The sequence below is a fragment of the Corythoichthys intestinalis genome, chromosome 12 (assembly GCF_030265065.1).
Source record: "Corythoichthys intestinalis isolate RoL2023-P3 chromosome 12, ASM3026506v1, whole genome shotgun sequence".
Lineage (NCBI taxonomy): Eukaryota > Metazoa > Chordata > Actinopteri > Syngnathiformes > Syngnathidae > Corythoichthys > Corythoichthys intestinalis.
This window is the reverse complement of record NC_080406.1, coordinates 21,586-289,030: the sequence shown is the minus strand read 5'-3', so window position 1 is coordinate 289,030 and position 267,445 is coordinate 21,586. Positions and strand designations below refer to the sequence as shown.

The 267,445-nt window shown below is 50.3% G+C and overlaps 7 protein-coding genes across 18 annotated transcripts; 6 read left to right on the top strand and 1 right to left on the bottom strand.

Moving 5' to 3' along the window:
• The first annotated feature begins 4,605 nt into the window (after window positions 1–4,605).
• LOC130926584 (zinc finger E-box-binding homeobox 1-like) lies at window positions 4,606–16,963 on the top strand. 3 transcript variants are annotated; one of them, XM_057851557.1, is made up of 7 exons: window positions 4,606–4,774; window positions 7,686–7,754; window positions 7,840–7,982; window positions 9,892–9,985; window positions 10,069–11,423; window positions 12,300–12,477; window positions 13,428–16,963. In XM_057851557.1, exons 1-7 carry the CDS (start codon window positions 4,717–4,719, stop codon window positions 13,730–13,732), a joined length of 2,202 nt encoding a protein of 733 aa, XP_057707540.1. In that variant the 5' UTR covers window positions 4,606–4,716; the 3' UTR covers window positions 13,733–16,963. The 3 variants fall into 3 exon arrangements, with proteins under 3 accessions (XP_057707540.1, XP_057707541.1, XP_057707538.1); XM_057851558.1 differs by having other exon boundaries at window positions 9,889–9,985; window positions 12,300–12,399; XM_057851555.1 differs by having other exon boundaries at window positions 9,889–9,985.
• Window positions 16,964–17,684: 721 nt separating this feature from the next.
• Window positions 17,685–27,169, top strand: gtdc1 (glycosyltransferase-like domain containing 1). Of its 4 annotated transcripts, none has more exons than XM_057851571.1 (9): window positions 17,685–18,044; window positions 19,542–19,726; window positions 20,189–20,356; window positions 20,426–20,602; window positions 23,400–23,459; window positions 24,536–24,645; window positions 24,711–24,855; window positions 24,923–24,993; window positions 25,058–27,169. In XM_057851571.1, exons 1-9 carry the CDS (start codon window positions 18,015–18,017, stop codon window positions 25,408–25,410), a joined length of 1,299 nt encoding a protein of 432 aa, XP_057707554.1. In that variant the 5' UTR covers window positions 17,685–18,014; the 3' UTR covers window positions 25,411–27,169. The 4 variants fall into 4 exon arrangements, 3 of the variants coding, with proteins under 3 accessions (XP_057707554.1, XP_057707555.1, XP_057707553.1); XM_057851572.1 differs by lacking the exon at window positions 17,685–18,044 and having other exon boundaries at window positions 18,057–19,726; window positions 25,058–25,143; window positions 26,891–27,164; XM_057851570.1 differs by lacking the exon at window positions 17,685–18,044 and having other exon boundaries at window positions 18,057–19,726.
• A 1,054-nt stretch (window positions 27,170–28,223) lies between these two features.
• Window positions 28,224–46,025, top strand: itgav (integrin, alpha V). Of its 3 annotated transcripts, XM_057851543.1 has the most exons (32): window positions 28,227–28,620; window positions 29,654–29,772; window positions 30,428–30,519; window positions 30,594–30,708; window positions 30,788–30,849; window positions 30,903–30,951; window positions 35,662–35,784; window positions 35,856–35,900; window positions 35,974–36,017; window positions 36,084–36,140; window positions 37,387–37,439; window positions 37,518–37,593; window positions 37,665–37,794; window positions 37,984–38,081; window positions 38,141–38,234; window positions 38,905–38,950; window positions 39,022–39,129; window positions 39,200–39,255; window positions 39,321–39,475; window positions 39,529–39,666; window positions 39,725–39,792; window positions 39,848–39,992; window positions 40,068–40,160; window positions 40,213–40,292; window positions 40,382–40,462; window positions 44,333–44,438; window positions 44,506–44,664; window positions 44,725–44,847; window positions 44,917–45,036; window positions 45,345–45,452; window positions 45,516–45,635; window positions 45,715–46,025. In XM_057851543.1, exons 1-32 carry the CDS (start codon window positions 28,451–28,453, stop codon window positions 45,805–45,807), a joined length of 3,126 nt encoding a protein of 1,041 aa, XP_057707526.1. In that variant the 5' UTR covers window positions 28,227–28,450; the 3' UTR covers window positions 45,808–46,025. The 3 variants fall into 3 exon arrangements, with proteins under 3 accessions (XP_057707527.1, XP_057707525.1, XP_057707526.1); XM_057851542.1 differs by having other exon boundaries at window positions 28,225–28,620; window positions 39,848–40,160; XM_057851544.1 differs by lacking the exons at window positions 37,984–38,081; window positions 38,141–38,234 and having other exon boundaries at window positions 28,224–28,620; window positions 39,848–40,160.
• Window positions 46,026–50,520: 4,495 nt separating this feature from the next.
• On the bottom strand, window positions 50,521–56,681 carry lacc1 (laccase (multicopper oxidoreductase) domain containing 1). The gene is made up of 5 exons (XM_057851573.1): window positions 53,738–56,681; window positions 52,889–53,067; window positions 52,664–52,829; window positions 52,375–52,591; window positions 50,521–52,309 (listed from the first exon to the last, which is right to left on the bottom strand). Exons 1-5 carry the CDS (start codon window positions 54,273–54,275, stop codon window positions 52,123–52,125), a joined length of 1,287 nt encoding a protein of 428 aa, XP_057707556.1. The 5' UTR covers window positions 54,276–56,681; the 3' UTR covers window positions 50,521–52,122.
• LOC130926611 (ecto-NOX disulfide-thiol exchanger 1-like) lies at window positions 55,697–73,436 on the top strand. Its single transcript, XM_057851611.1, has 11 exons — window positions 55,697–55,729; window positions 56,869–57,086; window positions 63,432–63,508; window positions 63,638–63,739; window positions 65,152–65,256; window positions 65,358–65,564; window positions 65,635–65,847; window positions 71,308–71,520; window positions 72,407–72,855; window positions 73,045–73,315; window positions 73,386–73,436. Exons 1-10 carry the CDS (start codon window positions 55,697–55,699, stop codon window positions 73,210–73,212), a joined length of 1,785 nt encoding a protein of 594 aa, XP_057707594.1. The 3' UTR covers window positions 73,213–73,315; window positions 73,386–73,436.
• A 469-nt stretch (window positions 73,437–73,905) lies between these two features.
• Window positions 73,906–229,533, top strand: ttn.1 (titin, tandem duplicate 1). Its single transcript, XM_057851593.1, has 204 exons — window positions 73,906–75,130; window positions 76,024–76,206; window positions 76,556–76,796; window positions 80,507–80,638; window positions 80,714–80,917; window positions 80,987–81,274; window positions 81,393–81,472; window positions 81,565–81,725; window positions 81,807–81,954; window positions 82,626–82,688; window positions 82,752–83,016; window positions 83,197–83,251; window positions 83,336–83,527; window positions 83,960–84,102; window positions 85,056–85,195; window positions 85,758–85,988; window positions 86,076–86,317; window positions 86,390–86,610; window positions 86,677–86,841; window positions 86,907–87,075; window positions 89,393–91,092; window positions 92,301–92,582; window positions 94,441–94,707; window positions 95,130–95,402; window positions 95,479–95,742; window positions 99,104–99,364; window positions 99,443–99,703; window positions 100,131–100,394; window positions 102,204–102,464; window positions 103,721–103,981; window positions 104,234–104,494; window positions 104,574–104,715; window positions 104,777–104,945; window positions 105,092–105,323; window positions 105,462–105,746; window positions 105,835–105,948; window positions 106,021–106,209; window positions 106,563–107,018; window positions 108,535–108,978; window positions 109,154–109,204; window positions 110,784–114,392; window positions 114,650–114,940; window positions 115,013–115,483; window positions 116,171–116,461; window positions 116,944–117,231; window positions 117,341–117,442; window positions 117,847–118,123; window positions 118,218–118,401; window positions 118,501–118,593; window positions 118,757–119,024; window positions 119,315–119,377; window positions 119,478–119,534; window positions 119,749–119,913; window positions 120,075–121,001; window positions 121,203–121,286; window positions 121,386–121,445; window positions 121,593–121,661; window positions 121,797–121,871; window positions 122,010–122,045; window positions 122,154–125,579; window positions 125,890–125,940; window positions 126,768–127,166; window positions 127,303–127,581; window positions 127,656–127,925; window positions 128,020–128,159; window positions 129,723–129,849; window positions 130,164–130,430; window positions 130,544–130,810; window positions 130,931–131,194; window positions 131,272–131,411; window positions 131,496–131,622; window positions 132,457–132,726; window positions 132,820–133,086; window positions 134,089–134,355; window positions 134,535–134,674; window positions 135,886–136,012; window positions 136,083–136,225; window positions 138,559–138,682; window positions 138,745–139,011; window positions 139,091–139,188; window positions 139,271–139,439; window positions 139,549–139,818; window positions 139,910–140,176; window positions 140,256–140,534; window positions 140,612–141,020; window positions 141,093–141,217; window positions 141,292–141,558; window positions 141,637–141,906; window positions 141,986–142,285; window positions 142,354–142,656; window positions 142,724–142,911; window positions 143,007–143,121; window positions 143,215–143,502; window positions 143,586–143,737; window positions 143,839–143,986; window positions 144,062–144,239; window positions 147,632–147,753; window positions 147,871–148,158; window positions 148,341–148,637; window positions 148,713–148,899; window positions 148,980–149,095; window positions 149,165–149,464; window positions 149,918–150,217; window positions 150,320–150,425; window positions 150,504–150,700; window positions 150,774–151,082; window positions 151,154–151,432; window positions 151,513–151,812; window positions 151,881–152,183; window positions 152,258–152,451; window positions 152,520–152,703; window positions 154,499–154,801; window positions 155,729–156,028; window positions 156,097–156,215; window positions 156,381–156,558; window positions 156,637–156,921; window positions 157,001–157,294; window positions 157,366–157,665; window positions 157,744–157,925; window positions 158,018–158,147; window positions 158,219–158,409; window positions 158,722–159,151; window positions 159,305–159,610; window positions 159,689–159,870; window positions 159,999–160,128; window positions 160,212–160,363; window positions 160,501–160,648; window positions 160,735–160,900; window positions 161,000–161,151; window positions 161,261–161,557; window positions 161,715–162,014; window positions 162,106–162,420; window positions 162,501–162,649; window positions 162,824–162,974; window positions 163,050–163,331; window positions 163,419–163,721; window positions 163,842–164,144; window positions 164,222–164,503; window positions 164,711–164,898; window positions 164,973–165,084; window positions 165,288–165,590; window positions 165,670–165,978; window positions 166,051–166,332; window positions 166,426–166,725; window positions 166,866–167,159; window positions 167,243–170,212; window positions 170,284–170,604; window positions 170,982–171,266; window positions 171,346–171,651; window positions 171,754–171,911; window positions 172,953–173,181; window positions 173,255–173,530; window positions 173,607–173,906; window positions 174,113–174,415; window positions 174,501–174,800; window positions 174,882–175,169; window positions 175,313–175,615; window positions 175,970–176,272; window positions 176,341–176,646; window positions 176,787–177,074; window positions 177,192–177,482; window positions 177,576–177,863; window positions 178,127–178,409; window positions 178,479–178,786; window positions 178,854–178,958; window positions 183,656–183,853; window positions 183,944–184,240; window positions 184,335–184,925; window positions 185,008–185,310; window positions 185,390–202,672; window positions 202,765–203,061; window positions 203,148–203,735; window positions 203,812–204,114; window positions 204,183–204,479; window positions 204,551–204,838; window positions 204,909–205,214; window positions 205,295–205,597; window positions 205,667–205,972; window positions 206,051–207,814; window positions 207,939–208,232; window positions 208,312–208,596; window positions 208,674–208,973; window positions 209,041–211,107; window positions 211,190–211,492; window positions 211,567–211,872; window positions 211,986–212,276; window positions 212,354–212,653; window positions 215,455–215,760; window positions 216,017–216,319; window positions 216,443–216,724; window positions 216,796–217,389; window positions 217,476–217,763; window positions 217,850–218,149; window positions 218,603–218,905; window positions 219,055–219,357; window positions 219,449–220,033; window positions 220,147–220,449; window positions 220,570–220,869; window positions 220,945–221,520; window positions 221,590–221,895; window positions 221,988–222,593; window positions 222,692–228,021; window positions 228,099–228,252; window positions 228,318–229,533. The coding sequence occupies exons 4-204, from the start codon at window positions 80,536–80,538 to the stop codon at window positions 228,578–228,580; spliced, it is 86,088 nt and encodes a 28,695-aa protein (XP_057707576.1). The 5' UTR covers window positions 73,906–75,130; window positions 76,024–76,206; window positions 76,556–76,796; window positions 80,507–80,535; the 3' UTR covers window positions 228,581–229,533.
• Window positions 229,534–232,106: 2,573 nt separating this feature from the next.
• LOC130927261 (kinesin heavy chain-like) lies at window positions 232,107–255,307 on the top strand. 5 transcript variants are annotated; one of them, XR_009066378.1, is made up of 25 exons: window positions 232,107–232,606; window positions 235,646–235,733; window positions 235,846–235,919; window positions 236,009–236,113; window positions 236,494–236,542; window positions 238,511–238,566; window positions 238,640–238,727; window positions 238,815–238,939; window positions 239,021–239,125; window positions 241,705–241,853; window positions 241,927–242,075; window positions 242,206–242,378; window positions 242,446–242,514; window positions 242,596–242,802; window positions 243,764–243,910; window positions 244,026–244,214; window positions 245,348–245,465; window positions 246,641–246,717; window positions 250,290–250,399; window positions 250,481–250,582; window positions 250,669–250,729; window positions 250,813–250,881; window positions 250,990–251,094; window positions 254,588–254,814; window positions 254,879–255,307. XR_009066378.1 is itself a non-coding variant. In XM_057852958.1 (25 exons), the coding sequence occupies exons 1-25, from the start codon at window positions 232,478–232,480 to the stop codon at window positions 254,995–254,997; spliced, it is 2,829 nt and encodes a 942-aa protein (XP_057708941.1). In that variant the 5' UTR covers window positions 232,107–232,477; the 3' UTR covers window positions 254,998–255,307. The 5 variants fall into 5 exon arrangements, 4 of the variants coding, with proteins under 4 accessions (XP_057708941.1, XP_057708940.1, XP_057708942.1 ...); XM_057852958.1 differs by having other exon boundaries at window positions 238,868–239,020; window positions 239,094–239,125; window positions 254,604–254,814; XM_057852957.1 differs by having other exon boundaries at window positions 254,604–254,814.
• Window positions 255,308–267,445: the final 12,138 nt, after the last annotated feature.

The window sequence follows — 267,445 nt, the reverse complement described above, 5'->3', positions numbered from 1 at the left end:
AAATCTGGTTTATAAACGTCCGTTATTTTTCACATTTGCACATGAAGAACTACAGATGAATTGAAAAGATGCGGAAGAGAGTTGGAAGATGGACGTCCGGACTCATTTTTGTCGCGGCCACGTGGTACTTATCAGTGGCGGAATAAATGTGAACAGGCCCCGGTGCAATGAGTTTAAATGGGACCCCCCGAGTGGACCGTGCGACAGTTTTGTGAGCGCCTCGAGACGCATAAATGGGACCCCCCTCGCCCAACCGTGTTCACTTTACGCCCCCGGTCGTACACCCAGAACCTTCCTAAGTTCCGCCCATTACAGTTATGGTAGTTATGCAGGAGAGTTAGCCAACCCATTCAAATATAGAACTTATTTTGCCGCCATTGACGGCGCTAAACGTTCCATGCCAGTCAAAACGGATGGGACGTCTAGCGCTGGCGGGGAGACCTTTGTTGTTCGCAAGCGGCGGGACGTCTCGCTCACGGCTGCCAGTTTATCTTGGAGCGCGTCCGGTCCCCGCCGCTCTTGGGTGGAACGCGTCCGGACCCCGCCGCGCTTCCCGAACAAAAGCCACCATTCAGGCGGGCGGACGTGACGCGCCGCGCCGGGCCCGAACGCCAAAAGCTTTGTTTTGTCGCGCGATCGACCGCCACGCCGCTAGAGCCTTTTTTTTTGGCAGACGGAAGGGACGAGCGGTTGTCGGGTCAACGCCGTCCGGTGGATGTCGCCGTGAGAACGAGATCTTTGTCATGTTTGTGAGTTCGTCAATTAAGCCACAAGAAAGTGGAATAAATGTAAGCGGACTTTCTTGTTTTGTTAAAGCTCCCCGCATCATTTTTTTTTTTTCCCCAGATTTCATGTGACCTGCATGGAAATGTCCCACAATCACCAGGAAGTGATCAATGAACAGGAAGTGAGCTGGAAATGCCTTCAAATCAACAAAAATTGATACATTCATCTAACTGTGCAATTGACGGCAGTAAAATCCATTGGACTGGGAGGGCCCCGCAACGCACCCTTGGGATCGCGACCATAGGCGGATCTACAATTCAGGCGAAGTAGACCATTGCCTGGGGCCCCCAACCAGTAGGGGGTCCCCAACCAGCTGCCCTTGCCCCAACGAGCAAGGGCTTGGGCCACCGGAGCCAGCAGCACCCCCAACTATTCGTCACGTATAATTATGTCAGCATACCAAACAAACAAATAACAAAGCAAAAAAGAAAGCCATTTGAATGCTGCATTTATATTACCCCCCCCCCCCCCCCACACACACACACACACACGCACTACAATGGACTGTTCCGCGACGACGGACTGAGTATCAGTCGCTTAGCTTCATTTAGCATTTAGCGCTGTTTAGCATCGCTTAGCTCCGCTTAGCTGTTCGTTAGCTTCACTTAGCTCTCCCGCGGTTTTCATGCCACTAAGCTCGCTATTTTTACAGCTCACTTGCTACTTTGCACGTCGGCTATCGTTTATTTCAAACACATGAGCGAACGTGCGCTCCATGAGAGCCAAAGTGCAGTGAGGGAAAAGTTGAGAACAGGCCTCTAATGCCTCTTTGAACTTTCTTCATCTTCTTCACACCCAACATAAAATACACGACAGCACACCCTGTGGTGAAACAATGTAGTACAGTTCCAATCAGTCATACAATAACACTCAACAGCTGGTAAACAGCAAAAGCACGTCATGTTCGTCATATAAATAATGATTTCTGGAGTTAATCCGACATACTTCAGAATTAATATTATAATATGTTGAGTAAATACTACATAATACAGATTCTACACTAAGAATAGCTTTCAAATAACACTCTTGATGACAAATATGATTGACAGTGAATAATTATTACAATTATTATACTACTATTATATTTAGTAATATACTATGATAATATTGCTAGAATTTTTTTAAGAATTGTTTTGAATAATGTTGGAAAGGCAGTGTTCTGAATCTGTTTACTTTCCATTCTTTTGCACTAGTAAATGCTATCAGCATTTAACCTCATTGTTTGTGATCAATTATTGTTATTTACATGATTATTTGTACTTTCATAAAGAATTTAAATGTTCCAAAATAGTTTTGTGAATTAATAAGCGTCAACAAAAATTTCATTGCTTAGTTAGTAGAAAAAAAGAAAATGATTAGATTAGTCGATTAATCGTTAAACTATTCAGCTGACTAATCAGGAGAAAATTTGTTGTTTAGGACATCCCTAGTGTACCAGAACATATTTCCTCCACACCCTTCTCACCTTTTTAACCCATGAAGAGGGCCCTTGGATATGTTCGCCTTAGGCCCCAAAATTGCCAAGTCCGCCACTGATGGCGAACCCCTGATGCCAAGCACGGGGAAAAGTGGAGGGGCCCCGTCCGGTCACCTAATTCCGACACGTCGCAGATTTGGGCGCGAAGCCGGCGTTAACGTGACGGTCGTCGCGCGGCGACCCGCTCTCACTTTAGGAGCTCATCTGGATTAGCCGCCGGGGTCCATCAACCTCGTCCTCCCGCCGGGCGCCGACTTTGTTTCCCGGCGGGGAGTCCGGGACAGATGGCGAGACCCCCGCTCGCCCGCCGGAGGTGCGTCGGCCCGACGGGGGGGCGGACCCTCATTTGTTGTTTTCCGGTGGCCCGTAAACGCCGACCCCCGCCGGTTCGGCCCCGACTAATATGCGGTGAACGAGGAGAGGGCTTCGCTTGCCCAGATGTGCATGACCTCACTAATGGGGGAGGAGGGGGACTTCACACTGGGGGGTGGCGGATCTGGGATCACGCGAGAGGCGTCGCTACCCACTGGAACCCCAAAACAGTATCACCGTGCATTTTGATATCATCTCTCAACAGATAAGACGCATTCATGGAGGCCCATCACAGCAAAATGAACTTTTTCTCAGGGGAAAATAATGAAAAAAAAAGATCATTGGAGAAGGAATCTTTTCAAGAGAGGGTTTAGATCCGGGGATACCTATTTCCTTAATATTTGGACTCTTTCAGTGCTATTGAAGAGGATAGACGTCCGATCATCCACTGCCTCCCAATTGGAATGGATCGGACGATGAATTTATTTCAATTGACGGCATAAGTGTGAAAAGAGCTTTCATCGCCCCTATACCGACGTGGCCTCAGGGCGGCCATATTGGTAGGTGGGGGCCACGTTCCCATCAAAAATCATCAGTAGATAATTTGTCAACCCTCTCTTTCAATGCCATCGAGGATAAATGGCGTGATGTCCAGTCTGCTGCGTTGATCACTAGTAGACGTTTGATCCATTTGAAGTGGGAGGGCAGGCATTCGCAACTTCAAATGGATTGGCAATGACTGCCAATGAGTTCACTATTGGATACGAGATTACCAAATAAGACTTTCCTAAAATAGTTTGTAGAGTTAAATAAAAATGAATTGATATATATTTTTGATGGAAGTCTTTTTGGGGAGAATTTAATAAAAGAATCATAGTAGTTTTTGTTTATAGATTTGTTGAATACAGGAGTCAAAAAGTGAAAAAAAAAAAGAGTCAAAGCTTCTTTGTGAAGTGTATTTTTCCCCTGGGGTGAAACAGAAAATCCCATTTCTGGTGTCTTCATGATCGACAACAGAAGCAGCAGTAGTGGCACACTTTGGTATGAACAAAAAGGGGGATTTTTAGGCTTTGTTATCCCATTTCCAATTTTTCAGGGGCAGAAACTTGTTTTAGGACGTGACTTTGGTGCATGTTCTCTTTTTGACAGTTTCTTCTATTTTTGCCTTCGCTTGACGTGCGCCGGCTTCCTGAGCGTCGGCCTATCTGACCTCCGGGAACTTATCTGACCTCCGGCCAGCGCGGGCAGGAAACGCCACGCGCCGTCACTTAAACCTTCCGGGCGGAAGGCGTCCTTTCTCGTCAACGTCGCGCTCGTACGACCGCCGATCCATTGGGACCAACGAACGTTCCGGTCGAGCGGATTAGACGTCTAGTTAAATCGGGCTGCCGCGATGAATTGATGATAGCAAATGAATGGTCATCTATTTAATAGTCGATGAGAAACTGTAACTCGAGATCCTTTCAGTTGAACCTCTCGATCCATTTGTCTTGTTCACTTTCATTTCCCTTTGGTTTGGAAAACAGTTCATACCCTTTTTTATTTTTGAATTAAAAAAAAGGGGGAAAAATAGATTGTCTTTTAATATATTTATTCATTATTTATTGATCGTTTTTAATATACAAAAAGGGGGGAAAACATAAGAAGCATTCATTTTTTGACTTCATAAAAAAAATGTAAATGTTTTTTTAATTAACATGGGATGGGTGGCAGAAAATATTTTATTTTTTTGACTACAGAAATTTGACATGAATTTCATTTTACAAAAAAAAAAAAACATGAAATCGGTGCTGGCACTTTTGCAAAATGGGCCAGATCTGGCCCTCGGGCCGTCGGTTTGACATCCATGCTTTAGGGGGTGACTGTGACGTCACTCAGGTGGCCCCGGCCGCCGCGTCCACTTGGTGTGATGTCACAGACCCGAAGTGACCACCGCCGTGCGCCCTCCCTCCCTCCCTCTGCGTGGGCGGGGCGCGGAGGCGGGTGCAGCCCGCCCGCCGCCTGTCCGCCGTCATTGTTCGGGCGTCGCGGACGCGGGCGGCCGGGTGTGCGCGCGCTCTGCAGCGGACCGAGCCGTGCCGAGCCGAGCCGAGGTGACGGTCAACTCGAGCTGCTGCCCTGCTCCTGCGCGTAGAGCGGCCATGGACGAGCGCGCCCGCTTCCAGAGGAGAAAACAAGCAAACCCGCGCCGAAAGAACGGTAAGACTCACGCACGCACGCACGCATGCACACTAAATTGATTCTGGAGCCGCGGTCCAATTTATTTCACCTAAAAAAAAAAAAAAAAAAGTTGTCGCCCCCTTCATCCATGAGCCAAATACTTCCAAAACGAACAAGTAGAGGACAAACTTCCTGAAATGTAGTTACATGTTTTGGCAGGGTCTTGTACTTCAAATCATCGGTTATTTAGCTAAAAGCACAGACACAACAAACCTTTTTCAATAATCCTTAATTATGAATTCACCTATGTGTGCATGTGAGTGGGGTGGGACCGAAACCAATTCATTAATAAAAGCAATATCTGTCTAAAAACTAAAAAAAAAAAAAAAGTTTTCCAAAGGATTTTAGGATACAGTTCATTTCATTCCAACATAAAACAGTAGAAAAAAAACTTTACTGGTGCATGGGAAAAAAACTAAAAGATCTGAAGTTGAAGTGCCATTTAAAAACTTTTAAAAGGTTAAAAAAAAAAAAAAAACTGCTTAAATTGCACATCTCTAGTCTTTTGAGAGGCCTAAAACTGCAAGTGACCTTCGAAAAATGATATTACAGTTCATGTGGAAGATTTTTTTTACAGAGACGTCTGCTCATTGAATGAAATTTCCGCTGCCGCCGGCCCAGCGAACGTTTACATCCGTTAAACGGAGAATTGCAGACCCCAAAAAATTTCACGGTTCCGGCATTAGAACGCGAGTTGCCATGAAAAGCTTCCTATTTTTGAACTCTATGTTCATTTTCCCCCCTTGCACATACAGTAAGTATATTGTATTGGACGCACAGAAGTTGAGTCTGAGCAATTTTGTCAGACTTTGCGCATGTGCGCGTGAGAGCTAAGATTGCCGCCACTGCTACTGCGTACTCGTGCTTTCTCACTCGGCCATCCACGCACGCGTGCATTTATAGCGACCACGCAACTCACTGGCCCATTCCGGCTCTTCCGTCCGTTTGCTTTTTGGACGCGTCGCTCGAGCCCAAATGAGCGTTTGAACCGAATAACTCTTCTCAGTTGCCTTTGACTCGTTGTCTGCCGTCGACGCGGATCGACATTCCAAGGAGACGGCCGGTGGGAAGCGAAGGAATGTTCGTTCGCGATCATTGAAATGGTGTTCGACTTATTTCGATTCAAGTTTAAAGAGCTTTTCTCCAGCCCTGCTGACGCCGGGTTGGTAGGAGCGGGCCAAGTTCCTCATTCTGTTTTTAAAAGATTTGACTCAAGTCAAAGTATCTGCTATTATTTACCCATTTTCTGCCATTGACGACGCTAGAAGTCCAATCCGTTTGACGCGCGAGGTCTGACGGTGGGTCCGTCGGTCGGTCGGATTGGATCAGATGTCTCATAGTTATTAAAGAAGGACGCTGGACAACGCGCGATCTATTTTCATCGATGGCGGCGAAAACCCCGTCAAAAGTAGTAGTTGTGTCCATTGATTGGCCCGGCTCCTCGGGCAAGGTCACGCGCGCACACAACGGTCGATAGCCGATGGCCGGATGAAAGTGTTGAAAGCGCCGGCCTGTTTTTTTGCCTTACTCGTAAACGGTGGCACTCGCGACAAACAACAAGACAATCAAAAGCGGGCGGAATAAAGAAGAAAAAGAATGCTCCTGTTTTTTGGCTCGCGGACACTTGACGGCAAACCACTGAGGCATTGACGGAGATGGCGGGGGGGGGGGGGGCTTCACGGGGGTGTGTCTTTTGTGTCTCCTGTCAAACATGGTTAGCGTGCGTCCTCTTTGCCAACGACCCGCTCCCGCCGCCGCCACCTCCTCACTCTGACGCAGGACGCCCCGGCCACACAGACTAACGGGCCCTAACATCAGAATGGCGAGCGCGCCGCGTGCTGCCTGTCAATCCAACTTTGCCAGACTCCCACGCTAGACCCGTTTACGTGTCAACACATTGAACATATCGCAATCGGGTCAATCGACAAGAAAGTTCCATCAATTTATTCCCGTAGCAGTACCAAGTATAGCCAAATTGAAAGCGTGGCCATATTTGGCAGAGCAGCCTTTACTAGGTACAGTATAGCCAAATTCCTGAGTCAGTTGGATCCCAAAATCTGCATCTGCTGTTCTCTAGTTCATACATATCTGATGATCATCTTTCTGACCTTTAACACCAGGGTCGAATCACCTTTTCGTTTGATATTTCAAACGTATCCCGGACGATTGACAATAAGTTATCACAATACCGACATTTTCGGCTGGATAACACATTTTTAATGAACATTTGTTCCTTTGCCAACAACCCTCCCACTTGGAATGGATCGGACGCCTAGACAAAATATTGATATTTTTGCAATGAAATATTATATCCAGATACGACACATCGGGATCGATACTTTTTCGATGTTTGACGACCCCGTCTTGAGCGATGGCAAAATGCCTTTTCTGATCTCGTGAACCCCAAATATAATCACTCCTTGCGTTCAGTTTGACAAACACGGAGTCCGATATTGATAACAAACCAAAACGAATGATTATCTTCGTACGGAAGCGAATACACAACCTCTGGCTACCGTAGCTTTGGCCTAATAGCGGACATTTCAAAGCAAGTCGTCAAGGCGCGCCCTAACAAAAGATCCCTCGGAAGTCCATTGACGAAGAAGCGTTTAGAAACGTTACTTCCGAGCGAGCGGCGTTCGCGGAAGCTTACGAGGACTGAGAAGCCGCTTAAGACGGCGCTCCGATAAAGCCTCGGGAAGCCGCTCGCCGCCGTGCGCCCAGACCGGTGACAGGAAGACGATGACTCCGACTTTTTGACACTTCCCGCGTCAGCACTTTCACTTCTGCAAACCTTCCCGGAACCCGTCTTTACTGTGGGCGTCGCGCTAAAAACACACACGATCGCAGTTATCTCACATCTGTTGTAAATGAACCCCTCTGCTCACAGTGTTGGAGGATGACATCACATCGACGCGAGAGCGGCGGCCGGAAACGGAAGAAGACGGGCGGGCGCTCGGTGAGTCGCCGTGGCGACCGGGAGAGGGGCAGGCGGGCGGGGTGACCCTTTTGTCAAACGCGCTCGCTCCGCCGTCCGTCCCCAGAGCCGTCCGCGCACGAGTACCTTTGGCGCAGCGACACGGCCGTCATCTACCCGGAAGACCCGGACGAAAAGGCGGAGTCGCGTTCCGGCCCGGGCGAGGAGGCGGAAAGTCGCTGGACCCCGCAGAAGCCCGTCGGAGAGCAGGTCAGCGCTAGGGTTGTCAAAAGCATCCGGACCGAAATTTAGGAACGTTCATTCGTTCGCCCCTCCCTCCTCCCGGTCAAAATCAATTAGAAGTCGAGCGCCGTCAATGACGGCCGGTCCTCTCGCTTTAAATGAATGGGACGCCCGCTCACTTCTTATTGATTTAGGGGGCCGCTTTCTGTACATCACGTCCTGTTCATACAACCCTTAGCCAAAAGTAAGGAATCGCCAGTCTCGGACGAGCACTCACTTAGACATTTTATTATGTAGAACAAACTCGGAGAAAAAGCTTGAAAAAATAATGAAGTCGTTCCAAAGTGCAACTCCTTGACATTCAGAAACGCTAAAAGAAATGAATCAAAACCATGGTGGTGGTCAGTAAATGTTACTTTTATAGATAAGTCCAAGGAAATAAATCTAGAATCACTCCAATCTAAGGAAAATCATACGGAATCATGAGAAACAAACAAAGAAATAACAATCAAAACACATCTCTGGTATTTAGTTGCACCACCTCTGGCTTTTATGACGACAGCTTGCAATCTCTGAGGCATGGACTTGATGAGCATTCTTCATCAATGTGGTCATTGCAGTTGACAGATTATCCTTGCAGGTCGAGACCATTTTTGACCAATTTCCACCACAGCTTTTCAATGGTGTTGAGATGTGGGCTATTTGCAGGTCACGGCATTGACCGGATGAGTCTTTCTCCAAGGAATGCTTTAACAGTGTTAGCTCTGTGGCATGATGAAAATGACAAACATATTTTCAATTGAAGGGATAAGAAAGCGGTCTAAAATTTCAACCTATTTAACCACAGTGCCTTTGCCTGACGCGCAGCCCCATATCATCGAGGACTGAGGGAATTTGAATGTTTTCTTCAGGCAGTCATTTTTGTAAATCTCCCTGGAACGGCACCAAACAAAAGTTCCAGCATCATCACTCACCTTGTCCAATGCAGACAATTCATCACTGAAAATACCCTTCATCCAGTCATTCACAGTCCACCATTGCCTCTCTTTAGCCCATTGCAATCTTGTTCTGTATTCCTGTTTAAGTGTCAATGATGGTTTCCTTTATGCTTTCCTGTATGAAAATCTCATTTCCTGCACGCTTCTGTCACATACCTTGACTCCAGCTTCCTCCCATTTCTTCTTCATTACATCTTCTGTTTTCCAGACATACTGTATGGCCTTGAGTTGTTTGTCATGACTTTTGGATGTCTACCAGTACGCTTCACTTTAAGTATACGTGTAGCGTGACCTTCTTCAAGGAGTTTGATAATCCTCTCCTTGGTCTCATCTCTCTTGTTGTAGCCACGATTCTTGTGAATCCCCTTGATCCAGCAGCCCTCCACGGTGTGATAACTGCACTGGTTTTAACTGTTGACTAATGAGCAGATCTGATCTGAGGCAGGGGCCCAATTAGGAAATCGACTGGGTGTCTACTCAAAATGGAGCGATTCCAGATTTTTTTCTTCAGAATGGAGTGATTCTAGATTCATTTCCTTGGACTTATCTATAAAAGTAACATTTACTGACCACCACAATGTTTTGGATTCATTTCTTTGAGTGTTTCGGAATGCCAAGGAGTTGCACTTTTCAACTCATTCATTATTTGAATACATAATAAAACGTCTGAGTGAGTGCTCGTCCGAGACTGGTGATTCCATACTTTTTGCTAGGGGTTGGAATTCCAGAAAGTAATCACCCGCTTCATAAAAATAAGAGTAATCCGGACACAACATATGACTGCAGGCCAATAGAAATCTGTGCTCATTTTGGGCATTTGTGAATTTTCTTTGTTCGCTCATCGGCTGCGCTCGACGTCCAATCCGTTGGAAGTCACTCATCCTTTGATTTACCCTCTTTCTCCTTGGCGGCGGCGGCGGCGGCTGCTGCTGCTGAAGGAGGGCGGCGTCGACCGAAAGTTCAAGTGCGGCGAATGCGGAAAAGCCTTCAAGTACAAACATCACTTGAAGGAACACCTGCGCATCCACAGCGGTACGTCACTCTCCTCGATCGCCAGCGAGGGTAGAAGAGGCTCCGCTTTAACGGGTTTTTCTCCTTTTGTGGCCGGCTTCCAGGCGAAAAACCGTACGAGTGCCCCAACTGCAAAAAGCGCTTCTCCCACTCGGGCTCGTACAGTTCCCACATTAGCGGCCGCAAATGCGCGGCGGGGCCGGCGGCGCTCCTCCGCGGACGTCCGCCGGGGCCCTCGGCAAATTGCTCCGCGCCGGCCCGGCTCCGGCTCCAGTTGGAAAACGGCGGGGCCCGCCGGCGACGTCGGCCGGGCGACCGAGCCCGGACGGCGGAGTACGGGCCGGCCGCGGACTCCGCCCGCGAGGCCGAGGGGTTCCGCGCGAACGGTTTCGGCGACTACGGAAAAGCGGCTGCGGACTTCCTTCTGCCGGAGACGCTCGATAGCCCAAGTGACACGTGCGTCCGAAAGGCCGAGCGGAACCCGGCGGACGTTTCCGAACCGAGGGCCTACGCGAAAGAGCTCGGGGCCCGGCCGGACCCCGCCGACGACCGGTCGAAGGTTCGGCCGGACGGAAACGAAGCGGACGAGACGAGACGGAGCAAAGGAGACGGTCGCTACTGCCGGTTCTGCGAGGAGACTTTCCCGGGACCCGTTCCGCTGCATCAGCACGAGCGCTACCTCTGCGAGATGAACCCGGACGTCCGAGCCGTCCTACGGCCGGGGGCTTTCGGAGCGTACTCGGAATGGCCGGCGTCCGCCGAGGAGCCCGGGAACGCTTTCGAGGACGGCTTCTCGCTCACGCGGGCCACGCGGGCCTCGAGTACGGAACGCGACTCGGAGGAACTGCTGAAGATTTCCCTGGCCGTGGGCCTTCCGCGAGAGTTTGTCAGGGACTGGTTCGCGGAGCGGGATCCCGGCCTTCCCGAAGCGCGCCGGAACTCCGGACCTTCGCCGATCTTCTCGAACGGCGACCCCTTCCCGGCGAGGGTCGAGACCGGTGAACCGGAGGATCGCGACGGTCGCTCGCCGCTCAACTTGTCCTCCTCTGAGCGGAGTAGCGCCGAGGGCCCGGTCCGGGAGGGCGCTCGTGCAGACGCCCCGCTCGATCTTTCGGTGCCCAAACGCTCGGCCGGCGAATTCCGGCGAACGAGAATGAACGGTCTCGCGACGGGACCCGGGGCGGAGCGAGGCCTCGCGGGCGACCCGCTCCGTGTCAAAAAAGACTTCCCCGAGCGTCGGACGGGAGCCGGTCCCGTGTTCGGCGTGGATCTTTTTGCGGCGGCTCCGGTCTACTCGCCCGTGCCTTTCCCTCTGCGGACGTTCGCGTCCCCCGCCCGGTACCCGCTCCCGGACTCTGCCGGCCCGGCGCCCCAAATGGCGTACGCCTTCGCGAGAGGGGCGGCCGCCTTCGTGGACATACAGAGCACCGGGAAAACCCAGTGGAAAACAACTTTACAGGTATGCTTTTTAGAGAAAGGGCTTCTGGATTTATTGACGTCTTTCAACTAGTACGGTTAGTGATACGGCACTAAAATGACTGCTTCGGTATCGGGGAGTAGGAAGAAATATCGTACCGCCGATGTGGCGCAATATGTACTCTTGGAGATTTCCGACTGCCGTTCGGTCATCCGGTGCCGGCCCTCCGACTTCAAACGGATTGCGCGTCTACTTGTGATAACTTATTTCAATTAGCGCAGAAGTACGAAAAGACCTTTCAACACCCCTACCGACGTGGCCTCGGGGCGGCCATGACGGTAGGTGGCGACGTTCCCGTCAAAATCAATCCATTCTCATTGAAATAAAGTCAAAAATGGACGGACGCCGGCGAGCGATAAACTCATTTCATTTGATGATCGGACGCCGCGCGATTGGACATCTATCGTTATCTCGGGAAGAGCGAGAAATGTCGTCTCGGGTAGCGCAACCGGCGGTTGGAAACTAGACCGGGAAAAGTACATATTGCGCAGCATCGGCACAGTATGTCTTGCCGATGGTGTCGCTTTAGTGCAGTATCGGTGCTGATACAGATACTACGCTAGTGTCTTATTTTACAGTGAATTGTGTTATTTGCGGGGGTGGGTCTGGAATAGCCTGTCGATTTATTTCCATAGGTAAAATGGATCGGCTATTTAAGTATGGTGGTGCAACAAACGTAAGTCAAGGTATGAGCGGAGATGCGGATTGAAGCCAGGGGCGGTGGGGGGTCTCTAGACCTAAGCTCTGTCCAGACTTGGGATCATTGTGGGTGGGGGGCAGCAGAAGGTGTCTCTTTCTAGTCAACAGGTGTGGGATTACCGCTGAGCCCGCGTGCGCTTCTTTCTTTGTGTGCACTAGAGGGCGCTACTTGACAGGTCGTCGGACTACCTGTCAGGTGGGGAGGAAGTGACAGAAAGCGAGTCGCAAACCAAGAGCGCCAGTGGTACTGCGCCGAGTGGTACGTACGCCTGCGACTTGTGCCACAAAACATTCCAGAAGACCAGTTCCCTCCTAAGACACAAATATGAGCACACAGGTACATGTAACATTTTTATCCTCTTGAACTCATCCGGGACTTGTTCTAACAAATCGTGTTTAAAAGATACAATGTAAAACACCAAATAGTTTTGCTTTTTTGACACCTCAAAACACGTGAACAGTGGCCTTCGCGTCTCTTTCTTTTGATTCGGTCATGCTCGAGAGTCTTGTTTATTAATGTGAGCTAATCAGTTCAAAGGCACAGACGTAGCACGAAGAATGGGGAAGCGTATTAAAAAAGGTTACCATTTAAAGCAGGGGTGTCCAAAGCTGGCCGCTGGATTTTCTTCCTACCGATCGAGTACAGACACTTTAACCTATCGAGTTTCTGCTAAAACAAGCGGCACCTGACTGCAATCGACCGATGACACTCGTAACACACCAGATCGGTGACGTCTTGTTTTGTCGGAACCAAATCCGGCCCCCACTGCGGCCCCGTGTGGAATCGCTCGGACACCCTTGATTTAGAGTCAGGCTTGAGAAATTCAACTCACGAGTTGTATTGAAAACAGTCTGTTAAAGATACATTTCAATCATGAAAATACACCATGTTAAAAGAGTCCTGGTGAAGAGTCACATTCAAAAGATCCCTATTTCAAAAGAGCTTCGAAGGAAGAGTCATTACATCATGTTACAAGAGTCACATTTAAGAGAGTCCTGATGAAGAGTCACGTTTGAAAGAGTCATGCTAAAATCAGTCATTTTAACCATTAATGTAAGAGTCTTTAAAAGAATCAAATCGGACTCGTTTCCTGCCATTGACGGCGCCCGACATCCGATCCATTTGAAGTGGACAAACTCACGGCAAAAAAAAAACAAAAAAAAAACACGATCGGATGTCTATCATCGCCAATGACACCGAAAGAGTCCCGTTTAAGAGTCCGCGTAAGAACCGCGGTTAACGTCTGGTCCGTTTTGACGCTGTCGAACGTGTGTGCGTGTCCTCAGGCAAGCGTCCCCACCGGTGCGAGATCTGCCAGAAGGCCTTCAAGCACAAACATCACCTGATCGAGCACTCGCGTCTGCACTCGGGAGAAAAACCCTACCAGTGCGACAAGTGCGGAAAGCGCTTCTCGCACTCTGGCTCCTACTCGCAGCACATGAACCACCGCTACTCCTACTGCAAGCGGGAAGCCCGGGAGGCCGAGGCGCCGCCGCCGGCCGGCTCCCACTCCGACCGCCCCGCCGGATTCTCGGACGCGGGCCGCTTTTCCGCTCCCCTCTTCGGAGAGGAGGTCCCGGCGGATCGTTGACCGGGAGGCGTTTCGCCAACGTCGGCAACTTTGGACGGATTCCCGGAGCGAGCGCGCTCACCTTCCGATCGGCGCTCCGGTCTGCTGGAACGTGACGTCCGAGCTAAGCTAAGCTAAGCTAGGCTAAGCAAAGCAAAGCAAAGCATCGCTACCCGCCGAGGCCAATGCCGAGCAGGGGAAGGCTAAAAGTCGAGCGGTGCTAAAAATGTTGGAGATTGCACTTCACTGTCACCACTAATCAATCATCATTTGTTTGACTTCAACTTGTCCAAATTCCTTTTTCTTTTTTGTTTGAACCCTTTACAGGAGAAGTAACAATGTTTGGTCCACTTTTATACGATTCATTCCTGTTTAATGACAGTTCGGGGAATCTTATCATGCTGGTCCTTCCGTAAGTCATTCCATAAAGATTTTAGGGCACTTGTTGATAATCAGGTCACTTCCTATTCATTTTGGGGCTTTTATGGGTTACTTCCTGTTGATTTTGGGACGTTTTTGCACATACATATACCGTATTGGCCTGAATATAAGACGGCCCCGATTATATGACGACCTCCTCTTTTTCGAGACTCAAGTTAAAAAAAAAGACGTTTTGAACACCAAATTCATTTTTATACAGAAAATAATGACAGTACATCCGAAACAAATGATTATAACAACATATTTGAGAGAAAAGGCATGTTATTTTGCCTCATTCAAATCTGAACATTTAAATATATAAACTAAAGTGCAATCACATTGGTAAATGAATGGCTTCTGGTTTTTGAAATGTAAATAAACCAATCAATTGTGATAAAACAACAAAATTGCAATAACTGCATTAACCATCAAAGTGAAGTCTAACTGTAACTGTAGTCTTGAAACAAATCCGAATCAGGAAAAACATTGCAATAAAATAATGCAAACTGGTTCAACTTGAGAGTAGCTGAGATCTATCATGACAGAACATCGCTTCAATGATATCTGGCGCCATCTAGGGTCGTGAATGGGTATAATGTCTAGACCGCGAGTATAAGACGACCCCCTCTTTTTCAGTCGTATTTCAATGCAAAAAACACCGTCTCATATACGGGCCAATACGGGTATATATAAAACTCGATGTCTGACGCGGGCTGTAAGCCAATGGGGATGAGCGTCATCACTTGTCGGCCATTTTGCATCAAGACAGGTCAATGATTGAGCATGCATCTTGGAAGGGTTCAAAATGACTCCATTTCAATCAGCTTGGTTTCGGGTGCAATAAATTGACAACAGACTTCAAAATAATTGTATCTTTGTTTTTTTGCAAAATCTGGGCCATATCATAGCCACTACCACGTTATTATGGCTTGTTATATACCAAACTCTTCAAGAATTGAGCGAGGTCAGCGTGTTATACAGTATGGTGGAGAAAATCACTCAACTACATCCGCTAAGTTTAAACACGCCATCGAGGTAACCCTAACGCAAGATGGCCACCAGTTACTTATGCTGCCGGCCCTGCCTTTAGACATCTAGCCTTATATATATACAGTATATACAGTATGTGTGTGTGTGATAACTATGCATTTTTGGTTGATCTCGGCTCACTTGCTGTTTATTTGTCACATTAACCGGGTCTCTTCCAGTTGATTCGTTGAATTTAAAATAAGAGAAATAAACTTTGTAGATGGCCTCCTGTAACACTGTGAAGTTTTTGTTGTTGTTGTCATTTTACATTTCAATGAGCGCCTTATAAAGGGTTGATATTCTCTGAAAGCCAACTATCTTTGTGGTCAATCCCAATATTCGGATATTGGCAATATATTGGAAATACATCCAAATTTGTTTCCTCGACTGTTATGTTTGTCCTTTTCAAATGTATCCGACGACGACTACTACTGACGAACACAATACCGGCCGGGACGGCGTGTGAAATCGCTGTAATCAAAATTAAAAAAAAAAAACAGAAAGCACATGCTCACTTGCCTCCTCAAGTCACTCGTGTCAGTCGCTGGTCGGATGGATTACATCGAGGGATAACCATAAAGGAATAACATTTAACCAATTTCATCATCTCATTCACTTCCATTGACAGTGACTGCGCTAGATGTCCTATCCATTTTGAGCGGTTGATGAACATTCGCCCCTGCCACTCCAAGTCAAAATGGGAAAGTTGATATTTTTCCTATCTTTCAGTCTTTTATTGTTAATATATCAAAGTTAATTTACGGTCAAAGTAAAAAGCATTGACTTTTAAAGCAAGTCCTTTTTGCTTCTCAGAGGAACTTATCCATGGATTGGATTCTTTTCAATCATTTTCTGTTGTTGTTTTTAAACTGCGCTTTTAACCAATTCTATATAACCACATTAAGCCCCCCCCAAAATCATGGCATTCCAGCAAGAGAAAATTATCGACAGAAATAAAGCATCATTTGTCCAAAGAGCATGAGTGCACCATCTAGCGGAGAGAAGATAAAGGACAATATTTCCGGTGTCAATCGGTAGAGATGTTACGCTCGAAGCAGACGCTCGAGACAAGTGTCGAGCGCTCGCGGCAGAAGTGTGACGAATCAGTCGTCCCGATGTCTCGCTGGATCCGGTGGAACAGCTCGCGACGTCACGCTCGAAGCAGACGCCTGACAAGTGTCGAGCGCTCGCGGCAACAAGTATTCCGATACGTTGTACTGATGTCTCGCTTCATTCAGTGGAAAAACACCTGGCCGCGGAAGCAAAGCGTTGCGATGCCACACGCGTGTCGGCCGTGACCGTGGACGTGTCACTCAGGTAGCGAGGGTTCGAGTCAGTCAATTTGGTTCAGTCAAGCTCACAATGCTTATAAAAAGGGAATATATCCCTCAAAATGTTGTGGGTTGTGAGGAGAGCTTTTGCGCGCATTACGTCATATTGAGAACGAGGGAGAGTAAAGTGAAATTAGATCAGATTACACATTAGATTCATTTGCAAATGCACATAGTATAGGCATACATTGACACACTATACACTGATTTATATAATACGTCAGGTTTTGTGTTTGTTTTTGTGTCTGTCTGTCAGTTTTTGTGTTTGTCTATCTGCCAGTTTGTATATTTGTTCGTGCCATGTGAGACAATATTCTCAAAAGCTGGAGAGGTCATTAGCAAAAAGAGGAACTGGCTGAAACCAAATGCTGCTGAGATGATTTTGTTTTTAAATAAAAATGTGTGAAACACCCAAATCCCCATCCCAGTGTCACTAGCATTCTATACAGCTACCACCAAGAGTTCCCTATTCCACAAGCATTTCCGTTTTTCATTTCAAAGTAACAAAACAGCTTTTTTTCTTTTTGTTATTATTATTTTTAATGAATCCGGGGAAGAAGAAAGAATCCATTTCATGCTAGGGGTCGAAGCCACTACTGCCCGCACACTAGGCAAATTCTGTAACCACCATACGACCCCACATATTTAGTTGCTCAGATGATACTTGGTTATATGAAAGTTCAATATATTTTTCTCCAACAGATGTCATCAAACTGAATTGTGTCAAATGCCTCGTAGCGCTGAAGCATTTCAACACATTTGCTTCAGTGATACAGAAAGCAGTGGTGAAGCAGTGTCGTGACTCACCACACTGATTGGTGGCAAATGCTTCATAACACTGAACCATTTCGACACATTGCTTGATATTGATTCACTGCTTCAGAAAGCTTCGGTTTCTCCATCACTATCAATCGGTTCCAAATAAATACTGGGAGAGAGGTTCAAATCTGCGCTTTCGATTCACCGTGACGGCGGCAGTCTATGTAAAATATTGATTTACCAAAGACTCAAGGTGATCGAACAGGCAGGCGTGATCGCAGAATGGCAAGCTTGAGTCTGATTGGCATAATGGAGTCATGTGATCAGTATGGACGACGTCTCATTTAGTAGTAGCGGAGTAAGAGTAGCGTTTCTTCTTCACAAATCTACTCAAGTAAAAGTCTAAAGTAGGGCTTAGTAAAATGACACGTTTTTCTCAAAAGGTCACTCAAGTAGATGTAACGGAGTAAATGTAAGGCATCATTACCTGGGGGCTACTCGGGGCCGCGAGCTCAGTCCAGTGCTGTACCATTGATTTGATCTTAATTCATTGATTGATTTAAATGAATCATAAGAAAACATATTATAATTGACTTGACCAAATGTCATTCTACGACTAATTTCATTTGATTCTACACTTGTGTAACTTTTTGCTTCACTTCAAGACTGTCGTAGCACATTGTGAAGGCATTCAAATCACTTCTATAAAGAACCTCAGCAGATCACGAGTGACTTCAGCTGGGCTGCGGGACGGTCGACGCGAGATGACGTCACAGCAAAAAATGGAGTCGCAGGTGCGTGTTTTCCCGTAGCTCTTCGCTTAGTTAGCGTAAATGCACGGTAACTTCACTTTCAGAGATTAGCTTTTGGGCTAGCTGCGGGTCCTTTTTAGTATGACGTTTTCAGCGCTTACCGTCGATTTTGGTTGAGCTAGCAGTCAACTGGCTAACGGCTAAGTGCTAGCCCCACGCTAACGCTCCTACTAAGGTACAGCGTTACTTTCCTAGCGCCTTTGCGGCAACCATACGTGAGATTTGATACATCGGTGGTTGGTAAGCTGCCCTCCGTCCACGTCCATCTCATGGACCAAGATCTGGCACCCGTTCACTCTCATACCTGAGTCCCAGGGACTATGAAATCGGCTCGCGCTGGTCTCTGTGCCAGCAAAACAAGCCCCAAAACGCAACAAATCCCGCAAGAGCCAGCTGGATTTGTTGTGTTCGCTCGGACGTCTTGGGGCGTCAATGGCAGCTCACGAGTTAAGCAAAATGTTTTCTGTCTTGTCATGGCTTCATTTCAGCTGTCTTAAACTTTGGAATGTGGATTAGGCTAGCCCAGTGGTGTCAAACGGTTGGCTCAGGGACCAACTCTGGCCCGCCGCATTATTTTGCGTAGACATTTTGCAAAAGTAAATCATATGTGTCGACTTTGTGTTTTTCGCTATGGACAAACAAACATAAATTATTTACGCCCCCCCCCCCCCCCCCAAAAAAAAAAAAAAAAAAAGTCACCCCCTTTCAAACGGATGGCCCAGGAGCCAGATCCGGCCCACTGCATCATTTTGTGTGGCCCGCAAAAGTAAATCATGTGCGTCCACTTCATCTTTTCTGATGAAATACACGGGGAAACGATAGTTCCCCCCACCCCTTTTTTTATGAATCCAAAATTGAAAGTGAATATGTAGCATTCCCCCCCTTTTTTGTTTATTAAGAAATTGTGAAAAAAATGAAAGTTCAATTGATGACTAATAAAATGCTTAGGTTTATTCCGAAAAACAATCGTTTCCCACTCTTTATTTTGAGAAATAAAAAAATTCTTGGGATTGAAAATAAAGGTTTATTGACTCTCACAATAGATCGCAGTTCATTTGGTAATTGACGAATCAGCTAATGGTCACGGCCCTAGTTTACGCCCTTCTCAGTCAAAACGGATTGGACAATCAATGGCGGTCAAACGAGTTCAATATGATAACGGCCCTACGGAGGAAACCGCGACCTTGACGGCGGAACAAATTGATCTGGCGATTGGAGGCGGCGGCGTATTCGGTCGGCCGGCCGGCGGTCAGCTGTTTTCATTTGGCGCCGTTTTTTCCAGAAGCGCGTAAAGGTCCTTGAAGGACGACCGAGCGCCACTTATTTGGCGGCACAATGGCAAGCGTAATGACGGCGAGCGGCCACAATGCCCGGCGGGGACGCCTCATTTACGTGCGCAGATACGGCTGATTGAGCCGCCGGTGCCCGCAAATGAGCGGCCATTGTTTGGCTAATGGCGGCTCGCGTCAATCACTTCAGGACGCCCGCGTCCTGCTCCTGGAGCCCTTCTACGGGGGTTCTCACAAGCAGCTGCTGGACCTGCTGGCCGAGCACCTGCGCCCGGCCGCCGCCGCCTTCACGCTGCCCGCCAAGAAGTGGCACTGGAGAGCCCGGACTTCGGCGCTTTACTTCAGCCAAAGCGTGCCCCCGGACCCCGCGTACAGGTACTTAGTTTTGCCGGTTTCTCGCTTAGCTTTCAAAACTAGACATTTGGCAAACATTCGGCTCGTCAAAGCTCAAAAGTATCACCGATACCGAAACGTACCCATATTTGATGGCAAAAATATCGGTACTCGTTTTCTGTCGCTACCGCAGTTCACCAGAAATTTGACATCGTGGGTAAATTAGATTTTTGTATTCTCGTTGGCGGACTGAAAGTCCTCCCAGTTTAAATCCGTTGGATTGCCAGTTAATTTGGGGGAATTGACTTCCTGTTGATCATTTCCGTTGGTTTTGGGTCACTTCCTGTACGTTTTGGGGTATTTCCTGTTCCTCTTGTTTGAGGAAATGGCCAGCAATAGAACCCCCCCCCCCCAAAAAAAAGGTGTAGTATGGAAAAGATTTTTGTACCGTGACAACAGCATCTGTCTTTTTTTTTTTTTTTCCCCCCCGCGGCCGGTTGTCAGGGTCCTTTTCTGCAGTTCGGTCCTGAACTTGTGCGAGCTGGCGGCCCTCCGACCCGATCTGGCCCGCCTGAAAAAGGTCTTGTACTTCCACGAGAACCAGCTGGTCTACCCGGTGCGCAAAGAGCAGGACCGTGACTTCCAGTACGGCTACAACCAGATCCTGTCGTGGTAAGGCCGGGATCGGACCGGCCCGGCCCGGTCCGGAGCGCCTTTTCACGCCACCTTTGGCCTTTTCAGCTTGGTGGCCGACACGGTGGTCTTCAACTCGGTCTTCAACATGGAATCCTTCCTGTCCTCGGTGGCCGCCTTCCTCAACAAGATTCCGGACCGCCGGCCTTCGGGAGACCTGGCCCGAGTCATCCGGCCCAAGTGTCGCGTTCTCTACTTCCCGCTGCGCTTGCCGGACGTCGTCAGGTCAGCGGTCGTTTGTATTTGGCGAGCGTGGTCCGCGGAGTCCCCGGCCTAAACCGTGGGTGTCAAATGTACCGGCCCGCCGGGGGGCCTGATCCGACCACCCGGCCGGGTCGTCGTAGCTCATTCGTCCTGTCCGTACAAAACGGCACGCTTTTATTTTGATACGCGGAACCGGAGATTTTTGCGTGCGCTACAACACTCGGCTCGCTTTGGTGTCCGCAGTTACGTTCCTTCATCTGCCCCTTTCCAGTTCAAATGGATTCGACTTCAATGGCAGCCAATGGATGAAGTGAGCCAAAAATGCCCACACCGAAACAACAGGAAGTCACCTGGAAATGGCCCCAAATCAATAGGAAATTGACAGGAAGTGATCTATAAGTATGTTAAAATGACAAGGAAGTGAGGCTCCTTGCCTATCACAGACAACGATAGATGTCCAATTCACTGCAACCGGAAGGCCGGCTGCGATTGCTCATCTTTCAGCGCGGAGGACGGCGCTCGACGTCCCGTCCGTTTTGACGGGCAGACAAAATGGACTGGACGTCAATAGCGGCCACTAGTCTGGCCCGCATGAGAAGCGATTGCCATAAATTTGGCCCGCGAACTCTGGCCAAAACCTCTTCACGTTGGCATAATTGATGTTTAAAAAGTCCACAACACTGAATGTGTAATTGGCGCCATCTTATGTCAGATATGCTTCCCAGCTCTCTGCCATTGCGCCGTATTTTTGATCTCTGCTCTGCCATCGACGGCGCTAGACGTCCCGTCCGATCTTTGGCTGCCGGCCCACCCGCTTCAAACGGACGGGACGTCTACTAGCGATAAACCCAATCGGACGCGATCGATCGGACGGTCGATGGCGCAAAAGAGTGGAAACGGCGGCGGCCGACATCAATGACATGTGACGCGTCTTATCCGAGGCCGCCGCATGTGTCCTCCTCGTTCGTTTGCTCTTTAATCAAAGGAGATCAAGTTTAATCGCAAAAACATCTGCTGAGCACCTTCATCCTCCTTAATCCCGCACCTCATCACACATCATCCTCCTCATCCTCGCCGCTGTGCTCTGCTCTTGGCGTGTTTGCGTGGGGAAGGACTCCAATACCTTGGGAATGATGTCACTCATTCAAGAGCAGGTCTTTGGTTCCCGTGGCAAAGGCTCATTGGCTGCCGTTGACGTCCCGACCATTTGGAGCGTTAGATCCCCAGAATTCTACTCCAGTGACTGAAACCTGATCGCTCAGGATTATGGGTTATTTTATTTTTATTCATTTGATGAAAAAAAAAAGATCTTTTTTTCATTTTGAAGCAATTTTTATATATTTTTTTTGACCTTGTCTGGTAAGAATTTTAGACAAGGTGCACTAAAATTTGTAAACCATTCTAGTTTGGGATTGGACGTCTATAGCTGTCAATGGCAGTACATGAGTTACAGTGTGGTCGGGTGGCCTTTAAGTACTCGTATTTTTTTTTATATAAATATTTTTTTAAAAATTGAAACAATTTTTTTACATTGTTGATATATATATATATATATATATGGCAGAAAAGACTCAGGTGACTTGAAGTTCCGCTCTGAGACCCCCAATTAGGGAAAATTTCAAAATTGTCCTATATGCATGTTTGATACATCAGTGGAAAGCTTAAAATCTCAATTTTCTGGGGTAAGAAAATTTTGAACAGGAGGGCATTTCAAAAAAAATTTAAACAGCGAAACCCTAACTGGAGGTGAGAGCATAATTAAAGATGCCACCATTTGAAAGAGATATTATCGCGTACTTAACTTGCTTTGATCCAAAACCTCCATGTAGCACCGAGTGTCAAGACACAGCTGTGAATGGCCTCGGGCGGATTTTTGGGAGATTTTATGGGTGAAACGCGGTCATATAACGAGGGTCGCGATGGAGTTTTTGAGATTTTCTTTTTCATATAGTTACCCTTATAAACTTTTTTTTCAATTCTTCTTTGTTTGGATCAATTATCATCTAAATACTAGGGAACATGAGACAGTAAATTTTTTTAAAAAAAATACAGCGATAGTCATGAGGTAGATATCCGTGACTTATTTACAGACTTTTTTTCATTGTGACGTCATTTGTTTAAAAGTTTTAAATGTGGGTGAATCATTTTTTAAAGTCGTTTTTTTTTTTAAGTTAAAAATTAGATATCAATGAATGATTCTAAGCTAAAAATGACAGACATTTCAAATAATATAATTCCATTTTTATGGCTGGGTTGAAACAAAAGCGGTTGCGCGACGTCTGTCCACGGGGGTTTCCAGGGTAAAAGGGACAAATTCACGGGGGCTTATTGTGCCATGAATCTGCTCTGGCAGCATATTGTTCTATCAAACACAGTTTAAAATACAGCAGTTTATTTGAAAGAGGGGTGCAAGAGCGGATACTGCTTTTTCAGCCTTGTCTGTGTTTTCCGCCACATATATAGTCAGGTATGATTTTGTTTTTTTTTTCCCCACACAATGTCTGCCAGATTTTGATCGGATTGCTGTCAATGGCTGCCAGTGAAATAACATAAAGCCATGGAAGGTTGTTGATAAGTTATAAGCAAAGATATCAAATCGCTAGATGCCAAAAGTCCGAGTCGGTGGCGGGCTCTTTTGCAGCCAACATAAGGTGCTTGATTTTTTTTTTTTGCCACTGCCGGCCGCACAGAATTTTGTCCTCGGGCCACCAGGTTGCACTCATCTACACAGATATGTACTGCTAACTCGGTGAGGTCTTAATTGCCCATTAATACCGGCGCGTTTTCTCTCGGCGACGGCCCCGTTCGACGACATCAGGACGCCGACGGAGGCGGACCCCCCCGGCGAGCCGCTGCACATCGTTTGGCCTCACAGGTGGTGAGTATCCCGGACGGTCGGCGCAAATGAGCTTAGGTTTCGTCCGGCGTGTTTTTGCCGTCGTGTCATGTCGACGGCGCAGGCGGGGGCGCCCTAATCGGCTCTCAACTGAGCAAAACACAGCTGGATTACAGCTGCGCCGCTTTTATTGCGCTCAAATTAGGATTAACGTGCCGCCAGACGCAATCTTCTTCTCATCTTTGACGCTAATCTGCCGGTGGCCTGGATACCGCCATCCTCACGTTACCCGCGCAGCATCGGCGCGCGGCGCGTTCGACCGTCTTTCCGCGCCATCGCCGGACGTCCGATCTGTTCGCGTCCATCGGCGATCAACGAGTTCATTTATGAAATCGCGTTACCCGTTTGAACAGAAGCGAGGTTGTTCGTCGCTCTCCTTAACCCTTTAGGGCAAGTGACGTTTAAAAAAAAACCAACTTTATCAATAATTGTAATTATTGATATAATTTTAATATGATTGTATGTTTTGATAAATTTAAAAAAAAAAAAAAAAAACATTATTTGAAAGAACTCCAAAACCGGAGCAGCTCAAACACAAGTTTTTACAGCACAAAGGTACAACAAACGTAGCACAAATGAACGGCGCCGTTGCGGTTCCATTCTGTCCAAGATGGGGAGGGAGGTCTACATGATGTCATTACAACAAATTAATATCTTCAAAATGTTATAGCACAAACGATTCACACCAGGTTTAAATCAAAATGGGGGGCCAGTTGACCTCCGATTGACCTTTAAATGAATTGTAAACATCTCTAAAAGAACAGCACAAACAAAACTTGACAGCACAAACGATGGACATCATTTTCATCTAAATTTACATCTGATGGGAGCCAACTTTCACCAACACAGCACGTCACATGAGTGACATGGCCAAGACTGATACAATGCAGTATGACGGAAACTATAGCGCATCTCGGTCTCGTCGAACAAAAAAACGGCCTTTGTGTCGTTAGGGTTTAGTGTCCCGAGACACGTTTGTCGTCTCGTCACGAAAAAGCGGGTCGTGGACGAAATATTTCGGTTCGTGGGCAAAAACAACGTTGGTCTGGCGTTTACAGGGAACACGACAAAGATCCCGAGCTGTTCTTGAGCACCGTGCTGAAGTTGAAAGAAGAAGGACAGGACTTCCGCTTGTCCGTCCTGGGGGAAAGTTTCTCCGAGACGCCAGGTAGGCAAAGACGTTCCCGCGCGAGACCGACCGTCGAAGGCCGACGCTAACGGCGACCCGGTCAGAGGTGTTTTCTCGCTGCCGCCCTCTGCTGGACGCGCACGTGCTCCACTGGGGCTTCGCGGAGTCCCGAGAGGAGTTCCTGCAAATTCTGCGCCGGGCCGACGTGGCCGTGTCCACCGCCGGGCACGAGTTCTTCGGAGTGGCCATGTGAGAGCCGCTCGCCGGCGTCCCGAAGCCCGCGCCGCTCTCACCGCGCTCCTTTGTGTGCCTTCAGGTTGGAGGCGGCGCGCTGCGGCTGTTACCCTCTTTGCCCCAAAGCCTTAGTGTACCCTGAAATCTTCCCAGGTAAAAAGCGGAGCGCGTCTGGTGAGCCCCGCCCTCAGTGAGCCCCGTCCCGTTTTGCCCTTAGCCCAGTGCCTGTACGCCACCCCCCGGCAGCTGCTAAAGAGGTTGCGCCGCTTCTGCCGACGGCCGGGAAGCGCGCGCGAGCTCAAGGTAACGCACACGCGCACTCTGTCCTTAGTTATAATCACTTTATGGTTAACCCTTACAGGAACGGTGACGGTCATGATGTACATTAGACAGCTATTCAAAAGTGAAGCCCATTATAGGGCAAGGGGTTGTTTTTGGTCTCATCTTTCTATATTTTTCAACCATTTTTTTGACAGAATTACAGTGTATCACAAAAGTCAGTACACCACTCGAATTTGTGCAGATATTTACGTATGTATCTCTTTTCATGGGACAACACTGACAAAATGACACTTTGCCACAGTGAAAAGTAGTCTTCAGAAGAGGCTTCCTCCTGGGGTGACGGCCATGCACACCCAATTTGATGTATGGTCTCGGCACTAACAGGCTGACCCCCCAGCTCTTCAATCTCTGCAGCAATGCTGACGGCAGTCCTGTAACGAGTCACGTGACATTTTGGAGGGAAAATGACAAGCAGTACTCAATTTGGACATTTAGGGATGCACGTTTTTTTCCAAAGGGGTGTACTCACTTTTGTTGCTAGGGGTTTAGATATTCATGGCTATATTTTGAGTTATTTTCAGGGGAAAATAAATGAACTCAGGAGGAAGCCTCTTCTGAAGACTGCACACAGGCTACTTTTCATTGAATTGTCAAAGTGTCATTTTGTCAGTGTTGTCCCATGAAAAGAGATACTTGATTATCTGCAGAAAAGCGAGGGGTCTACTCACTTTTGTGATACGCTGTATATCTACAACAACGTTAAGCTAAATAAATGACATGATCATCTCTAAAAAGAGAGAATAGTGACACGGTGACCGAGTGGATAGCACATCCGCCTCACAGTTCTGAGAGCAAGGGTTCAATCCCGGGCTCTGGCCTCCCTGTGTGTTTATATGTTCTCCCCATGCCCGTGTGGGCTTTCTCCAGAGACTCTGGTTTCCTCCCACATCCCAAAAACATGCTCGATAGGCTGATTGAACACTCTGAATTGTCCATCGGTGTGTCTGTGTGATTGGTTCTTTGTCCAGTTGTGCCCTGCGATTGGCTGGCAATTCAGGGTGTACCCGCCCATAGTTAGCTGGGATAGGCTCCAGCACCTCTGCAAACTTTGTGGCATGAAAAGAGAAAAACACTCTAGTTCTGGCCTAATGTAACAGTCTAAAGTAGATTTTTATTCATAGTATTTAACACATGGCATGGCATGCCATTGACGGTGACAGGCATCCAAATTCATTTCAACTGGGAGGGCTGACCGTGACCATGTCAATGACAGTGCTAGATGTCCAATCCGTTTTGACTAGGCAGTCTGTCTAAACCATAGGTGTCAAACCAATTCCACAAAAGGCCAAGTGGGTGCTGGATTTTGTTCCAACCGATACCGTGCAAACCAATGAATTTTCTGTTGAAACGAGCAGCACCTGACAAAGGTGAACTGATTACCCATGGAAGAGATCAGATTGGTCAAAAGGTGTCCTCTTCATTGGTTGGAAAGAAAACCCGCACCCACTTTGCCCTTTATGGAGTCAGTTTGACACCAGTGGTTTCAACAGATTGGACGTGTAGCGCCATCCATCAATCAATGCCATGTAAAAAAGTAAAATGTCCTAATTGTCATCGTTGGTGCATGAGAGGGTTAATACGTTTATTGAAAAAGTAACTTGACCAGTTTACACCACGTCACTGGACACAATAGCCTAAAACCTATTCCGTGGTTAAAGGTTAGCCACATTTCATGAGAAAGCGCAGCTTGCGTCTGATTCGCTTGCAGGTGGACACGTCTCGCTTTTCCTGGGACGTCCTCAAGGAGGAGTACCAAACGCTGCTGAGCCCGTGACGGAACGGAGCGCTTCCCGTTCGGTCGAGTCGTCGACAAACGGGAGCCGAGGCGATAAAGCAGCTTTCGGGCAACGTCCAGACCTTCCGTCCGAGCCGGCGGAAAACCGGAGCCGCCGGGAGGAACGTGCCGCTCGACTGCCGGTTCAACACGCCGGCGTGTTTTTGATGGACTTTTCTCATCGATCGATGTAATAATAAAATTCATTTTAAGAAAGAATGGCTTCATCGCTTTCAATCAGGTGCTAAATCGAGTCGATACGCTCGTCAATCTCGGACCGAAAAGACAAAGCGGAAAGAGAAAAACGCGCGGTCGCGGAAAGGTGTCGCCGTCTTTCAAGTTTTGCTTTCGGAGGATTTGCCGCTCTCATCAAAAAATTCCACTTGGCGCCTCAAAGAAGATTAAAGCGGAATTACGAGCTCATCGCAAATAATCCCGGCAGCACGACAAGCCGTCGACGGACAGACGCCGCCGCCGCTCGGACCTCGCGGACGGGCCCGGGCCAAAGGTCGGGGCGGGACGGGCCCCGGCCCGGCACTGAACGAGGGCGCGATGTGAGCGACTTGTCTTTTGCCGTACGAGCCCGGACCAAAACGACGTCATTCGATTTCAATTTTAAATTGAAGACGATTTTTAGCATAACGATGCTAATTGGCATTTGGGTAGCCGAGCGTGAGGAGAAAAGGGCGCTCGAAGCAACGTGAGATGGCCTCTGTCGGCTGCCGAGTAAAGGAACTTAGAAGTCGGCAACGACGCGCTTGCTTGTATACGAATGCACGCGTGAAAATTTCAAATCCAATACGTGTTTGTAATATACGTATACTGTATATTTTATGATATTCTATGAACGTTTTGGGAGGAAAAAGGGAGCGCGGATCCAGAAGCAACAGCGCCCTCTCCTGGAGACTCTTGAGAAGCGCGACAGCCGGGCGCTTCGGGAAAATCCATCCATTTGTTTTTAGCCGTACTTTTCGTCATTTGACAAAAGTTTCATTCAACTTAGTTGGATGACGTTCCCGGACGTACACGAGTATTTTCCAGCTTCAGGCCGGAAGTGTCATTTTCTTCGTGGATGCTTGGACAGGAAACGCATGAAAAATGGCGTCTAGAAGTATGACTGCAAGATAACGGGCATCGCACCCAGGAGCTCAAGTAACGCTGCGACAAAGTGAATGCATCTTTTCTGGTGAAAAGTTGGCTACGCTTTTATTTTGTCGGGCCCGAAGCGGACGTGGCTTGACGTCACGTTGTGTTCTCCGGGTCGGGACGGGGCGTCCGCGACGCACTGGCACCGAGACTGGCAGTGCCCGCGGGACTGACACTCCGGCTTCCGGGGCTCTATCCCATCCCATCTCGGCGGACGACAAACGAAGACGCCGCTTCTCGCGGTTCGGGCCGGCTTTCGCTCGCGCTAGCTCTCCGGTGCCGCCTTACCAAGGATTCGCCCTTAGTTCGCGTCCTTCCTTCCCGTCCCGTCCCGTCTCCCCGGCGGCCATGGCTGTCGGGCGGCCGACGGCCTCGGCGGTCGCGACGCTGGTGGTGTGCCTGACGCTTGGCGGAAGCGCCTTCAACCTGGACGCCGAGCGGCCGTCCGTGTACGACGGCCCCCCGGGCAGTTACTTCGGCTTCTCGGTGGACTTTTTTAAAGCCCCCGACAGCCAGCGGTAAGTCTCCCATTTGATTTCGCCAGGCCAATTCGGCTACTTTGGCGATATTTGGCTAACGCTGCTTTTTGTTTGCGCATGCGCGAGTGTGGGGGAAATAAAAGAAACTCCCTAAAAGTCGCGCTTCCTCTGTGCCCATAATTGGAAACGAGAGCTCCTCAATTTGGGCGTCTTGGCAAGCCGACGTCCTTTCTTCTCCTTGCCAATTAGGCAACCGCCACCGTTGCCCCTGACAGCAATTCATTGGCCATGAATGCCTTATCATGGAGCATTTCGCTTCAAGGGAACTGGAATTCCAGAGCCTCAACATTGGAAAGAAAACAAAGAGTTTTATCTGTCCCAGAATGTTTTGAACGACGGCAAACTCATTCGCTGCGATCAAACCAAACTTGCACTGTAACTTTAAAAAAACAAACAATAAATTGGCACTGTAACTTAAAAAAAAAAAAAAAACAATAAATTGGAAATGAAACTTCTACGACTCCAAATCTGGAAACGGATTAATAGTCTTACTAGTGTTACAACTGCTTTATTGTTATTTCATAAATGAACATTGGCGACGTCCTATCTATTTGGGCTGCCATCCATGGCCGTTTGAATGAGGGGGATTTTTTGGGTCACGCTCATTCGTGAGTCAGATGCCTGAATTAGCTGGAAAAGAGTTGTCTGAGCTCAAAAAAGGAAGCCATCTACTTTTTTCAAGAGAATGAATATCATTAAATGTAGATAACTGAAATGAGCAGAAATTTTGCCTGGAGCAGTCAAAACAATGAGAATGTAGGGTACAAAATAGATGGCAACTAAAATAGCTGTGTTGTTGCTTTTAGACATCTTGCTATAGAAGTATCTCAGATATCCTCCAAAGCTAAATAAACACCAACCCATAATACAGCCCCCCCCCCACCCCAAAAAAAACAAACAAACAAAAAAAACCCGCCCAAACTGCGCAGTGTTTAGCATCTGATCAAGTGTGGTGAACGTGTTTTTCTCCCCCCCTTCCCCCAAATAACGCAAACCTTTGACCGGCCAATAGGTCGGACGTCCTGATCGGGGCGCCGCGGGCCAACGCCTCGGGCGACGTCGCGGAACGAGGCGCCGTCTACGGCTGCCCCTGGGCCGGCGGCTGCCGCCAGATCCTCTTCGACTCATCGGGTACGTGCGCCCGGCGATATGACCGACAAATAATATTAATAAGACAATAACAGTAACGGCGAAAGCGCCCCCCCCCCCCAAAAAAACAAGCTGGTTTGTATTGTGTGTGTGTGTGTGCGTCTTACAAAAGAAAAGAGTCTTTGTTGCTCGTGAAGCCGGCGTGCGTCAAGCGTCTGGGATTATTGCTCTGTACGTGTGGATTAGACTGCACTGTATTCTGTTTTGCACTCCATTCAGAAGGGTACGTGTGCTATTACGGGCTAAAGGCTACCCTCAACTCGCAACCTACGAGCGCCGATAAGTTTGCATCGTCTTCCGGTGGCAGACCGACAGGCTGCCGCGACCGAATCATCCTTGAAATAAAGGACCGCCACGGAGGAGTAGGACTTCAAAGTGAGCGACGACGAGCCGTCATCAAAACGGAAAGCACGCAGGAAGAGATTTCAAAACTAAGAGGAAGACGAGAGGGATGCCGTCCAGTTTGACACTTTCCACACAGAAAAAAACGAAATTCGCTATAAATATAGGAGCGCTTCCTGTGCGGAAATGGTTTTGTCAGGCCTTATCAGACACACACACACACACACACACACACACACACACACACACACCAATAACGGAAGGCTGGATGGCACTGAATGAGTACTTTTGGCAGGTGAGAGGAAGAACGCGGACGGTGCTCAGATGGAGTTCAAATCCAAGCAGTGGTTGGGCGCCTCCGTGCGCTCGGACGGCGAGCACATCCTGGTGAGGCGGGCGAGGCGGGGGCGGGCGTCCGAACCCCTTTTCATTCTACGTGTCGTTATCGCCGGCGGCGTCAGGCGTGCGCGCCGCTCTACCAGTGGTCCACCTTCGGCGTGTCGGAGCGCGAGCCGGTGGGGACGTGCTTCCTGAAGAAAGACGGCACGGTGGTGGAGTACTCGCCCTGTCGATCCAGTGCGCGCGCGCGCGACCGGCCTCGTCCGACCGACCGACCGCCGTCCCGTCGCGGCTGACTATTGTCCTTTTTTGGCAGGCGCCGGCTCTCCGGAGGGGCAGGGCTTCTGCCAGGCCGGCTTCAGCGCCGACTTTCTCAAGGTGAGCTCGGGCCAGGCGGGGTCGACCGACGCTAATTCTCTTTTGTTTTGCAGTCGGACAAGCGAGTGGTGGTGGGAGGACCCGGAAGCTTCTACTGGCAAGGTACAGGGCCTGGTTTTTACTCGTTTCGCAACGGTGACTTTTGAACCGATATTGTCCAACTCCAAAAATCCGATACCGATAGATGCGGTCTGTCGTGGACTTTTCACGCATTATGGCTAATTGTATTTGGACTGGATGCTTTAATAATGATAAATGTAACAATTTGAAGGTTTTCCAAATAAACATTCTATGAAAATTAAGAGAACTGACCACTTCAGGTATGGAAAAAGTGCCTGCATTGTACCATTGTAGTAATTACCGAAATCAAAATAGTGCCAAGGTTTTGTCTTTTTTGGACAAAACCAAGTGCCAGTAAGGCACTGACATATGCATATTAGCCCGAAACTGACGTCAATATGATCTAATATGATTTTAAAATGAGCGTTGGATGTATTTCGTCAGGAAGGGCACTGAAAGCGCACTCCTGCGGCCGGAGCGTCATTTAGATAGTCGGTCGCATTAGCGGCCCCAGGGCGTCGCCGACGTTTCCTGTTGTTTGAACAAGAAGCGATGTGAACTTTAAGCTCGCTGTGGGCACGGCCACCCCCTCGATTAGTTCTGCTGGCATTTGAAGGCCACGGCGGGAAAAGAGACCGCTCAAAAAAGGAAGTCCGTCTGTGCGCGCGCGTCATTTTCTTTTCAAAATGAGGCTCGCCTTATTCTATCTCAAAAAACTTTTATTCAGAGCAGAAAAAAGCGGCCGTCGTCTGCTTCCCTTCTGCCGACGATGAGTCATCGGGGTGTGTCGCGGGCAAGTCCGGGCGCGTGCCTTTGGCCGGCCGCTCGTCTCGCTAGACGACGAGATTTTTTTTTTAAAGGGAACCACGGACAAAAAGACATGTAGTTCTTAAAAGATGGTACGAGTAATAATAATTTGATATTAAAACCCCTCTTAATGTTTTCGTTTGAATACATTTTGGAAAATTTGAAATCAAAAAATAGATGAGTAGCTCGCCATTGTTGTTGATGTCACAGGGCCACGCTGCCGTACTTCAGTCACTCTAATGATGTAAGGTAGTGAGTTAAATACACTAGAAGGGGTCAAATGGTGAGTTTTACATTAATAAGACACCAAGCCAATGAGTGTATTTTGTCCCTCAACTGATGCCGTAGCTCCCTGTTTTTTTTAGACTGGATCTATTGTGATTCACGTTCATTTGAGTGTTGTCTTCACAAGACTCCTGAAAATGGCTCCCAGCATCATAGTTTGTGTATTGTGACTAAATATTGCCATGTAGTGTATTTGTTGAGCTCAAGCAGTTGCTAAAATGTTTAAATATAGTTTGACCAAAGTCTGAGTAAGTTTTATGTGTATTTTGCGCATCTATTTTGATTGTGAATGCCAGTTTTCGTTGCATTGTTGTGTTAACTGTGTGAGAATAGGGCCTCAGTAATACAGATTGAAGCACTTTCAACAAATGTTGGGGGAGATAAGAGTATTTAATACAGTGACGTGCGGTCAGGGGAGGCAGGTGAGGCAGAGCCTCACCTGTCATCATGACAAAAAAATAATGATAGCATCAAATTTATATGAATATTTGTCCATTGCTCTTTATGTATGACTCATTTCAAGCATTTTTTATAGTCAAAATTGCTGAATTTGCCTATTTCCTGTTCAAATAAAGAAATGAAACGAGAGGTGCGGCAGCAACGAGTACAGCCTCACCTCTGATTGCGCAATCCATTACAAACTGGGTTGATACATGGAATTGGAGCGTGCTGGTTGCCGTACATCTGCATGTCGCCATTATAATGTTTCCAGATACGTTTATTTGACCTGATTTTCCACAGTCTGGCTAATGTCTTTATCCCTTAAAGTTGAATGTTTGTTAGCGACATATTTAGTTTTGCTGATGGGAAATAAAACCGCAGTGAAAAGGCACAGGTTGCGGCAGATAGTACTCTGCCGCACTGCAAGGGGGCGTACGTGAAACTGGACTTTCCGTAAATGTGGACGCGGTTAACACAACACTGGAGCTAAAAGGTTTGCTTCAAACTACGGAACAGAAGATAACTCGCGCTTTTCAAACGGACTGGTACACCCGAAAAAAAGACTGGCTATGTGGCTGTCCTTCGAAAAAATCGGCTTTGCTGCTTTCCCTGCCTTTTTTTCCTCAACTTGTGCCAATGTCTGGACTAACACGAGATATTGTGACATTAAAAAACTACCACGAAGCCTCAGCAAACATGAGGGCTCGACCACTCACATTCAAAGCCTGATTGCTTTAAAAACTTTTGGACGCTCAAGGATCGATTTGGCTTTGACGAACAGCGGAAGCTCAACGGTAGCATCCGCAATGCTAAGGTAAAGAGTTTGAAAGACCTCATTAATGCAACCTGCATCCTAGCTAAACAGGAGTTAACATTTCGTGGTAACGATGAGCGTGTAAGCTCCTCTAAACGTGGCATATATGTAGAACGATTACATGGTTTTGCTGAGAAAGATGAAAGGTTAGCTAGACATTTGTGTTTTCTGGCTTGTCAAATAGAACACAGAAGCAATCCTCTCCATTGAGGCGGAGAGATTTTTTTTAAAGTAAAGGAAAATAAGGAGGACTTTTACAAAAAGGGCGTAGGTTTGCATAGGGACGGTAGGGACATAAATAACACTACCAACTTTTCAGGATGCTAAAATTGTCCCCACCAACTTTTAAGCAACCTTACCTTTTTTGCATGATATAATGTTCAGTTATATAGAGAATTTAGATCTTTCAATAGTTCCATATGTTGTAAGGATAGAATTGACCCTACCATTATTAAGTGAATTATTTTCATCATGTTTATGTTTGCTAATAAAAACCAGACATTTATTCAGGAAGTTTTCAAAATGTTTCTTTAGTATTTTTTGAAAACAAAGGTTTGAATCGAACAGTGTATCATCTGAACCAATGCATGTAAAAGTTATTATCAGAAGATAAGGATTTATTTTGCATTGATTATTTTGCCTATTAATTAATTAGGTTCATATACATGAGAAATGTGGCCCTTTGCCCCCTTCATCCAATCTGTTTGGTCTAATTAATGTCCCGTCCCCAGCAAAAAGTGTACCTACATGCAGGTTATGCTGTTATATCGTCCCTACGAATGTTAATACCAAACCTATGCCCTTCCAAAGTAACGCCGGTTTTTGTGGTGAAGGACAGGCGCAAGAGCACAAACAGTTTTCATTTCAATCTTATTAAAAAAAAAAAAAAAAAAAAAAAAAAAGAGCTTAGACCAAGAAAAATACAATAGAATATTTAAAAACTAAATTTTGGCCTTAAATAAAATTTTCTTTGTTTTTCTTTTCACACTTTTTGTTTAGCAATCTGTAATCAATTGATTAAAGTATCAGAATTAAAAGTTTTAAAAACAACTGAATATTTCACTAAAGGTCAGAATTGAATTCTGTGGTTTTGTACACCACTCTTTACTCTCATTTATGTTGCATGAATTATAGAATTGCGACGACCAACACATTGAGGGTGTAGAGCAAATGCATGTTATTTTCTTACTTTTACGTATCGATAATATGTACCGTGTGTGCGTGTTTTGTGAAGAATGCTGATGAGATATGAAATAACCAGTAGCCAATTGAATAAGCTACCCTTTTTGGTTTATATATTTGGAACCTCACCGCACGTCCCTGGAGTATGGTAGTATTTTCACTATATGATCCTTATGTGTGTTGTGAAAGAATTGCCGAAGCTTATGCCAATAAATGGCGCGGTCCGAGCAATGAATCTGAATGCCCGTGTCCACTCTCCTTTCTCTCTCTCACTGTGGATTAAAGAAACTACAGCGTCAGTCAAGGGGAAAAAAACGCACTCATTGGGTTGATCCCTAATTAATGTAAAACTCGCCATTGAAACCTTGTGGCGTAGTCAAATCACTACCTTACATAATTAAAGAATGACACGTTTTTTTTTTTTTTTTTTTTTTACGAGTGACAGGTAGAATTCTGGCAGCATGGCCCTGTGACGTCAACAACAATGGCGACTTACTAGTTCAAATAATTTTTACAAATTGTATAAAAACGAAAACATCAAGAGGGGTTTCAATATCAAATTATAATAACTTGTACTAACGTTTATCTTTTAAGAACTACAAATCTTTCTATCCGTGGATCCCTTTAAGGGGGGAAAAATGGGGAAGACAAAGATGCATACTATACATTTGTTTTTCAATGACAAAAGGCGAAGGTCAATGACAAAATATACCTTTAAATTTTGATTCAATTGATTCCCAATTTATTCCTTTTGACACTCCTGTTATTCCGTATAAGGGTCCCTAAGTCCCCGTTGGCCACCCCTACTCAAGTGTGCACTCTAATCACGTACACTTGGAACCATTTCAAGCCATCCGACTTCTGTTGCCGTCTATAGCACTGAAAGCACAATCGTTGGCCGCCTACGTGTACTGACAGCCCTGCGCTCTGACAAGCTCGTAAAACGGAGCTAGCGACAAATGATTTGATGCCAGCGTCGCCCATTCCAACTCAATACAACAATTCGTAACTGTCGGGGCACATTTCACATTGGTATTTTGAGGCCTCTGTCGACGGACTCGGAATGAGACTTTCCAGCCCGACCGCCATCGACGGCGCTCGCCGTCCGATCGATCCCCGCCGTCGTGGCCGGCCGGCGCCGTTAATGGCTTCCAATGAGATCGCTTATAGGCGGCGGTAGATCCCCCGTGAACTTCCGCCGCTCTTTTTTTTTTTTTTTGCAGGTCAGCTGATATCGGACGACGTGTCGGAAATCCTGGCCCGCTCGGACGGCAGTTTCATCAGCCCCTACGGAAACACCTTGGCCACCAAGACGGCCGGCGCGCAGTACGACGACAGTTACCTGGGTCAGAAAAAGCCGGGCCCGCTACCGCCTCGGCGGCCTTTTGACGCTCACCCGCCGCCGGTTCCGTTTCAGGCTATTCCGTGACCGTCGGAGACTTCAACGGCGACGGGAAAGAAGGTAGCGCTCGTCGCGCGCTTAGCGCGAAGGGACGTTCTTTCTCACGCTCGGTTTTGATCCTATGTGGCGGCAGATTACGTGACGGGCGTTCCCCGGGGCGACAAGGCGCTAGGTTACGTGAGTGGCCCGCCGCTGGCCCTTCGCGCCTTCCCAGTTTGCTGACGTACGCGCATTGCCTTTAAGGTGAACATTTTCAACGGACACAATATGGAGTCCATGGTCAACTTCACGGGTAGTCAGGTGAGCGCTCTGAACGGCGGCCGGACACGTGCTCCGGAGCGTCCCGCGAAAGCGTCCTCACAACATTTCGGCCGAGATTTTCCGATATGACAAATAGAATAGTTTTGTTTTTGGCATCTTCTCATTTGAAACGCAAGACAGCTGATTAAAAGAAAACCAAAAAAATAAGGTATCAGGTGTACAGACCGAGGTCGTAATAGTTTTGGTTGACGCTTTAGATTTTCATTTCTCCCCAGATTCAAATTGCTGTGAAATTGTTTTTTATGACTCGTGCCTGAACAACCAGCAATTTTGCTGATTTATATTATTCCTTGATGAGCTTTTTTAATGCTCCACTGTCCTGCCCTCCTATGTGCGTGCTGTACACCAAGGCAGTAACCTTCCGCTCATCACGACTCTGAAGACCAGTTGACTCCAGGTTTAATGCTAATTGAAAGGGTGAAACTGACAGAAAACAAAAACATTTGTGTTTTTCTTTTCCGTAAAGATGAATTAAATGATCTTATAGACACAATAATAATATATAATTGACTAAATATTAAATAGATGTAAATATCTTCTTAAATGAAACTAAACTGTCAAATAGTTGTATCGTTGTAAACAACGTGAATATCTCCCATAAAACGCTACAAATGACACACATTGAATTGCAGGTTGAAATGACACGAAATGACCGCATGATGGCAGCATTTGGCAAGAAATGAATGAATCGCAAGCCTAGGAATGACTTGATATGGCCACAAGGTGGCGCGTATTACACCAAGTGAGCAACAAGTGCTAAGACACAACGAACAGCATGTACTAACTCTTACGTCTCTCAATATACACATTTCGTGATAATGCTCGGAAATATTGAAACCAATACATTTAACAAACATAAAAGATACATCCCGACGAGTGCATGGGATGTATATAGGTACTACGTGGGAGCGTGGGAGGACACGGGTAAATGCTCTCACGGTGTGAGATCACGTGACCTGTCTCAAGCAAGCGGTCTCTTAAAGGAACAGAATGCTTTAAAGTGAGCATTTTCAATAAAGTTCCATTCAATCTCAAACCATAAATAGAAAGTGCACGCCAATAAATTGACTTTGCCAGCGAAGGCAGAACATCCACACTTTTTTAAGCCAGATGTTGGACATGATGTGCTACTCATTAGTTATGGATTGGAAATATACGCCAGTTAATAAAATATAAAGACATTTCAATGTTCTGATCTCACCTTCCCTCTTTCCGTCCCTCCAAGATGGCGGCCTACTTCGGCCACTCGGTCGCCGCCAGCGACGTCAACCGAGACGGGTGAGTCTGGAGAGATGCGTTCTAACCTACAAAGTTTTATGGAATTGAACGCACGCACGCACGCACGCACGCCTTCAGTTTGATAGACCTGCTGGTGGGCGCGCCTCTCTTTATGGACCGAGGTTCCGACGGAAAGCTCCGGGAGGTCGGACAGGTAAAGCCCCGCCCACCACCCGCGCATTCGCCATCGAGCGTTCACGTCCGGATGCGGCGCGCCTCCCGTAGGTGAGCGTCTTTTTGGGCAGAGGAGGCTTCTCCTTCGGGCCGGCGCAGACGCTGACGGGCTCCCAAGTGTACGCCCGATACGGCTCGTCCGTGGCCGCGCTGGGAGATCTGGACATGGACGGCTACAACGGTAGGAGAGCCGTGCCGCGCCCCCCTTCCGTTGACGTACCGTAGCGATAGCGGAACGTCGGCCCGACGCGAACGGACGAAGGACTCGCCGGAAAGGCCGCGATAGGCGGCGGCCGGCGTGGAATTCCCCCAATATTAAGCGCCCACTCGGATAGGCTATTTACTAACGACGACGCCGGCTTTTTGGCAGACGTGGCCATCTCGGCCCCTTATGGCGGTCCGCGGCACTTGGGCCGGGTGTACATCCACAACGGCGGCCCGCAGGGACCCTCGCCGGCGCCCTCGCAGGTAAACCTTATCGGGGCGCGCTCGCCAGTTGCGCCGCGGCTTACGTCGGCACCTTTCAGGTCCTCGAGGGCAAGTGGGCCTCCAGCTACATGCCGGCTAGTTTTGGCTACTCCATGGCGGGAAACACCGACATCGACCGCAACGGCTATCCAGGTAGACGGCGCCGAGTCGAAGGAGTGCAGACGGCTCCTTTTTCGAACGGCTCGCTTTTGCGCAAATGTCCGAGTACTTTTCATTTTTTCAATGGAACATTCGCCCTGACTGATGCCAGGAACCCAGAAGGAATCGTGCGATCAAATTCAGAGGATATAAAAGCAAGTGGTTTGGGGATGATATTTTGGGATCAAAGGTCATAGAGGGAGGTCAAGGAGACCATCACCCAGGGATGATCAAACAGTCAATTTTGCGGTCAAGAGGTCAGAAGAGTCATTTTGCCGTAACGAAAAAACGGATTATGATTACATTTGTTGTAACATGAAACGGGAGAGATGATGACATTTTGGAGTCATGAGTTCAAAGATCTCAGATGAGAAAATGATCTGCTTCAGAGATAAAAATGGCCAAATGGTACTTGAATTGGAAAAGAATTCTGCTTGTGAAGGTCAGTTATTGCAAAGATACTTTTACAAATGGCCTCATTTGACATGAAATGTCATGTGTTTTGTCCACGCAATCAATTTTCGGCTCATAAAAACATTTTTGACCTTATTTAGGGAGCCAAATTTCTTTTAGCATTTTGCTTGTAGACCTGTGCGCTTTGAATTTGCCCGCTTAGGCCGAATGTTCTTTAGACTGTGTGTAAATGCTGCTTTGCGTCTCACAGATTTACTCGTGGGAGCGTTTGGAGCGGACAGGGCTGTTTTGTACAGGTAAGCGAGCGCCCTCGTATTTTTGCTCCCTACCGCGAGGGGTGCGGCCGGCCTTATGTGCGCGCGTGCAGAGCGCGTCCCGTCATCGGCGTCAACGCCACGCTGGACGTCGCCCCGCAAATCGTCAACCCGGAGGAGAAGAGCTGCACCCTTCCCGGCTCCGGCGCGTCCGTGTCCTGGTGAGCGCTCGTTCGCGTCATCGTCGTCGCCTTCCGTCTCCGTCTAACGGCCGCGCTCGCCCACGCGCAGCTTCAAGGTCAAGTACTGCCTGAAAGCCGGCGGCCGAGGAGCGCCAGCCTCTCTCAGTGAGTGGCCGCCGGGGCGTTTTGGGCGGTCCCCGCGCGTGACGGGCCGCTTTGTCGCCGCTCAGCGTTCCGCGTGGACGTTCTGTTGGACCGTCTGAAGCAGAAGGAGGCGGCCAAGCGGGTTCTCTTCCTACACGGGCGAAGCGTCAGCTACGCCAAGAACGTCACGCTGGTCAACGGTGGAGACCCGGCGTGCGAGGAGCAGCAGGTCTTCCTCAGGGTAAGGGCGGCGGCGGTCCTCCTCCTCATTTTTCTCACTTTTGCACCGCCTAGGACGATCGCGATTTCCGAGACAAGATCACGCCCATCTCGGTGGTTCTGGAATACGCTTTGGACTATCGGCGCGCCGGAGACGCGAACGGACTGCTGCCCGTCCTGGACGCGGCGGCGCCTCCCAACGTCACCCGCCAGGTGAGCGCTCCCTTAGCCGGCGGGCGACGACAAACTCTCGGTGACCTCATTCCGGCAGGCTCACATCTTGCTGGACTGCGGCAAAGACAACGTGTGCAAACCCGACCTGCGGCTGTCGGTGGAAAGGTGAGCGCCGCCGTCCGCTCGCGTCCGCGCCCCCCGACTGACGCCGCGTCGACAGCGACCGCGCGGAGATGGCGGTGGGCGACGACAACGCCGTGACGCTGACGGTGAACGCCGAGAACCGCGGCGAGGGCGCCTACGAGGCCGAGCTTCACGTCTTCCCTCCGCCGCGGGCCGACTTTACCGGCGTGGTGCGCGGCCAGGTAACGGCGAGGCCGAGCGAAGCGGGACGCCGGGCGGGAGCGGTACCGTCTGACGCGCCCGCCGCTCGTGTCCAGGCGCTGAGCCGGCTGTCGTGCGCCTACAAGAAGGAGAACCGTACCAAGATGGTGGTGTGCGACCTGGGGAACCCTATGAAGGGGGGAACCAAGGTGAGTCCGTCCGCCGCCCTTGACGAGCGTTTGGCTGACGACGGGTCGGCAGGTGCGGGCCGAGTTGCGCTTCAGCGTCCACCAGCTGTCGGAGGACGACGCCGACGTGCGCTTCGACCTGCAGATGGTCAGGTCCGTCGCGCTACTCCGGGAAAAACGGGAGGGAGGGAGGGAACGCTCCGGAGTGAGTATATGACGCCCCCTCTTTTTTACCCCCCCAGTTCTAACCAGTTCAACAACACCAGCGCCAGAGTGTCCAGTATCACCAAACTGATCGTGGTCGCACAAGTTTCCATACGAGGGTAATCTCGCTCTCTACTTTGATCCCTAGCTACTTGGCGTCCTCAGTCCCTTTTTTTTTTAGTCTCACTCACCCTCCTCTTTGTTGGTCAGGCGGTGCGCTGGAGTTGCTTATTAAAGTTAACGATGATTGACAGATATTTGGGTTTGATCTTACCAGAGACGCGAACTTCAAAAGCGCCACATGTGTGCGTTAATCATTGTTTAACTTGAATGAAGCATTACGTGAAGACAAGCATTTTTCTACTTGTTTAAAAATAATTCAGTGGGACAGTGGCATGTTAAACACTTACCATAATTATTACATTTCAAGTGCTTAAAAACCTTTAAATATATATATATATATATATATATATACAGTGGGGCAAATAAGTATTTAGTCAACCACTAATTGTGCAAGTTTTCCCACTTGAAAATATGAGAGAGGCCTGTAATTGTCAATATGGGTAAACCTCAATCATGAGAGACAGAATGTGAAAAACAAACTGAAAATCACATTGTTTGATTTTTAAAGAATTTATTTGCAAATCATGGTGGAAAAGAAGTATTTGGTCAATACCAAAATCAGTACTTTGTTATGTACCCTTTGTTGGCAATAACGGAGGCCAAACGTTTTCTGTAACTCTTCACAAGCTTTTCACACACTGTTGCTGGTATTTTGGCCCATTCCTCCATGCAGATCTCCTCTAGAGCTGTGATGTTTTGGGGCTGTCATTGGGCAACACGGACTTTCAACTCCCTCCGCAGATTTTCTATGGGCTCGAGATCTGGAGACAGGCTAGGCCACTCCAGGACCTTGAAATGCTTCTTACAAAGTTGCCCTGGCTGTGTGTTTGGGATCATTGTCATGCTGAAAGACCCAGCCACGTCTCATCTTCAATGCCCTTGCTGATGGAAGGAGATTTTCACTCCAAATCTCTCGATACATGGCCTCATTCATTCTTTCCTTTGCAGAAAAACAGCCCCAAAGCATGATATTTCCACCCCCATGCTTCACAGTGGGTATGGTGCAATTCAGTGTTCTTTTTCCTCCAAACAAGAGAATCTGTAACTCATTCTCCCAGTCGTCTTCTGGATCATCCAAATGCTTTCTATCGAACCGCAGACGGGCCTGGACGTGTACTTTCTTCAGCAGGGGGACACGTCTGGCAGTGCAGGATTTGAGTCCCTGGCGGCGCATTGTGTTACTGATAGTTGTTACTGTTGTCCCAGCTCTCTGTAGGTCATTCACTAGGTCCCCCCGTGTGGTTCTGGGATTTTAGCTCACCGTTCTTGTTATCATGATAGCCACGGGGTGAGGAGGGAGTTGAAAGTCCGTGTAGCTCAACGACAGCTCCAAAACATCACTGCTCTAGAGATCTGCATGGAGGAATGGGCCAAAATACCAGTAACAGTGTGTGAAAAGCTTGTGAAGAGTTACAGAAAACGTTTGGCCTCCGTTATTGCCAACAAAGGGTACATAACAAAGTATTGAGATGAACTTTTGGTATAGACCAAATACTTATTTTCCACCATGATTTGCAAATAAATTCTTTAAAATTTAAACACTGTGATTTTCTGTCCCCCCCCACATTCTGTCTCTCATGGTTGAGGTTTACCCATGTTGACAATTACAGGCCTCTCTAATATTTTCAAGTGGAGGAACTTGCACAATTAGTGGTTGACTAAATACCTATTTGCCCCACTGTATATACAGTCCCTGACAAAAGTCTTGTCGCTTATCCATTTTGTAGAAACAATTGCTACTAACCTGACTTTTAATGATTCAATTGGTTTCAGAACTGGCTCATATGAAAGCTAAGACCCTTCCAAATGATGTTGAATGTACCAAAATGAATATCATCTAATGAAGACATAAAGGTCAAAAGAAAGGTTTTGTCGCCTACACAGTCGTGTGAAAATTGAACAAAAAATGTACGCCAAATCAGGGCCGGCCCAGGCCATTTGGGGGCCCTAAGCAAAATAATGCCAAGGGGCCCATATTTTTGGCCCACCATTTTGTCACAGTGTACCGTGAAACCCATACATGCAATCCAAACCATACGTCCATATTTTGTATATTCATCAGATTTTTCGTTTCTCTGCTCCAGAAGGATAAATTCTCTTCGACATATTCGTGCGTCTGTTTTCCAAGCAAGTTTGAGCACCAATCATCGCAAAGCAGGTTCAATGTCACTCCCCAGGTTGCCTGATTGTAACGACAAGAAAATGGATGTTTGCATCGATAAATGGCAATGCGCGCCACATTTTTCACGATGCTCTATTAACAACGTATAAAATGAGGTTGCCAGATTGGGGGCCCCCAGGTGGTCAGGGGCCCTAAGCAGCTGCATAGTCTGCGTATAGGCCAGGCCCGCCTTGCTTCAAATACAAAAATATGTTACATAACATAAGCGAATAAGTAGTGGAGCTGTGAGATCCAAATGTAATATTTTGTATGATTTCCATGGGCTTGAAGGACTGCATCCGTGCGGTTCGGATTTATTGATGAAGTCATCAGGAACATCAAAGAAAGCAGTCTTGCACGCCTCCCAGAGTTCATCAACATTCTTGGGTTTCGTCTTCCATGCTTCCTCTTTCATCCCGTTCATGTCTGGTGACTGTTTTGGCCAGTCCTGGAGGATCTTCTTTGACTTGAGGAACTTTGAGGTAGAGATTGAAATATGCAACGGCGCACCATCCTGCTGCAGAATTGGTCCCTTTTTATGGTTAGGAATGTAAGAGGCAGCTAAGATTTGTGATATTTCAGACTATTTATGTTGCCTTCCACCCTGCAGATCTCCCTCACACCCCCATACTGGATGTAACCCCAGACCATGATCTTGCCACCACCAAACTTCACTGTTCTCTCAGATCCACGCGGGCTCCAGTCGGTCTCCTGCAATATTTGCGGCCACTGTGGTGTAATTCAATGGAAGATTCATCTGAAAAATCCCCCTTTTGCCACGAAACAGTGAAGTTTGGCACACGGAAGTCATACAAAATATTACATTTGGATCTCACAGCACCACTACTTCATTCGCTTGTGTTATGTAACATATTTTTGTATTTGAAGTACATTTTTTGTTCAATTTTTCACACGACCTTCTGTCGGCGACAAAACGTTGGTCTTGCCAAAATTGGACCTTTATGTCTTCATTAAATGATACATCTTTTTTCATTTTTGTACATTCAACATCATTTGGGAGGGTCTTAGCTTTCATATGAGCCATTTCTCAAACCAATTGAATCATTAAAAGTCAGGTTATTAGCAATTGTTTCTACAAAATGGGTAAGCGACAAGACTTTTGTCAGGGACTGTATATATATATATTCATCCAAGTTTATTTTTTATTAAACTTTGGGAAACAAAGTGAAAAAACACGTGTTTCTCTTTCCAATGCTAAATACATTGAACACGCAAAACGCAAACATTTTTTTTTCTAGGCTCGCTACTTTGCAGTTTTTCACATATCATACCAGCGGGTTCTGGTCTGAAAAAGAAAACTGCCAAAAACCAGGGATGACTGTAAATCGCAGGTGTCGAACTCGGGTCAATAGGGCAAAATCTGGGCTGCCGTGTCATTTTTCCCTTTAAGAAAAACAAATAAATAAATAGAATATATTTATAACTGTTATGTCCTTTTGTTCTTGCAAATAAGTAACAATAGAAATCCCCCCCCCCCTTTTTTTTTTAAATGAAAAATGTAACTATTTAGATATTGACTTTTTTCCTCTTTAAGAACAACTTTGTTTTGAAAATGTCATAAAAAGTCCTGTTTTTTTTCAAATAAACCAAAATCTGTATTTTCCCTTTTTTCGAGAATATAAATACATTTTTTAAAATGAGCAATCGGTGTGGCAATTTAAGAAGAAACGTGTCGCGTTTGTAGCACGTCGTCTCCCGGTCAGGTGTTGCTTCCCGTGGCCAACTGGAAGTCCAGAGTTCCTCCGCTCACCGGAGACGACGTGGGACCGCAAATCGTGCACGTCTACGAGGTGAGATCGGACCTCGACCGTACGCTCCTTCGCTGGTCTTTTGAAGGGCGGCCTATTTGCTTGGTAGTTGCTGAACGCGGGTCCCAGCACGCTGAGCCGCACGTCGCTGGAGGTGGAGTGGCCGTACGGCTACGCCGACGCCTCCCTCCTCTACGTCACGCACTTTGACACGGAGGGCCCCGTCAACTGCTCGGCGGACGTCGCCCTCAACCGGCTCAACGTCACGGTGAGTCCCGCGCCGCCGCCGCCGCGGACCCGTCGGCTAAGCGCGCTTTGTCGCCGGCAGTTTGAGAGTCCCCCGGCGGCGCTGAAAAACGTCAGCGGCGAGCGACAGACGGAAGGACGCAAGCGCGTGCGCAAGAGGGACCTGGAGGGCGCCGGAGGCGACGACAACGACCCGGTCACCGTGGTAAGAAAGGGCGCGTCGCGGTGCGGCAGGTCGCTCGCGACGGATGACGAGCCTCGGGCGCGCCCACAGGAATGCGGCTCGGCGGCCGCGGCGTGCCTCAAACTCCGCTGTCAGGTGGGACGCTTAGAGAGGAAAAAGAACGCCATCGTCTTCGTCTACTCCCGGCTGCACGTGGACAACTTCCTCAAAGTAGGTGGAGCCATCCATTGAGAAATGTAGAAATAAAAATGGAGATTGTTAGGCTCAATGGAAAGTTCAAATGAAGTGCTTTTTGAAACGGAGAAGACATTTCAAAATGAATAGAAATTGAAAACTGGATCAAAATGGAGATGTTGAAAGAAAGAAAGAAAGCAATCCGAATGAAAGGCCCATCTGGCATTTTGAAGCTCAGGTAGTTGAAACGTGGGTTTAGAATTTCTATCTCTAGCGGAAGTCCAATGGGTTTGAAGTAGCCAACCTCCCTCCCGCTCAATTTGACGTTTTTCTCTTCCGTTTAGGCCGAGACGGAGAATCGCTCCTACTCCTTTGTATCCAGCGCCTCCTTCAACGTCATCCAGATGCCTTACAAGAAGCTTCCGGCCACGTTGCCGTCTAACAGCACCACGGTAAGACGTCTCCGGTCGTGTCGGCTCCGGCTCGGCCTCCACCTTTCCGCGCTCCTACCGCAGGTCGGCGTGCGGGTGCTGTGGGTGGCGGACGCGGCGCCGCCCGTTCCCGGCTGGGTGGTGGCGCTGGCCGTGCTGGCCGGACTCCTGCTGCTGGCGCTGCTCATATTCGTCATGTACAAGGTGGGCCGTTCGGCCGAAAGCGCCCCGTCCGCTCCGGACGGCCGCCTAAACCCGCCGCTTCCTTTTTCTCGGCGTCCAGTTGGGCTTCTTCAAGCGAGTGCGCCCGCCGCAAGACGACTGTCTGGAGAAGGAGCAGCTGCAGCCCGAGGACAACGCCAACGCCGACACCTAGCGGGGCCGAGCCGGCTTCCCGCCCTTCTCCTCTCTTCGCTAACATCTTAATTCCCGGCCGGAGGACGGGGAGCTCGGCTCGCCCGGCTAACGACTTTGAGGCGAGACGCCGCTCGGAAGCGGCGAAAAACGGACGAGTCCCGCTTGAGCGTTTTTGTTTTTCTTTCCCTTTGACTCGTCTTTTAAATCGGATAATAAATATTTGGTTTTGTTTTTCCACGCGGTTGCCGTCACGCATCTTCAATGTAGTGCCACTCGGGAACGTGACCTTTTCATCTTACTCGACTAGAAACGGTCTCCGAGACGACGCGAGAAGCGTTGCGAAACACTACCGATAGACCGCCTGCAATTCAGCGTCGTACCATTTTTAAGACCCTACTGCAGTGAGACGTAAAATGGCTTTTTCCAAAAGACAGGTTCACTTTGGGTACCCAAAGCCAAAAACTGTGACGGTGAGCAGCCCCACCTCACCAAGAAATGCTGACCTCTTTTGGCTGCCGTCGACAGCGATCCAATTGGAATGGGAGGGGCGACTGAATGAACGGTTAAAATCATTGACAAATTTTTGGGAGGAAACAATCATTTCAAAGGGTTAGGGTTTAAGGTTTGGGCCTGGCAATTTTATGTGTGACACAAGTGAGCGAAAACGGCCATCCATCCATCATCTTCCGATTGCTCCGTGGTCCGTTCGCGGGGGCAGCAGCTTTAAGAGGGAAGCTCAGACTTCTCTCCCCCCCCCCAGCCACTTCAACCAGCTCCTCCGGCAGGATCCCAAGGCGTTCCCAGGCCAGCCGAGACATAGTCTCTCCGGCGTGACTGGGTCGTCCCCGGGGCCTCCCGCCGGTGGGACACGCCCGGAACACCTCTCCGGGGAGGTGTCCGAACCAGATGCCCGATCCAACTCAGCTGGCTCCTCTCAAAACGGAGTAGTAGCGGCTCGACACAGAGTCCCTCCCGGATGACCGAGCTTCTCACCCTATCTCTAAGGGAGAGCCCGGACACCCTGCGGAGGAAACTCATTTCGGCCGCTTGTATCCGGGATCTTGTTCTTTCGGTCACGACCCACAGCTCGTGACCATAGGTGAGAGTAGGAACGTAGATCGACTGGTAAATCGAGAGCTTTGCCTTTCGGCTCAGCTCCTTCTTCACCACTACGGACCGGCGCAGAGTCCGCATTACTGCAGACGCCACACCGATCCGCCTGTCTATCTCCCGCTCCCTCTTACCCTCGCTTGTGAACGAGACCCCAAGATACTTGAACTCCACCACTTGGGGAAGGATCTCATCACCGACCCGGAGAGGGCACTCCACCCTTTTCCGACGGAGGACCACCGTCTCTGATTTGGAGGTGCCAATCTCCATCCCGACCGCTTCACACTCAGCCGCAAACCGCTCCAGTGAGAGTTGGAGGTCACGACTTGATGAAGCCAACAGCACCGCATCATCTGCAAAAAGCAGAGATGCAATGCTGAGGACACCAAACCAGCCCCCCTCAACGCTTCAGCTGCACCTAGAAATGCTGTCCATAAAAATTATGAACAGAATCGGCGACAAAGGGTGGCCTTGGCGGAGTCCGACCCTCACCGGGAATTCATTTGACTTACTGCCGGCAATGCGGACCAAACTCTGACACCGGTCCTACAGGGACTGAACAGCCCTTACCAACGGGCTCGGTGCCCCGTACTCCCGGAGCACCCTCCACAGGACTCCTTGAGGCACACGGTCGAACGCCTTCTCCAGATCAACAAAACTCATGTAGACTGGTCGGCCAAACTCCCATACACCCTCGAGGACTCTGCCGAGGGTGTAGAGCCGGTCCACTGTTCCACGGCTGGGACGAAAACCACACTGCTCCTGAACCCGAGATTCGACTTCCCGACGGACCCTCCTCTCAAGCACCCCTCAATAGACTTTACCGGGGAGACGGGCGGTGGGACGGGCGGCTGGGCAGAAGCTCCATGCTGCGGTCCCACTGCCCCAAGCCAAGCTCTCCTATTTTAATGCATACATTGCACTACCCTCCCCTCACACCCCCATCACGGTGCTGGGTGATGGCTGCCAGTCGGGAACCTGGCAGCCACAGTAATAGGGTGGTAGGTGGGTCCCACACTTTTTTTATATGGCGTGGCTCCTGGGGTGTGGCCTCCCCTCTGCCTCGGCTGCCGGCCGCAGGAGTAGGTTGGGGGGTCGGGTCTCCGATCTTGCATCGCCCCGTGGCAGTTCCTGGGCGTTCTCCTGCCTCCGCCTTCCCCTCTCTTCTCTGGCTGGGCATCCGCCCTGCGCTCCGTCGCGGGTCGCTGGCTGGGCGCCGGTGTATCAGCGGGGTGTCGCCTGCACCGGTGGGGGACCCTGCCTTGCCTGGGGCTTGGTGGGCCGCTGGGGGTCCCGTGGCGTGCCGTGCCGGTTGGGGGGCTGCGGCTGTGGCTCGTGGCCCGGGTGGGCGGGCGGGGGTGGGTGTAGGCGTGGGGTTGGTGATGCGTCCCCTCCTGCCATCCCTGAAGGCCGGTTGATGGGTGCGCGGGTGGCCCGGGGGACCACCCTGGGTCCCGGGGGGGGGGGCGATGGCTCCTTTGCTGGGCTGCGGGAGGAGGGATGGGCTGCGCATGGCCCCCCGCCCCCGCCCTCCCTCCCTCCCCGGGCTGGCTTGGGGGGGGGGGGTTTGGCCCTGGGTTGGCGCCCGCGTGGCTTCTCCGCCCGTCTGCGTGGCTGTCGCGCGCCCGGTGGGGCCTGCGTGCTGCTGGATGTGGTAGGGCATTCTCGGGTCGGGGGTCCCGGTGCCGGGATTGGCGATGCGGCGGCGTAGGGTTGGTCGCCAGTGGGCTTACTCATAAGAGATTCACACGATTACTGGGTTCTAGATCACAGAACTGATTTGTGTACACTCTACCCCTATCAATCACTTAGCTTATAGGCTTATAGACGCCCCCACCCCCATTCTCCTCTTTCACTGGCCAATAGGCCCCCACATGGTGTAAACCGGAAATACATCTCGCTGACGATAGCACCAGCATATTAGTAACTAGTTTAGATGTTCAATGTATTTCTAGTTGTTGTTTGTGTATGTGTTTCTTTTCCTTCTTCTCTTGTATTTCTTTTCTTCTGTCCCCCCATAATCCCTTCCTGTTCGCTGCTTTGTCATAATAAAAAGGTATTTTGAATGATCACAATGGGAGTATGTCAGACTCTCAATGTGAAACATTAAAACTGTTCAGAATCTGGGCACTTAGACTTCCATTCTCTGTGTCAAACAGCTGAACAGGACAGGTTTAAAAAAAAAAAGACTTTACCGGGGAGGCTGAGGAGTGTGATCCCTCTATAATTGGAACACACCCTCCGGTCCCCCTTCTTAAAAAGGGGGACCACCACCCTGGTCTGCCAATCCAGATACACTGATGGCCATGCGATATTGTAGCCACACAACATCCAGAGCCTTTAGGAACTCCGGGTGGATCTCAACGACCCTCGGGGCCTTGCCACCAAGGAGCTTTCCGACCACCTCAGTGACTTCGACCCCTAGAGATCGGAGAGCCCACCTCTGAGTCCCTGGACTCTGCTTCCTCAAAGGAAGGCGTGTCTCTGAAATTGACGAGGTCTTCGACGTATTCTCCCCATCGACTCGCGAAATCCCGAGTCGAGGTCAGCGGTACCCCATCTTCACCATACACAGTGTTAATAGTGCACTGCGTTCCTCTCCTCAGACGCTGGACGGTGGACCAGAGTTTCCTCAAAGTCGTTTTCCATGGCCTCGCCGAACTCCTCCCATGTCCGAGTTTTTGCCTCGGCGACTGCCGAAGCCGCGGTCCGCTTGGCCAGCCGGTACCCGTCAGCGGCCTCCAGAGTCCCGCAGGCCAAAAAGGCCCGGTAGGCCTCCTTCTTCAGCTTGACGGCATCTCCGGGTTCGGGAATTGCCGCCACGACAGGCACCGACCACCTTACGGCCGCAGCTCCGATTGGCCGTCTCGACAATGGAGGTGCGGAACATGGCCCACTCGGACTCAATGTCCCCCACCTCTCCCGGGACGAGGGAGAAGTTCTGCCGGAGGTGGGTGTTGAAGCCCTTTCTGACAGGGGACTCTGCCAGACGTTCCCAGCAGACCCTTACAACACATTTGGACCAGCCAGGTCTGGCCAGCATCTTCCCCCGCCATCGGAGCCAACACACCACCAGGTGGTGATCGGGTGACAGCTCCGCCCCTCTCTTCACCCGAGTGTCCAAAACATGCGGCCGCAAGTCCGATGACACGATTACAAAGTCGCTCATTGAACTGCGGCCTAGGGTGTCCTGGTGCCAAGTGCACTTATGTATGGACACCCCTATGTCCAGAGGTGTATGTAGCAAGGGTCCCGGGGGCCCCAGGTAACAAGCAACATGGGGCCCTTCGAGCGTGTGGAAGTACGGGGGACGGTTGGACTTGGAGCAATAGCATATTTAATAAAAGTACAATAACGCCTCGGTCTCATAGAGCGCTTTTTAGGAAACTCAAAGTGCCTGGCTTCTACTACATTAGGACATAAAACTACAGTAACATGGTACACTCACTGCTGTCTTGCTTCCTTTTCTCCTCTTCTGCTTATTTTTCGTTTGTCACTTCCAGAAGGATAACGTCTCTTCATTTTGGATATACGCCAATTAAAAAAAAGCCAAATCGCTGCTCACTCTCACTCTGAGTCACGTGAGGGGGGGGGGGGGGTGTAGAGCGAGTGAAGGGGCCTCTTCAGGGAACTCAGACACAAGACTTTCACTGGTACTGTTGCACTTGTCGCTGCGACATTGCAGTAAAGCTGCGTGTGCTAAATCTGTTGGCCCTCTGGGGGCCACTGCTGGCTGGGGGCCGTAGGCAATTGCCTGGTTTGCCCTAATGGGACGTGACGCCTCTGCCTATATTTGAACATGGTGTTCGGTATAGACAAACCGTGACGGGCACAAACGTCCAATCGGAAGGGGGTGGGGGCGTTCCTCGGGCATCTGCTGTTAGAAAAAAAAAAGCATTTGAGGCTGCTTTGATCTATAATGTGACAAACTGAAGCGAGACCAAATACAGAAATGAAATTTCAAATAGTTTCATCTAAAAGTTAAATGATGAGGGATATTTTTTTTAATGTTTTAAACTTTGTTTGCCCATTTTAAATGGGATTGACAAACTTTGAGCTTGTATTATTGACTGTGACCGCAGGGCGATGTTGCCGTTTTGTGTACCCAACAACGTTTTGACTCCGCTGTAAAATATGAGTGGTGTGGCCGGCCATATGGTGGTATATCAGATTCAGAGATTTATTTCGCCATACTTTGTATCCAGTGTTGATTTTTGATGGCCCTTTTCATTTTTGTCTCAGTCTTATGGACGATAATACTTAGTCATCTCAAAATGTTTGTCAGCGTCTAGTTTTTGTGAACGAAAACTAATTTCATCTAGTTTTAGTCGACGTTTGCCGAAAGTAGTTGTATTGAGTTCATTTTGCCTACATTTATAAATTAGTCGATTTTTTTCTTTTATCCCAGACAACAGTAGGTGATTTAATGACCTGACGTGTTTCGGCAAACACTTCTGTCTTTGTCGGAGGGTCACTGGTATTTGGAGTGACGCGTCTGTATCAGCTGATGAATGAAGGCCTGGGCGAGTTTGCTAAAAATGTTTTCGTCTGTAAAATTTTGAAAAATGATACTCTTAAAAATAAATAAAGGTTCCCAAATATTTCGAATGAGCACATATTGTAGCGTCTGCGAGGACAACGCCAACAACCTGCAGAAAAACAATATTGTTTTCAATGAATTATACCCACCTGGACACTACGAACCGCATGTAAAAATGTCAAAGAATGTAAGAGGATGCTCACCATTAGCATTTGCATTAGGCTAATGCTATGCTCACGCTACAAGGTACATTTAGTGTGATGATCACTCAGCACCTTTAAAAGCTACATGCATCTTCTCTCTGGCCAAGAAAAAAAAAACCTGATCGTGTGAGCAAGCCTGCACGGAGACCGGAGACGACAACGGACCGGAGTCCGGGGCGGGGGAGAGGCACGACACGAGCGAAGTGGCCAGACGCCTCTACGTTGCAGGCTAACCGCAAATGAACCTTCATCTATGCTTTATTTGAAGCAATCCAAAATGCTGTCGAAATTCAAAACTGATGTGGGAAATGAAACACCATTTTAAAGTATTACATTGAAATAATGGATGAAAATCAACATTGACATGATGAACACTTGAAAATAATATAATCGTGATTCTAAATAACAAACAAGCTCAAGCTACGACCTATCCAGCCGCCCCCCCCCCCTTCCCAAGGGGGGCAAAAGAGAGACTGCTTTTTCAGCCCGGCAAAAGCGAGCCTCCCCCCCGCTCCTCGCGGATCCACACGAAGCCCGCCTGACTGCCGAAGTGGGCGCCGTCTCGCGCGTGGGAAAAGAAGTCTCGCGGGCGACACGCCGTGCATGGTGCCACCCCCTCGTCGTCGTGGATGTGATGCGGCGCGATCCCCGCCTCCTGCAGTTGGAGCCTGAAAGAGGGAGGCCGGCGGTTAGCGCTAAAGAGGACCGCCGACGGAGGGCGGGCGGGCGCCACCTGTTGGCCAGCCGCAGGTCCACGCCGAGTCCGCCGGCCCGTACGGGACGGACGCATTCCGGCCGGAAGCGGGCGGCCCGTTCCGGCTCCAGCGTGAAGCAGCACGGACCTACCGAGGGGCCCGACACCACCAGGATGTCTTCGGGCACGCACCCCAGCTCTGTTGTCATGGCGGCCACCGTGGCCGTCGCCACGCCCAGCAGCGTTCCTCTCCAGCCTGCGAGGCACACGCGCCTAGCTTTAGCCTCGGCGGGGCCGAACCTCGGCGGGCGCCGGCCGGCGAGTCTACCCGCGTGAGCCGCCCCCACCGCTCCGGCCACGGGATCGGCGAAGAGCAAGGGGAGGCAGTCGGCGCCCGGCGCCGCCAGGACCGTCCCGGGCCGATCCGTCACCGCCGCATCGTAGCGCTCCGGCTCGGCCTGTCCGCACACCCAGACGCGGCCGCCGTGCTCTACCTGCGCCCCCGGCAGACGGATGATCCCACCGCTTTACGTCCGACCGTGTCCGCGCTCACCTTGAGTACGTGTAGCGGGCGCGGGTAGAATCCGGCGTGAAGCGCCAGACGGCGCCGATTCTCCCGGACCACGGCCGCCGAGTCGCGCCTCTTGGGGCTGCTGACCAGGTTCAAGGAGGACAAGGTGGGCACCCGCGACACGCCGCCCGCACGCGTGCTGAAGCCGTGGCCAAAGCACTCTGGCGGACGGACGGGAAGACTTAATTTCGCCTTTCGGATTGGACCGTACGGCGAGGAAAAAAGCGAGCGCGCCGGTGACCGTCGGATACTCGATGAAGGCAAAAGTGCAAGTGATCCAATGTTCACAGTTCAGAACACGAAGTTTGAAGTGATTATTAGGGTCATTGACTGTGGCTAGCTTCTTGACAAACACGACCGAAAACAGCCCTTAAAAATGAATTCAAATTGAAGTATGCCTGTAAAGACGATTTCATTGACCTGTGCGGAGACACGATGAGCGTGCACGTTACTGGTTAATTTGGAAGCTACGGGCAAAAAGAAGTCGGTGTCAAAACAAACCCGAAGATCGTATCCATCCCTAGGGTATACCTAGCAAATTTCATGCTTATCTGTCCACGAATAACGGAGGAGTCACCATTTCGATGAGATGCGGAACTATAGCCCTCCCTGCAGTGGTCTAAACAAGGCAAGCAATGACTTGCACTTATGCTAAAACTTAGGTGCCGAGGACACGCTACACGGGCCACAATTGGCCCCGAGTTTGCAAGCAGGTCAATGAAACATACGTGAGGCTGGAAAGAGGCGGTGAGTCCTAGCCTCGCCTAGCCGGCTGCCATGTACCCAAATCATTCCCAAGCGACAAGGGAAGTCACGCGACGACGCGCTCACCTGGAGGGATCAGCGCCGACGTCAGCACCCGGACGGGCCCGCCCACCGACGGGAGTCGCCGAAGGTAGGCGGCGACCTCATCGTCCGCCTCTCGTACGCCGCCGCCGTCGTCGTCGTCGTCGTCGTCTTCCCGGTCGCAGCCCAGCAGGTACGTCCACGTGTAAAGTGGGCTAAAAAGCGCGCGCTCGTAGCCCAGCAGCCGCGCGCGCCCCCGCCGGCTAGTGATAACGCGCAGGGAGAGCGCGCCCAGCTCGTCCGCGGAGCACTTCAGGCGGTAGGCGGACGCGGCGTCGGCGCGCCAGTCCGAGAGGACGCGCGCCACCCCGCCGCCGCTCCAGGCGCCCGCCGTCGCCTCGGCCGCGTCGCCGCCGGCCGGGCCGCCCGTCGCGCTCAGCACCAACAAGTGGGCTCCGGTGCGGGCGCCGGCCACGGAGCGAGCCGCCTCCTGGCGCAGCGAGCGCCCGGCGCAGCCGCAGCCGCAACCGTGCGCCAGGTCCAGTAGCACCGCCACCGTCGGCGCCGGCGCCGGCGCACTCATCGTCCGCGTGCAGGAGCGCGATAAAGCCGCTCCGCTCCGGGCTCGGCTCGGAACGGCGCTTCCTCTTCCGCGCTTGCTCCAAAGTCCACGTGACGCCCGGCCTGCACGGGTGGCGCCCTGCACGCATGCACCCAAAGCGGAAGGAAGGAGCGCGTGACTTCTGTGTTTTTTTCCCGTCGACAAAAATAGTCCGTCACAAATTCTTCTAAATAGTATGATGACGTTTCAGTGCCGTTGACTCCAGTAGACGTCCAATCGAATAGGACTGACAGGTTGAAGGCTTTTCTGTCTGTCTGTCTGAAGGACGCGCGGGGTGCCAACATTGGCCAAGTACAGTATTTCAACGTAGGTTTGGTGTTACGGATGGAGAGTAATTGATCTTTTTGTTCAGGTATGTGTGTTTTCCCTTTCACTTTCTACTGGTTTATGTTGGTTTTCACCTGTATTTTTCCTTTGCAGTACTTTCCACCTGTGTGATCACAGGCCTCCACAGCTGGAACCACTTCCTCATTAGTTAATCCTCCAATCATCTGGCGGTCCTGCCACTATATAAGTTGAATTGTTTGCTCGTTTCAGGAGAGGCGGTGGCAGCTCTCAATTTGGTTGTCTTGGTTTTTTGAAGCCTGTTATGTTTGACTTTGATTCTGTTTGTGAAGTTTGCTTTCTGCCACTTGTTTATTAATGATCTCTTGTCTTTTTTGCCTTTAGGCTGGCGCAGAGCACAGAGCTAGGGACTTTAGTTAGACACCTGCAGGTATACATCGTGTCTCTTGCACCTCACGTACTCAGGTACTAACTCTCTGTATTAGTCCATTAGATAGAGCGGCAACACCACCCATGTATTTTGGGGTACACTAGGTGCCTGCCACAGTAGTGATTTAGTTTGGGGCTTGTCTTGGGTTCTAGGTTTAGTTGGGGGGTTTTGGAACTTTTATTTGGTGTTTGCTGCATAGTGTAGGGGGTTGGCTAAATGTTTGTGTGCTCTGTGTCCATTGCCTTTTGTTCTGTTAAATAAACGTTTTATTTGCCATTTTGATTTGTCACTGCCTCCTCCTTGCACACCTGCCGTCTGATATTACGCTCGCGGCCCCTGACCACCAGGGGTACTCGTAACATTTGGTCTCAACATTGGTAGGGACAACATAACCTGCGTGGACACTTTTTGCTCATGGGGGACGGGACATCACAAATAAGAACCTAATTATTCGATAAGCTAAACGATCAATGCAAATATTGACATATGTACTTCCGTCGACAAAAATTGCAATTGTTATTTTCATATAGGATAAGGTCTTTTTTTTTTTTTTTTTTTAAAGCGGGAGGGAATTCGCCCTTAATAAGGAAATTTACTGTGGTTGTTTTGTGTGTGTGTTTCGTTGGGAGTGGGGGAGGTACTACTTAACCTATACATGGAACTATAGATGTTCACCTTTACGTTGTCCTTCACCACAAGAGTAATACATTGCTTCATTTGGTGGTCTTTCATCTTCTCCCTTATTTCTATCTCTAAAGTGTAAATTATGGAAAAAAATCTCAATTGGGACAAATGAAGCTTTTTGCCTCGATTATGATTATCTGACAAAAATGTCTGCCAATAATCTTTTGAAAAAAATGAAGAAAATACATTTTATTTAACACGGTAAATACAGTATACGTCAATGCACTAAAAGGTATTTCAAAAGTGTAAGGTCACAACGTACTCTAGCCCTCTTTCCTTCTAAAAAAGGCCATAGGAAGAAAAAGCAGCAGATCTTACGTTTTCCCAGTTCTATAGTTTCCAGCAGAGTTCACTACATTTGTCACAGTTTCATGAACGTTAACAGTATACATACAGGAGCTATAGGACACTTCTCTCTAAGCAGTTTACTACTCCAGTTTTGCAGGTTAGCAAGTTCACACGGTTTAATGTTATGCTAACTCTGATGCGGGTCGGACTTTCGGTAGCAAAATTAGTGGCGTGTTCCCCACCTCCACCACATTTTTACGTTATACCTACAGTAGCCGAAAAAAACGTTTCCTTAGTTTGAAAGTTGGTCATTTGACGTGAACGCGAAATGAACGGACTGGGAAAATCAAACTTTTTTATTTGTAATCGTCTTTGTTTGATGATGAAGATGACGTCATGCGTGATATAAGTATCAGTTGGAAAATAAACGGATCATATTTTTGGGCAAAGGATACAGATGATGACTCGTTTTCATATCTGTCAGCGATCCGCCAAATCCACGGACTGCGATGACACCACTGGAGAAAAAATTCTGTCGTTGTTTCTCGTATCCTGGTTGATTTTGTTGTTTGTTTTTTTTTTTTGTTTTGGTTTTGCTATCTTCTTTTTCGTATTTTGCACTTTTCATCATTTTGTATGTTTGCACCCAACGCCTGGGCAGGTTTTTTTTTTTTTTTGCTCTCACATAAAGTGCTTGACAAATGACTAATGCCGAACTGTATATTGAAATGACGATAATATTCAGCCATTGAATCCTCATCTTTACTATTATAACAGTATTTGAGCGGAATTATCGCGGCGCTTATTATATTCATCATCATGTTCTCATCTAGGTTAGGAATGTTGATGCTTGACTGATGACTTCAGTCGCTCAAAGAACACCAATTGGGAGACAAGATAAACGTGAACCTCGATACGGGAGTGCACGTCAATCAGTTTAGTGAGGAGGCTCGGCGCTGCGCGGCGCCCGGAGGACGCGCGCCCCCGTTGTGCGCGTGGCCGTCAGCGGCGGGCGGAAGCTCCTCTTCCTCTTGGCGCTACATCTTCCTCACGCAAGCTCATCCTCGACGTCGATCGGAGGAGAGGTAAGACGCACAATATCCATTCCGTCGACTGATTGATTGATGAATGGACTCCGACGTCGACAAGTCACTGGGAATTGAACGCAAGTCGGTCGAGGCTCGCTCGCTCGCTCGCTCGCGCACGGCTGCTTTCGATGATTACGCGCACGCGCAGGGAGCCTTTTCAGTCAAGTCACTCCAGGAAAGCCATCAAACAAGACTTTTGAGAAGCGCAAATGACGTCACTCGCAGGTTCTCATCTCGCATGCACGCGGGCGCGCGCGATGCGACTGACCACTCGGCTCGCGTGCAAAGCGCGCTCATGGCTAAAGTGCTAATTAGTGACCGCAGCAAACGTCATCGCGGGAGTAAGGAGGGAGGCCAAGTCAAAGGCCACGATGCAATGCCATTGACGGCGACCGACGTCTAATCCGTTTCAACGGGGAGGTCCCCCTCCGGACGGGCCCCCGCCCTCCCGTGCGACGGACCCTTATTGCCGTCAATGGCGAATGACAATGAATTATTGTCACGGTCGCTCGAAATTAGAGACGCTAGTGTATTTGCGTTATCGGCATATCGCGATATAACGCTCCACGACGGACGGATCCGCATCTGACCAAAACGGTGGCACGAGCGGATGGGAAAAAAAAGGCTTACGAATTCATACGAGCGTCTCGCCAACGATATCCGCTCGAGTCATGCACGCGACGCAGTCGGCCGGAAAAGAAATGCAATATTCTGTTTTTCGCCAATCTTTTTGGCGGGTCGCGACCCGGGACGGGATTTCGCCAGCGAACCCTAGCCTTAAACTTTGACCTCTCGGTCGGACGAGCACGCTCGCCATTAGCGTCAGACTGACAAAGCCCAGAGAAATCCGCAGGGTCGTACATATTGTCATTTGTTTAATCGGTGTGCCGTAGCGGGCGTCGTGGCATAATTGCGCGTAGCGCCGTTGATTGATGGGGCGCGAGCGAGAGGAGTCCCGCCCCCGGTGACGGATGGGTCGCCGAGCGCCACGCGAACAAGACGTTGGCGCGCCTTACATGTCGACAACAAGGCGTCTCGTTAGCGGGTGACGAGAAAGGTCGCGGCGTGCTTTTATTTTGAAAAATTGCTCGCAGCCTTCCAAGCGCCTCATTTGCATATATCTTCGCTCATTTGCATCACTGACAAATGGCGAGCGCTTCGTCGGTTTCATCATTTTCTTCTTTGTATTTATGTCACCTCATTTTCAGAGGTTTGGAAAATGGATTTACAGTGTTTTTGAGCGTCAAATCATAGGCTGCCATTGACGTCCAATCCGTTTTGTCAAATGGATTGGTCGTCAATGTCATCTAATGTTTAGTAGAAGAAAAAAAGATAACCTACATACAGGCGGCTTTTTGATTCAAAAATATATCTTTTTCAATTTTAAATGTACATTTAAAAAAAAAAAAGTTCACTATTAGAAATACAAGAAGATTTTTTTATTTTAAATTAGGGCGGTCAAACGATTACAATTTTTAATCGAGTTAATTACAGCTTAAAAATTTATTCATTGTAATTAATCGTAATTCTAACCATCTATAAAATATGCCATATTTTTCTTTAAATTATTGTTGGAATGGAAAGATAAGACACAAGACGGATATATACATTCAACATACGGTACATAAGTACTGTATTTTTTTATTATACATTATTAACATTCTCTTAAATCGATCCATAGATAGAAAGACTTATAGTTCTTAAAAGACAAATGTTAGTACAAGTTATAGAAATTTTATATTAAAACCCCTCTTAAAGTTTTCGTTTTATTAAAATTTGTAAAATTCTCAATCAAAAAATAAACTAGTAGCTCGCCATTGTTGATGTCAATAATGACACCATGCTCATTCATGGTACTAACCCAGTACTTCTCAAATAGTGGGGCGCAGAGCGATGCCAGGGGTGGCGCATGTTACCTCGGGGAACATGTTTTTTTTTTTTTTTTGCCGTACTAGAATAAAGTGTACTTGCGCATCCACTCAGTGGGTGGCAGTGGCGCTCTCATTTTGAGCACCTTGAAAGGTGGAAAAGCGCTATATACTGTAAGTAGAACAGCATTTACCATTTTCAAAGTGCACGCAGTATATTTGAAGTAAGCAAGAGCACACAGAGGCGAGATATGAAGAGCGCCGTTTTCGAAAGCCGTTTTCCGGCCGGACTCACGCAGCAACTTCTCTCGTGTCCGCCCGAGAAGTGCCATTTTCGGCTTGGGATCGTCACGACGACCGCCCGCACCAACGGTTCTCCCTCAGCTGCCGAGAATGCGCTTTTTTTCGGGTCGTTTGCCTTTTGGCTTTGACATTTAATACAGTGGTAGATGAGGAAAGACCACTGTTTACTGTGTCTAAAAATGGTTATAGCGGACATCCGGAAGCCAAATCAATTAAGACGCCACCTAAAGACATTAGACCCCAATCTCATTGATAAGCCGCTTGGTTGTTTTTCAGCGAAAAACAAGCCAACAATCGTCCCGCTTTGTCAGTGTTATACAAGTAACCCAGTGAGCACTGTTAGCATGTTCAGTGCAAAATAACCCCACACCATTGCAAACTGGAGGTGATACTGTGAGCAGCGAGCAGCGAAAATAAAAACTGTCCTTCTGTCCAAAGACACTCTTTTTTTCCCCTCCTATTCAGTTTTGGGGGTTTTTTTGGTCAAAAGTTTTGGCATATTGTCCTCATGAGTTAATGTTTCTAATCAATTTGAATTTGTTATTATTTACTGATTTTATTTTTCAGTATCAAATGGTCAAAAATGTACCTTGAGTGTATTTTTACAGTTTGGATGTGACTTTTTTTTTTTTTTTTTTTAATTCAGGCAAATTGATGCGCATTGTCTTTTCTGTTACAAACAAAACAATGTTGATAAAGTTATAAGTTGATCTCTGTTATTTTCTCTAATAGAAAAAAAGGACACAATGTGAGGCAGAGGCGTACTTATAATAGTAATATTATAGACAAATGATACTATTTACAGTGGCGGCAGAGTTTGGGGGGGGCGCGAAACATTTACGTCTTCCTTGGGGGGGGCGTAACAGAAAATAATTGAGAAGCACTGTACTAACCCATAAAATCAGTTGGGCCCAAACGCCAGCAGAGGGCGCCAAACACCAAAAAACAAGTAACAAGCGGACATTACACTGTACTGTCATTTTAGTCCGTTTGAGCGGGGCATCTGCGTTAATTGCGTCAAATATTTTAATGTGATTAATTACAAAAATGAATAACCGCCCATTAACCCGATCATTTTGACAGCCCTATTTTAAATATATATATTTTTAATGACAATACAAAAAAAATGAGTAAAGCTCATATGGTGTTTCGAAGTTACCAGCCGCCATGGATGGCGACAGACGTCTGATCCATTTTGACCGTGGAGGGGCGGCGGCGGTGGCGATCAAACTATCAATGGCAGTTCATGAGTCAAAGGTAGCTCTTATTGACAAGACAGACAAGCAAAATATGATTGCAAATAATAGGACACTGCAAAAAAGCCACTAAAAATCTCAAACAAGATAGCTCAATTGGAGGAGCAACTTGAGTTTTCATGAGTCAGTTTTTGATTTTTGTATTTTGTGCCGCACAACTGATTTGCAAAAAAAGATGGATTTTTTTTCCATTTTAATAAAAAAAACAAACAAAAAACAACATCATTTAATAGTAACCTTTTCGTAGGACTGTAATGTTAGGATAGCTTTATTCAAATTGGCACTTCTTAATAAGGTATGGGATCGACAGAGGCTCCAAATCAGGGGACTCACATGCATTTGAAAACGGTCTTTGTGTGTGTGTGTGTGCGTGCATGAACCGGGGTGATTGTGTGTGTACGTGAAACTATGTTTACGTGTGTGTTGGCATCCATCGTACTGTGTTTTTCTCCTTCCTACCTCCCTCCCTCCCTCCCTCCCGTCGTTTCATGTCCTCGCCGGCGTCCATCTTGTTTATTTTCCATCTGCCTCTTTGTAGCCGGCCCCTCCCCCACCGGCGCGTAACGTCTTGATCTATGGGCCGCTTCGGGCGAGGCGGCGTTGACGGAGAGGCCGGGGCTAGCGGCGAGCCAGCGGGTGCTCCATCAACGACGTTTGCTGGCGTCGCGCGCGTGTCTCTGTGTGTGCTAGAAGAAAAAGCACAAGTGAAGCCAGCAGAGATGGCGTTATAGGGCTCCACATAAGGGCAGGAAATGATGATGATATCATAGGACAGGAAGTCAAAAGTGAACATTTGCTCAAGACGTGTTGATCATTTACCTGGCGCCAATTTGTAAGCGTAGCCTTTGTGAACCGATACGCTCTTTCAACTTGGCTTTGCTCCCAAAGGGCCTAGCCGTGGATTTTTTCTGCACTGCCGTTTCATTGCCTTTGGCAGACAAATGTTTTCAGAGAAAACACGTGCGGCACCTCTGCCCGGTTGAGAAATTTCAGAGCGCCGCCAATTGGCTCGCGTGCAAATCACGCTAAGCGGCCTCCGGCGTGGTAGAGAGCGTCCGCTCGGCACCTTTGCGCGCTCTCCATGAATAATTGATGAGCTCATTCGACCTCGAGGTGTCCTTTCGCGGCTTCTTCGCCGCCTCTCGTCGGTTTCTTCCACGGCACCGTCCTATTTTATCTATTGGCGAAAACGTGTGTGTGTGTGTGTGTCGCTTTAATAAGTGTTTGCACGCGATGAACGCGGAGGCGACAGAGCGCGACGGCAGGTCACGCCGGCGGGGCGACGGAGGTCGAGTGAGCCTCGCTCGCTCGCTCTCGCTCTCCCGCCCGCGTGGCTTCCTTTTGACGCTAATGCTAGGCGACGTGAACAGCGGCGCGCCGCTTCCGTCCATCAGCCAGCTCAGCCATCACATTAGCGGAGCGTCGCGCGGGCTTTTCCTTTCCTCTCTGGTGCCGCGGTCCTTGACGGTCTTTACTTTGCTCGGCGCCAGAGCGACCCCCGAGGTTTCCTTCCTCCGCTTACTAAACCAGCTTTATCCGACTGCTGAAGTCGTGCGACTATATGTTATTTCTGGCAGGAGATTTCTATGCCACGTAATGTTGCCAACGGTCAACCCCGTTGTCGCGTGGTACAACCCCGAATATAGGAAGGTCCGATTGGTACCGATCGCAACTTCCGGGATGTCCCGCGCAATCCGGGACAGTTGGCAGCCTTAAAGCCACGGTGCTAAGCTATCGTTAATCGCCGTTACGAAATACGGTTCTACCAGAGTGCCGAATGATTGACGGCGATCCACGAGGACGGACGACCAACACGTACGAACATCTAGCGCCGTCGACGGCAGCGGGGCCGCCGAAATGAATCCGCTACTAACGGATGATCGATGCTTTTGACGGTAGATGAATCGTGTAGTGGAATTGTCGAGCTAAAAGAGAAAACTTTACGCTTCTTTGAAAAGAATCCACACGAGAAAAGGGGAACAGGGTCTCACGCCGGCCGCTTTCGAACTCCCCGAGGTTTCTCATTTTCTCCCAAAGACTCTGGAGTTTTCCTTGCTGACATGGAGGGTCTAAGGATGGGGGATACCCAGGACTTGAATTTATTTATTCATCTTTGTTGCTTCATTTGCTGTTTCTGATTGTGTATCTTATTGCCTCTGCCCTTCGAGACAACCTTGTTGTGATCCAGGTCTATACAAATAAAATTGAATTGAATTGAAGCCGATCGGTTCCCAGCCCGAGCCGACCCTCCGGAGACGCTTTCTCTAGTCGCGTGCGGATCGGGCCTCGACCGACATAGGCGCCGTAGCTGTATCTCCTCGTCCCCGCTTAGGCCGAACGTCCGGTGGACGCTTTCTGAAACGGATAGGACTTTCAACGAGGACCGACGACAAGGCGGCGGACCGACGGTCGCTCCGCCTCCGACCCGTAAGCTGTCTCGGGACCTGACAGATTCAGAACGGCTGTTGTCGTTGCGCGAGTACAGAGCCGCCGCCGCCGCCACTTCTTCCGGGTAAAACCTGCCAAGAGAACGGACACGAAACGCACACGGCTGGACGGACGGCCAGACGGACGGGGTGCCTGCCAGGTCGCAGTGTGAGATGGGGAAACAAGGGAGGGGAAAAGATCTAACATCTATTAAAGGAGAGTGGACAGTCTGTAATCTACTATCCAAGCCCGCGGCTCGTTTAGCCACCCGTGTTGCAAATGCGCCGCCGCGAGGCACCGCGGACTCTAATTGGGGACCCGTCTCACGGGCGCGGTTTCTCAGCTTGCGGCGCCTCCGACAGCCGAGGAAGACTTTCTCGCTCGTTCCGCGGCCACGGAGGCATTCGTCCGCGTACGAGCGGCTGACCTTTTAGTATTCTGGCTTCCGATTGGACAAATTGTAAATATCTTTTCTTCTCCGTCCGAAGGATGACCCGCCAGCTGGCCGGCGAAATGATGTCACGCGTGGATGGCGGTACGGCAAAAAGCGTGGCTTTCCTCCCAAGCAAGTTATCTTATTTTGAGATGTCTCAATGTTGTTTTGTGAAATGACTGTATATTTGTGTGTTGTGAGCGAGCCCCTCAGTTTTTTGTTTTGTTTTGACCGCTTGCTTCCTCTAATGTGTTTGCACAGTGTCAGCCAACGGCGCAACGCAACCTCCCGCCTGGGCGTCGACCCCCTCGCCCCGGCGACCGCCGTCCACCAGCTTCCTGTCGACCGAGGCCACTTTGTTCGGTGGGTAGCTGTCGCTCGGCGAGGAGCGGCGCGCGCGTCGTCGTCATTAGCGAGGGCCCGCTCATCAGTATTCACCGGCGGCGCTAATGATGTTGTTCTCGTCAAGACCGACGCGAGCGAAACGTGTCCGACGTCGCACGCCTCGCCGACCGGACAAAAGTACCGGGGCGCGCGTGCGGCGCTTCCCGCTAACGAGGCCCGCCGACGTCTCTTCGAGAGGCGTTGGATCGTGTAAAACCGTGAATTGAAAATGCTTCGCCGCCCTAAACGGGAGTGCTACACAGAGGTGCTTTGCTGACTCCAACTAGCGATTTTTGAATGAGACAAATAGGGCAAAAAATATAATGTCCGGAACAAAGTCATGCCATACAATTGGACGGCCGCGCCGCCGCCGTTCCTTCTGGCCGTCGACATCCAAAGGGCAGTGAGATCGGTTTTCTTTTGGCAAAGGATAAAGGTGACATCGGGGGATGAAAGCACGAGAATGTAACGCCGACTCGACGGGAAAAGCCCAAAAGTTGACACGGAGCGAGCGGGCGTCACCCCGTCCCCGGAGATGACGTCGTCACTCGTTAATTGAGCTGTCGAGGTTATCGCGCGCGGCGCCTCTCCGAACGCCGGCTTTCTTGTTTTTCCTCCTCCGGCCGTGACAAGGCTCGCTCGTCATCATTAGCGCCGGCGCCGAGAGCCGACCCTCCCCTGCTTTTTTCCTTCCTTTTCACTTTTCCTCCTTTATCATCAGCACCCGTCGACGTGACCCGCTTCTTGTTTCGCCGTGCCGCTTTTTCTCCCACGCTTATCTTCTTTTCCCCGCTTACCTTCCCCCTAGAGCTTCGACGAAGAGGAGAGGAGAGGATTCTTCCCTGCCGCTTTTTTACTTCTCCCACTTTTTCTAAGACTTATTTTTCCCCTCCCGTGGCGGATCACCCCTCCGTAGTCAAATGGAGACTAGCTTGGTACAAAGAAGCTACACGTTAGATAAAAAAAAAAAAAAATCACGTTACTCTCCACGCAGCCCGGCCACTACGTTTCACGTCGACGATGCCGTCGTACGTAACGCGTCACGATGTGCTTTTTTTTTTTTCCGGGGAGCTCGGTAGAGTAGGAAGATTTCGACCCGAGGTCCAAGTTATGCCGACTTCATCTTACAATCTGTCAGATCGATAGGAAACGATCGCATTTGCATCTGGTCGGACGAAAACCGGCTTTCCTCTCGTTATGTTTTAGTCTCCCGATACGTATTTTTGTCATCACGGTCACGAAAATATTTCCGGTCGACAAAATAGTTTCGTTATCGTCACTAAACAATTTATCGTCGTCGAACACGCCAACGCTACAAAGATTTGCGTAGACGTAGCGCGAGACGCGATCCCGCCGACGGTTCGGCGACTCCCGCCTCTGCTCGTTTACAGGTTCCGGGTCGGAAGGAGTTCCGGCGCCACCCTCGTCCGCCGCGCCGCCGCCGGTCAAGGAGATCATCCGTCGCCACGGATGCACCCTCTTCCCGCAGAACCCGAGTAAGAACGACAAAAAGCCTAAGCGCGGGGGTAGAGACGATCGTTACGAGAGCGGCGACGAGAGCGGCGGCGCGACGCTAACGATGGCTCCCGTGCGTTAGACCTGCCCCCGCCGCCCACCCGCCAGCGCCCCCCCGGCTGCAAGACGGTGTTTGTGGGAGGCCTTCCGGAGAACGCCGGCGACGTCGTCGTCAGGGAAGTCTTCGGCCCCTGCGGCGACATCACGGCGCTGCGCATGAGCAAGAAGAATTTCTGCCACATTCGATTCAGCGACGAGTTTATGGTGGACGAAGCGCTCCGCCTCTCAGGTGACGTAGCGCCGCCTCGGGTCGCGTGCTCGCGACGAGGTTGGCGGGTGGTGACTTTGTCGCGTTTCAGGCTACCGTCTTCAGGTGGGCTCCGGCGCGGACAAAAAAGACTGGAGCAAGATCCACGTGGACTTTGCGCAGGCGCGAGACGACGAGTACGAGTGGGAGTGCAAACGGAGACTTCTAGAAGCAGAAAAAGGACACGGGCGTCCGGACGCCGCGCCGCTTCCCGTGCCGCGCTTCTCTGAGCGCGAGCTGGCGGTCTTGGCCGAGGGCCTGAAAGGTGAGACGCGAAGACGCCGAGACCGGGGCTCCGGAAGGATTAAATGATGAGGCGTTAATGATCTGAACCGTTAGGTTTTCTCAATGTCCCTCTACTGGGATGTCTTGAACGAATTCTATCGACATACTTGGTTTTTTCATTGAATACTTGTAGCTTCTGTAGCCGCGGGTCGGACCGCAGAGGTCTGCCTCTGGCTGCCGCCCAACTCTGTACGCAACCGACCCCTTTGGCGCCTCCCACAGGCGGGGGAAACCAAGTAGCCTTTCCGGGCCGTGCCAGGCCGGCCACTGGACGCTCGCCTTCTGAGGCCTGGATCCAAAGGGGGGTTAACCCGTGTCTGGGCAAGGGAGTGCTGAACTTGTACTTTTACTTTTTGGAATATTATTTTGAAGTAACATTATTCTTACTTGAGTACAATTTTTGGCTACTCTACCCACCTCTGATCATCACGCACTAAATGGAACGCTGCTGAGCCGAGTGTGTATTTTCAATCAATCAATCAATCAATCAATCAAATTTATTTATATAGCCCTTTACAAAACCCGAAAGGCCTTCAAAGTGCTTTACAACAAAACATGGCTCAAGATAAAGAGATGGCAGGAAAAGGTTATACAATGACATTAAAAAAACAAAACAAAAAATAAAACAAAGACAGCGCATCGCGATAAAAGTCCAGCAAATAAAACAATAAAACCGATAAAATCCAAAGACATTAAAAAACCCTTTAGCAAATAAAAGCAGGCTATCCTAATCCGTGTAAAAGGCGAGTCTAAAAAGGTGCGTTTTTAGCCGAGACTTAAAAAGACTTAGACGGTGACTGTGCGGATTTCGGGGGAAGGCTATTCCACAGCCTGGGGGCAGCAACCGCAAAGGATCGGTCTCCCCACTGTTTAAGTTTTGACCTCGGAACATCTAAAAGAAGCTGGCCGGTCGAGCCAAGAGTCCTGCCAGAGTTACGGAAAGTTCAAATTTCCCATAAATAAGATGGAGCCTGGCCATTAATAGAATTAAAAAGAAACAGTAAAAGTTTGAAATCAATTCTAAAATGGACTGGAAGCCAGTGGAGTGATGATAGCACGGGGGTAATACGCTCACGTCTAGGTGTACCTGTTAAAAATCGAGCAGCAGCATTTTGAACAAGTTACAGCCGAGAAATCGAGGACTTGGGGAGGCCAACATAAAGTGCATTGTACGTAGTAGTGCAGCCTTGAGCTTATAAAAGCCTGAATTGCTTTTTCAATGACATCTAGCCGCCAGAAGGAAAATTACAGGTAAAATGAAACATTCCGCACCTTTTCTGTTATTTATTTATTGTCATCATCATCGGTATCATTGACAGTTACAAGATGGCTTTGTGATATGATTAACCCGAAGAAAAAAAACGAAAAAAAGACAAGGGCTGACGGGAGAAGCATATGCTTATGGACTCCCGTCCCCTTAGACCAGGGGTGGGCAAACTATTCCGGAAAGGGCCGCAGTGGGTGCGGGTTTTTGTTCATACCCATCATGAGGACAGCCTTTCACCAATCTGGTTTCTTACAAGTGCAATCAGTTGATTGCAGTCTGGTGCTTCTTGTTTCCACTGAAACCTCATTGGTTAAACTGTCTGTGCTGAATCAGTTGGAACAAAGACCAGGACCCACTGCGGCCCTCGAGGACCGCTTTGCCCACCCCTGCCTTAGACCAAGGACGCACAATCAATACATGGTAGAGTAGGCATTATACATTGTGGTACATGAACATTTTTTGGGGGGGTTTGTTTTCACATGAATTTTTTTCCCAAAAGTCCTTGACACGACGTAACACTTAGGTAAAGTTGTCAATCAACTGTAAGTTCATCGGTTAGGGTGATCGTCAGATTTGTGTAAGGAGGAATAGCCGAGGGAGTCACGGAGGCCCACCTCCGCCGCGGTCCGCTCAGGTGGTTTAGTCTTCGCCCGCCCTGGCCTGGTTCCCACGAGTGAGCCCGAATCTCCGTAATTATTTTCGTCACCATTTGTGCGGCGGCAGCACTCGACGCTGCTTGGTCCATCTTCACCCGGGACAAATCATCACAGGCCTCGTTGAGGTTGGCGCACGCCGCGTTGATAGCGTCGGCGATCTTGCGAACAAGCTCCATGGCTTCTCTGTGGTGCCGCATCACTCTCACCGAGAAACGGCGCATCCAAAGGGCACCGATAAGCAGCAGGAGGGCGAGAACCGGCAGTGTGCCGAAAATGAAAACATCTTCCGCACCCTCGATCCGAAGCGCCGTCAAACACATGGGCCTCCATTTCCCCCAGCCATCCTCCGTATATCCAGACGTGAAGGTGTTTGCCGGACATGGGCGTTGGCTCGATGTCGGTCGCATTGTTGAAAAAAATCCCGTCCAGTGAACTCGGCGACCAGTTTAGTAACTTCATTGTACACAATTGTTGCAGTTCTAATCGAAGGTGGACAGCATTCACGTATGTCAGCAGTTCATGTTCAGTCTTTACGACGGGGCTTAATATTAGGGCATGTTATGTTGTGAGTACCTCATCTTCCTTCATTTATTTGTTGTGGGAACACTGTGTTGTGTCTGTGTGTGTGGCAGAGCACCTTAGTTGGACGCTCGAGCTGTTGTTTTGTAGTATTGAAGGTCAATCACGGTAGCGACTAAGAATACCGTCTTTGTATTTTCTTTTGAAGGCAGCTAGTGACCCTATGCTGGTCAGTGCAGGGTCAATAGCATTCCAGAGGCGAGCGAGCACCAATGTTAGTAACCGAAAATGATTTAAAGATAGTTCTAACTTGGCCATAAGTAAACAACCTGTTCCCTCTCAAATCATAATTGGATTCCCTCACTTGGAAGCCAATTTGTAAGTTGGACGGAAGACAATTTGAATGGGCCTTGTACGTCATCGGAACAGTTTTGAAGTGTATCAAATCATAAAGTTTTAAAAGCTTGGATTTGGTGTAGAGCTCATTTGTGTGTGCTCTGAATGGCGCGTTGTGGATGATCCGAATCGCTTTCTTTTGAAGGATCAGTAGAGGATGAAGGTGTACTTTGTATGTTTGTCCCCTCATTTCTGCACAATAGTTGAGATACGGCAAGATCAGTGCACTGTAGAGAGTTTGGAGAACCTTCTCATCTAGCATATTTTGGGCTGTAACGAGAATAGAAATGCTTCTGGCAAGCTTATTTCGCCGATGGCTTACATGGGCCTTCCATGTTAATAAATCATCAATTACTACTCCTAAGATTTTGTGCTCCCTTATACTCTTTGTATTGTCATATGGTTTATTTGTATGTTTAAGTGCTCCTTGAGACCTTTTCTGCCCAATAGCATGTATTTTGTTTTTTCAAGATTCAGAGATCATTTATTAGTGTTGAAGCATTGCTTCTTTTCTAGTTCCACATTTATGAGGTTAGTTAGACCTATCAAGTCCTTCCCTGAACAAAAGATATTGGTGTCCTCCGCAAAAAGGACCATTTTTAGTAGTTCAGACACTTTGCATATGTATAAAATGAACAGTTTAGGTCCCAGGACAGAGCCTTGAGGCACGCCGCATGTAATTTGACGTGTTGTTGATCTGCCCCCATCCAATGTTACATATTGCGATGGATTATGTAAATAACTACGTACCCGCTTCAGCACAACACCTCAAATTTCAAATCTCTCTACTTTGTCCAGTAAGATAGTGTGGTTACCTGTGTCAAAGGCTTTTTTCAGATCCTGGAAAATTCCCACGGAGTATTGCTTTTGGTCAATAGCATCAGTGATGACTCTGCTAATGCCTGCACGGTGGAGTGGTTTTTCCTCAACCCAAACTGGCTATCATGTAGCAAATGATGCTTTGTTATGAATTGGTCCAGTCTGTTATTGAAAAGTTTTTCCAGGATTTTGGATCATTGAGGCAGAATTAAAATGGCTCTGTAGTTCTTGAGTTTCCGCTTGGAAAATTGGGACGATTTTCGCAATTTTCATTTGGTCAGGGAAGACTCCTGTCTCCAATGATTTGTTGAAGATATGGGTTATGGGGGGGAGATTTTCATTTTGAATGTTTTCAATGAGTTTCATATCAATGTCATTTGAGTCAGTCGAGTCTTGGTCTACAAATCGTGTGATTAAATTCTTAACCTCAACGATCTCTACCGGTTCCAAAAACATGGATTTCGGCGTTGGCTCGGGGAGCCGCAAGCATTCTTCCAAAGGGATGTTTTCCACTCATTTCGGCCCGACGGTTATAAAGAACTCATTCAATTTATTTGCAATCTCTTCTTTGTTTCTTAATTTCGTGTTATTAGCATAAAAGAAGCCTGGGCAAGATTGTCCGGACTATCATCTCACTTGAAATTTTCCATAGTTTGCACGTGTAGTTTCTGCTATCTTCCAGTAATTTACTATAATGTTGTTTTTTTGCAAGCTCTCAAAATGGCGTTTCATTTATTTCTGTATTTTTTGTATTTGTCCTCTGCAAGCTTTGTCTTTAGGGGGCAGTGGTCTCCAAACTATTCAACATAGGGCCACGGGCAGTGGGTGCAGGATTTCACTCCAACAAAACAAGACCACACCTTTTCACCAATCTGCTGTTTTATAAGTGGAATCAGTTGATTGTCGTCAGGTGCTGCTTGTTTTAGTACAAACTACATTGGTTAAAAGGTCTGTGCCAAAAACCACAGCGGCCCTCGAGGACCGTTTTGGAGAGCCCTGCTTTAGGGAGATGAAAGTTTTGTCTAGCGAGTTCTTTTTTTTGCAGGCATTGATAAGAGACTTAGACATCCAAGCTTTGCTTTGTGTATTTTGTTTCATGTGGATTAACTTGACCGGGCAGTCTTTGTCATACGTCCGTTGAAGTGTACTTCTAAAACAGCCGTAAGATGCTTTTCCATCCAATGCATTAAACACATCGTCCACACCTCACCCATTTCTCGGTAGACTGTTTTGATTCCCGCAGAAGGCGTTGAAATCTGTCACGGATTCTCGTGGGGACGATCGCGTGAGGCTAGTGACGTAGCCGTCATTCACGCTGTAGCGGCACACGCCGCTTCCCGTGACATAAATAGTTTGCTTGTGTGCCTGTTCAACGAATAGAGAGCGTTTTGAATGTTGTTTTGTGTGTCATTGTGCGCGCCCTTGTAACGCGTGGCTAATCTGCATCCGCCGCTTCGACAAAGCTTCTCCAAGCTTTTTATCGCCGAGCGTGCACGTTAAAGGCTCCCTAAAGGATCGCTAATGCGCGCGGCGCGTCTTCGCCTCGCTGCTCCGTTTGTCATTGAAATGAGGCGCGGGGGCGATGACGGCGGGCGGAGCGTGGCCGCCGGATAAAGAGCGCCGCCCGAGCGCGGGAAACGCGAGGCGTGGGACGCCCGAGCTCCCGGGGAGGAAGGGTCACATTAATGCCATTTCGGTGGGGTTACGATTGACGGGCTTTGGTTTTTGTCGACGAGCTCAGAAAAGCGAGCCGTGACTCCCTCGCGCGTTTGTTTTGTCGTAGACAGGCATCACTTTGGCGGGGCGGCGGCGGTGCTACTGTCCTGGCTGGACGGCGGCGAGGTGACGCGCGCCAACGCCAACCAGGTGTACGCCTTGATACAGAGCGCCAACGCGCACGCCAGACGACTGCGGCTGGAGGCCGCGCAGCAACGACGGACGCTGCGCAAAGCGAGAGACGCCTTCGACGGCGCGCTCGCCGACATCCTCCGGCAGAGTAAGAACGCCAAACTCGCTAGACTGGGGGTGTCCAGGGTTTTTTTTTTTTTTTTCTTTTCTTTTCAAAGGCTTGAAGGGCCAACTTCGTTTGCGAAACAGGATCAGAATTGGCTTTTGATCATGGATTTATCGGGAAGAGTTAACTGAATGACATGTCATCCTTCCCAACTGAAATGGACTAAAACCATCGATGGCAGACGATGAGTTCAGGCTACTAGCAACAAACTAATCGGGCGAATATTGCAATATACAGCTGATTTTCATTGTGCACTTACATTTGCACCACTCAAACAAATTTGGTAGCAGTCAGAGGAAAAAAAAAAGTCGCTGTCTCATCATCATCAAGCTCAATGGATCACATTGGAAGCCAAATGCTGAAATTGTCCAACATCAGGTTTGAGCACTGAGCTCACGTGACCATTGTCACCTCAAGTGACAAGTGCAACAGTAGTAGGCCAAATTCAATGTCGTCTTCATCATTTGCGGCGGGCCAATCAATTCTGCTAGTTTGGACACCCCAAGATGTATCAGTCACAGTTTAACGGTCATCTGTCCATTGGCAAAAGCTCATCCGCCATCAGTGTCTGTCCTTCATGCGGTCAGAAAGTCGAGAGAACGGAATTGAGTCTAACGTGCGTCCGTGCGTTTACGGACAAGCAAAGACAGACGCGTTCCGCCGTACAGTACGTATGTGAGCTCACGTAACGCGAGCGCACGCGCGGGTTGGCGCACATGCGAAGCGCTCACAGGTAGGTGCACCTGTAGGCAGCGCTTGTGCAGGTATGCAGCAGACAAGCATGTAAATGGATTGTTTTTGTGTTGACCCCATCCTCCTCACTTCCTCACTCCCCCCCCCACTTCACTTCCTGCGCGTGCGGCCCAAGTGGATCAGATCTCTTCGGTGTTGACGGCGTCGGGCCGACAGAAGTCTCGGGAACGCTTCTCCAAAGCTCAGCGCAAGAACATTGACGCGTGGACCCGGCAGTGCCAGGTTGGTAACCAGCAAGGTCGGTCGGTGGGTCGGGAGGCGAGTGCCCGTTTAGCCCGCTCCAGGTCAGTGCCCGCTCCATCGCGGACTCGAGCCCTCCTCCGCGACCGGACGGACGGGAAGAGGGCGAGTACGATGACCGGGGCGACGCTGTCGTTCCAGGTGGCCGGCGACGAGCTGTCGGAGCTGAGACGGCGCCGCGACCGGGACGACGACGACGATGACGAAGGCCCTCGCGGGAAGATGATGAAGACGGCGCCCGAGCGGCGGCCGGACGCTTTGCAAAAGGAGGCGAAGATCGCCGGGGCGGACGCTTCGGCGCTGCTGCTGCTTCAAATGCAACAGGTGCTCGCTTTCTTTGATTTCATATCTCGACAGTATTGTCAACTATTCCGTCCCGACGGAATGAGTCGTAAACCCTAACTCGACGAGGAAGGGCGGGCGGCCAAAAATGGACTGTTAAGGGGGTAGATTTCTTGGGACGCCCGCCGCCAGCGGCCCGTGACGTGCGGTACCGCGCTCGATTCTGTGTAGCAGGTGCGGAGCCTGCGGCACGAGCTGGCGGCTAAGGAGGCGGAGTTAGAGCGGGCCCGCGAGAAAGCCCGCCTCCCGGAGCGCTCCGGCCCAAAGGTCAGCACCGCGCCGCGCTCGGAGCCCTCCCTTCCCGCCGCCCCTCCGATCAGGAGAGCTCACGTCTTCTAGGTCGACGGCTCACCGCGGACGGACGGGAGCGGAAGGAGGCCGGTCGGACCGGAAGGTTCCGGAAAAGGCGGCCCGGTGTCCCAAGAGGAGGCCCTGCTCCTCGGTAGGTGGGAAAGCGCACGCACGCACGCGCGCGCAAATGAGACTTTTTCCACCTTTCTTTTTCTGCTCAGGCGTGATGTCGGCTTTTCTGCACGTTCACCCCTTTGGAGCCAACCTGGAATATTTGTACTCCTACGTGCACACGCTCCACTCACAGGTACTCTACTTCCTCCTCCCGCGCACGTTTGCCGTCCCGTTGGCAGACGCTTCCAAAAAGGGGACTTTTGACTTTACTTGCCACGCTCTGAAAAATCTTTCGACAAATTCACATGCAGCAGAACATATTCGTTTCAACCATTTAGGGCCCGAGCAGCCCGGTTTGGCTATATACTGTAGCTTTTGTCCCGTTCTGGTTTTTCATCTTGTTTTGGGGCCATTGGCGCAGGTGTCGTCGGGAGAGCTGGAGCGACTGATGACGCGCCTGCCCCTGGTCTTCCGTCAGGAGCTGAGCGGCGTGGGCGCCACGCTGGAGAAACGATGGAAGTTCTGCGCTTTCGACAGCCTCCGCTCGGCGTAACCCTTAGGAGCTCCGGCTTCCTCTATCGCGTCCGTCCGGCCGGCTGATCGACGGTGAACGTTTTACAAATTTCCAAATAAAAGATAAAAAAATGAGCTCTACCGTTCACCTTTTTTTTTTTTTTTGGAGTGACTGTCGTTTGGGTTACCATTACCATGACGTCAGCCGACCCGTACAACTCATTTGGTCGCCGTCGATGGACGGAGCGAGACGGTTTGACCACGGGGTTGGTTGGGGGGGATTCGACACGAAACACTGGCGGCAGTATAAGCTTTCTTTGTCAAAATGCAGAGCTGCCAACTCTCATGCCCAATTTCTCACGGGGCAAAATTTTTTGCCTGGCACGGCCACACTGTTCTCCCTGTGTTTTTCCAAACACGGAGAGTATAGTCAGGGACCCAGCCCATTAACGGCCTCTCGAGCAAGTACAAGATCAGCCGACAAATCAGATTCGTTTATTCGCGTGACGTGTTCTTAACGAGCAACGTCACTCTTCCGCGTCGGAAGTCGTCTCCGCAACAACACAGATGGCGAACGGGAGAGCCGAGAATATGTTCCAATCCACGGTAAAATCAGTTTTAAATGAGCAAAAACACATCGACACAAGTCACTGACAACAGTCTGTCTCGCGCTAGCCATGTTGAATAAACTCCGCTCTCCTCGTATGTTTACTTCCACGCGCAAGGCCCCCGTCCCGCCCGTCGCTGATTGGTCCACTCCGCTGTCTGTTTGCTGTGGCTTGCTCCGCCCTGGAAATGTTATCCGCTTAATGGTGGCCAGACTCAATAGCTGGAACAGCGGTGAGTCTGGAGTACCAGGCAACAAAATTTTGGTCACCACCAACAACCTAGGTTTTTCTAAAAGTTGGCAGCTCTGAAAATGGATTGGACGTGTCATGCCAGCAATTTAAATGTGAGAATTTTGATAGTTAAAAAACAAAAACGACTTGTTTGAGCTTCAAAATGGGTCGAATTGGTAATGAAGCAAAAACTTGACTTCTTCACACAGGCATTGCTCTGCTGTCACCGAGTGGACGACAGTGGAATTACACCTCAAACGAGAACATGCCGTTTGGAGAAATCCCGTGGGGATAAATTCCTGCAGATTTTTGGTTTCTTCCTGTAACAAGGTGGCCAAACTTTGCTACAGTATCAAATGCATCATGCCTAGTTGACTGCCCCTCCTCCAAGGTGCACTATAAATTGGCCCGTGCACAGCACCTGTGAGTGAGCCAGGTTTGTTTGCCTTTTTGCCCATGAAGACTTGACACCTGCTGAGAAGCAGCTGGCCTAGGATGAGGTATGTTTACATTTCTGGTGTCTGATGATGCTGAATGTGTACATTTGATGTTGTTGTTAGCAGTGACCCCCTGGACTGAGTGTCGGCCACCGCTGTTTGGTCAAGTTCCCTTTTAAACAGGCCACAAATCGGGTCCGTTTTAAACAATTTAACTGAACATGCAAATTTAGTCATTATTTCCCTGTAGCGGATGACGTTGGATGGAGTCTTGTTGCCGTGTTCCGCCGCTCACGTGTCTCTTGTGACTCGCTAGGAACTCTAACTCAGCCGGAACTCTTAAGTGTGTCACGTGACTGACGTAGCCGGAAACTCGCTCGGCCAAATATACAACATCTTCCACACAAGTTCCGTGGGTGAATTATGTCACATAATAAAGGGTCACCATATCCCTTTTTTTTTTTTTTAATCTGCCTTTTTCTTGATTGGGGGCATTTTCACTTGAGTTTGGTTGCGTTTGCTGTGATTTCTTTCCCAAATATCCACTCCATGATTTTAAGAAGTTTTGAATAAAGCATGTTTTATTCATGACTCAAATTCACCGAAATATATCAATTGTTCACTGTTGCCCCCACCATCTACTGCTTCCTTGATTTTTGCCAGACCTGTGTTTTTGTTACCAAGGGGCCCGACACTGTTACATTCCTATTCATTTTGGGGCGATGTTGTCTCACTTCCACTTTAACACATTGGGCACCGTTGACTGCGCTAGACATCTAGTGTCTGCAATGGCATTGTAATTTCATTCACAGCCGGTCGTCGTCTTTTCTATCGTTGAGTGGTCATAAAAAAAGAATTGATCCTTGTACATTTTGGGGTACAGTCACTTCCTATTGATTTGGGTCACTTCTAGCATGTTTCCTCGTTTTGATTTGAGGGCATTTTTTTCCCAACAGCCGTTATGTAGGATTATTCCATGGCACTCTACCACCTGGGTGGTAAGCAGGAACGACCATGCCGAGCTTCCCAGATTAGGATGGCAGGGGAGCTGCAGTTGAGGACGGACTCCTTGAATTGACGCCATTTGTCACTTTATTGTAAATCGGTCTTTATTGGAACTGCCTTCTCTTTGTGTACAGGTAAGTTCAATAAATGGTTAGAATTTTGTTGGTGTGTTTGAATTGCCATTCATAGAGACAAATGCAGCCATTGGCGATCTGCTTTTTTAATCTGTAAAAGCCCAAATGCATGGGTCGACCTCTAATTTTGAGGCACTCCTTGTTAATATGAGTCTGTTGCAAATGAAAGGGAATTGTTTTTGTAAAATGTTGGTATACAGACTTTGGATTTCCTGAGTTACGATGTGAATCGGATCCCCCAAAAATGTAGCAGTCCGTCAACAAAGTTTTTGCCTTTCTCCAGTGTCGCCCCATCCGTTGCGAGGGGGTTGAATAAGTTCCATTTCCCATAATGCCTCTTCTGCCGCAGCTCGGCCAATCGTAGGCGCGTCCCCTCCTCTCCCGGTATAAGAAGGTGACCCCCTCCCCGGAGCGCTTTTCACTCCCGGCCTGGCTCGGCTGGAGGACCACTCAGTCGCGTCCCATCGGCAAGCGGCCCGGCCCGTCCCGTCCCATCTTTGACGACAACTCGGACCGTCGAGAAGCCGCTCGCTAGGCTTCATCGGGTGTGGGGGCGGGCTTTGTCCCGACACCTGCAGGCGGCCTCGCACGTGAGTACCCACCGTGAGACTCCCCCGCCCCACACACACCTACATTTCAGAAAGTTTGGGTGAATCTCGCTCGGCCGGTCGGCAGGTGGCAACTTGTCAAAACCCAAAATAGTCCGGGCGAGTTAGGGAGGGGGGCCCCTCGGACGGGGGCCCATGGCTTTTTAAGGGAATGCTGACTCGACCCCCTCCCTTCCTTCCCCCAGATATGCGCCACATGCCGCCTGTCAATCAAATGTCTATTTCTAGCAGTGGACGAGTCGGGATTTTGGGAGAAAATGTCGACGCCGGGCAGCCTTTTCTCGTCATTTGCCCGTTGCACAATTGCGGTCGGAGTCACGGAGGGAGATTGAAAACAAAAATGTCAACTGCAACTTCCTCCTCTCAGTCAATCATTGAATAATCTTATATGTCAAGTGAATTGAAGCCTTCTGAGGTCCTCGCTTTAAATGTCAATGTTCGCCAGACAAAAAGCAAACTTGTCGTGTCAACTCAAGTGCGCGGAAACGAACTGAATCAAGTTCGACCGAACGGAACCGGCGACGCCTCAGGAGTTTGAGTCCCTAAGCAGGACGGACGGAACGTCCATCGCCGTATGCGGTAGCTGAATGGCAGAGCCTTTGACATCGAGAAGAGAAATAAGTTAGCTATGACCCGATTTCAATGTCAACGCGTTGACTTTGATGGCGACACGGCCGCCACGAGGCGCGCATCTGCTGCCAACTGAACTGACGTTATCGTTTATCGACGTTTGATCCGTCGACAGCTACTGGTGATAAACTCATTGAAAGACTTCCGTTTTGGTCAATGGCACGGAGAGAGTTAAAAAAGAGGCGGAGCCCGTCCGTCGACCGATCCGACACTTGATTGACATGGTCTTAACATCATGTGATTTTAGGGAGGATTCTTGGTCTTTTTCATCACTTGTGCGTGGAATGATGTTTATTTCTGGCCAGCCAGCCAGGCAGCGTGCGTCTGTGATGACGTGGCTTTCTGTTTGGGGTCATCGTCAGCTGCTGCCGCGTGTCAAACACACCTATTTTTAACAATCTCGGGCTGGAAGTGGTGGCCGCTCAGCTGTCGCGCTCGTCTGCCAACCGAGAACTTTGCTGACGCGCCGGAGGGAGGGAGGGAGGGCACTGAAACGCCCCAATTTTGCTGCCCCCGCCTGCCCGCCCGCTCTCCTCTCTTTCAATTGCATTGATTCTAGATTGACTGAACTTTCAGCGCCAATAGGGTTGAATGTCATTGACAGCCAATGATGACATTGTGATATAAAGTGCTTTATAAATCCAATGTATTATTATGATTATTTATGAAGCAGCCATTTTAATACTAAGATTTCTTTTTCAAAATGGACTTTCAAGTATTGTCGGGGCCATAACCAGAGTTGATTTCCCATGTCCGTGCTCACAAAATCAACACTGATGTGGAATAAGTAGCACTGAGTGAAATCTGGAAAACTATCTTATATAAATTTTTAAACGATGCAATAACGTATCAAATCATAGGTGAAGACACGCCTTTTCATTTTCCACTTTTTCTTTGAAATGTACAAAGGATAAAAAGTCCAGGAGAAACAATGAAATAAAAATACATTTTTGAAAAAATATACATTCAACTTCAGAAACTTGTAATTCATTTATAAAAAATAGTGTCCAATGTATCCGCACTTTGGCCACTGGGAGGCAGCACTTGCCTACCTGCCTGCCATTGTTTACACACGGGAAGAACAACGTTCCTTTCTATTCGTCTCCATAATTTATGATGTATATTTTTTTCTGTTTACGGTTCCTTCGTCGCACGTCGGTACGCTGACATTGCATTCAAATGATGTCCTTTCACTGCTTTAATAGCGAACCGAGGGTCGGATCGTTCGCCGACCATTCATTCAAACGAACAAATCTCTCACTTGAAATGAACGAGGCCGTTTTCATTCACCTAAATGTACCGTAATGCCCCTCCCTCCCTCCCTCCCTCACTAAGCGGAACAGGTGTGGAACTGGCCTCTGTCTGTCTATCCTTCTGGCGCGCCTTCAAGATCATCAAGGAACTACTACTTGTTTTGGTGTTGCAAAGGGCTCATGAGTGTGTGTCTCACTGTCACCTCATTCATATTACCTGTGACTACCTGGGAAGGTTTGATTAAGGTAGGAAGAGAGGAGGCAGGGTGCCAATTTTCAGTCAACCACTAGATAGTATTTCATCCGATCGGATTTGATTTGCTCAAACTGGTACCCTTATAAGTTACGTTTGTGTTTGATCCGCTCGGTTTTGTACGTATTTAAGTTTTACACAATCACGGCGCACGCTTTTGCAATATATCTATTAGACAAACGTGTGTTATCCGTTGAGCTCGAGCGGATGGGGAAAGTGTCTAAATTAGACCGCCCGCGGTAGTCACGTGATCAAACGTTAAGGACACACGAGATCACGTTCAAACAGAATTCACCAAATGAACGGACGACCGACCCGGCCTCACGCCAGTCTTGGTGGATGCCCCGCCCAGCCCCGCTCTCTCCTCTATGTGAGTCATTGGACACTCACACAATAGGAACTACAGTTTTGTGAAAACGCTTTGCAGTACAAGGTAGATGATCAGAAATTCAAATATCTGGTGTGTGTGCGGGGGGGGGGGCACGCACATGCACGTCTTTATTCTTTACCAAAGTAAATAGGTGTATGCACTGAAACCAGTGAAGCCGGAAGTGACTGACCGTTATTTGCCACGTTTTCGATTGTTGTTGTTTTTTAACCAGCAAAGAAGTGATTCACAAACGTGTTGGGGGAGGGGAATCCCCACCCCTGCTTTTCATGTTTTTTGGTCAACTTTAAGTGGCGGGCTACCCGTTTGACGATAATTGATGGACTTTCAATCTGTTTTGACTGGGAGAAACGGCATTGAATCCACCCTTTTATTAAATGTTTTATATATTCATCATTTGTACCCACTGAACTTTTAATTGCTTTGACAGTGAGTCTATTTCATGTCAATACAGCATTACTACTAGCACTACTAATATCCATTTTGACCGGGAGGGTCGGCAGCCATCCTTTGATGGCGGTGAAACGTGAGCGCTCCGTGCCGGCCATCCAGGTTGAAATGGATTCCGTGTCAATCAACGTCAGTGGCGGTGAAACTAATTGGATTTGATTTATTTATTGAGGGTCGTTCCATTATTGTTGCACCGGTAGTAGAATCGGAACGGGCCCCGATGTGGCGCGAAAATGCAGGCGTCGGTATCCACGAGTACCCAGAAGTAATGCATCGATACTGCACTTCTAGGAACCAAATCATTTGATCTATAAACATGAGCTTTGTTAGAAGGAGGAAAAGTAGGCTGGCGAATCCGCGCATATCGGCACGGTATTGGCACCGGCCGATACCGCGCAGCCGTGTATCGTATTCGGTTCGGGAGGAAAAAAATGCTATCGCCTTCATTGGGCCAATTGTGGCGTCGTTATTCTTTTGAGAGTGAGCTACGGCAAATGGAACGGGGTATTCCGTTGGCGATCGGCGTTAAGCTAGCGGGCGCGTTCGGAAAACTGCCAAATATATACGTGTCTCATTTTCTTTCTTATGCGAGTCAAGTAACAAGAGTTGAAACCTATTTGGAGCCCCCCAAAATGGCAGCGTTTCACCAACGTTGCTCAAATGGAATAAATAATAGTTACTAGTGATGTTCTTTAGCGGATTTGTTCTTCTCCTGCAGGCTGCCAAGCCAAGAGGGAGAAAAAGAAGATGATGATGATGATGTCGACACAAGCGCCGACTTTCACACAGCCGCTTCAGAGCGTGGTGGCACTGGAGGGTAGTGCCGCCACGTTCCAGGCGCAAGTCAGCGGTAAGAAGGGAGGCGCCGCGCTCGGCCCCGCCCGCGACCGGGTAGAAACCGTAACGAGCCGTATCCCGCCCGCAGGCGCGCCCGTTCCGGAAGTGTCGTGGTTCCGCGACGGCCAGGTCCTGTCGGCCGCCGCGCTGCCCGGCGTTCAGATCTCGCTCAGCGAAGGCCACGCTGTATTGAGCATCGACGCCGTGGAAGCGGCGCACGCCGGCAGGTTTTCCGTCAGGGCCACCAACGGAGCCGGGCAAGCCACCAGCACCGCCGAACTCATCGTTACGGGTGAGTCCCGGCCCGGCCTAGCCGGAATCCTTTCTCGATTGTGAAATTTTCCCTCCGCGCACGCGGCAGCGGAGTCGTCGCCGCCCGCTTTCCTTCAGAGACTTCAGAGCTCGACGGTGCGTCAGGGCAGCCGGGTGAAACTCGCCGTAAGGGTCGCCGGCATCCCGCCGCCCGTCGTGGCCTTCTACCGAGACGGAGCCGAGATCCGGAGCTCGGCCGATTTCGCCGTCGTCCGCGAAGGTGACCTGTACGGCCTGGTGATCGCCGAGGCCTTCCCGGAAGATTCCGGAACCTACTCTGTGATGGCCACCAATGGCGTCGGCCGCGCCACGTCCTCTGCGGAACTGCTGGTTTACGGTGAGCTACGGGAAGAACCTCCGCCCGGAGGTCTCGCCAGATTTAAAAAAAACAAAAAAAACAAAAAAAAAAAACATTCGATCGCCACGCTAACCTTTGCCTCGGTGCGCCCGCGTAGGCGAGGAAGTCGTCCCGGCTAAGAAAACCAAGACGCTGTTTTCCGGCTCGCAAATAACTCAACAGACTGTAGTGGAGCAGGTATCCATCCGTTTACCGTTCTCCATCTTCTGCCATTTTTGGAATTTGAGAGCGAGCGTCTTCATCTGTCTCCCGTGTCTCTCGGCCCTCAGGTGACAGAGGCCGCTTTTCAGACCTTTGCCACCACGGAGATCGAGGCGGGGGGCGCGGAACCGACGGCGCTCACGGCCCGCGAGACGACGGCAGAGGCGGCCGCTCCGCCCGCGGCGGATCGCCGCCGGTCGCCCGTCAGACACGTCGACGCGCCCGGCAGGTACAGAGATCCGACCGGGACTTCTCGACGGTCTCGTCCCGGCGGGGTTTTGACCGACCGGAGTTCGGCTCTCGCTCTCAGGGCACCGACGGTCGCCTACCTGACGAGCGGCGGCCCCGACGTCCTCCCTCCCTGGAAGCGGGCGGGCTCCCCGAGTGAGGTCGTCCGCGCGGCCGGGCCGGAGCGAGAGCAGCAGCAGCAGCAGCAGCAGCTTGTCTGCCTCGAACAGGTGAAGTAGTCTTTTGGACAAAAATACTTTGTTTATCCTTTGTTTGTCTGTAAAATTCAAAAGTTTTTGTCCTAAAATGAAGGTTTCTCACAATTTGGGATGAACACTGAAAGACGAGCACATATTGTAGCATCCACAAGGACAATGCCAACTTGTTGATGATAATACATATTCAGAAGGGAAACATTATTTTCAATGAATCAAATGGACCTAAATGGAAAAAAAAAAAAAAAAAAAAGTTGTTTGAGAGTTTAAGATGACATGAGTTACATTCGGTGTCTCATGAGCATTCTTCACATACCATTAAAGGTTAAAGCGACATTGCATATTCTCTCTTGGCAAGATAAGAAAGCTAATCTTATCTTTGCTAAACTGTGTTTCAAAATAAGAAAGCCTGGAGAGACACAGCAGCAGCAGCAGCAGCACAACCAAACACTGCTACTACGCAGGCTAAATACACATACAATAAGAAAACATTTTGAATGAATGATGGAAACTATTTTCATCTCATTGGACGAAAACTGGCATTCGTCTCGTTATGTTTTCATCTCCCAGGGCACCGTTTTAGTTCGTCATCGTCTCGAAAAAATGGAAATATTTTCGTTATCGTCACGGTTGCCAAAAACGACAACGTTGTCGGCTTATATGCGGGTTTCATCTTTTCCCGTCAGGTTTCGGAAGAAGCCCCGGCGACTCCTTCGGTCGCCGACGCGGTCCCGCCGGCTTTGATTTCTGTGAGTCGCGTCCGTCGGCCGGCGCCGCTCGGCGTACGGAGCTCTAAAAGTCTGCTTTTTCAGGCTTTGAAAGACACGGACGTGAGCGAAGGCGAGACGGTGACGCTGGAGTGCCGGCTGGCGGGTCGGCCCGCCCCCGCGGTGGCGTGGTTCCGCGAGGACTACGAGATCCGGAGCTCCACCGACTTCCAGATCGGATACGACGACGAGGACGGCCGCGCGCGCCTGGTCATCCGCGAGGCCTTCGCCGAGGACAGCGGACGCTTCACCTGCACCGCCACTAGCCAGTTCGGAACAGTCAGCACTTCCTGTTACCTGCTCGTCCGGGGTGAGTCGCTCAAAAATGAAAGCCTAACTGACCAAGTCCGTCAAAACCCCGGCGCTCACTTCGGTCGAGTCGGCCATCTCGGCCGTTTTTTCACACCTCTGTGTGACAGTTTATCCCGTTGACAAACGACCGATTTCGAGACGTTAATATCTCAGTAACGGAAAAAAAATTGATTTTCAGTGACCGAGGACGCGGATGGCCGAGAGGAGCCGGCCGAGGAACCCGAAGAGAAACTGTGAGTTAAAAAGCACGGGCTTCCTGGGATGCCTCCGTCCCCTCCCTTACCGTCCCGTCCTGTCCCGCTGACACACTTCCGTAGAATAAGCCAAGAAGAAGAAGAAGAAGAAAGGCCCGAGTCCGTGTCGACGGCGGCTCCTTTCTTCGTCAGGACTCCCGGCGTCCAGAAGATGGTCGAGGGAGGGAGCGTTATCTTTGAATGTCAAGTCGGGGGGAACCCCAAACCGCACGTCGTCTGGAAGAAGGGGGGCATCCCGCTCACTACCGGATACAGGTGGGCGCTTGCGCGACATCCGCTGTTCTGTGGCACATCCATACAAAATCACCTGCTTTTATTTTGACATTTGCTGCCGTAAAACTGGACTGTGGTGGTGGCGTGCGTGCACTACTGCGCTTACCGCAGTTACATTCGTTCATCTCCATCTCCCGGTCAGTGCGGACTGGACGTTGAGCAACGTCACTGGTAGCCAACGAGTTAACTAGGAAGTGACCACCCAAAACCGACCGGAAATGCCCCAAAATCAAAAGATGTCTGCCGTTGACGACACTCGACGTCCTCTTATCTAAGCGGGAAGGCTGGCGGCAAACGGTGCTTGGCCACCACCCTCCCGCTTTCATGGATTAGACATCTACTTGTGACAAACTCATTTCAATTCATAGCAGAAAGATGATGATCGTCAGTGATCTTGTTTTGTCTGTCTTCCAGATACAAATCCGCCTACGAGAAGGAGAGCGGCGCGTGCCAGCTACTGATCTCCATGACATTTAGCGACGACGCCGGAGAATATTCCGTCGTCGCCAGGAACCGGCTGGGAGAGGCGTCCGCCACCGCCGTCTTGCTGGAGGAAGGTCTGTCTGCCGGCCGGCCGGCCAGCTGGCCGGCCTGCCCGCCCGCCGTTCACGATCTTCTCAAATTTTTCTTCTTTTGGTCCATTCCATTTGACGTGGGAATGTTGATTTGCTGGCAACCCTCATTTCCAGTTCAAATGGACTGCTTGCTTACAAGTGATAATCTCATTGAAATTCACAGCAGAAGAAGGCACACGATTGGACGTTTATCATAGTTGAGGCTTTTGAGAAAGAAAATTTAAAGAGAGTAGGGGGGGGGTTCATGAAGAAATATTTGGGAAGATAAAGCAAGCAAGCGTTTGTTGTAGGGCTGTCAAAATGATCGCGTTAACGGGCGGTAAGTAATTTTCAAAATTAATCACGTTAAAATATTTGACGCAATGAACGCACATGCCCCCCTCAAACAGACTAAAATGACAGTACAGTGTAATTGTCCACTTGTTGTTTTTTGGTGTTTGGCTCCCTCTGCTGGCGCTTGGGTCCAACTGATTTTATGGGTTAGTACCATGAGTGAGCATGGTGTAATTAGTGACATTCACAATGGCGAGCTACTAGTTTATTTTTTGATTGTAAATTTTACAAAGTTTAATAAAACAAAAACAATAAGAGGGGTTTTAATATAAAATTTCTATAACTTGTACTAACAGTTATCTTTTAAGAACTACAAGTCTTTCTATCCGTGGATCGCTTTAACAGAATGTCAATAATGTTAATGCCATCTTGTTGATTTATTGTTATAATAAACAAATACAGTACTTATGTACCATATGTTGAATGTATATATCCGTCTTGGGTCTTATCTTTCCATTCCAACAATCATTTTCAGAAAAATATGGCATATTTTAGAGATGGTTTGAATTGCAATTACGATGAATTACTTTTTAAGCTGTAATTAACTGGATTAAAAATTGTAATCATTTGACAGCCCTAGTTTGTTGATCTCTACTCTTTAGATGACTACGAAGTCTACATGAAGAAAGAGGAGGTGATCGCCTTAAAGACACCGATGGAAGCGGCGGCGCAAGAGCCCCCGGCGGGAGACGTGGCCCCCGCCGTCACCGACAAGATGACCGCCACCCTTATTTCTGGACAGGTACCCGTATCCCACTGTTATTTATTTGCACTCTTAGCGCGGACAGTTCGGAGGTAGATCTCTGCAACCGACACTGGCGGCTAACTCCTACAGGCAACAATAACCTACCGTCCACAATCCATTCGTCGGCGCCGAGACTCTGAGGATCGATAAGTGTATATGTCATTTCTTTTCAGTAAACGTACGATTGCTACTTAACGTGTCGATGGCAGTAACGCATTGTGAAATGTCAGCCGGATCTTAGCGTTGGCGACTCTAGCCAGCCAGCCAGCCAGCCAGCCAGCCAGCACATTTAACAGCACCTACCAAATTTCAAAATCTTCCGTCCACTAATGATAGATAAAAAAAGGGACAATAAGAGCAACTTGACAGGCCTTCAGCCTTCAATGGGTCATTCACCGTAAGTACAGTTGCAACAATCATTGAGATCAAAATATAAATTTTGATGTCTCGCGCACCGAAGGAGTTGAAGCGGTTCCTTTCTTCGCTAGACCACCTATTCTGAGTTGTTAGCGTCGCGACGAGGGTGAAACGCTTTTACCTCCTCCGTATTGTCGTGCAGGACTTTCACCTATCGATGCTGGAGCAGCGCATCATGCAGGAGATCGAGCTGAGCATCCTGAGGATTAGTTACGGCCAACTGCTGATGGAGGACGGCGAACAGATGAGCGGCTCCCCGAACGACGACGGCGCCGCGCCCCCCACCTTTGACACCCTGGTGAAGAACTACCGCGTCGTGGAGGGAATGGCCGTCACTTTCCACTGCAGGATGCTCGGAGAGCCGCCTACCAAGGTAAGGACGACGACGACGTCCGCCGCTAGCGGCGGAGGTACCGCGAGTGTCTGAAAATGGACGCCGCTCGCCCGTTTGTCGGGACAGATCGCTTGGTTTAAAGACGGTCAGCGCATCCGGGCCGGCGGCCGCTACCGGGCGGAGGTTCTTCCGGACGGACGCGCTAGTTTACGATTGGCCGCGGTTCTTCCCGAGGACGAGGGCGTCTACAGCGCCTTGGCCAGCAACGCCAAGGGTAACGCCGTCAGCTCCGGGAAGCTCTACGTGGAAGCGTACGGAAGCCCGTCGCCTCAGCGATACGCGCCGCGGTCGGCCGCGCGGAGGATCCGGTAGGTCGAGGGCCGCGTCCGGCCCTCCGGCGGCTTTCCGGGCGTAGGTTGACTTTTGGCTCGGCGCTCTAGATCGGAATCCCCCCGCTCGACGAGCCCTTCCGTCAGCCGCTCTCCCAGTCGCTCGCCCGTCCGGAGGCCGGACGAGACCGACGAGCTTCAGCTGGAGAGGCTGTACAAGCCCGTCTTCGTGGTGAAGCCCGTCTCGCGTCAATGCTCCGAGGGGCAGACCGCCCGATTTGACCTGAAGGTGGTCGGCAGACCCGTGCCCGACACGTACTGGTTCCACGACGGTGAGCGTCGAAAAGAACGCGGGACGTGACGACGACCCCTTTGACTCCGTCGGTTCTCTCGCGCAGGACAACAAGTTGTCGGCGATTACACCCACAAGATCGTGATTAAAGAGGACGGCACTCAGTCCCTAATCATCACGCCGGCTGTGCCGCACGACTCCGGCGAGTGGACGGCGGTCTCTCAGAATCGGGCCGGACGCTCGTCCATTTCCGTCACGCTGACCGTCGACGGTGAGGACGCCGTCATTTTCCACCTCGTGTCGCGGACGCTCTCATTTGCTCTGCTTGTTTTGCAGCCAAAGAAAGCTTGCTGCGTCCGCAGTTTACAGAGAAGCTGAGGAACATTAGCGTCAAACAAGGAACTCTGGTGGAACTGGCCGTCAGAGCCATCGGGAACCCCTCGCCGGACATCGTCTGGCTCAAAAATAGCGACATTGTCACGCCTCAAAAGCACCCGCACATCAAGTAGGTGACGACGACGGCCTCGTTCGTCTGTTTTATGCTGTAGAAATACAGGCTCCGACTTTGGACTGAAATTGACGTCAAATGCACCTTATTCTGTTCCTTGCCGGAGAGCGGCAGCTTTTGTCAGACGTGTGACAAATTCAGGAGGGCAAACTGGCTTTACCTGGAAAAGGAATTTCAGCCCGATGAATAAATTCACCCCAAAACTGAGTATCTGTGTTGTTTAAGGCAGCCCTTTTCATTTTCGAAACCAAAACAAGACTTACTAGTCGTATTTTCGTCATTTGAAATTGCGTTCGTCTTCATCTCGTTTTAGTTGACGTTTATTTTTTTTCATCTGTAAAATTCAAACGTTTTACTCCAAAAAATGTTTCCAACAATTTGGAATTAAGATTGACAGACGAGCCCATATTGCAGCGTCTACAAGGACGACGCCAACTCGGTAATGATAATCCACACACGACATTATTTTTAATAAATTATGACCACATGGACGTCACGAACTGTATGAAAAAACAAAAAACAAAAAAAAACATGGCCTAGAGTTTAAGAGAAGGGCTCACGACACCAAATGCTAGTTCTAACGCAACTGCTGCGCTCACGCTACGAGTTACACTTGATGTGTGATGATCACTCAGTACAGACCTTTTAAAGGCTAAAGCAACATTGTACTATAAGAAAACAAATCGTACCATGTGTTTCAAAACAAGCAAGCCTGAAGAGGATACCAGCGAGTGGGCGCATCACCTCTCATGAGTGACACAACCAAATGCAGGCTGACAACACGTACAGAAAGAAAATGTAACACATTGTGAACATCTGACCGACACTGATGTCGCATTTTCGTCTCGACAGACAAGAACTGGTGTTCGTCCTGGTGTGTTTGTCACCCAAGACACGTTTGTAGCTCGTCATCGTCGGGAAAAAAAATTGTCATCGTTGACGTACACAGTATGCGGGACAAGTCAAGTAAAGCGCACTGCAAATGTTGCTCCTCTGGGGTTCAGAGGGCAAATTAGCTGAAGCAATTCAACGCTCTGTGATGACAGAATGAGGACGCAAGCAGTCTTTAACGGAGGAAAAATAATTTTATACATTTACACAACAAAAGAAATGGCCTCCAAATGGCCATATGAAAATTCACCCATTCCCCTACATATTTTTCAATAGTAAAATACACAATAAAACGTGCACCTTGTTATTAAAGATAACATAGAAGCATATTTATACATTGGACATCCTTAATAAATCTCTATGTAGCAAACGTTTTTAACATATACACAAATATTTATCTTGTTACCATCAAACTATACTATATTGAATGAAAACCCTTTCGTATCAAAAATATTTGAATCGTACCAACTGGTTTCCGCTAGGTTATGCTAGATCATTTTATTCCTACACTAGGCCGTTAGCTCCGCGGGTTAGCAGACAACACCATCCCGTTTCACTCAAAAATGCTCCACAACACGTTTGTTCGCTTCTCATACAGTATATTATTACCTTAAACACTTCCTAACAGTGATAATATATACTGAACAGATGGATACTGAGTTTTAACTGACCTGCCGTGACAGAATAGAGGACACAAGTTGAGCTACAAGCAGTCTTTATTCCACAACGTAGGAAAAATCATTTCTTCCTCTGTGGCGCTTCCACTATTCCCCGTCAGTGTGCGACATGCGCCATCCACTGGCCAAAGTAGGAATTACATTTAATTCATAAGATTAGGACGATTTCAAATACAACATTCAAAGTTAGATTATTTCACACGAAGAAAGAAAGAAAGAAAGAAAAAACGGTTGTAGGAGGTGTCTAGTTTTTATTTTTACATTTCCAAGCCTCTACACAAATTTATAACAACATCTTAATCAGATTATTTTTCTTAAATTTAGTCAAATAATTCATCTTGTTTTGAGTGTTAATGACTAGTTAACAGAGGAATGCTTCAGATTCCACTTACATCAAATATTACTATTTGTTTGTAAGACTCTACATCTAAATGTTACAATTTTTCACCTAAATCAAGTAAGATTTACTTTGAAATGTTTTGAACAAAATCTATTCTTAAATGAACATTTCTGATATGGTAGCTGAAAAAAAAAAAAATGTTGCTTAGAATATGTCTGTTAAGCTTATTTACAGCTAGCTATATTTCTTTTTCAAGAAATGTGAGTAAAGTTTACTTGAAGCACTGGCAGATAATTTGTAGTAGATTTCCATTGTAAACAAGGGAACTGAACTAGTTTTAAGGCGGTCTAAGCAGCCCACTGTGTAAAAGTGGATGGCGCTGACCCGCCCGCCGATGGCTTTTCAGGATCGAAGGGAGAGGAGGAGAGGCGACGTTCCAGATCCCGTCGGCTTCGGCTTCAGACGGCGCCTGGTACACGGCCACGGCCATCAACAAAGCCGGCAGGGACACCACCCGCTGCAGAGTCAACGTGGAGACGGATTACGCCCGACCCGAGCCGGAACGGAAGCTGATCATTCCCAGGGGAACCTACAAGGCCAAAGAAATGGCGGCTCCCGAACTAGAGCCCCTGCACCTGCGCTACGGCCAAGAGCAGTGGGAGGAGGGCGACCTCTACGACAAAGAGAAGCAGCAAAAACCCCAATTCAAGAAGAAGCTGAGCTCCGTTCGCATGAAAAAGTTCGGTCCGGCTCACTTCGAGTGCAGACTGACCCCTATCGGAGACCCCACCATGGTGGTGGAGTGGCTCCACGACAGCAAACCCTTAGAGGCCGCCAACCGGCTGCGCATGGTCAACGAATTCGGCTACTGCAGCCTGGACTACGAGGTGGCGTACGCTCGAGACAGCGGCGTCATCACCTGCAGGGCCACCAATAAATTCGGAGCGGACCAGAACTCGGCCACCCTGATCGTCAAGGACGAGAAGGGTCTGGTGGAGGAGAGCCAGCTGCCCGAGGGGAGGATCGGGGCGCACAGGATGGAGGAGATGGAGCGCGTGGCCCACGAGAGAGCGCCGGCGGGAGCGGGCGCCGACGGGGAGACGGAAAAGACCAAACCCGAAATCGTGCTGCTTCCCGAGCCGGCTCGAGTCCTGGAGGGCGAAATCGCCCGATTCCGCTGCAGGGTGACCGGTCACCCCTCGCCCAAGGTCAACTGGTACCTCAACGGACAACTCATCCGCAAGAGCAAGCGATACCGACTGCGCTACGACGGCATTTACTATCTGGAGATCGCGGACGTCAAGTCGTACGATTCGGGCGAGGTCCGAGTGGTCGCCGACAACAACCTGGGCTCCGCTCGGCACGCCGTTAAGCTGGAGATTCGGCCCAAGGAGGACTTCAGGACGCATCTCCGCCGGGCTCCCGAGCCAAGGCCGGCCGAGGCGGCGCCCGAGTCCGGCAAAGCTCCCTTCGAGGTGGTGAAGGTGGAGCGGGACTCCGAGGACGGCGGGCAGAAAGAGGTCGTCAAGCTGAAGAAAGCCCAAAGGATCGTTCGCGAGAAAGCTAGCGAGGAGTCCGAGGAATTGAGGAGCAAGTTCAAGCGCCGGACCGAAGAGGGCTACTACGAGTCCATCACGGCCGTGGAGCTCAAGTCTCGCAAGAGAGACGACTCCTACGAAGATCTGTTGAGGAAGACCAAGGAGGACCTCCTCCATCGGGCCAAGGAGAAGGAGGAGGAAGAGAAGAAAAAAGAGGAGGAGCGACAGAAAATCGGCGTCAAGCCGCTCGAGACGGAAAAAAGGGTCAAGCTCCCGGCCGACGCCGAAGCGCCCAAATTCCTGGAGCGCATCTCCAGTCAGACGGCGGCACGGGGGGACCAGGTCAAGTTCAGAGTTCGGCTGGCGGGCAGACCGGAACCAGAGTGCCAGTGGTTCAAGAACGGCGTTCCGCTGGAGAAGACGGACAGGCTTTACTGGTTCTGGCCCGAGGACCGCGTGTGCGAGCTGGTCATCCGAGACGTCGTCCCGGAAGATTCGGCCAGCGTCATGGTCAAAGCCGTCAACTCCGCCGGAGAGACCTCCGGCCACGCTTTCCTCCTGGTGCAAGGTAAGACTGCCTGACGTGCGAGTCAGCTCCGGAACAGGGGTGTCCCGACGGCGCTGGCGGCAAACAAAGAACATTTCGCTTTCGGCCTACGTTCTCTTGCACTCCTCTGCTCTTTTGTCGCTAGTCCCAAACAGCGTTTACGTGGACACTTTTATGTCCGGGCTTTTAAAAGCCCATGGGATAGGAATAAAAATGCGCCATCTACACACGTCCAGATTGAGGGGTGGTCTATGCCGATGGATAAACCGAACGGCGCGCATGAAAACGCTGCATTCCAAAATTTCCAAACACACCGTCCTCACATGTGACGATAGGATTTCTGTTATTTCCAGGAAGCCAGTACAAGCAAAGGGAAGACTAAACTGCTCTATATCCGAGACCAACACGTTGCGGGAGATATCCAAGGATTCGTTGAAAGGCAAATACACCAAATAACGCCAGCGTTTAATGGACGAGCAAAATGGACGGGGCGACGTTTTGTTGACACGGAAGTCAGTACAGCTTCCTCTTCTTCTACGACTGCACTTTCCGGTATATTTGTTCACGCTGCCCCCGCCCGTGCGCTGTGGGAAAGATGACGACCAGTTCATGTGCTTTTGTTGTCGGAGCAAAAAACCTAGACCTCATTTTGGTTTGCTGCGTGGACAAAAAAACCGGAACAATTCATCGCAAGAAAAGAACGCATCAAAATGCAAACCCAAAGTATACTGTACGTTTGTAATCATACATTTTAGCAAACGCACGGTCCAAAAAAATACGATTTTCATAAATGTGTATTCAACCAAGGCGTCAAAAAAGCGTGCAAATAGATGATAAAACAAAAAGTTGGCTTCTAACCGTAATGACCACATTACGCGATGGCGGCGTCCATCTGCGCACGTCAAAATCATATGTTCCGAATGAAGTCCCGATTCTGATGAAGTCCTCATATTTTCATCATCGTTTTAATCCCAATAGTGATCAGATAAAGGAAATTTTGTCCATGTAAACATTGCCACCGTCACTCCATTAACTGCGGAGTCGGCGATTGCCAGTAGTTCTCCTTGTCAAAATGGATTGGACGTCTAAAAAAAAAAAAACTCAGTTCGATAAATCCCATCTTCCGGTCCTCTGTTTAACAAATGATAGATTTGGCCTTTGGACACCCCTGCCTTTGAAAACCGGAAAGGGCCTTTTTCTCCACTCACTGTTGCCTTTTGACGCCTTAGCAAAACAAGTCATCGCTTTTACGCAAAAGTTGGTGGACATCAACGCCAAGGAGAAAGACACCATGGCCACCTTCGAGTGCGAAACCAACGAACCCTTCGTCAAGGTCAAATGGTTTAAGGACGGGGCCGAGATCTTCTCCGGAGACAAGTACCGGATGCACTCGGACAGGAAGGTCCACTTCCTGTCCGTGCTCACGCTGGAAATGAAAGACGTCGGTCAGTACGCCTGCGCGGCGGCGCACGACGGCTCGGTCAGGACCGCCGCCGAGCTGGACGTGGAAGGTGGGTCCCGACTCGTCGTCGGCCAGTTTTAAGAAAGGAAAGGTGATGGACTTTCGCTGAATTTGAATGAGTTTGCGACGAGTACACGTCCGAGCCGTTTGGAGCGGGAGGGTCGGCGACCGATGAACGTCGCTGCCGATCCACCGCTTTAAACGGATTGGACGTCTAGCGCCGTGCAGGGGGGGGATGATGGTGGCCCCTTTGCTGGAGCCGCAGGGGGAGGGGGGAGGCCACCAACCCCCGCGATCGGCCGGCCGGGGTGGCGCCTGTCGGGCGGGGCCCGGGGCAGCCCCCGCGCAGCATTTTCTACAGGACTATCTCACGTGTGAGTGGATTCACGCATTTAGACACACTCGGGTCGATGCCAGGATTAGCGATCAGGTAGCATTGAATAGGATGTCCACATATGGGGTCAGACTTACGGATGATAATTTACATCATCCTGGGTTCCCCACCTCACGTTGCTGAATTACGTCCGCCCCACCCCACCTAATCACGTCTCCTTTTGACTCGCCTTCCGTCCTCTTTCCCGTTGGTTATCAGCCCCCCCCCCCCCACACACACATGATGTCTACGGGTCAATATAATAAGCTAACAAAGTAGATAGTTGACTTCATTTTTGCCAGCACAGTGGTGTGGCACTACCGGTTTTACCAATTAGACGATGCAACAATCATCCCTTGATACCAAAGGCCGGCCCTACGTGACTATTGCTAGGGTCATACGGCAGGTCTTAATGCACAAATCCGATTTTTTTCCACACTTTTCCGGCTTGAGTTTCCGGTTCCAGAATGTGGCGGCGGTCTGCACTGCCAAATCTCCCAAATGCTCGGTTTTCTTTCGGTGTGCTAAATGAGCAGTACTGTATTTCAATATTGCTTACATAGGGCAAACTGACCATACGTGTGTGCGTCGTGCATACACATACGGTGCATGCGTTCTATTAATCCGTATAAACTTTGGAATATAAAACTAAACTGGGATTCTTTAGTCTGTTATTTGTGTCCTTTTTGTGGAAATCAAAATATGATCACCCTATAAGGATGCAGAGCCAGCATGTGTAGTCATTTGTTTTGACATTTTGATGCTTCTGCGCATGCGGGTCAGTTTGCTCGGCGCGTGTCGCACTGCGAGTTAGTGCGCATGCGTAATACTTGAACGTGCTCAATGGACAGAGGCGGTCTGAACGGGCACGCCAAAAAAGCAGATACAAGAAAAAATCTGAAGTTTGCATGAAGACCTGCGGTATGAACCTAGCCTAAGTGTTTTGGGTGAAAGTTTAGCAAGGAGCCCCCTCAAAAATGGATACATTTCATTTAAAAAAAAACAACAACAAATCTGATTTTTTAAATATTTCAAAACTTAAAGGGTATGGTTTTGTCTGAAACGAGTGATTGAAGGCACCGCCCTGCACATTAAAGTTTCCTGCAACTCTTATCGCGGCTTTCGTAAAGCAGCACCTGAGAGCTTGGACCTTTTCACATTAAAAGTCTGACATTTCATAACACACAATACGATACACTCACATGATCACACACGCGAGTCGGCGTCTGAGTCCTCTCAGTCCATCTTTAAAAAAAAAAAAAAACCCAAAAAAAACAAGCAACTATTTCACATAGATCGCTGGAGGAGACGCGACTGCCAAAGTGGCAGAATTGAAAGTCTTGTCCGGTTTTATTTGGCACCGCGGGACACCGGAGGGCCATCTAGCGCCGCCAAGGGCAGTTAATGAGCAGCGAAAAAACAAAGGGAACAAAAAGAGCAAGTAGAGATGAAAAATACGGCTCGTTTCCCCAACTAAACAAACGATCGGGGCTGTCAAAATGTCCCACGCTAATCTAAAAAGTTCTCCGTGCAGGCGCCCCGCTGGAAATCCTAAAGCGCCTGGAGAGCGCCGAGGTGCCGGAGTCTTACGCGGGAGAGTTCGAATGCGAGCTGTCGCGCGAGGACGCCGAGGGCACCTGGTACTTCGGCGACCGGCCGCTGTCTACCGGCGACAAGTACTCGATGACGTCCCGGCGCGGACGCCACGGCCTGACCGTCAAAGACGTCAACAAGGCCGACCAAGGACAGTACTCCTTTGCGGTGGGCGACTTGAAGACCAGCGCTTCCCTCAAGATGAAATGTGAGCGAGACGATGGTCGATCCTTTTGGCTTTTTCAATTCGGGCCGTTTGTCGATAGATGTGGAAACAGTATTTTCCGGAGCCAATTCAAAGGGCATTCTGGGTCAAATATTTCTATCGGTGTCAAAAGCATAGGCAACATGTCACCAGGACACAAGCAAAAAAATTGGGTGTATCAAACGCATTTGAATGTGTCGCGGTTGATTTTGACAAATGACAAGCAGTTCGCAGCTCGCGCATTGTGAGGCGCTAAAATGCCAGTTGAGTTGATTAGAGTGAAGACGCTACTGTACCTAGCTGAACTTCAAGATGTAGACATACAAGAAAGTTGATCAAATTGGATCAACCCGACGTATTTGGCTCCCGCCCCGAGTCTCTGAATTGGACTACGCCCGCCGACTTTCCCGTTTGGTTTGTTTCAGTCCGGCCGGTGACCTTGTTGCAGCCTCTGTCCGATCTGACCGTGTGCGAGGGCGACATCGCCCAGATGGAGGTTAAGTTCTCGCAGGGCAACGTGGAAGGCACCTGGACCAAGGACGGGCGAGCCGTCGCCGCCTCGGACCGCGCGCACGTGGTCGTGGACAAGCAGATTCACAAACTCCTGATCGAGGACGCCGAGAAGGACGACGCCGGCGTCTACGCCTTCGCCGTTCCGGCTCAGGGGATCTCCACCACCGCCAAGCTGAGCGTCCAAAGTAAGATGCGCCGAAACCGCGCCGGCCGGGGCGCGCTTCCTCCCGCCTCGCCCCGACCGAGCTTCTGCCGTCGCAGCGATCGGCATCTCGACGCCGCTGAGGGACGCGGACGCGCTGGAAGGCGCCAAGACGGTCCTGGAGGCCAAGATCTCCGCGCAGGACGTCAGCTCGGTCAAGTGGTACCGCGACGACCGAGCCGTGACGCCCGACGAGCGGGTCCAGGCGGTGGCCAAGGGAGCCAAGCAGCGCCTGGTCTTCGCCAGAACCTTCGCCTCCGACCGAGGGCGCTACAAGCTGGTGGCGGGCCGAGCCCAGACCGCCTGCGACCTGACCGTGCGGAGTGAGTCCTTCCTCTCCGTTCTACTTTACTCTCTTCGACTGCAGGCGACGGGATCCGTTCCTCCTCAAATCTCATTTTTAGCTTTAGCTACTCTTCACAGTACTACCGTATTTTTAGCAAGTGTCCAAATCGGATCTGGGCCTGTTAGGACTCTCCATATCCGTATAAACATCGATATGAAATGACCTCCCATATATGCTTTCAATCCGTCTAGCAAAAATCACATTTCTGTCCTAGGACCAAAGAGCAATCCACTTTCAATCTGGATGGGCTAAAAATCCCCTTCTGGCTCTCAGTCTGAACAAAGGTCTTGGTCCACCAGACCAGTCTTTTTCAACCGGCGTGCCGTGAGAGATCGTCAGGTGTGCCGCGGGGAGTGATCCAATATCGCATTTTTTTTTTTCTTTTTACATCGTCGGCCGGAGTTGGAAGGAAGGAGTAGGTAGAAAGCTCTCGGTCACGTGCAGATGAGCGAGGTGTTGCTCGTGTCGCGTTCAAAAACCGCTCCGATTTCTAGCCGTCGGCCACCTTGCTGTCCGCGACAATGTGGAACCCGGCACGTCTTCTCTTAGGGATGGGAATCGAAATCCGATTCCAATTCGGAACCGGTTCCGAGTGTTTCAAGGCCTCGACATCACAATGAAAAAGCCTGAACGATCCCTTTAACGATTCCTAAAGACGCGTATTGCGTCGTGACGTGTCTTGTTGTCCAGATGCATCAAACTAGCATGGCACCAAGAACCACTCGCTCCAAAGTTTGACTACACTTCACCAGGAAAGAGTGTGAAAATGAAAGGTTACGACGGGTAAGCACGAGCATTGCAGCCATAAACATAACAATGACAGCACGTAGGTTCAAACGCTCGAAAGTGTGTCTTCACTTCACGAGGAAAAATGACAACAAAGCGACTTGCAGTCATTGCAAGGTGGAGATAACTGCATCGGTAGGGAATACGATTGCGCTGTCCTCACAGAGAGGCTAAGGCTCAGTCCTGGCTATAAAAAAAATAAATAAAAGTGCTCAGTCCTGGCTATAAAAAAATAAATAAATAAAAGTCCCGGCTATACAGCTAGCTAAACTCCCAAATGACGATGCAGAAGACGTTGGTATAATTTGCTGACTTTATTCAACCATCACTTGAAGAGTGAAACTAAGAATAGAAATGAAACAAATCAATTTCGTCCCCAATAACAAACAGGTTTGCATCAACGTAAATCAGCGATGATTAGCTGCTAATAACAGTATGGTTAGCATTCGTTCGCTAGCATTAGCACATCGTTCAAACCACTACACAACTGGATTTAAGTGTCCGATCGCGAGTGGAAACACAACAACAACAACACAAAAGATGATACATACAGGCGTTGCCTCTGTAGATGTTAACATTAACAAAGAACGTAGGCTCGTAGAAGTGTTTCCCTCTCTCACTCACTTGGATGCGGCATTTCTTCTATGGGTGTATGCGCGCTCCAGGAGTCCTCAAACTACGGCCCGCGGCCCAAATACGGCCCGCCTCCACATTTGGTCCGGCCATTTCGATTTTTTTTTCTCAATCGTGTTATTTATTTTCTGGCCTTTTCCTTGAAGAATTCAGAGAGGGTTATTTGGTTATTATCTGTTTAATTAATATTGTTTTTATTATTAATTATTATTATTATTATAAAGAATCCAGAAAGGGTTATTTGATTGTGGCTTTCTGAAAAACAATAATTTTTTACATATATGCACTTCTGCAATCGTCACACTTTTTCTGTAACTAACTGACCCCGGCCCCTCATCAGAGAAGGGAAAAGTTATGTGGCCCTCACAGGAAAAAGTTTGGGGACCCCTGCTTTAACACATATTGCCAAAGGCAGAACAAAAACCTATCTGCCAATATATACTTTGGGCCTCTTTTGATCTCGTTGTGAGTTTGTAAGGTTGTGACTTCTGAGTAAACAAACTCGATGCCAATCAAAACGTTTGTTCTTTTCCCCCAAATTAGAATCGATAAAGAATCGAATCGTTAAGCAATATCGATAATGGAATCGGAATCGTAAAAATCCTATCAATTCCCATCCCTATCTACTGTACATCATTTGATTAGAATCGTCAAGTGTCGACATACACGAAACGGTCCTTTCTATTTTCTCCGTATGTGACGACCGCCAACGTGCTTTATTCCAACGCGTTGTCGAGGACGGCAAGGTGGCTGACGGCTAGAAATCCGAGCAGTTCTTGAACGTGACGCGAGCAGCTATCCGACGGCGCCGTGGTGCCAAGCAAGCTTAATCATCATCGCCGAACGAAACACCCGTCGCTTCAAAGGATGGACTATTTAGTGCGCCTTTGATAAAACACTGAGAAACTGGAGAAAAACTACAAAGGTAAATGAGAAAGCCCTTCAAAGCCAGTTAGCTAGTTGCTGAACTTGTTGCTAAATCCAAAAAGTCCCACACTGTGGCAGGGACATTAATCCTACCTGTCCACTGAGTAAGTAGAAATACTGAGAAAACATACTGTACAGAAAGTCATTTTGGAACATTTGTGGTGTGCCGCCAGATTTTTTTCCTCCGTAAAAACGTGCCGTGACTCAGTAAAGGTTGAAAAACACTGCACCAGACGACCGGTTTGGCTGCCGTTGACGTCCCATCTGGCATTTGTTCCGTATGGATTAAAATAAGGCAAAAATCACAAATTTCTTTGATTTATTTGACTCATTTTCATTTTTACGTTTGCTTTTATATTTGCAGGTTTAAAAAAAAAAAAAAATCGCTGTACTGTACATTTTTCAATTTTTAATTTTCAGATTAACAGAAATTTTTTTCAATAAAAGGGGAGGAGGGGTAAATATCTCACTTTGGTAACTCATGATAGCCCCACCCTCCAATTTTATTGCCGTTTGAAAAAAAGGGTGGGAAAATAGTCACAATTGTTTTTGAAGGTTTTTTATGTAATAAAGTCTTCTTTATATATTCCTTTTCATTTTTTAAAAAATATTCATTTAAAAATTCGAATGAGAAAAATGAATAAACAGTTCATATTCTCTTTATTTTTTAATCTCTCAGTCAAAACGGGAGAAAAAAAAAGGGTAACTAGGTGGACTAGGGAAATGTTTCGTCAATTTCAATTTGGCAAAAACATGAAGTCGATTCGCACGTTTTACATTTGCGGTTTGACGCCCCGGCATCAGTTAGAAGGATTTTGTGGCTCGGTGGATTTTTGACCCGCGGGATGCGTGTTAAACGCCTCTTTGACCATCTAAGTTTGCCCGCCGCCACTGTGTCTTTGTCTAGAGTAAGTGTATATACCGTAGACTTGGGGCGGCGCTCCGATCGACCCATCACGACACGTCTTTTGTGGGCGGTTCATTCTCCACAGGCGTTCAAATCGTGGCCCCGATGAAGGCCAAGGAGTGCGCCGAGTCGGAGAACGTGACTTTTGAAGTGGAAGTGTCTCACGACGGCGTGGACGCCTTCTGGACCTTCAAGCGGCAGCCGCTCAAAGCCGGAAGCAAATACAAGATGGAGTCTAAGAACAAGCGGCACGCTCTGACCATCCTCAACGCCACTAAGGACGAGGAGGGCGAGTACGCCTTCGCCGCCGGAGAGAAGACCTGCTCGGCGCCGCTGAGCGTCACAGGTACGGGAGACGTCGGGGGGTCGCCGACGGGAGACTTCGGGCGCGATTGGGCGGAGGCTGACGCGACCTCGTCGCCAGGCGGCGCCATCACCAAGCCCCTCCGGGACTTGACGGTGGCCGACTCGCAGACGGCCGAGCTGGCGTGCGAGGTGGCCAACCCGTCGGCGGAAGGCCTCTGGCTGAAAGACGGCCGTCCGGTGGAATTCGACGACAACGTGTCCTGCCGGGTGGACGGACGCGTCAGGTCCCTGCTCATCGCCGTGGCCAAAGCCGCTCACGTCGGGGAGTACGCCTATCAGATCGCCAGTTCCAAGACCTCGGCCGCTCTCAAGGTGGAAGGTAGGGAAACCTTTCCGCCCTTCACTGTTAAAGATGCTTCATCAAAATCATCCGCTGCCACCGATGGCCGATCTATTAGAAGAGGGAGCGATGGCAGTCAACGAATGAGCGTTCGTCGGCCGTCGCCTTCCCGCTTCCGACGGATCGGACGTCTATTAGTGATAAACTGGGAGAGGGGGGTTGCTTCCTAGCCAGAGAAAGAACAAATAAGACTTAAAAATTTTTTTTTTATTTTTTAACTTGCACGGGACGTCTGATCCATTTGAAGCGGGACGGATGCGGCGAACGAACGAACCGCCGGCCTCTCGCTTCCAATGGATCCGACTCGTGCTAAACTCATTGAAAATCACAGCGGTCGCCTTAAATATGAAATACTTACATATCCGGCAAAGATGGATTTGTATCACAAGTGGAGTTTGTCCGGCAGCCGTGAAGGTGAGGAAGACTCTGAAGAACCAGAACGTGATCCAGAGCCAAGACGCCGTCTTCAGTCTCGAGCTGACCCACGAGAACGTGAGGGGAGCGCAGTGGATCAAGAACGGCGCGGAGATCAAGCCCGGCGACAAATACGAGATCGGCATCAGCGGCACGCTGCATACCTTGAAGATCAAAGACTGCGGCCCGCAGGACGAGTCTGTTTATTCATTCAAACTGGGGAAATTGTCGGCCAACGGCAGGTTGAACGTGGAAGGTAAGCGCTTTGTGGAAGTTGGACCCCCGCTAACCTTAGCCTTCCGTATCTCATTTTCCTAACCTTTTGGACCAAAAATACTTGCTATTCTATTTCAGTCATTTCAAATTTGCATTTGTTCAGTTTTCCTCAATCAAACTTTGTCTTGTTTAAGTCACCACCAAATACTACCGTAATTTCCCGAATACAAGGCGCACCCGTGTATAATGCGCACCCCAAATTTACTTGTAAAATCTAGGGAAAAATATTGTACCCGTTTATAATGCGCACCCTATTTTTAGCACCAATAAATAGAAGAATACAAGAAAACAGAGCTCGTGTACAGATACAGAAATGTCAGTTATTTTACTGACTGGTGAAACACAGCACAAGCATAGCATATTGGTAGTTCAAAACACTACCATAAACTGACAATATTTAAGGTAATAATACGATTTGACAACTTCTCCAGCTTACCAGAATCTAGGAGAAAACAAAACAGATGTGACTTTTCTTTTAAAGGCTGCTGTATAACTTGCTCGTTTCATCGTGATGAATAAATGTTTCTTCCATGGATTGATACGGTAAAATGAAAGTGAGAATGTAAGTCGGAAATCCGTGAGAGCTCATCGCTATGACCACGACAGTAATAGGAACTATTGTTATTTGGGATTGAGTTTCCTGAGGGACAGTTATAGTTGACGGACACAGGAAGTCTGTGTGCTTACATTATGGTCAGAGTTGCGGAGCTGCAATAAACGTTGACTCAAATGAGTTCAAGAAACTAAATTCCGTGCTTTATGAAGAGTAGAAAAAGCAGAATTTAAAACAGATGAAATCATTCGGCCAATTAGAGTGAAGTATTACCGAAACAAAATGGTGACGTCACGTACCGTAATGGTCGGCAACAGGTCGCCGCATACGTTTCTTCAACACAATGTGGCCGTGTCAATAAAAAAAAAATCGGTTTATATATATATGTGTAATATATATATATTTCTGTCTCCATCCATGTACCCGTTTATAATGCGCACCATGATTTTACAAGTTGATTTTGGGGAAAAAAAGTGCGCGTTATATTCGGGAAATTACGGTAAATATGTTTTTGTCTACAAAAACCCAAGGGTGGTAGTCTTTCAAGAAGGTTTTGAAAATTATCATCAAAACCAGCTTCATAACAGCACTAAATCGGGAGCGCGGCTGTCTGAACTACAACCCTTACTAAATAGGAGACGTAGACTGCTACCGGGCTATGTCCAAACCACCGAACGCGGCACCGTGTTCAAAACCAGCGAGCCCTGAGCCCGGAGAGGACACCGGCGACTGCGGGACGGGCGCGGTAGCTGCAGCGACACGTCCGGTCTCACGGGTGATACCACCAAACACGGCTACGATAACTAGCTAACTGCACATACTATATAAAAATATAAACTATGGCGCGTTTTCATCTCGTCGGACAAAAACTGGCAGTTGTAAGAAATTGTTCATGGACCAAGTATTTTCCCCCTTTGACAAAAACAATGCAATTCTTTTTGTTGGCCTTATTTCAACGCGTAATATTTGAGAGGAACGCCAACAATTGAGGGTCGTTTCGGCAAGCGCTTTTCCTGCACATTCGCAGTCACGAAGCCAAAGAACAGCAGATCGGGGACCAGAAATTGCCGCGTCTGAGACATTCAAAACACGAAGCGTTACAACGACACGACTAAAAGTCATCCATTTTCATTTGGCCGAACGCTCAACGTGACATCGAGGGTCGTGTTACTGGCGGCGCCTGGGGTTTCTGCGTGACCGTTACTGACGGCGTGTCTGATCCAATGTTCCCTCCAGCCGTCAAGATCACCAAGAAGCCCAAAGACGTGACTTCCCTCCCGGGAGCTTCCGCCGTTTTTGAGTTGGCCGTCTCGGAGGACGGCGTTCCGGTCAAGTGGCTGTTCGACGATTCGGAGCTGACGCCCGGCCCGGACTACGAGACCGCGTCCGAGAAGAAGACTCACAAACTGCTGGTCCGGAACGTGGACGCCAGCAAGGCGGGGGAGTACGCGGCCGTCGTCGCTCATTTGCGCTGCGCGGCTCGCCTCGCCGTCGAATGTAAGTGCTTCTCAGTTTAACGGATGCAGTTTAGTCTCGAGATACGCACTATAGACCCTACCCACGTGACGTCACAACTCCTTCCTCCTGACTGGTGCCGCCCAATTGTCCATCAACACATCATGTTTACCTGTTACGGCTACGTACATTCCTCCTATTTACGACGTGTTTTTCTGCTCGTTAACATTACTAATCAAAATGGTGAAGGTGTGTGTGTCGGTCGGTTGCAATAACAGAGAAGATAGACGGAGAAGACTGAGAGACTTGAAGTTCTACCAGATTCCGAGAGACGCGGAGAGAAGAGCGCGAGATGGGCTGCTGCAATTCGACGAGAAAACTGGGCTCCAAACGATTACCACAGATTATGTAGTAGTCATTTTATATCTGGAAAGATGCATTTAATATATATTTAGAGGGTTTTGGGCTGACAACCACAATTAAGATCATTGCTAGGCTAATCGCCGACAACATACACGTATGTACTGTATGTAGTGAGAGTGCTATCGCTAAACCATATAAACATATAAACAAAGCCCTAACTCCATTGACAAACGACATGAAATACATTAGACTTGACAGTGGATGTTAGCAATAACAAAAGATTTTGAATTGAAAATTTCGTAACTCACCTTTCCAAGCACAAGATAAATTCCTGCCGAATTTTCGTGGACGAGGACCTGTTTCACCCAACCAGCAACGAAGTATTTATAAGCCTCCAAGCTCTTAAAAGTTGTTCAAACTTTCGTGAGAATAGGCTGATTTTGTGTGGACAAGATAGTCTTACATATCAGGGTAGCTAGCAGATGTCAGGCAAATACGGCGGAGACAGCAGGTCGAAAAACATCGATTTAGGCATCAAATATGGATCTGGCGAATGGATAAACTGAAGCTTTTCCACATAACGCCTTTTACGCAACGCATCAAGTGAGTTTACGGCATCCGAAAGCACCGGGTCTTCCATGAAATGCATTATAAATTGCTCGATCAATTGAGACCGTTGATAATACAGACACAAAATGACGGACAAGGGGGCGGAACCATACAGCGAGCACGTGATTTTGTGACGTCGGTGGGTAGGGTCTATACGCATCCTTTTGGTGTAATAGTTCAAGTTGAAGTGGGAGTTGCATCTGTTCTGTCCAACGTCCGGCAAGGGAACTTTTGTGTCAAAGACCTAACTTCCCAAATATGCTCAAGTCGGCATTTTGTGAAGGGCACGCCAGCGTCTCAATCTCTGCGTTCGTTCCGTTCGTCAGCTCTCGGCGTGACCGAACCCCCCAAGAGCACGACGGTGGCAGAAACTCAGACGGCGACTTTGGAGTGCCGCGTGTCGCACCTCAACATCCCCTCCGTCTGGCTGAAAAACGGCGCCCGGATGGAGATGAGCGACAAGTTCGGCATCACGGCGCAGGGCAAAGTCCACCGGCTGACCATCGCCGACGCCGGCGAGGACGACTCGGCCGAGTACGCCTTCGCGTGCGGCGACCGCCGCGCGTCGGCCGCGCTCACAGTCGACCGTAAGTCGGGAATCCCCGTCCTCTATCATTGTCGACGGGACCGAAAGAGCTAACATCGGGTGGACAAAATGATCAACGGTGAATTGAATTGGAAAAACGGCGGTCTTCGAGGCGGTCCGTCGGCACGGTCCGAATTGGACGCGCCAGAGGTCGCCGTCGTGGCCGGCCCGGCGTTTGACGCATGTGGTCCAGAAAGCCGGCGACGGCGTCGACCGCTTGTGATTTCTTCACCAGTCTTTCTTTGATTTTCAGCCGTCGTCATCACGACGGCGCTACAAGACATCAATGCTCAGGAGAAGGACACCGTCACGTTGGAAGTGAAGGTCAACCACCAGGCGATCTCTTCCAAATGGCTAAAAAACGGAGCAGAGATCCGCTCCAGCGACCGTTGCCAGGCTCGCTCTAAAGGCCAAACGCACACGCTCAGCATCCGCAACGTTCACTTCGGAGACGGCGGCGAGTACGCCTTCGTGGCCGGACGGGCGCGCGCTTCCGCTAAGCTCCGCGTGGAGGGTAAGGCGGGAGGGGGAAAGACGGCCGGACGCCGACGGACTAGCGCGTCCGTCTGACCGAAAGTCATTGTCGTCATCAGCTCGCGTGGTCGAGTTCGGCAAACAACTGAAGGACTTGAAGATCACCGAGAAGAAGAGAGCAACTTTCGAATGCGAACTCTCCGAAGCAAACGTCCAAGTGATCTGGATGAAGGACGGCCAGGAGCTGGAGATGTCCGACAGGTGGGATCGGCGTAAATTTTCGTCTACCGGACCGAAAGCTAAAGCGAAAAGGTTTCCGTAGGTACCAGATGACGTCCGAGAATCGGACGCACCGCTTGGTATTGCCGTCCGTCCGTCTGTCGGATTCCGGCGAGTACGCGGCAGTGGCGGGCTCCAGCGTGTCCAAGGGGAACCTCGCCGTGGAGGGGCGGGACATCAAGATCTCAGAACCCGCTCAGAAAAACATCACGGTGAGTCCTTCAGTGTGCACCTTGTATCGAATAGAATAGACCCCGCTAGTTAATTAAGCACAAACAAATGAAAATACCATTTTTGGAAGTGGGGCTTTGACGCGTCGTCGGAAAGGTGGGTGGATTTGAAACTCTGACTCTTGCAGGTCGTGGAGCGACAAAAAGCCACGTTGGAGTTCCAAGTGAGCGAGGACGACGTGGAAGGTCGCTGGATGAGGAACGGTACGGAGATCCGCTTCTCGCCGGACCGACGCTTCAGCTACGTCACCGTCGGAAGACTGCACCGCCTGACCATCGGCGAAACCTACCGTAGCGACGGCGGCGAGTACGTCTTCGTCGCGGGGAGGAACACGAGCGCCGTCAACCTTCACGTTCAACGTAAGTGCGGCACTTCAATTTTCACGGACGGTGCACGCATCTCAAAGTTGATTTCAGGATCCAAAGTTGACTTGGTTTCTTTGGAGTCCTCGTATTTGCAAAACGCTTCTAGGGTAACATTTGTCCTTCTGCGGTCAGTCCCCGAAGCCCCTCGGGTGCTGCGCCCCCTGCAGGCGCAGACGGCGACGTCGGGAAAATCGGCCCGCTTCTCGGTGAGGGCGAGCGGTCTCCCGACGCCGCGGGCGACCTGGCTGAAGGGCTCGGAGGCCGTGTCCGCCACCTCCGTCCGCAAGTTCCTGCGTGACGAGGACGAGTACGCGCTGCTGCTTCTGGAAGCCTTCCCCGAGGACGCCGCCGTCTACACTTGCCGGCTGGCCAACGATTTGGGAGAGGCCGAGAGCTCGGCGTCGCTGCGGGTGGAAGGTCGCGTCCCGCCGCCGACTTTGAAACGGTCTTCCGGTGCCGCCCGTTTGCCGTTGGAATTTGCCCTTTGTGTTTTGATATCCTGTAGTTCCAGAAGAGCGTGTCCCCCGGGTCTCTGCTCCGATCCTGCTTTGTCCCATGAGAGACATCCTTGTGACAACGGGACATTCTGCCCATTTGGAGTGCACGGTCTCCGGGGAAGGTAAAATGGCGACACCCTCCCTCGTGGCCACACGTGGATGGCGGTAACAACCACCCACCTCTCCTGGTCCAGATCTCCAGGTCAGCTGGTCATTGAACGACACAGAGTTGAAAGATTCGGACACGTTGAAGATGTCTCGTTTTGGAGACGTGTGCCAGTTGAACATTCCCAGAGTAGCGTTGGAGCACGAAGGGGAGTACTCGTGCCTTGCCAGGAACTCGGGAGGAATGGTGATGTGTGCGGCCACTCTCAATATTGACGGTGAGACAATCGTTTTGGTCCCATTGGCAAGATTTTTCAATCCTTACAATCTGTGTAGCGTTCTCTTTGAAGCGCAGTAGAATGCTTTTCAAACGGAAAACGATTACTGTAGGCTTTCAGAGCCAGGGAAATGTGCAGCGTTTAAGAGGGTGGGGACAACAACGTCAACCTTTAAGAGGGTGGGGACAACAACGTCAACCTTAGCTGGGGCCACTCGAATGCGGTTGTGCGCTGGGAGCGGAGAAGGTGGAAAGATGGGAGTTGCACTTCTTTGCTCAATGTTCCACACAGATCCGCTCTAGTCTCCAGAACGGTGCGTTGACTTAACCCTTCTACTCTGTCTTGCTGCCCAGATGAAAAAACCTTAACTAGCATGGCGAGCACTTTGAACGAGGCCATGATAAGTCAGAGGCTGGAGACTCAGACCTTTACCGAGTTTAGCGAGTCTTACTCGGAGAGCTCCCACGTATCTTGGCGGACGCTGGAGGTGGAAACGGAGAGCTCGCGCCGCGGCGGCGTTCCGATCCGAGCGCCGCCGCCTCGGCTGCTGACGGAGCTGCGGGACGTCCGCGTGAAAAGCGGCGAGATGGCCCGATTCAGCTGCTCCTTTGACGGGCAGCCCTTCGTGGGCGTGGTTTGGGATCACAATGGCCAGAATCTGTCGCGGGAGCGGGCCAGGAGCTCTCAGAGCGGCGGGGTCTTGTCCCTGGTCATCCAGGGCGTGAGTTTGGCCGACCAGGGCGTGTACCGCTGCACCGCCACCAACCCGCACGGCCAAAGCAGCTCCTCCGCCCGCCTCACCGTGGAAGGTGCTTTCTCTTTCTCCAATCTCACAAATGCCGATCTGCTCCGTGCCGCCGCGCCTCGCTAACTTTGTCCGCCCGCACTACTGACCAGATGAGCTAGAAGCCGCTCACGCCGTTTGCATCACTTCTAACCCGTGTGAATGTGTCACTAACGCACGGAGATATCGTTGTAACCGGCGTGCCACTGACAGACAGGTACGTGCACGTTCCTAACAAATGTGAACGCGTGACCCACAAGTCTACTCGGAAAGTTTGGTAACAAAGGTTGCTTCTGGGCGGCAGAACGCAAGTGACTATTGTAAAACATACCTAGTTTTGGCAGTGGATTTTGGCTTGCTAAAAGCACGTCGTGGAACGTATCGAGTTGAAACTATCGCGGCCTCCTTAGGTCTGCTACACATGTACAAGTATGAAAATCTTGAACTAAGGATCTCATGTCAGGATACATTCCAACCCATAAGTCTGCACCACAACAGGGCAATGGAGAACGTAAGAGCTGGGAAATCCAACAGTGCCTGATCAGTGCTCATCCCTGCACTAATAAAGCTTAAGGCATTTCATGCATTGCATGCAGCTACCCCGGTGACAATGTCAAGCCAGTCTAAATTTTTTGAATCCATTTCCCAGCTGAAATAAAAATGACAGCTCACCGTTTACGTCACTGGACGTGGTCTTTAGATTGACGCTTACCGTATATACTATAACATTTCTATGTCTAATGTGCAAAAAATATTTGTACAACAACAAAAACATGAAATGTAGTAATTACGTGAACAATATTTACAAAACACGCCCAAGGAACAAATAAAGACCCACATCACGGCAGAAGCTGCAATTTTATACGTCGTGCAGCATTCTTGAATTCCCAAGCCACCTCAAGAGGATGCTCTGGGACGACATTGATGAGGAAGAGAATGACTTTTGTGAAGCAATTACTGATGAGGAGATGAGAAAAATGTTTGAAAGTGATGATGAGGAGGAGGAGGAAGAGTTAAGACAGTTAGGAAACAACAGTAGAAAACTCAGTGTATTTACCACATTGCCATTGTTTGTTTGCTGTACTTCAACTTGTTCCTATGTATTAAAGTTCACCATAAACTTCCGTCATATTGGCATGGGAAAGGGGCCCAAAAATCTCCTATATTGTGGGGCAACCTATACGAGGATGAACATAAAATACCTTCTTTTTCAACCACAAACTAGGGGTGCGACCTATCTGCCGGAGCGACCTATCCGCAAGTATGTACGGTAACTCCTTCTAATCACGTCGATAAAATAGCGCCGAGCGTCTTCCTAATGACGAGGGGCTTTGGTTACTCCCGCCACCCAGAAGAACGTGTGTCACCGGGGCCGATTGTCGCATACAGTACGTGTCATTCATGCGAGCGAGCGTTTATAACCGGCGCGAGTAGATGTCTTCCAGTGTGTCATTGACCAGTCATACTGTGTGCCTTGATAACAAGTGTGAGCAACTTAACGTGACCCCTAATGACTCTCCCTAACTATGATTCTCACCCAGCTAAAGAGACAAAGGTCAAAGAGCAGTGTGCCGTCGCGACAGATACCGTGCACACGCCCTCACGGGGAGCCGGGGAGCTCAGAAAAGACTCTCCCGAGATCCCGGAGCAGGAAATGACGGAGGAGAAACCGGGCTCCCTGCCGGCGTACTCGCAGCTGTGCCTCCTGGAAAGCTTTCCCGACACCCGCCTGTGCCGCCGCCCCGACTTCCTGATCCGGGTCCCCCGAGAGAACCGCGGCCTCTTGCCGTATCGCGTTCCTTACGGGCTCCCCTTTGCCGTTTGGCTTTACGGCCGCTCCAACGGGGCGGCTCGCGTGTCGTACTCTCGCAAACGCGACGGCCCCCTGTGCGGTCTGACCGTTACGAACGCCGGACCCGGACGAGGGGGCTATTTGTCCGGCCCGACCTCAGTCGAAGACGCCGAGTGCGGCTTGATGACCAAAGGTTGGCATCTGCATGTTCTCCTTGGCACTCTTCCACACTACAGTATATGACACCTACACCGTCTCACAGTTTAGGAGCGCTCTGACGTCCGGCGCGGCCAAAACTGATACGCGACTCGTCGCCCAGGTTCGCGCTAAAAAGGGTTTTCATTTCTTGTATTTCTTTGTCATTGCAGTCACGGTGGACCACGGGGCGCCCGTCATCCACGTCCAAGAGGAAGTCTCAGGTAAAAACATTTGGATCATAGATTTGATTTTGAATGAACCAGGCGGAGACAATGTTTTCTTATGAATATTCAGGTGTATACCAATTCTACTCCAGTTTCAATGAGCAGTCTGCGATATGCGAAAAATCCTTTACTGTATTTTATACCACAATAGCGAAATGCATGATATCATGTACTTTGGTTTAATCATAAATAAAAAACATACTCTGACAGCTTTCCCCCCTCACTTTTCTCATTCTTATTTGTCACACAGGCAAAACGGGTGCATGACTGTAGACCATGTTATTGTATTATTACCTAAAGCGAGTGAAGTACTCCCCTTTGGGACACTTGGGAAAGCTATTATTACTAAATCAAAATGATCCTTATATCACTTGTTGCATTTTGTTCATATAGTAACACAGGCAAATTCATATTGAACAAATTCTCCACATTGCTAACCTCTAGACGAGGGGTAGCCAACTCCGGCCCTCGAGGGCCCCTATCAAGCTTGTTTTCCATGTCTCCCTCCTCCAACACACCTGACCTAAATAATCAGGATCGTTATCAGGCTCCTGCCGATCATTTGATTCAGGTGTTTTAAAGGAGGGAGACATGGGAAACAAGCTGGATAGGGGCCCTCGAGGACCCCTGTTCTAGACCGTTAAGGTGACAATTATTATTGTGGTAACATTGCCAAAGAAATCGTCAGCTTTTTATCATTTATTTATGAACTTGTGCAACACAATACGCCTACTCTCTGCCGCAGTTGTTCTCATTCGAGAAAGTAAATCTCAACCGCACCTCACCGGCTCTGTCACGTCAGCGATGCGGCGCGTTCACGTACGGCACGCATAACGCGTCCGCCACATTAGAACCTGATTTGTTACATGATCACAGGAATTATTGTTATTTTATTATTCCATTTTTTTTGTTGCTATTAATGATTTATTTGTTTTGCTATATGTAATTGCCATTTGTAACAGTACCAACAATATTAAGGATTTAGTGTAGGTTTTCTGGCTGTGGAACCAATTAATGGAATGTATTGTTATGGGAAAATCCTGATCGACAAAAAAGCATTTTCACTTACAAACAAGGTCCTGGAACCAATTTACTTCATATGTAGAGGAACCACGGTATGCGCATAATACTGTAAAACGTAACATTCAAAGTTCACGTTTTGTGATGGTTATTTCTTCAGTTCATGTTCAAGTTGTCTGGTGACTTGTTGCTTTGTTGTTACGTACGTATGTGATCATTTTAAGTTTGTTTTGAAACTGTGAGTCTCAATGACATTTGATTTGCTATTATTTCTGTCTGACTGTTATGAGGTGATTATTATTGTTTGGAGCTATCACTGTGAGCATAGCTTTACTGTGGCCAGTAAGTGCCTGACAGCTGCAGGCTTGTACACGTACCCACCGCCCAACATATCACCAAATTGGCGAAATGAGATCCTCATGACGATATGTCATTTCATATCGTTTTGAAGATATCAACTATTTTCCATATTATTGAAAAGACACACGGAAGCTGTTGGTTTACATTTGAGCCGCTGGATTGTCGTCCGTGCATTAATTGTCATCATTCCGCTCAGCCTTCTCTAGCTCAAGCATCGCAGTGGAAGAGGAAACACGTCCCTCCTGTGATTCTGATGTTAAGCAGCTTCCAGACAAAACACCAGTAGTTGACTTTCAGTCAGAGAGCAAATTCTCCTCCCGGGCTTTGGCTAAACCAAATCAAAAGCCGGTTTTCCTCAGCAAACTTTCTCCTCGGACAGCCGTGACCGTCGGAGAAAAGGCTCGCTTTAGCGTCAAAGTGGGCGGTTTTCCCCAGCCCGCCGCGCGGTGGTCCCACAACGGCCGGAGCGTCGGCACTTCTTCGAGCTACGAGTGCCTTCGTGAGCGAGACCAGTGCATTCTGATCATTAACAGAGTCGAAGCCGAGTTAGAAGGAGAGTACTCCTGCGCAATCAGCAACGGCTTCGGGCAGGAAGCTTGCACTACGTATCTGCGCGTTCAGACGAGCGAACCGCCAAAGACAGAGAGGCTCCACACGGCGCCGGTGCCGTGTGGCCGACCTCCCTTCTTTTCCAAAACTATAGAGTCCGTTCGGCCGCGCGAGGGAGCTCGGGCGTCGTTCGCTTACGTCGTGAGCGGGGATCCTCGGCCCGAGGTGCGCTGGCTCAAAGACGGCCTTCGCGTTCCGCCTAGCGGCTCCTGCGTAACGGCGAGCGGCTCGGACGGATCGGGCTTTCTCACCGTCACGTGCGTCAAGCGGGAGGACGTAGGCGTCTATACCTGTGAGGCGTCCAACCGCTTTGGGGAAGCGACCTGTAGCGCCCGGCTTTCGCTTTTTGGCGTCAAACTTGAAGACGAGTCGGTTAAAACAAAAACGTCGACCGTCTACGTGACCGGAGAAACCAAAGAGTCCAGATTACGTTCAAATCGGATGATTTACACCATTGATAGCGAGAGCCGGGAAATCATTCCCAGCGAAGAGGTGGGAACCCTCAGCGAGCCGGCCATCTACGCGGCCACCCCTCACCGCGAGCGGCTCCCGCAGCGAGCCGCGGTGCTAGAGTCACGGCAGATCCACGAGCGTGTTTGCGTGGCCCCCGGCCATCCGCCTCGCGCCTCTATTATTCTTGTGAAAACACCCCACGCGGTATCCTTCTCGGCGTCGTTCCAGGAGACACGCGCGATCCCCGAGCGGCACTCTGAACGCGTTCTCAGCCCGGAAGCGGCGGAGCCGGACATTGTCAAAGAGCGGCGCTCAGAGCTCCGGTCGGCCACGACCGGGCGACTCCTGCCGCTCGGCACGGCGAGCGCTTGGGCGACGGCCGGCCTCGTCCCGCGGTACGCGGAGACCTCGACCGAGTCCCGACGGCTCGTCGCCCGCCACTCGGCGGAGACCGCTATACCGGTCCTCGACGGAACATTGTCAGTCTTCGGCCGACCGGAGCGGGAGAAAAGTTTTGAGGTGGTCGAGGGGCTTAAGATTCTGTACTCGTCTCAGTCCGCGGGGCGGCTGCCGATCACGGAAGGTCATTGTGAGCAGCTGCCGACGGAAGCGGACGCCCGCGCTTCGACGGTCAAAGAGCCAAAGCGGGCGTGGCGCGCATCAGTAAATCAATCATTGCTGCTTTTGAGCAAAGCGCGCGAATTGGAAACGTACACGCCCGGGCAGGAGTCTCTCCGTCCGGGAAAAGACCGTGTCTACAGTGTTGCTCTCACCGCCGAAGAGAAATACCCACTGCAGAGCGATATCCTAGGACAGGTAGCGAGTTTAGCGTCCGGTCAGAGTCTGCGGCCTTTGCCGCAGACAGAAGTAGTCCTGAATCTTCAGCTTATCAGCGATCAGTCCGTTTTGTTGTCAGAAGGCAAATTGAGCAGTGAAAAACCTTGGACAGAGCAGGCGGATTTGAGGGCCGGCCCCAGTTTGCTCTACACTGTATCTCAAGAAGAGCAGAGGCCTGTCCTTTGTCAGGCCATCTCAGAACTCTCATCCGAGATGGACGTGAAGTCCATTCGGGCCCAAAAAGAGCTTCCGCCCACACAATATCTACAGACCATCCATTCCTTATGGGTTCTGCCTAAAGAAGGCCGGCTTTGCACAAGCAAACCTAGCCAGCACGCGGCGGTGCCAAAGCAGGAAAAATGTAGAAGGCACGCGGCGCTCTCGCAGGAGAGAAGAGTGCCGACTGCCGACTTCCACAAAGATTTGGAGTTGTCCTCGACCGGGTTTTGTTGCCGATCTGCACCAGAGCCCGAGCTTTCTAGCGTCCTTCCCGTCTCCACCCGGTCGGAGCCGTTATTGAAGGAGACGCCCTCGCCAACGCGGCTAGAAGCCCAACGGGCAACGCTTCACAAAGAGGACTCGTGGACTATCGTGAATTCGGCACATATTACAGATGTCCGAGTGCTTGAAGAGGGTCACGCCTTTCCTTTTGAGGCTGCTGCGCATTTTGAGACCGAGATAAAAACAGAGCCCCAAATTCCCAGAAAGCCCACAATGGTAGAAGAGACGGCGGTCGCGACCGAGAGCGCTCTCGTCTTAGAAGCCGCGGAGCGAGACTTTGCCATCCCCGTCCGGGAAGGTCAGTCGCTACGACAGTCGCTGTCGCTTCAGGAAAAGTACATCCTGACCCCCGAGCGGTCGAGTGTCACGCAAACATCTGGAGGATACACCGCCAGTGTTTCAGTCCAACCTCAAAGGGTTCTCTTGATAGCGGAGTGTCTCCGATCTCAAACGTTACCTAAAGAACTTCTCTTTGTCATTCAGGTGCCCAAAGAGTCGCGTTTAAATATTCGCCGTCAGCTCAGAGATGCGCTTCAGTCTGCCGTAGTCAGTCGGTATCCGGCGTCGCTCGACGATGCGGTCGGCCGTTTGGAGGCCCTTGACATTCAGGAGATGAAAGTGCAAAAGGAGCCTAAGGGCCTTATGCATTCCTACCTGATCACAACCCCCAATGCGCTCATGGAGCTCACCCCGTTTTTCCAATGCGACTACCCTCAGAGAGCCCGGCTCGCATCAGAACTCCGGCGTGCTCTTCACGCTTCGGTCTCGCGGGAGCGGCAAAGTCTGGAGTCTGAGCGACCGGGTTTCGCGCGACTCTCCGAGCCACAGAAAGCGTGCGGGTGCTTAGAGCGCTCCCCGGAGTGCTCCTCGTCCACGGTGAACACGGTGACCGTGGCGGAGAGTGCCGACGGGTTCCCCGCGGCCGTTTCTCACTCTGCTGCCGTCACGACGGAAACGGCGTTCCGGACTGCGAGGATTCAGAATCCGACAAAAGTCCACCAATCAAAGCGTGTGACAGAATCCGCCCCCCCGCCGGTTAGCCATAGTCCTCCCTCAGAACTCGTAGACTCGTTTGTTTGCGAGGATGCGCGTCTTTCAGAGGTCGCCGCAAATAGCGCGGCCAGCCCTCCGCTCGTCATCGCTTCTTCGGATGAAGTTTGCGCTGAGGAAAACAACCAGGCGGTCGTGGCTTGCACTGTCAAGCACGCCACTGTGGTCAACTGGTTTATCAACGGACACCTGGTGGAGCCTGGCGGGGAGTTTGCGTGTTCGAGAGACGGGGACACGTACACGCTGACTATCAAGAGAGTGGTGAAGGAGAAGCATCACGGCAAGTGTGTTTGCGAGGCCACCAACCGAGCTGGCGGAACCACGGCACGGACGCGACTCAAAGTTGTCTCAAGAGGTTTGATGATGGTCACTTCTTTGAAATCATCAACTAACGTCAGAGCGAGTGCCGCTTCCTCCAATTCTCCTCATCTTTTCCCCTTTCTCTTCATCCTTCGGCTCTCCTTTCCCGAGCATTTTCCCTCCGCATGCGTTCACCGGGTCCGGTTTTCCTCCTCAGAGTCACATCCCTCTCCGGCTCGAGCTGCCCCCGTTCCTTTCGGTTGGAGAAATGTGGCCCCGCTGACTGTCAACTCTCTTTTGCTTTCCTTGCAGTTCTTCAAACAGCGATGCCCGTGTTCAAACGGCACTTAACTCCCGTAGAGATAAACACCGGCGACACCGCCAGGTTCGAGTGTGAAACTGAGGATGCCAGCGAAGTCACCTTCAAGTGGTTCAAAGATGGAGGACTCATCAAAGAGGGAGAGCGCTTTAGGATTATCAGCCGGGTTACCAGTTCCTCTCTGGAGGTCTTGTACGCCGGCACAGATGACGCCGGCGAGTACAGCTGCAAGGCGTCCAACAGACACGGCGGCGACGAATGCTCCTCCACGCTGGCCGTGACAGGTACGAACCCGGCCGTCTGCTACCGGTTACGACCGTCGCGCCGCTAATACCTCCATCTCTCGATTCTCACAGACAAACGATTCCCTCCCGCCTTTGTCACTAAACCCGAGCCTCAGAGCGTTTATGTCGGAAAAAGCGCACGGATCGAGTGCACGGTGGCGGGCTCCGCTCCGCTGAATGTCCAGTGGTTCAAAGACCGGCGGGTCGTGGCCGACGTGCCCGCGCGGTTCAAAACCTTCCGGAACAAAAATACGATCGGTCTCGACATCGCCTCGGCCGAACCGGCCGACGGGGGCCTTTACCTGTGCCGGCTGTCCAATCTGGCGGGCGCGGCCGAGTGCGGCGTGGAGCTGCGAGTTGCAGGAAAGCCCGACTTTATCGAGCCGCCCGGCCAAGCGCCACCTGACTCTAAACCATCCGATGAGGATAGGACAGTTGCTCTCAATATCTTTGAGACTACGCTCGACGATCGTGGCTCTTACGTGCGCATGGTGGCAGACGAAGCCAGCAGCGCGACTTGCGCCGCCTCTGTCCAGGTTCAAGGTAAGACTTTCTTCTGCGTTCCGCCGACCCCACCCGTAGCTTGACTTTTTTTTTTTTTTCTTGCGACATCTCCCGGATTCGTCTTCAGAGGTGATGGTCTTTGTAAAGAGGGAAGCCTTCTTTCTCACATTAAACCAACACAGCACTTATATCCAGAATTTGAGATGTAGACCATGACAGAAGGTTTGCCACCAGTTAAATTGTGCTTCAGCTTAATTTTTGGGCAAAACTTAAACAACAACAACTTGCGCCAACAAGCAAACAATGATCAATTCACTGATGCATGTTCAAGTGCGCACTAAACCTAAGTGGCGCGCTCCTCAGCTTCTACCGGTGCGGTTTGTCGAGAAACTGCAAGACGTTTCCCGGGTCGAGCCCTAAGTGACCTTGAAGAAGGATGGTGAGCCTATCTGGGCTTCCTATCAGTATGATCTGATAAGGGGCCAGTCTTCCATCATGATGGAAGACCTTCACCTTCGGCCCGGAAGTACACTTGCCAAATTTCCGATGCTTGAGACGCTGACAGCTGTCGGGCTTTAGTTTAACACGAGCTTGACTTTTTCAAATGCTCTCATCCTCCGTTCATCAACATGAAGCATTTGCTATCTAATGGATTTTTTCTTTGGCTTGAGAGGACAGGAATGTTTAAGCATCGCCTCACGTCTCGGCCATCTTCTTCCGTGACAGAACGCGCACTTCCTCCCGCCTTCATCAAGCGTCTACCGGAGTCGTCGAAGGACGTCGCGGGCGAGACGGTGGCCATGGAGACTCGGCTGTCCGGCTCCCGGCCTCTCGAAATCACCTGGCGCAAGGACGGCACGAAAATCGGCCCTTCGGACAAATACCGTGTCAGCTTTGAGAACGATGTCGCCTCGCTGTTTGTCCGGGACGCGGCCACATCCGATGGCGGCGTGTACACCTGCGAGGCCTCCAACACGGTGGGAAAAGCTTCCTGTCAGCTTTCCCTCACCATTTCAGGTACGTCTTGCTACTCGTTTTACGAAGATGTCTCGTGATTCTGTTTGCCTCGACTTCTTATTCAACGTACTGTATACTGTGTGCGTTTACGCCGCATTCCCCCGGCCAGTGCGGCAACTCCGTCTCAGAGCCAAAACCAGATTGTTGTAAAATGTGGTTTGCCTTTACTCGGACGGGACTTGGGTTCCTGTAAAATGGCAAGACTTAAAAAAACGAACCAGAATCCTTCAAAAAGACTGGATTTCCACGTTTTCCGGGAACATACGCCGTGCGGTCGAAGGAAGGGATTCCTCGTCGAGTAGTCGGGCGCAAGGTTACTTCAAAATCTGTTGCGTAACCAACATAAGCTCTTCGGGGAAACGATGAAATCAGCTACTCTTACAAAGGAGCGGCAAATCCGAACATTAGAAAGAGATCAAGATGAGCTAGCACGGTGATATCCAATGTCAGTCTGTTGAGTAGCGCTTTATTTCCTCTTTCAGAAAGCACAAAGCCTCCTAAATTCGACATGCCGATGCAGCCGGTGACGCTGAGCGAGGGCGATCATTTGAGCCTGAAATGTCAAGTGAGCGGTTCTCCTCCGCTCATTATCAACTGGATGAAGGACAGGAGGGAGCTCAGGTCCGGCGACGGCACAAAGATCACCTTTGCCGGCGGCGCACCTTGTCTGGAAATCAGTCAGGTGAGCAAAATGGCGGCGGGAGATTATTTGTGCAAGGCCAGCAACTCCGCCGGAACCGACTTCTGCAAGGCAAAGGTCACCATCAAAGGTACTTGGATGAAGAGGGATGCGGCCCCTGCACCCTAACCGCGCGCCGTTCGCACTGCGGTTCGGCCGGGAGCAAAATACTCGCAACTCACCTCACTTCTTTTCTCTAGAAAAAGAATCCGAGGCCATTCCCGTCGCTCCCGCTGCTCCGATCAAACGTCTAGACAATCTTTTCTTCATCGAGGAACCCAAGAGTGTTTCTGTCACAGAGAGTAAGTTGTTCTTTATTATCGCCACTGAACGCGCTCACCACCTGCTGTTCCTCCTCAGCTGACAATATTGTGAATAATGAAAAAGAATGAGAAATACTTACAGTATTATGACTTATGACAAGCAAACAATTCTCCACTCCGAAAGCATAGTTGGCCGGAATTGGATTTTTCTCGGTTTTTGCAATATTGCCCTTTGAACAATTCTGACTTGTGGCATTCTCAGAGGTGGTGTCCAAACAGGGGTCAAACGTCGCCTCATATAAGGCTAGCGTACTTTTGGATTCAAAGTAGTAGACCTTAACAACCGAGAAAGATCCAGTCGTAGATTGTCTCGTTAGTCATTTGTGTCACTGGCGGGAGTCGCGCGGGCCACTGAAAAAGCGCGTTTGGCGGTTTTCCCGCAGAGGGCTCGGCCACCTTCATAGCCAAGATCGGAGGCGAGCCCATCCTCAGCGTCAAGTGGATGAAGGGCAAGTGGAGGCAGGTCACGCCCGGCGGTCGCATCACCGTCGCGCACAAGGGCCAGGAAGCCAAATTGGAGATCCGCGAGGTGACCAAGTCGGACTCGGGCCAGTACCGCTGCGTGGCCTCCAACAAGCACGGCCAGATCGAGTGCAGCGCCGACATGGAGGTCACAAAAAAAGAGGAAACCGCCCCAGACGTCAGGATCCAGCTCAAGAAGTACGTGCGTCGCCTTACCGAAACCCTTACAAATACAGCTTTTTCGACAGCGTGGCAGGGACGTCACTTTGGGCTTTGCCGCTGTTTTTGCCAGGACCCCTTCTAAGCAAAAGTCTCCCAAAAAAGAACAAGAGACAAACATTGTGGAATTGCTCCGAGGCCAAGAACCCGAAGACTACGAGAAAGTTTTGCGGGAGCACCGAATCCACGACTACCGAGCCATCCTTCAGGCGATAGAGGTCCTCAGGCGGGAGAAGGAAACGGAGGCTCAAAGTCCGGTCAGTAACTTCCTGTCAAGGTCCCCCCTTCCGCCTCGCGCTCCGGAACAGACTATTCTTCTCGTTGTACGTGCGCGTCATGTCATTGTTTTGCCGCAGGAGGCGTCACGTGGCAGCCAACATCGCGACCGGGTCGAAGAAGAAGATATGGCCCGCATCATCCAGCTGCTGGAGGGACGCGTGGACACCGAGGTAAGAGCCCGGCGTTACCCATCGAGCGATAGCACTTCTCTACATGACGGCACGGAGCCCGTTCCTAACGCTTAGCGAAGTTCTTTTTAGTAAACAAAAAATGCAAGCAAAACTGAGGATTTGGAAGGATCTTCTGATCAAAAAATTGGTTCCCCACCGACAGCCCGTCACCGTCATGGAGGACATCAGTGATCAGACGGCGGCGGAGGACGAGAACGCTACTTTTGAGTGCCGGATCCGGATCAACTACCCGGAGATCACGCTAACCTGGTACAAAGGAACCCACAAATTGGAGGACGGCCACAAATACGGCATCAGCAGCAGCGGCGAACGCCACAGCCTGACTGTACGCCAGTGCCAGGGCGGAGATGGAGGCGACTACCGGCTGGTCTGCGGTCCTCACATCTCCAATGCCAAGCTCCACGTCTCCGGTAAGAGCGTACAGCGTAAGAGATTTCCCTTTCGCCCTGTTGCTTCAGTCCATTGTCTTTGGTCCGCTTCGTCGGACGGTGCTTGGCCAAGTGAATCATCTTGTTTCATGATGTATATTTCTTTCTTTGAATGCACCAATTTTGACTCACTGAGTTGAGGTAACAGAGGCTAAAAACATTCAAAGCTGTGTTGGATACTCTGTATAAGTCAGTAGATTCTAACAATAATATAGTATATACAGAAAAGACACATTACAAGACAACATTGACAATTTTCTTCATCTTTCAAGTTCCCAAAGTTGGCAGGCGAGCTGAGGAGGCCCCTGAATCTCAAGCTCCCGCTCAGCTACAAGGTATCTGTAATGTTTCTGACACCTTCACGTCCCATTTGTCCTCTCGCAACATATTTCTTGCTCCCGAAAAATGAGTCAAATGAGTGCCGTTATTTTCAAGATGCCGAAAAGCCGCTTGCTGCGGCGCCTTCGCAATTGGAAACTTGGGATACTGAAGGTAACCATTCCTAAGTCATCTATAAAGTCTTGAAATCATCTTAGAGATTTTGCTTCAAAAAGTCTTTTATTTGCCACGAGAAGAGATTTTGCTTCAAAAAGTCTTTTATTTGCCACTCTCATTGCACGGTTTAGCATTGGTGTTAGTCTAACAGTCCTGTTTTTTCCTAGTAGTCTTTCATTAATTTGCCTCATTGTCTCTTTTAATCTTGAAGAATTCAAAGAAGAACCAGAAACAACAACAATTCCCATGGAAGTGGAAAAGATTGGTGAAATGCCAAAGATCTCAGAAGCTCCCACCACCGAAGAAAGATCTCCACACGTAGCGAAAAGTGATGACCTAATTCCGGCCCCGGCAAAGCAGACGTCTCCGCAACAAGGTAGCCCCGCTTGCGTGGCGTAATCTGGCTTGTTACGATATTTCTTTGTGTCGCGTAGAGTTTGACGGCAGACGGTTAAATGTCTGCTTTTGTCTTTGTGACTTGTTCTTTGTCACCGCTCAATGGTGCAAATCTTCCCTCTTGCCCGGGACACCGTCCAGCTCGGCGCAGAGCTGAAGAAGCGCCTCGAGGAGGAAATAGGGAGCGAGTCGACGAGACCGGGGCAAAGGAGGATATTCTCGCTGGCCGCCAGACTCTGCCCTTCCACCAAAACCAGCTAACAGACAAACCTTTTGAGCAGAAAGACACCTTTGCTCACGTCCCAGACACAGACGGATCAATTCCACCGAAGACCATTCTCGCCTCATCTATAGAGCGCTCGCGCGGTCGGACTGACGTCGAAACGCTATTGTCGTTACGCAAAGATTTAAGAGACGCGAGTCTGCGAGCCGATCGCGTGGAAACCAAAGTATTTCCTCCGTGCGAAGAAGCGGCAAAGTTACAGAGTCCGCTCCGGGAAAGGAAAAGCACAGTTATGCGGAAGGCCGGGCGCCAAGTTTGCGCAAAAACCAAAGAGATGAAAGCGGAAGCCGAGGTTGTCTGTTCAACGGAATCTCCGCTCAAATCCGCGCCGGCAGAGAAAACGGCCGAAAGGCGTCAGGCGGCGGCGAGCGAGCTCCTTGACCCGCAACCCGGAGAGGATCGGGAGTTAAAAGCAAGCGCAAGGAATGAACGCGTCTCCGCCGCAGGTCCACTTGAAGAAATGGCACTAGTTCATGCTGTGGATAAAGAACATTGGAAAGTGAGCAAATTGTCAGGCGCGGAAAAGAAGAGAGTAACTCCCACAGAAATGAACTATCTGCCGGACGTGTTTGACCGGGAAGTCGAAAAATCCACTCCTCTCAGAGAAACGGTCCCGTTGGCGACAGAAGACTCTCCGCTCAACGGAGCCGCGTCGACCGACGAGCCTCCCGTAGAAGGCGTTGTTAAACCGAGGCTTTTTTCTTTTTTCTGCGGCGAAGTGCATTTTCCTGACCGAGTGAAACGTCAACCTTCGACAGAGAGGGATGACGGCAAGCCCGATGAAGGTATATTGCTCGAGCTGTGGACCCGTACCCATCTAATCTCCCGTCTGCGTCTCCGTCTTCTTTTTTACGTGCACGTACTAAAGGCCACTGTCATCTTTTCATTTTCCCGTCGAATGTAGCATAACTTTGCACTCTAGTCACGTCGGGAGCGGGCTGGTTTTGTTTTCATGGCCGTGATCCCGTCATTTCTTCTTCCTCAAGCGTCTCCTGTGGAGGTGAAAGCATCTGCGGCCGCCGCGTCTTCGCTTCTTGCTCCCGTAGGGAAGGTCTCTCCGCCGCCGTCAGGTAACATTTCGCGCCGTGTGTTTTTGCCTATCCCCTCCTGAGTGTTTTGTTTTTAACTGTGCCGTCCGGCGGCATCTCATTTCTGGCTATTTTCCTCAGCCTCTCCTATAGAGAAGGTAACGTCGAAAGCCTCGCGGGACGAAGCGACTCTTCCCGCAGGTACCGCTGCCGACCTCTTTTGTCTTCCCCTTTGAGGAGTTGGGTCTTGTTCGGATCAGCAGAATGCTTCATTTTCTTCTTTCAACTGACACGTACGTAACCATGACTTTCTGCTGTATGTGACTGTTGTTGTGTTCTTCCTCGAAGTGTCTCCTTCAGAGGAGGGCAAAGTCTCCGCTGCCGCTGCCGCCGCCGCCGAGGTCATTCCCTGCCCAGGTAGCGTCGCCCACTGTCCGCCCGCCGTCCAAATTCTGTCATTTCTTTGTTCACGTTTCCATTGAAACACGGCTCGCGGTTGGGCGACGTCTTAACGTACGTTTGACCGTCTCGTTGTCGACATTGCTCCGGCAGAGGAGAAATCATCTCCGCCAGCCAAACCGCAGGCTAAAGAATCTCCTGCTCTCAAGCGCGACTCTCCACCTGAAGGTAACATTTTTAGCGGCAGCATTATGGCGCGATGATACAATGAACCCTGACCGCCAGTCTCGGTCGCAAAAAGCATTCTCCAAATTTGCTGTTTATTAATCTGATTTACTGATATCGATGTCGTTCAAATTCTTGCAGACAAGGAACCAGTAAAGGCTCCTGGACCAACTAAAGGTATACTGACCATTTCTTTCTCGCAATGAAATATTACTGTGTGAATTGCCGGTCACATAGTGTCTATCTGTTTGTGACGCATCAAACTATCTGCTGCCACAAACACAGCGCCAGCTGTACAAAAAGATGCGAGCCCACTTCGACAGAAAAAATCACAGAAGATGAAGCCAAATATTCCATCCAAAACTAAAGAGAAGGAAACCGAAGTCTGGGTTGTCGGCTTGACAAAAGCTCCAGTCGAACCTGCGCCTGCCCAGAAACCGGTAGAAACTCATCAGGCCCGAGTGAGCAGACATCTGGACCAAGAAATAAACGTTCACGACCTTCGGGAGATAGTAACAATCAGAAGGAAAGAAGGCGTCTTCACTACAGGAGAGGAAACAAGTCAACTTGAAGAGGTTGCACCTGTTCCTAAAATAGAGAAAGAAAAACCACAAGAGGCAATTTTGCTAAGCGCAGACAAGTGTCCAACTCAAATATCAGATGAGCAGATTGTTGAAGTGACAGGTCTTCCTCCTACTGCAGCACTTAGGACACAGAGTCCTTGTCAAGAACCAAAAACAGAAGCGACACAGATCAAGTGTAAAGTTGCGTCAAAAACCGAAGAAGGCAAAGTCGTCAGCTTGAAGAAAATTCCACTCAAACCCGCACCGCCCGAGCAGCCGGTAGAAACTCATCGGGCAGAAGTAAGCGGGCATCTTGACCGAACGCTCGACGTTCGTGCGCCTAGCGACGGAGAGGCGTGGGAGATAACAACAATAGGAAAGAGCGAATGCGTCTTCGCTGCAGGAGAGGAAACAGGTCAACTTGAAGAGCTCACAGTTGTTCATAAAATGGAGAAAGAGACACCGCAAGAGACCAATTTGCTCAGCACAGAAAAGTGTCAAAGTCAAATGCCAGATAAGCATATTGTTGACTGTACAGGGTTTCCTCTTACTGAAGGATTTTGGAAACTTCAAAAACCAAAAACAGTAGCGACACAGAAGACAAAGCGTGAAGTTTCAGCAAAATCTGAGGTTGTCAGCTTGAAGAAAGTTACTGCGGAACCTGCGTTGGCCGGGAAGCAAGTAGAAACTCATCATGCAGAAGTGAGCAGGCCTCTTGACCGAGAACTGGACGTTCACGCGCTTCGCGACAGAGAGGAGCGGGAAATAATAAGGACCGAAGGTGTCTTCACAGCGGGAGAGGAAACAAGTCATAATGAAGAGGTTGTAGTTGTTTGTGAAATGGAGAAAGAAAAACCGCAAGAGGAAAATTTGCTCAGCACAGACAAGTGTCAAATGCCAGACGAGCTAATAGAAGCGGATTCTGTCCAAGTGACAGGTCTTCCACTTACTAAAGGACTTAAGAAACAGAGTCTGCATCAAAAAACAAAAGCAGTCGCGACACAGGAGATAAGGCGTGAAGTTTCTTCAAAAACCAAAGACGCTGGGCTCGTCAGCTTGAAGAAAGTGCCAGTCGAACCCGCGTTGGGCGTGAAGCAAGTAAAAACTCGGAAGGTAGAAGCGAGCAGGCATCTTGATGGAGAAATCGATGTTCACGAGCTTCGTTACAGAGAGGAGCGCGAGATAATCACAATGGGAAGGACCGAACACGTCTTTGCAGCGGAAGAGGAAACGAGTCAACTTGAAAAGATCGCAGTTGTTCATAAAATGGAGAAAGAAAAACCGCAAGAGACAAATTTGCTAAGAACAGACAAATGTCAAACTCAAATGCCAGATGAGCAGATGGTTGAAGTGACAGGTCTCCTTCCTAGCGAAGGAAAGAGTCTGCTTCAAAAAACAAAAACAGAAGCGACGCAGATCGAGTGTAAAGTTGCGTCAAAAATCGAAGAAGGCGAGGCCCTCAGCTCGAAGAAAGGTCCGATCAAACCTACGCGGCCCGAGAAACCAGTAAAAACTCATCAGGCTCGAGCGAGCGGACTTTGTGACCGAGAACTCGACGTTCACGAGCTTCACGACGGAGAGGAGCGGCAGATAATGACAATCGGAAGGACCGAACGTGTTTTCGCAGCGGGACGGGAAACGAGTCAACTTGAAGAGGTTGTAGTTGTTTGTGAAATGACGAAAGAAAAACCGCGAGAGGAAAATTTGCTAAGCACAGACAAGTGTCCAACTCAAATTGTTGACAGGCAGACAGAAGCGGATTCTGTCAAAGTGACAAGTCTTCCTCTTACCGAAGGACTCGGGAAACAAAGTCCAGTTCAAAAAAGAAAACCAGTAGCGACACAGAAGACGGTGTGCGAAGTTTCACCAAAATCTGGAAAAGCAGAGTCTCTCAGCTTGAAGAAAGTTCCGGTCGAACTAACGTGGGCCGAGAAGCAATGGGAAACTCATCAAGTAGAAGCGAGCCGGCATCTCGACCGAGAACTCGACGTTCAAGAACTTGGCGACGGAGAGGAGCGGGAGATAATAACGGTAGAAAGGACCAAACGCGTCTTCACAACGGGAGCGGAAACAAGTCAACTTGAAGAGATTGCGGTTGTTCGCGAAATGGAGAAACCGCAAGAGAAAAATCTGCTAAGCGCGGATATGAAAAATGTGCTCGCCAAGCAGATGGAATATGAAGCTACCGCAGTGGTCAGACTAGAAGAAGTTTCCCGCATGCCGAAAGATGTGGCTCCTCATAAAGCTGAAGCTGTTAAAGCTGGGGAACAACCGTTAAATGTTAGGACAATCCAACCAGATGCCGGGCCGTATCGAGGGATGTCAAAAAGCAGCACCATCGCTGTAGAGGTACTGGACGTGCGATCCAAATTGGAGCGTCCCGAGCCCGACGTGTCTTTAAAGTCAAAAACGAAAGAAGAGCCGCAGACCGTCCGAGTGCAAGAGTTTGGAGAGGAGAAAGCCGGACATCTCAAAGAAAAGACTTGTACAAGAGGCGGGCCCCTCAAGACCCATCCGTCCAGCCGTGATAAAAAGGCCACAAAGTTCGAAGGCGCTACTCCCGCACATCCGCTTTCTGCTGCGGCAGACATAGACGAGGAGCGGGTCGAGCCCGAGCCTGAAGTGGAAGCAGAACAAAACATTTTGGAGAAAAAGCAGAATCGCAGCGCTAGGGCCAAAACCTCGAAAGATATGCAAAAAGGCCAACACGAAGAGGTGGAGGATCCCGATGGCGTGGCCGAGAAAGACAACGACAACGTCTCACGCAAACAAACGGACGGCGTTAAGTGTGGCGTTTCGGAAAAGGCTGAAGGTGAGCGTGCCTCGCTCAAAAACTTGAAACGGACAGAGAGCTCGAAACCCGAGTCTCCTGAGCCGGTAGCAAAAGAAAGGCTTGGGAAAAGCGCCTCGGCCTCCCGAGAGGATGGCGGCTTGCCCCTCGTTAAGGAGGTCTCTCCGAGAGCCGTGCAGGTGAGAAAAGTTCCCACGCGGCTAGAGGAAGAGCAGGTGCCGGAGTTGCCGGCAGAGGACCGGGTCGCCTCCGACGAGGAGATCTGGACCTGGGAGCCGGTCCCCTCGGAGGAGTGGCCGGCTCGAGGGACGGACGAGGCGCGGGAAACTCCGGGCCCTCCCGATGACGGCCAACAAGGTGAGCTAGCATCCAGGAAATTCTTAACACCGGAGATGGAACCCTGACCCGCACCCTTCTTACCAACATCCCCTTCCGACGACCCCTACTTTACCAGCACCTTCTTTCCTCGCACCCTCACACTTTCTGAGATGACCCAGCTAATCCTCATCGCATACTCTCCAAATTCCTGGAATCCCTTCATCATCTTCATCACTTTTGTCTTCCGCACTAAAAGCTTTAGTCTTGCGTGATTGATCTCGAAAATGTTATTGTTGCCGTCCAATCAAAGAATGTGACGGCATTTTTTTTCTTTCTATCACTTGCCCAGATGGCAAACCGGCAGAGGAAGCTCCCAAAGGAAGAGGACGAGGATTTGGCGGTAGGAATCCTTTGTTGTTTTAGGATTTTTTTTTTTTTCCTTCAAGGCATTTTAGTTTTTGGCAGCGATGACGATAACAAGAAGTTTTTCCATGACGAAAACTATCATTTTCAAATCCTAATGTTTTTGTCTTGGACAGTGGCCCCGAAAGGCACGTATCATTATTGCTAAAAATGTGTCTTGGGAGACTAAAGTATAACGAGACGAGTTTCAGTTTTTGTCTGACGAGACGAAAATGCCACGTGGTTTTTGTCATATTGCGGCGCTTGCGAGAATTCACAGCGGCCTCCCTTAAGCAAGCACACAAGTCAGGCCCCCCTGAATAACAAGCCACTCATCCATGTCATGCATTCGACAACTATTTACGATCACGGTGCCAAAAACAGGAGCGTCGCTACTGCGAACGCACCATTGAGAGCGTTGCGTTGCTACACTATTTGCGTGTGGGAAAAGTGAGCTTGACCTGCTCGCTTACATAATGGAAGCTAAATCTGCGGTGAATCTCACAAGCGCCACAATCTGCCGGAAACCATGACGATTCCTGAACAATGGCAGCCGGGGCACTCGCCGGTCAGAAACTAAGACCTGCGAAAAGTTTCAGCCGAAAACAAGTCATCGGTGACTAAAATGAGACGAAAATTGCGCGAGTTTAGTTGACGAGACCAAAATCGGACTGAAACCAAAATGTGACTAAGACGAATAAGTATTTTCATCCAGAAGACTCAAACGAAAAGGGCCGGTTCAGAGGGACTCTCGCCGCTCGGGAGGGATTTGACGGCCGTCGATCCTCCACCGCCCGTCTAACGGAAGCCCTTTTGTTTCGGCAGTGAGACTGACGCCCTCTCCCGGGGACGGCGGCCGAGGTCGGGGCCTGAGGCCCGGCGGAAAAGGCCCCTCGCCTCCGGAGGAACCTTTCGGAGGATTCAAGCTCAAAGCCGTCCCGCTCAAGTTCATTAAGAAGCTGGAGGACATCGTGCTCCAGGAGGCCGAATCCATCGGCTCCTCGGCGGTCTTCGAGTGCCAGGTGTCGCCGTCCACCGCCATCACCACGTGGATGAAGGACGGGGGCAACCTGCGCGAGGGTCCCAAGTACAAGTTGACGTCCGACGGCAAAGATCGCAAGATGATGGTCAAAGACGTGCAGTTGTCGGACACCGGCGAGTACACCTGCGTCGCCAGGAACGCCGGCAAGGAAATCACCTGCACCGCCAAACTTATCGTGGAAGGTAAGAAAAGAAGCTTTGACGATCCGATGGTGGGGAAGAGCTTCAATTGTCGCCATTCGGGAGTTTTCTCTACTCCTTACTACAAATGGGCTCAACGCTGCGCGCTAAATGTGAGACGCCGTCCGTTCTTTCCCAGAGCTGCCCGTCAAGTGGATCAGCGAGTTGGAACCGGAGATGTCGTGTAGCAAGGGTCAGCCCATGTACCTGACGTGCGAGCTCAACAAGGAGAGGGACGTCATTTGGAAACGGGACGGCGTCAAGTTGAAGAAAAAGGCCGGAAAGTTGGCCATCAATATCATCGGCCTGCAGCATGCCGTCACCATACAGAATGCCGTCGAAGAAGACAGCGGCACCTACTCCTGCGAGGTGGACGCGCCCGACGGCATCAAGACCGTCACCAACGTCAAAGTCACGGGTGAGTGAGGAACGCGCCGGGCGGGCGCTAGACACTGGTCAGCGGGCCGACATCCGCTCTGCCTTTGTTTGCAGAGGTGATCAAAGACTGGCTGGTGAAGCCGCTGAGGGACCAGCACGTCAAGCCCAGATCCAGCGCCACCTTCCGCTGTCAACTTTTCAAGGACACGCCCAACTGGAAGTGGCTGAAGGGCGAGACGGAGCTGACGCCCTCCGACAAAGTGGAGATCAGCAAAGACGGCGTCAGCATGCTGCTCACCATCAACAACTGTCAGCCCGAAGACGTGTCGGAATATACCTTTGCGGTGGAGGACCGTAAATACGTGGCCCAGCTGACTCTGGGAGGTGCGTAGCCGTCGTCCCCTAGCCGAGACGCGGTTTAGCCCAGGCCTGTCGGCGGGAGAGCGCGCTCACGCCTTTCTTCCGCGTCTCGGTCCAGAGCGCGAGGCGGAGATCCTGAAACCTCTGGCCAGCATCGAGGTGGTCGAAAAGGAGGAAGCCAACTTCGACACGGAAATCTCCGAGGACGACGTCGTCGGAGAGTGGAAACTCCAGGGACAAGTGCTGAGCAGGTCGCCGGTAAGTTGCGCGCCTTAACCGAGTACCTCCACATACGATCGCTTCGTCGCGCGATCTTTTCGACATCCGACGTCAAATTCCACTCGCCGTTTGTTTCCACATCTGACGACGTGCTCGAAATACAATGATTTATGACGGCGCCGCAGTTTCTTTGTTTTGCCGGAAGACGGACGTGCGGCGCTTTTCCTTGTGAAAGAAAACAGGGGTTGCCAGGTTAGTGCAGGTGGTGAAAAAGGTGACACTTATCATTGAAATGGAAATGAAAACTGGCTCGACAATACGGCCGTAGAATCCGTTCGCCAAGGTGCGGTGACATCGCCAAAGTAATGGCCAGCTTCGTCAGCTTTCTAATCATTTACTCTATCAACTTGTGCAACACAACACGCCCGCCTACTCTCCGCTGCGGCTGACGCCAGCAAAAGAGAAAGTAAAACACAAGCGCACTCTCTATCTCACTGTCACATCAGCCACGCGGTGCGTTCAGGTACAGCAAAAAAAAACAAAAAAAACCACCCACATTAGAACCCAATTTGTTACGTATTTACAGGAATATCATTCCAATTTTTATTTGTAATTTATTTGTTTTTCTATGTGTATTTGCCATTTGTAATAGTACCAGCAGTATTTCTTAAGGAATTAGTGTGGCTTTTCGGGCTGTGGAATCAATTCATGGAATTATCGTGTATTCTTATGGGGAAATCCTGCTTGACATGTGACCATTTTCACTTACAAACAAGGTCCTAGAACCAATTTATGTAGAGGAACCACTGTATTGCAATTGAGAATAAGTTCAAAGATGGCACACTATCTCAGAATACTAGAATATGCAATTTCTGGAGGGATGTGATCGTTGTTTTTTTGGTGGTGGTTGGTATCGGGTCACTTCCAATTGATTTTGAGACATTGCGGTGTCACTTCCTGTAAATGTTGGGTCACTATTCGTAACCCTTTCCCCAGGGTCCCTTCCCGTTGATATGGGGGCATTTTGGGGTCACTTCCTGTTGATTTTTGGGGCATTTCAAGGTGTTTCCCTTTGATCTCTGGTTACTTGAACGAGAAATTTTCTCCACTGGAAATGAATGGGCAAATTTTGTCGGAACTGTACATTTTTGGCGCAAGACAAATGATAACGATTTGGACCAAAACTGTAGGGAATGTAGCTTTTTCAAATGTCACCTTTCGATCCAAAAAGCAGACTTTTTGGGCCAACGGTCATTTTAGGGGTGTCAAACTGAAAAGAGCCCGCGTCGCACCATAATTCCGGTCTTTTTGGTGTCCGAACGGTGTCGATGGATCAAACGGTTTTGGCTGGCCGACACGCCGAAGAAACGCCATTGGGAGAAAAAAAAGAATAATAGTATTGATGGTCGCTTTCATGCAAAGCTCCCATCAATAATATTCTCCACATCTGGGAGGAAGACAAAATGTTTTGAAAGATTATCCGTGCGAGTGCAAAAAATACTTGCTTTCCCCTGAATTAAAGTACATTGATTTCCAATTGAACCAATCGTCCATAATTGCGAGATCATCATTATTGTAAGCCTTGTATACGGTATTTTTCAGACATGTGACATCAGAGCCGATGGCAATAAACGTTTCCTGACCTTGAAGAACGTCCAGCTGGACCAGGCGGGCGAAGTGTCCTACCAGGCCTTAAATGCCATCACCAGCGCGGTGCTGACGGTCAAAGGTAGGTAGGGCCGGCGTCCAAACCGTGGCTTGTTTGTGAGCGTGCTGACGTTTCTGACGGCTCCTGCGGGACCAGAGGAAATTGCTCTTGGGGGTAGGGGTTTAGAAGGAGTAGCTGCGATGGGAACGCTCGGTTCCCGACGCAGGGATATCAACGATAGGGATTTTCGAGCCTTACAAAGCACTCGCCTTCAAACGCTACGCAAAGGGCGGCCGCTGCCGTTCTTTCCGTATTGCGTGAGGCGACGTCTCTGCCGGACCCAAAGAGAGCTTTGACGTAGAAAGATTGTGACTAAACCATCTGGCGGTTTGCAGAAATCCCACTGGGCTTTGCGGAACCTCTGAAGGATGTTTCGGTGCCCGAAAAGAAACAAGCCAAGTTTGAATGTACCCTCACCAAGGAGGTGTCCAAAGTCATGTGGTTTAGGGGGACGGAAATCGTCACCCCGGGCCCCAAATTCGAAATCATCCGCGACGGAAACAAACACATGCTGATCATTAACGGCTGCGAGTTCGACGACGAATCCGAGTACGCCGTGGAGGTTTCCGATCTGAAATCGGCGGCTCGTCTCTCGGTGGAAGGTAAGTCCGGTGTTTGCGCCCAAATGCGGGCGGTCTCGCGGGCCGGCTTCAGGCAGGCAGGCAGGGCGGGCTCCTCTTTAACGGGCGCGCTGGCGGCCGCCGCTCTATTCCAGGCCTGAGGCTTAAAGTGGTCAGGCGTCTGGAAGACCAGACGGTCAAGGAAGGCAAAACGGCTCGCTTCGAGCTGGAGCTGACTCACGAGGACGTGCCGGTGGTCTGGTACCGAAATGAGGTCAAGCTCCACGTGAGTCGAACGGTGGTCGCCCACGTCGACGGAAAGAAGCACCTTCTGGAAATGAAGATGCTGACGCTGGACGATACCTGCCAAATTAAGGCGGAGGCCAAAGGAATCAGCTCGGTGGCCAAGCTGACGGTCATAGGTAATCTTCTTTCTCCGCTTTCGACTTGCGTTCTCTTGGACGGGCGACGGCGGCGGTGCTGCCAGCAGGGCAGGGCGGAGCAGGGCAGTTTCTCCGTCCGTGACCACGCTCTTGTTCCAGAGGGCGATGCCGTATTTGTGGTGAAACTCCAAGACTGCGGGGCCACCGAGAAAGAGCGGGTCTCGCTGGACTGCGAGCTCAACAAAGACGTCCCCGTGGTCTGGTATCATCAAGAGAAGGAGTTGATCGCTTCCAAGACGGTGCTCGTTAAATCCGAGGCCACTCGGAGATCTTTGATCTTGAGCAAGGTAGAGAAGAGCAGCGGAGGGAAGTATACCTGCGACTGCGGAACCGACAAGACGGAAGCTCAGCTCACCGTGGAAGGTAAAAGCAAAGTGCTGTGGCGCGGCGCGGCTAGCGCGGCCGTCCTCTTTGTCTTCACCCCGAGCCTCCCCTGCCAGCTCGCCAAATCAAGCTGCTTCGAGCCATTTACGGCGTGGAGCTCTTTGGCGGAGAAACGGCCCGTTTCGATGCGGAGATCTCCGAGGACGACGTCGACGGCTTCTGGACGCTGAACGGACAAGTCTTGACCGCCTCCCCCGTGAGCCGCCCGCCCGACTCTTCGCGTCCGCTCCTCTTGCCGTCTCGGCCTCTTGTATTGAGTGGCGCCTTTTTCAAACGGCAGGATGTGGACATCATCCAAGAGGGAGGCAAACACACGCTGATCCTCTACAACTGTAAAGTGGCCATGAGCGGCGAGGTGTCCTACGCCGCCGGCGAGGCCAAATCTGCCGCAAATCTCAAGGTCAAAGGTGAATGGACTATTTTACGCGGCTCTCTTCAAAAAGGCGACCAGACTTTTCTTTGCCGTTGAAACCGTTTCGCCGTGCGTGAAAATCTTGGCTTCCCAACTCAATTTGGGCCGCTCCGTTGAACAATCGCACACCAAAATCAAACAAAGTCAGACCAAAAAATACCATTTCTGACAAATTGCGATGGTAGCCCGGCCTGGCTGAGATGCTTGGTATATCGGGTCACTTTCTGTTGATTTTGAGGCCTATTCAAATTGGATCCCTTCCTCTTGATTTGGGGGCGTTTCTGAGTCACTTGGATTGGAAATCAGTAGGAGCAAGTTTTTATGCCAATGAAATGAACGGCGGGCGGGCGAATTTCGCCATCGGTGAGCAAAGGGAAATTTTGGCCATGAGAGATGAATAGGTTTGTTTTTGGCAAATCTTGGCCGATCTATGCGTTTTAGGCAAAATTTGTATCCAACCTGTGTGCCCCTTGCCGTCCTGAAATTTCGGAAGATAAATAATGTCATTTAGACAAAAACTGCAGGACAGACAGTGTTTTAAAATTTCCCCGCGAATTACGGCGAGCGGCAAAGAAAAAGCGTGGCGCGAGAATTCGGGTCGTTTTTGTGTTCCGACGGTGTCGCCGGGTCAAGCGATTTTGGCCGGGAAGAAATGCCATTGACTACATACGGTCTTATAGACGTGACACGCGTATGAGGTGCAAAGCTACCGTCAAGAAAACGTCGGACAAACGATGAGGAAGCCGGGCACGAGCGAACAACTATTTTTGAGTCGGTAGGTGAAACGTCCTCGGTTGCTTCACGTTTTTTTCTTTTCCCGGTGCCTCAGAGCTTCCGCTCAGCTTCCTGACTCCGCTAAGCGACGTGCACGTGTACGAGAAGGACGAGGCCAAGTTCGAGCTGGAAGTGTCGCGAGAGCCCAAGTCTTTCCGCTGGCTGAAGGGCTCGCTGGAGCTGCCGTGCGACGACGACAAGTACCGGACCGCGCGGGACGGCGGCACCTACGCGCTGCTGATCCGCTCGGCCGCCTTCGAAGACGAGGCCCAGTACGCCTTCGAGGCCGAAGACAAGAGGACGGCCGCCAAGCTGGTCATCCGAGGTGAGTGCGGGGAAAGGCCGTAGGCCGGCCGGCCGGCGTACCCGCTCCTTTTTCCAGCGGTAGGTGAAATTCCCGAACGTCTCTCGGCGGCAGGAATCCGGCTGGAGTTCATTAAGGCCATCAAGGACGTGACGGTGAAGGAGCGCGAAACGGCAGAGTTCAGCGTGGAGCTCTCCCACCAGAACATCCCCGTGGTTTGGTACAAAAACGAGGTGCGGCTTCACCCCGGCAAGGCCGTCCACATGACGGACGAGGGGACGCTCCACACCTTGGCTCTGAAGGAGGTCGCCCTCGACGACACGGCCAGGATCAAAGCGGAGGCCGCCGACAAGAGCGTCAGCGCCATGCTCACCGTCATCGGTCAGTACTGCTTTCGGGGCTCGTTTTCTTTTGCCCCGGCTTCTTCTTTTCTCTTTTTCCTTCCGTCCCTCGCCGTTCTTTTCCTCCTTTGGTCGAGCGAAGCCCTTTCTCATCCGGTCGAACGGAGGACGAGCCGAGCCGTGCCGTGCCGTGCCGGCGGTCGAGGCTTACCGGTGCCTGCCGCTCCAAACGGCCGGAACGTTCTTTACACGATCACGAGGACTTTGCGCCACGTGTCGAAATGACAAAAGTACCGCGCCGACCCATTTTAGAAAAGCAGGTCTTTTCCCATTTCGAGCATTGTTTTCAAAATGGCCGGTGTTGTTATGAACGCCATTGCAAAGGCGCTTCTTCGCTCTGGTGAGTGCGGGTGAAGTTTTTTTTCTCTGCAAGAGAGGTGCTTTTTTTTCTTGACGGAGGGGACGGGATTTCAGGTCATAAAAAAACCTTGCCTACCCGTCACTAAAATGAACAGCTATTCAAAAGTTGACACTTAAGACTGTTATAGGACAAATGACTATTTTTGGTCATTAAAAATATACTTGTGCATTGTATTATTAATCATGATTGTATATGATATACTTCTATGTACACGTTGCTAAACAAATTCAATGTTGAAACGAATAACAAAAACTAAAGGAATGAAAATAAAGAAAAACAGAAAAGCACTGCTTACGGCCCTAAGTCAAACACATAAGTCCATTCTTTTTTCATAGAATTGAACTCTTTGTATGCTATTTACGCACAATTCATTTCAACCGGGAGGACTGGTCACCAATGTCCATTTTCTCAGTGCCACTGACGACGCTAGAAGTCATTTTGAACGGGAGAGGCCAATGAACAAACGTCGGTCGACCCCTACTGATCGAAGTCGTCATCGATGCTCGAAAAGCAGCAAATTGTTCCACACGGATGAATTTGCGAACGACGACCAGCCGGCGGGGTTAAGGGTCCGGCGTCCTCGCCCGTATCCATCTCAACCAAACGCCTTTCCCCCCCTAGAGGGCGACGTGTACTTCACCAGGAAGCTGCGGAACTTCACGGCGGTGGAGAAGGACGAAGTGCGGCTGGTGTGCGAACTGAGCAAGGCGGCCGCGGAGGTCAAGTGGTGGAAGGGAGACCAGGAACTGGCGCCGTCCAAGAACGTGGCCGTCGCCGCCGACGGAGCCCGACGAATTTTGATCATCCGCAAAGCCGAGAAGAGCGACGCCGGAGAATACGCCTGCGACTGCGGCTCCGACCAAACCGCGGCCGATCTCAAAATCGAAGGTATGTTTCCGCCCGCCCTCGGTGAAGGTATCATGGTGCCAAAAAAAAAAAAAAGAAAAAAAAATAGTGCAGTTTGCTAATGAAACGTGCCATCTAAAAAAGAAATGGCGAAATTGATGACAAATTACCGGGATGCAGCCAAGTTGTTTCAAGATGTCTAAGGCGCGTTCGACCTGCAGATCGCGACGTCAAGGTGGTGCGCCCCCTGTACAGCGTGGAGGTCACCGAGACGGAAACGGCCAAGTTCGAGCTGGAGCTTTCCGAGGAGGACGTCCGCGGACACTGGAAGCTGAAAGGAGAAGATTTGCAGCCGTCGGCCGTGAGACTTTATCTTTCTTTCCATCTAATGCACAGGTGTCAAACCGATTCCAGAAAAGGCCTAGTGGGTGCTGGATTTTGTTCCAACCGATAACGGGCAGAGAGTTTAACCAATGAACTTCCTGCTGAAACAAGCAGCACCTGACAAAGTTTAACTGATTAGACATGTAAAAGATCTAATTGGTGAAAAGGTGTCCTCTTCATTGGTTGGAAAGCAAACCTGCACCCACTAGGCCCTTTCTGGAATCGGTTTGACACCTGTGATCTAATGTTTTCCACGTCAAAAAGTGTCACTTTTGCCATCCTTCCTCCAAGAGTTCCTAAAAACACAAGACTTGACATATAAGAGGGGAGGCTGTGACAGCAAAATATTTTGACATCCAATCCGTGAGGATGATTTGTCGGAAAGTTGGGGACTGAGACGGAGTAATGAGGACAAAGTGGGCTGGCTCTCTTTTGGCAAGCCTTTTCATTTTAGTCCTTTGGACCCAAATTTTTCTTGCTCTTATTTTAGTCATTTCAAAGTATCTAGTGTTCCTTGACAAACACTGTTTTCATCTGGTAAATACACAAGTTTTGATTCATAAATGAATAAATAAAGGTTTCCAACAATTTGGAGGGAACATTGACAGATGAGCTCATATTGTAGCATCTACTGCAAGGACAATGCCAACTTGGTGAGGATAATACGCACTACTTAGCAGGACATTATTTTCAATGAATTATACCCTCCTGGACTCTGCAAACTGTATATCAAAGAAGTTGTCCAAGAGTGGCCACGCTGATTGCTAGAGCTAATGCTATGAGTTACATATTGTGCGTGATGATGACTATGCACAGACCTTGAAAGGCTGAAGGAACATTGCATATTCTCTCTCGCCAAGGAAAAAAAGCAAATCTTAGCATGTGTTTGACAGGATACCGGCGAACGTGCAGCACGTCACACGACTGACACGCTCCGACACTACAGAGATGGCCGGCTGACTACACGCACAATGATAAAATGTCAAACACTGTGAACTACGCGAAGGATAGTATGGTGCATTTTCGTCTCGTCGCCATGTTTTCCGCTCCTGGGACACATTTTTAGCTCGTCTCGTGGAAAAGCTGTTCGTCGAATAAATATTTTCCATATCGTCATTGTTGACCAAAATAACAATGGTTGTTTTGAAGAAAGAAAGAGATAATAATGTCGCCTCCCTCCCCCGTCAGGATGTGGAGATCAAGGAGGAAGGTAGCAAACACGTTCTGATCTTGTACAACGTGCGCACGGACATGGCGGGAGGCGTGGACTTCTCGGCGGCCAACGCCAAATCCGACGCTCAGCTGCGCGTCAAAGGTGAGGAAGTTCGGCGTCGGCCGAGGGAGGCATCTCTGAACTCCGCCCTCTCTTCCCTCCGCCCCGCCAGCTCGAGCCATCGGCCTGCTGCGCCCGTTGAAGGACGTGACCGTGACGGCCGGAGAGACGGCCGCCTTCCAGTGCGAGCTGTCGTACGAGGGCATAGTCGTGGACTGGTTCCTTGCCGGCAACAAGATGGAGGCCGGCGAGCGGGTAGGCTTGGATTTTCTTGTCCTTCTTTCAATATTATAGTCGGTCTCAAACCGCCAGTGCGCCGGCTCGCTGGTCAGAGGTCAGCGCTCGCTCGCTCGCTCGCTCGCTCGGGTAGGTAAAAATAACTAAGCCTTATCTCCGGCTGACTCCCGATGTTCCCTAATACGGAGCTGTAGCGAGTCACAAACCGTTCCGGCTTTCAAAGAGACATCCATTTTCTCCTCACTTTTTATTCACAATTGCGTTCTACAACGTGGCGTGTTGGCCTATTAAAAATGATCCAAAAGAAAATCAGCCTTGTCTCTATTGGCCTGCACAGTGCTGGGCGCTTTGGCCTAAAAATACAATCTCAGATTGTGTTTCACCAAAAATTTGCTTTGACATTTTTTTGAAGGAGAAAAAAACACCCCCCAAAAAAAAGACAAAAGGCAAAAACTCAGGAAAAGTTTCAAATATATGTACATGGTGGAAAACAGACAAGACTGAAAAAGCAGTTTCTGCTCTTGCACTTCTCTTCTCTCTTTCAAACTGCTGTATTTTAAGCCAAAACAACACAACTGTTGTGTTTGACGGAACAATATGTTTATATGCTGCCGTAGCAGATTCATGGCGCATGAAGCCCCCGAACTATTTTTAATTTGTCCGTTTTACCCTGGAAACCCCCGTTTACAGACGTCGCGCAACCGCTTTTCTTTCAACCGAGCCATAAAAAGAAGGTAAGTAATCGTATTTATTATTCGAAATGTCTCTCATTTTTAGCTTAGAATCATTAATTGATGTCTAATATTTAGTTAAGAAAAAAAAAAAAAGACATTAAAAATGATTCACTCACATATTTGAAACTTTTAAACAAATGACGTCACAATGAAAAAATTGCCGTCTGGAAAAAAGTTACGTACAGTATATCTACCTCATAACTATCGCTTAATTGTATTTTTTTCCGTTACTGTCGCATTTCCCCCAATATTTTAGATGATAAATAATCGATCCAAACAAAGAAAAATTGAAAAAAAAAAAAAAAAACGTTTAAAAGGTCAAATATATGAAAATCTCGATTCCTCCTTGATGTGAGCGATTTCTGCATCGCGACTCTTGTTATGTTACCATGTTTGACCCATTAAATCCCCCAAAATCCAGCTGTGGCCATTCACAGCTGTGTCTTGACACTCTGTGATACATGCTACATGGAGTTTTTGGATCGAAAAGAGGTAAATACACGATATCTCGTTATCGCGCATGCTGTCATCTCCAGTTGGGGTTTTGCTGTTAAAAAAAACAAAAACAATTTTTTTGAAATGCCCTCCTGTTCAAAGTTTTTCTTACCCCAGAAAATTGAGGTTTTAAGCTTTCCAATGATGCGTCACACGTGCATATAGGACAATTTTGAAATTTGGCCAAATTGGGGGTCTCAGAGTGGAACTTCAAGTCACCTGAGTGTTTTCCGCCATATATATATATCTTGTTCAATACTGAACTAAAGTAACCTAACCACTATTTCCCTTCTACAACTACTTCAGCCCCCAAATACTGGAATTTGCCTAGCTGGCACCGCTTTTGCTAAATCAAACTGCTCAATTGGGTTTCTGTTCTCACAAAACAAATTGCATAGTTATTTGGCAGATGAAATCATGCGTGCACATCAGCTATACTAATCACATTCATGCAAAAGTCAAGTCTATCGGGCCCTTTGACTTGAAACCTTTGACATTTTAGGTCCAAATAAACTGAAGTATTCAAGTCCTTCACCAAAAATACTCCAGCTCCAAATTCTTCAAACTCCCAAAGGCCTTTTTTTTCCTTTTCTTTTTACCTGTCCTGCTCAGCTGCTTAGACACAGAGAATGGGAATCCGAGTGTCCCCAAAGACTGAACAGTTTTAATGTGCCAGGTGGGAATTTGATATACTCCCATTGTGGTTGTTCAATATTGTTTCATTTATTAGAGAAAGCAGTGGACAGAAGGGGGTTTTGGGGGACAGAGAAAGAAGAGGAGAAGAACAATAAAACACCCATGCTAAATTCGTACATACTGTAGTGGGGCTATCGTAATCGAAATGACTATATATTTACCCGTGGATACCATGTGTGGGAGTGGGCCGGTACGAAGAGGTAACTTGGAAAGAAACGTGAGGGAAAGAAAGGAGGGCCACCCGCTAGTATGAAAATCACCTGTAAGTGTCGATAGGTTAACATCCTACTCTATGCTATCTGATCGCTAACCCTGGCACCGACAATCGCCCCGCGTGAACCCACTTTGGCGTGTGATACTCATGCAGTAAAATGGAAATGTCCTCCAATCGCACGCGGCGCACTTTTAAGTCCCGGCTCCCCGCAGGTGAAGATGCTCGCGGATGGGCGAATTCACACTCTGACGGTTCGGGACGTGAAGCTGTCGGAAGCGGGCCCGGTCAAGTTGACCGCCAAGGATTTCCAGACTCAGGCCAAGCTCTCGGTCAACGGTAAGATAGCCTAGGGCCTACCGTCGGGAGCCGGCGCCGACGTCCCTCCGGCGTCCTTTCAGAACCGGCGGTGGAGTTCACCCGGCCTCTGGAGGACCTGACGGTGGAGGAGGAGGCCAGCGCTACGCTGGAGTGCGAGGTCACCAGAGAGAACGCTGTGGTCTGCTGGTTTAAGTTGGGACAGGAAATCCACAAGACCAAGAAATACGACGTGATCGTCGAGGGTCGCAAAAGGGCACTGGTCATCCACGAATGCAACCTGGATGACATCCAGACGTACACGTGCGACGCCCGGGACTTCAAGACTTCCTGCTTCCTCGACGTCATACGTAAGCGCCGTCGCGGAATCTCGAGGAATCGCCCGCCGGTCGTAATTCCCAGAGCTCAACTTTGGTTTTGTGCCGTCAGCGCCTCGCGTGGAGTTCCTCAAGCCTCTGCGAGATGTGGAGGTCAGAGAGAAAGAATCCGCCCAGTTCGAATGTCAAGTGTCGCGCGAGTCCGCCAAGGTTTGAAACCTCAGTAAAAGTTTGTCCGGCCGTTAAGCGCGTCCGTCCGTTCGGTGACGTTCGTGCGATTGCCATCCTGCAGGTTTGCTGGTTCAGGGACGGCCGCGAGATAAGGAAAGGGAAGAAGTATGAGATTCTGGCCAAGGGCCTCGACAGGATCCTGATCATTCACAAGTCTGTTATGGATGACGAGGCGGAATACGAATGCGACGCCAGGACGGCTAAGAGCTCCGGCATGCTGACCGTCATCGGTAAAGCTTCCTCTCACGCGTCTGACTCCCAACAAAATTCCCGTCTTTCGTCTAGAAACGTCTGGGGGTAAAAAAACAACAAAAAAAACCCCAATTTGTTTCTTTACAGAGGAGGCCGCCAGGTTCACCAAGAACCTTTGCAATGTGGAGGGCACAGAGACGGACAGCGTTAAGCTGATCTGCGAGGTGTCCAAGCCTGGAGCGGAGGTGACCTGGTACCAAGGAGACAGGGAGCTGCCAGAGGGCGGCCGCTACGAGCAGATCTCGGACGGTCGCAAGCGGATCCTGATCATCCAAGACTTGAGGATGGAGGATGCCGGAGAATACAACTGCAGACTCGGCCCCGGCGTCAAGACCAGTGCCGTCCTGAAACTGAACGGTAAGAACGTATACCGCACGTGAACCGGCCGGCGAGTTCACTTACGGCCGAAAACGAAGGAACCGACCGCCTACCACTGCTTTCTTTCCAGAGCTGGCGGCGGAGTTCATCGCTAGGCCGCAGAATCAGGAAGTGGTGGAAGGGGAGGAGGCCGAGTTCGTCTGCTCGGTCTCCAAAGAAACCTACGAGGTGAAGTGGTTCCGAGGGGAGGAGGAAGTGGCAAGCGGGGACAAATACAGAATTGTCAGCGAGGGAAAGCGACGAGCTCTCGTGGTGAAAAACTGCGAGCTGAAGGACGAGGGAGGTTACGCGGTCCTCATCGGCGGCGTTCGAGCCACGGCCGATCTCTTTGTGATCGGTGAGACCCGCTCCCTCGCGAGGCCCTCCTCTCCGCCAGCTGACCGCGGTCGTGACGCGCGCTCTCTCCTTCGTTGCAGAAAATCTGAGGATCGTCACGCCCATCAGAGACACGGAAGTTAAAGAGGGAAGCGAGATCATCTTCAACTGCGAGACCAACGCGGAGGGAGCCAAGGCCAAGTGGATGAAAAACCAGGAGACCATATTTGAGAGCGGCAAGTACATGCTGGCTCAGAGGGACAACGTCTTTTCCCTGAGAATTCGGGACGCCCGCAAGGCCGATGAGGCGGAATACACCGTCGGCCTGACCAATCACAGAGGAGAGCATGCCAAGTGCTCTGCCCGTGCTAAAGTCACAGGTAGGGGGTCAAATACATGCGAAACAACCCCGACGAGATGCAAATCCCAAATGAAAACCAAAAGCTTCTATCTGCAGAGGAGAAGCTGAAATTCCTGGTACCCATCGAGGACATCGAAACTCAGGAGAAACAAACCGTCACTTTTACCTGCAAAGTCAATCGAACCCAGTCCACTGTCAGGTGGTCGAAGGGCGGCCAGGAGGTCCGACTCAGCAAACGCGTGGTCTACAGAAGCGACGGACTCAACCACGCGCTGACCATAAAGGACTGCGTCATGGAAGACGAGGGCGAGTATAGCGCCGAGGTCGGAGAAGACAGGTGCGCCGCCGAACTGATCATTAGCGAGGCGCCCACGGACTTCACCGCTCAGCTCAAAGACCAGACCGTCATTGAGTTTGAGGACGGCGAATTCACCTGCGAGCTGTCCAAAGAGAAGGCCGCCGTCAAGTGGTACAGGAACGGCCGAGAGATTCGAGAAGGGCCCAGGTATCGACGAGCGACGCTCGGTCAGATCGTCTCGTTTCGAGCGCGTTTTATAGAGCCGCCGGTTCTCCGCAGGTATCGCCTAGAGAGAGACGGGAAGACGTGCAGACTAGTCGTCAAGGAATGCAGACCGGATGATGAATGTGAATACGCCTGCGGCGTAGAGGACAGGAGGACCAGAGCGAGGCTATTTGTGGAAGGTGCCTTTGATTTCCTTTCCTCTGAAAAGTGTCACCTTCACCTAGCTGGCGTTACCCGCTTGTCCGTCCAATAGAAATCCCGGTGGAGATCATCAGACCGCCTCGGGACACTCTGGAGCCTCCGGGTTCGGACGTGGTGTTCGAGGCAGAGCTCAACAAAGACAGAGTGGAGGTGAAGTGGATGAGAAACAACATGATCATCGTCCAGGGAGACAAGTACCAGATGATTAGCGAGGGGAAAGTTCATAGACTGCAGGTTTGTGAGATCCGACCTCGAGATCAGGGCCAGTACAGGATTGTCGTCAAAGACAAAGATGCTCGAGCCAAGCTGGAGCTAGCGGGTGAGTATCCCGACAGCAAAGTTTCTCTGCAGGAATGGGGGGGGAAAAACAATCTTTTGTTTCGTGTATTTGTTTCAGCTCCTCCAAAGATTAAAACGACAGACCAGAACCTAACAACGGATGCCGGCAAGCCCTTCGTCATCACAGTTTCCTACGACGCCTACCCTCGCGCCGACGTAGAGTGGTTTTTCGGTGGCTCCGGTCTACCCGTTCAGAACATCGACACTTCGGTCGACAAGACTGCGTACCGTCTTAAAAGCCCAAGCAAGGAAGACCAGGGCAAGTACAAGGTGGTCATCAAAAACAAGCACGGGGAGGGAGAGGCCTTCATTCAACTTGATGTGATCGGTGAGATTCCACGGCTTTGCTTTTTGTTTGTTTACCTGTGCCGATGCTGATGGATCGAAACTCTATCTGCACTTGTCAGATGTGCCCGGACCGGTCAAGAACCTGAAAGTGACAGACACCGCGGACGGTGAAGTCAGTTTGGCCTGGGAAGAGCCCGAGAGTGACGGCGGGAGCAAAATTACATCGTATACGGTAGAAAGGCGCGACGTCAAGCGCAAGGCCTGGACGGTGGCGACGGAACGCGCCGACGTGCCCGAGTATTGTGTCGGAGGCCTCCAAAAGGACTGCTGGTACCTGTTCAGAGTCTGCGCCAGAAATCGCGTCGGGAGCGGGCCCCACGTCGTCACGGACGACGCCGTTCTGGCCAAGAATAAATTTGGTGAGATCTAGGATTTACGCCGTCCCTCCGAGAGCCCGGCCCTTTCTAAGGTGCTCGTCTTCCGTCAGATGTTCCGGACGCTCCGGAAAATGTAGCCGTCGGTATCGTGAACAGATTCGGAGCCACCGTCACTTGGGAGCCTCCCAAATTTGATGGAGGCTCAGAGATCACGGGCTACGTGATCGAACTCCGCGACAGAACCTCCGTCAAGTGGGAGGCGTCCGTCTTCTGCGGAGCCGACGAGGGCTCCGCCTGTTTGAACGACGTGGTGGAAAACAAGGAGTACATCTTCAGAGCGCGAGCTGAGAACAAGGCCGGAATGGGCAAACCCAGCGCCGCCACCAAACCGGTCAAGATCATGGATCCCATCGGTGGGTGGAGTCGGGCACCGGCGATCGGTGGAGCCTCTCGATGCGAGCTCATCCCGGTGTGTTGCAGAGAGACCCGGTCCCCCTCTCAACCTGAACTTCAACGACCAAACCAAGGAGGCCGTCACGCTCACCTGGGAGACGCCCGCCAGCAACGGCGGCAGTATGATCACCGGCTACATCGTGGAGAAGTGGGAGGACGGCGCGGACAAGTGGCTTCGCTGCAATGCTAGACTGTGTCCGGACCTCTCCTACCGGGTACGGTGCGCCGCCCCAAAATTCTCTCCAAATCCCAGCGCAATTTAAAAAAAAAAAAAAAAAAAAAAATTGTTTTAAATCTTTGTTTTTTTTAGGTGTCCGGACTGAAGCAGGGTTGTAAGTACCTTTACAGAGTCTTCGCCGAAAACGCTGCCGGAATCTCCGATCCGGCCGAGCGACTCGGCCCGCTCCTCGCCGACGACCCTCACGGTAGGAAAATGATGAAACTAGAGAGATTCGGCTCGAATTGGGGGCCGCTTCATGTAAATCGTGCGTATCGTTCGTGCACTCGTCTCCCGGCAGTCGGCCCGACCTTTGACCTGGGAGCCTTCAGGAATGGCTTGGAAGTCATTGTCCCTCAGCCTCTCACCATCAGAGTGCCCATCACCGGATACCCCACCCCCGTCCCCAAATGGACCTTTGAAGAGAAGGAGCTGACGACGGCGGACGAGCGCGTCTCCGTGGTCACCAAGCCATCGTTCGCCGAGCTGAGAGTAATGCCCAGCGTCCGTCCGGACAAAGGAACCTACAGCCTGCAGCTAGAAAACGATGTGTCCTCCGTCTCCGGAGAGATTGACGTCAACGTCATCGGTAAGGGTCGGCGCTCGGTAGCCGGCGTGCGTAGAACCGTAGTGCTTTCAACTTTTCCTTTTTGTTCTGGTGGAACTTGCCAGCGTGCCCCAGTGCACCGAAAGACTTCAAGGTGGCTGAGGTAACCAGGCATCACGTCCACTTGATGTGGGAGACTCCTGAGCATGACGGAGGAAGCCCCGTCACTCATTACCAGATCGAGAAGAGGGAAGTGTCTCGCAAGACCTGGGCCAAGGTACGCGAATAATTGATTTTGCAGTTGGTCCTTTGCGCTCAAAGAGTCGCGCACGATGCACGAGGTACCTTCTTTGCGTTATCGTCATCCTTCAATGGCAGGTGGCCACAGGAGTCCTGGACCTGGAGCATACTGTGACGGACGTCATCGAAGGGAAGGAATATCTGTTCAGTGTCACCGCCTGCAATAAATGTGGACCGGGGGAGCCAGCCTACATCGAGGAACCCGTCAACGTCTCGTCTCCCGCCAGTGAGGATGATCCCGTGTGGCGTGCGTTTTATAGCTTGGCGTGACTGTGAGCTTGTAAAACCTTCTACCGCTCAGCTGCACCCGATCCTCCCGAGAATCTGAAGTGGCGTGACAAGAGCAGCAAGGGCATCTTCCTGTCCTGGGAGCCTCCAAAATATGACGGTGGCTCCCAGATTAAAGGCTACGTGGTGGATAAGTGTCAACGTGGAACCGACAAGTGGGAACCCTGCTCCGATCCTGTTCCTGAGCTGAAGTAGGTCATTTCGTAGTTATTCAAGTTTTGGACTGCAGTTATTCTCTATCGGGCTTTCCCCCCCCCATTGCTTTATGCCGTAATGCATCACCCCCCCTCCCGGTTTTAACAAGGATTTTATCCAGGAGTTTTCTGAGTTTTTATCAGATTTTGAAAGAATGACGTGTTTATTGTCATCATCATCGGTATCATTGACAATTACAAAATGTGATATGATTAGCCCGAAGAAAGAAAGAACCGAAGAAAGACAAAGGCAAACGGGGAGAAGCATATGCTTATCAATACCCGTCCCCCTAAAGCCAAGGACGCACAATCAAACATGGTAGAGTTGCATACATCACATTACACGAGCTTTTCTTTTTGGTTTTTTCTTTTTCACATGAATTATCTTCCCAAAAGTTATTCGTTGCCATGGCACTTAAGCAATGATGTCGATTAGTGTGAGTTCATTGATTAGGGTGATTGGCAAGTTTGTGTAGGGAGGGATAGCCGAGGGAGTCATGTTGTCCCACATCCGCTGCAATCCGCTCAGGTGGGTTCATCGTCATCCGCCCTGGCCCGGTTCCCGCGAGCGAGCCTTTCTTGATCCCGGATCTCCGTCATGATTTTCATCCAGAGGCAATCTCCGTTGCCTCTTTGTGTTGCCGCATCACTCTCATCGAGAATCTCTGTATACAGAGGGCACCAATAAGCAGCGGGAGGGCGAGCGCCAGCAGTGAGCCGAAGATAAAGAGGTCTTCCACGTCCTCATTCTGGAGAGCCGTCAAGCGTATGGGCCTCCATTTTCCCCAGGCATCCTCCGCATATCCAGACGTGAAGCTTATGGCCGACATGGTTAGGTGTAGGTTTTATACGGACATTTGACAGGGTTTTAATTTGCGGGGATTTTGACATTCATGACTGCTGCTCTGCGAATCAGCTGGCAAATGAGTTTAAAGGACTTCTGGACTCATTTGGCCTTACCCAGTCTGTGAATGCACCAACTTATGTCACACATTGGATCTGGTGATTTTGCTTGAGCTTTCAGTCTCCATCAGAGAAATAGTGGCAACTGCCATCTCGGACCACCTTCCCATCATTTTTGACTTTGCAGCCCCTTTGTCTGCAGGAAAGCTCATTTCTCCAGCTTGTTACCACCGACGCCTCACTCCATTCACAGCAGGAGAGTTTGTGGCTGAATTTGGAGACCTACAGCAGCATCCTGATGCCGTGCTGCCTTCTCCTGTCTGCTCAGACAGTCTTCTCTCCATTGTTGATTCCACCTGCACTGCCGTTTTAGACTCCATTGCCCCTCTACAGCAGAAAAGCTCCAACCCCAAAGCCACTTCAAGGTTTAATGACTATACCCGCCTGCTCAGGCACAAATGCATGGCGCTGAACGTCAATGGAAAAAGGACAAACTCCTTGGCTGCCTACCAGGAGGCCCTAAAACTAGTGGAATTATTTATCTTCTATTATAAATAACAGCTCCGGCCATCCAAGACTGCTTTTGAACACAATCGAGCCTGTTTTAAAACCCTTCTTGACTCCTCTGTGCTGTCCAATTTTAGACCCGTCTCCCACTTGTCTTTCCTTTCCAAAGTTTTAGAAAAAGTTGTTTTTATTCAATTGCAAACATTTTCCCAGACAAACTCCCTCCTCGACAAGTTTCAATCAGGCTTCAGGTCCAGACATAGCACTGAGTCAGCACTGTTAAAAGTGCACAACGATATTGCCCTTTCTGTGGATAATGGAAACCCGGCTAGCCTTGTTTTATTAGACCTCACAGCAGCATTCGTTACAGTTGACCACATAGTCCTTGCATCTGGTTTAGAACACTTCAAAGGTATGTATCTGTGGTAATGCTCTACAATGGTTAAATCAGTGGTCTCCAAACTATTCCACATAGGACCGCAGTGGGTGCAGGATTTCACTCCAACAAAACAAGACCACACCTTTTCACCAATCTGGTGTTTTATAAGTGTAATCGATTGACTGCGGTCAGGTTCTGCTTGTTTTAGTAAAAACCGCATTGGTTAAAAGGTCTGCGCTCGATCGGTATGAACAAAAACCAGGACCCACAGCGGCCCTCGAGGATCGGTTTGGAGACCCCTGGTTTGAATCGGACCTTCTTGGTAATGATTGGGGAATTTTCCTCCTCGCAGACTTCTCTGTCTTGCTGGGTGCCACAAGGCTCTATTTTAGGGCCTGTTCTCTTTGCACGTTATCTCCTATCTTTAGGACAAATTATAAAAAAACATAATATCTCTTTTCATTTTTATGCTGATGACTTGCGGCCGTATCTGCCCCTGAGACCCAACGAACAAAGCGCTCTCACTAAATTAATGGAGTGCATATCCGTTGTGAAGCAGTGGCTAGCACAAAACTTTTGACATCTTAACGAAAGCAAAACTGAATATATGACTTTGGCACATCTTGTATGTTGAATGCCCTTGAGCCCAACTCTGGCGCTCTGGCTCCCTTTATTAGGACACACGTTAAAAATCTCAGAGTGATAGTCGACAGCAGGCTCAACTTTGAAAAACAGATTAGTTCTGTCGTAAGAGCAAGTTTTTTCCAGCTCCGTCTTTGGCCAAAGGGAAGCCTTTTCTTAGTCGCCGCGACCTTGAAAAAGCAATTCACGCTTTTATAAGCTCAAGGCTGGACTACTGCAATGCACTTTATGTTGGTCTTCCCGAGTCCGCAATTTCTCGTCTCCAACTTATTCACAATGCTGCTGCTCGATTTTTAACAGATACGCCAAGATGTGAACAATATGACCCCCCTGCTATCATCGCTCCACTGGCTTCCAGTCCATTTTAGAATTGATTTCAAACTTTTACTGTTTGTTTTTAATTCTATTAATGGCCAGGCTCCTTCTTACTTATCGGAAATTTTAACCATCCGTAATTCTGGCAGGACTCTTCGTCCTACCGGCCAACTTCCTTTGCCCGTTCCGAAGTCCAAACCTAAACAGTGGGGAGAGCGATCTTTTGCGGTCGCTGCCCCAGGTTGTGGAATAGTCTTCCCCCTGAAATCCGCACCACTACGTATTTTGGGGTTTTTAAATCTCTGTTAAAGACACACCGTTTTAGACTCTCCTTTCCCCCAGATTAGTGTAGCCTGTTTTTTTTTCTTAAGGGTTTTGAATGTTTTCGGATTTGATCTGTTTTATAGTTTTATTTGCTGTCTGACTTTTATCGTCATGCGTTGTTTTGTTTCCTTTTTTTTTTTCTCCTTAATGTCGTTGTATTATACTTTCCTGCCTTTTATTTACTATGAGCCATGTTTGTCTTTGTTGTAAAGCACTTTGGGGACCTTTCGGGTTTTATAGAGGGCTATATAAATAAATTTGATTGATTGATTCTCCACGCTTCCGCGTCAAATCTTACCTCTGCACTCCTACCTTTTAGGTTTCAGGTGACCGGTCTGATTGAGGGACAGTGGTACGCCTACAGAGTCCGAGCAGTCAATAAGTTAGGAGCCAGTCGACCATGCAGGGCTACCGATGACATACAAGCTGTCGATGCTAAAGGTGGGACCCTGTGAGGAAGCGCAATTTAACATCTGGCGGAAACCGGTGGAAAATGAATGACGGTTTATTGAGTTTAGGTCATGTCAAATGGTTCTCACTTCTGGACGTACCCGACAGAACCCCCGGAGATTCAGCTGGATGTGAAGCTGCTAGCGGGTCTCACCGCCAGAGCCGGCAGCAAAATCGAACTCCCCGCCGATGTCAAGGGCAAGCCGGATCCCCGCGTCAAATGGACCAAGGCCGACCTGGTCCTGCGGGCCGACGACCGCGTCGTCATCGACACGCGGCCGGGACACTCCAAGTTGTCCGTGGCCAACACGACCAGAGGCGACAGCGCCACCTACATCATCGAAGCCGTCAACACTTGCGGACGCGCGACCGCGACCGTCGACGTCAACATTCTCGGTGCGTGTCGCTCACGTCGTAGACGGCCTCGCCGTACGCGGTCAGTTCGGCTAAGTCGAGATTTCTTTTGGCCGCCGCCTTCGAAGGACGATGAGGCCAAAGCAACAAAGAAGTCCCGAGTACACATAGAGGCAATGAATGTTTAGACTTGGGCTCACCTTTCCACCTTATGTCTTATTCAGACAAGCCAGGTCCACCCGCCGCCTTTGACATCTCCGAAATCACCAACGAGTCGTGCCTGCTGGCCTGGAATCCTCCGAGGGACGACGGCGGTTCACCTGTGACCAACTACGTTGTGGAGAGTCGCAAGAGTGACAAAGAAGAGTGGACCAAGCTGTCGGCCACTGTTAAGTACACCACGTTCAAAGCTTGCAAGCTGGTCGCCCTTTCGGAGTACGTCTTCAGGATCAGTGCCGAAAACCAGTACGGTGTCGGAGAACCTGCCGAGCACGTGCCCGTCGTCGCAAAGTATTCCTTCGGTGAGACCTTCGTTCTCTTTGAAGGATTCCTTTGCGAACTCCAGCGCTACGACGTTTCTCCGTGTCTTTCTGTAGATCCTCCGGGCCCTCCGGGTAGAGTCATTCCCTCAGACATTAACAAGGAAGCCGTTACTCTCAACTGGCTGGAGCCGGACGAGGACGGCGGCAGCCCCATCACCGGTTACTGGGTGGAGAAATTTGATCCGGAGAGCGACAAATGGATCCGATGCAACAAGCTGCCCATCAAAGACACCGCCTACAGGTCAGCGTCATTGGATTTCAACTCCTTTCTGGCCCCGAGACGTTTTCGAAAAGCCTGACGTATGGGATTTTTGTCAACAGAGTCAAAGGACTCCCTTCAAAGAAGAAGTGCCGCTTCAGGGTCCTGGCCGAAAATCTCGCCGGAGCCGGGAAACCCAGCGCAGAAACTGACCCGGTCCTAATCAAAGACCCCATCGGTGGGTTATAGTGGGGTAGCTAGTCCAAAGAGTGCGCCGAAGCACTTTGTAACCAAACGTCTTCTTCAGATCCTCCGTGGGCCCCCGGCAAACCCGCGGTCCGTGACGTGGGCAAGACCTCGGTCCTGCTGGCCTGGACCAGGCCCGAGCATGACGGCGGAGCAAAGATTGAAGGCTACGTGGTCGAGTTCCAGAAAACGGGAAGCGAGGAGTGGATCCGCATCGCCGAGGACGTTCCCCAGACCGAACACCAGCTAAAGGGCTTGATGGAGAAGCAGGAGTACGCCTTCCGGGTCAAGGCTGTCAACAAGGCTGGCGAGAGTGAACCCAGCGAACCCTGTGACCCCGTGGTCTGCAAGGAGAGACTCTGTAAGTAGAAAGACACTTTCAAACAGGATTTTGGACTCCCAATTTCACATTTACGAGTGCTGATACTTGACAAGTACTGTATATTTAAAAGGATTTGATTTTTGAAACAACGAGATCGATCCGTCGGGGAAAAAGGTAGACGGATTCAAATATCATTGTCAACTGTTCTAAAGTTGACTGTCCTGATTTTGGACTATTCTGTTACCAAAGTAAAGATGCAAATGGACCAGAAAAGGCCGTCTGCCTTGCTCTCCCTAATGCTGGATGCTCACGCAGCAGTCTTGTTGATCCAGTACAGCTCTGTATCGCATCAGCAAGATTGCTGCCTTTGCTCCTTGGGACTTTGTCCTTGGGTTGAGCCATCGTTTCACCGTCTGTCACTGAGACCAGGATTTTGATGGAGTATAAGACTTGTGGCAGCAGTCTCAACATCTTCCCTTTCCTCTTTGACAGACCCCCCTTCTGCACCTCAGTGGCTGGACGTGGCTAACATCACCAAGATCAACGCCGATCTGAAATGGCAGGCGCCCAGCAACGACGGCGGCTCGCCCATCACCAACTATGTGGTGGAGAAGAGGGATGTGCGGCGCAAGGCTTGGCAAACTGTGGACACCACCGTAAAGGATCTGAAATACACGGTGACGCCACTCAATGAAGGTTCGCTCTACGTGTTCCGCGTGGCCGCGGAAAATGCAGCGGGCCTGGGCGAGTTCTGCGAGCTGGAAGACGCCGTGCTCGCGAAAGACACCTTCAGTAAGTTCTGACAGAGCTCGACGGGCTCTCGGGTTTGCCTGACCCTCAGTGCCTGTCCGCCATATATGTGCCCGAAAACCAAACGCTAGCATTTCTCTGCAGCTACTCCCGGACCTCCCTACGCCCTGTCCGTAGTGGAGGTCACCAAGAGACACGTGGAGCTTAAATGGGAAGCCCCAAAGAGTCACGGCGGAAGACCTATCACCAGGTGAGACGGTAGGCCCACAAAGGGCGACGCAACAACTGCACATCCATGTTGGCATTAATATGACTCGTGACCCCTCAGGTACGTCATCGAGAAGAAGGACAAACTGGGAAGTCGTTGGTTGAAGTGCTGCAAGACTCCGGACAAAGAAACTCAGTTCAAAGTAACCGATGTGGATGAGGGCTCGGAGGTGCAGTTCCAAGTGCGTGCAGAGAATGAGGCGGGAGTCGGAGAAGCCAGCGAACCCACAGAGATCCTGGCCATCGAAGATCCCACCAGTGAGTCCCTTATTTTGCTCGGTGGCAGAATGTAGGAGAAATCCAAACGTGGTGTTTTTTTTTTTTTTTCCAGGCGCGCCGTCTCCTCCCTTGGAGGTGAGCGTCCCAGATAGTGGCAGGGAGCACATCAACGTCGCCTGGAAGCCGCCGGCCAAGGACGGCGGCTGCCCGATCGCCGGCTACCACGTGGAGGTGGCCGAAGCCCGACCGGAGCTCAAGTGGCTCAGGGTGACCAACAGACCCGTCAAAGACCTTAAGTTTAAGATCGATGACGGAATCAAACCGGAGAAGAAGTACGTCGTTAGAGTTCGGGCCGTTAACGCCGTCGGCGTGAGCGATCCCTCGGAGATCTCCGACAAGGTTTCTACCAAGGATCCGGACTGTAAGTATGAAGAGAGCGTTTCGAGGGAGTGCGAGTACAGCCTCTCTAACTGCTGCCTATGTGATCCGGAGGTTCCCCGACCGTAGAGTTGGACACTCAGGACGTGGTGGTGACAGAGGGAGAGAAGTTGAACCTGAAAGTTCCCTACAAGGGCATCCCCATGCCGCAAATGCTTTGGCATAAGGACACAGCGGAATGCCAGAAAAGTGAGCGCCTGTCCACGACGCTGGAGATGAACAGCGCTCACCTGGAGCTGCTCAGATGCACGCGTGCCGACGCCGGCATCTACGCCGTCACTCTGGAAAACGGTCTGGGGAGCGCCAGCGGAAACATCAATGTCAAAGTCATCGGTAGGACGCCGTCTCGGGTTCGCTGGGCTTTTGGTGGCTGAGGGCAGTTCAGACATGCGTCCGTTTGTAATCTGCCGCAGGGCTTCCCGGTCGGTGTAAAGACATCAGCTCTAGCGATGTCACAAAGAACTCCTGCAAGATCAGCTGGGAAGTTCCCGAAGACGACGGCGGGACGCCGGTTCTCAGTTACACGCTGGAGCGTCGCGAGGCCTCCAAAAAGACCTACGTACCCATCACGTCGGGAGAGAACGTTCTGAGCCGTACGGTCAAAGACTTGTACGTCAATTGCGAGTATTACTTCCGAGTCAAGGCTGTCAACAAAGTGGGTGCTGGAGAATATCTGGAGTTGCGAAACCCCGTGGTTATAGAGGAGATCAAGCGTAAGCTAACCTCCAGGTCGCTTCCGCTAAGCGAATGGTTCGAATGAAAGATTTTTCCCGTTTTGCAGAGAAACCGGACCCGCCCGTCCAAGTGGAAGCCCGAGAACCCAACTCCAAATCCGTCACCGTCACTTGGAAAGCTCCCGATTACGACGGAGGCTGCCCCATTCTAGGCTACGTGGTGGAGAAGATGGAGAAGGACGGCGACCGCTACGAGAGGGTGACCCCGAGCTCGGTCCCCGGGTTCTCCTACGTGGTGACGGGTCTAAAGGAGGACGCGGAATATCAGTTCCGGGTCCGTGCCGAGAACGCCGCCGGAATCAGCGAACCCTCGCGAAGCTCGCAACCCGTCAGGGCCGCCGACCCCGTCGGTACGACGCGCGAACCCGCCCTTCGTGACGGTGGCGGACTTTGCTTTGAAACGAATTGCCTTTTGCTTTTTCAGAAAAACCCACTGTCAGCTTGCATGCCCGCGTGCAGTCTGGTTTGTGCATTAAGAAGGGTGAGGAGATCCGCATCGACGCAAACATCTCGGGCTCGCCTTACCCCAAGGTTACCTGGATGAGGAACAATGAAGACGTCACCAAAGAGCCCGCCAAGAAGGTCGTCCCGCTGGTGAAGAAGAAGACCAAGGCCAAGGTTTCTTTTGCTTTTGCCAAATGATTTTTCGGGCGACGTATTCAGGCGGCCCCTTTTGGTTCTCTCAGATGTCGGAAATGAAGGAAGAGTTTGTGACGCCGCTGCGCGAGCGCCTGGGTTTGGACCAGACAAAGAAGGGTCACTCGGCGCTGATGATCCGAGAGGCCGTCAGAGCGGACCACGGCGAATTCACCGTCCGGGTGGAAAACACTCACGGCGTGGCCTCCGCCTCGTGCGTGGTCAACGTCCTCGGTAAGTTTCAACTTTACGGCCTCTGTTTCGTGGCCGGGGCAGAGCGGATGTGTGCCCCAATTCTGTTAGGCCAGGCGAACGCTAACTTGGGAAACGTGCGTTGTGAGTGTCTGCATGGAGACTTCATTCACCCGACTAAAATGAAAAACTGGTCAGCCATTGAGAGCCTGCTGACTTTCACTGTCTGAGTGTGGCACTCAAACTGCACACAAGCAAACAGCAGAAGACTGCAGAGGGTGATCAAAACTGCACAAGACATTATGGGCTGCCCACTTTCCACTCCCTTGTCCACAATCTACAACTCTCGGTGCCTAAGAAGGAAAAGGAGCATCATAAAAGACTACACACCCCAGCTCTCACCTCTTCAACCTGTTGCCCTCTGTCTGCCAGGTGCTACAGGGGCGTGCCTGCCAAAACAAACAAGATGAGACAGTTTCTTCACAAGAGCTCTCACCATACTCAACTCAAATTTGCACTGAAATGTCATTGCACCTCTAATACCACAGCATTCTCACATTCATCTCACTAAGTCATTTGTTCTCAGACATCTGTCCATTGGTAAAGTTTGACTTTTGTGGGAGGGGGGAGACAAAACATGTTGATGACCCCGAAATGCAGTGTCAGCAATAAAATGAACTTATACAGTATATACAGTACGTATGTGTGTGTGTGTGTGTGTGTGTGTGTGTATATACAGCTTGGCACTGGTCATGTTCAATCCTTGGTTCAAGCTCAGTTGTTGTTGAAGCTTTTGAAAGTTTAGGGGGAAAGAATTCTAAATATCCATCTTGCCTCCTCAGGTCTAATTTTGACTAAGCAAAGCAAAGGACTGTCCCTGGTGTGCAGGTCACATGATCCGTTCAAAATTTTTTTTCACCCATTCTGAAATACTTTGTCGTTTTGGTATGCTAAGCATTGACTTGTGCTAGCTTAGCCACTCCGGAGCCCTGACACTAACAAACCGCACGGAATCTTTTGAAATCAACTCCACCGACTACGCTGCCAAAACGCACGTCCTAAAAACTGCTTAAATTCCCTTGTTTTATGTGTAAATCTACTAGAGAAATTATCTGCCAGTGCTTCAAGTCAGTTTTACTCAGATTTCTTGAAATCAGAAAAATAGCTAAGCTTAACCAACTTCTTTTAAGCAATAAATTAGTATATTGAATCTTGCAAAAAAGCTTATTTGTCAGAAATATTTTCAATTCAAGAATAATTATTGTTCATAACATTATTTGAATGTCATTTTTTCTTGATTTAGGTGAAAAATGACCAATTTTTAAATGTACGGGCTTAATAAGAACAAATAGTAATACTTTAAGTAAGTGGAATAATCTGATGCGTGACTCTGTTATCTACTGTCGTTAACACTCAAAGTAAAATGGAGAAAAGTATTTGACTAGATTTAAGAAAAATGACAAGTTTAAGAAGTTATAAACTTGCTGTGTAATTAAACCCCGCTAATTTAAAGATTAAGCCTTACGTCAAAAATTCTGAACTTCCCCTTTAGATTCATTTTTAGGAAAGTCAATTCCATGCAGTGGCATTTTTCAGCCACCGGGGGACACTGCCCCCCCTTCCCCCAATCTCCTCCTGTGCATCTATCTCAATCTGAGTTCCGCATAATCTGGGTACTGCATATGCAATATTTGCACAGTTACATGATAGCATTTTTGCACGGACACGTCAATATGCACAAACTGTCATTTGCGCCACTTTATCAAGTAAGGCAGCAAAAGGCTCTCTATTTCTATTCTATTCTAAAATTGGCTTGTGTGGAATGTTTTTGCTACAGACAAACCGGGTCCACCCATCAACTTGACCTTCGACGACATCAGGAACACCTCGGTGCTGTGCAACTGGGAGCCTCCCGAGGACGACGGCGGCAGCGAAATACTCAACTACATCCTGGAGAAAAAAGATAACAAAAACGACAATATCGGCTGGATCACCGTCACGTCCACCTCCAAGGGTACCGGCTTCCCCGTCACCAAGCTGATCGAAGGGAAGGAGTATGTCTTCAGAGTTACCGCCGAGAACAAATTTGGATGCGGACCACCGCATGTTTCGGAACCGCTAGTAGCCAAGAACCAGTTTGGTGAGCGAATACCACTTATTCAATTTAACCTACAGTATAATGAATGAACACAAACCACAGGTGGGTCGTGACGCGTTACACCTACTCCGTTACATATACTTGAGTAACGCCATACTTTTGAAATGTACTTGGATAGATTTGTGAAGAAAAGGAGACCCTCCTCTTGCGCTGCTGCTTTGGGCTAAACTCGCGGTTACGTTTTTCTCAATGACACACCAATGCTACGTCGCAACAATAATGGCACGGCTCCATTATACCAATCGGAAGTAACAATCCAGTCGCGTGACCACACACAAGCTCGCCGAGTCGGAAGCCCGAGGATTACGCCGGCCTGTTCCATCACGTGGTGTTTTAAAGCACCTGTAAAAATGGAACTGTTTGGCATATAGTCCACGATACCAGAAAAAGTGCATTTAACCCTCTCTCCCAGTTTTTTATTTGGCACCGATAGACCACAGAAGATGATTTTCATTTGATCACTGGAAATATTTTATACCCACTCGAGGGCACTCATGCTCTTTGGACAGGTGATGTTTTATAGTGCTGTTCTTGTCTGAATTAAATGATTTTTGTGTATTTTTCGGGCCTATTATAGTCACGTAATAGGTACCGTACGGTATAAAAATAACATTTGATATAGATGACGTACTGAGGAAAAAAAAAAAAACCATTTTAAAAATCAGACATTGTCAGCAGTTGCTCGTAACTTGAGTATCTCTTTTTCACCAAATACGTTTTGGCTTGAACAAATTTTTGGATGACTACTTTTACTTATTCTTTTAAAGTCACACTTTTCTTATTTGAGTCCATTTTTTAGCTACCCTACCCATCTCTGACACAAACACAATGTATTATTGAAACAGTTGGGAGTTGACAGCAATGGATTGTAGCGGGCACAGTCTAAAGCAGTCACCGTTTTCTCACCAGATCCTCCCGATGCGCCCAATACTCCTAGAGTTCACGAAGTGACGGCGAGCTCCGCCCATATTTCTTGGCACGAGCCGAAGGACAACGGTAGTCCTATTCTGGGCTACTGGATCGAGAGAAAGGAAGTGAACAGCAAACATTGGACTCGCGTCAACCGCCTCCTCCTCAACTCTCTGGAGGTAAAAGCCAGTGGGCTGATGGAGGGACTGACCTACATCTTCAGGGTGTGTGCCGAGAACCTGGCCGGACCCGGACCTTTCAGCGAGCCCACGGATCGCATCGTTGCCATGGACGCCATCCGTAAGTAGACTGGGGCCGCGCGACCACGCGTAACAGATGGACCGTGAACCAACTACCTGTGGCCGCAGTTCCCCCCGGTCCTCCGACACCGTGGATCGTGGACACGGGGAAAGATTCCATCATCGTGGCGTGGAAGCCGCCTTTGTACAACGGAGGAGGAGACATCCTGGGCTACCACGTTGAGAAGGTTAGGATTATGGTTACGGACCCCAAAGCAGCCGGAGGGTTTGAGTTTGTTGTTTTTTTTTTCTGGCTAAATGGGGGTTGGATCAGGGAATGTAGCGGGTTTTTTTGGCGGTCAACTTGAGACTCCGTTGTGACTGAGAGCCATACAAAAATGATGTGACATCAGGTGGTTGCCGGTGAGAAGAATTGGACTCGCAGCACAGAGTTCAGGTGCAAGGAGCTGACCTACACAGTCACGGGTCTGACCGAAGGAACCGATTACTACATTCGAGTTATCGCCGTCAACGACGCTGGTCCCGGAGCTCCCGGGGTGACGGACCCTGTTACCGTCAAGGAGCCTCAGGGTAAGTCGTCGGGAAAGCTGGCCTTTTTACGCTCCTAAAATGCCGCTTTCTAACATTTATTCCTCACGGCCGCTTCAGAACCTCCCGCCGTAGACTTTGACGACTCAGTGAAAAACGGCGTCGTTATCAAAGCCGGCGAGTCGCTGAAACTTCCCGCCGTGGTGATTGGCCGCCCGCAGCCCCAGGTCACGTGGGCCAAAGACGACGGGGAAATTGACAAGGAGAGGATGCTTGTGGAGACGGACGGTAAGAACAGCAGTCTCTGCATCAAGAAGGCAGTAAGGGCGGACCACGGCAAGTACCGGATTTCCGGCACCAACAGCAGCGGAACGAAAAGTGCCGAAACCAAAGTGGACGTCATGGGTGAGCGGCGTCAGTTCGAAAGAAAGTTTTCCCCTTAGGCGGCGAGCCATCTCGTCATTTGCACGCTTTTTCCACGCAGATGTCCCGGGACCGGTTGTCGACTTGAAGACGGTGACGGTGACCAAGAAGAACATCGCCTTGACCTGGTCTGAGCCGTCAGACGACGGCGGCAGCGACATCATCGGCTACGAGGTCCTGAGAAAGGACGCAAAGATGAAGCTCTTCCGCCAGCCCGTGGAGGTGGCGTCCTGCAAGTGCGACGTACACGGACTGCTGGCGGGAGAGGAGTACGACTTTAGGGTGATCGCCAGAAATAAGTACGGAGACGGCGCTCCGGCTGACCTCGGCCCAATTCTGGCCGAAGATCCCAAAGGTATGTACGTCCCGACGCCTGAATAGGGAAATGACGGTTTTGACATCAACTCCTTTGACGTTTGCCACCAGGTACACCGTCGGCCCCCGAAAAGTTGCGTTACACCGACAGAAGCAAGAATACCGTCACGCTGGCCTGGCATCCGCCGCGCAGCGACGGCGGCAGCCCCGTCATCGGCTACTACGTGGAGAAGATGCGATCCGACGCTAACGAGTTTGAAGCGGCCAACCGCAAGATCTTCAGCAAGTGCCACGGCGTCATCGAGAACCTGTCGGAGAACCAGGAGTACGAGTTCCGAGTCAAAGCCGTGAATGAGGTCGGACACGGCGTCCCGTCCAAGCCCATCTCTGCCAAGATTCAAGATGACGAAAGTAGGTGTCTCTAGCAATTCTCAACTGAATGAAAATACTGTATATATGAAAAGTGTGGCCTTTTGATTTCCTTCCCAGTTCCACCGACGATTACAATTCTTAAGTACTTCAAGAGTAACGCCATCATTGTGAAGAAAGGCTCTGCCATTGACATCCCAGCAGAGGTGAAGGGACTTCCTCTTCCCATAATCACGTGGATGAAGGATGACGAAGCCATGGATAAATGTGACAAAGAAAGGATAACGATGGAAACTGAGGAGGTGCAAACAGAGTAGTTTTCCATCTATGACCAAGACGCTTTGATTTGTTCTTTTTGTACGGTGAACTGGCTGACCACGCTTGGAATTTTCAGGTGGATCGCACAACGTTGAGAACAAGCATCACCCTGCCGGAAACCGTCAGACAGGACAAAGGCAATTACAAACTCGTGGCTGAAAACTGCAACGGCAAAGCTCAGCACGTCATCCGCGTCGAGATCCTCGGTACGGAGAGCGTGCGGCGCCGCCGGGCGCGGGGTGTCGCTCGGTCTAAGCCCGTGTCCTCTTATTTGCAGACCGCCCTCTGCCCCCGAGGAACATTGTAGTCTCTGACATCAAGGTGGACTCCTGCTACCTGACCTGGGATGCCCCAGAAGACAACGGAGGCAGCGAAATCACCAACTATGTGGTGGAACGCAGAGATGCCAGCAAGAAGAAATCAGACTTTGAGGCGGTTACCTCCAACCTCATCGACCGTCGATACGGGGTGAGTTCCTACACACGCACACCCACACACCGACCTAACGGATAAGTGGGCGCAGTAACGCCCTAAAGAGTTTTTCCTTGCCAACATGGAGGGTCCAAGGATGGGGGATTCCCAGGACTTGACCTTTATTTATTTCATCTTTATTTACCTCATTTGCTGTTTCTGGCTGTATCTGCAAAGCCCTCTGAGACACCCTTGTTGCGATATGGGGCTATACAGTTTTATTAAAATTGACTTGAGTAACGCAAGCAAGCTCTTTCGTAGTACGTACGCTTACGGTCTGGCATCTATCTAAACTCTCTCGCCATACAGATTTACAAACTGAATACGAACGGCCACTACCAGTTCCGAATCAGGGCGGAGAACAAATACGGTGTCAGCGATGGCTGCGACTCTGAGAAAGTAGAACTGAAGGATCCCTTCGGCCTCCCTGGACCTCCACGCAACCCCAAGATCATCGCCGCCACATCTAACACCATGACTCTGACCTGGGATCCTCCGCTGGACAACGGCGGCTCCACCATTCAAGGGTACTGGCTGGAGAAGAGGGAACGCGGAGCTGTTTACTGGGGTCGCGTTAATCGCTGCCCGGCCACCAAACCAGCTGTGAAGGCCCTGCAGTACACTGTTCTCAAGCTCATTGAAGGAACAGAATACCAGTTTAGGGTGGCAGCCAGTAACGCCGCAGGGGTCGGGCCTCCCAGCGAGTCCACAGAGTGCCGCTTCGCTGTGGATCCGTGCAGTGAGTCTCGACCCTTTAACAATGAACGTTTTGAATAACCGGAAGTAGAAAGCTATTTTGTTTGGGGATCTAAAACAAAGTCGTACTCGTTCCTGCAACATTGACATTCAATATGTTCTGCACAATGAAACCTCGATCTTTTCCGCTCCTCAGGCCCCCCTACAGCGCCCGGATCCCCCGAGGTCAAGGACAAGACCAAGAACAGTGTCACGCTCGCCTGGAGTCCGCCAGATAGGGATGGCGGTAGCCCCGTTAAGGGCTACATCATTGAGGTCCACGAAGAGGGGTCCCCCGATTGGAGAAGGGTGAATCCCGCCGACAAACTCCACCCGTCTGCTGAGATAACCGTGCCTGACCTGAAGGAGGGCAAAAAGTGCAAGTTCAGGATCTACGCCGTGAATGCTGCTGGCAATTCAGAGCCCGCCAGGACTGCTGACATACTTGTTCAGGACATCCTAGGTAAGGACTGTATCAGTTGTTTGCCCGAACTATTAACATGCAAAGGGTTTCACACCTCGGCCTTGTCCGTTTCCCCAGTGGAACCGACAGTGTCTCTGGACGTGAGCGCACATGACCTGCTCAACTGCAGGGCCGGAACCGCCATAAGGATCCCCGCCACCGTCACTGGACGTCCAGTGCCTAAGGTCACCTGGACCTTCGAAGGAACGGCCGAGACCGAGAAGAAAAAGGATATTCACACGCTTCCCGTTGACTCTGAGGTAAAAGGACACTGACTACGGTACAGGCCGAACCGGGTCCTCCGGCGAAAACCACCGGCAACATAAAGCACATCACACGTAGGCGGGGTTGTTCACCTTTTTTGAGAAAAAAAAAATCTTCGCTATAGATTCATTCCTCCGACACAACCTCGGTGGTCCTCATTCCTGAGAGCAAAATGAGCCACGGTGGCCGCTACATCATCAATGCAGAGAGCCCTGCCGGACACAAAGTAGTCAAAGTGCGAGTCAACGTCCTTGGTGTGTAGTATAAGTCGCTCCATTCAAACGGCTTTCCACGATTAAAGGCAACTTTATAATGTTGTTGTTCAATGGGACCGTAGACCTTCCGGGGCCTCCTCGAGACCTGAAGGTGAGCGACGTGACCAGAGGCACTTGCCGACTCACCTGGAAACCTCCAGAGAGCGACGGTGGAGAAAGGGTGAAGAGCTACTTCATTGAGAAGAAGACGGTGACTGGAAAAGCCTGGACAAAGGTGAAGCACACCTCATGTCTTTTCCTCTGTGTAAATGATGAAACCCTGATGGGGAACAGGCTCTACTGGGCCGTTATCCAAAAGCAAGAGGATGCCACACAAAACCGAGTGAGTGCGTCTCAACTTCTTCCACTCAGGTAAATCAGTCCTGCGCCACGCAGTCTCTGGTAGTGCCAGACCTCATCGAGGGCCAGGAATACATCTTCCGTGTCCGCGCCGAAAACCGTTTTGGTTTGGGACCCTTTGTGGAGACCGCTGAGGGAACCAGGGCGAGAGATCCTATCAGTATGTTTAAGCCGTTTACTATACAGGGAACTTTGCGGTATGGGGAATTTGCAAGTGAATTTTCTCTGTGTCACCCGGGCTTTCAGATCCCCCAGATCCACCGACCAGACTGAAGATCGAGTCTGTGAGGAGGGGCACGGTGAACCTCACGTGGAAGGCGCCGAAAAATGACGGCGGATCACCTGTCACTCATTACAGTGTGGACCTCCTCTGCTGGGATGTCAGTGGCACACAGAAAGAGTCCTGGAGGAGGTGAACCTTTCTTTTAATACATAATACGGCGGCTGTCTGTGGGATATATATATATATACTGCAGTAGGCGCAATTTGAAACCATCACCATTGGCTGCAGGTGTAACAGGAGAGATATTGACAGCACAAGATTCAAGGTGGAGGACCTTACAGAGGGAGACGAGTACGAGTTCAGGGTGGTTGCCTACAACCATGCCGGTGCCAGCCGACCTTCAACCACCGTCGGGCCCATTCTGGTTCAGGACCAAACCTGTAAGAACGCGACGTGGCGGAAAAGTTCATTTTTCCCCTCGTGTCCCAGCGATCGCAACGTCGACAAATTCTGCTGCTAACATTCTGTGATGTTACACCGCAACTCCAGGCGCTCCTTCCATTGAGCTGAAGGAGTTCATGGAAGCGGAGCAAGGCCAAGACATCAGCATCGTGGCCAGGATACGCGGCTGCCCGTTCCCCACGCTCACTTGGTACAAGGCGCCTCCCCACAAGTCTGACCACAAGGCGGAGGTGTGCTACGACGAGCACATCAACAAGATGGTTTCCGACGATAGCTGCACACTAATGATACAGCAAGGCAAACGGCCGGACACCGGCCTTTACACTCTCGTGGCTTCCAACAGCCTGGGAAAAGCCTCCAGGGAAATGAGGCTGAACGTGCTCGGTAAGCTCGAGGAAGGGTTGCATCCACTCGTTGCTTCCAAAGTATATTTTCGATAAAATGGGGCGGAGTCTTTTTCCCAATCTTGACCACTTGTGTTCTAAAAAATGGTTTTGTGTCAGCCACATACTGCACGCTTCAAATGTGGTCTCTTCTTCAGGTCGTCCCGGTCCTCCCTCTGCTCCCATTAAGTTTGAGGAGATCGGGGCAGAGAGGATCACGCTTTCCTGGCTGCCGCCCAAGGATGACGGGGGCTCCAAAGTCACCAATTATGTCATCTGGAGGCGCGTGGCAAACAGGAAGACCTGGGTACCGGTCACCAGCGAACCCAAAGAACGCACCTGGACAGTGGAGAACCTGATGGAGGGCCACGAGTATGTTTTCCGCATCATGGCCCAGAACAAGTACGGTGTGGGCGAACCGCTAGACAGTGAACCGGAGGTGGCCAGAAATCGCTACAGTAAGTCCATCTATTTTCACGTGCGATAGCCACAATTCAAATGTCCTACGATCGAAGGGGAGAAAAACTCTCCGCTCACCCCCGCCCGCAGGTGTTCCGGGCCAATGCGAGAAGCCCACCGTGTCCGGCATAACTCTGGACTCCATGACCGTAAACTGGGAGGAGCCCGAGGATGACGGCGGCTCCCCAATCAACGGTTATTGGTTGGAGCGCAAGGAGACCACAGGGAAGCGCTGGGTCCGTGTCACACGCGACCCTATCCGCCCCATGGGGCTGGGGGAATCCTTTACAGTAAGCGGACTCATCGAGGGCTCGGAGTACCTCTTCAGAGTCACGGCCCTCAATGCCGCGGGACCCGGACTCCCCAGCGTCCCGACCGATCCCGTCTTTGCCAGAGACCCTATTTGTAAGTGCTCACAAACAGCCCGTGCTTTCCAATCAATAGGAAAGTGTCTTTCAGATAACACCGCTCACTCTTTTCTTCAGCCCCACCCTCTCCTCCAACGCCAAAGGTTTCCGATTGGACTAGAACCACCGTGGATCTGGAATGGATCCCGCCACTTAAGGATGGAGGATCGACCATTATCGGCTACTGGGTGGAGTACAGGGAGGAAGGCACTGAGGCCTGGGTCAAGGTATAAGTACACATAGAATTGCCCACTTTCAAATTCACATTTAGCAGCATTTCCAGTCTGCTGCTTTAAGAGATGTCATTTTCAAAACATAAGTTCAAAATGGAGTGTGGATTTTTTCTGGTAACCTTCTAAAGGACAACGTTGGGTGACTTTTCTTTGTTCTTTGGTTTCCAGGCCAAGGAGACTGAAATCCGTGGCACCCGCTTCGTGGTAGCTGGTCTGAAGACCGGCAGCCAGTACAAGTTCAGGGTTACGGCATTCAACCTCGCCGGTATGAGTGAACCAGGCGAAGTCCCTGAGGCCCTGGAGGTCAATGACAGAAGCGGTAAGTTTATCATGGTTCATGCTTCGATATTTTAGTCCGTGTTTTCATAGAAATCAACGTAACTTTTCCCACCAGTTCCCCCAGAGGTTGATTTGGATGCTTCGGTGAAGGAACGGATGGTGGTCAAGGCTGGCGGGGTGATCCGGATCATCTGTTACGTGTCGGGTCAGCCGCCACCAGAAGTCACCTGGAGCAGGGACAGCACAGCACTTCCCCTTGAAGCCAAGGTGGAGACGACAGCCATCAGCTCGTCTTTGGTAATCAAACCGTGTACCAGGAGGCATCTTGGCATCTACACGGTGACTGCCAAGAATGCCGCCGGGGAAAAGAAGAAAAACATCACTGTGGAAGTTCTGGGTGAGATTTCGTCACCGTCTAATGACACCTCGGAGTTTTTAGAACTGTTGCATTTCGACTGTGGAAACCTGTCGTGTTCCATGTCAGATGTTCCCGGGCCCGTCGGCATCCCCATGATTGCGGAGAACTTGAGCAACGATTCCTGCAAGATCAACTGGTTCTTCCCGGAAAACGACGGCGGGTCCCCTATTAGCAACTACGTGATCGAGAAGCGCGAAGCGGAGCGGAAGGCCTGGACCTCGCTCTCGTTCACCGCTAGCAGACAGAACGCCGTGGCTACTGGCCTCATCTCGGGCAAGGCGTACTTCTTCCGAGTTGCCGCGGAAAACGCCATCGGCGTCGGACCGTTCATGGAGACGGCGTCCGAGCTCGTCATCAGGGAACCGTTGAGTAAGTCGACGCCGATTTGAAGAGAAGTGAGCGACCGGGATTGGCATGTCCTAAAGTCTGAGTCCTCCTACGAATCCTAAAGCTACAAACTCATTTAAAAACGTTTCTCTTCTCGTTCAGGTGTGCCAGACCGACCCGAAGAGCTGGAGGTGAGCAAGGTCACCAAAGATTTGATCAGCGTGACGTGGAAAGCGCCCAAGTTTGACGGGGGCTCCGAGATCATCATGTACATTCTGGAGGCTCGTATGATCGGTAAAGACAAGTTTACTCGGTTGACCAAAGAGAAGCTGATGGAGAGGAAATACACTTTTGACGGACTGAGGGAGGGCGACTCCTACGAGTTCCGGGTCAGCGCCGTCAACGAGGTCGGGACGGGCAAGCCGTCCTTCTGCTCCAAACCGGTCACCTGCAGGGACGAACTCGGTAAGCGGCGTATCACGAAGCGGTCCAGACAGGTCGTTGAAGAACTCTGTGACCATCTCATGCTTTGGCCGTTCTAGAGCCCCCAACTATCGAGCTAGACTTCCGCGACAAACTCATAGTCCGCGTGGGCGAGAGCTTCCTGCTGCAGGGTCGCTACACCGGAAAGCCTTCGCCCTCCATTGTGTGGTACCGGGACGAGGAGGAGCTGAAGGCTGACAAGCACGTCATGTTCAAGAACACGCTCAACACCATGTCGCTGGGAGTAATGAAGGCGCAGCGCCACCACAGTGGCCGATACATGGTGGTGGTGGAGAACAGCACCGGTTCCAGGAAGGGAGTTTGCAATGTCACTGTCGTCGGTAAGAAGCGGAAACTCATCCTCAACTTCATCTTTACTCATCCATAACTTGATCTTTTATAGCTGGCATTTGACATTCTGTCAAAGGATGAGACGTGTAATGGGTGGGGCGACAGGAATGATAAATCGCAAGCAAAGCAACCTTCCTGTTACATGACGGGAGTGTATTTGATAGAAACAACGGCAAGTTTTTTTTTCGCCCACACAGACCGTCCATCTCCTCCCGTGGGTCCGGTTGTCTTTGATGAGGTGCACCGGGAGTACATGATCATTTCTTGGAAACCTCCTCTGGACAGCGGTGGCGTTGAGATCTCCAACTACATCATTGAGAAGAGAGACGCCAACAGAGAAATGTGGAACACTGTCACTTCAGCAAATACTAAGACAACGTGCAAGGTTGGTGCACGTCAATTACTCACCAAACATTTGTTGTGCGCATGAATTCCAAACTGTTTGCTCAATTATTTTAGATCCCTAAGCTAACAGAGGGCAGGGAGTACATCATGAGGATCTCTGCTGAGAACATGTACGGTATCAGTGACCCACTGGAGTCTGAGGAGATGAGAGCCAAAGATCTCTTCAGTGAGTTCTTCACACTCGCCCGGGCCTCTCTGCAAATCCCTTGTTGCAACTCTTCGAATGGTGACTCCCTCTGAATATGCCTTTTAGTATATCAGAGGAAGGAGTTGGCAATTGCAATTGCAATTGCATTGAGCAGTCCTGGCAACACCACAAGTGTCAGATGAAGCTGTCTAAGCACATGTCTGTTATTGACTCTTCTGCAGGAGTCCCAGAGGCCCCCGAGATGCCAACTGTCAGGGAGGTGTACTCTACCAACGCACTGGTGCTCTGGAACAGGCCCCGTGATGGAGGAAAGCCCATCACTAATTATATCCTGGAGAAGAAGGAGCCTGCTGCCAAGAGATGGTCAAGAGCAACGAGAGAACCTTTGTACCCTGCTACTCAGTATAGAGTCCAGGACCTAGTGGAGGGCTGCGAATACGAGTTCCGCGTGATGGCTGAAAATGAGCTGGGAACCGGCGACCCCAGCGTCCCCTCGAAGCCCGTCCTTGCCAAAGATCCCATCGGTTAGTGGCACTACAATAATCCTGTCCGATTTCAGCGCGGCAACGAGAAAGAGTATCTGTGCTTATTTTTGATTTTCAGTGAGGCCCAGTCCTCCGGTGACTCCGGAGGCCTACGACAAGACAAAAGACTCCGTTAGTCTCCGGTGGCAGATGCCCCGCCACGATGGAAAAGGAAGGATATTGGGCTATCTGGTGGAGTACCAGAAGCCGGGTTCCATTGAGTGGATTCAGGCTAACGAGCGTCCGGACCAGTGTCCTGACCTGCACTATGTCGTGACGGGTCTGCACGACGGCCAAGAGTACGCCTTCAGGATCTACACCGTTAACGCTGCGGGCAAATCCGACCCGGCCCACGTCAAACAGACCGTCAAGGTCCACGACAGACTGGGTAGGATATCTTCCTGTACCTCGTCGGACCCTCTTCCCGTGAGCCGCTCTTCATTCCGGCTTCCCTTCACAGAGGCGCCTGAGTTGCTGCTGGACGCCAACATGGCGCGTGACCATTTGGCCATGCTGGGCACCGACATCACCTTGAGCGCCACCATCAAGGGCGTGCCCGCGCCTGCCGTCAGCTGGAAGAAAAACGATGGCGACTTACCGGATCATGTCACCATGGCTGTCACGCCTGCCAACAGTAAAGTCTTCATCTCCAAGTGTGTTCGCGCCGACTCTGGCAACTACACTCTCACGGTGGAAAACGCCGCTGGCAAGAAAACAGCCACAGTTGCCGTTCTGGTTCTGAGTGAGTCAAAAATATGAGGAGCTATCTTCTTCTACCCTAACTTTGAGCGACATCCCTTCGGCACTGATGCAATTCATTTTTTTCCCCCTTCAGACAAACCCTCGCCTCCGAGAGACTTGGCGGTCTCCGAGGTGACCAGCGAGTCTGCCTACCTGACTTGGAAAGTTCCGGAGGACAACGGCGGTGCCGTCATCTCTCATTACGTGGTGGAAAAGAAGGACGTGGCCGCTGAGCAGTGGGTCCCTGTTTCGGCAGCCAATAAGAAGCGCAGTTTGATGGCCATGTATCTGATGGAAGGAATCCAGTACCTTTTCCGAGTGGCGGCGGAAAACCAGTTTGGCAGAAGCGACTACGTTGTCACAAAGACTCCTATCAAGGCTGTCGATCCTCTGTGTGAGTAAAATGTTGCGCGGTGAAATTAGGTGTCTGATTTGTTCCGCGAACACACTCGCACACTCAATTTATTATGCATGAAAGCAATTCACTCGAGCAGAAACTAGCAGAAAAAGACTAAACAGGCTTTCACTGTTCAGATCCACCCGGCCCCCCCAAGAACTTACACCACACTGATGCAGACAAGACCGAGGTGTGGTTAGCGTGGGAGTGGCCCGATCGCACCGGCGGAAGCGAGATCACCGGCTTTGTCATCGAGCACCAGGAAGAGAGTCAGGCCGACTGGGTGCCCTTCAAGACAGTCGGCGGCAATCATGCACATGTCACCGGTCTGACGGAAGGCAAGACCTATCGCTTCCGGGCGATGGCTCAGAACGCCATCGGCCTGAGTCGTCCCGACACAAGCGTTCCCGTCACCTGCCAGGAAAAGACCGGTAAGACGTGGCCCATTTCCACTAAAGATGGACCGGTCGCACTCGCCGGCGGTTCTCACGCCAGTGCATTTGCTCTCTTTCAGTACCGCCCCTCATCGAAGTGGACGTGAAGCTCATTGAGGGTCTGGATGTGAAGGCGGGCAGCAAAATTGTCCTCCCTGCCAAGATGAAGGGTATCCCCATCCCCACTGCCAAGTGGATGACTGATGGCAAGGAAATTGTGTCAGAAGGTCACTATAATATCGAATCCGGCGGAGACAGCACCGTCCTCACCATCCCAGAGTGCACGCGAGGTGACACGGGGGAGTACAGCCTCACCGTGTCCAACCCCGCGGGCAGTAAGACCGTGGCTCTCCACGTCACCGTGCTGGATCTTCCGGGGGCGCCCGTCGGACCCATCAACATCTTAGAAGTAACCCCCGATCACATGATGATCCAATGGAGGCCCCCCAAGGACGACGGCGGTACGCCCGTCACCAACTACGTGGTTGAAAAGAAGGACGTCAAGAAACCGTGGGAGCCGTGGTCCGTGGTGAGTTCCAGCGGGATCGGCACCAAAGCCAAGGTGTCACGCTTGGAAAAGGGTCGCGAGTACATCGTTCGTATCCGCGCTGAGAACAAGATCGGAATCGGCGCCGGACTCGAGAGTCCTCCTACTATCGCCAAGCACATGTTCAACCCTCCAGGTCCACCGGGACTGCCAGTGTGCTCTGACGTCACGGAGAACGCAGTAACGGTGGCGTGGTCCCTGCCCGACTACGACGGGGGCAGTCCCATCAGCGGCTACGTGGTCGAACGGCGAGAGATGACTGGGAAGTGGATCCGTGTCAATAAAACTCCCGTGCTGGACCTCAGGTACAGAGTTTCGGGCCTGTTCGAAGGCAACAGCTATGAGTTCAGAGTGTTCGCCGAAAACATCGCCGGCATCAGCGAGCCGTCCCTCACCTCTGATCCCATCAAAGCCGCCCGGCCGATCACCAGGCCCGGTCCTCCGGTAAATCCGAAACTAAAAGACTGGAGCAAATCTTTTGCGGACATCTGCTGGATCAAACCCACCAGAGACGGTGGCAGTCCCATCCTGGGTTACGTTGTTGAGATTCAGAAGTCAGGATCGGCTCAGTGGGACAGGATCAACAAGGAACTGATTAAGATGTGCGCCTACCGAGTACAAGGCCTCATCGAAGGCATGGAATACAGGATCCGCATCAGAGCCACAAACAAGGTCGGCGACAGCGAGCCCCGAGAGCTGAGCGAGACCATTTTAGCAAAAGACATTCTGGTTCCTCCTGAGGTGGTCGTCGATGTATCGTGCCGCGACTCTCTGACTGTCAGGGCGGGCCAGATCATCAGTTTGATTACTAGAGTGAAGGGCAGACCTGATCCCGAGATCACGTGGACCAAGGATGCCAGAGCCTTGGCCCGTGACAAGCGCACCGCGCTGAACAACCACTATCCCCTGTGCGAATTGGTCATCAACGACGCGCTCCGCTCCGACCACGGAAAATACTCGATTGTTGCCAAGAACAGCAGTGGGCAAGCGCAAGCCACTGTTATCGTCAACGTCCTGGACACGCCTGGACCTTGTCAGAATATAAAGGTGGCCTACGTGACCAAGAACTCTTGCATGGTGTCTTGGGAGAACCCGGAAGACAACGGCGGCACAGAAATCACCCAGTACGTCATCGAGTGCCGTCAACCGAGCCAGAGAGGATGGACGGTCGTTTCCAGTGACTGTAGCAAGCGTCTGATAAAGGCCCCTCTCTCAGAGGGCTGCGAGTACTTTTTCCGCGTCAGTGCCGAAAACAAGATCGGCGCGGGACCGCCGGCGGAGACCAAGACGGCCATCTTGGCCGTCGACCCCCTGGAGAAACCCGGCGAACCCGTTGACTTCCATATATCTGAGATCGGCAAGACCTTCTGCTTCCTCAAGTGGAAGAAGCCCGACTACGACGGAGGCAGTCGTAACCTGGGTTACCACGTGGAGAAGAAGCCAAAAGAGGCCGAAGAGTGGGAGAGACTGCACAAGGGCGCCGTCAAAGAAACTTACTTCATGGCCGACAGGTGCATCGAAAACCAAGTCTACCAGTTCAGAGTTCAGACTAAAAATGACGGTGGCGAAAGCAAATGGGTGACAACGGCCGAAGTCCTAGTTAAGGAGCAGCTCGTGGAACCGGACATCAAGATCAAACTGGACGGAACATTGGTGGTGAAGGCAGGCGACTCCGTTCCCATCGAGGCCACGCTCAAGGGCAAGCCCCAGCCCGACGTCAAGTGGACCAAGGACGATGGCACTGAAGAGCTCAAGAAGAGCCCCAGGCTTCAGATGGAAACTGGCGCCGACTTCTCAAAGTTGCTCCTGACTTCTGCTCGGCGTTCGGACAGCGGCAAATACACAGTCAGCGCCACCAACGCCGCCGGAACTTGCTCGGCGCACGCCAAGCTCAACGTGTTGGACAGACCCGGACCGGTTCGTGATCTAGAGGTGTCCGGCGTCACCGTGGACAGGTGCCGCTTGGCCTGGAACGTCCCAGAGGACGACGGCGGATGCGACATCTACAACTACATCATTGAAAAGTGCGACACCAAGCGGGGCGTGTGGTCCGTCCACTCCAACGCCGTTATTGCTAACAAGGCCAACGTGACTCGTCTCATCGAGGGCAACCAATACGTCTTTAGAGTTCGTGCGGAAAATAAGATGGGTCCCGGCCTCGCTGTCGAGAGCGAGGCCGTCACGGCCGGCACAAAGTTCAGCGTGCCGGGAGCACCCGAAGCCCCAGAGGTCACCAAAATTTCCAAGGAGGAGATGACGGTGCAATGGTCCGAGCCCGACAACGACGGCGGCAAGCCCGTCAACGGTTACCTGTTGGAGAAGAGAGAGGAGCACGCTGTGAGGTGGTCCACCGTTAACAAGGAGCCAATGGCGACCACACGCTTCGCCGTCACAGGATTGCTCCCCCTGCACGAATATCAGTACAGAGTGAAAGCCGTCAATGAAATCGGCATCGGCGCCGCCAGCAAACCCTCGCGCGCCATCACGGCCAAGGATGCCGTCGGTACGTCGACCGTTTTTTTTTTCTGGGTCGCGTTTCGGTTTTGTGACAAGGTCTTGTATGTTTTCTCGCAGAACCTCCCGCACCCCCCACTAACATGAAAGTCCTGGACAGCACCAAGACCACCGTCACTCTGGGCTGGACCAAGCCTGCGTCCGACGGCGGAGCGCCCATCATCGGCTATGTCGTCGAGATGAGGGTGAAGGGAAGCGTCAAGAAAACGGACGACGCTTGGAAACGCTGCAATGTTGCCGCTCAGCTGGTCTTCTGCGAGTTCACCGTCACCAGTCTGGACGAGAAACTTCTCTACGACTTTAGAGTGTCCGCCCAAAACCAGGTGGGCATGAGCCTGCCTTGTGACCTTGAGGCGGCCGTCAACCCCAAGGAAATCCTCGGTGAGAATTCTTTTCATCACCCGACAAGTGTGTGTATGTAGATTGCCGGTCCTTAACATCACTGGAACTGCCAAAGGACTGTTGGGCTTCCCTGTTTTTAAAAATCTTTATACGCCTTTTAAATTTCTAGGTATACTTATTTTTCAGCGAGTGCGTTCTTCAGGAACAATAGTATGTTGTTGTTGTCGTCGTCGTCGTCACCCTCAGGAACAAAACCAAAATGTTCTCATTAAAGACTGCCGCCTAGGCATAGATAGAGGTAGTGCATTGCTAAACACTGAAGACTCGGGTGACTCCATCAATGAAAATATCAAGGAAGGTTAAGGTTGAAACGAAGATAACATTTTCTCTGAATGGATGTTTTCTTTCTTCAACAGAGGCACCAGAAATTGACTTAGATGCCAATTTAAGACAGGGACTCACAGTGAGAGCCGGTTGTCCCATCAGACTGTGCGCTACCATCAGAGGCAGACCACCTCCCAAAGTCGTTTGGAGGAGGATGGGCATCGATAACGTGGTCAGAAAAGGACACGTGGACATCATCGACACCATGACTTTCTTGCTCATTCCCGATAGCACCCGCTACGACTCTGGCAAATACTGTTTGACGGTACAAAGTCCCGCTGGGGAAAAGGCCGTGTTTGTCAACGTCAAGGTCCTCGGTACGTCCCGCCTTCCGCTCATTGCTGCTCTGCGTGCGTTTTCTCGACTTAATTGCGACTGTTTGCTCCGGCCAAACAGACACCCCGGGACCCGTCATCAATCTGGAAGCCTCTGACATCAAACAGACTTCAGCTATGCTGTCTTGGAGCCCTCCGGAGGTGGACGGCGGCAGTGAGATCACTCATTTTATCGTCGAGAAGCGTGAAATTGACCGCAAGACGTGGGCCACGGTCAAGGCGGCGGTTCAGACGGACAAGATTCCCTTCACGGTCAGCGGTCTTGTGCCAGGCACCGAGTACTACTTCCGCGTTACGGCAGTCAATGAGTACGGCTCCGGAGTTCCCAGGGTGTCACCCACTTCCTATTTTGCCTCAGATCCCGTCAGTAAGTAGGGCGTCACGCTCACACAAATGCGCACCCAGACGTCTCCGAGTGTAGTTTCTCTTACGGGTTAAATCGAACACCCTTTTTTGGTGGGTTTTTCAGGTAAACCGGATCCTTGTGAGAAGATCGATATTCTGGAGATCACAAAAAACAGCGCGACAGTTGGCTGGGTGAAGCCTGCACGGGACGGCGGGGCCAAGATTGACGGTTACGTGATTGAATACATCGAGGTCAAACCTCCGCCTCCGGTATTGCTCCAGGTTTGTGATTTTGCCACATTTTCACCGATACACTGCCAAAGTTGAGCAAAGAGGCTTGTGGCCAACTCTACTCCACTTGTCTTAAAAGACATTTGACCGATTGTCCGAGGGAGCGGGCTTTATAAGTTTAGGTTAGGAAAGCGATAGATAGATTTATTAACAGACTCAACGTCCAAATTCACAACAACACAACACAGCAATAGATTTGAAACAAAAAAATGAAATAAAAATCAAATCAAATCAAGAAATAATCAAACAATAACGAGGACTTCGGTACACAACACTGGGTCTCCTGGCGACCCACTTTCAAAATGCACGCGTACCAGTGCTTCCAAAACAGTGACAAGTAGAGTGTAAAGCTGTATAAAATGTTGGTCAGGCCTAACACAATCGCATTTTTGCACCATTCAGATGACTGATAAAATTAAACATGCGTACCCTTAAAACAGACTGGAGAGTAGGATATGTTTGTAGCAGCTATGTAAGTCCAAACAAACATAAGATATGTTTGTAGCAGCTCGGGTGATCCCGAGCTGCAACAAACATATCTGAAGCGCTGGTCCATCTGGGCCTTTTCAACAAGATTCTCAGGGAATCATTATATGCCACTTGTAGTCTGTGGAAACTTGCTGGCTTTTGCTGCGGAGACTCAAATTGGAGGCGCAAACCATCCACCTATGGCAGGGGTGCCCAATCCCGGTCCTCGAGAGCCCCTATCCAGCTTGTTTTCCGTGTCTCCCTCTTTTAACACACCGGAATCAAATGATCAGCTCATGAGCAAGCTCTGCAGCAGCCTGATAACAATCCTGATTAGTTGATTCAGGCGTAGTAGAGGAGGGAGACATGAAAAACGAGCTGGATATGGGCTCTCGAGGACCGGGATTGGGGACCCCTGACCTACGGTGTCATTGTTTCGGAAGGATCAGAACAGCCCGATCGCAATTGGCTCAATTTGCTGAGGACTAAATGACCTGGATAAATGACAATATTCACAGGCGAGCGAGGTGTAGTCAGGCATGGACTGGTTTATCTCGACGGCAGGTCCCGGAAGGAGGGGAAGACGCTCCGCCGCCTTTGGTCGTGAAGGAGGAGCCCGAGGCGCCGGAGAGGGAGGTGTGGAACGCCTATACCACCGTGAAGGGCTTGAGCATCAGCATCAGCGGCCTGAAAGAGGGCAAGAGGTATAAGTTCCGAGTGGCCGCCAAGAACATAGTGGGCTTGAGCTCGTTCACAGAAAGCAGGCAGCCCGTGGAGATCAAGGAGCAAATGCGTAAGTTCATCGTCAATGGCGCTTTGCGACGATGTTGCCGCCTCCCCGTTTACTGGCCTCTCTCCTCCCCCAGTGGAACCAAAGATCATCATGCCGGACACGGTCAGCGAACGAGCCGGCGCCAAACTCAGGGTGGAGGCCGTCATCTCTGGAAAACCTTCTCCGAGCTGCAAATGGATGTGTGGCGACGTGCCGCTGGTTTCTTCCAGCCGTCTAGCAGTGCACCAGTCCGGCAATTTGTGCGTCTTGATCATTAAGGACGTCTCCAGGACGGACAGCGGAGACTATAGCCTGGTGGCTGAAAACAGCTCAGCAAAGGTTGACCAGGCTCTGAAGATCATCATCAGAGGTTAGCGTCAATCCTCATTTCTCACTAAATGTGGGAGCGAGCGCATAGTTTTACACAGTTGACGTGCATGTTTTAGATCTTCCCGGACCTCCCGGGGGTCCCGTGGAGATCAGTGACATTGACTCGGACGCCTGCTCCCTCTCCTGGAGCCCTCCCCTGGAGGACGGAGGCAGCAAAATCACCAATTACGTGGTGGAGAAATGCGACGTCAGTAGGGGCGACTGGGTGAACGCCGTTTCCACGTGCCCCAAGACCAGCTGCAGGCTGGGCAAACTCATTCCCGGGAAGGAGTACCTGTTCCGCATCCGCGCCGAGAACCGCTACGGCGTGTCGGACCCTGTCCAGTCTGACAGAATGATCGCCAAGTTCCCCTTTGGTACGTTCTCCATTAAGCATCTAATTGTGTCACGTTTTCGTCAATTCGCTATTGTTAAATCTGAAGCGCCGTGACGATTGTTAAATGGAAGCGACTCTTTACGTGAGGCGTATTTTACCGTAATTAGAATTCATCGATTGGCTATTGAGCGCGAATGTTTGTCGATCGACTTGAATGTTCATTTGGCTTGTTTTGTTCATGAGCAGATGTTCCCGGCGAACCTCTCAACTGCCAAATCAACAAGACCAACAAGGACTGCATGTTCGTGGCCTGGGACAAGCCTGAGAGCGACGGCGGAAGCCCCATCACGGGTTACTACATTGAACGCAAAGAAAGAAACAGTCTCCTTTGGGTTAAGGCCAACGACACGGTGGTGCGCACCACCGAGTACCCCTGCGCCGGCCTTATCGAGGGCCTGGAGTACACCTTTAGGGTGTCTGCCATCAACCGGGCAGGTCAGGGAAAGCCCAGCCAGAAGACAGACTTTGTTACTGCCAGAACGCCCATCGGTGGGTCACTTGTCGCACGTGCCCAGGAAATGGTATTTGCAACCTTTATTTGTTACACCCGCTCATCCAAGCGATTGTGATGCAGATACGCCTGGGAAACCGGAAGTTCTGGATATGACCAAGAACTCTGTCACTTTGGTTTGGGGCCGTCCCAAAAACGACGGAGGCAGCAAGATCATCGGCTACTACGTGGAGGCCCTCCGACTCCCCGGAGACGCCTGGACACGCTGTAACACTGTTTGCCAGAACGTCCCGAGGGAGGAATACACCGTGACGGGCTTGGAGCGAGACCTGCGCTACCAGTTCAGAGTCATCGCCAAGACAGCCGTCAACATTAGCAAACCCTCAGAGCCAACCGACGCCATCCTCGTCTGTGCCGAAAACGGTGAGAGCGACAATCTCTAATTGACCTATTTATAGCGCTGAGACGGTTGATCGGTAAAGTCGCGCCATTGACCGCCCACAGTGCCTCCAAGGGTAGAACTGAACGGCAGGATGCAGAAGGGTTTGAAGGTGAAGGCCGGGACCTCTGTTCTCCTGGAGGCCGAGGTCTTTGGCAAACCCATGCCGAGAGTCACGTGGAAGCGGGGTGACGACAGCCTGAGGTCGAGTGAAGGTCAGCTCATCAGCCAACAAAGACACCAATTCCAACTTGAGATGGCCTCAGTCACCAAGGAGCACACTGGAGTCTACACCATCCTGGCAGAGAACGCCAGTGGCTCCACAACTGCTGACATCCAGGTTACCGTTTTGGGTGAGTGAGGACACAGTGTATAGCGCTTTGAGGACCTTAAAAGGTGGAAAGGCACTATACAAGTGTAACACCAATTACCATTTACTGGTAGCTACGTTGGCTTTGCTTACCCGAGACGCACATTGATTTTGCTTCTCGCACAGATGTGCCCGGTCCACCTGCTGGCGCCAAATACCTTGAGGTGTTTGCCAACAGCATGAAGTTGTCCTGGGAGCCTCCGCTGAAGGATGGCGGGGCCCCCATCACCAACTACATTTTGGACAAGCGCGAGACCAGTAGAGCCAACTGGGCTCAGGTTTCCTCAAAGATCAAGGGTGAAAAACTTCAGTTCAACGTGGAAAAGCTGATCGAGGGTCACGAATACCAGTTCCGAATCCGTGCCGAAAACACGTGGGGAGTCGGAGACGGTCTCGTCACTGCCCCCGTCATTGCCAAGAATCCATTCAGTGAGTTTGACCTTTAACACGAGGTTTTTCCCTGCTTCTATAAGTCCCGGAACTGTTTCAAATGACTCGTTGGCAAAACTGATGACTCTGGATTGCTCCAATTACTCACGCAGGTGAGCGACCCAGGGGGGATTGCCCCCAAACTCAGAGCTTTGAGCCCGGTGCCCATTGAAAGTGCTCGGCATGTTGTATTCATCCTCTGCAAATTTCCACCTCATTTTCATAATGAAAGCGTTAACCGGTGATTAGAGTCAAACGACTCACCCCCTGGTTGCAGAGGTATACGAGTCAAATGAAACAGGGCCGGGATTGCTCGTGTTAATTGTCGGTAGTTAATACTCTCGTATGTCTCAGCTGTCCCTGGTCCCTGCGAGGCCCCCGTGATTACCAATGTCATCAAGGACGCCATGACAGTGAGCTGGAAGGAGCCCAGCTATGACGGAAAGTCCCCCGTTCTGGGTTACCTGCTGGAGAAGAAGGAAACTAAGGAGATGAACTGGACTAAGATGAACAGAAAGCCCGTGACAGACAGAACTTTGGATGCCACCGGCCTAAGCGAGGGAGTGGAATACGAGTTCAGAGTCATTGCTGTGAACGTGGCGGGACCTGGCAAAGCCAGCGAGCCCTCGGCGGCCGCCACTGCGCAAAACCCCATCAGTGAGTTTACAAAACAGATTTTCTCTTTGGCGTTCCTTTCTAAAGTGTGACAAAATGCGTTTCGGCAGCTCCCCCAGGCCCGGTGCTGAACCCGCGTGTGACCGACACCACCCACAGTACTCTCAGCCTCATCTGGAACCCGCCGGCCAACAATGGCGGTAGTGCCATCCTGGGCTACCTGGTGGAGTGCAAACGGACAAACACCGCAGACTGGATCCGCTGCAATGTTCCTAGGAACTTGCAAGACACCAATTACACCATACAGAACCTCATACACAAGGCTGACTACCGCTGCCGTATCAGCGCCGTCAACAAAGTCGGCTTTGGTGAACCGGCGGAAGTACCCGGGGAGCACGTGGCGGCAGACATCATAGGTGGGTTGTTGCCTTTAAAGCAGCGTGGCAGACTGCTGGCTGTTTGGCCTCTACAATTTCAGACAGCGCGGCTCAAAAACAATGCAAATAATGTGGCGGTTTTCGGATGTTATCGGGAATGACCATTGTGGCTGTTCTAGTACCCCCGGAGGCAGAGCTGAGCGCTCATCTGAAGGAGGGACTGGAGCTACGAACCGGCGCCACCTTGAAGCTTCACGCCTCTATCAAGGGTCGCCCGGCACCAAAGGTAACCTGGGCCAAGATGAACACCAACATCAAAGACCGCCAAGGCATCGTCATCAAGTCCACCAAAACGGACACCGCAGTGTCTGTGGAGAATGTGAACCGATATGACGCCGGCAAATACGTTCTCAACCTGGAGAGCGCGGCCGGCATGAAGATGTACACCGTCGTCGTCAAGGTTTTTGGTAAGAGAACCTTTCTGCTTCTTGATCTCAGCCAAGGTTGCATCTGCATTCAAACCGCTATGGGAGCGTTGGAGTGGACCCTGACGTCCTCTTCCTTTTTTGAAAAAAATCTATCAGACACTCCTGGACCACCAATCAACCTGGTGGTGAAAGAAACTACGAAAGACAGCGCCTCCATTTATTGGGATGCTCCTCTGCTGGATGGGGGTCACGAAGTCACCCACTATATCGTGGAGAAGCGCGACACCGAGAGGAAGGCCTGGTCTACGGTTTCCAACAACTGCACCAAGACTTCATTCACGGTGTCCGACCTGCACGCCGGACGCTCGTACTGTTTCCGAGTCTCCGCTGTCAATCAGCTGGGCTCCGGAGAGGCTTGCGAGACGCCCGACTCCGTCAGAGCATCTGGTGGGTGTAACGGGCACATTTTCAACTTTCAGCTTTTCGTTCATCGGAAGGCTCTTTGCTCACAAAGTGTTGCTTTTGCTTCACTACACACAGAGGAGCCTGGTCCTGTGGTGGACTTTAAGACCTTACTGGTCACCAAAGACTCTTGTACTCTCAGCTGGAAGAAACCTCTAACTGACGGTGGCAGCCGCATTATCTGCTACGTGCTAGAGGTCCTCAATGGTGACGACAAGTACAAGGAGTTAATGAGGTCCAAGAACATGCAGTACAGTGCCAAAGATCTGCTGGAGGACAGAGAGTACAAGTACAGGGTCAAAGCAGTCAACGACATGGGCGAGGGTGCCGTCAAGGAGCTGGCGGTCGTCGCCAAAGACCAACTAGGTAAGGAAATTGTCATTCTCAGCTGAGTAAAATGCTTCAAATAGAAGTCCGTCTACCTGTAGTAACTCATCTGCGTTTTTTTAGCAACTGCCAATAAGAGCAAATGGAGGGGTGTCCTTTGGTCAGCTTTGACTTTGTATCACGCTACTATGACCTTTATATAAAACTTCAGTTTTTGTCCAACTTCTTCCTAGATGAAGAACAAGTTGTTCTCTTCTGTTGAACGATATCATTTTCAAGTACTGCGTCCCTATTTTCCCCAGTTCATCCCACTTGTGACTTGCGGGAGCTTCCAGACATGTGTTACTTGGCCAAAGAGGGTAGCACGGTGCGCTTGAAAATCCCCATCATGGGCAAACCCACACCCAAGGTGTCTTGGAAGAAGGGCGAAGATGAAGACTTGACAGACACCGGCCGCGTTTGCGCCGAATCCTCCGCTGTCAACACTACGCTACTGATCAGGGATTGCCAGAGGAGCGACGCCTCCAAGTACACAATCACCCTGAGGAATAGCGCCGGCAGCAAGGAGTCCACTGTCTTCATAAGGTCGGAAGTCGTGGACTTACTGAACACCGCCGGTCTTTCGACGTGCGCTGACCACAGCTTTTTTTCCAGGGTGGTGGGTAAGCCCGGCATTCCCGTGGGACCCATCAAGTTCAAGGAGGTGACCGCCGACGGCGCCACGCTCAAGTGGGCCGCCCCAAAAGATGACGGGGGCTCGGACATTACTAATTACATTCTGGAGAAGAGGGACTCCGTCACCAACATGTGGGTGACCGTCTCCTCGGCGGTGGACAAAAACACCTTGAGGGTAACCGGTCTTCACGAGGGCACAGAATACATTTTCCGAGTCTGTGCCGAGAACAAATACGGCGTAGGCGAGGGACTCAAATCGGAGCCCGTGGTCGCAAAACATCCCTTCAGTAAGTTTTCGTCTTTTAACGTTAACTTTCCGGCCGGTTTCCTAAAAGTGTCTGCGCTTTTGTCCAGACGTGCCCGATGCCCCTCCTCCGCCGCAGGTTGTGAGCATGCGTCACGACTCTGCTTACCTTGCCTGGTCCGACCCCAGGAAGACCGGAGGCTCCCCCATCACAGGTAGAGAGCGCTACCACCTAAATCCTATAGACTGGGGATGAGCAGAAGAATTTTGGGCTGCTTATCACACGCTGCTGATTTCTTTAGCAGCGACTCCATGACTATCGGCGAAACATACCAAACAGAACAGGCCAAACGTTTGGACACAGCTCATTCAATGATCTATGGAATGTATGACATCAAAATGAAGATCCCAACTACATTGATGAAGCCATAAATTCCATAAATCAACCCTGAAAATGCATACCTGTGAAGTCAAAAACCATTTTAGGTGACTCCCTCTTGAAGCTCATCAAGAGAATAGCAACAATGTGCAAAAAAAGTCATCAGAGAAAAGGGGTGGTTACTTTCAAGATTCTAGAATATTGTACATGGTTTTTGTTATTTCACCTTTTTTGTCTCAGTACATAATTCCACACGTATTCATTCATAACTTTAATACCTTCAGTGAGAATTTACAGTGTTTATACTCAAGAAAATAAAGAAAACGCACTAATGAGAAGGTGTGTCCAAACTTTTGGCCTGTACTGTATAAAGTTTGAGAATCTATTTTCCCGTTCAGCTGCTTGGACACCCACAACACTGACATGATCCGATCACGTGATAGGAAACCGGGTCCGATCCCATCATTTTTAGAGGATCGGAATCGGGTGAAAATGTTTTTTGTTGTTGTTTTTTTTAAATTGATCTATTTTAAGTATTGACACATTGGCACCGTTTTCAAATAAATTTAATGACAATTGCTGTCAATGAGTGATGAAGAGGTATAAAAATAAGGGATGTCCCCAATCCGATCACATGATTGGAAACCAGGCCTGAGCACGTCAATTTTAGAAGTTTGGGCACCGGGTGAAAAGGATCATGTTCCTAAGAATTTTTTTTTTTTTTTTTGTTGGAAAGCAACAAAATAAGATATACTTTACAATCGTTAAGAGAAGCAAAAAACATATATATTTGTATTATGCAACATTTTTTTAAAGGCAAGGCAAATTTATTTCTATAGCACAATTCAACACAGGGCAATTCAAAGTGCTTTACATCATTTGAAGATCATAAAAATCACATTAAATCAATAGATCGTAAAAACAAAGACAAACGAAACAGGAAATAAAATTATACATAAAAATCACAAATAGAAAAAAAACTACTACTACTACTACTACTACTACTACTACTACTACTACTACTACTACTACTACTACTACTACTACTACTACTACTACTACTACTACTACTACTACTACTACTACTACTAATAATTGAAATCAGCAATGGAGATAAAGCACAAAAGGAATAGAAAGCAAATAGCTTGAAATATACAGACAAATAAAAGCGTTTTTAGCCCTGATTTAAAGGAGCTAACAGTTTGAGCATACTTCAGACCTTCAGGTAACCTGTTCCAGAGTTGAGGAACATAATAACTAAATGCTGCCTCACCCTGCTCGGTTCTTGTTCTTGGAACATACAGGAAACCGGTTTCAGACGACCTTAGGGTTCTAGATGTTTCAAAGGACTCTAACAAATCAAGCATGTATTTTGGTCCAAGGCCATTAACTCATTCACTCCCAGCCATTTTCGCCGGAGCAAGGCCCTTCGCTCCCGGCCGTTTTACTGGATTTTGACAGATTTTGCAAGGCCCACAGAAAATTCTGTTCTATTGTCATATAAACATGGAACCCATCAAAAGAAAGATTAGACTCTCTTCTTTCAGCTGAAAAAAAATTTCATATCTTTTTCCATTCTTTAGAAATCAGCCTTAGAAAATAGCTTAGTTTGAGCAATTTTCCAATTTCTGATGGAAAAAAACAGAGAAATTGAGCTTTTTGTAAAAGCATACATTTCAAACAGAACTTTAACACTGCTATTTTTCGCTTTTGTGACATCCCAAACATCTGGATAATGTTTTCGTTCTACAAAATAACATAAAGAACAAGACAAATAGAGCTTTTAACCCCAAAGTTACAATTTATTTACACATAACTAAACTATTGAACTGTTGAATTACTTGTGCACATAACAACGGGGAAGGCTCTCGGCTGCTCCCGGTTGAATGAGGTGGCTCCCAGTAATCTGATGAGTCCGGATCAAGATCGGTCACACTTTTTTCATCATCTTCATCATCATTGTCATCGTTGGGTTTCAACCTCGACCTCATGAGTAACCAGAGGTTGCGCTAGACTTTTTCGTTGTCTGTCATTTTGACTGACAGGGTCATAAAAATCCGGTCATAATCTATTTTTACCCGTCACTTAAATTTTTTAAATGATAATAATGACATATTCAATAGCAGTGTTGGTCAAAAGTGGTGCGTTACTTACTCAACTCTGAATAAATTGAAGAAACTACCAGCCATGTTGTGTCTACTCTCTGCTCTGTTGATTTGTCATCCAAGACTCGGGGTGCGTTCAGGTTTTAGAACAGCACACGTACTTCTGACTCCAAGCTGTTTGTCCCTGCTCATTCAATTAGGCTACGTTCATACTACAGGTCTTAATGCACAAATCCGATTTTTTTGTCATATCCGTTTTTTTGGAGTGTCCGTTCGGACTGCCTTTGTCCATTGAGACCATTCAAGTATTACGCATGCGCTCTAATTCGCAGTCCGACACGTGCCAGTGCGCAGAAGCATCAAAACAAATGACAAGTCATCCGTCATTCCAGGGCATCATATTTTGCTTTTCAAAAGGAGGACACAAATAACAGACATAAATAATCCCCGTTTAGGCTTATATTCACAGTTTATATGGATCGATAGCATGCACGCACTGTCCGTGCATGTCACACACACATACGGGCAGTTTGCCCTGACTCTCCAAGACAGGCTGCAGCCAGACCCCTCTCCCGACTCTCGGCCGTGTAGGAAATGTTGAAATATAGCTCACATAGAGCAGAGAGAAAACCGATCATTCTCATGCTTATCCTCAACCCATTTTTATCTTTTTATGACTGTTGTCAAGCTCGGCCCTTCCCCAAAAGCCGTGTTCACTGCAAGCTAGGCGCTAATAACGCACACCTGAAATCGGATTTGGGACACCGGACGGTACAGACCGCCGCGACAGTCTGGAAAAATGTGGCCCAGATCGGATTTGAACCACATAAAAAATGACCCAGATCGGATTTGAAATGGTCCACTTCTATGCGACTTGTCCCGCTCAGACCGTCAAGTTAATGCCTGACTCGAGTCGGAAAAACACGAAAAAATTGGATTCGTGCATTAAGACCTGTAGAATGAACGTAGCCTTAGACAATGCTCTCCAAAGCTTCCTAACGTTTCCGTGTTTGCTACACCTGAATGCTAGTTCGTAAGGCCAGCGACGTCATGCATCAAGAGAGACAATAGCTTATTAATATTAATATTGTAGCGTTTGCTAAGCGGACGTTTGGCCGCGAAAACAACACACGAGCCTTTTTCCTCTTTTCCTTTATTAACTTCCCGCCACTTCACCAATGCAAAAACAACAACAACTATATACACTGACACAATCTAGTCCACCAACCGGAGCGTCACGCTGGTGCACCAGCACACCAATGACAGCCCCGCGTTGGTGCATAAATTAACCCATTCATGACAGCCCCGGCGACGCTACAATATGCTCACTCGTTATCCTGTGGTCTGGGGTGTGAATTGCAACCTGTCAAAATGACGGATGGACTTCAGTTTTTTCAGTCACCGTTTTAAAAAACCGGTCAACGACGGAACATATTCGGTTAACGCGACCTCTGAGTAACGTAACGTGAGCTCCGCAGAACGTGTGTGGAACCTGACGCTGTTGTGGCCGTCACCGCCTGTCTCATCGAGATAGATTTTTTTGGATCCTTCTTTGACGATGGTTTCGTTTTCTTTTCAAAACACTCCTCCAGTGTCTTTTGCCTTTTTTTTTCTCCTCGATCGTTCTCCACATTTTTCTCAAATTCTCACGCGTCTTCACAAGATCCCTCCAACTTCTGTTTCCTGACTATTTTTCTTCACTTCTTTTCTTGGCCCGTGATGAGTTCTTACAAAACACGCTACTGCCCTCCAGTGGTCAGTTTTATTGCTTTAAAATGAGTTTTGAGCATTGTTCATTGCAGTTTAGGTGCAACAGAACCTAGAGATGCCTCTTGTAAAAAAACCCCCCCAAAAAAAACAGACTCATAAATACGTTTTTGGGACAGTGAAACAATTAAAAATAGAACGTATTTATTCGTTTTTGGGAGCGAATGAGTGAGGTGTTTTGTAGAAGTTGAAGAATCATGTGAAAATTATGAGTTTTTCAAAATTATTTTTTGGAGGGGCTGCCAAGCAACAAAATATTCAAAGATCAACAAGGATATTGTCAAAAGAAATCAAAAAAATGTAATTTTGTAATACATTAATTAGTAAATTGCTGAGGTAGCAGATTGGTACTCTGTATTGGCAGATCCTCAAAATCAGGTGACTTTGGTGCAAAAAATATGTGATTGGGACCATTTTGTCTACTCCCTTTGTGGTTGTTTAGATTGAGACAATGCAGCCGGCCAGAAGAGGCTGAATAGTAATGGAAAAATGTTTAAACATACTGTAAATGTATAAAGTAGTTTTAACAAAGTCATCTTAGCTGATTTATCAGGAGGATAGACACCCCGCGAGGAAGACATTTGACGTTTTCAGAGCGCAAGAACGCCACTTCTGTCTTGTAAAATCCTAACTCTCTTCCTCGCCACAAACCATCCCACAGGGTATCACGTGGAGTTCAAGGAGAGGAATAGCATGTTATGGAAGCGCTCCAGCCCAGCCGCCTTGAGAATGAAGGAACACAAGGTGACGGGGCTGACTGAAGGTTTGGAGTACGAGTTCAGGGTAATGGCCATTAACTTGGCCGGCATCGGCAGACCGAGTCCTCCCACAGACCCGCAAGTGGCCCTGGATCCTATCGGCAAGTGTAAAGCCGGCCGGGATGAGCCAAAGCTGGAGCTTCTGTCGCTTCTGTCGTTGGCGCTAGATGAACGATCGCATGTGTCTGCAGATGCTCCGGGCAAACCGGATCCAGTGAGCGTCACCAGAAGCACGGTGACCCTCCAGTGGGCGGAGCCGCAGTTTGACGGGGGCCACAGGCTGACGGGCTACATAGTGGAAAGACGCGATCTACCTTCCAAGATCTGGGTGAAGAGCAACAGCGTGAACGTGGTGGAACCCGCATACACTGTCACCGATCTTCAGGAGGGCTGCAAATACGAGTTCCGAATCCGAGCCAAGAACGCCGCCGGAGCTCTCAGTCCGCCGTCCGAACAGACTGATACCATCGTCTGCGTGGACGAATACGGTGAGGTCCTCGGACTCCGTGGACAAGTCGCACCACCTTCCGCAGATGGCGGTTGGGTTCTTAATTTCCCCCCCCTCTTCTCTCTTTTTAAAAGCCTCGCCGACCATCGTCATTGACGCTCAGGTGAGGGAAGCCGGAGTGACCGTCAGAGCCGGTGAAACCATCGTGGTTACGGCCACCAGTATCCTCGGCAAGCCTCCGCCGACGTCGCGCTGGTCTAAGGGAGGAAAGTACTTTAAGCCCTCAGAACTGGTCAATATCGAGACGACGGCAACCTCGTCCACGCTATCGGTAAAATACGCGGCGAGGAAGGACTCCGGGGATTATGTCATCACGGCAAGCAACCCCTTCGGCGTGAAGGAGGAAACGGTCAAGGTCAAAGTTCTGGACGTTCCCGCGGCTCCCGGTCCCATCGAATGTGGCGGCATCTCCTCTGAGAAGGTCACCCTGATGTGGACGCCTTCTCCTGAGGACGGGGGTTCTCCTATCAAGTACTACAAGCTAGAGAAGCGGGAAACCAGTCGCCTTTTGTGGACAATTCTGGAAGAGAAGGTGGTGGACTGTCACTATGTGGCCACTAAACTCATCCAGGAAAACGAGTATATCTTCCGAGTCTCTGCTGTCAACCAGTACGGCAGTAGTGAGCCGGCTCACTCCCAGCCTGTCAAGATGGTTGATAGATTTGGTAAGTACCGCTTCAGCTTGAGATGTTTAGTTCATTAAAGAGCCCCACTAAATTACAGGCGCTTATTTTTGCGTGTCCTCAGGTCCTCCCGGACCACCGTCCAAACCAGAAGTCGAAAAGGTCGACGGGCACTCCGCGACGGTGACGTGGAAAAGACCGACCGACGACGGCGGAAGCGACATTATCGGCTACTGTGTCGAGAAGAAGGAGAAGAAGGCCATGAGGTGGCTCAGGGCCTCCAAAAAGTCCGTTGCGGAGCTCAACTACAAGGTCACCGGATTGACTGAAGGCCTGCAGTACGAGTTCCGCGTTCTTGCCGAGAACAGAGCTGGCTACGGAGAGCCCAGCGAGCCCTCTGTGCCGGTCACAACCGTCGTTGCGACCTGTGAGTAAAAGCTGTCGGCAAAGTAAGAGAAAATGGCTGCTCAAAAGTCAAAATCTTTTTATTTTCCCATCTTTGTCAGTTGTTCCCGGACCGCCGGTGAATCCCAGGGTCACAGATACTAGCAAGACCACTGCCACTCTTAATTGGGGAAAACCACTGGATAACGGCGGACTCGACGTCACCGGCTACGTGATCGAGCACCAAAAAGAAGGAACGGACGAATGGATAAAGGACACGCCGTCATCTCCACTGAGAATCACCGAGTTTGTCGTCCCCGGCCTGGAAAACGCTTGCAGATACAATTTCCGGATTAGTGCCGTCAACCCTAAGGGCGCAGGAGAAGCCGCCCAAACGGCGGAACTGGTGGAGATAGTGGAGCGTGCTGCCGAGCCGGATTTGGAATTGGATGCGGAGCTGAGGCGGACGCTGGTAGTCCGGGCCGGATGCTCCATTCGTCTCTTTGTGCCCATCAAGGGACGGCCTACGCCGACCGTCGCCTGGACCAAGGAGGGCGCGCCCGTGCCGCGCGCCGTCATCGACAGCACCGAGGCCTACACCATGCTGCTCATTCCCGAAAGCCTGAGGAGCGACGCCGGTAAATATGAGCTTACTCTGGAAAACTCGGCCGGGAAGAAGAGTGCAAATGTTCACGTCAGAGTTCTAGATTCGCCCGGGCCGCCGCTCAACATCAAACCGGTCAGTATCGACAAGGAATCCATTGTCCTTCAGTGGGAAATGCCGCTCATCGACGGTGGCGCCAAGATCACAAATTACATTATCGAGAAGAGAGAATCGACACGCAAGGCCTTCGCTACCGTCGTGGCCAAATGTCCGACCACTTCAGTCAAGATCGGCGATCTGGGCGAAGGCTGCGAGTACTACTTTCGCGTGTATGGCGAGAATGAGTACGGTGTGGGCGAAGGGGCGGAGACCCCGGATCCCATCCGCGCCTCCCAGGCGCCGAGTCCTCCAGAAAGCATCGTGCCGACCGACGTCACCAAAAACTCTGTGAGCCTGGCTTGGACCAAACCCAAGCACGACGGGGGAAGCAGGCTGACGGGATACGTCCTGGAAGCCCAGAAGAAAGGGAGCGATCAGTGGGCCCACGTCACCAGTCTGAAAAACATGGACTTCACCGTGAAGAATCTCAACGAGAACGAAGAATACACATTCCGCGTGATGGCCGTCAACCACTCGGGGAGAAGCGCCCCGCGCGAAAGCAAGCCTGTCGTTATCAAGGATTCGTCCTCTCTACCGGAGTTCGATCTGCGCGGCATATGTCAGTCCACCATTATCGCCAAAGCCGGAGACGACATCAGGGTGGAAATTCCCGTTGTTGGACGCCCCAGGCCGGCGGTCAGCTGGCAGAAGGACGCTGGCGCCTTGAAGCTCACCCAGAGGACAAATGTGGAGAGCACTCCCGCCACTGTTATCCTCACCATCAACGAATGCACCAGAGCGGACAGCGGCACGTACGCCGTGACGGCAAAGAACATTATCGGTTCCGTCACCGACAACATTTTGGTCAAAGTGCACGACGTTCCGGGGCCGCCCAAAGGACCCGTCGCGATCAGCGAAATCTCTCGGACCTACTGCGTTTTCACGTGGGACGCGCCAGAAAACGACGGGGGCGTTCCGATTAACAATTACGTGGTGGAGATCAGAGACACGACCACGCAGACTTGGACGGAGCTAACATCCACGGCTATTCGGACCACCTTCAAAGCCACGCGCCTAACCACGGGCTCGGAATACCAGTTCCGAGTGAAGGCCAAAAACCGCTACGGCGTAGGCCCCGCCATAACCTCCGAGTCGGTGGTGGCCACGTACCCCTTCAAAGTTCCGGGACCGCCCGGGACGCCCCACGTCGTGGCCTTCACCAAGGATTCCATCACCATCGGCTGGAACGAACCCGTGTCCGACGGTGGAAACGAAGTCGCCGGCTACCACGTGGAGAGAAAAGAACGAAGCAGCATCATGTGGCAGAAAATCAGCGTCGGTCTTGTGAAAGGAAACGTACTGAAATCTAGCGGCCTGGAAGACGGGGCCGCGTACGAGTTCCGCGTCATGGCAGAAAACAAGGCCGGAATCGGAAAGCCCAGCAAAGCTTCCGAAGCCATCGTGGCTTTGGATCCGGTGGACCCCCCGGGTCCGCCCGTGCCCACCTTCGTCAGTAACAACGCCATCACCATTGCGTGGACCAAGCCCGAGTACGACGGCGGATTCAAGATTACTGGCTACACGGTGGAGAAGCGAGAACTTCCCGCCGGCCGCTGGATCAAAGCCAACTTCACCAACGTCATTGAGACGACATTCACCGTCAGCGGGCTGACCCGGGACGCGGCTTACGAGTTCCGGGTGATGGCGAGGAACTCCGCGGGAGCCGTGAGCGCCCCTTCGGAGCCCTCGGAGCCCATCGCCTGCAAAGACAATGTTATTGAGCCGCGCATCATGGTGGACGCCGTCTTCAAAGATGTGCTTCTGGTGAAGGCGGGAGAATCCTTCAAACTGGACGCCGACATCGCCGGTCAACCCGCTCCGTCCGTGAATTGGACCAAGAACGAAAAAGAGGTGGAGAACACATTGAAACTGGAGGTCAAGTTCACTGAGCTGACGACAGCGCTGACCAACAAAGACTCGGTCAGAGCTGACGGAGGAGAATTTGTCTTGACGGCCACCAACGTCGCCGGCCTTTGCAAGCAGATCTTTAGAGTCAAAGTGCTGGACAGACCCGGCCCGCCGCTCGGACCTCTCGCCGTGACCGACGTCACAGCGGACGACTGTTTGCTGACGTGGGCCCCGCCTCTCGACGACGGCGGTTCCCCGATCGAAAGTTACGTGGTCGAGAAGCGGGAGTCCAGCAGACTGGTTTGGAGCAACGTCGCCTCGGACCTGCGGGTTACCCAATATAAGGTCGGCAAGCTTCTCAAAGGAAACGAGTACATCTTCAGAGTGATGGCGGTGAACAAATACGGTAACGGCGAGCCCCTGGATTCGGAGCCAGTGATTGCCGACGATCCGTACCGGGTTCCGGACGTACCCGAGAATCCGCAGGTCACCGCCGTTGCCAAGGATTCCATGGTAGTGATGTGGCAGGTGCCAAAGAACGACGGCGGGACACCCGTCACGAACTACCACGTTGAAAGGAAAGACCGACTAGGCCTGCGCTGGGTTAAGTGTAACAAGAGGAAGGTCAAAGATCTGCAGTTCAAGGCCACGGGGCTTGTCACAGGACATGAATACGAATTCAGGATCTTTGCGGAGAACGCTGCGGGCATTAGCGCCCCCAGCCTGGCCAGTCCCTTCCACAAGGCCAGCGATGCCTTGTACAAACCAGGGCCTCCGTGTAACCCCAGAATTCTGGACACCACCAAGTCATCTATTACCGTGGCCTGGAACAAGCCGGCCTATGACGGCGGCTCCGACATCACGGGTTACGTGGTTGAGAGCTGCATACCTTCTGAGGAGGAGGAGTGGAAAATTGTCACGCCCAAGGAGGGACTACTCGCCACCTCTTTCACCTTAATCAATCTGACGGAGGATCAGGAATACAAAATCAACATCTCCGCCGTCAACGGCGAAGGAATCGGTGAAGCCGCCGCCGTACCCGGCAGACCCAAGGCCGAGGACAGACTAGTCCCGCCAGAGCTGGATTTGGATGCGGAACTCTGTAAAGTGGTCACCCTTCGAGCTTGCTGCACTCTCAGACTCTTTGTTCCCATCAGAGGACGACCCGCTCCGCAGGCAAAGTGGAGCAAGGAGGATGGCGAACCCGTCGAGAGGGCCACTGTTGACACCACCACGTCGTACACGTCCCTCGTTGTCGGAAACTTGAACAGATTCGACAGCGGAAAGTATAACCTCACGGTGGAAAACAGCTCCGGTTCTAAGACCGTCACGGTCCAAGTCCGAGTACTCGATACACCGAGTGCTCCGCAGAATCTGAAGATCGGCGGCGTGACCAGTCAATCCGTCACGCTATCTTGGGATCCGCCGGCAAACGACGGGGGATCCAAGATAAAGAACTACATTGTGGAAAAGCGCGAATCCACCAGAAAGGCTTACGCCACGGTCAGCGCCACGTGCCATCACACCGCCTTTGTCGTGGAGCAGCTCCTAGAAGGATGCAACTATTATTTCAGGGTTTTGGCCGAGAACGAGTACGGCATCGGCCTGCCTGTCGAGACCGGCGAATCTGTTAAGGTGTCGGAGAAACCACAACCTCCTGGAAAAATCAGTCTGAAGGACGTCACGAAGAACAGCGTCACGCTTTCCTGGGAAAAGCCGGAGCACGACGGCGGCAGCAGAGTGGGCTGTTACGTTGTAGAGGTCCAACCCAAAGGTGTGGACAAGTGGGCGCAGGCCGCCATCGTGAAAGAAACGGAAGCTACCATCGGCGGTCTCAACGTGGGCGAAGAATATATGTTCCGCGTGGCAGCCAGGAACGAGAAAGGAACGAGTGACCCTCGTCAAATTGGAGTTCCCGTCATCGTGAAAGATCTAGTCATATCGCCGGCTGTGAAAACGGCGTTCGACACCTTCAGCGTGTTGGCTGGCGAAGATCTGACGGTGGAGCTTCCGTACGTAGCCAGGCCCAAAGCAGCAGTCTCCTGGCACAAAGATGGCCAACCGCTCAAGAGAACGACCCGCGTCAACTTTGGCGCCACAGAAAGGGTGCTGAACCTCAGCATCAAAGAGGCATCCAAAGAGGATTTCGGACACTACCGAGTGACTCTCAGTAATACGGCTGGAGAGGCCACGGCGGACGTTGGCGTGGTAGTGCTGGACAAACCCGGACAGCCGGGTGGTCCGGTCAAGGTGGAGGAGGTGACTTCTGACAGCGTAACCATTTCTTGGAGACCGCCAGAGTATGACGGCGGTTGTACAATTAAGAACTACGTTGTGGAAAAGAGAGATACGTCCACCACCAATTGGACCGTTGTCTCTCCGAACCTGGCCAGGACCACAGTCAAAGCGTGTCGCTTGAAAACGGGCTCCGAATATCAGTTCAGAATCGCGGCAGAAAACCGATACGGGAAAGGTCCGGTTCTTCAGTCCGAGTCGATCGTAGCTCAATATCCATACAAACTTCCGGGACCGCCGGGAACGCCCTCCATCGCAGTGTGCACCAAGGACAGCATGGTGGTGGCGTGGAACGAACCCGTCAATGACGGGGGCAGCTCCATCTTGGGCTACCATCTGGAGCGCAAGGAAAGAACCAGCATCCTTTGGGTCAAGCTCAATAAATTGCTGATAAAAGACCAAACCTTCAAGACCATTGGCCTGGAACCGGGAATGGAATACGAGTTCAGAGTTTATGCTGAAAACATCGTGGGCGTGGGCAAAGTCAGCAAAGTGTCCGAAGGTCACGTGGCCAGAGATCCTTGCGACCCTCCGGGCACGCCCGAGGCCACCAAGATCACCAGGCATTCGGTTCACATCGCTTGGACCAAGCCCGAGTACGATGGCGGCGCCAAGATTACGGGCTACACGGTGGAGAAGAAGGAGCTTCCCGAAGGCCGCTGGTTGAAAGCAAACTTCACCAACGTCATCGAGACGGAATACGCTGCAACGGGACTGCTGCAGGATAAGCAGTACGAGTTCCGAGTCATTGCCAGAAACGCCGCCGGAGTTTTTAGTCTCCCTTCTTACAGCACTGGCCCCATCACTGCCAGGGATGAGATCGAGCCCCCCCGTATCAGCATCGATCCAGAGTACACTCAGACCCTGGTGGTAAAAGCAGGGGAAAACTTTAAGATCGACGCAGACGTTCACGGCAAACCCTTGCCCTCCGTCACCTGGCTGAAAGGTGAGCAGGAACTGGCTAACACCATCCACTGTGAAATTAGGAACACAGCCACCCATGCCTGTGTCGCCGTAAAAGAAGCAAAACTTCATGACGGAGGCGTTTATACTCTGTTGCTGAAAAATCCAGGTGGGGAAAAGGCTGCACGGGTCAACGTGGTGATTCTAGACAAACCTGGAGAACCTCAAGGACCTCTTCGCGTGACGGATATTATCAAAGACCGATGCCGTCTCACATGGAAAGAGCCGCAACAGGACGGCGGTAGCAAGATAACTCACTACGTCGTGGAGAGGAGAGAGACTAGTAGACTAGTCTGGACGGTCGTGGATCCCAAAGTAGCAAATACCTACCTCGACGTGGCAAAGCTCCTGGAAGGCAACGAGTACATCTTCCGCGTCCACGCTGTCAACGAATTTGGCGGTAGCGTGCCTCTGCAGTCCGAGCCGGCCATGATCAAAGATCCTTACACGGCTCCCGGACCGCCCAAAGGTTTGGAGGTCTTGAAGGTAAAGAAGGATTCAATGGTGCTGACGTGGGAGGCTCCGGCTGAGAATGGAGGCAGTCCTATCACCACGTACGTCATTGAAAAGCACGACAAAGAAGGCGTACGCTGGACCAGATGCAACAGGCAAGCCGTCTTAGATCTAACTTTCAAGATCACGGGACTCCTGGAGAGTCACAGTTACGAGTTCAGGGTCGCCGCGGAGAATTCCGTGGGCGTCGGTGAGCCCAGTTCGCCGACAGTCTATCACAAAGCCCTCGATCCCATCTTCAGGCCAGGCCCGCCGCAAAATCCCAGAGTTACAGACACCAGCAAATCTTCGGTCTTCCTGTCATGGGGCAAGCCTCTCTGTGACGGAGGATCGGAGATCCAGGGATATGTGGTCGAGCGCCGCGCCATTTCGGCTGGCGAAGCGCAGATCGAAGCCTCTGCCTCAGAGGCTCCGGCCACCGATGTGCCCGTAGAGGACTGGATCATGTGCACGCCAGCGACCGGTGTCAAGAAGACAAAGTTTGAGGTTGTAAACCTGAAAGAAAATCAGGCTTACCAATTTAGAGTGTGCGCCACTAACAAGGTCGGGGTCGGCGAACCCGCCGATGTCGCCGGAGCGGTTGTCGCCCAGGAAAGGGCGGATGAACCGGACCTTGACATAGACCCGGAACTGAGAAAGATTGTGACCGTCCAGGCGGGACTTTCCCTTCGACTCTTCATTCCGATCAGGGGGAGACCAGCTCCCGCTGTCAAGTGGGACAAGGACGACGCGCCGCTTAAGGAGAAAGCTCAAGTTGAAGTGACCAGCAGTTACACGGCCCTTGTGATTGATCATATGAGCAGGGTAGACAGTGGCAAATACACAGTAACCGCAGTCAATGCCAGCGGAAGCAAATCTGCCAGTGTCGTAGTGCGGGTTCTCGATACTCCGAGCGCGCCCGTAAACCTGACGGTGAAGGAAATAACAAACCAGTCGGTGACACTGGCCTGGGACTTACCTCTTCTAGACGGCGGCTCCAAAATCAGAAACTATATTGTGGAAAAGAGGGAGAGTACGCGCAAAACGTACGCTGCCGTGGTGACCAATTGCCACGCTCTTTCGTGGAAGATCGAGCCGCTCCAGGAGGGCTGCAGTTATTACTTCCGAGTCCTTGCCGAGAATGCGCACGGTGTGGGTTTGCCAGCGGTCACCGTCGACCCGCTGAAAGTTTCAGAGGTGCCTCAGGCTCCCAAGAGTTTGACTGTAACGGACCAAACCAACACCAGCGTATCTTTGGCCTGGGAGCATCCAGAATACGACGGCGGCAGTAGGGTCGTCCAGTACTTGTTGGAGGTACAGCTCAAGGGCCAAGAGAAGTGGTCTGGCGTCAACACGTACAAAACGATGGAGACCACCGTTCCCAATCTGAACCCAGGGCAGGAGTACCTCTTTCGAGTGACGGCCATCAACGACAAGGGCAAAAGTGAGCCCAGAGTCCTCTCTGGCCACGTCACCACCAAGAACTTGGTGTTCGGGCCCGACGTTCGACCCGCTTTTAGCAGCTACAGTGTCCACGTCAGTAAAGATCTAAAAATTGAAGTGCCAATCTTTGGACGCCCCAAACCCACCATAGCGTGGACCAAGGATGGCGCGCCGCTTAAGTTCACCACGAGAGTGAACATTCACAACGAGCAGACGCTAACGAGTCTGAGCATTAAGGAGGCGGCGGGCGACGACGGAGGCATGTACAGCATCCGTGCGGCTAACTCGTCCGGAGAAAAGGAGGTCACCGTCGAAATCGTGGTACTGGACAAGCCCGGACCGCCGTCCGGCCCGGTAAGATTTGACGAAATAACCACACAGAGTGTGACCATTTCATGGGATCCGCCAAAACACAACGGCGGTTGCCAGATTTCCAACTACATTGTGCAGAAAAGAGAAACCGTAACAACAACGTGGGAAAATATCAACGCAAACTGCGCCAGAACCACCATCAAAGTGCCCAGACTGAAAACCGGAGCCGAGTACCAGTTTAGGATTATGGCACAAAACCGCTACGGGAAGAGTCACGGCCTGGATTCGTCTGCTGTCGTCGCTCAGTACCCTTACAAAGAACCCGGCCCACCGGGCACGCCGTTCATCTCATCGCTCTCGAGAGATCACCAGATTGTGGAGTGGCACGAGCCCATCTCGGATGGAGGCAGTCCGGTCCTCGGCTACCATCTCGAAAGGAAAGAGAGGAATAGCATTCTGTGGGTCAGAATCAACAAGACGCTCATACACCAGACCAATTACAAGAGCCACCCCTTAGAGGAAGGTGTCGAGTACGAGTACCGGGTGTACGCTGAAAATATTGTTGGCGTGGGACGGTGCAGTAAGGTTTCTGAGGGTTGCGTGGCCAGAGACCCGTGCGATCCCCCCGGCACACCAGAAGCCGTCCACGTGACTAAAGACACCATCGTCATTCAGTGGACTAAACCGGAATATGATGGCGGCAGCAATGTGACTGGCTACCTGGTGGAAAGGTGCGACTTGCCCGAAGGCCGCTGGGTGAGGGCCAACTTCACCAATGTGATCGAGACCCAGTTTACCGCTACTGGCCTCACGGAGAATTCGCAATACGACTTTCGGGTCATTGCCAAAAATGCCGTCGGCACCGTCAGCAAGCCGTCGTACAACAGCGGACCCATCACGGCCAGCGACAGGATTGAAGCGCCCAAATTCTCAATTGACCCCGCCTTCACCAAGACCGTCATCGTCAACGCCGGCGAGACCTTCAAGCTGGATGCAGACGTGCGTGGCAAGCCCCTGCCGGCGATGCGCTGGTTCAAGGGTGAGGTTCCGCTGGAAAATACTCTCAGGCTGGACATCAAAAACACAGAGAACCGTGCTCTGATCGTCGTCAAGGACTCTGTGAGAAATGACAGCGGCGTCTACACGCTCGAGCTGATTAACGAGGCCGGCGCCGAAAGTGTGCCTTTCAAAGTCTTGGTCTTGGACCGGCCCAGCCCTTGCGAGGGACCACTTCACGTGGCGGGCGTTGCCGAGGATCGATGCTCGCTGGCGTGGCGGGTGCCTTCGCACGACGGGGGAAGTCCCATCACGCATTACGTCATTGAAAGAAGAGAGACCAGCCGTCTTGCTTGGACCGTCGTTTCTTCCAGTTGCACCGGCACCTGCTACAAGGTCACCAACTTGCTGGAAGGCAACGAGTACATGTTCCGTGTCACGGCAGTCAACCGTTACGGTGCCAGCGGGCCGCTGGAGTCCGGCGCGGTGGTCACCAAGACTCCTTTCGTACTCCCTGGTCCACCTCACATCGAGGATGTAGCCAACATCACTCACGACGGCATGACCGTCACGTGGACCGCTCCGGAATCTGATGGCGGCAGCCAAATTTCCAATTACGTCCTTGAAAAGAAAGACCGAGCGGGAGTTAAATGGACCAGATGCAACAGACAGAAAGTCACGGACCTCTCCTTCAGAGTGACCGGCCTGACGGCCGGCCATGAGTACGAGTTCCGAGTGGCCGCCGAGAACGCGGTCGGCCCGGGAGAGCCGTCTCTGCCGAGCTCCTACTACAAGGCCGCCGATCCCAAGTACAAGCCCGGCTCCCCCGCCTACGTCAATGTCGTGGACACCACCCCCAGCTCTGTCACGGTGTCGTGGGGCAAGCCACTGTCAGACGGCGGCAGTCCCATTCAGGGATACGTCGTCGAGATCTGCGAGGCCGAGGGAGAGCAGTGGACCATGGTTACTCCCCCCACAGGCTTGCGACTTAACAAATACGAGATCCCCAAACTGAAAGAGGGTCAGGAATATAAGATTCAGGTTTGCGCTCTCAACAAACTCGGAGTCGGCGAGCCGGCTGTCCTCTCGGGAACCGTCAAACCTGAAGAAAGGCTCGAGGCGCCTCAGATCCACCTGGATTCCGAGCTGCGTAAGGGAATATCCGTGAAGGCCGGCGGCTCGGTCAGGATTCACGTTCCGTTCAAGGGCAGACCGACCCCCGAGATCAAGTGGTCGAAGGATGAGGCGGCCCTAAGTGAGAAGGTGTCGGTGGAAAAGAGTCCCGCGTTCACGCAGCTGTCGGTGGATTCCTGCGACAGATGCGATTCCGGAAAATACACTCTCACACTGACCAATAGCAGCGGGTCCGTGTCCGAATTTGTCGGCGTTAAAGTCCTGGATACGCCGGGAGCCCCGCAGAACCTCGTCGTTAAAGATGTCAGGAAGGACTCGGTCACCCTTGCTTGGGATGCGCCGCTGATTGACGGGGGTTCCAAAATTAAGAACTATGTCATTGACAAGCGGGAATCGACCAGGAAAGCTTATGCAAATGTCTCAACCAAATGCACAAAGACCACATTCAAAGTAGAGAACCTGATCGAGGGCGCCTTGTATTACTTCAGAGTTATGGCCGAGAACGAATACGGCGTCGGCCAGGCAATGGAAACCAAGACCGCGTCCAAGGCCTCCGAGGTACCGCTTCCCGTCGGAAACATCTCCGTGGTCGACGTCACCAAAGTCAGCGTATCGTTGGCCTGGGAGAAACCGGAGCATGACGGAGGCAGTCGGATCGCCGGCTACCTCATCGAGATTCAGCTCAAGGGTACGGATAAATGGGGCGTCGCGGCCAACACCAAGATCTGCGAGGGCACGGCGGCAGGCCTCACCAGCGGGACGGAATATCTCTTCCGCGTTATCGCTTACAATGAGAAAGGAAAGAGCGAGCCCAAGGTGCTTGCGGCACCGGTCGTCGCCTGTGACTTGACTCTGGAGCCCAGTGTTAAGATGCAATTCGATACGTACAGCGTGCTAGCGGGAAAAGATCTGACCTTGACGTTCCCTGTCCTGGGGAGGCCCAAACCTCGAATAAGCTGGACAAAGGACGGTCAGCTCCTGAAGGTGACTTCTAGAGTCAACGTTCTCCACACGCCTACGACCACCGGCATTCAGATCACCGAAGCGTGTAAGGAAGACTTTGGAAAATACTCCGTCACGGCGAGCAACAGTGCGGGCACCTCGACTGAAAACATGGACGTCATTATTCTGGATAAACCGGGTCCGCCGAGCGGTCCGCTTCGAGTCGTCGAGGTCAGTAACACCTTCGTTCACCTTTCGTGGGAGCCCCCTGTGTACAAGGGCGGATGTCAGGTGAAGCATTATATCGTGGAAAAGAGAGAGACTGCGGGCAACACGTGGCAGTCTGTAACCACGCAGCTGGCCAGGACGGCGTTCAAAGTCACCAAGCTGAAGACCGGCGCCGAATACCAATTCAGGGTCATTGCTGAAAACAGATATGGAAAAGGTGCCCCTCTAGACTCGAAGGCCGTCGTCGTCCAGTACCCGTATAAGCCGCCAGGCCCCCCGGGAACTCCTTACGTCAAGTCTGCCACCAAAGAGATGATGATCATCGAATGGAATGAACCGGTCAACGACGGCGGGAGCGCGGTGACCGGCTACCATCTGGAGAGTAAAGAGCGGAGCAGTATCCTGTGGAACAAGCTCAACAAGACCCCCATCGTCGATACTCAGTTCAAGATCTGTAATCTGGAAGAAGGAATCGGATACGAATTCAGAGTGTATGCCGAAAACATCGTAGGAGTCGGCAGATGCAGTAAAGTCTCAGAGTCCTTTGTCGCTCGCGATCCATGTGACCCTCCCGGTGCTCCGGAGGCCGTGAGCGTCTCCAAAAGCCTCATCAAGATAAGCTGGACCAAGCCTCAGTACGACGGCGGCAGCAAAGTCAACGGATACATTGTCGAAAAGAGAGAGCCGGCCTCCGCTGACGGGCGCTGGGTGCGAGAAAACTTCACCAATATCGCGGAGACCGAATATAGCGTCAGCGGTCTGACAGAAAACCAGCAATACGAATTCAGGGTGATTGCCCGTAACGCGGCCGGCGTCTTCAGCGAGCCTTCAGACAGCTCGGGACCCATAACCGCGACCGATGAAATTGAGCCACCCAGGGCCTCCATGGACCCCAAGTACAAGGACGTAATTGTCATCAATGCCGGGGAAAATTTAATCATGGATGCCGACATCCATGGAAAACCGGTTCCTGATGCGGCCTGGCTCAAGGAAGGCAAGGAACTGGGAAAAACTTTGCGCATCGAAGTGAAAAATACTGCCAAGTGCTCTGCCGTGACGATTAAGGATGTGACCAAACTGGATAGTGGGAACTATCAACTTGTGCTGAAGAACCTGGGGGGCACGAAAACCTTCCCGATCGCAGTCAAAGTGCTCGACAAGCCAGGTAAACCTGCGGGGCCCTTGAAGGTGACTGAAATCGCGGCCGACAGATGCGCTCTCGCCTGGTTGGAGCCGAGCCTGGACGGCGGCGCTCCTATCACCCGCTACGTGGTGGAGAAGCGAGAGACCAGCAGTTTATCGTGGACGGTGGCGGCGGACAATATTCAGAGTCTGTATCACAAATTGACAAACCTGCTCGCAGGCAACGAATACATTTTACGAGTCAGGGCCGTGAACAAATATGGCACTGGCGATTATCTGGAGGGCGAGCCCTTTGTGGCGCGCAATCCATACAAGCCCCCGAGTGCTCCCGGGACGCCGGAGGCCAGCCAGATCGCAAAGGATTCCATGCTTCTGTCGTGGGCTGCTCCGGAACACACCGGCGGGGCAGACGTTGCCGGCTACCACCTGGAAAAACGCGACAAAGACGGCGTCCGCTGGACAAAGTGCAACAGACAAAAATTGATGGACACGAGCTTCAAAGTGACGGGACTGATGAGCGATCACTTTTACGAGTTCCGCGTCGCGGCCGAGAACGAGGCCGGAGTGGGAGACCTGAGTGAATTGTCGCTGTTCTACAGAGCCTGTGATGCCACCAGACCCCCCGGACCCCCGCGCCACCCCAAAGTGACGGACTACTCAAAGTCCTCTGTCTCTCTTTCCTGGGGCAAACCCGACTTTGACGGCGGGGCCTACATCAAGGGATACGTTGTTGAAATGCGCGAGTATACGCCGGTGCCAGAGTCGCCGGAAGAGGTGGAGGTCGCCCCAGCGGTTGACGCGCCGGTAGAAAAACAGTGGCGCACATGCACGCCGCCCTCTGGCATTCAGGCCACTAAACTCACAGTCTCCGACGTGAAAGAAGGAGAAGAATATCAGTTCCGCGTGTGTGCCGTCAATTCGGAGGGAGTGGGCGAGGCCGCTCACTTTCACGGCACGGTGGTTGCCGCGGACAGGCTGGAGGCGCCCGAAATCGAGCTGGACGCCGACCTCCGAAAGGTGGTGTCCGTGCGAGCCGGAGGCACCTTGCGTCTGTTCGTCACCATCAGGGGCAGGCCAGAACCCAGCATCAAATGGGAAAAAATGGACGGCGCTCTCACAGATCGCGCCGTGATCGATAACACCGGCTCCTACACCATGCTGGTCATTGACAACGCTAACCGCTGGGACAGTGGCAAATATTCGCTCACCTTGGAGAACAGCAGCGGCTCCAAGTCTGCCGTGGTCGCCGTGAGAGTTTTGGACACGCCTGGTGCGCCGCAGAACTTGACTGTGAAGGAACTCAAAAAGGATTCCGTGACTCTGATCTGGGACACGCCGATTGCCGACGGCGGCTCCAAAATCACCAACTACATAGTTGAGAAACGAGAGTCCGTCCGCAAGGCCTACACTACTGTTACCAGCAACTGCACAGCCAATGCGTTCAAGATTGAAGAGTTGCCCGAGGGGGGGATTTTCTACTTCCGCGTTTGCGCTGTCAATAAGTACGGCCAAGGACCGACGGCTGAAACCAAAGAAGTCAAAGTGTCCGAGGTACCCCTGCCACCGAGCAACGTGATGGTCACCGACGTGACGAAGAGCAGCGTTTCGCTCTCGTGGGACAAATCTGCACATGATGGCGGTAGTAAAATTATCTGCTACAACGTGGAATTCAAGCCCAAGAGTGGTGACAAATGGGGTACGGCCTGCACGGTCAAAGTGCCGGAGGCAACAATTCCCAACCTGAAGTCCGACGAAAGCTATTTATTCAGAGTCGTGGCAATCAACGAGAAAGGAAAAAGCCAGCCCAAGGAGCTGGGTTTGCCTGTACCGGTCAAAGACGTGGCCATCCAGCCGTCCATCTCTTTGTTATTCACCACTTACAGCGTGAAGGCCGGAGACGACCTGACCGTGGAGGTTCCGGTGAGAGGCAGACCGAAGCCCGTGGTCTCGTGGAAGAGGGATGGTCTCCCCGTCAAGCAGACGTCCTCGGTTACCATTTTGAACTCGGCGACCTCGTCCAGTGTTCTCATTAAAAAGGCTGGCAGGGAACACGTGGGTAAGTACGAGATCACCCTGGCCAACACGGCGGGAACGGTGACCTCGCATCTGGATGTCATTGTCCTGGACAAACCCAGCCCGCCGACAAGCGTAAAGGTGGACGCCGTGACCTCCGATAGCATCTCGCTTTCCTGGTCTCCGCCAGATTACGACGGCGGCTGCTCTATAAGCAACTACGTGGTGGAGAAGAGAGATACCAACACACAAGACTGGCAAATGGCTGCGAGCAACGTGGCCAGAACTGCCTACAAGGCCGTCCGCTTGACGCACGGGGCAGAGTACCAATTTCGCATCTATGCGGTCAACCGTTACGGAAAGAGCGCGCATGTAGATTCCCCCGCAATTACGGCTCAGTACAACTTTAAGCAACCCGGACCGCCCTCCACGCCCGCAGTGAAGCTCGCGACCAAATCTTACATGCTGGTGACCTGGAACGAGCCCGTCAACGACGGCGGAAGTCCCGTTCTCGGCTATCACCTGGAACGCAAGGAGCGCGCGAGTATTCTCTGGACGAAGATGAACAGGGGAATGATCAAGGACTCTGAATACAAAGTCAGTGGAATAGAAGAGGGTGCCATGTACGAATTTCGCGTCTATGCTGAAAACATCGCCGGCATCGGTAAATGCAGCAAGGCCTCTGAGCCCGTGGCGGCACGAGATCCATGCGACCCTCCGGGAACCCCCGTCGTCACCTCTGTTAGCAAAACGTCCGTCTCCCTGTCTTGGGACAAACCCCAATATGACGGCGGCGCCAAGGTGTCCGGCTACATCATCGAAAGCAGAGATCTTCCCGAAGGTCGCTGGACAAGGTGCAACTTTACCAATGTGCCCGAGACACACTATCGAGTGACGGGCCTCACGGAGAACGGCCAATACGACTTCCGTGTCATTGCTAAGAACGCGGCGGGACTGTTGAGCGAAGCCTCCGACAACACGGGCCCCGTCGCGGTCAAGGATGACGTGGAGCTGCCGCGCATCATGACGGATGTTAAATACAGAGAGACCGTATTCGTCAAAGCGGGAGAAACCGTGAAGATTCACGCCGATATCGCAGGCCGTCCCGCGCCCGTCGTCGCCTGGAGCAAAGATGGCGACGAGCTCCTTCCTCGAGCAAGAATCCAGATCGTCTCCACGGATAGCGGTACTTCGGTGATCGTGAAAGACTGCGTCAGAAGAGACTCTGGTCAATATGTACTCACGCTACAGAACATCGCCGGCACGGTCAGCGTGCCGATAAATTGTGTGGTTCTGGATAAATCGGGGCCCCCCGCGGGACCGCTGCAGATAACGGGTCTCACGGCCGAGGACTGCACCCTGTCGTGGGGTCCGCCTCAAGAGCCCGGCGGCGCCGACATCACGCACTATGTCGTCGAAAAGCGCGAGACCAGCCGCTTGGCCTGGACGCTAGTGAAGGGCGATGTCACCAAAACATACTACGCCGTCACGGGACTGCTCAAGGGCAACGAATACATCTTCAGGGTTTCGGCCGTCAACAAACACGGAAGCGGCGAGCCTCTGGAGAGCGACGCCGTCAAGGTTACCGATCCGTACGCGTTTGCCACCGCTCCGCTCAACATCGACGTGACTGACATCACCGGAGATTCCATGACACTCACGTGGTCCAAGCCGGCGAGCGATGGCGGCAGCCCGATCGCCGGCTACGTGGTCGAGCGCCGGGAGAAGACGGGAATGCGCTGGATCCGCGTCAACAGAAATCTCATTGCCCAATGTAGCGCGGTAGTCACCAAATTGCGTAAGGGTTGCGAGTACGACTTCAGGGTCTGTGCTGAAAACGCCGCTGGTCTGAGCCCTCCGAGTGAAACCTCTGCTTCCTTTAGAGCTCTGGATCCTCTGACAGTTCCTAATCCTCCGTCCAAGCCAAAGATTGTCAATTCAACCAAGGATAGCGTGTCCATTGTTTGGAAAGCGCCTAATGATAACGGCGGTGCTCCAATCCTCGGATACGGCGTGGAATACAGGGACTACGTTCACAAGGCAGCGGCGGAAGATGAGGAAGGATATGAAGAAGAAGAGGAACCGCAGGAAGAGCTGCAGAGATGGCTGGAGGCCATCTCGCTCACCAAAAGCTTAGAGTTCACAGTTACAGGCCTAAAAGCCGACACTGAATACGAATTCTGTGTCAGAGCCATCAACAAAATCGGAAGCAGCGCGCGCAGCCACTATTCGGATGCGGCCGCGGCAGCGGATAGGACTGCAGCGCCAGCGTTCGACGTGGACGTCGAGATGCGTAAGGTCCTAGTGGTGAAGCGCGGCACGGCGTTTACCCTCAACGTCCCCTTCAAAGGTAAACCGGTTCCCTCGGCGGAATGGGCCAAGGAGGGCGCCGATCTAAAAGTCAGAGGAACAATTGAGTCGACCGACTCCAGCGCGTCGCTGACCATTGAGAAGTCGACCAGAAATGACTCTGGAGAGTACCGCCTCACGATCGCTTCCAGTTTAGGAGAGGCGACGTTACCCCTAATCGTGAAGGTGCTGGACTCTCCCGGACCCCCGCTCAATGTCAAAGTTTCAGCGGTCACCCGGGATTCCGCGAGTCTGACTTGGGAAGCCCCGGAGAACGACGGCGGGGACGCAGTGAAGGCCTACCACGTGGAAAAGCGCGAGGCCAGTAAAAAGGCCTGGGTTTCTGTGACCACTAACTGCCATGCCTTGACGTATAAAGTAGAAGACCTGTTGGAAGGCGCTGTCTATTACTTCAGAGTTATCGGAGAGAATGAATACGGAGTGGGCGTACCTCAGGAAGCCAAGGCTGGCACCAAGATTACAGGTAAGGTTCAGTCGCATCCCTTTTCACTTCAGCACGATGGGTGGGTGGCAAAAAGAAACAAACTCGTTCAATTGTGTGCGTTTGTGTCGCAGAGGTGCCCAGCGCCCCCGCCAAACTGGGAGTTGCAAATGTCACCAAAGACAGCGTGACAATAGCCTGGACGCGACCGGAGTATGATGGCGGTAGCAGAGTGAAGGCTTACCTCATTGATGCTGTGGAGAAGGGCCAGAGCAAATGGGTCAAGTGCGCCACAGTGAGGACCACCAGCCACACTGTCAAAAGCCTACGCGAAGGTGCCGAATACTTCTTTAGAGTGCGAGCGGAAAACCACGCTGGACTGAGTGAAGCGAAAGAGATGATCGTACCGGTTCTCATCAAGGAAATTCAGGGTAATCTAGCTCGCGTATATATACAGTACGTATCTTTTTCAAATCCACAGCAAACCGAGATGTATGTTTTGTTTGAATTTCTACAGAGGCTCCAGAGTTTGATCTGAAGAACTACCCCAAGAATACTGTTTATGTAAGAGCTGGATCCGACCTCACATTTGAGATCCCGCTTCGTGGCAAGCCAATGCCAAAAGTGACTCTGTCCAAGAACAACGTTGTCATCAAGGGATCCAAACGACTTCTGAACGAAGTCACTCCCGACAGCCTGATTGTCACCCTGAATGAGAGCGTAGCTAGCGATGCCGGAAGATATGAAGTAACCGCCTCAAACCTGGGCGGCGCCTGCAAGATCTTTTTGAACTTCATCGTGCTGGATAGACCAGGACCCCCCGTCGGGCCCGTGGAGATCATCGACGTCGGGGAGACTACCGCGCACCTGAAATGGACTCCTCCGGAGTATGACGGTGGCAGTCCCGTCACCAACTATCTCGTCCTGAAACGGGAAACCAGCACTCCCACCTGGACAGAGGTGTCAACTAACGTCGCGCGAAGCCAAATCAAAGTCGCCAAGCTGACCAAGGGAGAGGAGTATCAGTTCCGAATTAAGGCTCAGAACCGTTACGGTGTCAGCGAGCACATTGACAGCAAACCGGTCACGATTCAGCTTCCGTTCAGTAAGCGTTCCGACCTTCATCAATACTCTTTCTGAAAAGCGCCACCAACTCACTTGTGCTTTGATTTGAATTCCAGCCGTTCCCGGGCCTCCGTCCACCCCTTGGGTTAGTTTTGTATGTAGAGACAACCTGACCGTCTGTTGGAACGAACCGGTCAACGACGGCGGCAACGTCGTGATCGGATATCATCTTCAGATGAAGGAACGGAGCAGTATCCTGTGGCAAAAGATCAATAAAACCGCAATACCGGGAAACCAGCTGCGGGTCACCAACATCTGCCCGGGTCTCATCTACGAGTTTAAGGTAGCGGCCGAAAATGCCGCCGGGATCGGGAAGATGAGCAAGACGTCCGAAGAGGTGCTGGCCATCGACGCGTGCGGTAAGTTGTATGTCTCAATCTTGTAGTTGGCGCTTCCGTGACTCATGGATGTCACGTATCTACTGCAGAGCCTCCTGCAAACGTCCGCGTGACAGAAGTCACTAAGAACTCTGTTAGCCTGTCCTGGCAGAGGCCACCGTACGATGGCGGCAGTAAAATCAGCGGCTACAGCGTGGAGAGGAGGGAAGCCACTAGCGGAAGATGGGTGAAGGCCAACTTCACTAATATCCTTGAGATGGGCTTCACGGTGTCTGGGCTGACACAGGACGAGACCTACGAGTTCAGGGTGTATGCCAAAAACGCAGTGGGCTCGGTCAGCAACCCTTCTCTCGTCGCTGGTCCGGTCACTTGCATCGACGCGTACGGTGAGTGCTCATTTTCCATCCCGCTTATCGGTCGGCGCGATGGGGACGATGATCGAGATGTTGTCGCACAGGTGCTCCAGCTATCGACCTGCCTCCGGAGTACTTGGACGTGGTTCGCTACAAAGCCGGTACTTCAGTTAAAATCCGAGTAGGAATCGTTGCCAAACCTCAGCCCGGCATTGAGTGGCTGAAGAACGGAAAGGAGCTCGTAGCTTCTTCTTCCTTGTGCGTGGAAAGCACGACAGACTCATCGGCCATCCTGATCAAGGACGCCACGCGCCAACACACCGGCTCCTACGAGATCAAGATCAAAAACGCGTTGGGCTCTGCTAGCGCCACCATCGCCGTCGAGATCCTTGGTATTTGAACCTAGTTTTTCTTTTAAACTCTCGATTCTTGTTAACCCCCGGTCCACTTGACTTTTCTCAGACAAACCCGGACCCCCAGCCGGAAGCATTACTTTCAACCTCATCACGGCAGAGAGAATCACCTTCCGCTGGGAGCCCGTATGTGAGGCTGACCTGGGAGGTTCCGAGGTGACACATTACATCGTGGAGAGGCGAGAAACCAGCAAAGTGGTCTGGTCGACAGTCTCGGAGAAGCACGAGCAGACATACATCTCGGTGGGCAAACTGGTGCGAGGAAACGAATACGTGTTCCGCGTCATGGCCGTTAACAAGTACGGCGTGGGAGCGCCGCTGGAGTCAGAGCCCGTCGTCGCAAAGAACGCTTTTGGTAAGCTTTGGAGCGCAAGCTATTCTGACGTGAACCTTTCAGCAACTATCTAACTCTTCTTCTTTGCGCGTCTCCGTCAGTAACCCCGGGGCAGCCGCATACTCCTGAAGTGAACATCATCACAAAGACGACCATGGTGGTCGAATGGGAAAGCCCAGGTGTAGACGGTGGTAGCGCAGTGACCGGCTACTACCTGGAGAGGCGTGACAAGAAGAGTTTGCGCTGGATCCGTGTTTACAAAGATCCCATTCCTGACAACAAAAAGACCGTCTACCACCTCACCGAAGGAAACCAGTACCAGTATCGTGTCTGTGCCATAAATAGGGCCGGAGAAGGACCCTACTCAGAAGAATCTGACTTTTACAAGGCCGCCGATCCAATCGGTGAGCGCTCGCAGCTTTAGAAATGACAGTCTGGGAGCGCCTGTGCTGATGAATTTGTTTGATTTACAGAATCCCCGGACGAGCCTTGCAAGCTGAGGGTGATGGATTCCACAAAGACCTCCATCACATTGGGATGGTCCAAGCCGGAATGGGACGGAGGTAGCGAAGTGACGAGTTACATGGTGGAGAAACTCATCGAAGGAGTGGAAGACTGGGCAACGGTCACATCAAAAGGAGAGGTCAAGATGACCGAATACACCGTACATGACTTGAAGCCGGACGTGAACTACTTCTTCCGAGTTTCTGCTGTTAACTGTGCAGGCCGCGGTGAACCGCTGCAGATGAGTGAGCCTGTCCAGGCTAAAGATATCCTGGGTAGGTGACTTGATGGTTAGTTATTGTCCTCCTTTGAAATGAAAACGGAAAAAAAAGGCAGTAACATCTTTTCCACAGAGGAAGCCCAGATTGACTCAGACGTGGCCACGAGGACTCACTACATTGTGAAGGCCGGCAAGGACGTGGAGCTCTCCGTTCCCCTGAAGGGTCGACCATCCCCCTCTGCTTCCTGGAGCAAAGGAGACACACGCATCGACGATGATCCCTCTTATGAGTTCCACCACTCGGACACGACCACGGTCCTCGTCTTGCGCGAAGTGACCAAGCTGGACACTGGCAAATATACTGTCAAGATCGAGAACGGCGTGGGAGAGCCCAAGACACTGACTTTGTCCGTGAAGGTCCAGGACTCGCCATCTCAGTGCAGGAACCTGACACTGAAAGACGTGACCCGTGGAAAAGTCACCCTTTGCTGGGAAAGCCCCCAACTGGACGGAGGCGCCGAAATCACCAACTACATTGTTGAAAAGAGGGACTCTTCGAAGCGTTCCTACTCTGCAGTGAACAGCAAATGCACCGATACGAGCTACACCATCGAAGACCTCTCCGAAAAGACGTCCTACTTCTTCCGCGTTCTGGCAGAGAACGAGAACGGTGTCGGCGAACCGTGCGAAACTCTGGAGCCGGTGAAGGCTACGGAGACCCCCGGACCTGTCAGACAAGTTTCGATGAAGGACTCTTCAAAGACCTCAGTCACGCTGCAGTGGCTAAAGCCCGATTACGACGGCGGTAGCATCATCTCCGACTACGTTGTTGAAAAGAAAGCCGCCGGTGAGGAATGGACGCTAGGAGGAACTAGTCGACACTGCCAGTTTGAGGTCAAGAAACTCAAGGAGCACTCTGACGTGTTCTTCAGAGTCGCCGCTCGAAACGAGAAGGGTCAGGGTGACTTTGTGAAGATGGGGCCGATCAAGGTAATCGACTATGTCATCACGCCCGAAGCGAGCCTGGCAGAGTACCCGGACGGAAGGATCTGCGTACGCTTAGGTCACAACGTCCACATAGAGCTGCCGTACAGAGGCAAACCAAAACCATCGGTGTCGTGGCTGAAGGACAACCTTCCCCTGAAGGAGAGCGATCGAGTCCGCTTCAAGAAGACCGACAGCAAGGCCACACTAATGATAAAGAATGTGAAGAAAGAAAACGAGGGTAAATACACCCTGACTCTTGACAACAAAATCAACAGGAAGTCCTTCCACATCCACGTCATGACTCTGGGTCCACCGTCCAAGCCCATCGGGCCCATACGCCTCGACGAAGTAAGAGCAGAAAGCATCCTGATCTCCTGGGATGAGCCCAACGATGACGGCGGCGGAGACATCGCTTGCTATACTGTGGAGAAGCGGGACACCTCTCAGGCTGACTGGAAGATGGCTTGTTCCAGTGTGGAGGAAACGCAATTCAAAGTTCCCAACCTGATCAAGGGGGCCCAATATCAGTTTAGAGTGTGCGCCGAAAACAGATACGGTGCCAGTGAACCTTTGCTCTCTCAGCTGGTCATTGCCAAGCACCAATTCAGGCCCCCGGGCCCGCCTGGCAAGCCCTTCGTATATAACGTCACCAACGATGGCATGACCATCCAGTGGGAGAAGCCCACGTATGATGGCGGCACTCCTATCCAGGGCTTCCACGTGGAGAAAAGGGAAAAGAACAGCATCATGTGGCAGAAGGTGAACGTGGCGCTCATCAAGGAAAGCGATTACAGGGTTCCGGATCTCATCGAAGGCCTGGAGTACTCCTTCCGGGTGTACGCGCAGAACGATGCTGGCTGCGGCCGGACGAGTGAAGCCAGCAAGCCCGTTATGGCAGTCAGTCCCGTCGGTGAGTTTGAACTCAGAGTCCCTTCGCCGGCCGGCCGCTATCTCGCGACGCAATTTATTGGACAACCGACTGTCCCGAAAGCTCTTTTGCCAGACAAATTTAAAGCTCTGTTTGTGTCGGTCAGATCCTCCCGGCCAGCCGGACTACACTGACGTGACCGGTGACTCCATCACGCTCAAATGGGAGGCGCCCAAACGCGACGGGGGTAGCAAGGTCACCTCCTACAACATTGAGAAACGACAGGGAGAGGGTCGTTGGTTCAAGGCTAACTTGACCGACGTCCACGACTGCCAGCACACTGTGACCGGCCTGACGATGAACGAGCGCTACGAGTTCAGGATCATTGCCAGAAATTCCATGGGTGTGGTCAGCCCCCCGTCCAACTCGTCAGGCTTGATTGTGGTCAGAAGCGAGAATGGTAAGTCATGCTAACAACCCGTGTTAAGATGGGAAATGAGCCTCTTGTTGTCACGGCCTGTCCTTCCTCCAAAAACCAGCTGCCCCTCACATCGAGTTTGGCCCGGAATATTTTGAGGGTTTGACGGTCACGGCGGGTGAAAACATCAGGGTGAAGGTGGCTATCACTGGACGGCCTGTTCCCAAGGTGGTCTGGTACAGGGACGGTGTGGAAATCACCAAAAAGATGATGGATATCATCACCGTTGCTGGATACAGCACTCTGTTCATCAGAGATGCTGACCGCACCCACCGCGGTCTCTACACTGTCGAAGCCACCAACGGATCTGGCAGCAAAAAGGAGGATCTTCTAGTTAAAGTACAAGGTATGGCCTTGTCTCGCTCTGTCTCCAGTATGTCTTTGCCAGACACTTATGAAGTGTAACTTGTTTGTGTGACGCAGATACGCCCGGAGAACCGGTAGGACCGATCACGTTTAGCAACATCTCAGAGGGCAGGTGCAGTCTGTCATGGAATCCGCCGGAGAACGACGGCTGCTCAGAAATTTCCCATTACATTGTCGAGAAGCGTGAGACATCCAAGATCTCTTGGGCATTAGTGTCCGATGACTGTCGCGAGTGCACCTTCTCTGCAACAAAACTCATGAAGATCAATGAGTACCAGTTCAGAATCTCCGCCGTGAACAAGTTTGGTGTCGGTAGACCCTTGGAATCCTGCCCTATTATTGCACAGCTGCAATACAGTAAGTCATTTCGTTTGATTCAGACGAACACGATAATTTGCTCATTCTGTTCACAATTCCTCCTCAGCTACCCCCGATTCTCCGGGCACGCCAGATGCTACCGAGGTCACGGGGGAAAGCATCACTTTGACCTGGACTCCTCCAACATCAGACGGAGGGAACCCCATTCAGTACTACGTTCTGGAAAAACGAGAGAAGAAGACTGTCCGCTTCTATAAGGTGCTTTCCAAGAAACCCATCACAGAATGTGCTCACAAAGTGCTTCACCTCACTGAGAATACGGAGTACGAGTTTCGGGTCATGGCCGTGAACGATGCCGGTATCGGCGATCCCAGCAATATCTCCTTGCCCATTAAGGCCGTTGAGCCAAAGGATATCCCGTGTGCGCCGTCTGTGGTCTGTGTATCGGACTCCACCAATTCTTCCATCAGTCTAGAATGGAGCAGGCCCGCTGACGACGGGGGCTCCGATATCCTGGGCTACATCGTTGACGTGCTGGAGGGCGAGGAAGCTGACTGGAAGAGGGTCAATGAAGAGCTCGTGACAGAAACCGGGTACACGGTGACCGGTCTACGTAGCGGGATTGACTACAAGTTCCGCATCGCGGCTGTAAATCAAGTGGGAAAAGGCGAGGACGCGGTAACTATGGAACCGGCTCAGGCCGTCGAGAGACTAGCACTGCCGCAGGTGGATATTGATGCTAGCTTCAAGCAAACACATATCGTCAAAGCCGGAGGCACAGTCAAACTGAGTGTCCAGTTCAGGGGGAAGCCTGTCCCCGTTGCCACTTGGCTGAAAGAGGAAGGAGAACTAGGAGTGATGTCAGAGGTCACAAGTGTTGAGGGAAGTAGTACTCTACAACTGGAAAAGTGCACAAGAAATGATTCTGGTAAATACACCGTGAATATGGAGAACAGCAGCGGTAGCAAGGCCATTACTTTTACTGTGAAAGTACTGGATACTCCCGGAGCTCCTCAGGCTTTAGCCTTCCAAGAGGTGTCCAGAGGCTCGGTCACACTCACGTGGGAGCCGCCGCTCAATGACGGCGGAGCACGAATCCACCACTATATTGTCGAGAGGCGGGAGGCGACCCGTCGTACTTGGCAGCAGTCTGGGGGCAAATGCACTCAGAACGTAATGAAGATCCAGGACCTCCTGGAGGGCGTTCCTTACTTCTTCAGGGTCTCCGCAGAGAACCAGCACGGTGTTGGCGAAGCGTTTGAGATAACGGAACCTGTCGTGGCCACCGCCGAGCCGGCGCCGCCAAAGAGGTTAGACGTCGTAGACACCACCGACAGCTCGCTGTCGCTGAGCTGGCTGAAGCCGGAGCATGACGGCGGAAGCCGTATCCAGTCTTACATCGTGGAGGCCAGGGCCAGGGGTACGGATAAATGGGTCGTGATCGGCAACACCAAGAACCTCTCCTACGTCATCGAGAAGCTCAACAAGGGCGACGAATATCACGTCCGTGTGAGAGCCAAGAATGAGTCTGGCCTCAGCCGACCCAGGGAAACGCCGGCCCCGGTGACGGTCAGAGAGCCTCGTGTCGAACCGGCGGCCGACCTGAGTGACATCACCAACCAACTGATCACCTGTAGATCCGGCAGCACCTTCAGAATCGAAGTTCCCATTAGCGGGAGACCCGCTCCCAAGGTGACCTGGAGGCTGGAGGAGATGAGGCTGAAGAACTCTGAAAGAGTTTCCATTCAAGTGACTAAAGACAAAGCAAGCATATCGGTCAAGGATGCCATGAGGGGCGACGGTGGAAAATACTACCTTACTCTGGAGAACGTCGCCGGAACCAAGACCTTTGCCGTAGACGTAAATGTTACGGGGAAACCCGCTCCGCCAGCAGGTCCTATAGAAGTCTCAAACATCACTTCTGAATCCTGCGTCGTCAGCTGGGAAGCGCCGGAAGACGACGGCGGTACGGACGTTACCAACTACATCGTGGAGAAGCGAGAATCTGGCTCCACCGCCTGGCAGCTAATCAACTCCAGCGTGAAGCGGACATCTCTCCACGTCAGTCATCTCACCAAGTACATGCAGTATACCTTTAGGGTTTCTGCTGAGAACAGGTTTGGCGTAAGCAAGCCCACTGAGTCCGAGACCATTATTGCAGAGCACCCTTACAGTAAGTACACGTCCTGAACCTCAGAGACATCTTTTATTGATCCCAAAAGCTGCGAATAAATGGATCGTCTTGACTTTTGTAGCGCCACCCGGGCCCCCGACGAGGCCGACAATCTGTAGCATTTCTGCCAATGCCATGACATTGAAGTGGGAAGAGCCCTATCACGATGGCGGCAGCAAAGTCACCGGTTACTGGATTGAGAAGAAGGAGAAAAACAATATTCTGTGGGTAAGGCAGAATAAGATCCCGTGCTTTGAGTGCTTTTACAAGGCGGAAGACCTCGTCGAAGGCCTGGAGTACCAGTTCCGAGTTTATGCCATGAACAGCGCTGGTCTGAGCAAAGCCAGCGAAGCCTCCAAAGGAGCGGTCACCCAAAATCCCGTTGGTGAGTGTTGCTCACACATAACATTGACCACCTCCAGACCCATCGCTAATGCGAGCTAACGCCTATGTTTCTAGATCCGCCGAGTAAGCCAGAGGTGACAAAAGTGACGAGGACGACGGTCTCGCTCAAATGGTTGGCTCCTCTGAATGATGGCGGCAGTCCAATTGTAGGCTATGTTATCGAACGGAAGCCATACACCTTGACCGGCGAGGGCCGCTGGCTGAAGTGTAACTACACGAATGTGACCGACACTTTCTACACTGTTACCGCCCTGGGAGAAGGAGAACCGTACGAATTCAGAGTCATCGCCAAGAACTCCAACCAGGTCTTCAGCACCCCGTCCGAGTCCACGGGATCGGTGCAGTGCAAGACCGACTATGGTAAGCTATTCCTTTGTGGTATGAGAGCAGACGCCTATCGCCAAAACGCCGTCCTATGTACATACCTTACATGCAGATGTAACTTGTGCCAATGGGTTTTGATATCTTGACAGAACCGCCAAAGGCTCAGCTGGATGGCAAGCTATTGTCTGAAGTTGTTTTGGTGAGAGCGGGATCAGATCTGGTTCTGGACGCGACGGTGGGTGGCAGGCCTGAGCCCAAAGCTTCCTGGTCCAAGGGCAACAGGGAACTGGACTTATGCGAGAAGTACCACTTGCAATACACGCCCAACCGTGCAATGGCTGTCATCAAGTTCTGTGACAGAGATGATACCGGAAAGTATATTCTCACTGTGAAGAACGTGAGCGGGACCAAAACAGCTGAGGTCAATGTCAAAGTACTAGGTAAGCGGGAGCGCTTTCCACTTCTTATGAAATTCCTTCTCTGTACAAGGACGTGACTCACGACACAATGTTTCTAGACACTCCAGGAGTATGCGAAGGCAGCGTCCAGATCAGCAAGCTTACTGAGGAGTCGTGCAAGCTCAGCTGGAAGCCTCCTCTGGAAGACGGTGGCGATGAGGTCTCTCACTACCTCGTGGAGAGGAGAGACACCAACAGACTCAACTGGGTCTTCATGAACGCTGAGTGCAAGGAGCTGACCTGCAACATCACTGGCCTCTTCAAGAACACAGAATACTTGTTCAGGGTCCGTGGCATCAACAAGTATGGCGCTGGAGTCCCCCTTATCTCAGAGCCTGTGGTCGCTAGAAACACTTTCAGTGAGTGCCTCCGTCCGAGCTTTGTCCATGACATACTCTTCTTTTCCCTTCACCGGATGACTGACGTGCATGAAAGACTGGGTACATTCTTCAACACATTTCGTTAGACACGTATTAGGATGTCGTTGCTTGCGCTGGCACTAGCGACAAGAACGCAGTTGGTATTAACGCACCCATTTTTAGAGGCGATAAGACACAATACGAGTTCTCTACCACACATAAGTAGCACTGCCCACTGATGACCCCGCCCCGTGCTACCCCGTTATTTCCTGTAGCCTTTAATACTCTCCTGTTGGTTTTTTGGTGCATCTCTTACGTTTAGATGTTGCTCGTTACTAACGCAATGACTTTTTTCACGCTACTTGTAGTGGTATAGCATGTACAGGTAGTCCCCGGGTTACGACGTACTCGACTTTCGTGATTTCGACTTTACGACGCCGGAGTGTTTTTTGTTTTGTTTTGTTTTTTTAGTCGCATAAGCAGTACCTTATTCTACCTCACAGTATCTTAAAATTTTTTTTTTTTTTTTACCTTTAGTTATATGACGTGTTCTGTCCTCACTAAACGTGAAGTCAGCTTTACAGACAGCAAACAAGGCAATTGTGCTTTTTGAAGTTTTTTACTTCCTTCACTTTTGACAATTTGTTAAGCTGTAAGACACATACAGTATGTATACTTATGTTTAAAAGGACACACATTCTAACAAAAAAAACACACAATTGGTGTTCAAACGTCCATCTAATCTGATCAATATGTGAATTTAGTAGATTAAATTAGCCTAATTTGCCGCATGAAAGTCTGCAACCTTAAATGCTACGAATGCTATTCAATTCAATTCAATTTTATTTGTATAGCCCTCAATCACAATAGGTGTCTCAAAGGACTTTACAGAGGCAATATGATACACAATTAGAAATGAAGCAACAAGGATGAATAGATACAGTTCAAGTCCTGGGTATCCCCTATCCTTAAGACCCTCCATGCCGGCAAGGAAAAACTCCAAAAACTCCAGAGTCAATTGGGAGAAAAATGAGAAACCTCGGGGAGTACCACAGTCAGGAGAGATCCACTCCCAGGACGGATAGACAGGAACCCCAGAACTGCTAATGGGAATTAGTAGGTGAAATTACAGTCCGTAAAAATGCAGTGGAGTAAAGGAGCAAGAAGGGGTCCATCTAGCCAGATGAGACGGGGGTAGCAGCAAGGACGTCTATCCAGCCAGGGGTCTGGACAGTCAGGAGGCTGCAGCTGAAAAATAGCCCCTCCCCAGAGGGGAGGGAGGAAAGGGGACACCGGGTGACTAGTGATGAAGAGACTAGACAACTAGATATTAACATTGGAAAATAGAAATAAAGTAAGACAAGTGGTAGGTAGAGTAAGAAAAGGAGATAGAACTCAGCGGCTGTACTTCCCCCAGCATTATAGCTTCTAGTGCAGCTTAGACTAAACTGTGAGTCTACTCCGACTTCAACTAGCCTAACCATATGCTTTGTCGAATAGGAACATTTTTAATCTAATCTTAAATGTGCAGACTGTCTCGGCTTCTTTAATACTAGCTGGAAGCTGATTCCACAAAACAGGAGCTTGGTGGCTAAAGGCTCTAGCTCCGACAGTACTTTTATAAACCCTGGGAACTACCAGTAGACCTGCATTCTGAGATCGGAGTGTTCTGTTGGGGCGGTATGGAACCAGAGCATCGGTGAGATAAGATGGCCCCAACCCATTAATGGTCTTAAATGTAAGAAGGAGTATTTTAAATTTAATTCTAAACTCGACTGGAAGCCAGTGAAGTGCCTGGAGCACAGGGGTGATGGGCTCTCTTCTATTGGTTCCTGTTAAAAGTCTTGCTGCTGCGTTTTGGACTAGCTGAAGACCTTTTAGAGAACTTTTAGGACAAGCTGCAAGTAGGGAGTTACAGTAATCCAATCTCGATGTAACGAACGCGTGAATGAATTTTTCTGTATCGCTTTTAGATAAAATATTTCTAATTTTGGCGATGTTGCGCAGGTGAAAGAAAGCCGTTCTACAGGTTTGTTTAATGTGTGCTTTAAACGATAAGTCAGGGTCAAATAAAACTCCTAGGTTTTTAACTGTGGTGCTGGAGGCTACACTTACATTGTCCAGAGTGACTATCTGGGCAGCTAAAGAGTCTTGCTACTGTATTTGCAACTCTCATAGCAAACTGCTCACATGTAACTCCATAAACTGTAGCTGTAAACCTAATAACAAATGCATACACAAACATATATTTGCTGAAACAACCTATGTGGGCCAAACCAGAGCGCAGCTATCCTTTATCCATACCAGACGTCTGAGTCTACTTCTCAATAATACAAGGCGACAGTCCAACCAGACCAGAGGGCAGTGTACCCTCCATCATTAAACAAAACACAACAGTTTTGGACTTTTTGGATAGTTATTTTGTAGGGGTACTTAAATGTTCATTCAGACTTGCGCGGAAATTTGGGTTCCGTCGCCAGCGTAGGAACGGAACTCATTCATAACCCGGAGACTACCCGTATAACCTGATTATCCATCTCTCTTCTCTCTGTCAGTCAACCATGCACAGCTTTTCTGTCCAGCTGTTCAATGAGCCTCACAATATGAACAACGACAAAGGGACTACTTTAAACTCCCCCGTACGGCAAAACATTTCTAGCATTGAAAAGTAGTAGTGTCCAGCGTTCTCCGTGACTGTGCAGCTCGAAATCCAAATTTCAATAAGCCATCGAGGTGCCTCCCAGCATTTCGACAGATTATAAACTCAGCCTCTAACCTTGAACAAATGGGTTTTTCTTTAGCTGTACCAAGTCCACCTGGAGCACCTGAGATTCTGGTGTCCGGAAAGGACTTCGCGACCATTGAGTGGCTGAAGCCCGAGAGCGACGGCGGCAGCCCATTGATCCACTACCTGGTTGAGAGGCGGGAGAAAAAGAGTGCCCGCTGGGTGAAGGTGAACAGAAGCGGAGCGCACTTGGACACGACGCTGAAAGTGTCCGGTCTGACCGAAGGGAACATCTACCAGTTCAGGGTGACGGCCATAAACAAGGCTGGAGAGAGTGAACCTGGCGAGGTTTCTCTCTACGTTGTCTGCAGAGTGCCAACATGTGAGTACCCTGCCAAAGAATAGTAGGCAGATTTACTGGACACGCCAAATAGGTATCCTAACATTCTCAACTGCTGACGACAATTTTATACTTTTATTCTTGCGAGCCACTTTAGAAATTTTGACTTGTCCTGCACTGAAAAGGGGGATGCTCCACAATTTCATTATGCAACTGTATAATGACAATAAAGGGCTCTTCTGTTCTGTTCTGTTCTGTTCTATTCTATTCTTTTAAGCTTTCTGTTCTCTTATCACAGGCACCCCCTCTCCCCCATCCGTGCCTCGCATCACCGACACCCACGCCGACAGCATCGCCTTGGCTTGGTCTCGTCCCGTGGAGGACGGAGGAGCCGACGTTCTGGGCTACTTACTGGAAATGCAGGAAGCCGGAATGGAGGAGTGGACCAGAGCCCACGAGAAAACGTTGCGTACCTCGGAACACACGGTGACGGGACTTTGCTCAGGCAAGAAGTATCGTTTCAGAGTGGCCGGCATCAACATCAACGGTACCGGAGACTTCAGCGAGCACTGTCCTGAGACCGAGCCAGTGGAGAGGATTGGTATGTCGCCCATTCTGTAATAGCCAGAGAAAATGACCCGCAAACTTTCCAGTTACACCATTTGCGTACCAATGACTGTCAAGTAGCTCAACAAACTCATTTGGCATTACCTTCGTCCGATAGAAACACCTGACTTTGAGCTGCCCGACGACTTGAAGAAGACCATTTGCCTGCGTGCCGGTGGCTCTCTGCGCCTATCTGTCAATATTAGCGGGCGCCCCGCTCCGACGATCACTTGGAGTAAGCCTGGTGTGGATCTGAACAACCGGGGCTTCATCGAGGTCACTCGCAAGTCGACCACGCTTATCATTGATAAGGTCCACCGATATGATGCTGGAAAATACACACTGGTTGCTGAGAACTCTGCTGGGAAACAGGAAGTCTTTGTTGTGGTCAAAGTCTACGGTAAGTTCCTATCCCTAGGTCAAGATTTGGACTATTTAGGAAACTGAATAGCAAACTTTGAATCCTTCCAGACACACCGGGACCAACGGGACCAATCAAGATCAAGGAACTGACTAAGGAATCCGCCACCATCTCTTGGGATGCGCCGAGCGTGGATGGCGGCGCTCCAGTCAATAATTACATTATCGAAAGGCGCGAGGCCTCCATGAGAGCCTACAAAACGGTGACTTCCAAGTGCGGCAAGACCTCCTTTAGGATGGATGGCCTGTTGGAGGGCATGCTGTACTACTTCCGAGTCCTCCCGGAAAACATTTATGGCATCGGCGAGCCTCGAGAGACACCGGATGTGGTCCTGGTTTGTGAGGTTCCTCACCCGCCGCACAAACTGGAGGTGACGGACATCACCAAAAGTAGCGTTTCCTTGGCCTGGGAGAAGCCCGAGCACGACGGAGGCAGCAGAGTGACCGCTTACGTGGTGGAGGCCTGCAAGTTCGGCACTGACAAATGGATGAAGGTGGCCTCGCTCAAGCTGACCGACTTTGAACACACCGTCCAAAAGCTGAACGAGAAAGAACAATATTTGTTCCGAATCAAAGCCGTTAACAGCCGAGGTGCCAGTGAAGCTAAGGAGCTAGTTACGCCTGTGACTGTGCAGGAACAAAGAGGTGGGGTGTCTTGCCGTGAAACATTTTCTTTTTTTTTTTTTAGCCTTTGTTTGGCCATTTGTAACCCTTTCATTTATTTTGGCCAGTGATGCCCGCAGTGGATTTCAGCAGTCTCCCCCAGAAAACTATTCACGTTCTGGCCGGCAAGACCCTGGAGCTGGAGCTGCCGATTGTCGGCAGGCCTCCCCCGTCTTGCTTCTGGTTCTTTGAAGACAATAGGATCAAAATCACAGAGCGTGTCAAGATCCAGAGCAGTGGCAAGTTTTCCAAACTCACCGTGTCTGACGCAACCATCAACGACACTGGCGACTACGCCCTGGAGGTTAAGAACGCCGTCGGTGTCACCACAGAGGTCATCAAAGTTGTCGTTCTCTGTAAGGAAACCTTTCATTTGTCAAACGTGCAAGACAAAGTACAGAAAAGACTTGCTCTGAAGGACCAATGACCTATCATCTTCTAGCTAAACCGGACGAGCCTAAAGGACCGATCCGATTCGATGAGATCGACGCCACCGTGGTCACGTGTAGCTGGGATCCCCCTCTCAGGGACGGCGGGGCTCCCGTCAGCGGTTACGTTGTGGAGCAACGAGACGCCCACCGACCGGGCTGGGTGCCCGTTTGCGACTCCGTCAGCCGTCCAACCTTCAAATTTGAGAACCTGATTGAAGGAGACGAGTACGTCTTCCGCGCGGCCGCCATCAATCGCTACGGCGTGGGAGAATTCTTGCAGTCTGAGATTGTCACCTGCAGGAGCTTGAAAAGTAAGGTCTTCTTCTTTATTGCCATAAACGCTGCCCGTTTTGGGACTTGACAGGCTCACGGTCGTCCATTCTTGCGCACATTCATATACTGATAGGCAGCACCGCTGGGAGCAATTTAGTACGGCGGACGGGCGGGCGGGCGGAGCCAGGATTAAACCGCTGACCGTCAGGCTAACGGACAAACCCCTGTACCTGTCTACTGATCCACAAATGACCAAAACAAACAATACAAATGTTGCAGTTACACAAGGATCAGTTTATTCAAAATAATACATGATAGCAATCATGCTGGCCAAAACATTTCTTGGTACGCAAATAGCCGGAAAAGTGAAATCTGGCTCCCGATTTAATATTTCGCGTGCGTACTTCCGTAACACTTATACGCGCCCCGGTCTGTCAACTTATCCGTTATGAATCGTGGACAGAATCCAACGCGCTTTCCATCTTTCACAGATGTGTCTGGCTCTCCCGGACGACCCACTGTCTTTGATGTTTCACGTGACGGCATGACCGTCGCGTGGAACCCGCCGGATGAGGACGGTGGACTGGAGGTTTCCGGTTACATCATTGAGCGCAAAGAAGTCAGGTCTGACAGATGGGTGCGTGCCAACAAGAATCCCGTCACCATGACCAGATATCGCTCGACAGAGCTAATTGAAGGCCTGGAGTACGAACACAGAATCTTGGCTATCAACGCCCGTGGAATCAGCAAACCGAGTTTGCCTTCCAAACCAGCTGTGGCATCGGATCCCATTGGTGAGCGACCGCAAAAACCTTCCTGTGTAATTGAATAAATAGATCAGGAAATTGACTGTCGGCACAGGTGCAAGTAGGGTAAAGGTATTTCCATGGTGGCAAAATATGGTGCGCGGCGTAAAAGCTGAATATATTTCTTTCCTGGCCAGATCCACCCGGTTGCCCGCAGAATCCTCGTATTACAGAAACCACCAAGTCGTCCGTATCATTGGCTTGGAGTCCGCCCGACGATGAGGGCGACGCAAAAGTAGATGGCTACCTGATTGAGATGCAGAAGGCGGGCACCGTTGCGTGGCTCAAATGCAATACCACGCCATCTCTGATTTGCGAATACACGTTGACCAACATGCCGCAAGGAGACCAGTTCAAATTCCGAGTACTGGCCTGTAATGCCGGCGGTTGCGGCGAGGCAGCGGAAGTTCCCGGAACCGTGGCTGTCACAGAGATGTCGGGTGAGCGAGCGAGCAAAGCGCCGTCGGAACACGTCGTTTTAAGGGAAGCTTGTTAAAAGTAAACGTATTCTTTTTGGCTTGGCTCCGACAGAATCTCCCGATTATGAACTGGAGTTGAAATACAAAGACGTGTACGTGGTCCGCTACGGTGGAGTGGTCCGGCTCTCCGTCCCCGTCAGGGGAAAACCTCACCCTAAATGCTCGTGGTCCAAGGACACCGAGGTGGTGTCGAGCAGGGCTATGATTGCTCACACTGAGGACACCAGCGAACTGGTGATCAAAGGAGCCGAGAGGAATGACTCCGGTCTTTACGAGCTCCTTCTGGAGAATAAAGTTGGCAAGAAGAAGGCCCAAATCAAGGTCAATGTCATAGGTCGCCCTAGCGCTCCGGTGGGACCGTTGGCCTTTGAGGAAATCCAGGCAAACTCGGTGAAATTGTCCTGGAAGGCGCCCGCCGATGACGGCGGTGCCGAGATACTGGGTTACATAGTTGAAAGAAGAGAGGTGACCAGAAACGCCTGGTACACCGTGGACGGCAGGGTGACTGATACTCACTTAGTTGTCAAAGGCCTAAAGGAAGGAACAGAATACCACTTTAAGGTTACTGCCGAGAACACTTTTGGCATCGGTCCCTCTCTCAAGTCGGAGGAGCCCCTGGTGCCCAAGACTTTGCTTTGTAAGTAGTCTATTCACCCCGCACCCTCCTGGCACACACACACATACATCCACCATCCCATACTAGAAGTGACTCATCTCTGATGAGCTGTTAATATATCCTGTGCGAAACAGGCCCGCCGGAACCTTCCGGCGCACCGCCCGAGATCATGGATGCTACCAAGAACACCGTGGCACTGGCCTGGTCCAGACCAAAGGACGATGGAGGTTCTTCTATCACGGGTTACTACGTGGAGTACAAGGAGGTGTCTTCCGAGCAATGGTCCCGTCACTCCGCCAGGATTCTCTCCACCATGTTTACACTGTCTGGACTCACAGCAGACTCGGACTATCATTTCCGCGTCGTTGCCGTCAACGATATCGGTGAGAGTGAAGCCGGACCCGTCTCGGACGCCGTCACGTGCAAAGATCCGTTTGGTGAGTCTGAATCAAAGTATCGATTTGAACGATTAACCATAAAACAAAGACCCGCCCTCCAAAACGTATAAAGAATATTTCGAGACCTCAGACCTCACATTTCTCAACGGTGCCTTGCAGATAAGCCGAGCCAGCCGGGTGAAATTCATACAACGCAAGTGACTAACAACTTGATAAGCATTGGCTGGCAAGCTCCAGAGTGTGACGGTGGAAAAGAGGTCCTGGGATACTGGGTGGAATGTAGGAAGTCCACTGAAAGTAGCTGGCAGAAATGCAACAAGCAGAGGCTGAAAGAACAGGAGTTCACCATGCGCGCTCTGGCCGAATCCACCGAATACGAGTTCAGAGTATTCGCCGAAAACGAGACCGGAATGAGCAGACCGCGTCGGACCGCTGCTTGCGTCAAGACCAAACTGAGTGGTGCGTATCCCCGTGGTCGAGACGGTGCCGTCCGTCTTTAGCCGCCCGTTAACATATCTCGCTTCGCCGACACAGCGGAAACAAAACCGAGTCTGAGAAAGGAAATGGACGAAGTCACCGAAAAGCTGGGGCAGCCCGCAGTCATGAAGTGCCAGATTATCGGCAGGCCCGTTCCCGAGATCAAGTGGTACCACGCGGGCAAGGAGATTGCAGAATCGCGCAAATATGAGATGAGCTCCGACGGCCGCAACCACTCTCTTTCCATCATGACCGATCGACAAGAGGACGAGGGAGCGTACACCTGTAAAGCCAGCAACGATGCTGGAGAAGCAGAAAGCACGGGAACCCTGGTACTGGAAGCCGCTCCGGCCTTCAGCGCTGAATACCCGCTGAAGAGCACCTATTACGCCGGCCTGGGAACCACGCTGCGCATCCACGCTGTCTACGTTGGCCGCCCCGTGCCCAAGATTATGTGGCTCCAAGAAGCAAAGACCCTGGAGAACTCTGAGGACATTACTATCGAGACCACCGAGCATTATACCCACCTCATTATCAAGAATGTGCAGCGCAGAGTCCACGGAGGAAAATACAGGATTCGACTACACAACCACTTCGGCCGGGCCGACACCGCCTTCAATGTCGAAATCTACGGTACGTCGTCGTTGCACCTCTGTGAGTTACTAGGCGTGCCTTTTACAACCATCGCCGTTTGTTTTGCAGACAAGCCTGACGTGCCTCAGGGTCCCATTGTTCTGGAGGCCCTCCTGAAGAACTCCGTGATCATCGGCTGGAAGCCCCCCAAGGACGATGGCGGCTGCATGATTACCAACTACATTGTGGAGAAGCGCGAAGACAAAGAAGGAAGCCAATGGGAACTAGTGTCGTCGTCCGTTAACGGATCGTCTTGTCGGGTGCCCAACCTTACCGACAGCTCCGGGTATTTCTTCCGTGTCTACGCCCAGAATCGCTACGGAAACAGCGAGCCCCTGGAACTCACCTCGGCCATCGTCATCAAAAGCCATTTGGGTGTGTTTGTGGTTGGCAAAATAGCACCATCAGAGTGTCACCTGCTTTACTGACAAAATGTTGTTGTTCTTTTGGGTGGGGGGGTTCCACAGAGAAACCATCACAGCCTCAGGCCATCGTTGTTTCTGGAATCACCAAGGATTCCTGCGTGCTTTCCTGGAACCCTCCGCTCAGCGACGGCGGCTCCAAAATCAAGAGCTATTGCCTTGAGATGAAGAAAAAGAAGGATAAGCAGGAATGGGGCGAATGGACGCCCGTGACCACAGATGAGATCAAACAGACGGTCTTCTCCGTCAAACATTTGTCAGAGGGTTCGGAATACATGTTCCGGGTGAAGTGCGAGAACCTCGGAGGACAAAGTGACTACAGCGAGGACAGTAGGAGTATCGTTCCCGCCGCAGCCGTCGATGTTCGAGCGCCCGCTTTTAAGGAGGAGCTGAGGAACATGAGCGTCAAGTACAAGTGCAACGCGACCCTGGTCTGCAAGATTACGGGACAACCCAAACCGGTGATCAAATGGTTCCGACGAGGGAAGGAGATCCATTCGGATGGAAAAAAAATCAAAATTCAGGAATTCAAGGGAGGTTACCACCAATTGGTTGTCGCCGAGGCTGATGAGGAAGACTCTACAGTGTACCAGATCAGGGCCACTAACCAAGGCGGGTCCATATGTGCTACGGTTTCTCTGGATGTCGAAGGTAAGCACGTATCACAAATCTATATTTCTAAATGCACTGCATCTGCCTCTTAACAACAATTTTCTTCACATTGACTACGTGTTTTTGTCTGTGACCAGTTCCTGCCAAGATCAACCTTCCCAAGAACCTGAAGGACAAAGAAGCCATTCCTGCCCTGCGTGGAGAAATGGTCAACATTAAGATACCCTTTGGCGGCAAGCCAGATCCCGTCATCACGTGGCAGAAGGGACAAGACCTCATCGACAGCAACGGTCACTACCAAGTCATCGTTACACGATCCTTCACTTCCCTGGTTTTCCCCAACGGCGTGGAGAAAAAGGATGCAGGATTCTACATCGTCTGCGCCAAAAACCGATTCGGTATTGATCAGCAGACGGTTGAGCTGGACGTGGCGGACGTGCCCGATCCTCCGCGGGGCATCAAAGCCAGTGACGTCTCCAGAGACTCAGTCGCCCTTAACTGGGTCGCTCCCGCGAACGACGGCGGCAGCAAAGTCATCAGCTACGTCATCGAGAAGTGCCCCACCACATCTGAGCGGTGGGAGCGCGTCGCTCAATCTCGCGACACCCGCTACACGGTCGTAGGTCTTTTCGGAGGAACCGGCTACCAGTTTAGAGTCATCGCTGAGAACAAATTCGGACAGAGCGCTCCGTCTGAGACCAGCGGACCTGTCATGACCAAAGAGGACAAATCCAGAGTGCTGCTATACGACAGGGAGGTCGACGACACGGGACGGGTTCCCAAAAGCAAAGCGCCGCACACTGATGCAAAAAATCTGCATGCCAAATTTGCAATTGCAGAAGAACTGGGAAGAGGTCATTTTGGCATTGTCCACCGTTGCGTGAACATCAGCACCGAGAAGACCTACATGGCCAAATTCGTCAAAGTCAGAGGTGCCGATCAGGCCGTCGTCAAGAAGGAAATCGCCACGCTCAACCTGGCCAAACACACCAACTTCCTCCTTCTCCACGAGTCCTTCGAGAGCCCCGAGGAGCTGGTGATGATCTACGACTTCGTCTCGGGCGTGGACATCTTCGAGCGCCTCAACGCAACAGACTTTGAGCTGAACGAACGAGAAATTGCCAATTATGTTCGGCAGATTTGCTCGGCTCTCCAATTCCTGCACGCTCAGAGCTACGGACATTTTGATATCCGACCCGAAAACGTCGTGTACGCGACCAGGACCGGCTCGAGTGTCAAAATCATTGAGTTGGGCCAGTCCAGGCACCTGACACCCGGAGACCAAATCAAGATCCAGTACACCACAGCCGAGTACGCCGCCCCCGAGATCCACCGGTGCGACACGGTGAGCACCGTGACCGACATGTGGTCGGTCGGCGTCCTCGCTTACGTGCTCCTCTGCGGGCTCAATCCGTTTGCCGCCGAAACCCACCAGCAGACGATTGACAACATTTCAAACGCGGCTTACGGCTACGATGACGAGTCCTTCCAACAAGTCAGCGTGGAAGCGTTGGACTTCACGGATCGATTGATGACAAAAGAGCGCAAACATCGCATGACTGCCGCCGAGGCTCTGGCGCACCCGTGGCTGTCCGCCCCTGCGGAAAACTTGAGCGGGAGAAACATCCCGAGCGGCAGACACAAGAGATACTACCAGACCATGGTCAAGAAGGAATGGAACACGGTGGTTTCCGCCGCTCGCGTAGCCAGCGGTGGCTCCGTGAGGTCCCAGCGCGGCGTGCTCGTGGCGAAGGTCAAGATCGCCCCGTTTGAGCACGGACCGGTCGGCGGTCAGGTGGGACATTCGGTGGCGGGGGAGGGCGACGACGTCAAGTTCGTTTGCAATATCGACAACTACGACAGCGCCACCGAAGTCACCTGGTACTGCGGCGTCAGGCAGCTGGAAGCTAGCGACAAGTACGCCATCCATTACGAGGACGGCACGGCCACCCTCGCCATTGCCGGAGTGACCAGAGCTGACGACGGCACGTACAGGTGCAAGGTGGTCAACGAGTACGGCGAAGACAGCGTCTACGGCGAGTTGTTTGTCAACGGCGTCAGGTCGTACCGTCACTTCTTCACAACTCGCGCGGTCAAGAGAACGAAGCGGCGAATCGACGCTGCCAGAATGCTTCAGAAGCCGCCGGAGTTCACTCTACCGCTAGTTAACCATACGGCGTATGCGGGCGAAGACGTTCGCTTTGGCGTGACCGTCACCGTTCACCCCGAGCCCCGGGTGACGTGGCACAAATCCGGGCAAAAGCTGATTCTGGGAGAGGATGACAAAAAGTATACCTTCCTCAGTGACAAAGGCCTGTACCAGCTCATCGTTCACGGTGTGGACGACGACGACGACGCCGAATACAGCGTCACGGCCCGGAACAGGTACGGCGACGACAGCTGCAAGGCCCGCCTCACGGTGGTTCCTCGACCCAAACCGGCAGACCTCACCCTCAGGCCCATGTTCAAACGTCTTCTCGCCAACGTGGAGTGCAAGGAAGGCCAGGACGTTCGCTTCGAGATCCGAGTTTCTGGGCGCCCCTCGCTCAAGTGGGAAAAGGACGGCGCGCCCGTGGCCTTCGGACCGTCTATCGAACTCGTCCACGAAGGCTTGGATTATTTCATCCTACACGTGAGAGACACTCTGCCCGAAGACTCGGGCCTATACAGAGTGACCGCCACCAATTCGGCAGGATCCGCTAGTTGCCAGGCGACGCTCAGAGTGGAACGCGTCACGCGTGTCAAGAGAGATCGTGACAGCGGCGAAAAAGAGGACGGAGCCATGTCGCAAAAGGAAGAGCTGGATAAAAAAGTGAGGTTGCATCAAATTTTGACGGACACCGTCGTTCTCCCACTACCGCCGGCGGCAGTGCAGGCGGTCAGAGAAGCGGCGACCATGTTTAAACCCGCAGTGACCACCAAAAAGAGCCAAAAGACGGAGGCCGAAATACAGAGAGAAAAAGAGGAGAGGAAGAAACGGGCTGATGAGAAGCGACTGCGCATGCCCTACGACGTGCCCACGCCGCGGCCCTCTGACCCGGCCGCGCTGGAGGAGGATGTTGAGATCAAACACTTCCGGCCGCTCTCCGACATGAAGTGGTACAAGAAACTCAGGGACCAGTACGAGTTCCCAGAGCCTCTGGAGAAAATCAAACACAAGAGGATGAAACGTATTCGTCTCTCCAGGTGGGAGCACTTTTACCAGGTTCCCGTCAGGATCAAAGACCACTACAAGCCAAAGTGGCGAATCCCGTCCACAACTCAGGACGATTTGGAGACGGTGAGGCCGTCCAGGCGCCGCACGCCTTCCCCAGAGACAGACTTATACCGCCGGATCAGAAGAAGGTCGCTGGGCGACCTGTCGGACGAGGAACTGCTGCTGCCGGTTGACGAATACCTGTCCATTAAGAGGACTGAGGAGGAGAGGCTTCGTCTGGAGGGAGAGCTGGAGCTGGGTTACTCGGCGTCTCCGCCCAGTCTCAGCCCCGTCCGCTTCGAGCTATCGGCGCTGCGCCCCCTTTCGCCTATGAGAGTTAGCGCCGAGGAGGAGGCAGAAGCCGCGCCGAGGTACGATTCCTACCGAATTCCGTCCAAATACGAAGCCGGCCCGAGCTTCGTGGACCTGCGGCAGCGCCACGACAAAGCCACGTACAAACCTCCCCGACAGAAGCAAAGAGTATACGAAGACAGAGAAGATCAGGAGCTGCTGCGACCTCACGCCACCGCTCAGAGAATCACCTCCTACAGGAGTGAACTCAAACGTATAGAGGTGGAGGAGAAGACTCGAAGTTTGAAAAAGGACACTAGCGTCGTCGTGGCAAAAACTTCGGAGGGCGCCCGGTCTGAGCATCTGACATTTTACGCCACGGAATATATTCCCAAAGCTGTGAAGAAGCTCCCCGAAGTGGAGACGGATGCTCCTCGCTTCCAAAAGGCGGCCAAATCGGAGTCGGCTTTGCCAGCGGTGGATTTTCTCTCCAGGTACGAGGAGAGAAAGCAGACGCTCAGGTCAGAGCGACGTTCTGTGGAGAGAACGCGAGAGGCTCCCTTCAGCCTGGACCACGCCCCGCGCATTAGCATCCGCTTGCGTTCTCATCGGGTGGCCTCTGGTTCTGACGCTCGCTTCACCCTCAACGTCCAAGCCAAACCGGAGCCCAGGGTCAGGTGGTGTCATAACGGCAAAGACATTGTGCCGAGTGCCAAACACCGCACGAGCAACGTCGGTGGACTTCTTACGCTCCAGATCAACGACTGCACGATCGAAGACGCGGGAACCTACACCGTGGTCTGCGGGAACATCAAAGGGGAGATTTCGGACTCTGCCACTTTAGACGTCGCGGAAAAATACGCGGCCTTCTTTCACGCCCGCGGGGACGAGGAGCCGCCATCCTGCCGTCCGGCGGACGTGACCCAAACCGAGGTGTACCACATCTCGTCGACGGCCGTCAAGGAATCGGCGACTCAAACCTGGGGGCTTAGGGAAGAGGCGCGCCCCGCTCGGATCCTGAACAAACCGCAGTCTCTGAGCGTTAAGGAGGGAGATCTCGCCAGATTCAGCTGCGATGTGGAAGGTGACCCAGCTCCTTCTGTAGCATGGCTTCGAGAGGGAGTGGCGCTGGGCTCCTCCAGCCGTCACCACATTGTCTCCACGCAGTACGGCTCCTCCTTTGAGATTTCTTCTGCGCTGGTGTCAGACGAAGGAAACTACACTGTAATTGCGGAAAATGTAGCCGGCAGACAGGAAGCCAATTTTACTCTGACCGTTCGAAAATTCGAGTCCGGGCAAACGGCCACGGTCTCCCCGAGAGTCGCCTCTCCCGAGTCCCCAGAGCCTGTGGAAACCGCGTGGCCGATCCAGTCCCCCGAACCTGTCAAAATCCCGCAGCGGATCAAGTCCCCCGAGTCGATCGAGTCGCCAGAACCTGTCAAAACACCACAGCGCATCAAGTCGCCAGCACCTGTCAAAACACCACAGCGCATCAAGTCGCCAGAACCTGTCAAAACACCACAGCGCATCAAGTCGCCAGAACCTGTCAAAACACCACAGCGCATCAAGTCGCCAGAACCTGTCAAAACACCACAGCGCATCAAGTCGCCAGAACCTGTCAAAACACCACAGCGCATCAAGTCGCCAGAACCTGTCAAAACTCCACAGCGGATCAAATCACCGGAGGGTATCAAGTCCCCTCTGAGAGTCAAGTCGCCCATGTCCCCAAAGTCCCCCAGTGCCAAATCCCCGCCTCCTTCCGCCAGTCAAATTAAAGCATCGATAGGAGCGACGTCACCGACTCCGGGAAAGACGTCACTGCACTCTGTGGACTCGGAGCAGATGGAAAGTGGAGCGCCACCTCAGTTCCTGGTACAACCCCGATCCCAAAATGTGGAAGAGGGGCAGAATGTGAAATTCACCTGCGAGATTGCCGGAGAACCTTTCCCGGACGTGCAGTGGTTCAAAGACAACTCACCCGTGAGTATTTGCCTACGTCTCCGCTCGAACCGTGACGGTCACCTCAGTGTTCTTCACGTGGCTTTTGTCTCACGCAGCTGTCGGCCACGTCCGGCGTGACGATGAGCCGCGCCGACGGCGCGTACTCATTGGAGATACGTGGAGCGACGCCGGCGCACAGCGGGAAATACACCGTCGAGGCCAAAAACCAGCTGGGACGTTGTTCGTCCACTTCTGCCCTCAATGTCATCGGTAAGTAGTTACAAAAATGTCAACATCTTCAAAAGAGTCAAACAAACGTGTTCTTTGCATTCTAGCAGTCGGCGCGGAAGAAGCGACGCAGAACATGATTCGTCTGGAAGAAAAAGCCGAAGCATTCTCCACCTCTTCCGTCCAGGCGACGGCTACGTCGACGCGCTCCGCTGCTTTTAGCTCCACCGAGACGAGGAGCCAAATCGTGCGCGTAGGCTCCACCGAGACGAGGAGCCAAGTCGTGCGCGTAGAAACCTCTTCCGTCTCACAGAGCCGTGCCGGTGAACGAGAGCTCCGGCAAAGTGTGCGCACTCCCACTTTCCAATGAGTCGGACTCCGCCTCGGTGACTGTCAACATTCACTTCCGGTAGATGTAGGGAAAGAGAGAGAGAGAGTGAGAGAGAGAGAAAAAACACGTGTAGGTACATTACCCTTCCTTCCCCCATGCAGTCCCATCCTTGTTCAGCGTTTAGTAAATAGGCAACAAGAATTGACACTAATTTAGCTTCTTGTAAATAGGAACCTTTTTTTGTACCAAACTTGACGTTCATTGATCGATTGCCAAACTAGCGTCTCGGATTTTTTTGGAACGCGATGACACTTTTGCAGTGACATGTACATAATGTATATAGCCGGATTTGACGGTTATGCCGAATGTATGCATTGTTATTTATAACAAGAATATGAAGTGAAAGCAAATGCGCTTTAGCGGGAGAAAGTCCCACGCGGAACGAATACCCCGCCAAGCTAGCGCGGAAACCAAAACCATGCGCCTCAACACTACGTTGACGTCTAAGATGGCCTCGGCGGGTGGAGCGTCTCCCCGCCGAAGTATACTCACCGGCCAAAAGAAACCGGTGGTTTTTGACTCATGTCGCTATAACAGTTTCCCACGACGGCGAGACCCCGAGCGCCGCTCGCGTCACCCTCGCGTGAGCGGTGCCGGCGAGGGTCTCGCTTGCGCTGGGACCGACCAATTATTCGATGACCGGCGGAGAGCGCGAGTGGCCTGCGCTCTCCCCTTTGACTTAGGAGCGCCGCTCCCGGCCGGCCGACGCGGGACAGTCCCCGGGGCCTAGTCCGATGAAAATCCGGGGGCGGGAGCGGCGCCGTCTCTCGGAGGACGGCTCATTAGTGTTTGTGTGTTTGTAACTTTTGGTCGGCGTTGAATCGCGTGTCGACTGGCCGCGGTGACGCCGTCCGTTGTGGGAGATTTTTCTTTTCTTGGTCCTCCTTGAGTGTTTTTTGTTTTTGTTTTAATAAAGCATGATTTCAGCACCACACCTTCCCTGGCCAGTTTTCTTCCAAAATCTGTCGGATGAGTTGTCTTAAATAACAGCTTTATTCCCCGAGACACTGAAGAATAACTTATAGGCCTTGAGTATGCTTGCATCACAGAGACTTAATTATACCTGCAGTATTTGTTAAGGATATGGTGTAGGTTTTTGGACTGTGGAACGAATTAATCAAATTATAATGTTTTCCTATGGGAAAATCCCGCTCGGCGGACGACCCTTTCGACATACAAACCAGGTCCCGGAATGAATTAAATTCATATGTAGAGGTACCACAGTACATTGATTCCTCGTTTTTCGCGGTTGATGGTACCTCCCCTTGTTTCGGCTTCCAAGCTTCTCTGGCAAGATCAAACCTTAATGCCTGTCAATCATCGTGAACTCCAACAAGCAACTCCTCAACACTGCCTGACCAAGAACAGCAGCAGGAGGGAGAGTGAGAGACTGTGATTGGATCGGAACAGCTCTACAAAATAATGTATTTTTTAATTGAAAAAAAAAAAATCCACGATGGACTGAAGGCGCAAATTACCGAGGGATCACAGTATTTCACTGTGTATACTGTTTAACTTGACAGACCGATGTCGTTAAAGTAAACAATTCTATTCATTCATTTTGCTTATAATCATTTTACTTTCATATTTCAATTTACAAGGTGCAAATGTATAATTGTTATCAGATGTATTCTGGGTTAAAACGTTAACAGCCACTAGAGTAGGGGGAACGAGGTCATTAGAACAGGTAACTCAAACATCAAAAGTCAACCGGGAAAGCGAAACGAAAGGGGGAAAATGATGAAAAGCAAGCACAGTTTTTGCCAAAAGTGGACACACATTTTTCAGAGGTAAACCTGTCAGTATTTTAGACAGCGATTTGGACCCACCAGCAGAAGAACAGGTAGGAATTCTACAAACACTACCTACCCTATGGGCTCCATTTTCATTGATGCTTCACGCGATGCTCATTTACTATTTTGGTGACAGCCATGACGAAACTGCTGACAAATTTGAACATACTTGTGCATTGTGCCAAAATATCCCACATTGCAAAATCTGCTACCAATGCGCAGTGTGCTTGTGCACGCATGCCCACAGCGGTTAAAAGCAGCGATTACTTATTGTTTTGGAGTTTTTTTTTTTTTTTTTTTTACCTTTTCATTGACTCAAAATACTTTTGGCATGTGTTTTCCTTTCACGGTGTGGAGGGGGGGGGGCATGGAGGACCCAAATGCTGGGGGGAAAAAAGAGGCAAGAACGCAAAGGCAGGGTGGTGGAAAACAGCACAACAGGTGAAATCAATGGATAATCACATGATAAGACACATTAGGGCACAAACCTAACACAACGTAACTCTAGGCATGATGTGGCACACAGTTAAAATGAAAATAGTTATTTGAGTATTTTGTTGTGTCCACAAAGTGATTCACCCTATGTTTAACATGTTACATATTATTTCATTGTGTTTTGGCAAATATACACAGATGGTTCAGCCTGAAAAGAAAATTGTACTAACAGTTTTGAACCAGCAGGTGGCAGTTACAGTGGCTGGACACAGTAATTTGAGCTAACAAGACTCTTAACATTTCATACCGCTACAATGGTGCACCGACGTACCTCGTTGAAGTCTCAGAGGCATTTTTGAACACTTTAAGCAATGGCGGACTCTAGCTTTCTCGAGCTAGCTATGTTCAACGAGTCTTCTGCAGCCGCACGCATTCGCGGAGGAGCAGTTCATCCTCCGTGGTATTTCCGACGATACCGTGCGCTTCTACCACGTGGTGGCCTCGCTCGGGTACTCAGTGGCGGTCAAAGCACAGCGCTTCTTGGTTTATCCGCCGAAGGTGGACAAGTTTACGGGGCTCAAGGCGCACCTCCTCAGACTTTTTGAACCGTCATACAAATTGACTTCAAAGACGACCGAGGTGGCCGCCTCGAGAGCCCTGCTGCCCGACGTTCCCGCCAAAGAAGGCGGCGCTTTCGCCCCGGTTCCTCGCAGCCGTACTTCTGTCCCGGTAACCGTGCCACCATCGCGCGCTTCCGCTCTGGCACTTCCCGACGCCGACGTTGCTGTCTCGTCTCCGACCACAGCTGAGCAACGCGTGCCGCCTCTCTCCTCTCTCTCATCCGCTTCTCCGGCCTCGCCTGGGCGGTGCTGCACGACGCGCCCCTCGTCCTGGACGGCCGTCTGATCGTCCTGGTCGGTCGTCCACCGCCTGGCGTCCTGGACGTCCTCCCGATCGTCATTTTTGGTCATCCGCCGCCTGGCATCCTGGACGTCCTTCAGACTGTTCTGCTCGCTTGTCCCGCATCTGGCATCCTGGACGGCCGCCTGACCATCTGTTTGGTCGTTTTCCACAGACGCCCTGGCCGCGCAACCCATCCGTTGCGTTCTGTTGATTCGGGTTGCGCCTGGCGTCCTGTGTGGGTGAATCCTGGGGGGACCTGTGTGGTGACCCTTTATTACATAACATAATTCACCCACGGAACTTGTGTGTGCATTTGGCCGAGCGCGTTACCGGCTACGTCACAGTCACGTGACACGGACACTTAAGAGCCGCGCGCGTTCCGGCTGAGGAGAGTTCACAGAGAGCAGCATGAGTTACAGTGGCTGGACACAGCAGTTTGAGCTAACAAGACGACATTTCATACCGCTATACCCCCATTTTTTTATACAGTAATATTATGTTGAAGTATTTTCTTAAGGCATATTCTACTACGTTTTTCCTGTATGCATCTAAATAAGATGACAGCGCACTAATTTCAGAGATATCTGGACGTCGCGACTGCGAGAGGACCTCCTCTCCCAACTCCTTGCAGTGAGGTGGGGGTACTGTGCGCATGCCCACGACACCCTCGCTTTGCTAGTTTCCATCCAGCCTCCAGGTAGGAAGGAAGGCAGGCAGGCAGGCAGTCAGTTGGCGCGCAGCGAGGATGTCGTCGTGCGACGGCTTGTGCGGGGTGAAGGTGATGTGTCGCTTCCGGCCGCTGAACGACGCGGAGACGAGCCGCGGGGATAAAAGCAGCCCCAAATTTAACGGTGACGACACTGTGGTGGTAGCGGTGAGTCTAATGATTAGATTCCTTCTGTACAAAGACGGACACACACACACACGCCCGTGAGCTCTAGTTGCCATAGCGACAGCCGGGGAGCGGTCAGCGCAGCAGCGAGCTTCCCCACCGCACCTGCGCATTTCTCTTTATCGATCGGCTCGGAGCCGACTCGTCTTTGTTCGTCTCATTTGTTGCCGCTACAACAGGCGAGCAGCGGGCATGACTGCGTTTTATGTCTCAATCAAATTGCGCCAAGCAAAATGAGCTGAAAGATTTGACCAAAAAAACTGATCTTGATGCTTTTAGTTCTACCTGGATGATTGAGAATTTGAGAAAAGACTTGCAGCATCACAAAATGGTCACAGCGGTGGCATTCATTGATGTTAGTTCACTTCCTGTTTTATTATAGTGGGTTCCTCTGTTTACAACGTCAGTCCTGTCTTGCCTCCCCTAATGACATGAGTGCCCACCCCACTCAGGTCTGCGTGTCATAAGCCCGAGTTCCTATTTGCCCCTCTTGTTCCTCGTCTGGTGCCAGTGCATTACTCTTGTTTGGAAAGAAGCAAGGAGCTACGAGTCGACACAGTTTTCATGTAACGGAGCAGTGGCGGTTCTAGGATTTTTCGGAAACACGAGCCACATGTAACCCTCAGGGACCAAGCGTCGCTGTCATCTTTGTTCAGTGTTTGCTTTGGTCAACAAGGCAATACGCATATTATCCTGCATGTAACGGTCAAAACATCCATGCTTGACACTGTCAATCTGAGATAAACCAGTAAAGTTTGTAACAATTAGTATTTACTCATACTTTGTGCAAGTAAGGATACAATACATTGGAAAAACAATTTATTTGAAAAGCAGTATTCATATTTAACATACGCTAGAATAGGCTTGAACGAGATTGAAAATATCTATCATTTCCGTTTTTTGGGGCTTTGTGGTACATTGCGATATTAAAACTAGAAGAATTTTGACCAGATTGCTCAAATAGCTCTGTTTGGGATAGGCCTGAACGATACTGGAAAAATTAACGGATTGCCAGCCAGTCACAGGGCACACATAGACACGGAACCATTCACACACACGCACGCACTCACACCTTCGGACAATTTGGAGTGTTCAATCAGCATACCGTGCACGTTTATTTTGGGGATGGTGCAAGACCCCTTAGAAAAGCATTGCATGCCACCTTCATAATGTGAATTATTTTTGAACAAGAATAAGGTAAAAAATTGCTTGTCTTTATTAAATGCTTCATTGAGTGAGTCCTCATGCTGCCGAGAACAGCCTCTCACTTACACAATGAATGCGTTGCCACAACACACTTCAGACGGGGCTACGGGTCATGTGTAACAAGCTTAACGATGATCAACACATTTATGCCTTTGATCGTAGAGCTACCAAGTCTTCTCTGGCCAGATTAGAGCTACAAACATGTCAATCATCGTTAACTTTAAATACTAAACTCCAGCTGCACTGGTGACTAAGAACAACAGTTTGGTCGCATTGCTGAGCAGTTGGGAGGGGGAGAGGCTGTGGCGCTGTACAAGCATGAAGCGGAAAAACAAGTTTGCGTGTTCAAAAAGAAAAATTATTATCACACGTCCTTGAGATGCCAGTATTGCGCGTCTGCACAACGCCATGACGATGTTCAAACCATAAGCATATCGTTCAGGCCTTCTCTAGAAATGACATTCTCTCTCACTTCAGAAAAGAAGATTTCACAGATTGCCATGCTTGGGGCTAAAATGGGAACAGGGGCACTTCAGGGGCAATTCAAATTAGAGGTGGGGCCAGTGCCCCACCCCTAAAACCGCCACCGAGTTATTTTGGTTTTGTGTGATTCCATTTGTTCACATTAGAGGGCTCAATAGTGCCCGTGCAGTGACCAGTAAGAGCTGGGTGAACCGCAAGTGTCGAAAGTATTGAGTATGTCATCGATGAAGTAAGTTGCATAGCATTGATGAGCTGCTATGAGCTTGTGTCCGCATAGCTAACAATTTTGTATCATCTATTGGACGATATGGACAGGCCTGTGAGACTGACCAGCTGGCATGGTGTGCGTGTTTTATGTAGGCAATAAATGAGTTGAAACCATTCACGTCTCCTGGACAGAGTTCAGGCGTCGGAAGCTCCGAAGCGCAGCAAATATTACGCTCAGTAAAGTTTTATCTACGCTGCTGAAGATTGCTTTTTGGATTTTCAAGCTGGCCTGTTGTCACTTGGCGAAGACGATAAACTATTCGTTGATTTGAAACCTACGGCTCAAATTGCATTTGAGTCCAGCAGTGTTTGACCACAGGCCCCGCCGTGACAATTGTCCCCGTTTTTCAGCGGTCCATTAGGGAAGGGACACAAGCCGTCAGTATTGGTAAGGGCAGTCAGTATTGGTAAGGTAATAAATCGACAAGAACTAACCACAAGTGCTACTGACGTGTAGGAATTAAAAAATAAAATAAAAAAGCAACAAATGATCTCATGGACTATCTTGACAAAAAAAGTATAAACTGCTGCGACTTGACTCGTTTTGCTCACATTAGGCCAGGGGTGTCCAAACCGGTCCTCAAGTGCCGCTGTGGGTCCTGGTTTTTGTTCCTATCAATCGAGCACAGACAGTTGACCAATGAAGTTTCTGCTAAAACAAGCAGCACCTGACTGCAATCAACTGGTTACACTTGTAAGACACCAGATTGGTGAAAAGGTGTCCTCTTGTTTTGTTGGAATGAAATCCAGCACCCACTGCGGCCCTATTTGGAATAGTTGTGACACCCATGCATTAGGCATTCAGAGGCAAAAATAAACAAAAGAGTGCTGTATTCTGATGCGCTGCATGCGTTTTACCAGAAGGAAGGAATTTCCAATGTAATGTGACACAGTAAATCAAATATATTTAAACAAACGAATGCACCTTTCCGATTGTTTTACTCAGTCAATCGAGTCATTTAAGATGTAAACAAATGAAGACGAAACATAACTGACGGTCAAATGCTGTCTTCGCGACAAGCATGCAGTGATGGTGTGGTGAGATGCTTTTTTTCCGCTTTTCAGGGGAAGCCCTACGTTTTTGACAGAGTTCTGGCTCCGAACAGCGAGCAGGTCCAAGTTTACGAAATGTGCGCCCGCCACATTGTCAAAGGTGAGACCGACTGGGTCACTCTGACAGTCCGACTTGAGCAAAGGGACAAAACGTATGAATGAGAGCGTGACAGAAGACTCGCTGAAACCGACTGGGCGCTTCTGGGTTTCAGATGTGTTGGGAGGCTACAACGGAACCATCTTTGCGTATGGACAGACATCGTCAGGAAAGACTCACACCATGGAAGTGAGTGAGTGAGGCCAGGCGAGGCCTAGCGGTTGGTCGGAGCCTCTAAATGTGTTTTTTTTTTTTTTTTTGGGGTGGCACGCACACAGGGGCAGCTTCACGACACTCGGCTGATGGGAATCATTCCTCGCATCGCCAGCGACATTTTTGAGCACATCTATTCCATGGACGAGAACCTGGAATTCCACATCAAGGTGAAGTCATCGTTGCAGCTCCTTAGCCCGCAGGCTACGCCTTTTGGAGGCGGGCTGCACCCTAACCTCTCTGTAGCTGACTTCTGCACGTTTAGATTTCATGCTCGTCAGCTAGCTAACTATTTCCTGAACTGTAAAAGTATCACACGTGGTTTCTCAAGCACATAGGTCAGCCGCATTTATACGACCGAATCTGACAATACTGACGAGAACATTCCGAGATCGTTCCGATCGCGGATGACGGGAAAGTCCTTTGAGAAAGGAAAATAGTGTACTGCGCTGCCATTCTGCTAAATTCATGATAGCTTCATCTCACGGCAATTGACCAATTTAGGAATGAATTTAATGTAGTGCATAACTTCCAATGCTTTTATCTACAGGTCTCCTACTTTGAAATCTATTTGGATAAAATCCGAGACTTGCTGGACGGTGAGCACCTTGACTTATGAAATTGCAAAAATATCCCCTTTTTTGCAGGAAGTAAAACGATACTCTTTGAAATACTCGATGTGTGATCACATATTTGCATGAAATAAAACAGTATCGCTAGAAATATCAATTGTTTGATCCTAGTTTGCATGACATAAAAAATAGGGTTTGAAACACTACTATAACACATATATGGATGAAATAAAAATCAATATAAGTAATGCAAGAGCACATCCATTTTTTTTGCATGAAATAAATACTCTGAAATGTATTGCATGGCGACAGAGGCGTAGCAAGGGTCCCAGGGGGCCCCAGGCAACAAGCAACATGGGGCCCTTTGAGCGTGTGCAAGTAAGGGGGACAGTTGGACTTGGAGCAATAGCATATTTAATAAAAGTATAATAATGTCTCAGTCTCATAGAGTGCTTTTTAGGACACTCAAAGTGCCCGGCTTCTACTACATTAGGACATAAAACTACAGTAACATAGTACACTCACCACTGTCTTGCTTCCTTTTCTCCTCTTCTGCTTTTTTTTTCTTTTTTCATTTCCGGATGGATAACTCCTCTTTATTTTGCCAATTAAAAAAAGGCCCGGTCGCCACCCACTCTCGATCTGAGTCACGTGACACACATACATATTTGCGCAGTAAAATGAACACGGGGGTTCGAGTGCCCGCTGCGTGCGGTCATCTTGGCCATAAAAGTGGCGAAAACTAAGCACTTTACACTCATGAATGTACAACATCATTTTAAAATGCTAAACTAACACCTTCCCTCTTAAAGCAAATGTGCAATGCGAATATAATGTAAAGAACGCTCTCCTCGACGCAGTGAGAACGAGTGGGATCAACCAGCCGACGTAACAGGAAAAACACGAAACGGTCGCGCTGATAACGGCTCTAACTTATCATAAGAACTTTATGGCATGAAGAGGAAATACTTACATTCGTTCATGGACGCACAGATTAATCCTCAGGTGGGGTGGCCATCCTCTGCTGAAAATGCGTACCTTACGCTTACGCCTATTCTCGTTCTCAGAATATTCAGCGCTTGTGACGTAGGACAATAACAGGACTGGTTGCTATGGGAACGTACGCAGCGGCATACCGCATAACCAAGGAACCTTGCTAAAAGGAGTAGTAAAATTGCTAATAAAATCGGTTAGGATTATTTTAGATGCATATATGTTATATTTTTCTTATAGAGTATTCAACGAGGATTACGATAGACCCATTAATAGACTTTCTTGGAAAAATCACCATTTCTTTAAGTAGTCACATGAATAATGAGTTGGCCTGTGAAAACAATGTAAAATATTCCAGCATGGGCTCTTCGTTGAGTATTTGGTGAATAACCTTAAGCTCATACGATAAGAATGGCGTGGCTCAGTGGTGGAGTAGTTGCCCCTCAATCCAGAGATTGTGGAATTGATTCTCCACCCTGATTAACTCTCCAAAATATCCTTGAGCAAGATACTGGACCCCGCATAACTTTCGGTGCTGTGTCACGTGTAGATACATGGCAATGTAGTGTATGGAGCTTTGAGTACCTTGAAAGGTCGAGAGGCGCTATATAACTCTGTATAACACCATTCACATACATACAGTGTTAAAACTAATTGGACTTGCATAGACATATATGCTAACTGGAACCGATAACAGAATTGATAGTTAATCTGCCAAATGGTTCCATGGGAATTAATCACTCCCAATACTTGTAGCTACGACAGTGTGGTGAAGCTGAGTGTGCTAAATCTTTGTGTGCCAAATCTGTTGGCCCTCTGGGGGCCCCTGCTGGCTGGGGGCCCTAGGCAATTGCCTGCGTATGCCTAATGGGACGCGACGCCTCTGCATAGCGAAGATGATGAGAAATATAGTAATAACGTGTAGTTCATTGCCTTTTGTGTATATAGGACTGACACAAGCCGTGGTTTGTGTGATGTGCGTCTGTCTTTATTATATTTCAGTGTCGAAAACCAACCTGGCTGTCCACGAGGACAAAAACAGGGTTCCATTTGTCAAGGTAAAGACTTTTCTTCTTCCGGTCGCACCTGCCTACCTTCCTTTTGTTTGTTTGTGTGCCTACTGATCAACAGGGATGCACGGAGCGTTTTGTTTCCAGTCCAGAGGAGGTGATGGACGTCATCGACGAAGGCAAAGCCAATCGCCATGTGGCCGTAACAAGTAAAAGCTCTCGGTTGCTTCTCTGGTTTGTCGCGGGACAAGAGAGGTGACGCGACGCTCGTCCCGCTTGACGTTTTGTGTCGCCAGACATGAACGAACACAGCTCTCGCAGTCACAGCATATTCCTGATCAATATCAAGCAGGAGAACGTGGAGACGGAGACCAAACTGTCAGGAAAACTTTACCTGGTGGACCTGGCGGGCAGCGAAAAGGTCCGCTTCAGCTTCTCGTCGCACGCTCGATGGCCGTCTTAGGTGGCGTCGGGTCTACCTATCTGCCGCCTCGTCATCCAGGTCAGCAAGACTGGAGCTGAGGGCGCCGTCCTGGACGAAGCCAAGAACATCAACAAGTCTCTGTCCGCTCTAGGGAACGTCATTGCCGCGCTTAGCGAGGGAACGGTCAGTCTTTCCTCTTTTCCTTCTCTCCTGTACAATGCTGAAAAATGGCCCTGGAGGTGAGTGTTGGCCAACGCAAGACTTGATGCAGCCCTCAGGAAATTTTGACTGACTGTTGACAAAAGAAAAAAAGTCAAATAAGATCAAAATAACTAAGTAGTTTTTTTCTCATGCCTAAATTCTAGGGTTGGGAATCTCTGGCATGAAGCCGATTCTATATGTTTGTATCTAGATACACAGGTTACGATTCGATTACAAAAACATTTAGAAGCCAGAGCGATTCGATACGACAGTTTAAGAACGATACGGTTCGATACAGTGTGAAAACGATACCATAGTAAACATTTGTTGTTTGTTCTAACAGTATTTTAAGCGGATTAAAAAAAAACAAATTTCTACAAGCAAAGTTGAGCAACAAAAGTTCATACCAATGTATGTTTATTTTTTAGACATGAAAAAAAATAAGGCTAACGAGATGACCATCATTTTGTTGGATGGCATTGATAATAAAATAAAACTCCAGTGACAGACGACAATAAAGTGCAGTAATTCAGTCTTTTGTATTATATATGTATGTGGTGTTTTGCACACAAGAGGTCAGTAATTTAAGTGCAACATTTCAATGTAAACAACTTACAAACTAAAATTATATGCAGGAGCTCTAGAAAAAAAGAATTAAACCTACTAGTGGTATCATAATAAATAAATAAAGCATAGTGTTATTAGTCTTTACCTCTTCTATAAATGGGGGAATAAAAACATGGCGTTTTAGCTAGATAGGTCAATAATCATTATTTTCACCTTATACACAGCAAAGTCATTCACTTATGCCTGTGCTTCCACATTTTTATTCCTCAACACTGTCCATATCTTTTTTGAAGGGCAGATTCTACTTGAAGAAGATCAACTGATCCACATGTTCATGATTAAGTAGACTGCGTTTCGTGGAAACAATATCTCCAGCTGCCCTCTTCACCATTGTAGTGGTTTTTTTTTTCAGGGTTAAAAACTCACGATCTCTGTCCCATACAAATCTGGCTGCCGTCGTCTGTTCAAAGTCCCACTTTTGTTTTCCTGGCGCATTGAAAATCAATCGCTGTCATTCACCACTTCCGCCATATGCTTGTGCTCTTTGTCCATTGTTTTAGCATGCGCGACTGTGGTTTAGTTTGCTCTCGCGTAGTTATGACACATCCGTCAGGATTGAAATGCATGACGGGAAGTTGAGGCAACCACGACTGTGAGTGGCGGCTGTCCATATTATATGATGTGTGGCGGCTCACTCCAAGTGCAGTGATCCGTGGGGTCGAGTAGTGTGGAAGGCAGAGCGGAATTAGCATAGCAGTGGTATGGGCGCTGATAACCGATTATTCCTCTTTTCAATTTTATTTGTATAGCCCTCAATCACAATAGATGTCTCAAAGGGCTTTACAGAGGCAATATGATACACAATTAGAAATGAAGCAACAAAGATGAATAGATACAGTTCAAGTCCTGGGCATCCCCTATCCTTAAGACCCTCCATGTCGGCAAGGAAAAACTCCAAAAACTCCAGAGTCAATTTGGGAGAAAAATGAGAAACCTCGGGGAGTACCACAGTCAGGAGAGATCCACTCCCAGGACGGATAGACAGGAACCCCAGAACTGCAAATGGGAATTCGCAGGCGAAATTACAGTCCGTAAAAATGCAGTGGAGTAATGGAGCAAGAAGAGGTCCATCCTCTCTCCATAGCCGAGTCCTTGTTCTACTATCGATACATTTAAGGTTTACTGGCTATTTACTGTCGATTGGTTAGTTTGCTATCGATACAGCCGTACCGCTCGCCTGTAAAACCGGATACCCCGTCGTATCAGTTTATTGTTCTCAAGTTTACTAAATTCCTATTCCAACTGGTGGAATATATAGGCTGTGAGAAACTGCTCTAACCACTAGGTTGTAGTGTTTGCACCGTAATACCCCTCATCAAGAAGATCTGTGAATAATGTGGAAGTATATGGTACAGTATGTACAGTATATGTGTCTCATATACCATATCAAATGAGTGAGCAATTTTAAAAACTTTAGAGTGCTATACAATGATCAAAAGAGAAAAGGAATGCATACACACAAAGTCACGGCAAAAACGGTGTTGTGGTGCTGAGGGTGATCCGAGTGAGAAAAGAAGCAATCTCACAAGGACCTTTGACCAGAAGGGCGCGCTGATATCTATTTGAGGATGTCTTTTGAACAAAAATCTGTGGGAAAACAACAGAAGCCATTGAGGAAAAGTTTGGTTTCTCCTGCGTGTCCCTGGCCTCTCTACCACCATACCGTTATCTGTGCCATAATATTGCGACTATACGCTTTGAACCCCGAATGAAGCCGTCTAGCGTAGACCGCTTGCACGACTGCGACTGCTGACAGCAGATCCGGTAGTTCCTAATCTGGCGGCACTAGCTGCAAGTGTTAGTGCCAACATTAGTACCTTTGGCTTCCAGCATGGGCCTTAATTCTTGGAAACCTTCTTGGCTCACATCATGGGAAGTGATGTTTTCATGTGTGTGTGTGTGTGTGTGTGTGCGTGTTTTTTTTTCCCCGCCAGAAAAGTCACGTACCCTATCGAGACAGCAAAATGACCCGAATCCTGCAAGACTCTCTTGGAGGAAACTGCCGCACCACCATCATTATCTGTTGCTCGCCATCTGCTTACAACGAGGCGGAAACAAAGTCCACGCTCATGTTTGGACAGAGGTGGACACTACGACGTCCTTCGCCGGCGTTAGTCAAAGACGACTCCCAAGAATCCCTCCTCGCTGTGCTTCAGGGCAAAGACCATCAAGAACACCGTGTCGGTTAACCTGGAACTGACGGCCGAAGAATGGAAGAAGAAGTATGAGAAGGAGAAAGAGAAGACTCGCAGTCTCTGCGTCACCGTCCGGAAACTAGAGAGCGAGTTGAAACGCTGGAGAAAAGGTCAGGAGAGCCTACGTTGCTTTTTCTCCGTCCCGTCCGCGTTCGAGGACAAAGGCCGACCGGCGCTCCTAAGATAGGCCGCCGGGCGAGACCCGAGAACGTTCCCGCACTGTCCGTGTTACGTCTCCAGGTGAGTCAGTGCCCGTGGCGGAGCAGCACTCTAGCGGCAAAGGCGGCGACGCACAAACAGACGGCTCGGCGCCGACGGACGGCTTGGCGCCGCCCCCTCTTCCTCTCTCGGAAGAGGAGAAGACGCGATACGAGACGCTCATTGCCGACCTGTACCGGCGGCTCGACGATAAGGTCAGTTTGCGTCAGACCGGGAGAGGAAAGCGGCTGCGGCTGACCCCGCGACCCCTTCACGGATCAGGATGAGGAACTGGACCATCATAGTCAGAGGCTGGAGACTTTCGAGCGGCAGCTGAGCCATCAGGATGAGGTGAGTCTGCACGCGTCGACCCGCTTTTCCCGATCTCGCTCGGGTAAAGATCACGCGCCCCGGCCGGTGCGCTTCTTCCAGCTGTTGGCGGCAAAGCATCAGGACTGCCAGCGTACACAGGAGGAAATGTCCCGTCTGCGCAGGGACAACCAGGCGGCCAAAGATGAAGTGAAGGAAGTGCTTCAGGCTTTGGAGGAACTTGCGCTCAACTATGACCACAAGTGCCAGGAGGTGGAGAGCCAGAGGCACTGCAACCAACAAGTCAACGAGGAGCTTGCCCACAAAACTGTAAGTCGCAGTAAATCTTTGCAATTAACATGTGCCGAAATGAGATTCTGACGGTATGATAACCTTGAGCAAAAATATCACGGTATTGAAATTACAGCTCTAAAATGAGATTACTGGGTTAAAAAAACAACAACCTTTTTCCAATGAACAGTATTTTAATTCGGATGTGCCGATCGCGCCATTTTTCAGAGGATTGGAATCAGGTGAAAAGGATCGGGCTTTTAATTCTAAAGAATATATGCTACAGTATGTTTTTGTGCTTCATCCTCTTACACAGCCTCTCGTCCTCCTTACTGCTAAGTAGTGTCAAACTGTCCAGCTTGCGTTTGGTACTTAAACTTAATTGGAACATAAGTACAGCATTAAGTTCAAATAAATAAATGTTAAAAAAAAAATAACTGAAATATTCTAAATCAAATTTGGTTTAGGTGAGCCTAAACCCATTCTTCTTAGATAGTGGAGCACTGCGCTACCCTCCCCACACAATCGACTCACGGTGCTCAACCCTAACCCAGACCGTAGGAACGGTATGAGGGAAAATTTCAGTGGTTTTGAAATCGTGACGTTTTCATACCACGATACACCTTGAAACCGGTAACCGGCACATTTCTACCTACCACGTAGAATTGGCCAAACGCAGACGTCCGTTTTTGTCTTGACTAGTCCCGTGTTTCTTGTCTTTACGCATTGCTTACTCTTTTTTTATGATCTTAATTTGAATCGGCGCTCTCAACAGATTTTTCAGGGGCAAGATATAATCACGGCCCATATTGGACTATATGGAAACGGAGCTACAAGAAATGGAACCGCATTCAGTGCCTGTTTTTGTTTTCACTCTTGTGCTTTTGCAACGATGTTGTCGTTATAAGAGCAAGTTGAAAAATCCAAAGATACAATAAAAATCCTTGAATGGAAAAGTATTCTATCCCTGTAACGGACAGGTACGCTCTGTGTGCTTCAGGTTAGTTTGGAGGAAGTCCAGCGGGAACTGGTGGCACTGCAGGACCTAAGCTGTCACCACAAGAAGAGATCGGCCGACATGCTGGCTCTCTTGCTGAAAGATTTGGGCGACATCGGCGGAGCTCTCGGAACTACCGAACTCAAAGCGGTAGCGCTCAAAAGTTGACACCATTGCGTGATTTCATTTGTAATCAATGGAAAATACGCGCAACCGGAGCGCGCTCGCTCATATCGAGCGTTGGCTCATCGGTGAATATTTTTAGGCTACCGAGACGAGTGGGACGGCGGAGGACGAGTTCACCGTGGCTCGTCTCTTCATCACCAAGACCAAGTCGGAGGTGAAGGCGCTGGCGAGTCGCAGTAAACGGCAGGAGGCGGAGCTGGCGCAGAACTTCGCCAAGATGGAAGCCGACGGCAGGGAGCTCAGCGCCGGACGTCTGGCAGTCTCGCAGGTTCGCCTTTGCACACCCCGGCCCGCTCGGACGCTGTCCGCACAAATCGGACTCTTCTTTATTGCCAATATCGGTCACGATCGGCAGCGCCTGATAATAAGTCACTTCTGTTTTGCCGGCGTAGTACTTTTCCAGCGTCTCGGGGATGCGCCAGATGAAAAGTTAGCTGTTCTCGGTCACTCCGCTCATCTGACAAAGGTGCATAAAGGCAACTGGGCTCTTCTTGGTAGAAAATTTCACCCAATGAATGAAATGGGGGGAAAAAAAAAAATCACCCAAAAAAGTCCCTTTGCTTCCCAGTCTTTAGCTGTCACCATTCCCTGCTGCGTGTGTTGCATGTTTCAACATGACGCAGAGCAGGGAAAGGTCATTGGTAGCAATATTCCATGTCCTTTGCGTCAAGGTTAACTGGTAGTTTTGTTATCTGGTTGCCACGGCAGCAGTTCTGCCGTCAGCTTGAAGGGAATCTCTTTCCTAACCCTATTTGGGAGGGAACGTCCCACGCCCGTAGTTATTATTTTTTTCTGTGAACTAACTAGGAGTGTGACAAAATATCAAAATGGCGATATACTTTGTATCCCGAAAGGTTATCGATATGCTCCTGCCAAGAATCGATATATCGTCGTGGCACTTACTGGTCACTCGTTGTTCGTTTTAGGAGATTTACAGGTCACTTTCTGTTGAGTTTGAATCACTGCCTATTTATTTGGGGAGAGTCTTGGGTCACTTCCTGTTCTGTAACCCCAAATAAACCGACCCATAAATGCCCCCAAATCAACAGGAAGTGACTAAAAATGAACAGCCTGGGCTAAAATGCGACCAAATTAAACTCATTGGTTACCAATAACTGCTATATACGCCCAGTCCGTTTGAAGTAGGAGGGATGGGACATTCATACATTCGCTGCCACGCTCCCAGCTCCAGCAGGATTGGACGTCTATCAGTGATAATGGCATGCCAATTCAAAAATAGAAGGCTTGTTTTGTAGAATATCCCACAATGATTTCCTGACCAATGTATCGACATTAGCCATGTCATCGTTATCGTATCGCGAGGTTCCCACCCCTAGAACTAACTGGCCAATAACTATCGTGCACCTAAGCTGTACACGCGTCTTCTGGTGCCGTTTGTAGCTGCAGCTGAAGTTGGCCTCCTTAACGAGTGACCTTCAGAAGATGGAAGAAAGCAAACGACAGCTGGAGGAAAGTCAAGACACTCTCATGGAAGAAGTGGCTAAACTTCATGCTCGAGGTCAGAGTTCATCATGTCTTGTGTGCTTCATTGTCAAGTAACCAACTCTTTATCATCTCCAAAGTTTTCAAACTCATATGAACAGGTGAGCAACTTTGGAGACGATTGTAAAGGTTTCTGACTGACACCTGGCTGGACGATGACCACTTTTGCGGAATGTGTAAATGGGCTCCACTTCTGTTGTGGTCAAACACAAAACAATTCCAAAGCCGTTCCCCTCATCTGTATTTTAGCGGGAAATTACCCTTCATCCTGGCCCAAGTTGAGGAGTTCATGTACCATGCGGTCTTGTTCACGAGCGAGGGTAGGAGGGAGCGGGAGATCGACAGGCGGATCGGTGCAGCGTCTGCAGTAATGCGGACTCTGCACCGGTCCGTAGTGGTGAAGAAGAAGCTAAGCCGAAAGGCGAAGCTCTCGATTTACCAGTCGATCTGTGTTCCTACCCTCACCTATGGTCACGAGCTGTGCGTCGTGACTGAAAGAACAAGATGCCGGATACGAGCGGCCGAAATGAGAATTTCTCAGCAGGGTGTCCGGGCTCTCCCTCAGAGATAGGGTGAGAAGCTCGCTCATCCGGGAGGGACTCTGCATCGAGCCGCTACTCCTCCGCGATGCGAGGAGCCAGCTGAGGTGGCTCAGGCATCTGGTTAGGATGCCTCCTGGATGCCTCCTTGGAGAGGTATTCCGGGCATGTCCCACCGGCGGGAGACCCCGGGGAAGACCCGGGACACGCTGGAGAGACTATGTCTCTCGGCTGGCCTGGGAACGCCTTGGGATCCCGCTGGAGGAGCTGGTTTAAGTGGCTGAGGAGAGGGAAGTGTGGGCTTCCCTGCTAAAACTGCTGCCCCCGCGACCCGACCTCGGAGCAAGCGAAAGATGATGGTATGGTATGGTGTGACTCTTCATTTCAAGCTCGTTTTAGTGAATGAGGAGCCAAATCTGAAAATGTTACCTGTTGTGACGTTGCAATTCCAAGGATTTGGACAATTAGAAGTTAAACGAGAATCGGAACAGCTTTATTGTCATCATACAAAGTCTCTCGATGAGAACGGTTGCCGAATGGATAACGGAATAGTTGCGAATGAACGGTTGCAACTCTTACCAGAGTTACGAATTACCGAATGGACGTGGTGTCGGGCGGTGTGCGACTTCAATGTTGTTGTCTGGCTGTGCAGATCATTTACAGCAGCTGAACGTGTTGGACAAAGAGAAGAAACACAGGACGCAATTGAAGGACGCCGCAGACACAAAGGTACTGCATAGCTCGGGCTTCGGCGAAACGGTGCCACTAATATGACAACGACCGGGCCACGCCATCGTTGACATCGGTGCCACTAATACAACAACGACCGGACCTGTCGCGCCGTATCGTCCTTTTGTTCTTCTCCACCCAACATCGTTTTTTAATTATTTCAAAACGTATGTAGATATTCATGCCTTTTTTTTTTTGAAACACCTTAGTCCACAGATGTCAAACCGATTCCAGAAAGGGCCAAGGGGTGCTGGATTTTGTTCCAACCGATACCGTGCAGAGAGTTTAACCAATGAACTTCCTAATGAAACAAGCAGCACCTGACAAAGTTGAACTGACTACACATGTAAAAGATCTGATTGGTGAAAAGGTGTCCTCTTCATTGGTTGGAAAGCAAACCTGCACCCACTTGGCCCTTTCTGGAATCGGTTTGACACCTGTGCCTTAGTCCCTTGTAGTTTAAGCACCACTACGCTAGCATGTACTGTCGGCACAAGGAACAAACTGGCGCGTCTTGATAGAGTTGCAGTCTCCTCCAGGGGCGGACTGGGACTAAAAAGCAGCCCTGGACTTTGGCTCGGCCCAGCCCACAAGAATCGCTATACGAAGGGAAACACAGACCCCCTAGGGGTCCGGGGGCATGCCCAAATGCATCAATTTCGTGCACTTTGAGAGAAAATGAAGAAAATGTGTCTAGACTGTGACTGTCTGACTTGGGGCGCTCAAAGTACTGCAAGGCTGAACTGGAGTTGGGTTCATTTTCTGTACTAGCTCTATGATCAACCTGAAAAAACAAATGAAAGAATTTATTTTTCAAAGCAAGTTTTATGTATCTAATTTATTATAATATATCTCTGTCTATAAAATGATTTCATTGTTCATGCCATAATTCAGTGGTCTCCAAACTACTCCACATAGCGCCGCAGCGGGCGCAGGATTTCATTCCAACAAAACAAGACAACACCTATGCACCAATCTGGTGTTTTACAAGTGCAGTCAGGTGCTGCTTGTTTTAGCAGAAACTTCATTGGTTAAACTGTCGGTACTCGATCGGTTGAAACAAAAACCAGGCCCCACAGCGGCCCTTGAGGACCGGTTTGGAGACCCCTGCCACAATTAATCTTGCCATACAAATAATACATTTCAATGAAAATACAATAAACATTTCAAGACAAATCCTGAATACATAACCTTCATTGGAAAGTATTAACCAGAAAACAAAACGATATATACATGATTAAAAAAAAATATCATACCAATTTAACTTACTAAACTTTAAAGTAAAACCATTTTATTAATATTTTGTTATATTTCATATGAATTAATATTGCTGCTGCGTGTGCATACGTTGTTTTACAGCTAAAATATTTTTCCTTAGGAGAGTGATAGTAGGACTAGCATACTGTAACTTGACACGATTGCAAATGGACTAGCTGGCACTAAGCCACTAACCCTTTAATTGTCATTTAAAATGTAGCTACCTGGTGGATAACACCTGCCGGTATACCGAGCAAGTGACCCTCTTCATCCCTTTTTACTTGCCCTGCGCTTGTCTGGGGAACTTCCACCAGCTTATCATTTCAACCCTCCCTCTTTTCTCTCTCCCTGTCTTGGCTGCACGTCAGAGCGGCGCCCGCTACCCCTCTCACCATTGCCGGGGGCTAGGCTGCTGTTACCCGACGTGGCCGTTGCAGCCAGACTGCTGCCTGCGAAAATATTTGTCAACTTAAGACATTTTAATGCTTTGCTCTCCTGTTTCTTTGTTTTTTTTCACCCTAACCTAAGTTCTCCGAGCCACCCTTTTTTTCTTACTTTTGCCACCACCATCCATATTGTGCATTACCGCTCGTCGCTAGTTTGATTCTACAAAGAACCAATGAAGGGTACTTTGTGTTTTCTTTGTTCTTCTATCAGACTGGCGATGAACAGCCAGGCGCATTGCTGCCACCTGTCGGATTGGATGCGAGATGTAGATAATGAGAGTCTAGGGGGGATAAAAACAGTGATGTATATGAATGGCGGCCGCCGGCCGTCCAGGGCACCGGCCGTTCTGTGATCCTCCAGAACCCACAGATTACCAGTCCGCCCCTGGTCTCCTCTCTCGATTCATCGGTATGGCTCGCGCACAGGCGCTATCCACAGGGCGTTAAAAAGGTGCGGCTGCTGCAACTATCCCGGTCGGTCTATGTCTCTGCATTTGAGGCGTTCGTGCCTTAAAGCGCAGCGGCACATACTGTACGTGGGTGATGAGTGTTGGCATCGACGCTTATGTAGAGCAGTTTGAAGTAGACGAGGCGTATTTGTCTGCGTGTTTAGTTATGGGGTCAAGTTCAACCAGGAATGGCAATATAGAGTTAGAAGTAGGGTTGTTCCGATCATGTTTTTTTTTTGCTCCCGAGCCGATCGTTTTAGTTTGAGTATCTGCCGATCCCGATATTTCCCGATCCGATTGTTTTTTTTGTGTGCTCCCGATTCAATTCCAATCATTCAGATCATATACATTTTGGCAACGCATTAAGAAAAAAATGAATAAAACTCGGACGAATATATACATTCAACATACGATACATAAGTACTGTATTTGTTTATTATGACAATAAATCCTCAAGATGCCATTTACATTATTAACATTCTTTCAGTGAGAGGGATCCACGGATAGAAAGACTTGTGACTTTGTATATTGTGACTAAATATTGCCATCTAGTGTATTTGTTGAGCTATCAGTAAATGATACTGTAGCCACTCCCAAATGCATGATGGGAAGTGGAACCATGACTGTGCGTAGTGCTACCAATTCATATATCTTCTCTGCGTTGGGAAATAACTTAAGGTGTTAAGAAAAAGAATTGCTACCTTGCTTCCCCACATTGCTTGCCATGATATTTCTAATCGTAGGGAGAGGGATTGTAAGGCTTTAGCCAATTAAAGGCTCCAAAGGCTGCCAAAATTCACTCTACTCATTACACGCTGCCTTTTATCTCTCTATATAGGTAAAACGGTGCCATTACAGATTGAGCGCGACAATGCGTGAGTGGGTCGTGCAGCGCATGCATTAATTGCGTTAAATATTTTAACGCGATAAATTTAAAAAATAATTAATTACCGGCGTTATAGGTTAAATTTGATAGCCCTACCTTATGCCTAAACTAAGACTCTAGATGAGTGTAACATATTATGTTTGTAACGTTAAATACAATTAGAAAATGATTTAATTAAAAAAAAAAAAAAAACATTTAAAAAAGGCATGGCCGATATTTTTTTGCCGATTCCGATACTTTGAAAATGACGTGATCGGACCCGATCGATCGGGACATCTCTAGTTAGAAGGGTCTTTTTCATTTTTGCTTTTTCCTAATCTGTGTTTATCTCAGCCGCAGTATCTAATCCGTACCCCAAATACAGTATGTGCTAACTTTAAGACAAAGTAAAAAATGGTCCAACCCCTAGTAATTTGAGGAGTCAGAATTATCATTGGTCGCCTCGTGGGAAGGCAGTCGTCAAAATTCTAAGGAGTGACAAAGAGGCCCGAAGCCTGAGGCCGCATTAGTTGCAACGCGTTCTCATCTGGGCAGAAAACTTTGGAGGAGCAGATGGAAAACCACAGAGAAGCCCACCAAAAGCAGCTGTCGCGCTTGCGGGACGAGATCGAGCACCGGCGCAGAGACAACAAGCAACTCCGAGAGTAGGCAATGCACCGTGATTCGGCCTCCCGTTAGCTGCTGCGTGCGCGCACGCTCAATTTTCTTTCGGCTCTTTCCGGCAGTTTGAACGAGACCTTGCAGCTGGACGTCCGACAGCTACGAGCAGACTTGGACATGTTGACGCGTGAGGCTTGCGACAGAGAGCAGAAGCTTCAAAAGCTCACGTAGGTCCAAAAGCTGACGCAGGCTTTGATTTGTTGTGGATGACTCGCCGCCTTGGCTTAATTGCGGCCCCTTCTCTGACGTTCAGCTCGCTGGAGGAAAAAAGACGGCAAGCCAAGGAGGACCTTCGGGGTCTAGAGGAGACAGTGGTTTGTGGACTTGCTGACCTGACCCGATCTTACGTCTCTGTCGTAGTGTATCCTTTCTCAGCCTTTATCGCTTTTGCCCAAAGCTTAAAGAACTGCAGACTCTCACCGAGCTGAGGAAATTATTCATCCGGGACATCGGTGCTCGTTTCAGCGTGAGTCACACATCATTCGCTGGCGTTCCCGGGGCCGCCCGCTCTCACTCGGCGCGGGGCGACTTTTTCTCCTCCGGCTGAATGAGCTCACATTGCGACTCGCCGCAGTGCCCGGAAGGTGACGGCGACGAGGGCGGAGGCAGCCTGGCCCAGAGGCAAAGGATCGTCTTTCTGGAAAACACCTTGGAACAGCTCGGTAAAGTCCATAAGCAGGTGAGACACTTGGATCTTTCCTTTCCAATCCAACACATGCAAAGTTTCTTATTTGTCCACTTGTCGAAGTCCTCGCTTTCATTTGGATTCCCAGAGAATGCAAAAATGAAAAGACTACAGTAAAGAGCAACACCCACCTCCGACACTAATTCTCCGTTGTTCCGGGAGAGGTGGGGGACATCGAGTCCGAGTGGGCCATGTTCCGCACCTCCATTGTTGAGGCGGCCGATCGGAGCTGTGGCCGTAAGGTGGTTGGTGCTTGTCGTGGCGGCAATCCCCGAACCCGCTGGTGGACACCAGCGGTAAGGGATGCCGTCAAGCTGAAGAAGGAGGCCTATCGGGCCTTTTTGGTCTGTGGGACCCCGGAGGCAGCTGACAGGTACCGGCTGGCCAAGCGGGGAGCAGCTACGGCGGTCGCCGAGGCAAAAACTCGGACATGGGAGGAGTTCGGTGAGGTCATGGAAAACTACTTCCGGACGGCTTTGAGGAAATTCTGGTCCACCGTCCGGCGTCTGAGAAGAGGAAAGCAGTGCACCATTAACACTGTGTATAGTGAAGATGGGGTACTGTTGACCTCGACTCAGGACATCGTGAGTCGGTGGGGAGAATACTTCGAAGCCCTCCTCAATTCCACCGACACGCCTTCCTTTGAGGAAGCAGAGTCTGGGGACTCCGAGGTGGGCTCTCCGATTTCTGGGGTTGAAGTCACCGAGGTGGTTGGAAAGCTCCTCGGTGACAAGACCCCGGGGGACGATGAGATCCGCCCGGAGTTCCTAAAGGCTCTGGATGTTGTGGGGCTGTCGTAGCTGACACGCCTCTACAACATCGCGAGGACATCGGGGACAGTGCCTCTGGATTGGCAGACCGGGGTGGTGGTTCCCCTTTTTAAGAAGGGGGACCGGAGGGTGTGTTCCAATTATAGAGGGATCACAGTCCTCAGCCTCCCCAGTAAAGTCTATTCAGGGGTGCTGGAGAGGAGGGTCCATCGGGAAGTCAAATCTCTGATTCAGGAGGAGGAGTGTGGTTTTCGTCCCGGCCGTGGAACAGTGGACCAGTTCTACACCCTCTGCAGGGTCCTCGAGGGTGCATGGGAGTTCGCCCAACCAGTCTACATGTGTTTTGTGGATCTTGTTGGATTTAACTCGGGTGTCAGAAGGGGGGCGGGGTCGCCACTGGCAGGTGACCGCTATGGTGACGCATATTAGTGCACACCTGCGTCTGATTGCAGCACAAATCAACAGCACTTGTCACCAGCATGACCCCACTGGTAAGCCACTTTGTTTATGCATTAAATTGATGTCATTTATGTTAGATGCCTGTTTGATCAATCACTCTCTTTAAACATCTACTTTGATTAGTGTGCGCGACGCCACAACGGTAGTTCACTGTGAGCCATTGAGAAATCACCTACGGTATACTAGCGTTGAACAATAGCATAGGCAATGTAAGATAGTTCACTTACAAATGGGGCGATGTCAATGCCTCAATCCTGGTACTCTCCTAACTCCATTGCCACATTGTGTGCGTGCTGATGATTGTTGATTTACGTTAATACTCTGCCAACACCGACGCTCAACTTCCTGGTTTGGTTGTGGGCATTCTCTTCCACTCACGCAATTTCATCTTAGTATGTGTAGTTCCACTGACAGCCACCAGTCTGTGCTATTGGACAGTGCTAGCTCCTTTACTTAAAAACGGGTTACATTATAATTAGTAGATGAATTGATGAAGCAAAATACATGTACGTAAAATATCTGATATATTTACCATAATTACCATAATAAATTATAATTTCATATTTGCATATATTTAACATGGAAAATGATAAACACTGATGATGATAGGAATACGTAATTCTAAAGCCAATGTGTTGCAGTAAAATCATGTTAAGAATATATTGTTTGTTTAATTTGTACATTATGTACCGATACAGTTTGTTTATGATATTCATGGTTTACTTTAGGTTATTACCTGCTGTGCACTGCTGTGATCTACTGTGTGCTGCTGTACTCAATAAAAAACGAAAAATGCATGGCGAGTGATCCATTCGTGCTGAGTGACGAGCCCTATTCAGGGGGCCGTAAAACGGAATAAACTGAACAGATCTGGAGAAGGCGTTCGACCGTGTGCCTCGGGGATTCCTGTGGGGGTGCTCCGGGAGTACGGGGTACCGAGCCCCTTGGTACGGGCTGTTCGGTCCTTGTACGACCGGTGTCAGAGTTTGGTCCGCATTGCCGGCAGTAAGTCAAATTCGTTCCCAGTGAGGGTTGGACTCCGCCAAGGCTGCCCTTTGTCACTGATTCTGTTCATAACTCTTATGGACAGAATATCTAGGCGCAGCCGAAGCTTAGAGGGGGTCGGGTTTGGTAACCTCAGCATTGAATCTCTGCTTTTTGCAGATGATGTGGTGCTGTTGGCTTCATCAAGCCGTGACCTCCAACTCTCACTGAAACGGTTCGCGGCCTAGTGTAAAGCGGTTGGGATGAAGATCAGTACCTCCAAATCCGAGACCATGGTCCTCAGTTGGAAAAGGGTGGAGTGCCCTCTCCGGGTCGGGGATGAGATCCTGCCACAAGTGGAGGAGTTCAAGTATCTTGGGGTCTTGTTCACAAGTGAGGGTAGGAGGGAGCAAGAGATCGACAGGCGGATCGGTGCAGCGTCTGCAGTAATGCGGATCGGTGCAGCGTCTGCAGTAATGCGGACGCTGCACCGGTCCGTAGTGGTGAAGAAGGAGCTGAGCCGAAAGGCAAAGCTCTCGATTGACCAGTCGATCTACATTCCTACCCTCACCTATGGTCACGAGCTGTGGGTTGTGACCGAAAGAACAAGATCCCGGATACAAGCGGCCGAGATGAGTTTCCTTTGCAGGGTGTCCGGGCTCTCCCTTAGAGATAAGGTGAGAAGCTCGGTCATCCGGGAGGAACTCGGCGTCGAGCCGCTACTCCTCCGCGTTGAGAGGAGCCAGTTGAGGTGGCTCGGGCATCTGGTTCGGATGCCTCCTGGACGCCTCCCTGAAGAGGTGTTCCGGGCACGTCCCACCAGCGGGAGGCCCCGGGGACGACCCAGGACACGCTGGAGAGACTATGTATCTCGGCTGGCCTTGGAACGCCTTGGGATCCCGCCGGAGGAGCTGGTTGAAGTGGCAGGGGAGAGGGAAGTCTGGGCTTCCCGGTTAAAGCTGCTGTCCCCGCACCCCCACCCCGGAGCAAGCGGAAGATGGATGGATGGATACAGTAGCGAAATATGTGACATATTTTTATTTCTTGCACTATTGTTGGAGACAGCGTGTTCAAATGGTAAATGGAGACTATGTGAATTTTTCTACAGGTTTTTGCCATGCCCAGTGTGCTTTACATTAGCACCCATTTACTCATAACGCTCTGTGTTCTAGGCCTACGTGCGGCCGCATTTTACCCTTTGCCTATGGTGGTAATGCATGTGCACCTCATGTCGCAGAATTTAAACAATGGAGCTCCAATGTCTTAAAAACAAGGGTGACTCTTTGATAGCTGGTAGGAGACAACGCCGACCTTCGCTGCGAGCTACCCAAGCTGGAGAAACGTCTTCGGGCAACGGCCGAGAGGGTGAAATCTCTTGAAGATTCCCTGAAGGCCGCCAAGGAAGCGGCGGCCAGAGACCGCAAGCGTTACCAACAGGAAGTGGAGCGTATCAAAGAGGCGCTGCGCATGAAGAATAAGAGGGGGCACGCGGCTCAAATAGGCAAGTTTTTCAAGGCTTCCCCGTCTGATATGAGGCCAATTAACATCCAAATTCTGCGTTGTAGCCAAACCCATCCGAGCTGGACATCAACGCCAACAGCGGGCCCTCTCCGTCCGAGGAGGCACCGCCGCCGCCGTCGGGCCTCGTCTTCAGTCGCTTTATGCAGAAAGCCCTGGCGAGTAGACCGAGCCGGGACACGGACGGGCAGCTTGTCGGGTCCCGGACTAGGATTCCGCTGACGTCCCTCCGGTGACGCACGTGCTCAGCAGACGAACACGCTCATCCGGAGCTGTCTTGTTGCACATTTCACGACAGGAGGGGGGGTGGTCAATGTTTTGCTTTTCAGTGTGAAATGTTTTTCTAATTGTTTAGTGGTAATAACGGAAGCGGTCAACACGTCTGATTGAAAAATGAACTGTAAGGCTTGTCTAACTGCAGGCTTGGTATGGTCGTTATAAACATGCAAATGGAGATTGACAGAGCATTCATGTAATGTGTGATCAATAAATTGATATTAAAAGTTCAGCATTTGTATAGTATGGCTACTTTTGTGGATTACACTGACAAAGAAGATTGTTGGCACTAATCAAAATTGGCTGGGGGTTGGGAATTAATAATGAATGTCTTGTCTAGGGCAGGCACGCCTCACCTTCAGTTGTTAGCTACTTAAAGGAAGCCTCGATCTTGAAAACAAGTAATTCTATAAAGATAAATGGGTTAATTGACATTAAAACCCCTCTTTTTTTCGTTTTAATAAAATTTGTAAAATTATTTTAAGTGATAGGTCGCCATTCTTCTTAACGTCGCAGTGCAGTTACGTCACCGGGCCCGCTGCCGTACTTCCAGCGTGTCACTTGTTAGCTACCCCAACATGTCGTCGGTTCTGCCCTTCCAATTTGAACCAGAGCGGAAAAGTGAAGAGCGGGACAGCACTCTCGGTCGTTCACAAGACGAGCAACAAAGGCAAAATGCAGAACAGGAAATACCTGATAATACAAGAGTTGGACAAAACTGGTGATGTACTTGCGGCAAGTGCGTCTCAATGACAAAGGAGTGAGAGAGCGTATGGTGTTGAGAACTCTGGTGTTTGTTGGCAGATCTTCAAGGTGAGCTAATGCGTGATCAAACTTATTTCAATATAATAATGTAGATTGTTAGCATCCAGAGCTGTCGTGTGCTTTACATACAGTACAGACCAAAAGTTTGAACAGATCTAGTCATTCGTGCATTTTGAGGCCAAAAGTTTGAACACACCTTGTCATTCGTGCATTTTAATTTTCATGACTATGAACTCTCACTGAACGTAATAAAACTATGAATGCACACGTGATAGGATCGGAGTCGTGTTGTGGCTGACTGTCCTCATTAAATTTGTCATCTGGATCGAGTGTCCTCCATGTCTTGTACATCCAACTCACGTTTAGCTACGTAAGGGTGGTTTATATTAAGTGCTTGACGCGCATCCGCTGGCCACTGTCTCGCTGCATCGGACGTGTCTGGATTAGTTGGAGTGGCCGCTCATCTCACTCAAATTAGGTGAATACTGAACAGACCCACATACTGCCTGATGAACTGACAGTAGAGGTGAACTATTAGCTTCCTCTGTGACTTACGGTATGCCCGAAGGTTCGCCTACCGCTGTAGCTACAGGAGCGGCTCGCCTGCTGAACAGAGTGGCCAGCATTTTCTTGTCTTTGGCGCTTTATTGCACGCATTTCAGTCGCTATCCGAGTGCGTTAAGGCTTCTTGGGAGGGAAAATAGTTGGAACGGCATTTGATTTTAGTTTCCCCTTATATCCACCCGCTCCGGTGAGCTCTTCCATAAGTTGTCGTCGACTAAAAACCTCGAACGCGGTAGGAGGAAAATGGCGAGAACAAAGTCTTGGGTCTTTGGGAAGTTTTGTCAGTCTACAGGCATTTTCCCAAACCTTTCTCCTCTTCTTGTCAGTAGGAAATCTGTGGAGACTCACATCACTCCTCTTGTTTCCATTTGACTGGAAATTGCATCCAAAAGCAGTACATCGTGGAATTTTACTTAGCAAGTTTAAGCAGCATTACACAATTGGAAATGTCCTAATTACGTCATCACTCCGAGCCCGCAAAACATGGCGCCAACTATCGGTCAAAATATGTACTAAATATTATAAAATATTGCCATTGATGTAACATTTTATGTGTTTCTAACAACATATTTTAGTACAAGAGAATAATTGTGGTTTATTAGAGCCTACATGTCTTAAAGATCGAGGATCCCTTTAAAAAAACGTCTTCAGCCATCTCGCCTCATGGGCATGGCCATACATATTTCACTAGGGCACGTGTCTGAGTACTGATTTGCAGTGCACCAGGATATATTTCACTGGTTCAACAAAATATGTCTACATGGCATGTGCCTATTTAATATATGGTCATATTACTTTATTCACTTGTACATACACAATCTGCAAGTGGCTGCTTCACGTGGTCATTTATGCAAGTAATTTTGTTTTAGGCATACGAGCTGACACTTCTGCGAAGCTACTTCGGGAGCTATGGGTTGGGTGAACACTCTCCCCGGTTCATCCATCGACTGACTGGCCGGTTGAAAGAGAGTTTGAATTACGCCCTCTACTGGTTCAATGGTGTAATACATGTAACATAGTTAAAAAGAGTTTTAGACAATCCAATTGAATTGAGATAAATGCGTCATCTGGTGGTGGAACCGCGTAATTGCAGGTGAATTTGCTGCACCTTTGCATTTGCCGGGCGGATCCATGCAAAACCGGCAACATACGCACATGTGATTTTTAGAAAGGAAAAAAAAAATGTTAACCAGCCATTTATGGAATCATTTTCAAACACACACACACGCACACGCACACACACACACACACGATATGAAGAAAATATTGTAGGTTTTACTTCATGAGTGACGTATGACTCTGACTGTATGTGACCACTCCTCTTACTAGACCCAAAAGTTCATATGTTTATAATTTGTTGTACGTTGATTTTTGGGGTAGGTGCTTGGCACTGCTGACCAACAGGAGACATCGCCATATCATCTATTTTTATGACTGTGAGGTACTGTTTAGAGCTATCTATCTGTCAACTAAACCCATCTTTGTAGTTCTTTTCCATGTCAGCAAGGTGGCCATGTGAACATGTTTGTAGTTGTTTTGAAGTTTTTGTGTGTAGCACAAGTTGTGGCCGTGTTTGTAGTTCTTTTAAATTTCATTTTTATCATGGCCATGTTTGTAGTTCTTTTAAAATCAGCATGCTGGCCATGTTTGTAGTCTTATTAGTCTGGAATAATGGTAAATGGTGTTATACTTGTATAGCGCCTTTCCACCTTTCAAGGATAATATAAATTCAACTAATATATAAGTGTAGGGAAAAAAATGATCTCAATACGAACGTTTGTAGTTCTTTTACTGAAGCACTGTTTGAAGTCAGTAGCTTTTTCAATGCAGAAAGTGACGTGGTAGCCATGTTCTTAATCTGTAATGTATCAGATTAAAAAGAATCATTTTATAAATGTATATTTGAAAATAAACACGCCACTAGTGTAATTATTGGCTTTCGGGTTGTAAAGCATTATTAAAAAGACAAGCAAAGAAGTAGAAGGAACAGTAATATTATATGTTTAAAAATTCGACGTCCTTTCTTGTCAGAGGGTAGTGGAATGTTTTCCTACTGGATTCACTTGAAGTCTGCAATGCAATGGATAAAAAGAATGATTAGGTTAGGTCTGTTAAATTATGTGTAACCAGGGTAAAGATGACCAATTTTTAGCCCTGTGCTGGTTTTCCCCACACTGCCTGAATGCACCAAGTCACATGATAAGTCTCACATGATGCCAATTACCCAATCAACAGTCACCTGGGCACCATATAAGCTGCCTTGACTCATCTCCCTTCAGTCGTGTGGGAGAGAAGCCAAGGGCCAACAGCTGCAGGTGAGTCTCAACTGTTTTTGACCTATGTGACCAATTGTATGTTTAAACTTGTGTTTAAAGCCTGGGATGTGCTGCCAGACTTCCTGCTCTTCAAGCCTATCCGGTCAGGTCGGGGTAACCTAGCGGTGTTAACAAACGACCTGTTCTGTGTAGGCGGTAAGTATGCGGCCCCCTTGCGTCCCGCTTATAGGGACAAAGCACGCGGGTGTGGTGGTCCAGGGCATCAGGACCTTAATCGTTGCCCAGTCTTCTATGGGGATCAGCCCCGCTCATGCAACAGCCCATTTTGCACCACATAGGGCAAATTTGAACGGGCAACATTTGGGGTAGGTTTGAGAATATAGATGGATGCGGGTGGCACCAAACGCTAATTTATTAAGTAGCATTTTCCAAGAAATATACCAATTGACTATATTACTGTTTTGAACTGGGACGGTTCCCATTTTTTTGGGGGGGGGGGGGGTGTTGTGATGGGTGAATAACTTATTTATTTTTTTAAAAATTGAGTTTCCTAATGAGTCTGTTGGATTTGCAATAGCTTACAAAATATAATTAGTAGTAGCTGCTTGTGTAGATGGTAAAAATTTCATCATTTGCAAAAAGGTGGGTGATTGTTGGCTGCTATCTTTCTAGCATAGTCAAAAGTAGTTGGTCGGGTCGCGGGGGCAGCAGTTTTAGCAGGGATGCCCAGACTTCCCTCTCCCCAGCCAGCTCCTCCGGCGGGATTCCAAGGCGTTCCCAGGCCAGCCAAGCGACATAGTTGCTCCAGCGTGTGGAAATTGGCAGGGGATGGAATTTGGATTAGAAATGACTATGTAGGAGACTAAAAAATGCCTTCATTATTTGTAGGTGTGCAATTGTTGGCTGAAGTAGTGAGCAATGCTGGCTAGCTTCCTAGCGTGTTAGAAAGTGGCTGTTTTTGTCATTTGTGAGCCTAAAGGGAATTTAAAGTATCAAGCTGGCATTATAGAAAGTGGCTGTTTTTGCCAATTTGTGAGCATAGAGGGAATTTTGTGCTATGCTGGCTAACTTCCCCGTGTGGTAGAAAGGGGCTGCTTTTGCCCTTGGTGAGCCTAAAGGGAATTTGGTGTCATGCTGGCTAGCTTCCTAGCATGGTAGAAAGTAGCAGTTTTTGCCATTTGTTAGCCTAAAGTGAATTCAAAGTATCCTGGCTAGCATGGTAGAAAGTGGCCATTTGTGAGCCTAAAGCACACATGTCCAAAGTCCGGCCCGGGGGCCAAATGCGGCCCGTGGTCAAATTTCATCTGGCCCCCAGCCTCTGTCATAAAATAAATAACGTCTGGCCCGCACACAGACTTAATTAATTGGTCAGCAGTACCTGCTACCAGCATATAAAGTTGTTTACACACTAAATGCTGCTCCTCACAAAAACAAGCTGGATAGGGGCCCTCAAGGACCGACGTTGGCTACCCGTTCTACGTAAAGGACATCAGCCAAGTTCGGCCCCCCCCATTTTTACCACACCAAATCTGGCCCCCTTCGCAAAACGTTTGGACACCCCTGGCCTAAAGGGAATTCAGTGTCATGCTGGCTGGCTTCCTAGCGTGGTAGAAAGTGTCAGTTTTTGCCATTTGTGAGCCTAAAGTGAATTCAAAGTGTCTTGGCTAGTACGGTAGACAGTGTGTTTTTGGCCATTTGTGAGCCTAGAGGGAATTGGTTGTCATGCTTCCTAGCGTGGTAGAAAGTGGCTGCTTTTTCAAATTTATCAGCCTAGAGGGAATTCTGTCATGCTGGGTAGCGCGGTAGAAACTGCCTGCTTTTGCCTTTTTTTGTGCCTTTGAGGCATAAGTATGCAGGCTCGCTTCCTAACATGGTAGAAAGTGGGTGTTGTCCATCTGTGTCATGCTGGGTAGCGCGGTAGAAACTGCCTGCTTTTGCCTTTTTTTTGTGCCTTTGAGGCATAAGTATGCAGGCTCGCTTCCTAACATGGTAGAAAGTGGGTGTTGTCCATTTGTGAGCCTGGAGAAGGGTGGGCAAACCGGTCCTCAAGGGCCGCAGTGGGTCCTGGTCTTCGTTCCCACTGAACTAGCACAGATAGTATAACCCATGAGGTTTCAGAAATGAAAAGCGCCAGATTGCACTTGTAAAACGGCAGGTTGGTGAGAATGTGTCCTCTTAATGGGTTGCAACAAAAACCCGCACTCACTGTGGCCCCTTTGTAAAATAGTTTGCCCACCACTGGCCTAAAATTAATCAAATCTCAGGCTGGCTAGCTTCCTAGCATGGTAGAAAGTGGTGGTTTTGCCTATTTGTGGGCCTGGGGGAATTGACAATATCAGACAGGCTAGCTTTCTAGCATGGTAGAAAGTGGCTTTTTGCCTTTGTTGTATGGAGGACAAAGAGTGAAAATGAAATACCATTAAATGTCATTAAAATGCTTCTATTTCAATGTTTTCACTTCATTTATTTTATTTCACTGTTTTATTTATTTCACTTCATTTATTTCTTCACTTCACTTTATTTATTTGGGGTCTGGGTTAGGGTTAGGTTAGGGTTAGGGTTTAGGGTTAGGTTAGGGTTAGGTTAGGGTTTAGGTGAGTGAATTGATCCCTCCGATTTGAGGAGGGTAGTGCACGGTCCATCCCTTCCATGGTCGTCTGGTAGCGGGCCAGCCGGCCACGCTTACCGTATTGGACTTTGGTCCATTGTTTGTCCTCCATTTGTTTTGTTTTGTGTCTGTAAATGTAGTTATAAATTGTTTTTATGTGTGTGTTTTTTAATGTTTGATTTTTAATTGTTTTTATTTGTGATTCTTAACCGTTTTTAAATAGGTTTTAATTGTGTATTTGCACCTGATCAATTTGTCTTAAATGTGTTTTTAATTGTGTATTTTATCTTATTTTTAATGATTTTAATTAGTTTTTAATTGTCTTTTTATTCCTGATCAAATTGTCTTATTTATTTGTTTTTAATGTAGTAGTAATGAATTCTGCACCGTCGTCGACGTTTCGGCAAGTCAATGCCTTCCTCAGGACTGGTGCAATCTGTACAGGTAAGTCAAATATATGTTGTTCTCTCTATGCTGGTTCAGCTTCAAATGATTGTCTTCAATGTGTTTGCTGCTTTTATACTGTTGGTTGTAATGCTGTATTTTTCACTTATTTTATTTTTCTCTATTTTTAGTGTGTAATGTTTTTAACTAATTGTAATGTATTTTAATGGTTTTAAATGTCATGTCAGTTTATGAATTAATGTTAAATGAATTTTAATTTATTATTTTTAATGATTTATGTTTATAATTGTTTTTAATTGTTTTTCTTCTTTTTCTAGGGCTTTTCTCCATCAGGTAAGTATAAGGTAAGTATATTAAGATAAATTAGGGTTAGAATAGAGTCTAGGGTTAAGTTTAGAATAGAATCTAGGGTTAGGTTTAGAATAGAGTCTAGGGTTACGTTTAGAATAGAATCTAGGGTTAGGTTTAGAGTAGAAACTAGGTTTAAGTGTAGCTAGGGTCAGGTTTAGAATAGTCCTAGGGTTAGGTGTAGATTAGAGTCTAGGATTAGGTTTAGAACATAGTCTAGGGTTAAGTTTAGAATAGAACCTAGGGTTAGGGTTAGAATAGAAACTAGGGCTAAGTGTAGCCTAGGGTTATGTTTAGAATAGAGCCTAGGGTCAGGGTTAGAGTAGAAACTAGGGTTAAGTATAGCTAGGGTTAGTTTTAGAACATACAAAGAACTGTAGGGTTAGGGTTAGGGTTAGGTTAGGGTTAGGGTTAGGGTTAGGGTTAGGGTTAGGTTAGGGTTAGGGTTAGGGTTAGGGTTAGGGTTAGGGTTTAGGGTTAGGTGAGTACACTCTATCTCGATGGCATCCCCGGTACGTCTTACGACTACCCGGTGTGTGGAGTACCAAAGGCAATGCGACTGACCCTCGCTAGTCACTGTGACCCCCTTCTTACTTTGGCGACATCAGTCGACGCACAGGAATCGCCCGTCCGGGGCCACGGTTCGGTCCCGATCAACGGGACGGTTTCTTCCTTAAAATGAACTCGACAACATACTCGTCAGTCTAACAGAGTTGGGCCAAGAAGTCGCCTCGCCCCCGTGTTGATCAGGCGGTAGCGTTTAGCGCTCACCGCCCGGTTCCATCCGTAGAAACCACGTACTTCCCCTAGTGCGCGCAACCCGATACTTACCGACCAGGTAGGAGAACGCCCCACGGTTAACGGGACCTATTACCGAAATTATACTGATTTTTAAGAGAAAAATTGGACTGGGGGAAAGAAACCTCGACCTAAGTGTGTGCGAAAGAGACACAGAGAAAAATAGAGAGAGAGAGAGAGAGAGAGAGAGAGAGAGAGTGTGTGTGTAAGAAAGAAGGAGAGAAAGAGAGAGACAAAGAAAAAAATTAAGAGAAGGAGAGAGAGAGAGAGAAAGAGAGAGAGATAAAGAGTGGCAGCAAAAGAAAAGGAGAGAGAGCGTGAGAAGGAAGGAGAGAGAGAGAGAGAGAGAAAAAATTGGAGATGGAAAGAAATAGAGAGAGAAAAAAAGAGAGATAGAGAGGAAGCAGCCAAAATCAAAGAAATAAGTACAAATAGAGCTAAAAACCAAGCGCGCGTGCTAGCGCGCGCACAACCGTGTCGGCGGCGTCACCAGGGTGGGAGAGAACCCCCCTGCCCACAGACTGTAGCAAAATCAACCGAAAATCCACATGGATATCAGGGATGACTTACCGTAAGTACCGCGCGTGCGATCACACGACCGCACGTGACTTATGTAAAAAATCATACATACATCTATATATATATATATATATATATACACACATACATATATATACACACACACACACACACCCACACGTGTAAAATGGGGCCCGCAGGCCCCCATTCATATCCCAGAAGCAAGCGTTAGCGCGCTAGCATTCGAGCGTGACCGTCCCTCGTCTCCCAACGTAGAGGGAGCGATCCGCTCGGCGTCGAAAGAAGAAAAACCATAAGCCCCACCCGGAGACATTCACCTCCATGAAAGTTTTGAAACTACGACGACCCCGTCCGGGTTCGGTGCGGTTCTTAACGGAGCTGGGTAAAGTGGACCTGCGTCGTCAGCAGCGGTCCCCACAGTCCTCGACTGTTTCGGGCCATTTATTCACTGGACAGCCTCGTGTGGGGGGGCCCCGTCCGGGACGATCAACTCCCGGACCCGTCCACTATACTATCGGAGTACCCGCATGGTTCGTCGGAGTTCAGCGTGGGATTACCCGGACCGCCTAGGGTCCCGGACCCCCTTCGCCTTTGTTTCCTGGAGCGCTGCGTCAGCAGTTTTCCTTTTTGGGAACGGTTTTTTCGGCACTTTGCTCGGTTCAGCACGCCCGCGGGCGGTCTCGTGACCGGAGCCCGTTCCGGTCGCGGCCTACGGCCTTTGCAGCCCTTCTTTTGGCAGCGTGCGCGCGCGAGAGAAATACCGGCGGCGGACCTGTTCGAGGTCCGTGCACACACGCGCACGTACGCACACACTCACACACAGAGAAAGTAGTACTGGACAGGCACACGTGTCTATTCAGAATCGGTCCCTTCCGGGTGCTCCGGCCGCCGCGCAACCGGACGAAGGCGGCGGGGAGCCGTCACCAGACTTACCGTGTATTCGCAGTCTTGTTTTTATCAATTTTCTCTCGCCGAGTCACGGCACTTCAGCGGCGGTGTCTTTGCTTTCTTTTTTGCCAAAAAGAGGGGGGCCGTCGCGATCAGCAAAGGGGGAGTAGACCAGACCCGACCGCACCGCACCGCGGCTAAAACCAACTAGCCCGCAACGGCTTACCGATCGGAAAAAACCAGAATATCACAGGACTCACGGGACGGGAGGACCTTGACTAGGTCCCAAACGTCAGTCGATGTCGCCGCAAGACTTCAAAGGGAAACAGTCGTCCGGGGTTCTGGCGGGTTAGGTGAGTACACTCTATCTCGATGGCATCCCCGGTACGTCTTACGACTACCCGGTGTGTGGAGTACCAAAGGCAATGCGACTGACCCTCGCTAGTCACTGTGACCCCCTTCTTACTTTGACGACATCAGTCGACGCACAGGAATCGCCCGTCCGGGGCCACGGTTCGGTCCCGATCAACGGGACGGTTTCTTCCTTAAAATGAACTCGACAACATACTCGTCAATCTAACAGAGTTGGGCCAAAAAGTCGCCTCGCCCCCGTGTTGATCAGGCGGTAGCGTTTAGCGCTCACCGCCCGGTTCCATCCGTAGAAACCACGTACGTCCCCTAGTGCGCGCAACCCGATACTTACCGACCAGGTAGAAGAACGCCCCACGGTTATCGGGACCTATTACCGAAATTATACTGATTTTTAAGAGAAAAACTGGACTGGGGGAAAGAAACCTCGACCTAAGTGTGTGCGAAAGAGACACAGAGAAAAATAGAGAGAGAGAGAGAGAGAGAGAGAGAGAGAGAGTGTGTGTGTAAGAAAGAAGGAGAGAAAGAGAGAGACAAAGAAAAAAATTAAGAGAAGGAGAGAGAGAGAGAGAAAGAGAGAGAGATAAAGAGTGGCAGCAAAAGAAAAGGAGAGAGAGCGTGAGAAGGAAGGAGAGAGAGAGAGAGAGAGAGAAAGAGAAAAAATATGGGAGATGGAAAGAAATAGAGAGAGAAAAAAAGAGAGATAGAGAGGAAGCAGCCAAAATCAAAGAAATAAGTACAAATAGAGCTAAAAACCAAACGCGCGCGCTAGCGCGCGCACATCCGTGTCGGCGGCGTCACCAGGGTGGGAGAGAACCCCCCTGCCCACAGACTGTAGCAAAATCAACCGAAAATCCACATGGATATCAGGGATGACTTACCGTAAGTACCGCGCGTGCGATCACACGACCGCACGTGACTTATGTAAAAAATCATACATACATCTATATATATATATATATATATACACACATACATATATATACACACACACACACACACACACCCACACGTGTAAAATGGGGCCCGCAGGCCCCCATTCATATCCCAGAAGCAAGCGTTAGCGCGCTAGCATTCGAGCGTGACCGTCCCTCGTCTCCCAACGTAGAGGGAGCGATCCGCTCGGCGTCGACAGAAGAAAAACCATAAGCCCCACCCGGAGACATTCACCTCCCTGAAAGTTTTGAAACTACGACGACCCCGTCCGGGTTCGGTGCGGTTCTTAACGGAGCTGGGTAAAGTGGACCTGCGTCGTCAGCAGCGGTCCCCACAGTCCTCGACTGTTTCGGGCCATTTATTCACTGGACAGCCTCGTGTGGGGGGGCCCCGTCCGGGACGATCAACTCCCGGACCCGTCCACTATACTATCGGAGTACCCGCATGGTTCGTCGGAGTTCAGCGTGGGATTACCCGGACCGCCTAGGGTCCCGGACCCCCTTCGCCTTTGTTTCCTGGAGCGCTGCGTCAGCAGTTTTCCTTTTTGGGAACGGTTTTTTCGGCACTTTGCTCGGTTCAGCACGCCCGCGGGCGGTCTCGTGACCGGAGCCCGTTCCGGTCGCGGCCTACGGCCTTTGCAGCCCTTCTTTTGGCAGCGTGCGCGCGCGCGCGAGAGAAATACCGGCGGCGGACCTGTTCGAGGTCCGTGCACACACACGCGCACGTACGCACACACTCACACACAGAGAAAGTAGTACTGGACAGGCACACGTGTCTATTCAGAATCGGTCCCTTCCGGGTGCCCCGGCCGCCGCGCAACCGGACGAAGGCGGCGGGGAGTCGTCACCAGACTTACCGTGTATTCGCAGTCTTGTTTTCATCAATTTTCTCTCGCCGAGTCACGGCACTTCAGCGGCGGCGTCGCCCGTAACCGTGGCCTCTCGCGTCGGGATTCGACTGCTTCGCCCTTCGCGGACCGCCTTCCGGTCCCGGTCGTCGACGGCGTAGGTTCACCGACTTTCTCCCACCGGGCAGCAGAGCAGAGCAGGACCTCGGTCTTAGACGAAGCGATAAAACGTCACGCCAAATAGGACTTTAGCCCGTTCCCCCCATAAATTCCTTCTCTAGCCTCCCACAGTTCAACTGTCGGCGCCCTTCAGTATTCCGACTCTAGTCCCATAATACAATAGCCGCTCGACTTATGTGCAACTTCCCGGTAGACTTCACCTATTTCAAGTAGCAGGACCACCGTTCATTCCTCCTAAAACAAGCATCCCCACCGCACATTGCTACGGTGTCCCCCAGTATGAGAAAAAAAAGGGGGCCTAATATGTCCAGTTAGAAGTTAAAAAAATTATTTCCATCTCCCCGCGCATTTTGCGGGAGTTCTATTCGTTCCCCAACTCACCTGACTGGCGTCCCGCCATAATTGACCATCCCCGCCATTTTTGCCCGCCCTCGGGCAAGTGCACGAGTCCGCACGGACCCCGCCAAAACACGTGGCCGCAGCCGTGACCAATACGCACCAATATGTCATCACCTCCGTCTTCATCCAGTAGTGTACTCACCTCGCTCTTCTGCACGACCACTTGTCGTCCAAGGGGCCCCGAGCCAAGCACCTCCAGTCGCACGCCAAATAGTTCGGTCGCATCGGAGAACTTCGGGAAAGAACGCCCTCACGCCACTTGACTTTCCCCGCCCACCTCCGGTGGCCGACGTCGGAAGCCGCAAGGTTTCACGGGAGATGTAGTCGCCTTCACGGGCGTCCCCGCGGCACATCGTTTCAAACTCGAACCGAACGGTGTCTATCCAGCACCCCAGCGGTTCGTTCGTCCGTCCTC

Excerpts from the sequence above, each read along its gene's own strand:
- lacc1 (XM_057851573.1), bottom strand. The coding sequence starts at position 54,275 with ATGAGTGCGCCGGCGCCGGCGCCGACGGTGGCGGTGCTACTGGACCTG. Across the intron at positions 53,068-53,737 it reads GTCGGCGCTGATCCCTCCAG|AGTGCTTTGGCCACGGCTTC; the intron begins GTGAGCGCGTCG and ends TCCGTCCGCCAG. Across the intron at positions 52,592-52,663 it reads GGTGGGGGCGGCTCACGCGG|GCTGGAGAGGAACGCTGCTG; the intron begins GTAGACTCGCCG and ends TGTGCCTCGCAG.
- LOC130926584 (XM_057851555.1), top strand. The coding sequence starts at position 4,717 with ATGGACGAGCGCGCCCGCTTCCAGAGGAGAAAACAAGCAAACCCGCGC. Across the intron at positions 9,986-10,068 it reads ACACCTGCGCATCCACAGCG|GCGAAAAACCGTACGAGTGC; the intron begins GTACGTCACTCT and ends GCCGGCTTCCAG. Across the intron at positions 12,478-13,427 it reads ACACAAATATGAGCACACAG|GCAAGCGTCCCCACCGGTGC; the intron begins GTACATGTAACA and ends GCGTGTCCTCAG.
- gtdc1 (XM_057851570.1), top strand. The coding sequence starts at position 19,494 with ATGAGCGGCCATTGTTTGGCTAATGGCGGCTCGCGTCAATCACTTCAG. Across the intron at positions 19,727-20,188 it reads CCCCCGGACCCCGCGTACAG|GGTCCTTTTCTGCAGTTCGG; the intron begins GTACTTAGTTTT and ends GCCGGTTGTCAG. Across the intron at positions 20,357-20,425 it reads TACAACCAGATCCTGTCGTG|CTTGGTGGCCGACACGGTGG; the intron begins GTAAGGCCGGGA and ends TGGCCTTTTCAG.
- LOC130926611 (XM_057851611.1), top strand. The coding sequence starts at position 55,697 with ATGTTCACCTTTACGTTGTCCTTCACCACAAGA. Across the intron at positions 63,509-63,637 it reads AAGCGTGGCTTTCCTCCCAA|TGTCAGCCAACGGCGCAACG; the intron begins GCAAGTTATCTT and ends GTGTTTGCACAG. Across the intron at positions 65,257-65,357 it reads CCTCTTCCCGCAGAACCCGA|ACCTGCCCCCGCCGCCCACC; the intron begins GTAAGAACGACA and ends CCCGTGCGTTAG.
- LOC130927261 (XM_057852957.1), top strand. The coding sequence starts at position 232,478 with ATGTCGTCGTGCGACGGCTTGTGCGGGGTGAAGGTGATGTGTCGCTTC. Across the intron at positions 243,911-244,025 it reads GAACTACCGAACTCAAAGCG|GCTACCGAGACGAGTGGGAC; the intron begins GTAGCGCTCAAA and ends GAATATTTTTAG. Across the intron at positions 250,730-250,812 it reads GGGGTCTAGAGGAGACAGTG|CTTAAAGAACTGCAGACTCT; the intron begins GTTTGTGGACTT and ends TTTTGCCCAAAG.
- itgav (XM_057851542.1), top strand. The coding sequence starts at position 28,451 with ATGGCTGTCGGGCGGCCGACGGCCTCGGCGGTCGCGACGCTGGTGGTG. Across the intron at positions 36,018-36,083 it reads GCGACAAGGCGCTAGGTTAC|GTGAACATTTTCAACGGACA; the intron begins GTGAGTGGCCCG and ends ATTGCCTTTAAG. Across the intron at positions 39,667-39,724 it reads CTCCCAACGTCACCCGCCAG|GCTCACATCTTGCTGGACTG; the intron begins GTGAGCGCTCCC and ends TCATTCCGGCAG.
- ttn.1 (XM_057851593.1), top strand. The coding sequence starts at position 80,536 with ATGATGATGATGATGTCGACACAAGCGCCGACTTTCACACAGCCGCTT. Across the intron at positions 178,959-183,655 it reads CGGAGGCTCCCCCATCACAG|GGTATCACGTGGAGTTCAAG; the intron begins GTAGAGAGCGCT and ends ACCATCCCACAG. Across the intron at positions 212,654-215,454 it reads GGTCGCTAGAAACACTTTCA|CTGTACCAAGTCCACCTGGA; the intron begins GTGAGTGCCTCC and ends GTTTTTCTTTAG.